General features: G+C 51.7%; 8 protein-coding genes across 17 annotated transcripts; 5 read left to right on the forward strand and 3 right to left on the reverse strand.

Annotated features, from left to right (window-relative positions):
• The first annotated feature begins 472 nt into the window (after nucleotides 1-472).
• Nucleotides 473-19197, forward strand: LOC122383295 (multidrug resistance-associated protein 1-like). Of its 2 annotated transcripts, none has more exons than XM_043369578.1 (30): nucleotides 473-544; nucleotides 3765-3984; nucleotides 4077-4176; nucleotides 4444-4620; nucleotides 4776-4901; nucleotides 6036-6173; nucleotides 6294-6425; nucleotides 6682-6875; nucleotides 7354-7548; nucleotides 7961-8138; nucleotides 8518-8686; nucleotides 8849-9000; nucleotides 9197-9334; nucleotides 9509-9655; nucleotides 10025-10109; nucleotides 10732-10925; nucleotides 11491-11667; nucleotides 11879-12046; nucleotides 12290-12470; nucleotides 12793-12931; nucleotides 13284-13479; nucleotides 13847-13933; nucleotides 14181-14301; nucleotides 14580-14890; nucleotides 15126-15216; nucleotides 15631-15739; nucleotides 16109-16646; nucleotides 17025-17191; nucleotides 17429-17623; nucleotides 18167-19197. In XM_043369578.1, exons 3-30 carry the CDS (start codon nucleotides 4138-4140, stop codon nucleotides 18276-18278), a joined length of 4656 nt encoding a protein of 1551 aa, XP_043225513.1. In that variant the 5' UTR covers nucleotides 473-544; nucleotides 3765-3984; nucleotides 4077-4137; the 3' UTR covers nucleotides 18279-19197. The 2 variants fall into 2 exon arrangements, with proteins under 2 accessions (XP_043225513.1, XP_043225514.1); XM_043369579.1 differs by having other exon boundaries at nucleotides 488-544; nucleotides 4063-4176.
• A 118-nt stretch (nucleotides 19198-19315) lies between these two features.
• Nucleotides 19316-39391, reverse strand: LOC122383296. Of its 3 annotated transcripts, none has more exons than XM_043369582.1 (10): nucleotides 39352-39391; nucleotides 33305-33420; nucleotides 32327-32475; nucleotides 32052-32127; nucleotides 31248-31699; nucleotides 30813-30953; nucleotides 29374-29549; nucleotides 28789-28936; nucleotides 28076-28253; nucleotides 19316-19904 (listed from the first exon to the last, which is right to left on the reverse strand). In XM_043369582.1, exons 2-9 carry the CDS (start codon nucleotides 33321-33323, stop codon nucleotides 28086-28088), a joined length of 1329 nt encoding a protein of 442 aa, XP_043225517.1. In that variant the 5' UTR covers nucleotides 33324-33420; nucleotides 39352-39391; the 3' UTR covers nucleotides 19316-19904; nucleotides 28076-28085. The 3 variants fall into 3 exon arrangements, with proteins under 3 accessions (XP_043225517.1, XP_043225515.1, XP_043225516.1); XM_043369580.1 differs by lacking the exon at nucleotides 39352-39391 and adding an exon at nucleotides 39106-39181; XM_043369581.1 differs by lacking the exon at nucleotides 39352-39391 and adding an exon at nucleotides 39120-39161.
• A 24-nt stretch (nucleotides 39392-39415) lies between these two features.
• On the forward strand, nucleotides 39416-50748 carry LOC122383297 (protein arginine N-methyltransferase 1-like). 5 transcript variants are annotated; one of them, XM_043369586.1, is made up of 9 exons: nucleotides 39416-39657; nucleotides 44756-45265; nucleotides 45422-45616; nucleotides 46091-46245; nucleotides 46700-46890; nucleotides 47276-47511; nucleotides 47895-48057; nucleotides 49812-50008; nucleotides 50334-50748. In XM_043369586.1, the coding sequence occupies exons 2-9, from the start codon at nucleotides 44761-44763 to the stop codon at nucleotides 50441-50443; spliced, it is 1752 nt and encodes a 583-aa protein (XP_043225521.1). In that variant the 5' UTR covers nucleotides 39416-39657; nucleotides 44756-44760; the 3' UTR covers nucleotides 50444-50748. The 5 variants fall into 5 exon arrangements, with proteins under 5 accessions (XP_043225521.1, XP_043225522.1, XP_043225520.1 ...); XM_043369587.1 differs by having other exon boundaries at nucleotides 39468-39660; XM_043369585.1 differs by having other exon boundaries at nucleotides 39638-39669.
• A 4756-nt stretch (nucleotides 50749-55504) lies between these two features.
• Nucleotides 55505-68906, forward strand: LOC122383299 (facilitated trehalose transporter Tret1-like). 2 transcript variants are annotated; one of them, XR_006256812.1, is made up of 5 exons: nucleotides 55762-56147; nucleotides 63127-63262; nucleotides 65469-65593; nucleotides 66555-68245; nucleotides 68316-68906. XR_006256812.1 is itself a non-coding variant. In XM_043369588.1 (4 exons), the coding sequence occupies exons 1-4, from the start codon at nucleotides 56052-56054 to the stop codon at nucleotides 67665-67667; spliced, it is 1470 nt and encodes a 489-aa protein (XP_043225523.1). In that variant the 5' UTR covers nucleotides 55505-56051; the 3' UTR covers nucleotides 67668-68906. The 2 variants fall into 2 exon arrangements, 1 of the variants encoding a protein (XP_043225523.1); XM_043369588.1 differs by having other exon boundaries at nucleotides 55505-56147; nucleotides 66555-68906.
• A 712-nt stretch (nucleotides 68907-69618) lies between these two features.
• LOC122383301 (prolyl 4-hydroxylase subunit alpha-1-like) lies at nucleotides 69619-94967 on the forward strand. The gene is made up of 9 exons (XM_043369591.1): nucleotides 69619-69820; nucleotides 74847-74986; nucleotides 81058-81225; nucleotides 91044-91237; nucleotides 91472-91672; nucleotides 91999-92240; nucleotides 92492-92606; nucleotides 92804-93098; nucleotides 93293-94967. The coding sequence occupies exons 1-9, from the start codon at nucleotides 69636-69638 to the stop codon at nucleotides 93376-93378; spliced, it is 1626 nt and encodes a 541-aa protein (XP_043225526.1). The 5' UTR covers nucleotides 69619-69635; the 3' UTR covers nucleotides 93379-94967.
• A 1690-nt stretch (nucleotides 94968-96657) lies between these two features.
• LOC122383300 (synaptojanin-1-like) lies at nucleotides 96658-112904 on the reverse strand. Its single transcript, XM_043369590.1, has 22 exons — nucleotides 112464-112904; nucleotides 111070-111156; nucleotides 108114-108259; nucleotides 107858-107982; nucleotides 107374-107538; nucleotides 106839-106983; nucleotides 106223-106396; nucleotides 105715-105884; nucleotides 105377-105458; nucleotides 104700-104852; nucleotides 104191-104347; nucleotides 103680-103862; nucleotides 103291-103390; nucleotides 102824-103011; nucleotides 102361-102506; nucleotides 101942-102079; nucleotides 100974-101148; nucleotides 100444-100631; nucleotides 99936-100112; nucleotides 99476-99641; nucleotides 98801-98913; nucleotides 96658-98433 (listed from the first exon to the last, which is right to left on the reverse strand). Exons 1-22 carry the CDS (start codon nucleotides 112588-112590, stop codon nucleotides 97687-97689), a joined length of 3852 nt encoding a protein of 1283 aa, XP_043225525.1. The 5' UTR covers nucleotides 112591-112904; the 3' UTR covers nucleotides 96658-97686.
• A 500-nt stretch (nucleotides 112905-113404) lies between these two features.
• On the forward strand, nucleotides 113405-186593 carry LOC122383302 (protein Hook homolog 3-like). 2 transcript variants are annotated; one of them, XM_043369592.1, is made up of 17 exons: nucleotides 113405-113959; nucleotides 114864-114949; nucleotides 119955-120027; nucleotides 133276-133378; nucleotides 146052-146132; nucleotides 162283-162506; nucleotides 169204-169383; nucleotides 170395-170514; nucleotides 171297-171464; nucleotides 173084-173248; nucleotides 176311-176471; nucleotides 178268-178402; nucleotides 181977-182140; nucleotides 182496-182656; nucleotides 184029-184136; nucleotides 184746-184861; nucleotides 185269-186593. In XM_043369592.1, the coding sequence occupies exons 1-17, from the start codon at nucleotides 113921-113923 to the stop codon at nucleotides 185300-185302; spliced, it is 2118 nt and encodes a 705-aa protein (XP_043225527.1). In that variant the 5' UTR covers nucleotides 113405-113920; the 3' UTR covers nucleotides 185303-186593. The 2 variants fall into 2 exon arrangements, with proteins under 2 accessions (XP_043225527.1, XP_043225528.1); XM_043369593.1 differs by having other exon boundaries at nucleotides 113572-113959; nucleotides 185832-186593.
• Nucleotides 186594-189855: 3262 nt separating this feature from the next.
• Nucleotides 189856-201590, reverse strand: LOC122383303 (protein bicaudal D-like). The gene is made up of 15 exons (XM_043369594.1): nucleotides 201211-201590; nucleotides 196331-196471; nucleotides 195893-196117; nucleotides 195437-195574; nucleotides 195046-195151; nucleotides 194305-194480; nucleotides 193721-193939; nucleotides 193354-193482; nucleotides 192988-193225; nucleotides 192678-192817; nucleotides 192321-192473; nucleotides 191768-191975; nucleotides 191277-191485; nucleotides 190798-190993; nucleotides 189856-190581 (listed from the first exon to the last, which is right to left on the reverse strand). Exons 1-14 carry the CDS (start codon nucleotides 201415-201417, stop codon nucleotides 190880-190882), a joined length of 2403 nt encoding a protein of 800 aa, XP_043225529.1. The 5' UTR covers nucleotides 201418-201590; the 3' UTR covers nucleotides 189856-190581; nucleotides 190798-190879.
• Nucleotides 201591-249270: the final 47680 nt, after the last annotated feature.

The following is a 249270-nucleotide window of genomic DNA, read 5'->3' on the forward strand; positions in this document are numbered from 1 at the left end:
ATTATCGCTTTTCACACACATGTCGCGAATGTCTGTGTGCCGAGTCGTCTCAGGTGATGGAGTGGTTGATGCTAAATCCACTTGAGTCGGCTATCGGCATTATGTTGGCATTCGACCGCAATCAACACTTTGGTGCTGCCTAACGTCTTATTTACTCTACGAATGGCAGTAGCGGCGGAACACGGGGGGCACTGCCGACTTTTGGTCCCATTGACCATTCTTTCTATGCAACGCCCATAGGGCTAATGCTAAAATGCCAAAATCAAAGGGGGGCATGGTGCCCCGGTGTCCCCCCCCCTCGTTCCGCCACCTATGACGAATGGAATCATCAATCAATGCAAATTCAAAGCAATGCAATGCCATGCATTTCGAAGCGACCGGTAGAGGAAAAAAATGACAATTTGGAAGCAAATATGGAAGCCAAGCGAGGAATGTAATTGACGCACATAAGACGGGCAGTGACGCAGCAGTTAGCACAAATGCAAGCACAAATGTGAATGGCTCAAGTAGAAGTTGAAGTGTGTTATAATTAAATGAAAAATTAGTAAGTACACGTAAATGAAAATTAAATGGTAGTGAAATCAAAACTCTGGAACTCAAGTCCAATGGGCCTTTTTACTTCTGACAGGTCTAGTGTTTCGCTGTTGTGTCTGGCGCGTCGTAACATGTGTGTGTGTGTGTGTGGGGGGGGGGGGGGGTAAATCAAGTTGCCGGTTCCTGCTGAATTTCAATTTGCGCTGAATTTGATCTGCCATATTGATATACCGCGCAATGCCGCTGAGTTTTTATCAAGACTCAAGGCCCTAAAAACAAATTAAAGGCTTCTAAGTTTCTATTGTATCCAATATTTTTGTTAAAATGCAGTTGTTTGCAATTGCATCTCAGCACTCCAAACTCACTGTAAAATGGGAGAGAAGGGGCTGCCAGCATTTAGCTTACACACCTACCATTTATAACTTCAACTGTGTTAAAAATGGTGGCATTTTGACGCAGTTTAAATTGCAAAGGCTTGTGAAACAATTTTATGAAATTGAAAGGTAGCACTGAAAGCCAGCCACCAACAAAATTTGGTAGTCATAAAGCAGGTGTCACATCACACTTGTTTTGGCAACCAAGGAAAGGCACTTTACCAAGAGATGCTTCTTTTTAGCCAAACCAAAACAAAGTGATTACAGTCTAACCTTACCTAACCTGCCCCAACCAAACCTAAGCTAACGTAACATGCAAATTGCAATCTATAACCTACAACATACAACATGCATTTCCATGTATAGGGCCTCTCCTTGGTTGCAAAAAAAGTGTGACACCTGCTTTATGACTACCTAAAATGTTTGCTAACTCCCAGTATTTTTGAACCCACATGAGAATCTCTTGCAATTCTGTTTCATTTTAGCCCAAAATTGAAATGAAACAATCATTTTCTTGAGGTCTGAGGAAGATGCAAAAATGTACTGCGTCACTAGATCTTTTCTCTTGCAATTTAATCCTACCATGGGAGAAAAAAATGACTGCTGTGAAAGTATATTTGGCTAATATTATTTTTCACATTATCAGTGTTTTATGTGACTGCAGGAAAATTCTGGTGCAGCTTTTGGCAGCTTATTGGCAACCAGTGATTTTTCTGTTGATAAAATTGGGCTCTGGTGGCATGGTCTGATAGCCAATGAGATCAAATTCGTTGTCTGAAGATCCAGGTGCAATGAAAATTGATTTTTTTTATATCCTTATACCTTTAAATATGCTTGTAAGTAAATACAGCATGATATTCAGCCTCATTGTTAGAGCAGACACTTTGCCCTGCTGATGTTGGATCATAGATACCCCTCTCACTCACCTCCCTCAACACAGAAATGCAAGACCTTAGCTACTATGGGTTGGGATTAGAATGGAAGACAGCATAAGATCTACAGAGCTGTTCACATGCTATAATTTAATGGGATGAGTCAAGAGACTAAACAGTGATTACAGTCACAGCTTCTTTGAACAGAAGGGAGCAGCCTGGCCACCAAATGCCTTTATAACTTTGTTTGCATGGAGGTGGCTCTGATCCACAGTGTGACATTTGTGTCCAGGAGTCCATTGCCTGTTGTTGTTTTTTCTTCAGTTAGCTGGTTTTGGGTAAGGTAATGGGGTGTTTTTGCTTTTCATGCCCTACAACACTCATGTATTTTTCAGGCGCTTCCTTCATCCCCTGAACTCTTTGCCAGGCTGAACTGTTCACTATCTACATTTCATCAATCTGTAAGCTACGATTTGGATGTCTTGCACAGGATGGTGATGACAAGACTTATGATTCATGATCAGACTCAATTCCAAGGTCATATTCGTGTGCGTGCTTTTTGACTGACCGGGCAATGAGGGTCTTCTGAGGCCATCGGGAGACGTAGTCGCAGCGCGCTGGTCAGTATTGCAGGAAATCGCGAAGAGTTTCCGCACACCCAGTATTGTGCCCTGAACAAGTGACGAGCGTAAAATGACACGGTTTCCTTCCCACGATCGGTTAGGGATGTCAACTATTGAAACGCGGTTCTTTGCAAATGACAGAACGTTTAATCCTCGTTTTAACATTCGCTCGGACCAGGGTCCGAGCCAAGTTCGTCGGACGCGGGAACCATTCCCCGGGAAGATATATGTCTCCCGGTGATGTCAAAAGTTAACCTTTGCCTGTATTGGCGTTTTGTCAGTCGCTACGTTGGAGCGACTGACACGACTGATACGTTGGGATGGTATTCGTTGGAGCCCATCCCCCAGCCATTCGGTCCCTTATCACGCTAGAGCATCGGGGAAAACGAGTTTGCTGCCCGTGACGAGAATAGTTAAGCCGATGCTACCGAATTTTGATATAGTCGGTCACTGGTTGACCTTCCAGGGCATGTCAATGGCCCGCCAATATTCGGGGAAATTGGGACTTGCTACGACTTCCAAAAGTGAGGTTGTTATGGGAGTTCCAGTCCTAATTCCGAATTGCATATAAGTGTTGATCAAAGATGATGTATTCACGCATTTGTGGTGACCAGTCAACCAGTGGGCGTTGCGCAGGCTATCCTTAGTACTAGTAGATATATACTACCAGTACCACTGACAGTTTCGTACCATTTGTATAGGCACCAAAACCTTTCCTCAAATGTTCAGATAAGTGCTAAATTCGAAACTGGCTAAAAAAACTACACTTTTAAGTCATAAAAAAAATCTGGAAACGCACAGATACTGTATGCCGACAATCGCCTTGTCACAATTCCTGTCCTGTCCAATAACTGTCTGACATGGTCTCAAGAAACAGGTCACAGGTCAAAGGTCGTCTGGTTCAAGGTCATGAGGTCTCCAGGCCGTGTGAAATTGATTGACTCGAGGGGCTGAAAGTTTTGTCATGATCGGCCCGCGGTCGCTTTTTCGCGAGTTATTCGCAAAAAGCCGACGAGGGTCCATCCGGCGAGGACCCACTCTATAAGTGCGAGGGCTAAGAAGTGTAACGAGAAGCTGAAAACTTCGTCCGAAAACTTGCTATAATGTCTAATAAAAAATAAAATAAAAATAAAAATGTCGAATAAAATAATTCGCCGAAGTGTCGCTTCTTTCTTACAGCCCGGAAGTCATCAATAGTCAAACTGATTTCTGATTCTGATTTCGCGACTGATTTCTCGACGACCGCATCGTGGACCCATTGCCATCCCCATAATCTGCACATTGCACAATGCACATGCAACATGCCCGGACACGCCTCCCCCAGTTCGTGAGAAGAGCATTGTGTTCCGCCTGGCCCGCAGGCGCCGGTTCCCAGAAGCCTGACGTGCGCCATGCGGGGCGTGACTTGCGATCCGCCGCGCTGTCGCTGACCGCATCTGCCGGCCTGCATCTGCCCGCATCTGCCAGTCGGCCGGCCGGCGTGAGATCAGTCTATACGGAATCCCGAGCGGCGCCGGTGCTGCACTGCGGTCGGCTCTCGTAGCCGCCCGGCCTGCCAGTATAAAGCTATTGGCTCCGCTGGTAGGTGCTGGTGATTTGTTACTGATTATTAGACGGTGTTGTGATATATCTTGTCTCTAGATTTACTTTTAATGTAAGCGCTGTTTTTTCAGAGCCAGTTCATTGGGAGCAGCGCCTTCCCTCTTACCATCAGCATATACATATATTTAGAAGATGTCAGGTTTCGAAGGATACTGTCACTCTGAATTCTGGGTAAGTAAACTAAAGATAAGTTTATTTTCAAATTTCAGTAATTTCATCGATTTATAAAACTACCGATGCTAAAAACCCAAGGAATCTTCCGACCAATTCGTCGCTGATTCGTATATCATTGGTCTTAGGTTAGGCCAGATTTGATCATATTATTATTGTTACTTTTCTGCAACATACGCTCTCGGTAGGGTATTACAGAGTGGTGGTCTGCCTACACGCACACTTTGCCCGTGCGCTACGCCAGTGATCCACCACTGTCGCTGTCAGAACGCGAGCTCGGTGTGGCGGACGGACGACCCCGACTTCACGGCGTGTTTCGAGCGCACGGTACTGGTCTGGGCGCCCTGTGCGCTGCTCTGGCTGCTCGCACCAGTGGAGATCTTCCTGCTGAAAAGGAGCACAGAAAACCCGCTCCCACGGACCATACTCAACGTCAGCAAATGTGTGAGTACAGCACATAATGTGTGAATCCTGGATCTCTTCTGGTTTCGGAAGGGTGTAGTAGTTATGCATGTAGTTATGAACTTCTGCCTGCTGGTGTTTTTTTTTGCGTGACCCTTGTGATCTTTTTTGACCGTTGTCTGACCCGTTCCATGCAGGTCTTGGCCGCCGTTCTACTGATCGTGCAGCTAGCCAGTTTGGCTGTCTCCGCACAACGCTACCACGCCGGTTACAGCGTGCGTGCGGTGGACGTTTTCACACCAATCATCCTATTCGCTACCATAGTAAGTCGGCTGTGAAACGTCTACCTGTTCGTCCGCCGTGCAGGGCAAATGTATGGCTATCGGAGCTGAGACGGTAATGGTGCCCTGGCCAATTCATTGGTCGTTGATATGTTTTCGGTCATGTTTTATAATTGTTGGTAAGCGTCTGCTGGCTATCTATGTGGGTGTTTTGTATCATGTAAACAATCAAGACGGTGTCAAGCTAGCGTTCTTGTTGTTGCGTAGGTAAGTGTTTTTTCTTGAAGTGTGTTATAACAGGTCGAGCACAGCTACAATGATAGACCAGCTTGTTGAGCGATATTGATGCCAACATTCTGATTTTTTGATGTTTTGGTGCTAAATTTATATGACGCCTTGCTGATTCACTGTATTTTCTTGGCGACGTAAGGGTCTACACTAGCAGACGTCTCAGTGGTATGACGGACGGCACACGTGCTAAGATATGCCGTTCTTCGCGGTGCAGTGAGCGCGCATTGCGTGTCACAGGGCGGGCTCGACACCGTTGTTTTCGTGTCAGACCGAATCGTGCTAATAACATTGTGGTCACGCCCGCTGTTTTGGTGATGGGGCCCTCGTAGAGGCTGTGTGTTCGTTTGTATGAATCAGTGCGTGGTCAGGCATAAACTCATTTTAGCAGACGGAAGGTCAATTAGGTGACGAGGCGCCGCGGGACATGATAAACCTAGATGTTTTGTCTAGGTGGTATCAACTTAGCTACGTAACTTAGACTCAGTCTCACCGCATCAGGCGTCACCGTAAGCATCCAGTTAGTTTATCTGGGAGTGCTGTTTATCGTGTATAGCTGTCTGTGTCTCGGCTGTTTGCTGTCTTCTGCTGCTGTTTACTGTGTCTGTGTCTCGGCTGTTTACTGTGTCTGTGTCTCGGCTGTATACTGTGTGTGTGTCCCGGCTGTTTACTGTGTCTGTGTCTCGGCTGTTTACTGTGTCTGTGGCTCGGCTGTTTACTGTGTCTCGGCTGTTTACTGTGTCTGTGGCTCGGCTGTTTACTGTGTCTCGGCTATATACTGTGTCTGTGTCTCGGCTGTTTACTGTGTCTGTGTCTCGGCTGTTTACTGTGTCTGTGTCCCGACCCGTGGACGCAGCCCTCTGACCCCGCCGCGTGCGCCGTCCTCAGGTGCTCGCTCTGCTGCTAACCGTGCTCGGCCGGCGGCGCGGCGTGCGCACCTCCGGCGTTCTATGGACGTTCTGGACCGTGCTGCTGCTGTGTGCCGTGCCCGAGTTCCGAACACGGCTCAGGGCAGCCATTGGGCAGGTATGGTCTCGGTTCGATATATGCTGTGTCACCATAATCGGTCATTTTATTTTGTTGCGGTCATCAAATAAACACATTGGATTGGAATGAAAACGGCCTGTCCCCACTCCCTGCGCTCAGACGGGCCCCGAACAGCCGGTCGGGCCGTTCGTCCTCTACATGGTCTACTTTCCGGTTCTGTTCGGCGAGTGGCTGCTCAGTTGCTTTGCCGACACGCCGACCCAACAGCGCGGAGAGAAGACCGGGGAGGAGGTGAGTACTCCGCTTCAGAGCGACTTCAGGGCGGTAAATCCTTATATTGTGTCGTGGAAGACACACCACGCTCAAATCAGTCAGTCATTGGGGTGAAAATTGTTTTAAAAAAGTAAGCTAATAGTGAAATAGACCTTTCGCTTCTAGCGCTAGGATAATTACAGAGCTGCTCATTATTGTATCGAGTCGCTATTCTTTCAGCATCCCCGCCCCCGCTGTGCTCCGTATCTCACACTATTTTGCTCCCGTCCCACAGAAGCCGTGTCCGGAGGGCTCGGCGTCGTTCCTCAGCCAGCTGACGTTCGCCTGGTTCGAGCCGATGGCCCTGCTCGGCTGGCGACGCTCGCTGCGCCGGGAGGACCTCTGGCGGCTCGACACCAGTCACATGTGTTCCACCGTGGTGGCCGAGTTTAACAGACATTGGCACGGCCTGCTGCACAGCACGCAGAAGTGAGGACGAACGATGGAGGGAGGACTGTGGGGGGGGGGGGGGGGGGGCGGCTAGGGTGTTGTCATGTGGGTGCCTCGATTTGGACGGGTAGTTGAATCAGGATGGCACCGACTTTCTCTCTCTCTCTCTCTCTCTCTCTCTCTCTCTCTCTCTCTCTCTCTCTCTCTCTCTCTCTCTCTCTCTCTCTCTCTCTCTCTCTCTCTCTCTCTCTCTCTCTCTCTCTCTCTCTCTCTCTCTCTCTCTCTCTCTCTCTCTCCCCCTCTCTCTCTCTCTCTCTCTCTCTCTCTCTCTCTCTCTCTCTTTCTTTCTTTCTTTTCTGTTTTCATTCCTTTTTCGCCGTTTCCAGTCTCCATGCATGTTATTTTCTTTGCACATTTCCTCCGAGCTCACTCTATCGTTAGTCGCCTCTCTATCACGGTTATTCGTGACCGAATTTCCCTGCTCTCGTTGTCTGACGCTGTTGTGCCCCTCCCTCAGCCACTCGGCACCTGACGGACAGAAGGCAGTGCCAAACGGTATCCCCCTCAGTGGAGGAAACGGCCCTCGGAGGACACGAGCTCCAGCTTCGGTCCTCCCCGCCTTAGTGAGGACATTCGGCCCGCGCTTCCTCATCGGAGTCCTTCTCAAGTTTGTCTTCGATACTCTGCAGTTCCTCAATCCTCAGATACTCAGGCAAGTCGGACGGAAAAGTTATGGTTTTGTGGTGTTTCCACCGTCACAAAATATTTGTTCGTAAGAAATGTATAGGCTGGTGAGTGAAATCTACAGTTGATGTATAATTCAGGATTAAAGCGTGATGGTGCATGAATGCCAACTCACGCAGGGCTGACACTGAGCCGATTTTTAAGCTCATTGGGATTATGGATCCGTCGAGCAACGTCGTAAATCGCCTCTCTAGTTCTTCCGCCGCAGTGAGGTTATCAGTTTCGCAAGTACCTACACAATATATATGATAGTAAGATATATTGGATTTAAGACGTTATATCAGTTTTGTGTGTGATAGTCAAATAATTTGCCCTAAAGCAGTGTGATGATTATATTTATTACCCTACAGTACGATAATCGGCTTTTATCATCCCCGCAGTGCTATCATCGGTTTCGTGTCGGACTCTTCGGAGCCGGCGTGGCACGGCTACTTTTATGCCGTGCTGATGGTACTGGTCAGCGTGCTGATGTCCCTAGTGCTGGGCCAGTACTTCTTGCTGATGATGACGCTCGGCATGCACGTGCGCACTGCGCTGATGTCAGCCGTATACACGAAGGTCAGCAGGCATGGTTGGAGGGGGAGGGGTAAGGTGGCGGGATATTGGACTGTGGGGTGGGAGTAGAAGTTAGTCAACTGATTTGGGCTAGAGGACGGGCAGCGTGCTGAGCACTGGCCTGGGTCGGGCCCGACCAATACCATACAGTCAGTGTGGAAGCTCGGTAGCGGACTGGTTTGGCTTCATGATGGACTGAGGCATGAGACTACGGCAGCCTGGTAAATTTAAGCAGAGTGGATTAAGCAATAAGCAGTTTTCGAAAGTCATGTTTAAACTATATCATTTAAGATTGACAGTAATGAAGTGCAGTTGGGAGTCTGGACTGAGGCACAGACCTAGGTGCTGGTCCCTGAGTGCCCCCCCCCCCCCCTCCCATCAGGCGCTCACCATCAGCAACTCGGCGCGCCGCGAGTCCACCGTCGGTGAGATAGTCAACCTGATGTCGGTGGACGCGCAGCGGTTCATGGACCTGGTCGGCTACGTGTGCATGATCTGGTCGGCGCCCTACCAAATCGGACTGGCCGTGTACTTCCTCTACCAGGAGCTGGGTGAGGGATCCGATCCGGAATAATACGATACAGATGAACACATAATATTCCGCTTCGAATGTCGTGCTTCATTCTAACTTTGATCATTGCCAGTAATTGGGAATCATTTGGTTTGTCATCTAGTCAGTTTGCAGTCTGACCGAACCTCCCCCTACCCCGCAGGCGCCAGTGTGTTCGTGGGTATCGCCATCATGGTCGTGCTGATGCCCCTCCAGCTATACACGTCGCGGCTCTACGAGAAGCTGCAGCTGAAGCAGATGAAGTACAAGGACATGAGGGTCAAGATGATGAACGAAATACTCGGCGGCATCAAGGTATACACCTTCAGTTCCTTATCCTTTTTTAACTATATAACGCATATATTTTGGACATGCATCTCATTATTTGATCACTGACAACTAATCCGAGTTCATTACGGGAAACGGTAGGATGCAGTGCGGTGCAAAGTACAATAGGTCCGCGCCCCATTTCACATGTGTGACCAATGGTATGTCCTCCTCACTGCACCAGGTGCTGAAGCTGTACGCGTGGGAGCCCTCCTTCGAGCAGCACGTGCTCGACATACGCGACCAGGAGATCCGCGTGCTCAGGAAGACGGCGTACCTGAACGCGTTCAACCAGTTCATCTGGTCGTGCGCTCCGTTCATGGTAAGCTCCTCCGAGCGCAGATTTTATCTTGGAACTGACTCACTGGTATTTGTAACCGGACGCTGTATTCGTACATAAACAGCTGTGCTCTAAGTGGTGCGTTGTATCTCCGTGTGCCCTATGCGGCCCACCAGTGCGGTGCCTAATTTACCCTCCCGCTGGCCGCTCTCACAGGTCTGTCTGGGCTCCTTTGCCACCTACGTGCTGACGGAGACGGACGGAGTGCTGGACAGTCGGCGTGCGTTCGTCTCTCTGGCGCTCTTCTCCGCTCTCCGCTTCCCACTGGCCATGCTGCCGTTCATTACCGCCTCAACAGTTCAGGTGAGGGTGGAGCCATCGAAATAGTAAGCCCTGAACTTTACCGTCCTCCGGCGTCTTTTGAATGTACCTTGAGTAGCTAATTTTCATAGCCTGTGATAATAGATATCGTACACGCGTATACATATACTATATAATGTGCAGTTGCAAATGTTTAGGCACCTACATTCAGATTTAGCACAGATTTAGCAGGAATGAGATGATGATGGAATTAACTAACTAATTTACGGTTAGTCACAAAACGTACGCGGTCCTTTATTCGCTCAAGTCGTTTTCCCTGATGTGGCCATTGTCTTCCCTCCCGCCCCACCCTCTATATTACCGATTCCTGATTTCCTCTTACGGATCTTCTTCCCCACTGTTCTCCATCAGGCCAGGGTGTCCCTGAAGAGGATGAACAAGTACCTCAACAGCGAGGATCTGGACGAACACGCTGTGTCCCACGACGACGCAGAGAGTACGTAAGACTACCCGAAAAGAGGTGTTGTGTGTGTGTTTGCTTTTGTATGTGTTTGTATGCGTGTTTATGCGTATCTGCTGGCATGTTGGGGTGTCGTTGATTTTTGTAATGGCCTTATGCAGAAGGACATCTTGGCCCTTGTCGTGCTTCGGATTTTGAGCATATAGAGGCTGTGTATAGATATGTGTGTTGAGCTACGAACTACGTTTGTTGCCACAACATTTAATGAAATGCCTCTAAAAAGGGACACTGTCGATTAATTGAACTACGATAAAGAGTCATGCGGCGTAAGTCCGTAAGTTACGATCAGCGTCCATCAGGGAATGATCATATTCCTTTTTTTTAGTAAAGAATATCGGAGGCCTCAGCTTCCCTGGCTGGTGAAGTTCCACAGGGCTGGTCTCGGTGTAGCTCCCCCAGAAGGCATCAGCTCACCCTTCCTCCGATTTTCCTCTGACCTTATATGACCTCTGAATCTCTCTGGCCCCGATAATTATCCCAAGAAATTTCTCACCAGCCCCTCTTAACTCTGATGATACCCTGACCCCTCCAACACCTCAAGCTCCTGACCGCTGTGATGTGACCTCTCTGAACCCTGTGACCCCTCCCGCCCTCCCAGGTGACCCGGTGGTGGTGGAGGCCGGCTCGTTCGCCTGGGAAGCCACAGCCCCGCCCACCCTCCAGGACGTGACACTGCGCGTCAGCAGCGGCAGCCTGGCGGCAGTGGTCGGTATGGTCGGCGCCGGAAAGTCGTCACTGCTCAGCGCCCTCCTCGGCGAGATGGAGAAACTCACCGGACGGGTCAATGTCAAGGTCAGTCAGGCTGAGGGCTGAGGCCTTGACGTATGTACGATTGACAACCGTGTGAATATGATGTTTCATCCCCCGTGGCTGCCGCGGTTTGTAGGTACTTTAGACGTGCTGCTCCGTTAGCCCCATTAGTGGCTCCGACTTCCGAATGTGAGAGCATTTCTTTTTTTATGAGCTCTGAAAACAATGTATAAATGCATTAAATAATCCATAGCAGAGCAAACAAAACAATAACAAAATAACTGCGCCATGATTCCAGTCATATCTTTTTTTAATTTTTTTACACGTGACCGCAACAAAACGAAATACGCGGAACGCAAAAACAAGAGCAGCTCACAATGAAAACGAAATAGCAGTGAATGGAACATAATGACAAAAAAGTGAGAGCATTTCATATTGATGAACTCATTATACGATTAAGTCAATATTTAGGCCATGCCTTGGAAACGAATGGAAAGAACAAACAACAAAAACAGTAGAGTATGATGAACGCAGCCCTCGTGAGACTTTATTGAGGCGCTATGACGTATGTGCCGCACTAACTGTCCCACCCTTACGTGCACCGCAGGGCAGTGTGGCGTACGTGGCGCAGGAGGCGTGGATTCAGAACGCCACGCTCAAGGAGAACATTCTGTTCGGCCGGACGCTGGACGAGGAGCTGTATAACCGCTGTGTGGACGCCTGCGCGCTGCGGAGCGACTTTGACATGCTGCCGGCCGGCGATGATACCGAAATTGGCGAGAAGGTGAGGCCACCGTCATACCTGTGTCACAAACGGTTATTAACGTTGTGTTAGATGAGTTTTGGGGCCTGGGCGCGGGTGGGACCAAACGCCAAGTGAAAGATCATAGATCCTCGGTCGGACAATGATCATAATTCACCTTTTTGCCGTCTCTTTGGACATCCGTCCATCGTGCCAGTGATCTGACTATACCCTACCGTTCACCCTCCCTCAGGGTATCAACCTGTCGGGTGGCCAGAAGCAGCGCGTGGCGCTGGCGCGTGCCGTCTACAGTGACAGAGACGTCTATCTCCTGGACGATCCGCTCTCGGCCGTCGACTCACACGTCGGAAAACACATCTTCGAGAACGTCATCGGACCCGAAGGCATGCTCAAAGATAGGGTGAGCCGTTGTGAATTAGGGTGCTGAAGTTACGCTCTAATGCAAATTTTGTTTTAGGTGACTTTCATAGATCAAAATTTTGTTTGCTGTCAGTTACAATGAGGATGTCGTATGATCGTATCACCAAAGCACGTTTTGCGATGAACAAGTTGTGGATTCGTACCTCTGTCCAAGCCAGCCCACATCAATCGCTACCTTTGTCTTCTATTATTCAACAATCGTCGCCGTGTGCTCCCCTTGCAGACTCGTGTTCTGGTGACGCACGGGATCGCTCACCTGTCGCGCGCGGATCTGATCGTGGTGCTGCGGGACGGCCGTGTGTCGGAGACGGGCCCCTACCGGCAGCTGATGGACAACCGAGGCGCCTTCTCCGACTTCCTGCTGCAGTACCTGACAGAGGCCGGCGCCGAGGACGAGGAGGAGGGTAGGGGAACTTACCGACCGGTCAGAGCCGGTGAGAGGGTTCGGGGGGGGGGGGGGGGGAGATTCGTTACCGGTGAGATCCGCGGTATTGCGAATGTGCCCGCGTTCGTGGGAATGGGCGTTCAGTAGTCCTTGTTCAATGTGCATATGCATACTCCGTACAAAACGAACGTAAGCTTACGTAAGCATGTTCTAGTGCATAAGTAGGCCTACATGAAAAGCTTACTGAGAAACGTTCTTCAGAGTCACGTGCCCAAAGAAGAGCGTTAGTTTACAATGCCCCGCATCATTGACCGCCTGACACTCGCTCGGCGCCGCCACAGAGCTGGACGAGATCAAACACCAGCTGGAGGAGACGCTGGGCCGCCGCGAGCTGCAGAGGAAGATGGAGCGCGTGCGGCAGGACTCTGAGAGCCGCGCCAGTCAGGGCGAGGGGTCGCCCCACCCGGCCACCGCCTCCAGGTGAGGACCCGCGGACGGTTCAGCTGTTCAGTGAATGACTGATGCGTTACCTGAGGGAATGGTTCTGGTTCTTCAGTTTACGGCTACAGATGAGTGCATACTTTCAGACTTCAGAGTCGCCAGAGTACACTACTCATAGCATGATTGATACAGGAAATGCTACTTGAATGCTTTATTATGATTGTCACAGTCTCGGACACTGAATTAGCGTTTCCATCCATGCTTATTAATTCTTTCTACTGCTCTTTTCCCCGGAGGATTTCGCAGCACTTAGCTTCCTTATCTGGATATTATTCCGCCGCCAGACTCGCTGACCCTCACCCTCGCCTCTCTATCTGTTCCGTTCGCTCAGGTCGGCGTCTGTGACCAGTGTGGAGGGGGTCGGCAGCGCCCGCCGCCGCCGGGGCAGCACCCACCCCCACCCCCACCCCCACCCCCACCCAGAGGGGGACGGCGGACCGCCGCCGGCGCCGCCCGTCGGTGTGACGACCGAGGAGCGAGACGCCAGGGGTCGGCTTATCGAGGCCGAGAAAACCGAGACCGGGAAGGTGAGCGGGATAGAGGCGCAGGAGCTCGGAGATTGGCGGCAGGCCGGATGGAGCTACAGGAAAATGGGGTCGACTGGTAGAGTACGAAATTATATATTATTTTCGGAGGCATGCCATATGATAGATATTAGATAGAATGTTAAGAGATTATTTATGAATGGGAAGTTTTCACGGGTGTCTCATATTCTCTCTCGATGCCATGTTTAGACCACATTCATGGATTAGATGACTTATCCACCTTGGTTTGAAACAATGCGACCAGTACGATATGTTGCTGGCCCTGGGTCACTACGAGCAGGATTGGTGTATCCAGAGAGAGAGAGCAGTTATAGCCGCGTTGTTCACCTGACCTCCATGTGTCCCGCAGGTGAAGCTATCTGTGTACGGTTTCTACGCGCGGGCGGTGGGAGTCCTGCTCACGCTCGCCACCTTCCTGCTCTACATAGCCGCAGAGGTCAGCCCAGCGTTGCTTCGGAGGGAATAGGGGTATGGGGTCAGCAACGGCAGTGCGAATGCTGCACCGTTTCACCGCGGTTGTTTCTTGATGTCGTTTCATTCTTTCCCTTTTTTCTCTCACTCGTTCATGTCAATATCCTCGTTTTTATCACTGCTGTATTTTTCTGACTGATCTTAGCCGGGGTGGAGTTGTTAATCACACCTTGGTAGCACTGTTTTTAGTGCATCGTTTCGCTGTCCCTCAGGCGTGCAGTGTGAGCTCCAACATCTGGCTATCCACCTGGACCGAGGACGAGACTTCCTTTAACGACACAGACCGCCGTAACGTCTACCTGTCCGTGTACGGAGCGCTGGGCGTCGGACAGGGTGAGATGCAGTGGAGAGGGCGGGCGGCTGGCCGCGGGTGAATTCGAGGCAATTATTGCTCATTTGCTTGGGATTTTAATAGGTCTTTCTACTGATTTACACGACCACCAGGAAACAATAACGCAAAATTAGTATTGTAATTTTATCCGCATTGCCGAAAAGAAGTTGTATGCTTGTGAGACTTCAGAAGTGGCGCCTACCCACGGCGCGGTTTGACACCGGGAAATGGCTCGTGTTCCACGCCGCTCAACATTTACACCCTTCTGCTCATTTGGCAGCACTGTTCGCCGTCTCGGCGTCGTTCTGCCTCTTCACGGGCCTTCTCTCCGCCGCGCGACTGATGCACTCCCACCTCCTGAGCAATGTGCTGCGGCTGCCGATGGCGTTTTTCGACACGACACCGCTCGGCCGGACCATAAACCGGTTCGGAGACGATGTGGATACGTTGGACAACGCGCTGCCTATGGTGATCTCCGACTGCATCGTGTGCTTCTGCACCGTCCTGGGCACGCTGTTCGCTATATGCTACGCGACGCCCATCTTTCTGGCGGTGGTGGCGCCGGTGTTGGTCGTCTATAACCTGGCGAGGGTGAGTAGAGAGGGAAGGAGTGAGGTGGACGGCTGTGCATGAAGAAATGTCACCGCGCTTTTTATAAACTCCTCCATTGCATTTTGTGGTGCAGATGCTCGCCTCGTAGCCCTCCTCAACAGGCGCCGATGACCACTGCGGTCCAGGTATCCATAAAACAAATGCATCATCACTGCAGTAGCCTGCTTTGGTGCTGGGGCTATGACGATGCACCGTGTTCTGGTATCTCCCTCAGGTAGTTTACGTGTCGACGTCTCGGCAACTGAAGCGTCTGGAGTCGGTGTCTCGCTCACCGATCTACTCTCACTTTGGTGAGACCATCAGCGGTGAGTGGATGTGGCCCGGTTGCTGAGCCGACTCGCACTGGGTCACGACTGAGGGATAATGGGGAGATCCGAGATCTAACTGTAGCTGACGTCTGAAGATGCAGCTGCTCTATAATTGTTGGCGACAGACTTCTGTCAAGGGGTTCTAAACCGATCGCCAATGATTTTTGTTTGGTATTGTTTTAGTCATGAATTTCCAGCGTATATACAAGAATGATTTGTTTTGGGCTGGTTCACCTTTCATTGATGTGTGTGCATTTGCAGCGTCTCGTTTTGTCGAATGTTTTTTTTTTTCATTACGCTGGTCGCATATGTTATAATTGTTACGGGGCATTGTCTAGCAATCGTGCCACAGTCCCGTCCAGATTTTGGGCTGTCTTCCCGTGTAACGTCCGGTGATCTGGGCTGCTGTAGGCGCCGCCACGATACGTGCGTTCGGCAAGGTACCCGAGTTCACGCTAAAGTCCGAGGAGCTGGTGGATGACAACCAGACCTGCTACTATCCGTCCATGATAGCCAACAGGTAGGTGACCAGAGGTGCCCGCCTCCTTCAGAGATGCTCGCCTGCCACTTTCCGTCAGTGATTACCAATTGGGGGAGGCTTTAGTGAGGCATTGATAGCTAACGCCCGAGCGTGCTTTGTACGTACATATTGCGTATAGTACTGGAAGGAGTGACTTTCTCTATTACTTTCGTCCATCGTTAGTAGTAAATCTTCATCGCTTTCTTCCTCATCTTGTAGGCCTAGTTATAGACTCAGCATTGCTCAATGCAATGCTCAGTTAGCTTTATTTCACTGATGGACGTTAGTTTAATTATCTACATTGTAGCAGCCAACTAGTCGGTTGCAGACGATTTGACTCTCCGTCTGATACTTCTCTCGCCGTTCCAGGTGGCTGGCCTCGCGACTGGACATGGTTACGGCTGTCATCATCTTCTTCGCCGCCGTGTTCGGCGTGCTGGCCCGCGACACGATCGAGGTCGGTCTGGTCGGCATGTCCATCAGCTACGCCATGGTCGTCACCCAGGAGTTCAACTGGTTCGTGCGCATGACGTCCGACGTCGAGACCGACATCGTGGCCGTGGAGCGCATCAAGGAGTACTCTGAGACGCCGCAGGAGGCCGTCTGGGTGGACGAGAGCCGGCCCCGTCCGCCGCCCGAGTGGCCACAGTCGGGCCGTGTGCAGTTCAACAACTACCAGACGCGCTACCGGCCCGGACTCGAGCTCGTCCTCAAGGGCATCGACGCCGACATCTCCGGCGGCGAGAAGATCGGCATCGTCGGTCGCACCGGCGCCGGCAAGTCGTCACTGACGCTGGCGCTGTTCAGGATCATCGAGGCGGCCGCCGGAGATATCACGCTGGACGGTATCCGCATCAGCGACATCGGCCTGCACGACCTGCGGTCCAAGATCACCATCATACCTCAGGTGCGGCGGTCGGCCCGGCGGCGGGGGGGGGGGAAGAGTTGAAGGTCAAGGACGGGGCATATTGCAGACTGGCTGGCAGGGGAGGGATATGGTGACTGCATGTGGTTGGGTTGGAGGAAACATAGTTTTCTGTGAGCAGGCCATTGGAGTGGCGTTGTGGGTTGCACATTAATGATGGTACCTGGTCTACCTATTTTGTCAACGCTATACTTGTCATATTCAGACGAGACCCATTTCGTTCGTTGAGTCTCTCGTCTCTCGTCTCGTCCCTGGGAATTGATGTCATCCCCTATCCGCTCATGTTAGTAAACCCGCGTTATTCGACTGGTGCCACACCCGTACCGTGGACCCAACTACTGACCCACCCCTTCCCGGCAGGACCCGGTGCTGTTCTCGGGCACTCTGCGCCAGAACATGGACCCGTTCGACCAGTACTCGGACGACCAGGTCTGGGCCGCACTGGAACACAGCCACCTGAAGACGTTCGTCAAGGGACTGGACGCCGGACTGCAGCATGAGATCAGCGAGGGCGGCGGCAACCTCAGGTCAGCACAACGGGACACAAATGCGACCTAAGTCGGTCAGAGACATTGTATGACAAGTTTGGGGTAGAGGCTAATTTGGATAGATGGCTAGCGGCCACTGTCTTACTACCTTATTGATCCAGCTTGATACGGAAAATATCATGATATTCCTATTTCTTATTGACACAATTTTTGTGATAGGTGAACCCTTTTGCCGCTCCGTACGGACCTGACCTGGCCTGTTTTCCCAACATACAGTGTGGGCCAGCGTCAGCTGATCTGCCTGGGCCGCGCGCTGCTCCGTAAGACCAAGATTCTGGTGCTGGACGAGGCCACTGCGGCGGTGGACCTGGAGACGGACGACCTGATCCAGGCCACCATCCGATCAGAGTTCGCCGACTGCACCGTGCTCACCATCGCACACCGGCTCAACACCATCATGGACAGCACCAGGTACCCGGACGGCCATGGTGACACCACCGGGCAGCACCAGGGTGACACCATTGGGCAGCACCAGATGGGGGGGGGGGGGAGACGGGGGTCACGCCACCAGGCACGTTGTGGGCGAGTTGTGCGAGCTCACTCTGGGTTAATAGCCAGTACCAAGCGTGAGTATTGGCAAGTTCCAAGTCGTAGACTTCAGTTAGCCTTATTTAGAGCAGGGCCTCGTTTCATAAAGCGAGTCCGTAACTTACGCCGGTTTAATTTGGTCTTGTATTGCAAGTGCATGTGAAGCGATGGCGAGTTTGAATCGTTAAATTTATTGATCTTGCAAGCAAGAACAGAAGGGAGAAGGGGAAATAAATGTATCGTTTCACATGCGCTTGCAATACAAGCCCAAAAACTGGCGTAAGTTACGGACTAACTTTATGAAACGAGGCCCAGGTTACGTTTGGAAGCTGTACGAACAGTCGAACACCTTTGACGGCCGATATTGTTTTCTTCTCATATTCTCGCTAAAAGTTCTTTTGTATTTAACATCTATGTCGATTTCAGGGTGATGGTTCTGGAATCGGGCCGTATCACGGAGATGGCGCCCCCGTCTGAGCTGCTGGCTGACAAGGCCTCCGTCTTCTACGGCATGGCCAGGGCGGCCGGACTGGCCTGAGAGCCGCCAGGGTGGCGAGGGTGGCCTGGCTGGCCTGAGAGCCGCCACGGTAACCGGAAGGCCGGGCTGGCCTGAGAGCCGGGACCCGGCACCCCATGTACCGCCGACGTTCACTGCCTGGGTGACGGGTGATCCCAGAGGTTCTCAGCATGGAGACGAGATCTGATTTATCAGCTGAGTGAGAGGTTGGACTAGTCAGTGGAACATCATGTTCAGGCTGTTACACAGACGGTGCTTATCGTGATACTTCTGCTAACACAGTCAGGTTGATGCTTTTCGACGTGATTTCCGTGCATTAAAAGGCAGGTACTTAATACCAAGACAAGTTAGGGCAGCTTGCGTAACCGTTGTTTGTCGCATGGACCCGATCGTTCATAACCGTCGCATTACTGTGATGTGATTGTCAAGTTTTGTCATGTGGCTGGTGTTGTAAAACTGTAACCAAGACGAGATAGCATGCTACGTGGTTTCTATTGTAACTTGTAAGCGGGGTCAGGCAGACAAGACTGGTCAGGGAGATACTCTGTGGATACTTAGCGACTGGTTGGTATTTGTTAATGACACCAAGTCGGCAAGCCAGCCACTCGTGTCCAGAGGGCATTTTTGGGACTTGGCCCCGTCCCCATTTTGGGACCTTTAGCTCTGTGCAGGGAATCTCAGTGGCCTTGGAATGGAACAATGTGATCTGATTCGATCTTTTTGGATGTTTTGTGATCGTTACTTCTCTGGAATGTAGTTTGCAAGGCAGCTCTTGTCATCTTTTCATGGACACAACTGTCCATAAACCGTCTCAGAACTACTGTGTTGTGACTTTGTGACTGTGTTAGGTTGTCGTTTGGTTAGTCTTTGTAACAAAGACAAGGCAGCATAATAGGTGGATTTGCCGTTTGTTACTTAAATACACAAATCATTTTCCGAATTCTCAGACTATGGAACTATCAGTAGCATGTTATACCTGCATCATGACTGAAATTTCAATGTTAGGTACCTATGAATTGCTGATGGACAATTACGTAACCATTACGTAAACCTGGCGATAACTGGTGAAGATGAAATATATTTAACGATGAACGTCGTGCGCACACGTCACATCCAACCAAATGATGAGCAATTCTCCACTCACGCGGCTACGTTTTAGTTTGTACAGCTTTCGCAGCCAAGCCGCGACAAGCGGAATAAAAAAAAAGCTTAACAGACTCACGAAGGTTGTGATCGATTGGTGATGAGATAAAATCATGTCGCCTAAACTAGTCACCATTATTCTCCTGACTTCCGCACTATGACAACTATTTACACGACTATGTTTTCTCAGTCATTGCCAGCACAGATGGTGGCAGAACTAACCGTCCACACGGTCTTCTTCTGCCGCTCAGTGCTGGGCTGCTACACAGCGTAATCCACATTTCTGTACTTAGCTAGAGGCTAGCAGTGTACGTGTTAACGCGACTGTCCACCGGAGCACTGCAAACGCGCTCAGGTATCTACAGCATGCCACCGAAACATCGCTTCATGCCACCGCACAAATGGCCGCTCTCGCCGAGACAGGCAGTTGACTGACATTTCAATCCCGTGATCATCAGTATTCACAAGCCTACAACGCAGTGTCCTACAGCCCCGGCACGAAGTGGTGCCCCGCCGCCGGCCTGCGGGGGGAAGTTCGGCCGGCGGCGGGGATCGAACTAATGACTAGGGTTCGATCCCCGCCGCCGGCCGAACTTCCCCCCGCAGGGGGCTGACCGTGGTCAGAGCCGTTGCTTGGCCGGGACCATTGGGCTCTGGCCTCGCGGCGGCTGTGACTTCGGCCAGTAAGGGGAGTAGCGCCCCCTCGGCCCCAGCTTGACTTGCGTTTGACCTCGGCTCTGATTTGATTGTCGGATGGATTTTCTGCAAGATTGGCCCCGCAGGGGGCTGGCGGTGGCCTGGGTTCCTTGGGCCCGCGTCCTGCGGCGGCCCTGACCTCCGCCAGCAAGGGGAGTAGCGCCCCCTCGGCCCCAGCTTGACTCATGCTCGATTACAACCGGACTCGACCCTGGATTGATAGACGACAAGTCAGACCTTTCTTGGTTTCTTTTTTTCCCTTTGTGTCTGATGAGTGTCTTTTTTGCGCCCGGTTCCGCTCCTTCCGGGTGTTTCTCCTCACTGCCAGCTTATACTGCCTTGCCGTCTTCTCACGTGGTTTGCACTAAGTTTTTGCTCTTGTCTGTTGCCCAGCTTTCTTGCGAGCATTTTCATTGGTTGCCTTTTCTGCATTCTCACGCACCGCACGGACACACTCGGGTGAAGTGGAATAGCGCCCCCCCCCCCTCAGCCCTAGATACACATATGTGTAATCTTGACCTTGCCCACATTTGCTGGATTTGATGTTTGCACAATGCCACTGCCAGTCGGCCGCGTTGCCGTCTTCTCACGCGAATTTCTCCTGGCTGGTTTGCACTCATTTGGTTGCCTACCTCATCGGTTTCGCACGCTTCCCAGTTTTTTTTTTTTAACACTTGCTCATCTTCTCTGTGCACGATTCCATTGCATAATGCGATTCCAGTCTCTAATCGTGCCATCTTCTCACGTGAATTGCTCTTGGTCGTCTTGTACCCGTTTGTTGCCCATATTTCTTTTGCGGTCACCGGCATTGGCTGCGTTTTCAGTCTTCTTGCGCTGTACCGGTCTTGCAGGCTGCTTGCCTCACCGGTTCCGCACGCTTCCCCAGTTTCTTTTTTTTACACTTGCTTATTTTCCTTGTGCACGATTCCATTGCCAGTTTGCTGCATTGCACTCTTTTCACGTGAATTGCTCTTGGTTGTTTTGTACCTGTCTGTTGCCTTTTTTGCGGATACTCGCGTTGATTGCCATATGTGTGATCTTGACTTTGCCCACATTTGCTGGATTTGATGTTTGCCCAATGCCATTGCCAGTCGGCCTCGTTGCCGTCTTCTCACCTGGCTGGTTTGCACTCATTTGGTTGCTTACCTCATCGGTTTCGCACGCTTCCCAGGTTTTTTTTTTAACACTTGCTCATCTTCTCTGTGCACGATTCCATTGCATAATGCGATTCCAGTCTCTAATCGTGCCATCTTCTCACGCGAATTGCTCTTGGTCGTCTTGTACCCGTTTGTTGCCCATATTTCTTTTGCGGTCACTGGCATTGGCTGCGTTTTCAGTCTTCTTGCGCTGTACCGGTCTTGCAGGCTGCTTGCCTCACCGGTTCCGCACGCTTCCCCAGTTTTCTTTTGTTTTTTTTTTTACACTTGCTTATCTTCCTTGTGCACGATTCCATTGCCAGTTTGCTGCATTGCACTCTTTTCACGTGAATTGCTCTTGGTTGTTTTGTACCTGTCTGTTGCCTTTTTTGCGGATACTCGCGTTGATTGCGTTTTCAGTTTTCCTACGCTGTACCGGTCTTGCAGGCTGCTTGCCTCATCGGTTTCGCACGCTTCCCCCAGTTTTTTTTTGCACTCGCTCATCTTCTTTGTTCTCTGGTTCCCCTGGTTTTATCGGTCTAGCCGTACCTTCGGCCCAAAGACCGGGGAGAGGATGTCTGGGCGTTGAGGGGGCTGCCCTGCGGGTTAGTCGGGGCAGCCTTCCAACACATGCCTTTGGCGCCAATCCCCGGATCTGCGGGATGCCCCATGTTGGCCTCGCATGAGGGAAATCGGCCGGTCAGGCGTCGCCCTGTGCAGCACTGGCTAATCGGGGTCAAGGGGGCTGGGCGACGGGTATGCGGGGGGCTGCCGCCGGGTGCAGGGGCCGCCTGATTCCTTCAGCGCGGGGCTTAGCGCCACCGTATCCATGTCCGCGCGCGGGATCAGGTCCGGTCCCGTGCCGCATGGCTCTGCGGCGGCCGCGGCTCACGCGGCCCCGTACCCGGCGGCTTCGTCTTGCTGCTTTTGGCGTCCCGGCCCCCGTATAGTCCTGCAGTACTCCTGGCGGACCACCACCCTACGGGGGAGTGTGGCCGTCCCCCAGTTGGGCTCCGAGGTGGGTGGGAGGCTGCGGGACCGAAACAATTACACTTTCCATGGATTCTCACTTGGCACCCCCACGGACCACAGCCTCGGCTGAACCCCTTGCACCTAGTGCAGTCGGTGGAGCACGACCAAAAGTTCTTATATTCACATCCGACGAACGAAAACTCGCGTCGCTGTCTCCCTTTCAGAGACGAGAGGGCTGTGACAGATTTGGTAAGATTGCGAGGTGTGAAAAACTTAGAGACGGAGGCATCGAAGTAGAGTTTGTTGACGATAGAGAGGCGGAAAGGGCCCTGAAAGCTACTCACTTCACATACACAGTTAAGGATCAGCAGGGCAGAAAGGAAGTAAACCTTTCGGTCAGCGTTTCGCCGCATCGCACGAAAAATTCCAGCCGAGGGGTCATTTTTTGCGACGATCTGGAGGGCATGCAAAACGACGAGATCGCCGAAGGCCTGTCACAGTTTGGGGTCTCCGCCGCCCGCCGCATCTACACCAAGAGAAGTGGCGCTCTCGCACCCACGCACAGTATCATTTTGACTTTCAACTCGCTGGAACTGCCGAGGGAGGTGATGATAGGATATCTGTCCGTGAAAGTTCGACCATATGTCCCGAGTCCCATGCGTTGTTTTCAGTGTCTCCGATTCGGTCACACTCGAGACAGCTGTCGGAACAGACCAGCATGCGGGAGCTGTGCGGCAAATGACCATAGCAGTGCCGAATGTTCGTCGTCCGAGTTGAGATGCGTCAATTGTGACGACTCTCAGACTCCACATTCCTCGTTTGATGGGCGATGCCCGGCCCTCCAGAGAGAAAAAGAAATAATGTCCCTGAAGGTCACCGAAAGGCTGTCATTTCGTCAGGCCCGAGACCGCTTTGCTGCCCTCCATCCCAAGCGGTCTTATGCTAGTGTGGCCAACGGTTCTAGACAGCGCTGCCCCACTGAAACTGATACCAACAACAGCATCGGTCAGTTAATAGCGATTCTGAAGTCATTCGGCTTCTGCTTTGTCCCAGATGCCAACAGTCACAGCAACTCATCAGTTCAACAGGAGCCCCCTAAAGCGTTGTCGTGCTCCGCCACGCAGACGTCGCCAAGCAGGAGGAGAGGAGTCTCGTCCCCCTCCCGTGGGGGAGGAAGAGAGGATGAGACTGGGGCGGGGGTGGAGGCTTCAGCCGCCCCCGAGGATACGGCCACGCCGCGGGGTGGTGAGTGGACCCTCGCCCGGGGTCGTCGCCGGGGCCCGCCCCCACCGCCGCGCTCTGTCGAACGGACCCCGTTCACGTCTCCGGAGATCCGTCGACCCCCGCCCAGGGAGACTGCAGTCATGGCGGCTCTGCGCCGCGGTCGGGAGGAGCGGCTTGAGCAGGACGCCAGACTAGGGCGGAGGATGGCCCAGGCTCTTGAGGAGCGTCGAGCGTCCTCTGTCCGTGGAGGTCCTGGTGGGCCGGGGGCGGCCCCGTCACCTCTGATGGGACCTCCCCCTACCCCTCCACCCCCTCCTCCACCTCCGCCCCCTCCACCTCCTCCGCCCCCTCCACCTCCTCCGCCCCCTCCACTTTCTCCCCCACCCCCGCTCCCACCGCCACCACCACCCCCTCCACCCCCTCCACTTCCTCCACTCCCTCCACCCCATTCACAGCGTCCTTCTGGTGCCCCTCCGGTGCCCGCCTCGGGCGAGGGGTCGGGACCCCGACCCCCGCCATGCACACCACCATCGGAGCCGAGACCGGCGGGGCCGCCGCCCGCCCCGGGCCGCCCCACGAAGCGCACACTTCCGTGGGAGTTATCTCCGTCAAACGATGGTAGCCCCCGCTCGCGGCTGAAGTTTCAACCGGGAGCTACGGGCCGGCCTAGGTCGGCCGATGGACGGCTCCGCGAGGGCCATCCAAAGGTAGCCTTTGGCGGTGGCCCGGGCCCCGGTGGCGAGGAGCATTTTTAAGTCCCCGCCTTTTTTTAACTCAAGTCAAAGTCGCCAGTTTTAGACACCTTTCGCTTACCCCAAGCGCTCAAAACTACAGCAATAACACGTTTTATCCTGCAGTGGAACTGCAGAGGCTTGCGTTCTAGCACTCCAGAACTGCAAGCACTAATCCGCTCTCAGCGACCTTTGGTTGCTTGCATCCAAGAAACCAAACTCAGATCTGAGTCCAGGTTCCCCATGAAAGGATTTTCGGTTTTTCGCAGGGACCTTGCTACTGAAACCGTCGCGCACGGAGGTGTTATGGTTCTGGTCCATAACGCCGTGCCTGCGAGATGTATTGATTTAAGCTCGCCCCTTCAGGCGGTAGCGGTCCGCATTCATCTAGGCCAGCGTGACATCACTGTGTGCTCACTTTACTGTCCCCCTGGCGCAGCTCTTCCTCTTCTGGAACTACGCCGGCTAATTGCCGAGCTCCCTCCACCTGTGATGCTTCTGGGTGATTTTAACTCTCACCACTCTGCATGGGGATGTGATTCTGTGTGTACACGCGGTCGACTTTTAGCGTCCTTGATAGACGAGGAGGGCCTTTGTGTTTTAAACACTGGTGCTGCTACCCATTTCACCATGCCGTCGGGACATTCATCAGTTCTAGATCTCAGCCTTGTCAGTCCACACCTTGTGCCGCTTTTTACGTGGCGAGTGGACGCGGACTCTTTTGGTAGTGACCATTTCCCCATATGGCTTGAACTGCGTGAGCGGCCCTCGGTTGGCTGCCGGCCACCGAGATGGAACCTGCGGAGGGCAGACTGGGAGAAATTTCAAACGTGCTTGGAGGATGCTCTCTCATCTGACCCTACAGATGATCTGTCAGTAACCGATTTCACCTCCTTACTCATTGAAGCAGCCAAGGCATCCATTCCTCGTACATCGGGGGCGCCTTCTCGCCGGCCGGTCCCATGGTGGTCCGATGCGTGTCGAGACGCCATCAGAGCGCGGAAACGAGCGCTGCGCGCTTTCAGGCATAACTGCACCACCGCAAACATGATCGCGTTTAGAAAAGCCAGAGCGTTCGCTAGGTGGACGGTCAAGAAAGCTAAACACGAATCCTGGGTGGAATACATCAGCCAGCTTAACAGATTCACGCCAATCTCCGAGGTTTGGTCCCGTATAAAACGTATATCAGGTCGTTTCTCCTCATCCCCTCTTCCTGTTCTGAGTGTGTTTGGCAGAAATGTGTTGAACCCAGCTGATGTAGCGTACGAAATAGGCCGTGCGTTACATGACCGCTGTGTCGGTGACTGTTCTGACCCCGACTTCGCCCGCCATCGTGCTCGGTGCGAATCGACTGGCGTCAATTTTAACACATCACAACATTTTAGCTACAATGATCCCTTTACTATGGAAGAGTTAAAGTCCGCTATAGGTGGCCTGAAGTGTGTCGCAGAAGGCCCTGATCTTGTACACAATGAGATGCTTCGGCGTCTCCCGTCACCGGGACTTGAAGCATTGCTCCATCTTTTCAATGCGCTCTGGGAAAGAGGGCTGTATCCCGAAACATGGCGGACGGCCATCATTATCCCGGTGCTGAAGGCTGGTAAAAGCGGGCTTGATCCGCTTCACTACCGCCCTATTGCGTTGACATCTGCCCTGGGCAAGCTGCTTGAGCGAGTTGTAAACGCGCGTCTCGTCTGGTTTCTGGAGGAACAAGGTGTTTTATCTAACTCGCAGTGCGGTTTCAGAAAGTATCGGAGCACAGTAGATCACATTTTAGCCCTTGATACCGAGGTTCGTTGCGCATTTAGGCGGAAGCGACACATTGGTGCATTGTTTTTCGACATTGAGGCTGCGTATGATACCACTTGGCGTTTCGGTATTTTACAAAAGCTTTTCAAGTACGGTATACGCGGTACAATGGGCCATTTCCTCGCCAGCTTTTTATCTAACCGGTCTTTCAGAGTCCGTGTCGGTGGCAACCTCTCAGAGCAGTTCCCCCAGGTCAACGGTGTCCCCCAAGGAGGAGTCCTAAGTGTTGTGCTGTTCGGGGTAATGATTAACGATATTGCCGATCACCTGCCCCCTTCCATTGGCCGTGCCCTTTTTGTGGATGACTTCTCTATCTGGGCCAGTGGTGCAACCACACGTATAGTAGAGAGACAGCTCCAGTTGGCAATTAAAAGATTAGAAAACTGGAGTGCTGTTAACGGACTACGATTCTCGACAGCCAAAACTGTAGGTGTCCACTTTTGCCGTTTTCGCCGTAATTGCCCTGACTTCTCTGTCAGGCTAAGGGGTGCAGTGATCCCTGTGAAGTCGGAGGTGAAGTTTCTTGGGATGGTAATAGACAGCCGTCTTACCTACCGCACTCACCTGAAAGAGCTCCGCGACCGATGTTTTCGAGCTATGAATGTTTTGAAATGTGTTGCGCGTACCTGCTATGGGGCGGATCGTAAGACACTGCTCTTGCTTTATCGTGCTCTTGTCCGTTCTAGACTTGACTACGGCTGTTTTATATACGATAACGCCACGGAGACCTCGAAACGTATTCTGGACTCTGTGCACCATACTGCTCTTCGTATTGCCACTGGTGCGTTCCGGACCACCCCAGTAGCCAGCCTCCTTGTAGAGGCCCACGAGCCACCTCTTGCCTTGCGTCGCCAGCTACTGGGCATGAGATATACCATAAAACTCCGCCAGTTGCCTTCCCACCCTGCCTATGATGCAGTTTTCTCACGTGCCAACCTGGCGCTTTTCAGAACCGGAGAAGGTGCACGTACTGTCCGCTACCCCCCTTTCTGCTCTCGTATGCAATCGCTGCTCTCGGAAGCTCAAATTAAACTTCGGGGGGTCATGCGTAAGGAGTGGCCATCTGTCCCACCGTGGAGACAAGTCCCGCCAAAGGTGGACCTTTCCCTCACCGATGTGAGAAAAGGCGACATCCCTCCAGCTGTTTTAAAGGCTCGTGCGCTGGAACATATTTCAAGGTACTCTGACTACATAGCCTGTTATACTGACGGCTCAAAGACTGATGACGGTGCCGGGTGTGCTTTCGTCTGCGGCGACGCTGTGCGGTGTTTTACCTTACCTAAACATGCATCCGTTTTTTCCTGCGAATTGGTCGCTATCCTCAAACTCCTGTGTTTTATCGAGATTAATCCCGCTCGGTCATATGTTATTCTTTCTGACTCATTGAGTGGTCTCCAGTCCTTGTCACAATTCTACCCTTCTGACCCCCTCGCACAGGAGATTCTTCTTCGTGTGACAGCCCTCGACCGAGAGGGTACGTCGGTGTCTTTTTGCTGGATCCCTAGCCACGTCGGTATTCACGGCAACGAACGGGCGGACCGAGCTGCGAACCATGCTGCGCAGTATCTGTGCTCCCGCCGATTCCCTCTACCCGCCAGGGACTTTGTACCGGCGGTGGGCTCTTTCCTCCTCGGAAAGTGGCAGGAGGCCTGGAGCCAATCCCACGGTAACAAACTTTTACGTATCAAGCCAGGTTTAGCTACCTGGTTGTCGGCCTCACGCAGATCGCGACGCGAGGAGGTGGTCCTCTGCCGGCTTCGTACCGGGCACACTTATGGCACCCATGGGTTCCTTATCGGCGTTGGCTCCAGGCCTATTTGTACCAGATGTGGTGACCGACTTTCGGTCCGACACGTCTTGGTCGAGTGCCCGAGACTGGACGCTGAGCGATTGCGGTTTTTTGGATTGCGTGGCCCCCAGCTCTCTTTGAGAACACTTCTCCGCGACGACTCCCCTTTTCTCGATTCCGTTCGCCTCTTTTCGTTCATCACGGCCTCCGGGCTTCAGGTGATTTTTAACCCCCGACTTTGAGGAAGATTGGTTAGATATGGGCGCCATATAGCCTCGTTGCTGGTGCGCCCTAAAACACCAAATCATCATCATCATCAACCGCCACCCTACAGCCCTGGCATGAAATAGGCGATGTTGTCGAGCGTCTTGATGAGATCCCGGTCGTCACACCCATCCAGCTCGGGGACCTGTTTGGTGAGCGCCACCAGTGGCACCAGGGCGCACAGTAGCGAGTCGAGAAGCACGGAGAGGCTGCCCGACACGGCGATCTGGCCCTGTCAGACAGAGACACGGGGTCAGTCAGTTATACGGCGATCTGGCCCTGTCCGACAGTGACACGGGATCAGTACGGCTATACCCTGTGCGGCAGACACGGGGTCAGTACTCAGTACGGCAGTCTGGCAATCAGGCCGAGACAGAGGGTCCGTCAGTTATACGGCGATCTGGCTCGTCCGGCACAGACACGGGGGTCAGTACGGCAGTCTGGCCCTGTCAAGACAGACAGGGGGTCAGTATGGCAATCTGACCCTATCAGGCAGTACGGCGGTCGCATAGGATCGACAGGCCGGCGGGTAGGACGAACGTCGAACATAGTCAGACGGGGGCGATATTGCCAGCGTATGGTTGGTTCTGTTTGCTCTCATACTGACAATAATTTTGACCATAGATAACATGAATCATGTTATCTATGTTTTGACATTACCCCTCGCTATGCTCGAAAGTATCTCAAAATGAGTATGACATTCGACTACAATAAATATCCTTCTCTCCCTCCCTCCCACTAGAATGAACACCGCCCGGTTCTCTTACGTCGTGGTCGCGCAGCTTCTGTCCGATGACTCCCAGCGACTCGCCGAGAAGCACCATGTGAGCGGCCAGGTCGATGGGCTGTGTCGTACACACCCGGTAGTTGGTGGGGTTCACCAGAGACGTCGCCTCACTCATCGACGGGGGCGGCCTGCGGGACGGCGCGGGTCAATCCACACTCATCCCACCGCAATATGACCTCACTCGTTACGTTATACGGTGAGCAGCGGATACGGGGGTTGACAGATTACGATCGAAGTAAGGAATCGAAGAACGACGATCTTAAGAGCGCCAACCTTTGAATTTGTTGTCTGGAGAGTAGCAAAGAGTGGACCTTATCAGTGCCTGACATTGCTACGTACCGACACTGGGATTATATTCCGGCAGGTTCATATTCAAACGTACTCATTCCCTGCCCAATCGGCCCACACTAAGCTAAAGGTCCACAGAGACGGACAATGGGTACCCTCCCTTCTTCCCCACTGTGTCACGTGCTGTTAACTCCCTCCAACCCGACGTCCCCTGTCTCTGGGTTCTCTGAGTCTCACATACCGATCTCCCGCTCCATTTTCCCACACAGCCACTCACATGCTGGGGTGTTTGCCGCCCATCTCGGATGTGGCAGCCTCCGCGGCGCCCTCCAAAGCCTTCTTGGAAGGCCGCCCCTTGGGGCCCTTGCCGGTGGACTTCATCTTGGCGGAGGAGCCCGAGGCCTCCAGGACATTGTGGCGGCCGTTAATTCTCTGAGCGCGTCGTTTGAAGTTCTGCGGGTGGGGCAGGGGTGGCGGTGAGGTGGGCTGGATGGGAGGGACAGGTCACGGCACAGTAGCGGGCTTTGACCCGGGCGTGTCTGTGACTCCGATAATATAGATCGTTATAAAATGAATGTGTCGTGAATATATCAATGTGCGAGTGCCATGGTAAAACTTGTTCCACAATCCACTCGCTCACCAGACCAGACATCCCAGTAGTGTTTCAGTGGTGATGGAGAACAATTAACCTGCCACAATGTTTTCTGCCACACATATTTTCATCATTATCCGTTTTACGTTAAGAGATGCGTAGCGTCGACTATGTGGTCAGTACCGTAAACCGGGGTGACAATGATACCCGGGTTGACTTTGATCATAGACCAATTTTGGGCCTCAAATGAGCAATTAGCTGCTGTGAACTGTATTTTCTATGCCAATAGTTAAATAGAGCAATGAAGCATTATATCAGACACTTTGGGTCCCAGTTAGAATAATCACGTTCATGTCACAGCTTGTTTTTTTGTTGTCATTGGCATGAAGTATAAATTCGCTAGCATCTCCAGCAAAAATAATGGTAAAGATGAGAAAGACCCAGATAAAGAAAGAGAAAGGAAAGCCTTAGATACTGATGATGGAGGATGAGCATTGAGCTGCTCTATCTCAGTGGTAATTGGAGCGTCAATGGGAAGTGAAAAAGACAATTAGCTGGGAGGGGCATGAACAGTGTGGCAAGTGGTCCCACAGCCACCAGCAGACAAAGTGTGATGTAGAACAGGTAGCCTGTGGCTTAGGACATCTGTGACTGTTACTTAATCTTGAAGACAGAGGTTAAAGTAGCTAATTTTGCTGCTTATAGCTCTGTAATGTCAGTTTAGACCCAGAGCATGCAACTTTATTTTAATACCTCAATGATTCATAGTTTTACTGTAAAATGTGTGAGTTTTTGTCAAGCAAAGCCTTTGATTTTATTCAAAACATGTAATTTTATCACACAAGCCCCTTCTGAGGGCTCCTATGGCACACATAAGGTGATCTTAATGTAGTGATCATAGTCACCCCGACGTCTGGGTGAGAATGATCAATTTTTGGGTAAAAAAATAAAATATTTATGATAAATTTCAAGGCATTTATTGTACTCAGTTAGATAGAGAATTGTCCAATTGGTATGATGAAACAGTTTCCAGAGTGAAATCTCAAGTGATATACAAGATATTGTACCAAACTGGTCAAAAGTGATACAAAGTCACCCCGGTTTACGGTACCGGCTATACGTACATATTTCTTGGCGTCCGGCAGGGTGTTCCACATGGCGCCGAGCCGTTTGTTGATCTGAGAGAAGTCCATGTCCGGGTTGGCTTGCGCCACGAAATCACGGACCTCTCGCGCCCACAGCAGGTAGGCGGAGATACGCGGTTGCTGTGGAAAAACGGGGCACCTCGTTGTTACGCGATGGTCGAACGTTTCTATAAGTGATCATGAGTAAGAGTTAGCAATGCGACAATACGCTTCTTTGCTGAATATGGCGTGGCAGGCAAGCCCAATGAAAACTGGAAATCCACGTAGGCAATCAAAACAATACAACTGAATCCATTCAAAAACAAAACACTTGTGTCAAACAGCACCAGAAACAGTCAAAGCGAGCCCGCTAGCCAGATATGGCCATTTTCATTTTGCGCTTTATCGATATCCACCCTTCCTGGCGCGACTTACCCCCTTGTCCTTCCTGATCATCCGCTGCTGCCTCCACATCTTGCTGACGTTCTTCGGACGTGGCCCCGGCTTCCCGCGCTGGGCCTGTTTGGTGGCCATCTTGGCGCCCTTACCGCGACGCGACGCCGAGCCGCGCGCGGGCGCCTCATCGATCACGAGCGGGTCCTGGTCCTCGTCAGAGAGCTGGCCCCGATCCGGATCACCGTCTCCCTCAGCGTCGTCGTCGTTAAAGCCCTCCTCGTCGTCATCGTTGGCCACCATGATCAGGTTGGAGAAGTCGTCGTCCTCGTCGCTCTCGGTCTTGACCTCGACGTTGTCGGCCACACCGACGGCGGCCGGGTCGTACGAGCCGTCCGCTGCCGTACCGTACGACGTGTCCCCGGTCTCGTACGGCACGCCGCCGTCGTACGCGGCCGCGCCGCCGGAGGTGTCGTACCCGTCCACCTCGTAACCTGGGTAGTGAGGAAGAAGGCATGATCATACAACAGCCAGGTGGTGAAACGTTTACAGGCTTCAAACAGGCCCGCAGACGCTTTTGAAGCTCTGAGAAAGCACAGATGCTGTTTTAAGCTTTCTTCATCAATGTTCGTGTTGGAATGAGCCGTAAAAAAGACGAATCTGACTTCATGCTCACGTTCGCAGACGGTATGGCCGTTTTCTACCCCACTCTCTGAGCGCCAACCGCGCGTCTCGCCTATCCGGCCGTCAGTTGCCACTTACCCTGGAGCTCGTTCCACTTACCCTGGAGCTCGTCCCACTTACCCCGGAGCTCATCCCACTTACCCTGGAGCCCATCCCACTTACCCTGGAGCTCGTCCTCCGAGCCGAGATCGTCGTGAGGCTCGGCCTTCATGTCCGGAGCGGTCGGAGTGACCATCACCTAAAGGACAACAGGCGGTCACACATCTGTCACGTCACGACACTCACACAGCGGCACCGTGAACAGCGGGGAAAAACCGGGAACTTGGCCGCCTACGGGAAATTTAGGATCCGCAGTTTACACCGATCGCCCCTCCTTCCTTCCCTCTTTTCCAATACGCTCCACTCGAATCTTAAGCTAGTGAACACGGTCTGCCCACCTTGGTCTTGCGTTTGCTATACTGTCCGCTGTCGCGGCGCTCCTTGCGGGAAGGCTTCACGTCCAGGTCGTCCGTCGGATCGTAGTCGGCCAGCTTGCTGGAGCGTTTCCGAACCCGACCCGAGCGAGAAACATCGCCGCTATCCACGTCTGCCGCAGAGCGGGTCAGCGCAGGTCGGTAGAGGTCAGCGCAGGTCGGTAGAGGTCAGCACAGGTCGGTAGAGGTCAGCACAGGTTGGTAGAGGTCAGCACGGGTCGGTAGGAGTCAGCACAGGTTGGTAGAGGTCAGCACAAGTCAGCAAAGGGCAGTAAAGGTCAGCACAGGTAAAATAAGTCAGCACAGAGCAGCATAAGTCGATACCTACACATCCATCGCAGTCCCCAAAGGTTGGCAGAGGCCAGCGCCAGTCCGTAGAGGTCAACACAGTTCGGTGGAGGTCAGGACAGGTCAGTGAAGGTCACGGTGGGTCAAAAGAGGTCAGCACAGGTCCGTATAGGACGATATTGGTCTTCAACTGTTCAGGGAACATTGGGTGGGTACTGGATAAGGTATAACAGGTCATATATTGTTAGGGAATGTCAGTGCAGGAAGACACCTGATGCCATCTATGTATGTCATGACTACAGGTCAACAAAAGGTGAAATGGGACACTGCCGGTCAACATACTGATCGGCAGCCTCAAGATTACCTGGTGACCTGGCCCTCACACTGCTGGAACTTCAGAAGTAAATACCTTACATTGCATGGCTGATACACAAATGTGAGCTGTAACTCCCTTACTGAAAAATGAGCTGCAAATGAAAAATAGCATACAAACAAATGTCAAATTGCAAACTGTGATGCATCTGCATCTACCACAGAACTTGCAACAAGTGCATCTTCATCCTTTATTATTTTGCTCATCAATACAGCATGGCTTATCATGACAAATGTCAGCATGCACAGTTGAGATGAACACAGAACACTTAACGTCCTCACCAAAGAAGGATGAGTTCATGTCTGTCTCAGCTTTTCTCAGTACCAGTGTTGGTGTTGCTCTTCTTCAAAGATCAATAAGCATCTATCCACTGTGCACAAAGTTCTCTCAAAGAAATCTGGAAAGTCAAAACATGGGGTTTGGGACGTGACACTCGAAGGGTTCGGACGTGCCCGCAGATGCCCCGCTTTCTAGTTCGCCGTAACGTAATTACTTATTTTCTACGCCGTGTGATGTATATAAAAATGTTCCTATTCTACATAACGTAGAATATTTTGGTCACATTTTCATAGTTTTTTAGTCATCGTTTTACACAGTATAAACGCCTAAATATTGTCAATTTTTTACCTAATTTCTAAAAAACGCATCGGGTCTTAATCGGGTCTGGAAAGGTTTTGCCCTGTATGTTGTAGTAATCTTGGTTTTGCCCTTTGATTTTTCCATTTGTGTCTCGTGTCAACTATCAAAAGAAGATCCCGCTTTGGGAAAAGATAAGATGCATAAATGGATACTGATGATTCTGATTCACCAATCGAGGGCTTTGACCCCAGAGACGGAAATTGGGTCACCGCGTCGAGAAAGAAAAAGCCCAAGAGAAGAAGGGATCAAGCAACTAACGAAAATGCTCATCAACGACAAACAGCAATCGGACGCAGCCGCCCACCGGCCACCACCCAGCTAACTGCCTCGCTCAGCTGCCAGGCATGCAGAAGCCGGAGTTCAAGGAAGGCCGCAATCACCTGCAGCCTCTGCGGCCAGCGCTGGCACACGTCCTGCGCCAAGCTGACCATCCAACAGGCGCGAGCTCTCTCCGTGTGGCATTGTCAGCAGTGCCTTGGCCGCCCGGCTGCCACTTTGGAACCGCCCACCCAGACATCAGAAGCCCCACTCTGCGGGATCGCGGCAGGTTTGTCGAAACTCCGCGCCAGCACGAAGGTTATCGCCCGGATTCCGAAAGCTGCGCGGTCTTTAGTCGCCGATTCCCTGTCAGAAGTGGTGAATGAGGCAGTCAACAGTCCAACCTCATCATCATCGTGGTGGAAGTTTCTGTCGTTTGCCTTTGTTGCTCTACGCACACCCGACTCGACCAATAGCGGGGAACGGGGCCCATTACTGGCGTCACACATACGACGTCAGGTGGCCGGGCTAGACTCCGCCGCTCCGCCCTCGCGGACGGTGGAGAGGCGCGCCCCTACTCCACGGACAACGACTCCTGACTCTCTTGCTCGTTGAGTTCGTGCTAAGTGCGCCGACGGGGATATCCGGGCCGGTCTCCGTCTCCTGACCTCCAGCGACACCTTCGTCGACCCTAGTGCCGAGGTCATCGCCGCGCTCCGACTGAAACACCCGCTCGCACCACTCGACCAGAGCCTACCGCCACCTCCCGCGGCCTCCGACCCTCCCCCGCTCACTGTCACGGAGGAGCAGGTGCGGGCCGCCATCTTCAGCATGCCACCAGGATCGTCTGCTGGTCTCGACGGCATCCGGCCATTACACCTACGACAGTTGCTCTCCCGAGAGACCGCCGAGTCCGGCCGGCGCCTCCTCTCCTCCCTGACGGCCCTCACCAACCTGGTTCTGCGCGGCCTCGTGCCAGAGTGTGGTCGCGACGCTCTATTCGGAGCATCACTCTGCGCTCTGAGGAAGAAGGACGGTGGTCTGCGCCCGATAGCCGTTGGAAGCGTGTTCCGCCGCCTGCCAGGACGCATCGCCGCGAGACACATCGCTGACATTATCGGTCCGGAGCTACGCCCCACCCAGCTCGGGGTCGGCACCCCGCTGGGATGCGAGGCCGCAGTGCACGCAGTGCGGGAATTCATCAGCTCCGACTCCACCAGCTCAGACACGCCGCGAGTTATGGTCAAAATCGACGTGCGTAACGCTTTTAACACCATCCGACGGGACGTCATCTTGGCCAGGATTCACGAGCGCTGCCCGGAGGTCTACCCGCTGGCCTATCAAGCCTACCACCTCCCAACACCGCTGCACATCGGGGACCAGACGGTACTGTCAGCGACCGGAGTCCAGCAGGGGGATCCTCTTGGACCTGCCGCCTTCGCACTGGGAGTCGACGCATGCGCCCGAGCCATAAGATCGCCTTTGAACGTGTGGTATTTGGACGACGCCACGATCGCCGGCCCGGCTGATGTCGTCCAGTCTGACCTCCACTCACTCGCCAAGGCTCTGACAGAACTCGGTCTGCAGCTGAACCCGGCGAAGTGCGAGGTAGCCATCATCGACGCGGCGCCCCAGCTAGCTCAAAACGCAGCGGTCGACAGCATTCGCAGTGTCCTGCCGGAGATAACAGAAATCCCTCTCCACAGCGTCACTCTGCTGGGCGCACCACTGCAGGACGCCAGCCTAACCGCAGCTGCCAATGGTGCCGCCGAACTCATCGGACGCCTATGCACCCGACTGACGCACCTGGACCGACACACTGGACTTTTCTTTCTCGTCCACTACGCGTCAGCGCCTCGCCTCCAGTACCTGCTGCGCTCAGCGCCCCTGTACAAGGTGGTGCCCGCGCTCAAGCTGGTGGACGAGCTGGTGCGAGAAACTTTGGTCGATAGCGCAAACGTAAATATCAATGACCAGCTGTGGGAGCAGGCAAAACTGCCATTCAGACTGGGAGGTCTCGGAGTTCGCTCTGTCGAGGACCTGGCACTGCCGTGCTACATATCTTCTCTGCACGCTGCTCTGCCACTTCTCCGCAGCATCTCTCCGGGGCTGCTTCCGGCCAGCGGTGTGCCACCATCCCTGCAGACAGCAATTCACCGGTTTTCTGAGGTGACGGGGACCGAACAACTGCCGCCCGCCTCAGCTGTCAGCAGCCAGCGGGCCTGGGACACCCTGTCAGCCACAGCGATTCGCGATAAGATGGTCAACTCCGCCAACCAGCTGCACCGGGCACGCCTGGTCGCCGCCAGTCAGCCACACACGGCCGCCTGGCTGCAGGCTGTGCCGGTGCCGAGTCTCGGCCTTCACCTGGACGAGGAGTCGGTGCGGGTGGCAGTGGCTCTCCGCCTCGGAGCCACAGTCTGCGAGCAGCACCGGTGCCGTCTGTGCGGACGTCAAGTGGATCAGCTCGGCCACCACGGGCTCTCCTGCGTGAAGAGCGCCGGTCGTCTCCCACGTCACGCCCAACTGAATGACGTGGTGAGGCGCGGACTGGCAAGCGCAGGCATCCCCTCCATATTGGAGCCAGTCGGCCTCGACCGGGGTGATGGCAAGCGACCTGATGGCCTAACGCTGTTTCCGTACAGCGGAGGCATGTGTTTGACATGGGATGCCACATGCGCAGACACATTTGCCGACACTGTGCTGATTCAGACCGCCCTAGAGCCTGGTGCCGCCGCTCGGGCCGCAGAAGACAGAAAACGGCGCCACTACTCAGAAATCAGCTCCCGCTTCAAGTTCGTGCCCATCGCAGTGGAGACCTCCGGGGTACTCGGCCCCGCCACCTCAAAATTCATCCGCGAGCTGGGCCAGCTTATCACCACCCGTACCGGCGAACGACGCGAGACCGAATGGCTATTACAGCGTCTCTCGATCGCTGTTGTGCGAGGCAACGCCGCCGCGGTTCTCGCCACAGCCGCCACAGACCGGGCGAGGGCAGACCGCCGACAGCAGCCACCACCAGACGTGACAGGGGTGCGCACCCGGCCTTCGCTTCCTCCGTCTGCGACGACCGGCCGAGCCTCAGCAAAACAGACAGCAAGGCAGGCCTCAACCGAGTTCTTAGCTGACGAGCCGCTGGCACTCCCGTCGGAGGAGGCCTCTGCACCGCCCAACACCAGACTGTCTCACCACTCACTGCCCGGCAACCCCAGCGAAGACGGCGGCGGGACTGGCAGTGAATCTGACGGCAGACCGCTCGGTCTCACCGGCCTCAGGAACACGGGCAACACCTGCTTCCTGAACACAGTCGTCCAGTGCCTGAGCAACACACGCGCTCTCCACGATTACATCCTGCGCGATGGACGCTCCTCAGATGCCAGCATGCCTGCCGCCGCTACGAAGGGGTCCCTCATGAACACATTCAGCGCCCTGATACGCGACATGTGGACATCCTCGGACGAAACGGAGCGGGTGCTCACCACCGCACCACTCAAGTCGATGATCCAACGGCTCGCGCCACGCTTCATGGGCTCCCAGCAGCAGGACGCGCAGGAATTCCTCAGATATCTGCTGCAGGGACTTCACGAGGACGTGAACCGGGTGACGAGCCGGCCAAAGCCGATCACGACCGACATCGACGACTCACTGAGCGCCAGTCAAAAGTCAATGGAGGCCTGGAAACGTTTCTTGCGCCTGGAAAACTCCAAGTTCGTGGGCCAGCTCAAGGCTACCCTGCGGTGCACGGTATGTGGCCACGCATCGGTTACCTTCGACCCGTTCTGGGATCTGAGTCTGCCAATCCCGTCACGAAGTGGCCAGGTGCGCCTACAGGCCTGTTTTGACCTGTTCACCAAAGAGGAGGTGCTCGATGGCGACGAAAAACCGACCTGCTCAAAGTGCCAGAAGCGCCAAAAGTGCACCAGGAGCCTCTCGATCCAGAAGTTTCCTCGTATCTTGGTGGTCCACCTGAAGCGGTTCTCGCCGCAGGAGAGGTTCCGCGGGAAGCTGAACACCACTGTCGACTTTTCGGTGAACGGCCTGGACCTGTCGCCCTACTCGGCCGGACAGACGCCCTGCCGGTACAGCCTATACGGTGTGGCGAACCACTCTGGCACGCTGCTCTCAGGACATTACACCGCTCACTGCCGACATCCGTACATGGCAGAGTGGTACGAGTACAACGACTCGCGGGTCCACGTGATGGACCAGAGAAACGTCAACAGCGGAAAGGCTTACGTGCTGTTCTTTGAGCTGGCCGGCTCGAAACACCGCTCTGGCTCGACCCACGTCTAGTCATCCAGTCACGGGAGAGGAGCCTGCGATCGTCACCCGCTCGGGCCTTGTGTAGTCACACCGACCGGCGCACATTCTGCTCGGACAACTCTAGCCAGCGGCCTATTGTGATTTGTGATATTTATTAACAGCGATGTAAGAAAGACAATGAATAACTCAAAGGTCTGAAGTGCTCGTACCGAAATAAAGTTATTCGAGAAAAAAAAAGTAGGCACTTATGAATTATGAGTTAAAAACAAAGCTGGTTTCTTTTGTTTGTGCTGTGGTGAACATCAGATAGGTACCCATACTGTGCTGTTGTAAACATCAGATACCTATACTGTATTATTAATACGATCAGTTTCTTTCCCAAATCCTATGTGGGCAAAGCTGGAAGTCTCTGTATATTTTGAACTGGCATCCAATCAGCCTGTTCTGTTGATGACTGATCACCACACAATACACATCCAGTGGCATTCCTGGCAACGAGGCGCACTGCTACCATGAGGCTGAGATTTTAGGTTAACAAATAACATGTGCCCACTAGTTATGGTGCTTGAAATACTTGTACTCAGTCAGTAGCGGCAGAACACCTTCAATTAGGGGGGGGGGGGCACTGCCAGCTTTTGGTCCCATTCTTTCCATGTAACGCCCATAGGGCTAATGTTAAAATGCCAAAATCAAAGGCAGGCACAGTGCCCCTGTGCCCTCCCCGTTCCGCCGCCTATGTAATCAGTCTAATACAGCAGGTAGGCCGTAGGGGTAATGCCTGTATTTAACTAATATCTTTCAGTGCACCATGCTCAGGTTGAGTTTAAAGAATAGAGAGCACTTGGAATAAGCAATAGTTTGAAATAAATTTGAATCGTTTTGAAATATTCAAATTCAAACGCATCAAAAATAAAACATTCACCCGAATCTCCTATCCTCAACGATGAAGTCGCTTAGCAACCGTCCACGCTCAATGAGACTGACTTGACTCGGAACTGGGAGTAGACGCCCAAGCTCAGCTCAAGCTGTTTTTCGGGTTTTTCGTTCCATATTTAAAACTGCATTTTTCCAATTTACACAATTACAGGTCATTTTGATGACTAAAATGTATGGAAGACGTAAAGGTCTTCTGTTTCACTTCTAAGTTCATAAAACCCATAAAACCGACGACATATAGCTCAAGCTCTTTCCACAATAAATTCATATACAAGGAAAGTTTTGTTTTAGCTGCTGTGACTTGTGAGCTTCGGCAGATATATGGCGCAGCAAAGACGATAGATGACTGTTTTATATGTCCTGTTCGCTTTCGTTTCGGGAAAGCTAACGAATAGGGCAAGGAATATGGAAGACGTTTCTGCTATACTAGCATAAAAAACGTAAACGCGTGTTTGATCGAATACAAAACTCATTTTTGCTCTTATTTTCGTTCCACGTCTTCGTGTTTACTACGACTTGACTACGACCACGTGTTCCGGTAGTAAGAGTTGTGAGATGTTTTCCAACTGGAGATATATATTACTTACTTACCGTAAACCGGGGTGACAATGATACCCGGGGTGACTTTGATCATAGACCAATTTTGGGCCTCAAATGAGCAATTAGCTGCTGTGAACTGCATTTTCTATGCCAATAGTTAAAGGGACTGTCCCACCTTAACATTAGATTTGAGTTGAGATAGCCATCTTGATGGACGTTCTTTGAAAATCAGTGCCGTGAAAACCGTTTCTCCAGCAATTACTTCATCGCAAAGAAATTTGAGTTTGATTTTGACATCTGTGCAAATAAGTGCCACAATGTATTGGTATAGGCACTTAAATCTGATGACGTCATCAGGCTTTCGAAAGTCCGTTAAATGTTTGACTAAAACGTTTTGTAGCACGCGGTGGTATATGCTGCGTTGCGCGCAACAAATGCCGCACTTTTAAATAAAGTCGCTAGGAACAGCGGAGATCCCAAAAAGTAAACAAAAGTAAAAGTCTAATATCTTGAAAACCGGTGAATATTTTTCGGTGAAATTTGGTAGATATTCGTTTTCGCTCTTTCTGAACCGAGCGACATCACTTTCATGCCAATTCATAAACTTTTTTAAAGGTGGGAGGGTCCCTTTAAATAAAGCAATGAAGCATTATATCAGACACTTTGGGTCCCAGTTAGAATAATCATGTTCATGTCACAGCTTGTTTTTTTGTTGTCATTGGCATGAAGTATAAATTCGCTAGCATCTCCAGCAAAAATAATGGTAAAGATGAGAAAGACCCAGATAAAGAAAGAGAAAGGAAAGGCTTAGATACTGATGATGGAGGATGAGCATTGAGCTGCTCTATCTCAGTGGTAATTGGAGCGTCAATGGGAAGTGAAAAAGAAAATCAGCTGGGAGGGGCATGAATAGTGTGGCAAGTGGTCCCACAGCCACCAGCAGACAAAGTGTGATGTAGAACAGGTAGCCTGTGGCTTAGGACATCTGTGACAGTTACTTAATCTTGAAGTCAGAGGTTAAAGTAGCTAATTTTGCTGCTTATAGCTCTGTAATGTCAGTTTAGACCCAGAGCATGCAACTTTATTTTAATACCTCAATGATTCATATTTTTACTGTAAAATGTGTGAGTTTTTGTCAAGCAAAGCCTTTGATTTTATTCAAAACATGTAATTTTATCACACAAGCCCCTTCTGAGGGCTCCTATGGCACACATAAGGTGATTTTAATGTAGTGATCATAGTCACCCCGACGTCTGGGTGAGCATGATCTATTTTTTGGTAAAAAAATAAAATATTTATGATAAATTTCAAGGCATTTATTGTACTCAGTTAGATAGAGAATTGTTCAATTGGTATGATGAAACAGTTTCCAGAGTGAAATCTCAAGTGATATACAAGATATTGTACCAAACTGGTCAAAAGTGATACAAAGTCACCCCAGTTTACGGTACTTACTTACTTACTTAGAAGTACAGAATTTTGATAGGCCACTTGGCCTTTACGTCCGTTCCATTTGAGCTGCTTAGTGTGGGTTTTACTGGTCTGTGTAAGGAATCGCGTGTACGAAGTCCGCCCAGTGGGTGTCTAGGCTGGGCCCTGTTTCACCGGTGATAGCAGCACGCTGCTTTTGCACGTGTCAAATTGGGTTTCCATGGAAACATCAACAGGCCCATTGCTCCAACACTACCACAAGTGTGACGTCAGCTCGCGCAATTTGATAGCAGCGTGGTAGCAGCGTCCCGTGAAACACCGCCCAGGTCTTGAACTGGTTGAGTGTACTGGCGTCGACGACTTCTGGCGGTAGACTGTTCCAGTCGTTTATAACCCTTACTGAGAAGGCGTCTCGACGGACTCTGGAGACCGCGTGCGGCTTCACGAGGCGCCACGAGTGACCTCTGGTTTCACGGGCGGTTGAGCGGTCGAAGAAGACACGCGAGTCCAGGTCAAGGTCGATACCTCCATGTAGCATCTGATATACCGCAATCATGTCACCGCGCCTTCGTCGGTAGTACAGGGATGGTAGTTTCAGCGCCTGCAGGCTGCAGTCTCTCAGTGTAGGGCAGATGGCGCAGCTCCGAGACCTTCTTGGTCGCCCTCCACTGGACGCGCTCCACTCGTTTCTGGTCTGTGCAGCTGAAAGGGCCCCACACTATGTTCCCGTATTCAAGGTGGGGTTGGACTAGGGTCTTGAACAGTAGGGGCAACATTGATTTGTCAATCAGCTGGAAGGACCTCTGAATCATGGAAAGTATCCACGAGGCTTTGCTGACAGCCGCGGCAGCTTGTTTGCGAAACTTCAACTCCGTGTCTACGTAGACTCCCAGATCCTTCTCTGCCGCCACCTGCTCCATTCGAGCGCCCTTCAGCTGGTAGACTCGCTGGGGGTTCTGGCGACCAATGTGGAGGACCCTGCACTTTTCTGCATTAAACTCAAGCTTCCATTCATTCGCCCAGTCTGATGCAGCGTCCAGGTCTCTCTGAAGGGCTAGAGGGCCGGTTAATATATGTTATTTTAATATATTTATTATATATTATTAATATATATTATATATTAACCCTCGCATGTGTAGGGGGGGGGGGGGGTCGGATGGACCCCACATGGTTTTTCGCAAATAACTCGCGTAAAAAGCGGCCGATCGCGACGAAACTTTCAGTACCCTCGCATTGATCAATTTTACACCTACCCTGAAAATTTCATGACCCTGACCCAAATGACCTTTGACCTGTGACCTCTTTTCCGAGACCATGTTTGGCCGGAATCGCGATTCCGCGCATGTCGGCTCGCATTAGCCGCGCGTTTGCAAGCTTTTCGTGGTTTCAAACGTTCAAACATGTGATTTGATGTTGCTCCCATGCATTAGGGTGGGTGTCAAGGTCACCTGAAGGTCAGGTCAGGTCATTGACCTTTGGTGACCTCGGGTGACCTCGGTTCACTTTTTCGGGTTTTACATGTTTCTAGGCTAGTTTTTGGAGCTGAATTCGAATTTAGCAACCATTTGAACATTTACGAAGTAGTTTTGGTGCCTTCGTAACATGTTACGAAGCTGTCAGAGGCGGTTGACACGTACTACGAATACCCGTCACGACGCCTACTGGTTGACCTGACCTGACCTGACCCGACCTGGTCTAAATGCTTAAAGTCATTATCTGTGATCAAAACTAACACGATATTCGTGATCAGCACCCCGAAAAACCCCTTAGCAGCTACACTTTACGACTTTCTAATAGGTCCCGATTTTCCCGACTTTGGGTCATTCACCTGACCTGGAAGGTCAACCGATGACCTAGGACCTTAAAATTGGGTATCATCGGCTTCCTCTCCTCACGGGCAACACGCTCGTTTTTTCCGCGAAGCTCTAGATCGATCAGGGGCCAAACGGCAAGGGGGCGGGTCCAACCGACCCCCCCCCCCCCCTACACATTAGAAGCTGGCAAACGCCGCACACATGCGAGGGTTAGTATATATAGGTAATATATAGGTATTAACTATAATATATATTATATTATATATAATAGGTATATATTATAATATATATTAACAAATAAATATTAACATTTTTGTTTTTATCCTTTCCTGTGTTTGCGTGTGTGTGTTGTTGTTTGACTGGTCTCTGTTTTGACGCTAACTCAGTTGGGGAAACTACGAGGAGCCTATGAGTAGGAAACTACGAGTAGGAGGTAGGCGAAATCCGCCCCCCCCCTTCCACTGCGCGTGTTAAGACAGGTCACCAGGTCATGAAGGTCAATTGTCGAGGGACGGCGCCTCAAAAAAAGTTGTAATGCTCTCCAGAGCTGCACTGACTGGATAATCACTTAAAAACTTTCAGAATTGATGAGAGCAACAGCAAAGTTAAAACATTCATCTTGGAGGTTTGATATTGGTAACCTAAGGTCAGGTCAATTCTACAACTTTTCTTTTGAAATTTGAAAATCATTGGGATTAAATTGAAATGTTTTTATGGAATTCATAGTTCATTCTAGGCACTCTTAAACATGGTAGAAGATAAACACGACACATCAAATTTGAAAAATGCACCCTTGGGCACCCATTGGTCTTTATGCTCCTGAGGTCATCTCAGGCCATGGAAGACCTAGCAGGTTTTTACAATAACTTTTGATAGGTCCTATACATGCTAGATAGATGTTAACACCTTGGATTTATCCAGCTTAATGATTCAGTTAGAATAATGTGCAATATGACCTTTTCTGGTTATGTCAAGAGAGGTCAAGACCTTGACCTTAGGTCAAATTTTCAAAATGACCTTTTAATGTCAAGTTACAGTTCATTTGACTCGTTTTGACAAGAGGAACACAATGTCAGCAAAATAAATGACCAAGTTTTTAGTCGAAAGCTTTCGCAGAAAAATATTGCAGGGGCCCTGTTTCACCGGTGATAGCAGCACGCTGCTTTTACACGTGTCAAATTGGGTTTCCATGGAATCATCAACAGGCCCATTGGTCCAACACTACCACAAGTGTGACGTCAGCTCGCGCAATTTGATAGCAGCGTGGTAGCAGCGTCCCGTGAAACACCGCCAGGGCGTCGTCCCCGGCTGTGTCACGAGGTGTGGGGTAGGCTCCCACTTCAGCCGTAGCCTGGGCCCTGGGGGGGGGGGGGGGAGAACAAGGATCGGGAGGAGGAGGAGCCCTCCTATAATTGAGACCAAGTGCCCATTGGAGGCAGGTCCGAATAAAAAAGGATGTTTTCCACAAAAATGTCTATTTGCTAGTAAAGTTTCAGTCTTCCAGTTCCAAAGACTAAACTGTTAACCTCACATCAAATCTAAGAACAGCACTCTGAAAGAGCAATAAAGAAGCTATCAAATGGGCTTTTCCTTGGCGCTGTAGCCTTTTCTGCTTCTTATTTATGCACCGATTTGTCAGAAATTGTCGAAATCGGCGAAACTTGACCTTTGAAGATATCTCGTGACCTGACCATTGATCTGAACAAAAATCTGATTTCGTCATGATTTTTGACGCTCTTCCGGACGTTACTTACCGCGTCTCTACGTGGCCCAGGAGTCGAGTTAGAATGGATTAACGTCCCTTCCATCAGAGGAAGGTTTGACAATTTAATACCTATTTACTATTTTCAGATCTTATGGTCAAGACACTTATTTTCCAATACACCAACCTCTTGAACATGTCAGCTGACCTAGAAGACATGCCTGACCTTGAAGAATCTGCTCCTGCCGACACTGCTTCAGTCACCACTGTAAGGCTCGGTGACCATCAGTCACCAGCCGCACCTCCTGTCTCAGCTGGCCACGATGTCGCCGGCGTTGATTCAGACGATGATGATGATGACGAGGCCTGGGAGGAGATGGAGGAAGACTGTGAGCCGCTGCCTGCGGCCACCTGTCTTTTCTGCCCGCTCCAACTGCCGGCCTCGGACCTCGTGGCGCACTGCCGGTCGGAGCACAGTCTCGACCTGGCCGGCCTGGCGGTGCGCCACGCCCTCGACTCGTTCGGCTACATCCGCCTGGTGAACTACGTGAGGTCGACTCGCGTGACGCCGTCTGAGCTGGACGGGCTGCCGGCGGCCGCGTGGGCGGACCAGGCCTTCATGAAGCCGGTGGTGCAGGACGATCCGCTGCTCATGATCGGTGAGTGACGGCGGGGAATCTGTTTGTCTATTCTCAATTAGTACGTATGTGTGTGTGGTGGGGGGGGGTCCCTATTGTAGATATACAGACCATTTTTTAAAACCGCGCTACATTTATCTACATGGTGCCTTAACCACCTAATTCCCCCATCCCCAGACGTGGACGACCTGCTGGCGGCGGCCGAGGGCGGCGCGGCGCCGCCCCCGTCGGAGCCGGCCGAGCCCGTGGTCAGCTACGAGGGTGACCGGGTCACCCTGTCGACGCAGCACTACGAGCAGCTGCAGCGGCAGCTGGCCGCGCTGCGCCGGCAGCTGCAGCTCACCGAGGATAGGGACGAGCAGCTGGTCAAAGGTGGGTGGGCTAAGGGCTACAGTGCGTGCAGTGGTGCTCGTGAGTACTTGAGTAGCCAGCGGTTACTGGACGAGACCAGGGGTGGGTTCTACGAGTTGGGCCTTGTCTCGTGATCACTTGAAAGGTTTTCCGAGAACCGATGCCTAACCTGACTAGAATTCTGCCGAGCTGAGGCATGATACCGGTAGTGACATCTGTGTGATCTTCTCGTTGGCCGCATCACTGGACGTGGTGCTAGTTATCAAGTCATACCTTTCACGATATCATGCCTGGACGCCCCAGAATTTGTCACACTATCTTTTTACGCCAAATAGAGCATGCATATTCACGAACGACGTCGCTTCTGTTCCTTGCGATGTTCTTACCATCTCACCGCTAATGGGTCTGACGGTCTGTCAGCAGCCTGGCGGTTATTCTGACCCGTCAGTGGACAGTGACTGACTTACTTATCCTGCCTCCTATGTATCCCTCTAGACATGGCCACGATGCGCGGCACCATGCACCAGATCCTGCGGCTGGACGACGAGGAGGTGGAGCAGGGGCCCGTGTCGGCCGCCTCAGCCGCCGGAGACAGCGCCAGCTACTTCGAGTCGTACGCCCACTTTGGCATCCATCACGAGATGCTCTCGGTGGGTATAGCGGACGTGCTGGGTGCGACAGAATGAGAAGGGACAGATACAGACCCAGGTCCCTCGTCGGGGACGAGTTAGGCATGACTTCATATTCGGCTTTAGATGTGTTTTTAAATGCCGCATTTATGGCACGATTCAGAATGCAACGATTTTGTGTGAAATGGAAGATAAAAACAATCGATGCGTTCGATAAGTCATTGTTAGCGCTGTGTAATATTTGCAATCGTGGGAACTAAATTAATGAGACGAGAAAAGAGACAAAATTATTATGTTGAAAATGGTAATTCACTACCCGTGCTGTCACGCTGTAAATTTATCAACATTGCCCTATAGAGTGGTTGAGCCGCAGACATGTTTGCATCCATCCACCCTGTGCCATCGTCGGAGGCATGACTCCGTACCGAGTCGTTCAGGGACGCATCACCCCCTCTCCCTCCCCCCGCTACCCCAGGACCGCGTCCGCACCGAGTCGTACCGGGACGCCATCTGCCGTAACGCGGCGCCGTGCGTGCGCGGCCGGGCCGTGCTCGACCTCGGCTGCGGCACCGGCATCCTGTCGATGCTGTGTGCGCGCGCCGGCGCCGCCGAGGTGGTCGGGGTCGACCAGTCGGAGGTCATTTACCACGCCATGGATATCGTCAGGTACGGGCTTAAGGCGACCGAGGGAGGTCTAAAGAGGGAGTGGGTGTTCTGAGTGCCAGAACAGTCCTGGAGATTTGAACATCGCAACAAATTACTGTAGAGTGACGACCCTGATGTTGTTTGTTCTGCTCGTTTGTGCAAAAGGACTAACTTACGTTACTCTATTGAGGTTCAATTGCAGTAGCTATTGACTATTTGTTTGTCCATAGTGCCGTACATTCCCTAAAATGGCTGTGAAGATTGAGATCATTTGAGCAACTCATTTGGATACTTTTTGGCTGTGCATTAAAAAAAAATGTATATTTCACACCAGTAAGCAAAAATTACATGCGCATCCGCATTGAACTCCGGTCCGGTCGTATCTAACCTCCCTTGTTTCCGGCAGGGAGAACCGCCTATCCGACATCATCACCCTAGTAAAAGGCCGCCTGGAGGACGCGAAGCTGCCCGGCGGGCCGGACCGCAAGTTTGACATCATCGTCTCCGAGTGGATGGGCTACTTTCTGTTGTTTGAGGGCATGTTGGACTCGGTGTTGTACGCGCGGGACCGACTGCTGGCTGACGGCGGCCGGCTGCTGCCCAACCGGTGTACCATCAGCCTGGTGGCCGCCTCCGATCAGGGTGAGTGAGTGAGTTAGTGAGTTGAGTGAGTGAGTAAGTGAGTGACTGAGTTAGTGAGAGGGAGGGAGAGAGCTGCTGCCCAACCAGTGGAGCACCAGCCTGGTGGCGGCCTCCGACCAGGGTGAGCAGTAGGCGAGGGGTGGCTGGACTGGCGACTGTCACCATGGAACTGGTCTATGTATTGGTGTGCCATCAGCCTGTGGGCAAGGAGTGGGTTAGGGTCTTGGGGTGGATGGACTAGTGGCTGTTCTTCTAGGTTATTGTCACTGTGTTGACTGCTCATGATTTGGGTAAATGTGATCGGGAACTGACGACGGTTAGCTTGGAGCGTTGCCGATCTGCCGGTCAGCTCAGCGTCCCTCCCTCCCTCCGCTGCCCCGCAGAGCGGTACGACAACCTGCTGACCTTTTGGGAGGACGTGTACGGGTTCCGTATGAGCTGCCTCCGACCGGAGGTGCTCCAGGAGGCCAGCGTGGAGGTGGTGCCGGCCGCCGCCGTCTGCTCCCAGCCCTGCCTCCTGAAAACGCTCGATATCAACACCATCAGGTGGGCGACGGAATTTGTTACATCCATCTCGTTAGCGTGATGATTCATGATTGAAGTTATTTTTTACAGCTCAGTCACCATTTCATTCGATGATGATGATTCAGGGGTTTAGGGCGCCGGTGACCTATCGACAATTGGTCGTTTTTCCCATAAAACAAAAGTAAAGCACCTTTAACCCGCGAGTTGCTGGGGGGGGGGGGGCGTTAAACGCCCCCACTTTTTTCGCCGGGCCATAGCATAAAAACGGCGCGCCGCAGTCGTGCCAAATTTTGGGTACCTGTAGGGAATTGATTGAAGTTTATTGTGACAAAGTTTCAAAAAAATCGGTCGGAAAATTTTTGAGATATCGAGGTTTGAGTGACGTCATGATTTCTGAGTTTTCGACCAAAAACGGCATATGTTAAAAAAAAAATCATATAAAATCACAGAACAGACATACAGACATGCCGTAAACGCCATTAAACTGCCAATACCATGAACAATCAAATGGCTATCTTCGATTATTGATTATTGCTCCGCATTTTCCAAAATCTTGAACTGAATCTTGGCAATTTCTCGTGACTACCTCACGACCATGATACATGCATTTCTTAATGAACTTTTTGAGCCAAACGCGTACACATATGATAAAATGAATGTCACCATCGTGTTTTCGCCCCAAATTACCCATAAAACATGTGTCACAGGCTGCGAATATCAGTTTTGATTTTCGGGGATATGTGCCTACCGGGTTGACCTGACCTTGACCCTGACCTATGCTTGACTGACCCCTACATGGAGCTGACACTCTTGTAGGCCTTATATGATGGATTGTGCACCGTTTTGACAGAGTTTATGACGAGAGGCGCCCATTGCGAAGTCCTGAAGTCCATGCTACTGAAAGCCCGATTTCAGGTGTTTGACCTGACCTTGACCCGACCTGTGACCTCAAAATTCAACTTTAAAGTACTCATCTGAAGCGTCTCGTCGCGTTCTTTCGTTTGCCGCCTCGTGCGTTTCGCTGCGCCTATTGGTTCTCGAGTTATCGGCTGGGGGCGTTTAACGCCCCCCCCCCCCCCCCAGCAAACGGTGGGTGGCGAAATACCCCAGCAACTGCCGGGTTAAAGCACCTTTACATATTTGGCCTATCTAATTATGAATTATGATTCTACTGATGCTGACAAGTTAAATTCAAGCTCACATTATGAGGGGTGGGTCGTTTGCGTGCGTGAGCTACTTTATGGAGCGCGTGAGCGGCGTCTGTGAACCGTCCATTTTTCAATTCGGCTTTGTTGCTCTCATGATCCTCCTCGTCCCATTCTCGCAGCTCAGTTATCCCTGGAATGAGCTGACCTTCATTCAGCAGACTTCCTTTTTCGTGTACCGGCTCCCCTTCTATTTCGAGAACTCATTTATCTTTGTAAGAACCTACCTACCATATGATGACAAATATCGGCGTTTTTTTCGAGTAAGGAGTTCCTGAGTTAACACTAAGTAGTCTTTACGACCCAAGTCCTGGCAGCTACCGTCCGCTCGAGAAAAACGTCTGCGGGACACTGCCTAATCAGCGCGCTCATAACTATACGAGCGTCACCGACTCTGAACTGGGGCACGACCCATTCCTGCTACTGCATATGGCCCGTCGCATGAGCCTCAACAATGTTTCTTCGTGCTGACTCTCACGCTAGGATCTTACCACCATTCAGTTCAGAATGCCAGTCTTTTCCCCTGTGCTCTCCACGTGTTTGATGTGTTTGTGTTGTTTGTTTCCCCAGGGTGGAGGACACAGAGTTCACGTCTCCGTTCCGTCTGCGCGCGCTGCGCTCGTGTCGCGTCACGGCGCTGGTGGGCTACTTTGACACGCACTTTGACCTGCCGGTGCCGGTGGAATTTAGCACGGGCCCGCACACGACGCCCACACACTGGAAACAGACGGCATTCTACCTGGAGCGGCCCATCACCGTGGCAGAAGGTGTGTCTCACGAGGGAGGGCCGGTGGGAGCGGGGTGCTTAGGAGTCGCTGTGAGGTGTAGAGGTGTATCTTTCACTGACTGAGAGGGTAGAGGTAGGGGGCTATCACCTGGAGCAATCTGCTACGAGCAATCCATATCGATCACAGTGGCAATGCCGCAGATTTTAAGTTAAAGTAAAGAATAACAGTAAACGGTTTTTATGCCTACAGTAGCTAGTCTTCCAGAGTTTCATTGGAGTTGAAGCGATCTTGTGCTAACAGCTGATCCTGTCCGTGCTCCCTGGAGCCAGTATCGTCGTAACCCGACTGTGTGCTCCGCTTACAGGTGACACGATCGAGGGCAGTCTGTTCTGCGGCCGGGATCGAAAGGACCCGCGATCACTGCGAGTCACCATCACAATCGCCGGGAAGAGTCAGTCCTACCGCGTCTCGTAGCGCGTGGGGTGGACGGCGCGGTGTGAGGACGTGGCTGCCGACATGTCAGGTCAGCACGGGTTCTGCTGCGACACTGGGCGCCGAGATGTGGTCGAGGCTGCTGAGAAATGTCTCCAGGAATGATGGTCATGAGGGATTGTCGCAATTCGAATGTCCAGTTCGCTGTCCAGTGATGTATTGAAGTGACGAGCAAAACGTAGGTGTCTTGTTTTGGGACAATGTGCATTGGGGTTTATGAAAAACGGAGAAATGTTTTTTACCAATATTTTATCGACAAATGACAATAAAATATGGATAACACGCAACGCTCTTATTGATTTACAATTCACGATTTACTAATAATCACACAATTATTCATTTATATGAAATGTCTGAACAGGAATACACTGCAATGGCATCAGAAAGACACGATCCAGTCACAAGCCTTGTACAGTGATATACAATTTTTCAGCCTGCATGTCTTGTCTACATGGACTATGCTGCTGGGTAATGAGCAAGTAATAAGCACATTGTTGGCGTTAGGTGTTAATTTGACAGCACGAGATTCTTATGTGTCTTGCCAGCTGGCGGTTTCATTACGTGCCATATTTCATCATCAGCTGTCCTAAGTTTACATTACATCTTCGGTTAACTGAAGACAGCAATGCATTAATTAAATTAGTATTGGACCGTATGACATCTGACTAATTAATGACATTAAAATCTGGATTGTGCCTGGGTTGTGTCTGGTTATAAAAAGTATCGTACTTACATTGAAATCGCATGACTTTATATAGCAACATCGCCACCAGGGCCCTGTTTCACCGGTGATAGCAGCACGATACTATAAAATTGCGCGAGCTGACGTAATGTGATGACGTCACACTAATGACGTTTCGTGTAATCCGTGAGCTTTTTCATAGCTACGTTTGGAACAGAGTTGCCGTATCCTTGAATGCGTTTGATACATTCGCACGGCCGTGAAGATGTTAGCAGCAATATTTGATGACATCACACAGATTGACGACGGCAAGGTTTGTTGATGTCTCCATGGAAACCCAATTTGACACGTGTGATAGCAGCGTGCTGCTATCACCGGTGACACAGGGCCCAGAGCTACCTACACCTGTATAGCCTTGCGGCAGTCATTTCTCGCGTAGCTAACTACACAATAATAGGTAAAATAAGAATCTGTGACATCATAGCCCTTCTAACAACAGAAACTACATGAGAGTAACTTATACTGACGTGTAATGGCCTGCATCTGTTTTCCTCCCCGGCACACCCCTCCCCTCCCCTTCCCCTTCCTCCTCCCCCTCAGTGGTCCGACTCTGGGGCGGAAATAGCCCCGTTGGCGGGCGGTTCGGGGCGGAGACCGCGCCCAACCGGGACCGTGTCTCCGGCGCCGCGCGGGCGCGCTGTTTTCGCGCGGGTGGTGGGCGCGCGAACACGGCTGGCTGAGAGCCAGGCGGCCGGGACCGAACCGTACGCAGCGACCCCGGCCGCGCAGTGAGCCGAGCCAAAATGCCTTACTATCACATGGGCAGCTCGTGCTGCGTGGCTAGGCGGCGAATTTTTCCATTTGCAGCCAGTCTTTGACAACATATTTGTCTAAATTGCGTTTCCTGGAACTGGGAAGGTCATAATGAACATGTGTGTTATGGGTACGCTAATTAACCATGGTAAATTACGTCATTGTTGTAATCACCCGTCGGTATCTGTAGCATGCACTGGGCATTCACTGCCCGTAGTCTGCCCGCCTCCCCAGTTGTTCTGGCATCCCTCGCCCGTCTGTCTGGCCCGTACCCGTTGTCGGGTCAATCAGACGTTGACAGGCTGTTGACGGGTGACGGGGACCGCCTGACGACGAGCCGTCTGCCACAGTGTGGGCCGTAAACATCACGGTCTTTGTGCCGGGGTACTGGCTGCGTCGGACTGTCAGGGAGAGAAACTGGGGCATAGAATGTGCGACTTGCGGGTTTGATGATGACAAGAATCATGTGTTAGGTATTGGCTCATATAATGCACATATTACATGCTAAGTAGGCCAATTATCGTCGCAAGAGCCTGCGCCTCGAGCGCAGAGTGGAGTTGTGATAAACCAGTTTTATGGTTATTCAATAACTGTTATACCACATTTGTGCTGAACAAACTTGTATGGTATGACAAGCCTGATAATCCCAATAGCTTTATGAAATTAATGGTGTGAACTGTGAAGTGCTTTAGCGAGGAACACCGCATTAAATATAACTTTTGCATTGTTTTTACATTTTCGAGGAAAAGGACAATGATTCTTCACGTATATATTCCCAATAGCTTTGTTCGCATTTAACACCCTTTAAGCTAGCGAACCAAACTATTCACGAAAACACCAATTTTCACAAGCAACTTCTGTCATACCTTATCTACCGTCTCGTGACTCAGCCCTCGCCCGTGCGTCCCCTGACTCACACGCGCGCTCACGCACACAAATCATCGTCCAGCGGTGCCGTTTGGTGGCCCATGTTCGGATGGCGGCACCCTCACCCTCTCCCGTGCCGGAAGCGTCAATCGGGTCCAATCAGGCGTGTCCGGCCGGCCAGTGCAACGGCCGGCGGCGCCGTCCCGTTCCCACTGCTGTGGAGCGCCGCCCGGGTCAGCTCCGCGGGCTCCGGCCGCCGCCGGCACCGGTTTCAGCCGGGTTTCGGAGGAGGGAGGGGGGGGGGGGGCGACCAGCTCGGTGCCAATACGGTAGACAGTGGACTAATGCTCAGAGAATGTGTTGCTAAGCAAGCAGGATAACGAGTCTGATGTGGGTTGACGATATTGCCCGCCGGGGGGCGAAATCATGATCCGTCGAATGTGTCTTCCGCCAAAGTATAACCGGGTTATGAGCCGATCTGTCAAAAAGTCGATTGAAAAAATTGATAACCTCTGGTCACCTGACCTTTGGACTAATCTTTGGAAATAACCAAAAATGTCTCAATGATTTTGACGACTTTTCGAGGGCCTCTTACCGCTTGACGCTTTTTTTACCGGGGAGTTAAATGGGAAAGAGGACGTAAAAATGCCCCCTTCTCAATGCGTTTCGATCGGACCACCGCCACAGCACAAGCTAACGTGGTAAATATTATTTATTGGACGTAAAAATGCCCCCTTCTCAATGCGTTTCGATCGGACCACCGCCACAGCACAAGCTAACGTGGTAAATATTATTTATTTCCTTTGCACATCTCACAAATATGATGAATATAAGCTGTCATCTGTAGTAGAAAAGTATGTCGGTTCGTACCCGCTCAGACGTGCCGCCCCCTCCCGCCCCGTGCTCTGTTTGGCCCGGAGCGGTCGGTCGGGACGGCGCTCAACTGTTGACGGCGGCCCGCAGTACGAGTATACCCGGTCCCATATCCACTATCCAGTGCTGTCTGGTGCTAACTAGCTGCATGGGAGCGCCTCTAACCGTATGCCGCGCATACTGGCCGTCTTTAGGAGCGGCTACCGGTCTCTATGCTGGCTAGCTCTTTTTATTTGTTGCATGCTTCACACTCACAGAAGGTCGTTACTAAAATGTCATTTTTTATTTCGCTTACACCAACTTGATAACACAAAGCATTAGTAATCCACGTCAAAGTGTATCAACGGGAAACGTCTATTTGTCTGAACGGCTTGAATCGCTCCATCGTCACCTCTTATCACGTCCGGTATCAGTATGAGCTTTGCTACGGAGGGCAGGGCTGGGGACTCGGTCCAAGCTGGATCGCCCAACCAAAACGTTGGAGAGGGTAGCAGCTTATGTCCATCAATAAGCAGATATTTGTGTATGTGCCAAATACGTTTACCCCTTGAATATACGCCTGAGATCGTGCAACATCATGACAAATTAACAATAGGTCACCTTTGCAACAATAGTTGCGTTAACCCTATTACTGGTGGGGGGGGGGGGGGCGAATCGGCCCCCACCTGCAGTTTTTTTTTTGCTCTGGACGGAAAACCACTCTAGCTAGGGGCTTAAAATTTGGTGACTTTTCGTTGCCATTCATTGGGCACATTGTGTCAATTTTTGAGTTTCTAGCTTGCGCAGAGGCGTCTCCAGGACGAGTTTCTCGGGGATAGTTTTGGCCCAGATTTGACAGTTTCGACATTTGCCGCTAAGCAGCGACTTACTTAGGTTTATACTGGTGACCAGTGGCACCACCCGTCATATGTATGCGCTTTAAGACTATGTGACGTCATTCTACAATGAAATTATTGGAATAGGCGGAGCCAGGTACCTGAGAAAGGGGGGTAATATCAATGTACTGCCCCCCGTTTAAGCGTGCATTAACCCGCCTATGCTTAACGAAAACGTGTACCTATTTTGTGCTCACGTTGCATATTTTACATGATATATGACACATCATGTCATAAGACACATGACATACCATGACAAACACTCAAAACATCATCCCAAGCTAGGTTACCTGAATCCGCCTATGATTTTTGAAATATCAAAAACGCCGGAATATATATGATAGACCAGTTCATGAAGAAGGGTCCCCTGAAGTTTTATCAAAATCGGTAAAAAAATAAAGAAGTTATAGCATTTTTAGTGATAAAGTGTAAAACGCGTTTTTCGAAACATTTTGCTTCCAGGACCCCCAATTTCGAACTTTTTTTACTTTTTACAGCGAATCTGAAAGTTCACGATGAGAGCGATCGAATGGTGTTTGTGCCATTAAGATCGGACATTTAGTTTTCGAGATATCAAGGGGGGGCCGAATCGCCCCCCCCCCCCACCAGTTAACGTAGTCCAGAAAGACCACCAATAATAGGATTAAGTCTATTCCTGCTGCGGCGATCAAAGAACATAAATTTGTTGATCATAACCATACGGGTCGACTGATTGCCGCACAAAATTCCACGCATAGATCATGACCCTATCATCAGGTTATGTTGCGTCGTAAAACGAAAATATCAGTTATAATAGAGAACCCAGTGCATTTTGTGTAAAGCTGCTTTAAGTGGTCGTAATAGGACATCTAAAGAAGCTTTCAATCACCAAGCGTATTTTCGTCGCTTAGACATGCAGTGTGCACGAGATTCAATTAAAAAAATGAAATAAGTATCGACCTTCTTCACAATCGTGAAATGTGTTTCAAACGTCGCGTAGTATTGTTAGATGACGGCAAATTATACCGCAACTTATTCAAACATGGGACTTAATCAATTCACAGGATTCCATTTAGAATAATTTCCCGCAATGTCAAGTTGTGTACACCTAAGAAGTCACCGTCAAATGACGTTACCGATTCGGGTGCCCGTGACGTGACGTCACTCCGGGAAGACTCTGTGACGTCACTGGAGGGGTCGGGTCGGCGACGGGCCGCCCGTCGGGGTGTCGGACAGTAGTCCGTCGGCCGTGGCTGGAGTCGGCCCGAGCCAGTTCTGCCGCCTACCTCCGGACTCGCTGTGTCGTGCTGAGCGTCCTATCGTCAGTTCGACAGCGCCAGAGCGGCAATCCGTCAGCCGAGAGTCCCGGTTTGTCTATTTGTTTACCTACTGTTTAGCCATCTCCCGTCTGAACTGAACGGAGGCGCTGCTCGGTCTTACCGGGCGCATCTCTGCAGTCTGCATCGTGCTGCTAGTTTCTCGGCGTTCATCTACTGCAGCCATGGACGGTCCTCAAAAGAAGTTGATGGCGGAACCGACGGCGTCGGACACCAGCTCCGACACCTTGGGCTCCGAGAGACACTCCATTTACAAACAGGTCAGACGGGATGGACACCATTTACAACAGGTCAGACGGGGACACTCCATTTACAAACAGGTCAGACGGGATGGACACCATTTACAACAGGTCAGACGGCAGGCACTCCATTTACAAACAGGTCAGACAGGAAACACTCCATTTACAAACAGGTCAGACAGCAGGCACTCCATTAACACACAGGTCAGACGGGAGACTCCATTTACAAACAAGTCAGAGTCAGACGGGAGACACTCTATTTACAAACAGGTGAGACGGGAGACACACCATTTACAAACAGGTCAGACAGCAGGTACTCCATTTACAAAAAGGTCAGACAGGAAACACTCCATGTACAAACAGGGCCGACGGGAGATTCCATTCACAAACAGGTTAGATGCGATACACTCCATTCACAAACAGGTGAGACGGGAGACATCCCATTTACACACAGGCCAAGCGGGAAATCCTCCATGTACAAACAAGTCAGACGAGACACACTCCATTTACAAACAGTTGAGACGGAGACACATCATGTCCAAAAAGAAGAGACGGCAGGCACTCCATTTACAAATAGGTCAGGAGGAAGACACTTCATTTACAAATAGGTCACACGAGAGACACTACATTTAAAAACAGGTAAAACGATAGACACTGCATTTACAAACAGATCAGACGGCAAACACTCCAGTTACAAACAGGTCAGACGGGGACACTCCATTTACAAACAGATCAGACGGGAGACACTCAACTTACAAAGGTCAGACTGGAAATATTCCTGTTACAAACAGTTCTGACAAGAGACAGTCCAATTGCAAACACTTCTGACGGGGCATACTCCATTTAAGCAGACGACAGACATTCAATAAACAAGCGGATCAGACGGCAGGTACTCCATGTATAGCAGGTCGGATAAGATACACTCCATTTACAAACAGGTCATTCGGGAGACAATTCATTTACAAGCTGGTGAGACGGGAGACACTCCATTTAAAAACAGGTTAGACTCCATTTACTGACAGTTCAAATGAGATACACTCCATTTCCAAACAAGTCAGACGCGAGACACTCCATTTACAGGCAGGTCAGACGGTAGGCACTCTTGGTTAGACGAAAAACTCCATTCACAAAGAGGTCAGCCGAGAGACACTCCATTTGCAAACAGGTTAGATGGGTGAAACTCCACTTAACAAACAGTTTTCTCTCTCTCCCTCTCTCTCTGTCTCTCTGTCTCTCTGTCTCTCTGTCTCTCTGTCTCTCTCTCTCTCTCTGTCTCTCTGTCTCTCTGTCTCTCTGTCTGTCTGTCTCTCTCTCTCTCTCTCTCTCTCTCTCTCTCTCTCTCTCTCTCTCGCTCTCTCTCTCTCTCTCTCTCTCTCTCTCCTCTCTCTCTCCTCTCTCTCTCTCTCTCTCTCTCTCTCCTCTCTGTCTCTGTCTCTCTCTCTCTCTCTCTCTCTCTCTCTCTCTCTCTCTCTCTCCTCTCTCTCTCTCTCTCCTCTCTCTCTCTCTCTCTCTCTCTCTCTCTCTCTCTCTCTCTCTCTCCTCTCTCTCTCTCTCTCTCTCTTCTCTCTCACCTAGTTGTACTGGAGAGAGATGCAGCCCACGGGAAGTCTCAGAACATAGGTCCAAATCATTCACCTATATGGACGTGCTTTGGTCATTGGCCTCGTGGTTTGTCATACTTCATTCGGTAGCGTCATTTTGCGTCGCCTCTATCAGAGAAGGGAAAACTTAGCTGCGAGAAGCTTAACCCGCGCCCCGCTGGGGTCTGCCGAGCAACGCGCCCTGTTGGGGGTGGGGGTGCAATTGCCCCCCCCCCCCCCCAGATCTCGAGAACCACGCAAGATAGCGACAAGCGGCAAACGGTGTTGGATAGCCCTACCAAGGAACTACCTTGTGACCCAATTTCATTGACCTAGGTCAAACCGATGACGTCACAGTTTAGGTCAAATGTCGAATTTTCACCGTTTACCTGCATTTCAAGAAATGCGTTGTAAAATCGATTAAAATGCATTTTATTGAAAATCGTAGGTGGGGAAATGTTAGTCAAACACATGTTCTGCTATTTGAGGTCACTGGTACCAGATCAGGTCACAGAGGTCAGGTCACTGAGGGTCACAATATGAAAATATCATATGATGCATGTTTTATAGTCCATTTTATATGCCAAATACGATTATATGGGTCAGGCCGCCTTTGGGGTCAGGTTAGATTATGTTCTGGTGAAGGTCAGGTCAAGGTCAGGTCAAATTAGGTCAAATTTCAAAGTTAATATTTTTGCATAATATGGATATTGATTCGATGCAGCTCGTCACGGGGAGTTCAATGGTGGTCTTTTTTGCGCTACGTGGTCTAGAATTGCCAAAAATTGAGTTCAAAAATTTGACGTCATCAATTTTGAACAGTTTTTTTTTTTGCTATAAATTGGCCAAAAAAGGAGGTACCTATCGATCTAAAATTTGGTATGTATAGGTATAGAAGATGGTAGGGACTATCACATGTATTCCGTTTTTTTTTTTCGAGATTCGGGAACATTTTGTTTTTTGTTGCGTTTTTCTTAAAAAAAAAATCATTTTTTGAATTTCTGGGGGTAAAAATCCAAAAATTTTGAAAATCCGAGATAGCATTTTTGTAGCACCGCCTTTTGTCTACATGACCATACAAAGAACTTTGAAATTGCTTGATAACTGTAGCTTTTGTGAGCGTTTCAAGATTTCATGTTCTTTGCTCATTTTTGCTCGAACATGACCTCAGTTTGACCTCAATAACTCCTGACCTAAGGTGACCTTAGACTTGAAATTTTGTGTGGAGGTGTCAAATTGATGCCCGGGAAGGTATTGTAAATTTGGCGGTGCTGCGCGCCGCCGTTTTCTTGCTATTCAGGAAAAACCACAGGGGGCCAAATTGCCCCCCCGCCAGCAGGGCGAGGGTTAAGATCAGTAGAGACAAGAAGCGATCGAAAGCTGAATGAATGACATCAGTAGCGAATATAGACCATGCGACTTATTTAGCACGCCGCACGGGCATGTAGGTATTATAGATATATTTGTACCCCAAAGGGGCCCCTTATATGCCCGATGTACCGGAGGCTCTGTCAAAGCGTGGGTCTGTGCTACTTTGAGTAATGTGACGTCTGATTAGTCGGCCGGCGAGACGTCTGTTCGCGCTATAAATATTCCTCGGTGCACGGCACTGCTGTCCTTGGTGTCTGATAATTATGTAGTTAATCAGCTGCATTTTGTCAAAGCTCACAATATTTACATCCTTCTGCGGCGCCTGGCTGACCGCAGTAACGATACTGGCAACCGGGTCACGTGAAATGAGATAGACACTCGCATGACTCCTGGCTAACTGTAAATGTTTGCGCTCATCAACCTGTCCCAGAAGTGCTCCCCAGTAAACATGCCGACGTCGGCCCGACGTCGGCCGACGTCGGGGTGACGTCGGCAACTCGGCATCGGCATGCCGACGTCGACCCAAAGTCGGTCCAACCTCGGCACGACGTCGGCTGGATGTCGGATATGCCCGCATGTTTCGACGTCCAGCCGAGGTCCAGCCGACGTCGGGCCGACGTCGGACCGAGATCAATTGCTGAGGTCCAGCCGACGTCGGGCCGACGTCGGGGCGACGTCGGACCGACATCGGCCGCTGTTTTGACCGTTAAAATAATATAAAATACATGTTTCATGTTTCATAAAGAGCTTCTGTATTCAAAATATCCTCAGGAAACTCAAATCTTCCTCCACGCCGCAACCCCCTGATCCGGACTGGACGGGAAACTTTATCCCATTTGGGATTGCCCGTAAGCCGAGCTCGCCCGTAGCCGGGTGCGGTGAGTGCTTGGGGGCTGCTCGGCCTATCCTTTGGTCAGGCTCAGTCCCGGAAACTCACCAGGGCCGGGCCCAGTTCATATAGAAAGGCCAGTCGGCAAGTGTCACTTTGCCAAAGTGCCACTTATCAAAGGGACACTTTGGGAAACGTTGGTGCATGTGTGTAAGAGTGGCTATATGAATCCATTGTGGGCTCGCCCTTTCCAATAAGTGTCACGTAACAGCAATGGGACCAGGGACTCTATATGAACTGGACCCAGGGTGCTCGCCAAGAAGACCAATGTCTCCATCCTATGATCCTTCCGGCTCTGAAATGGTCTTGTCAGACCGAAAGGGCATAACCCAACAAAACAAACCGAGTTCGTTAGCTGGCTGAGTGGTGTAGTGGTTATCGCGCTAACCTCGCGTTCGAATGACACTGGGTTTGAATCCCATCGCCGGCTGATGCTTTTGACGTGTTGTCCCAGTAAACATGCCGACGTCGGCGACTGGGGGGCTCGAATCCCGCCGCCGGTTGATATTTTTGGCGCGTTGTCCCAATAAACATGCCGACGTCGGCCCCGTCGGTCCAACAACAAACGATCTCGTCAACCTCGGCAAACGATCTCGGCCCGACGTCGGCTCGACGTCGGCTGGACTTCGGCTGGACGTCGGAACATGCGGGCATATCCGACGTCCAGCCGATGTCAGGCCGAGGTTGAACCGACGTTGGGCCGACGTCGGGCCGAGCCTCGGCCCGACGTCGGGCCGACGTCGTCATGTTTACTGGGTCGTGGGCGGCGTGGTCACGCTGCAGTGCACCCCAAACGCTGAAATGAAACGTTCCAGCTTCTGAAATGTGATGATAAACACAGATAGAATTTCTGGAATTGCAACCCTTTTTGGAAAAAAATATCGCTCAAGAATGCCACAATATGAAATTATCAACTAGCTAAGTTTAAATAAATAGGCATTTTATCTTTTTCCTGTCGAAGTACCTTCAGTCCTTCCTTCGGAGTACTGAAATGAGAATGTTATAAAGCTTCACTTGTCTGCAGTTTGCTCAGGTATTTGCTGTTCTCGGTCGTTTTGGCGGTTCCCGTAGCTTACATACCTAGTAGGTGCACCACAGTCATCCATGTCTCTGACTCTGTCAACTGCGCGGGCCTTATCGATCTATAATTATCGCTCACTAACAGCAAAAACACCCGTTCACGATGCCCGGCCAGGGAAACAGTCCGCGTCCAAACAAACTGGCGTAGTGCCCCCTCCCCCTCCCACCCCCCGGCGCCGTCCAGGGTCGACCAATGTCACTTTGTCGTAGCCCTGAACTGCCCTCGCTGGTCTCTGCACGTAACGTTATTTGCCGCCGTGCGCATCGCCTTACCTGCCAGCACAAACAGACTCTACTGCGCACTGCGGCGATATAAAATATGTATGTGAAACGGGAACCTGCTGACTTATGAAAGGCATATCACGGCTTAACCCGCGCCCTGCTGGGGGGGGGGGTGTTTGAACACCCCCCCTTGTGGTTTTCACGAACTTTGCCGTAGGTGGCAGGCTGTACCCAGGCGAAGACGTTAGTGAGGGGACCGGCCGTGCGCGGCTATATGCGCACGTTAAACTTAAGACTTCAAATTCTACAATTGAACCGCAATTGCGCGATCCGAGGGTAGAGGGCACTGGGCAGGGTCAACGCAACAAGCTTCGCTTAGTGGGGACTCTGTCCTTGTGAATCCTTCCATTCAAAAGGTTCGGACTAAATTTATATAAAAACTTGTTTTTTGTGGGTGAACTTTGTGGAGAAAGGACGACTTGAGCGCACGTGAAAAGTGAGACCCCACCTGTCTTGTGGGTCACCCTACTAGCCGATCCCTCACCGTATATACCAACTTCTAGAGCAATCGGTCCGTTTGTGTTTGATTGCATAAATGGACCCATGCACGTGAGGTCCTATTCCATTCGTGGTGCATGGGAAGCATGGTCCTGTAGGTGCCCCAAGAAGGTAATGGTGGAACACAATCTGTCCAATTATTGCGGAGTTATTGTAAGCGCCTAACCGAGTAACAAATGCATAAAGAGTTGTCGAATTCGGGTACAAGGGGTGGGACTACTCAATATTCTTATAGAAAGATTCCCACTGTAGCAAACTGTTGGTCAAAATAATGTTATATAATTGCAAAGAATGTCAAGGGCTAGGTCGGAGACTAGTAGGGGTATGTCAGTGACTTACCATATAACGCGCTGGCTAGTGATTAACCTGCCCATGTCCATGCTCGGATTCAGCTCACGATCGTAGTCGTACTCATGTCCCCGATCGTCAGACGTCAGATGTTCCTGATGTTTAAAATGCAAGTAAACGTATTGGCGCAGACATTCAAGCATGACTTTATAAGCGATTCGATGTGTTAGCCCTCGCCGGCACAGGCCATTTTCCGTACTTCGACGGCACAAGGGGTGTACGACCCCCCCCCCCCCTCTTTACGTTTGGCTCCTCATCGAACTAGAGCTTTTCGCGGAAAAAATGAGCGTGTTGCCCGTGACGAGAGGAAGCCGATGATACCCAATTTTAAGGTCCTAGGTCACGGTTGACCTTCCAGGTCAGGTCAATGACTCAAAAGTCGGGAAAATCGGGACCTGTTACGTCGTAAAGTGTGGCTGCAATGTTTTTTTTTTCGGGGTGCTGATCACGAACGTCATGTTAGAACATCATGTTTGATCACAGATGAATTTTAGGGTAGGTGTAAAATTGATAAACAGAAAACATACAGAAAGTTTCTTCGCGATCGGCCGTTTTTTACGCGTTATTTGCGAAAAACCTTAGAGGGGGGGGGACGATGGTGCACAGGCGAAAACCCTTTGCCGACGAGGGTTAATGTTTTTGGATGGTATTAACTGGTTTTGGAACAGCAAGCTAACTGTAATCTACCGCTACATCGCTCCTGTCAGACCACAGCTAATACAATGGAGATTGTAAATAAAATAAAATAAATAAAATGAAGCCAAGAATAACGTTTCATCGCTTGCCAAAAAGGAACATATTTCGAGGCCAATGGGCAATGACGCTGGTCCAGTCCATGGTAGCGTTATACAGGCTACGTTAATTGTGAGTAGGTTGGGTAGGTACACGTTCGGCTGTGTGGGACCGTCCACCCTGATATACGCTTACACCGCCTTCGTCTCCCGTTCGGCAGATCCTGGGCAGCGTGGTGGTCGCCACGGTAACCCTGTCGTACAGCTGTCTGCTCGGGTTCGGCTCCATCCTGCTGGGACAACTGGAGGAGGATGACGCCACCGTGGTGGTCTCCGACCGACAGCGACCCTGGCTCAGTGAGTACAAAACAAAGATCTACATTCTGTACATCTGTATGAGTGTGAGGAGTGCGACACGCTACAGCGGGCTCTGTGAGACTCGCGCGCAGAACCCTTCCTGGCTCAGTGAGTACAAGAGGGGTGCCATACGCTGCAGCGCGGGCTCTGTGAGTCTCGCACGTTCCGTTCCGTCAGTGGTATGTACATGTGACGACCATGGTAAGCACGTTATGTTGAGGCGCTATTACGCTAAGGATATGCTATTCATTGCGACCATTTCGATCCAGAACAACGTCCCATTCCCAGCTCTGTTCTGCCGTTCACTAGAAAGCGGAAGACGAATCAAATAGGGTTGTGCAGCGTGCACGTGTTCACGTGCACGTGCTCCCAGAGTGGAGGACGCGAAACCGCACCAGACATGTCCGGAACAATCCAGACACATCCTTTCAACGGTCGCAGATCGGTCATATCCGCTCTGAAGCCTGAGTCACGTCTGTTCGACAACCCTGACCCTCAGAGGTACGGCTGATCTGTCGATTTATGTCAGACAATTGAGGAGACGCTAGCGATAGTACTTGTTTACATGAAGCAGTCCCTATCATCCCTTCTCAAGACCCAATGCTTGTGTTATGAAGCCCCTTATTGGATCTGTCAAACCAAGAATACTCGCATGGCTATTTATTACATTGATTTCATAATAACCCGACCGCAATAGCCGCCACGTTTTGTAGCGTGGTATTCCGTGTGTCGATTACCACATCCTATTCGGGCTCAGCCTTTGAAGGCCGCCCCCGAACAGCTGCAGACTGGTCTGATGGCCAGTCTGATGTGCGCTGACGAGCCGCGTCCGCTGACGTCACCGTCCGCGGCTCCCCTCCCTGTGTTCTACGCTTCTGATGTCCAGAGAGTGCGCTAAGCCTGGCTGTCTTTCGCTCCTCTGTTTGTTTGTTTGTTTCTTTTGAACGGCTTTTGGGGTAAGCGGGTATCAATCAGCCTGCAGTTCCCTGAGTCTGCCTCTCCCCGGCCGGCCGGCCGAAAGAATATTAGGACTACAATTGACTGTAGTTCATTCAATAAAGTCCATGTCAGTATGCCTAATACAGTGCATCTGCCGTTACTCACTCTGCTGTCAGCTGCATATCATACAAGCGCGTTACTTCCACATAAAATAAGGCCTGCGCCAACTATCGCGATAGGATTAGGAAGCAGTCTGGGATACTGTGCCGCAATGCATCCATGTAGCGCGGGCTAGCCTACGCATTATACACTCGCCAGATACAAATCCGTGGTAATACGCCGCGCTGGACTGTCAAGTGTCAGGTGTGATATGACGTCACTAGTTCGTGCTGTGTCGTCACCATTCCGTGCTGTAACGTCACCTGATGTTCTGATGTCCAGAGAGTGTGCTAAGCCTGACTGTCTTTCGCTCCTCTGTTTGTTTGTGCACTTTGAACGTGCCTTTTGAGGAGGGGACATCAACGTGCAGTTCCCTGTGTCCGCCTCCCTCCGGCCGGCCGAAGGTTGTAAGGAACATTAAAACTACAACTGATTGTAGCTTATCCAATAAAGTCCATGTCATGTGCCTAATACAGTGCATTTGTCGCTAATCAGTACTCACTCTGCTGTCAGCTGCATGTCATACAAGACTGTTTCGCATAAAATAAGGTCTGCGCCAACTATCGCTATTAGGATTTTTTTTTTTGTTTTGTTGGGTTAGGCCCTTTCGGTCGACAAGACCATTGCAGAGCCGGAAGGATGATAGGAATTAGGGGGAGACATTGGTCTGGGCAGGCACCCTAGTGAGTCGCCGGGGCTGAGCCCGTCCAGAGGACAGGCCACCCAGCCCCAAGGCACTCACTGCACCCGGCTACGGGGTGCTCTCCCTCGGGAGCAGCGGTGCCGCTCCAAGGGAGCAGCCCGCATGAGATAAAGTTGCCTGTCCAGCCCGGAGGGGGTTTGCGGCTTGGAGGAGAAGGATTTCAGTATCCTGAGGATAGAAGCACGGATAGGTGTACTATTAGGATTAGGAAGCAGCCTGGGATACTGTGCCGCAATGCATCCATGTAGCGCGGGCTAGCCTACGCATTACACTCGCCACTCGCCAGTCTTCGATACTAATCCGTGGTAATACGCCGCGCTGGACTGTCAGGTGTGATAATACGTCTCCAGTCTGTGATGTGACGTCATCAATCCGTGCTGTAACGTCACCTGTTTTTGTTTTCAGTGGGCGGAGCCTACGTGGGCTCTGTACTGGGCTGCATTCTGGCCACGTTTCTGGCCAAGACGTTCGGCCCTAGCCGGATAATGTTCTGGCACACGCTGCCCAACGCTATTGGATGGGCTCTGCAGGTGAGACAACCAACTTTTCGCGGTCACGGAGAGGCAGAGGGTCCACCAGTCAATTCACAATGCGCGATTTAATTCATGCGTAAACGATGCGGCTTGTCTAATCGCTCTGTCTCTTTATAATCGTTTTATGAAAAAAACATGAGTCCCTACTTTTAGGTCGAACTGCTGCCGAGCAGCAAATAACCTCAGTTTAGTGATGATCCGATCTCGTGACCTTTCATAGAGCCACGGACCGGGGTCGGGCTGAAGTGCGAGCACAGCACCCACTGCCCCGTGTCGCCAGATGACCTTGTTTAAACCGCTTTAACCAAACGTATCTGGTCATGTCCAGATCGGTTGGCCCGTCCTGAGCTACCGATGCCGCCGCCAATAGATGTTAATGAATAAATATTTAATATAGACCTGTGGGTCGTCTTTGACTTACACTGTCAAAGCTTATTGTCGTAAGCAATAGATGTCACGATAAAAAGCGTTCAAAGCAACTGCTTTTTGTCGGGCACTATACTATGTAAATTATGACCGAAAGGGCTGAGCAGCTATTTATGAGATTGTATGAGAGATCGGCATAGCTGTGATGCATCATATCAGCTGGAGTAAATAAATACGACTATACGAGTACATTTACTGAGCGAGGGTGTGCCCGGACTTTGAACTCGGTCTGGAACTAATTTGTGTCACTTATCGGCTGTCAGCACGTTCAGTGCGAGGTGAGTTCTTTCGCCGATTTCAACCTCATGACCCTCTCATCCGCTATCACAATGGGGTTGTAAAAATATCGTTCGTCGCTGCGCGAATCCAGCAGACTTCTAACAAACGCCTCCGTAGATATCTCTCGTGATGGTCTTACCAAGTCGTCTATCATCTGGTTCGCTCGTTGACTGTTCGCATGCCCGGCTGACTGTCTCTGCCGGCCCCCTCGCCGTCCTTTACCCTGACCATCTGTCTCTCCCCTGTCCACCAGGCGCTGGCCACCGGCTTCTGGCCGCTGATGGCTGGCCGGTTCGTGTGCGGCCTGGCGTGCGGCGTGTGCGTCAGCAGCGCTCAGATCTACATCAGTGAGATCAGCAGCCCGCGGGTGCGCGGCGTGCTGCTGATTCTGCCCGAGACGTTCGCCACGGCCGGCCTGCTGATGTGCTACACCCTCGGCCTGCTGCTGCACTGGAAGATGGTGGCTGTGGTGTGCGGCCTGGTGCCCAACCTGGTGATATTCGCCGGCTTCCTGCGACTGCCCGAGTCGCCCACCTGGCTGGTGTCCAAACATCGCCTGTCGGCGGCCGCCGAGTCGCTGCTCTTCTTCCACGGCCGGCGGTACGCGGCTGACAGCCAGGTACAGCTGATCCTGGCCGGACTCGAGCAGACCAAAATGTCCGTCTGCGAGACGCTGCGACTGATGCGGCACAGTGTCTACCTGCAGCCGGTGCTCATCATTGCCGTCCAGATGACCATCCTCAACTTCTCCGGCATCAACGCCATGTTCGGCTACGCCGTGGTCATCTTCCGTCTGGCGCGCACGGGCATCAACGAGTACCACTGCGCCATGGTGCTGGCGGCGGTGCGGCTTCTCTGCAACATCGGCAGCACGACACTCATCGACCGTCTCGGCAGACGCGTGCTGCTCTCCCTCTCCGGCGCGTTCTGCACCGTATCACTGGCCGTCATCGGCGCCTACTTCTACCTGCGGGAGCAGGACGTCCAGCAGGTTCAGGGACTGCACTGGCTGCCGCTGGCCGGCATGATCTGCACCATCTGCAGCTACTCGCTCGGCATCGGACCCATCAGCTGGGTCATTTTCGGCGAGATGCTGCCGTCGTCCGTGCGGGAACTCTACGGCAGCATCATCATCATCTTCTGGTCGCTGACGCTGTTCACGGTGCTGCAGGTGTTCCCAGAGCTGACGGCACTGCTCGGGAACAGCGGCACCTTCTGGCTGTTTGCCGGCGTGTGCGCCGTACAGGTGCTGTTTGCGTTCTGTGTGGTACCCGAGACGCGGCTCCGTACACTGGAGGATATTCATCAGGAGCACTTTGTCGGCAAAAGCAAGGGCGAGGCGGAAACAGAGGGCGGGGAAATCTGAGTGGTTTCATGGGTGGATGGGAATGGTGCGAAGGAATGGGATGGGGTGTGAAAGCGAAAGAGTGGATGAAGGTTGATAGGGAGAGAAAGAGAGGGGGAGAGGGAGAGCACACATACAACTCCTGTCTGCCGTATCCTAACGGTAGGAATGCCATGCGTGGCACTGATGCGATCGTCCGGAGAATGATTCAGCTCTGCGCTGGCTGCGTCTGGGGAGAGCTGGAGAGTAGCAACTAACTCCCAGTTCAATACTGTGATGTGATGATGTGGGACGAACATGTGACATGCATTCGTTATCTATAGATGCTAGTTGAGTCATGTTTGGTAGTTTTTCTTTAACGATATTCTCCTGTACTGAGTTTGAGTGCGTGCCGCGATAAAAAATCTGTCTTTGTAGGGATGTTGTATAATTACGCTTTTTCACTGAAGTGTTGACTGTGAGTCACTAAAGTGAAAAAGTCGTGCGTGTGCCATAACTGGTAAAGGAGGTCGGTCTCAGATCTTGTGTGTTGTGTCAAATGTGGAGCTCGCATTGATGGGACAGTAGATTCCGACATGCTTTTTATCTGCTGTATGATCATAGACAATCGGCTCACTAATCGGCTCACGACGGCCCGTGAGGCTTCCGTCACAGCAGTAAGCAGTAAGTATAGACAAGGGTGTCATTTTATATCTCGTGGGCTAGCTATCGGCATCCTTAGAGTAAGCTATGGTTTCCCTAACTCTCGACAGAAAACAAAATCTTGTTAAACATCATCGTACTTCGAGGTGTGTGACTACGGATGTGCGATCATTGCACAGTGTGCGGTGTGCATGCACGAACTTTCAGTGGCGAAGGACGACCATATCGATGGCGATGCATCGATGGGTTTGCGATATGTGTTATCCAGTGTCGCTGTCGCTTGTGAGCTGTCATGTCATGAACATATCATGCCCGAAAAGATACGCTCTCGAACTCTGGGCAGTGACGGTGCCTTGCGTGCGCTGGGGTCGCTGGGGAGTGCTGGCAATATCAATTAGATATTCACAAATCTGATATTGCTGTGATTGTCATGGACAACCCACCGATGTGTATGAAATTACGAATGATTTAGCATTGAAACGTGGTAGTGGAAGCTAAATTCGGTAGCCTGCAAAGTTAAACGCATATTTATTTTCCATATCTTGTGACAATGCAGTAATCAGTGAGATTATTATCTTTGTCACTGAAATGTTGTAAATAAATGAACGAGTGAAAACAGTTATGTACCCATCTTCGAATGAGTGGACTCAGTGCGGGATTCCTTTTTGAGAGACGGCTAGTGCACAAAACAAGGCTTATAAATTTCGAAGGGGATATTCTACTACAAAAATGCCTTAGCCACACACTGAAAGTAAGGAGATAAAAAACGTAATACTTATCGAAAAAAGCCGCTAAAAAGAGGGAAACCAAATAGTGAACTTTGAACTTGGTAGTGAGCACTGCGGGGCTGCCACTGGTCCAACGGGAAACAAAAAACATAAACCTACGTCAACGTCAAAATGGGTGTAACGTCAGGCCTACCCTGACGCTGCACCCACCCTTTCAGTCCCGGCTGGATCCGTAGCTGGATCTGCTAGTGGTCGGGACGAAACAGTCACCTGACCTGAGAGGTCGAACATACATTACGTGAGATCCACAGACCAGTAACGTGATACCTCATACGTTTACGAGAGTAACAAGAGAATGTTCACCTTTTATCGGAGATAAAATGACTAGGAGAAAACGTGTAAGGGCCCAAAATGAATCAGCAACATAGACCGCTTGTAACCCAGCAAAGCCGAGTCCGATCGACCAGACTCATGTGTAGTGAGTGACCGTCACCTATACTGCCGCTCAGTTCCTCTCCGGGCCACCAGTCGCGCAGTGGCGCCACCGTCGCCGCCCCTTGCTGCCGTCGTTCGGTGACCTGCCGCCCCGCCGCGTCAGTCTGTGCCCATCACCGGCACCATGTGGAGCGCCCTGTACGGAGCGCTGGTGGTCGCGGCCGTGACGGCCGTCTGCGGCGGCTACAGTGAGGACTTTTTCTCGTCGACATCTCGGCTGGAGCAGCTGGTGGGCCAGGAGGAGGTGGTGGTGGACAAGTTGGAGCGGTACCTGGAGGAGGCCTACCACAGCCTGGAGACGGTGCGCAGGTCAGTATCTGGAGGAGGCCTACCACAGCCTGGAGACGGTGCGCAGGTCAGTATCTAGAGGAGGCCTACCACAGCCTGGAGACGGTGCGCAGGTCAGTATCTGGAGGAGGCCTACCACAGCCTGGAGACGGTGCGCAGGTCAGTATCTGGAGGAGGCCTACCACAGCCTGGAGACGGTGCGCAGGTCAGTATCTAGAGGAGGCCTACCACAGCCTGGAGACGGTGCGCAGGTCAGTATCTGGAGGAGGCCTACCACAGTCTGGAGACGGTGCGCAGGTCAGTATCTGGAGGAGGCCTACCACAGCCTGGAGACGGTGCGCAGGTCAGTATCTAGAGGAGGCCTACCACAGCCTGGAGACGGTGCGCAGGTCAGTATCTGGAGGAGGCCTGGGGCCTGGAGACGGTGCGCAGGTCAGTCGCAGCGATACCGCACTGTGCGGGGAACATGTTTACTGCTGGAATCAATTTATCTGGGAATATCAGCCAGGCTGAAAATAGAAGAAAAACAACACATAAGGCCTATTAGGGCATAAGCATTTGGATTTGGGTGATACGCCCAACTGCCATTCTTTTACAGTTGACATTACCACGACCGCGTGTCACATAGACACTAATCATTTGCCGCTTAAAGTAAACCGGCAGTAGGTATGTAAGCCACACTAGGTTGTTTATTGTTTGGTTTGTTTGATGAGACCCATCCGGCTACCGAGAATTCTTTAGGGCCGTGCGGCATGCCATAGGAAGATTTAGGGGAGACATGAGTCTCAGGCAGATTCGATGACGAATGACGAACTTGAGCTGGTGCGTCGGTCGTCGAATCGCCCCATGGGACCGAGCCTATCTTGTTTGAAAAAGCGTGTCTTGTTCCCTGAAAAAGGAAGGCCATCCAGTCGCTCAAACGGTGACACCGAAGAAAAACATATTCATCGAGACTGTTCCTATTTGAGCTACATACATATCTACATATATCTACCCTCCCCGTTGCGGTGACCGTCAGCAAGGATAGCGGAGTGTGATCAATAGTTTTGTCCCCAGGATGAACAGGACAGATAACGCTATCCCTGCAGCCGATAACAGATAACGCTTATGTCACTCTAATCCTCGAGCGGGTTGTGAAAGAAGAGTAGTCATCGCTGGGCAGAAACGTGCTCAAAGACTGCAGGCTCAGTTAATTAATTAAAATGTAAGCATTTAGGGACAAAATGCCAAGAACCCACGGTCTGCAACGCTCAATTTAATGTAGGTATATAGGGACTACAACGCTACCTCTAAACGTATCTTCGGGTTGCATCGCCACGTCTAAGCAAATCGAAACTGCAACGCTTCGTCTAAACGTATCTAGAAACTGCAACGCTTCATCTAAACGTATCTTGAAACTGCAACGCTGCGTCTAAACGTATCTGTCTAGGAACTGCAACGCTAGGCTTACACGTATCTCGGGAAAGCAGCGCTAAGCTGAAACGTATCTCGATAAGTAAATAAGTAAATAGCCAGTACTGTAGTACCGAAGCTGTAGACCTGTAGCAGACCAAAGCTGTAGTACGCAACGTGAAAAGGAATGCATAGGTCTGCAGCGTTTCGTTAAAACGTACTTAGGAACTACAGCTCCCAATAGGAACGTAGGTACGTACGTACGGAAGGATTGCAATCTTACAAAAAGCGTTTCTGGAGAGGGCAGCGCCAAATGAAAATACATCTACAAAATGCTCCCAAATGCGAGAGTATCCGAGGCAAAAAAAAAATGCAACGCCTAGCAGCGGAGTAACACAATGATCACCTGACGCTAAGGCCTGCATACCGAGGGGAATATCTAACGAAGCCGGAGTCCAGCTGGAGACTGCAACGCTCCGTTACTATGCATCCGGAGACCTCAACTCTGCAGTGGGTGGTAACTGGTATCTGAAGACTGCAGCGCTCTGATATAAATATAGCACTTAATATGGTGCGGCGCGATATCATGTCATTTTCCGTATAAGCTGAATATGCATATGAAACAGTCCGTCCAGCTGCAATCCAAGGAAGGAGCGTGCATTCGAGCCTGTGAGGAACGATGACTAGGTCTGTCCAGCTGTCCCCTGTCCATGTAGGGTATCGCGGAGCGTTGACCCTGTATCCGATTCTCGCCCGGCCGGCCGGGAGAGCGAGTGTACCCGGCGCGTGACGTGCGTACCAGCGTACCACCTCCACGGCCCCGCTCGGCCGGCGGCCTGTCCTCTGCCGCTGCGTGAGCGGCGGGCCGGCCGCTGGCCCACTTCGGACCCTCCGTCCGTCTGCAGCGGCATTCCTGCAGTGCCGGCACGCGGCGGCGGAGGGGAGCCGCGGGGTCGGCCCATGGGCCGCTCGCGCCGCCGCAGACAGCCGCATACTGGGACAGGCCTCCGTCTGCAGCCGAACATCGGCCCGGCAGACTGCGCGGGAGGGTGGACAGACAGACCCGTGGAGCTCTCGAGTAGGTTGATGACAGCGCTGAGCCTGCATAGAACGGTGACCCTAGGAGTTTTTAGGACGGTGACCCCGCTGAGATAATAATAACAGAAGACAAGAGACCAACCCGTAAAGCTGTTACTAGCAGCAGTTACGACAAATTCGGCCAACATAAGCCGCATCGCCGCGGCCGCACACGACCGGAGCCCGTCTGAATGGACGGGCGAGGCCGACGCCGGCTTCCGGTCGCCGATCGGCGGCCTCAATAGCCTCAATAACACCTGTCCCGGCCGGCGTCGGACGCGCCCGCAGTGAGCAGACAACGGCCACTGCCTGTGCGACGACGCCCCATCACACCAGTGACCTAGTCTTCGGCTGACGGCGTTCGCGCCGCCGATAACGCGGCGTTGACACCGACAGACTGTGCGTTGGAAACAGGCTAAACTCCCGGTCGTGTGGTCGGCAATGACAGGTGGTAATGACAGGTGGTGTCTGCAGCAGGGTTAGACTCCGCTGTCTGGTCGGGTAGCAACGACACTGGTGCCGTAACGTGGCATTGCAAGTCACAGTCAACTGCACGTGAGCACGAGCCGTCTCGCTCTCAGCTGGCTGATGAGTTGGCGAGCCACGAGTGAGCTCCAAGGAGGAACGGTGGGAGGTGTGGCCGTGGGTGTTTCGGGCGGGCGTGGTCGAATGCCGGCTGCAGACGTGAGAACGGCACGACCTGGTGTGGCCGGACTGGGTGGCCGCGACTGGCCGCCGCGCCGCCGCCGCGCCGTCATCGGAACCGCAACAACGCCCTACCGCTACACCGCAACCACCCTCACACTACCCAACGTCTGTCGACACCGCTACGCCGTCACATTGCAAGTCCATTCTGCCCCCAGATCTACAGCCACCGTCCATTGTTGCCGTCCACCTTCCTTCACCACCGCCCACCGTCCACCATCACCTATGCATTGTTCGTCACCACCGCCCGCCACCACCGCACCATGCGGAGAGAAATGGGTCACGCCGGCCGGCCAGACGGTGTGACCTTGACCGCCCGATGGGCCGACGCGGCCGCCCGGCCCGGCCCGGCCGTCTGCTCAGAGCTGCCGACTCGGTCAATGGCCAGCAGCACAATGACACGCATTCTGGGTAAACGGTCCGCTTCAGGCTACGTGCAGCGGCGTGACTGGTCGGTCTGAAGCAGTTAGAATGAATGGTCTCGTCGCTTAGCGCGGGTAGTAACACGATCCGAAATAGGGGGCATCTACGGGTAGACATCGACGATAGAGGTAAAACGAAATCAGATGGGGGTGTATAAAATAGGTAACTTTTCTAATGTCCAAGATATGAAGTGATTATCTGGAATCACCTGTAACAGTGTTCTACTTTATTCGTCTCCCCGCTGTAGCTCCACATTTCGCTCTCGAAGCGTGCAATCCCGTCTCTCGTCTGTCCGTCTGTCCGCTCGCACGTTCCTCCGTCCGTCCGTCTGTCCGTCCGTTTGTCCGTCCGTCGTTCGCAGCAGACAGGTGGCACCGTTATTCGGCGCGGCGGCGGCGCGGAGTGGCGCAGTGCGGCGCGGCGCGGCACGGCTCCCACTATATGGGTCGCCGGCGCGCGGCGCTCATGGGTCATTTCCGTGCGTCCAGTCGTGGTGCCGTGACTCTGCCACACACATGACCCGCACGCAGCCCCGCAGAACTGCGGCTGGGCGCACAGCACAGACTGATACCGGCAGAAGGCGCGGGAGGGATTTACGAGCGTGTCGCAGGGGAGAAAATGAATGAATAGGGTCGAAAAAGAACAAAACTGTAACGACTTCAAAAATACAGCACCTGTATGTGGTTACATTGTATATCAGAGAACATTAGATACATCATGCTCGAACATAGATACACAATACACACAGTGAATGTTAGATCAAAATATTGTTATCTTACATAATTATTTTCTTGCTAGGACTGGCTGCAGCCGAGTTCATTACGTAGTTACAAACGCTTGGGTGTTTTATTGACTCCGGGCCTTCACCCCTGGAACAGATAACGGATCCTCCTAAATCATCGATTTCTACATTCTATCTCATCATCGTTGTTTCTCCATTTCTCAGATGGTAATAAACATGGACAATAAACATTCTTGAATAGCCAACCTAAAGATAGGAATGGAAAGTCAACGAATATCATACAATTATGGCTGGCACTAATTTGACAAATCCGGGTGACTATTAACTGTTAAATGTTAGCTGCTGGCCGACAGGACAGATTAGACGTATCTCATTAGCAGCGAGAAAAAGATAGCCAAGCACATATGGCCGAGATTGCTGCTGAGTGGTACTGGTACCACATCAAGATCTGCATAGCGGGCAACCGAGCCCAGTGCTATCATACAGATTATCCAACATTATGAGTCATTTCATATTTACGTTTTCTCCGTCATATTTACATATACCTAAAGACTAAACCACTACTTAACGCTGCCAGATCGAACAGCTGACACCATTCCATTCCATGTTCAACATACGTCATTCCCTGTCCAATCTCGACGTCACTCCGCGTCGGAATCTGACGTCACTCCCTGCCCATGGTCTCTAACCTCCCCCGTATTCCGGCAGCTATGTGACGTCGTTCCGGGAGATGCGGGCCGGCTCGTCGATCCACCACCCGGTCGAGGCGTTCCTCATGCTGCGGCGGCTCACTGTCGACTGGGACATCGTCGAGGACGACCTCCGACGACAGGCCAACCAGACGCAAGGTGGGCAATGGGTTTAGAATATGAGACGTTTGTGGTAATCGTAACGTAATGATAGAGCAACTTATAGAGCTCTGTATACGGTGTACAGACGGCTATGCTATGAGCAACTGTATTTTGTGCGGCTGATGACAATGATGATCTATTGAAATAGCGCATCCAACTACCGGCGCCATACAGTGTCCAAACTGTGGGTCGAATATAACTGAAGCTTATGAATATAACTGTTATATAACTAAGCACTGCAATAAGCATGCCCCTTCCATCCCTCCGTGCAGGTGGGTAAGCCTCCCTCCTCGACTGACGCTGACCCCGTCCCAGTGCAGTGGCCGCAGGGCTCCGTTCTACCGCTGAGTCACTGCAGTGGCCGGCTCGGTGTCAGAGGTTATGTCGCGGTTGGCCGGCGGGTCGGTAGGTCTGGGAGTGGGAACGGTCGGCTGGCCCACATCGCACTCGGTGGACGGCACAGGCCGGAGGGTGCAAGGCTTCTAATACCAGGCGCTGGTTAGGCGTAAAACAAAACAGAAATCGTTTTAAAGACCTTCAAACAAAGTAAACCAAGTGAGGAATCAGTTCGAGGCATAAAGTATGTCGGTCAAAACGTTCATATCTACGAGTACAGTACTCGGTGGGGTAAGACGGACCAGCTAAGGTTTGAGGCCGCATATCTTGCTACACTGCTCTCGTAATTCATATTATTTATAGTCTTCGGAATGCTCAATCCTTCCTCTGTTGATATGTGTAAAGACTAAATTTCAAATTAAAGACATCTAGGTGGTGGATGCTTTTAAAGAGGGACATGTCAAAAACTCAGACAAGAAAAAACGTGGGGTAAGACGGACCACCCAGCAGTGCCTGCTATCCGTTCATGTGTGTTACACTTCTGCTCTCTATTCTTGTAAGAAAAAGTAACCAGAATGGTAAAATAACAAAATGAGCCTTTATTCTTTACTCATGTGTGATGGAAGTGCAGGTAGAAGCTGGGAACATGTGTGTTGATTGTCGTTTGGCATGAATGCATGCTAACTGAGCACTTGCATGCATGGCTCACATGCAACAAAGAATCCTTCCTGAAAAATTAGCTTACTTAAACTTGTGTCAATGTTTTGGAAAAGAACTTTCCATATGCAGGGTACAATGGACCACCACAGGGTAAGATGGACCACAGTGGTCCGTCTTGCCCCAAATCTAAATTCTGTCATTATCATGACGTATATGTCAAATAGCCTAACATTGCAAAACCTTGCCTTTCCTAAAGTGTGACTATAACTAAGTTTATAACTTTGTTCTTCACAGTTAAGTGCAAAATAGAAACTAATCATGCAAAAAAGGCGCCGTAATTGAATCACCCGTAGACCTCTTATATTAGATCGGTTTGAAGAAAAACAACATTTTTTCTCAATAACTCAAAAGCTATGCATCCTAGCAGCATGAGCTCAAGGTGGCCATTGTTACGAAGGAAAACAAACATAGTGAGTGCATAAAGCAGTAGATACCAGCAGCGGTTCAGCCGAGAGGGCTGGTGGTCCGTCTTGCCCCGCTGGGCCGTCTTACCCCACCTTCCCCTACAAGTGAACCATGTTCCGCAGCTGTAATTCAAAAACATAGCTGTCCTCAGGCACGTAACCAATTTTCAAGGCACGAAAAATCGTATACCATGTAAAGTCTTATGAAATGGTCATTCACAAGTCACGACTCGAGAGCAAAGTTAACTCGCAACCCAGTCGGCCCATCCCACTCAGGTCACTGGCTGATCTCATGACTGGCTGCAGCTCCGTCTGAGTCAGTGCCTCATCAGCGCCTAATGTGGCGTGTCCCGCGCACGCTCCACGTCCGTTTGGGAGCGTGGGAGAGCTACACTCGCGATCGGTGGGAACACCTACTAACGCGGCGCAGCCGATCCAGCGGCGATCGGAGCCGAGCACTGAAAACAATTTCACCCAAAACTGGCGAGTAAACCGGTGCCTCGCGGGTACCCCTATCCGCAACCATTTTTAACCACCCTCCCAGGAGTCAATTTAGGACATAACACTTTCGCAATTCACTCTGGAGAGTAGTAACCCTCCACGACTATTCGCGCACCAGTGGCTCGCGACCCCTCCATCGAAAGGTATTCATCGACGCCTACCTGGCAGCAGCGCCCCACAAACCCCTAGGAGATGGGGTTACCCTCCACGCCTACCCTTCGCCGACCAAGTCACGAGGGCCAAAAAAACTCCCACGCTTGACCATATTTGCGGGAAAATATCTATATTATAGCAATCTCACACCTAGAAAACATCGGTGAGAATGTTTCACATCGGTGGGAAAGGTCACATCGAATTCCCATAGAAATTTCGACATGACTCAGTCACCGGCAGTCATGCAGACCGCCCGAAATCAAGAAGATGTGTCGCCGCTGCTTTCGTGACCTATATAAGAATAAAAATGGTCTCGCTTGGTAGTTTCGGAAGAAAAAGCCTTGCCAATCGTCCCGTGATGAACATTGCAGAGGTTTTAAAGATGCACCTTAACAATTGTACTTTCGTCCCCACTTGGAAACCGCCAAACAATGTGCCAACATATCATTGGTTCAAAAAAAAGTTTAAAAATTGTTGTAATTCAAAACTGTATGAGACAACGCCATCTAGTTGTAACAGTAGATCCAACTCCTTCAGGGCAGGTTATGTAAAGGTTCGCCATCCACGGATACGCGTTTACGATGCCACGAGTAGTTCCAACTCTTTCTGTGAGGGCTGTGCCAATGACTCGACACCCGCGGGGACAATATCCGGTGCTGGGTAGCTACCTTACTGCAAACTGTGGGTACAGTGCATATTTACGAGTAATAAGGCAGGCAAGTCTGCTTACCCTCTAGCTAGAATCTGGACATGGCGAGTTAATACACATATACCACCCGCAGAGCAACACTTAATTCGCCAGCTTCGGGTGAAATTGTTTTCAGTGAGGGATGGCCGGCACTGAAAACAATTTAACCCAAGGCTGGCGAGTAAACCGGTGTTTTACGGGTACCCCTATCCGCAACCATTTTTAACCACCCTCCCAGGAGTAGTGCTAGGTCCCATTGCGGTGTAGTCGTACTTGCTCTGAGCGGATATAACCGCTGTCACCGAACAAGTCCGCTGAGAGCAGGGATAACTACACTGCAATGGGACCTTACTGTACTCCTGGGAGGGTGGTTAAAAATGGTTGCGGATAGGGGTACCCGCAAAACACCGGTTTACTCGCGGGCCTTGGGTTAAATTGTTTTAAGTGGGTGATCGGACCCAGATGTCACTGGATGGCGGAATATTAGGATGAATCGGTTCCATGGATATAAAAATGTATGGTGGTGGAAGTGAATTTTGGTGGTCCAATGAAGGTGATTTTATTAGGCCCTTTGGTAGACGGTTATACAGGTCAAACACGTTGTCAATTCTTGGAAGTTGGTGTTCAGAGGAAAGATCGAAGAAGAAGGAGAACGGATGAGAGGGACTGACAGAAGAGAGAGAGAGAGAGAGAGAGAGAGAGAGAGAGAGAGAGAGAGAGAGAGAGAGAGAGAGAGAGAGAGAGAGAGAGAGAGAGAGAGAGAGAGAGAGAGAGAGAGAGAGAGGGAGAGAGAGAGAGAAGAAAAATAAAAAAGGAAGAGGAAGAGAGAGGGAGGAGAGAGGAGGGGGAGAGAGAATCTGCAAAGCGGCAAGCAACGCGACGAACTCTCACCGTAACATTGAGACCACGCATTCCCAACAAACGAACCCTATCAAATAAAGCTGATTTGGAATATTGCCCAAGACCCTCATCAAACCCTCATCATCCAACCGTTGACCTATGATTCGTCAGCACTCGTCTTAAACTCTCACCGGGCGACAGAGCAGAACCCATCATCACCCTCACCTCTCTCCATCGGTGGGACGATAACAGCCAACCAGCCCCTGTCGCCACCGCCTCACGCACCGGTAGCACCCCACGCGTCATCCTCCCTTCGGTCACCCGGCCGGGCGCCGAGAAAGTCGTGAATCACGGCGGCAGCGGCACACTCGACCGTGAAAACACGGCCAGCGGCACCGTCAGTCGACCGTAGACGGTAAACGGGCACCGAGTCAGACTCCTGGACTCAGCTGGACTGAGTCAGCTGAATTGGATGGACTCTCGGAGCCCGTCAGTCGCAGTAGCCCTGTCGCGAACCACGAAAAGCCCCTTCCAGTGGTTCTTAAATGAGTACTGTTTACTCGTAAATCGGACGGAGCCTGCATTCTAAAGATAACTCCCCGTTATTCGTAAGGATTCCTCGTAACATGATGTAAATAATAAACCAAATTATTACAAATGCATTCAAATATATTCAAAAAGACACACAAAGCTTTCGGTTCATGGAACCTTGATCACTGTGCAAATGAGTACTCATTTGCACAGTGATCAAGGTTCCATGAACCGAAAGCTTTGTGTGTCTTTTTGAATATATTTGAATGCATTTGTAATAATTTGGTTTATTATTTACATCATCATCCAACCTGTCATGGATACTCAACATTCCTCGTAACTTGTGAGAGCGGCGGTCACCGAGTTTCGCGGACTTGAGCTCGAATTCCAATTCCGAAAATGAAGAGACAGACCTCCATCATGCCTTCCCCCCTAAAGGGGGAATGCCTCCCCCCTATAGGGGGGAAGGCATGATGATAGCCTTCGTTGACTATAGTCAACGAAGAGAGAAAAGACCCAGGCGGCTACGAGCAAAGAATTACCGTCGTCCATAAACACGTAGCTGTGGATCGGGCTCCACGGAATGTTTGTATCCCTCAACGATTTCGGGTGCCTCGCGCATTTCCCAAGAAAGGGAATGTGGAAAACCGACGGAGCTAGCTGATATACGAGTACGTCTGAGCTGGAGATAACCTCGAAGAACATGCCTCAGGAGATATTGTGACCTCTCAGTGTGGAAAGGTCACTGCTCTGTACGCGACAGTGAGCAACGCATTACGCAAGGGTCAAACGAGAATTTATCGCCTTCGAGAATCAAAGCAAGACAAAACACAAGTAAGGCATTTTCCAAGAAGTTCTGTTTAGAAACATTGGTATAATAGCATGTTTTAGGTTAACACAGATGAGTACTGAGTAGTCTGTTGAGGTGGTAATCCCGTTTATTATCCCACCATTCAGTCGCACGGTGTAATTACCACCTGATTGCCGAGCACTGACATCATAACAGCGTTATAATTAGTGTCATTATATGGTTAACTCGTTGACCCACATTGCCACCACGCTCCACTTCACCCAATTGCTAAAATGGTATAGAAATGTATCGAAAGATGAAGCCGAGAACGCACGAAAACGCCTGAGTGTAGCACAACATGTTTCGAAACTGGCAAAAGAAGAACCAGATTTATGTCGCGAGAACCGTTTAGACGACTTACACGGCTCGAAAATTAGTCAGGTTCATCCTATAGCAGCGTTTTCGCTCTATTGGAACAGCTCGCACAGCTCGCGTCGAAGGGCCATGAGATATCCTCTCCAGCACAACCCGAGTTGAAAGCCGCTCTTTATCACGCGCAGCGGGGTGAACGCACATCCGGGAGTGGCCATCACCACTCGCCCCGCGGCGTTCCCGGGTCAGTGCGTCCGAGACCGGGCTGTCGGACAAAGGCCTGCACTGCAGACCCTCTTTGTTCGGCGACTGACCCTGCAGTCGCCGCGGCGGCCCAGCTGCATTCCAGGTCAGCCGAGAGGAAGTGGACGCGGTCGGCGGGCGCGCCGGCGCCGGCTGTTTGGGCGTCTGGACCGCTGCTGCAGCCCGCAGAACAGCGCAGAGGTCCCACGAGAGAGTTAGCACGGCCGGTGAGCCGTGAAGGCACACATCTGGCGGCTCGGCAGGTGCGGCTCTGGTCGCAGAACTGCACTGAGAGCTATGTCAGAGGTGACCGAACTCCGGCCTAGAAGCTTCCTTCATGACATGCTAAGAGCAGAAGGGCCTCGGATCTTAGAGTTCTAAACACTCACGCAAGTCAAAATAACTCAGATTCAGCCTGAGGAGATGTTGTGTACGGGCACGTTACACTAACTGCCACTGAGCCTGACGTCCCTCCTCACCCCTCCTACAGAGACTCTGCGCTCGATCGGCGGGTTCCGGGCCGACCGGCCGTTCCCAGAGGTGGATGACCTGCACGGGGCGGCCGTGGCGCTCATCCGACTGCAGGACACCTACCAGCTCAACATGACCCAGCTGCCACGGGGACACATCGCCAGCTTCGGCCCCGAGCCGGCCGCAGGTGAGCGGTGGGGGCGTGGACATGGCGTGGTAGCGGAAGGGAGCACCCGGACAAGACCGACCATTAGTAGCCGGACGGATATAGAGGTGTGCGCACACGAAAGAAATTTAGGCAAGTAATTATCCACAGCCCCAAAACCATTTGATCGGTAAATGCAATCGTCCTTGAGAGAGCAACGTGCTTAGAAACGATCCAGAAGATAAGTCTTCTAACGTAGCCATCAGTTGTGGCATGATTATTGGACCTGCCCGATGGCTGAGGCAATCCATTCGAAAAGGTAAACACACTGACTGTTGGTTCTGCTCTCATTCATCTTGGAGTTCTCTCGGAGAAACAGAGCATGGCGTGCGCCGGAGAGCGGCAGGCATACCGCCATCCGTTCCATTCAGAATGAGGAGAAAGGGCAGAGTGGGCAGATGAGAAAAAGACGCGACAGGTGCACTCTTTTCACTATCGTCGGGCGGTATGAGCCGGGCGGATCAGCTGGTAGTCGGTACGGATCAGACTGGATGATTGCCAGAACCACACGGCCGCTGGCCCAGCGGGACTCCCATGGGACGGTCATTGGTTTGTCAATTCTCCCGGAGGCTGACTTGCAACGGTGACAAACTGTTCAAGTAACCTGTTCTGTGCCGGTGACTAAAAACTGATCAGCACGGTGACGAAAAAAACGTCACACAACGCCGCTCTGTGCTGTCTGTTGTTTGTCGCACAGCTATGAGAGTCCGTCCCGACATTTCGTTCCATTAATGTTCAAACTTCAAACCGATACACCAGTTGTGGTCAGTTGACAAACCCGCCAACACTAACGGATCCAGAAAGGCGGTCTTGGACGCTGCGGGGGGACATCCCTAAAAGTTTCTCCGAATTCCAAAAAAAGCTCGGATTTCGATTCCTTACGCACAGCTGTGCGGTTTAAAACAAACTTTTCCTTAGAGAAAAGTTTGTTTTAAACGTGAAGTTTTGTTTTAAACGGGGCGTGACGTCATCGGCGAGGTAACATCTCCTTACTTGATCCGATTTTATCATTGGTATTTTACGCTTTTTATACCCAAGTTTTGCCACTCATAGATATTCTTCGCTATTTGAACTCATTCGCCGGCCGAAGCCTGTCTTAAATATTAAGGATAACTCACAAGCTTCAAATTTCTTCTCTTCGACAATTGCGATGGGTTGAGACGGTCATTGGCGCGGATTTAAGCTCGTTATTCAATAATGAAGACGAAGATCATTGGCTGCAATTTTTTAATCAAATAAATATTTGAAGTATTTTCTCCCAGGGGCCGCAGCATGAACCCTCGTAAGTAAGAACCTAGAATAATCTATTTGCTTGAAATATGGTCATTTTGTGCAATTTTGTCGAACATTTTCCCGACCAAGGGATGCACAATTTTCTTGCGAACAAGAACGTGACGTTATTCCCCTAGATCGTCGCATACCGGAGGTTATTGATAAACGTTGAGCGATTGAACTTGACGATGCCCCATTTTCAAGATTTTTAACGTAAATGCAGAAGCAGTTTTGTACTAGGTCCGGTGCTGCAATTCAAAACATCATATGAAAAGCAGATAAAACAAGCACCGAAAATAATGGAAGAACAGGTCTGTGCTAGCTGTCCCAGTCGCAGCACTCAAAGGACCACCATTACTTGCTGCTCCTGTAAACGCCGCTGGCATGCGCTCTGTGTAAGGGTGCCGGCCAAGAAAGCACGTGAGCTTCAAGCCGAGGGGGGCGTTTGGCACTGTCGGGACTGTTTAGGTCACGGATTCCACACACAACCGAGCTCCTCGCCAGCCAGTCCAGCAGCAGGCAATTTCCCAGAGGCCCTTGCCAAGATGAGAAGAAAGGGGCGCATTGTGTCCCGGTTGCCCAAGGCTATTCGACCACTGGTTGCGGATGCCCTGGCTGAGGCGATGGACGGAGCCCTACAGTCCGACTCGGCTGACCGGTGGTGGGAACTGTTGACCTTTGCACACTGCAAGCTGCAAGCCCCGGCCCCCGGCAGTAAATGCACAGCGGCGTCCAGTATCCGGCGTCAGATCTCCGGCGAGACGCCGGCGACTGCGACGGACAAAGCAACCGACACTACCAACCACCGGGGACGGATGCCGCGAGCTGGCTCTGCAACTGAAGCCACCAGAGATGACGCGCTGGCCCGCCGAATTGCAGGCAAGCTGGCAGATGGCGACATCAGGGCAGCGCTACAAACACTGACCACTGACGAAAAGTTGGCGTCAGCTGATGACGAAATAGTGACCTCACTGCGTGCGAAACACCCACCGGCCCCCGACGACCAACTACTACCACCACCACCTTCAAACACTGACCCTGCCCCGATCATCGTCTCCGAAACCGACGTTGAGGCGGCCATCACCAGCATGCGGCCAGGATCAACAGCCGGTCTAGACGGCATTCGTGCCCTACATTTGCAGCAGTTGATCTCGAAGGAGGCCGCTGAGAGCGGACGCCGTCTCATTCGCTGTCTTGTCCGTCTCACCAACCTACTCCTACAAGGGGCAGTACCGGATTGTGCAAGGCAAGCGCTGTTCGGCGCGTCTCTATGCGCGATTCGGAAGAGCGATGGCGGTCTGCGGCCGATCGCGGTGGGAAGCATCTACCGCCGCCTTGCCGGCCGCATCGCCGCACGTCAAGTCGCTGCTGCAGTGGGAGAGGAGCTACGTCCCGTGCAGCTGGGAGTCGGCACACCGCAGGGCTGCGAGGCCGCCGTACACGCCACGCGAGAGTTTCTGGCGGCAGCTGCAGAAGCCCACGCCCCATACTTGCTGGTCAAGGTGGACGTCCGAAACGCCTTCAACACCGTGAGACGCGACACCTTTTTGGAGCAAGTGAAGACGCGTGTGCCCATGGCGTATCCTCTCCTGTGGTGCGCATACAGCGAGCCCACACCTCTCTGCATCGGTGATCAGACCATTTCCTCGTGCAGCGGTGTGCAGCAGGGTGACCCACTCGGCCCGGCGGCTTTCGCGCTGGCTCTAGACCCGATCATCAGAAGAATGCAGTCACCACTAAATGTGTGGTACCTCGACGATGGGACCATCGGAGGTCCGGCTGACCTAGTCGCCGCCGACTTAGCAGTCCTGGCGACAGCCCTGCCTACAATCGGTCTGCAACTGAACGCCAACAAGTGCGAGGTCGCATTTGCCGGTCAAACGCCGCCACCATCACTTTTGGAGTCGCTACGAGGTACCCTCCCAGGACTGAAGGAGACTCTAGCAAGCGATCTCTCCCTCCTAGGATCTCCCTTGACCGACGCTGCGCTGCCTGTCGCCACCACCAGGGCTGCGGCCGTCATAGACCGGATGTGTGCCCGGATCAGCAACCTTGACGCTCACTCCGGTCTATTCCTTTTGGCACACTACACGGCAGCCCCCCGGCTAACCTACCTTCTGCGGTCGGCGCCGCTGTATCGTGAGCCAGGGCCGCTGCTGAATGTCGACAAGACAGTGCGGGAGACCCTCGCCACCGTCACCAACGTCACCATCAATGATGAAGCGTGGGAGCAGGCATCCCTACCACTGCGTTTTGGAGGACTTGGAGTCCGGTCGGTGATGGCATTGGCCCTGCCGTGTCACATGGCATCCCTCCACGCTTGTCTGCCACTGACGCAAGAGATTCTCCATGCTACCGAGCCTCGCCAGCCGACCCAAGCACTCCAGCGTGCCAGGGCCGATATTGTCGCCAAGCTCGGTGAAGCCGCTCGTCAGGTGCCCCAGTCAGAAGAGTGCAAACAGCGTGCTTGGGATGAGACGTTCTGTAAGATGTCTCAGACGCGTCTGCTGGACGGGGCAAACCAGGTGGCTCGGGCGCGTCTTCTGGCTGCTGCAGAGCCCCACACTGCCGCTTGGGTGCAAGCACTCCCCGTCACCAGTGTGGGACTCCATCTGGATGATGAAACTGTGCGGGTAGCAGTGGCGCTGCGACTCGGGGCGTCGGTATGTGAACCGCATAACTGTCAGCTCTGCCATCGCCCCGTTGACCGACTGGGCCACCACGGTCTCTCCTGTACCAAGAGTGCTGGCCGCCACGCGCGTCACGCTAACCTCAATGACGTGCTGCGGCGGGCACTCAGCAGTACAGGGCTCGAGAGTGTTTTGGAGCCCACCGGCCTCGACAGAGGTGACGGTCGACGTCCTGACGGGATAACGCTCTTCCCTTTCAGCCGAGGAATGAGCCTTATATGGGACGCCACCTGCTGTGACACCTTCTCAGCAACTGCCGTCATCAGCTCTGCCTTAAGTCCCGGCAGCGCCGCCCGCTGTGCAGAAGAACGCAAGCGCGCCCGCTATGCCGCTCTCCGTGAGAGATATGTGTTCATTCCTTTTGCGGTTGAGACTTCTGGTGTCCTGGGTCCGGCGGCCACAGGTCTCATGAAGGAGCTTGGCCGTCGGCTGACGTGCCGCACCGGGGACAAACGAGAAACAGTCTGGCTGGCACAAAGGGTTTCAATCGCTGTGGCAAGGGGCAACGCTGCCTCCGTGCTGGCCACAGCTAAACCAGCAGCGGCCAACAGACCGGGACCGTCACCGACGCCATCGTCCAGGCTGACCCCGAGCATGAGCACTCCGTCAATCGAGGCACCGGATGACGAGTCTGCTGCGGGGCCGCCGCTGGACTCAGTGGCTGACCCACCGGGCCATCCACCACCACTGACCCCTGCGGACGGCTGTCGAGAGGAGCTGCGCATGACACGCTCGCGGTCCTCTTCCCTGTGCTGTCCCGGAGCGTGCGCGTGTCCGACTCTCAACAGCAGGTCCAGGATTTGAGCGGACCGTGGCCTGCTCAATGCTCATGTAAAGAGTGAATTTTGTATGCGTTCTGCTCCACACGTAGGCAGTTGATCGCTTTAAAGATGTTGCTGTGCCGATGCTGAATGGATGGGCTCATGCTTATATGATCAAATCAGTCGACGGTCAATTTCCAGTGTCCAAAATATATCCCTTTTTATAACTAAAAAAAAAAAAAAAAAAAACTTTTCCTAATAAAAGTTGTTTTGTTTTCGATCAATTATCGAAAAAAATCAAATTTTCGCCGATTTCGGGCGCTGCAGGGAGGCATTTAGCAGCCCCAAATCCCCCCCCTTCCTGGATCAGCCAGTGCTCGTGAACCATTCTAGTCAGTCAAACCGACTCAGCAGTCAGCACCAGTTTCAATTTGATTTGACTTATATGTTCTGGTCCACTGGTTCGACTTCTTGCCTGCGCAGTTCTAGCTGGACTAATACATCATAGCCCGACAGACACGTCACCAGTTTCAGTCGGTCGACGCCTCGTTCATTCCCACGCCACGGCGCAGGGCCTCCTCTAAGGTTTTTTCACTGGGTGGGCAAAATTTTTCGCCGCTCCCCTGCCCAAGGGCAGATCCAGTCACTTGTTTTCGGGTGCAACCATTCTCACCTGCGACTGGGGGGGGGGGGGGGGTTAAGGCCTATGTCACTTTCACAGTCAACCAACTGTGCCATGTATAGTTTAACGTTTGTCGTGTGTGATATGGTATTTCGTGTGTATTTCACCTTATAGGTATGCCTATTGTCTACATTAGTGATGCCAATAACGGAAAATCAGGATACCGATACCGAATCAAATGCCAATCAAAACCATGAAAAATACCGAAACCAAACCAACTTGGGAACATGAGGGAAATACCAACTTTTTACCGAATTCGTATCCTATTATACATTAGCCGGATTCGTAATACCAACAAAATACCAACAACATTAGGATCAAAATACCAAATACCAAGTTGGTATCGGTTTGGTATCGGTATACCAAAAAGTTGGTATCTGATTGACATCTCTAGTCTACATACATTTAAAATTTTAAGAAGACTGCAAAAATGCAGAGTTAAACTTACTATGATTGCTCCTTGAACCAGAAATCGAATAGGCAGGTGGTGCTCGCTGCCTCTTTTTAGGAGGCATGGCCAGCTTAAACTCTTGGCGTGTCCTCTTGATCTAAATACGGCTCTTATTGACCTTAATCTACTTGTAATACATCCTTGGCCTTGTAGCGCGCTACCCTGCTGGCCCATGCCGGTTTTTGAGGGTCCCACACTGACCTCTGAGGCCCCATGCTGGCCTGTAAAGGCCCATATTAGCCTCTGAGGGCCCCGCACTGGATTCTGAAGACCCGATGCCGGCCTTTAACCATCCCCTGTATTGGTGTTTTTTCCAGCCGCGAACGTAGGTACTCGTATAGGGGGGGGGGGGGGGCGTTGGACCTCCCTTGCCGTTTCGCCCCTGATCGAGCTAGAGCTTCGCGGAAAAAAAACAAGCGTGTTGCCCGTGACGAGAGGAAGCCGATGATACCCAATTTTAACCCTCGCCGGCACAGGCCATGTTGCGTCCTTCGGCGGCACGACCCCCCCCCCCCTCGCGTTTGGCCCCTGATCAAGCTAGAGCTTCACGGAAAAAACGAGCGTGTTGCCCGTTACGAGAGGAAGCCGATGATACCCAATTTTAAGGTCCTAAGTCATCGGGTGACCTCCCAGGTCAGGTCAATGACCCGAAAACGGGGAAAATCGGGACCTGTTAGAAAGTCGTAGAGTATGGCTGCTATGTGGTTTTCCGGGGTGCTGATCACGAATATCGTGTTAGTTTTGATCAGAGATGATGTTTTAAGCATTTAGACCAGGTCGGGTCAGGTCAGGTCAGGTCAGGTCAACCGGTAGGGGTTGTGACGGGTATTCGTATTACGTGTCAACCGCCTCTGACAGCTTCGTAACATGTAACGAAGGCACCAAAACTACTTCGTAAATGTTCAAATGGTTGCTAAATTCGAATTCAGCTAAAAAACTAGCCTAGAACATGCCCCAATCAGCCTATAAGGTCTCTGATGGCCCTATTTTGTTGTCTGGCTGGGGACCCATGGCTTACACCTTTAGGCGTCACGCACTGGCCTCTGAGAGCCCACATCGGCCTCTGGGGTCCCATACGGGCCTTTGAGGCCGCTATGGCCATGGGCCCCTGTAAGCTAGCACCGCCCCCCCCCCCTCCGAGGGTTGGCAAAGTTGCCAAGTTGCCCCCACCCCCAAACGCCAAGTCTGCTACCGCCCCTGCATTCAGATGCATCCATTGTAAAAAATAACTTGCACTGCAGTGATTGGGGGCTGGGGCACTGGCTGCTAGCAAGTTTTTTCCCGGGAAACCGAAGTGGTAGTTCCTACCGGACGTCTGGCCGGACCTTTATTTTTGCATTTGCTTCTGGGTGGGCAAATCGACGCCACTGGGTGGGCAATTGTGGTGACTGGGTAGGCATTTGCCCACCCAGTGGGTATGTTAGAGGAGGCCCTGCCACGGCGACAGTCGGCCGCTGAGTGCCGCCGGCCTGGTTCGGATCCCGACGATTGGTGTGGGACAAAATCGGTAAAGGGTGGCCGGGTGGAACCAGTGAATGGTGGATAAATGGAACCGCCGAACGGCGCGGGGATGTTCTTTTAATATGGCGTAAATTATATTCAGAATATGACCTTTACGTGAAAAAACAACATTGTTTTGCCATTAAATTCATTCAAAGTTTACCAAATTCCTTGATTTTATCGGATAGGCATAACAAGATATAAGGCGGCAAGAACAATTTTAGGATAATCAAGAATGCCTCTTTCGACCAATAAAAAACAGACGCTAAAAGGCACTCGAAACATTTTTGTAGCAACATAGAGGAATGTCAAGATCCTGTACGACTGTCGACTGTCGTATGAACAAACAACAAAACCGCGCAGCATAACCGGACCCAAAGCCGAGACAATATGAGAGTGATATTCGGCTCTAATGCGATGTCTCCGTCGCCGTGAAGAGGAAGCGAAAGCCAATGGGGGAGGAGAGGTCAGCGAAAGACCCCCATTAGAGACCGTCTCGGGCGCCGGCGTCGCGCGATTATACTAAATGCAGAGCACTCAGCGCTGGAGGATAATGGGCGCCGGGCGACCTTACCTCTAATCGTGCTGGGACGCGACGAGCGCGGGCCAATTTACGACTAAAAAACCGGATCCAGATGATGAGCGCCAGAGAGAGGAGGCATGTTCAGGCAGTGGATAAACATGCCGTTGTGACTTTCCTTCGGCAAACGAGCCGGCCACTTGCCTGTTTGTTTGCGGATTGGGGTCGCCCGGTCATGGGAATGTGCACCTCTCGTGTCGTCGTCATGGGTCAGCTGGCCGGGTCGCTGGACTTGCCCACGCTTCACTACCGACACTATGCAAACAAGCGGCATGTGACTTTTCCATACACACTAACACAAATACTGTACGCGTCTGAATGCCGCTATTAGTTGGAATTCCAGCTGCGATCTGGGACGGCTGTCTCTCTCTGGTCCGAGGACCAAATCTGACCAGTCCGGTCCGGTCCGATGGACTGCGATCGGACCATCCACGGAGCGCGTGTCACCTACTGACCAGAATTCCCCACCAGTCCCGAGAAACGCCACGGGCGACTCACACGTCCCGTCCTCTCGGAGACAAGAATTGACAAGATCACAGCTATACGGTCAGTGGCCTATACCATGGAGAAATAAAAATACCGCCGAACTGGCCCAGCAGCCCCTCCAGTCTGTCCCGGAAGAACTCAGGCAGCAGGCTTCAGCTCCAGCAGCTCGAGATCCATTTCCTGCCCATTGTCTCTGTGCATAACATGACATTGTAATTGTGCATTGTCCGTGCTCTACCGCGCAGAGGCGGCGGCGAAAGCTGCACAATTGACATGGGATGGTCAAATATCAATACAAACCTTCCTGCAGACTAAGCTTTCTTTGAGTTAAATGGGGATACATCCGTCTTAGTGCCATCAAACGTCACCATAGCTGCTGCCTGTCGCCTGACGCTGTGCAAAACAAACAGCGCCCATGCGCAGCGGATTGGGGTCGCAGCGATTGGGGACGTGCCACTCTGACCACGGTTCTCGCCCCCGCCGACGGGCTGGTCAGACAACACATCAGCCCATCGCGCGAGGACAGAGGAATGGCAATCGTTAGTGACACTCGACGGGCCCTTCTATTCAGGGGCCATGGACGCACCGGGTGTCACTAAGACACCGAGTAGGGATCCGCCTTCCTCCTTCTCCCTCAAGCTTCCTGCGTCTCCCACCGGGCACTATTTGTCTCTAGGGCAGGGCTCGGGCGGTATCGTGGCGAAAGTACGCGCGCCTGTTTTTGTTGATCGCATGGACTGGATGGTGTGCCAGCAATGAGCGGGTGTGATGGAGCATGCAATACAGCAACTGACACTAACCACAGGTACTCTGAGTTCCTAGCTGCACGGCTGCACCCAATTTCACCACGCATGTGCTTACAGCGTTTCAACTAAGCGCGCAGAGCTGCTCGAATACCTGCAGCGGAGCACACTTCTGAGAGTGGACGATGAGCAGAATGTATCTTCGGATCGTCTTTTGTCAGTGAGGGTCCTTTGTAGTCTGTGAATCGGCTCGCTGTTATCACCGTAACTGCAGGTTGTTTGAAATAGACAACACTATTCGTTAGAATTGTGTTTTCTATTGAAAACAACCGGAGAAGTTCGAGGTTGGGGTATGGTTTCCATAAATCCGCAGCTTTGCCACTACGCAGTCCGCTGGTAAGCACGATAACCTCGACACCCCAGAGTGCACCGTCTGAGTGTCCCCCTCTCCCCGGTTCCAGAGTTCCAGAGCGTCCAGGACCTGAGCGTCCCCTTAGACATCCGTTAGCCTGAATGTCTTCTCTGAGTCTCCCCGGTTCCAGAGTTCCAGAGCGTTCAGCAGCTGAGCGTCCCCTCTCCCCGGTTCCAGAGTTCAAGAGCGCCTAGGAGCTGAGTGCCCCCTCCCCCGGTTCCAGAGTTCCAGAGCGCCCAGGAGCTGACGGCGCGCGACTGCCTGTTCATCGGTCGACACGCGTTCAGCCGCGGTCTGTACGACGCCGCTATCGAGTGGTTCGAGGCGGCCCTGTGGCGGACAGAGGAGGAGCCGGAGGGCGCCGTCACGGCCACACGGGACGAGATCGAGCCGCTGCTCACATCCACCATCAAACTGGTGAGCGAGACGCTCACTTCTCGTCTATGTGCCTCTACTTATCCCGAACTTGACTTTTATTCCATCCAAGTCCATCTTTCCGTCTGTCGGCCTATCTGTGTGCATGTCTGAAAATTTTACCCATCCGCCCGTCCAATGCCATAAATGTGTTTAAATTGTGTCCGTCCATCTGTCCATCTCTGTCTCCTGTCTCTAATTCACTGTCTCACTCTCCCTCATCCCTTTGCACCACAGCACGACTCGGTGCTGGAGGAGCAGGGTCCGCGCGGTGAGGACTGGCGCACCAACCCGGTACCGATCGACCGCCGACTGGCCGAGCAGGAGCGGTACCAGCCGCCGCGCCTGGCGGTGTTCCGGCCGCGGCTGCACCAGCCGCAGGCAGAGGCGGAGGAGGAGGAGCACTACCAGAGACTCTGCAGAGGCGAGAGACTCCGGGTGAGAGGAGGGGAGGGATGTTGGAGGGGGAGCGGGAGAGAACGTGAAGCAGAGAGGTAGAGGGATGAACAATGGAATGAAGAGAAGGGATTAGGAATTCTGCAGCCATTGTCACCAACTTTCTTAGAAAGAAGTCTGAAACGAGCGGTCTTACTGACGGTCAGCCATTCTTATATCAGCAAGCAGCGTTACGTTAACTGTCACCGACTCGTCTTTCGGAACCCCAGCATAGGATGGAGACCTCAGGCAGGCAGACCCAAAAGGTGTCAGTTGTCACCTGAGCTGACCCCCTCTCTCCCTCGACCCGCCCTCGCCCTCTCTGACAGTCCCCAGAGGAGGAGGCCGACCTCAGCTGTCACCTGACCTCCAACGGCAGTCCGCTGCTGCTGCTGTCACCGCTGCGGGTGGAGGTGCTCAGCCGTCAGCCCTACATCGTGATGCTGCACCAGCTGGTGACGGAGACAGAGGTCAGCCAGTTTCAGGAGCTGGCCGGACCGCGGCTGGCCACCTCCCGACACCGCCACCCGGACGGAGAGTTTGTGGCCAGCATGAGTCGCATCAGTAAAAAGTGAGTTAGCAGTGGAGGCCGCCAGGTCAGTCTATCTGTCTACCACTTGATGTTTTCGGCTCACTCAGTCTATCTGTTTCAGTGCAGCCTCAGTCTAGATCAGTAGGCATGCAATGTTACGTGCGCAAAATGATCTGAACAGTCATCGCGCCCTAAAGCCCTATAGTAGTAAGCAAGCAAATCAGTTCATAGTAATAGCCATCTTTGGCATCCTTGTCAATGGCTCTGAGCGTATACTCTCCTTCCGCCAGCGCCTGGATTCCGGACGACGAGGACCCGACGGGAATGCTGGCGAGGGTCACTCGGCGCGTGGCAGCCTCTAGCGGACTGAAGTGCGACAACGACATGGCCGCCGAGGCATTCCAGGTGAGCACTGAGCGACACTGTGACTGGCTGAGGCAACAGTGGACTAAGGTAATGAAAAAATGACAAGGATAAGAATACTCTTTGAATAGCGTCCTGTGAACGACCACTACAGGTAAAACCAACGAACAGTTCCTGACAAATGTCGCTTACTTCCGAATCATCCCACCACCATCTGACGCCAACCCACCCTCCCTCAGGTCGCCAACTACGGTATCGGCGGTCTGTACGTGACCCACACGGACCACCACATGGCGGAGGTGCCGCGGGGGCCGCACGCGCACTGGGAGACGATGATCGGCGACCGGCTGGCCACCTGGATGGTCTACCTCTCGGACGTGCCGGCCGGGGGTGCCACTGTGTTCCCGCGAGCCGGCGTCACCGTCTGGCCCGAGAGGGGCAGCGTGGCGTTCTGGTGGAACCTGAACGCCGCTGGAAAGGGGGACGACGACACGCGACATGCCGCCTGTCCAGTGCTGCACGGCAGCAAGTGGGGTGAGTGAGATAGACAAGGCGGTATAATGGGGGACTGGGGAACTCCAGGTGCCTAAAGTCACCAGTCCGGTATGTGCAGTATACACTATACAGTTTGTAATTTCATTAAGTCCTGTAAAGTTAGTTCACCCGGCCAAAGACATTCCTAATTCAACTGTGTGCCATTATTCAATAACGACCTGCGCCTGTTTCAGTATCGAACAAGTGGATCCACTACAACGAGCAGTTCCGAACGAAGCCCTGCGGGCTGACCCCGGACGCTATTCACCAAACGCCCTGAACACCGAGCGCGAGCGACGCCCTGGGAGCGCCTCAGAAGACACTCATCAACGCCCTGGCGCCCTGGGAGCCTCGAGGACGCCCTCACCGCCGATCGGCGCCCAATGGAAAGACGCCTGACGCCCCAGCAGATGCTCTAACCGACGCTAGGGCGCTCGCCCTCACCGCCGAGCGGCGCCCAGTGGACAGACTTACTGACGTCCTGGCGCCCAGCAAAGGTTCTAACCGACGCTAGGGCGCTCCATAGGCCCTCAGACTGGTGACGGGTGGAAGGTAGCTGTCACGTGACTGCAGGTTCTTTTATGGCAGACAAGACGGCGACAGACAATAAGTGTCTGGCCCCTGACTGAGCCAAGAAGTAACGTAGAATGGGCCGGCAGCAGGAGATTGACGGTGAGTGGACATTGTCAGCAACGGGCACCACTACCCGTGAGCACTGGGCAGCACCAGCCTCTTGTCACGGGGAACGGACCGTTCAGCATTACACGGGGCGGAGTTGATCAGGTGACTGAAATCAAATACCGCTCAAGCAGTTAAGTTCATTGGTGTTGGTCCGTGTGTCTCTTCCAGTGGGTTAAAGTCGGCCGTTGGCTGAGAGTCAGCGGGATAATTGTTGAGGACACATGAGAAGGAGTCACACAGCAGTGACTGCGTGAGACACCTGGTCACGACTACTTCAGGCTGGGTGAACTGTGACTTTCTTACACAACTGATTGAAGAACATCTGCAACGTTTGAGGGGCACGATTGAATTTCTTGAGATTTAGGGGACACAACTAATTACCGGTGACATAACCCCACAACCTGCTTGCTTTTTTAGTGTTTCATCTTAAAACACGTTTTCCAGCCTTTTATTTCTTGTGAGTGTACATAATGTTTTGTTTTCATTTGGGCAATGAACTAGCTAGCTGTGATGGGATGCGAAGAGCTAGCAGTGAACTGACACAGCCAGAGCTGTGAATGCGTGCATCGAGCGAATGTTTATGTATTTATTAGATGTGTTTGTGCGTGTGCTTGCGTTAATTCTCGGAATGTAACTCCCGCAAGTGTGTGGAGGACGGGGTGGGGGCGGGGTTGGGCAGGGAGTGGGGTGTAGACCCGTGGTCATTTCCTAACCACATCAATAACGTTATGCATCCCAGTGTGACTTTTTAAATGCTACGCGACTCGAGCAAAATGAGCTCCCGTTGCAAGTGGTAGCTCTGAGTGTTATTAGTACGGTGAGTGTAAATATTGGGCAGCGGCCTCTAGATCCTTGGTCGCCTGCTGTTGTTATTGTTATTGTTATTGTGCATTGTTAGCTCAGGTGTTCGCAATTTATATGAACAAATAAAACCGTCATTATGGTCTCGAAAACCGAACGGATCAAAAGGCTACAGGGAAAATAATGAGAATAACGGTAACATTCTTCTATGTTCGATCCCAAAAGTGTGCAATAAATTAGCCGGCATAATACTTAATGTAGTTATTTGTGGTACATTCCTTGCAAAATCACCAACCACGTACCACAGAAGCTATCGTGTGTTATCGTAGTTCTATCATTATTGGCGGGCATCCCATCCAATTGCAGAAATAAACATGTTACAAACCATCAGTCTTTGGACGGGCGTGCGAGCATCGGAACCACGACTCACAGATTCTGAATGGCATGGCAAGCTAGTCATCTGCCCAAGTAACCGACAGTGTAGTGATAGTCCTAAATGCACACGGCTTCACCCTAATGATCCTCAAACGACCAGAGCCCCGAAGCCTCTCATCTACCGCCGCTAGACGGGTGCACGTCAGAATAGCTAGTGACATTTGAGCTAGTGACTTTTGAGCTAGTACAAAACAGCTAGTGCCTCAAAACAGCTAGTGACAAAACAGCTAGCGTCAAAATAGCTAGTGAAGCAAAATAGCTAGTGCTTAAAAACAGCTAGTGACAAAATAGCTAGCGTCAAAGTAGCTAGTGAAGTAGCTAGGTTATACCATATAAACCGAAGGAGGGACAACTGCTTAACAAAGTGTCACTCCACCTACTGCCCGAGCCCCACAGGAAGAGATGGTTGACAGCGCTGCAAGTTTTCAGATTTCTGAGAAATCGCGAATCACGAAGTTGAGGATTTCACGAAGTTATCTCTCCTTAAAGCCGCCCCACACTGGACCTCGCATGCGGGTTGCGAGTCTGCGGGTTTTGGGTTTGCGGGTATAATTATCATTCATAGAGTGATTAGAACATTTTCTTATGGTCACTACATGAATGCAGTGAAGCCGGCACACCTTCAGAAAATTACATATTGAATCAATAACAGCACATCGAACCAACAACCGACTTCAACAAAATACACCAAAACCCGGAGACCTCGCAGCGAGGAAATTTGAAAATTGACTCAAAATCAACTTTTGGAATGCAATGCAAGGTGGCTCGCATGTTCAAAACTTGCAGACTCGCTTGTTAGACGGTAATGTGGGTCGCTTAACATATAGTGCATTCTTTAACTTTTAAGAAACCCGAAAACCCAAAAACTCGCAACCCGCATGCGAGGTCCAGTGTGGGGCGGCCTTTTTACCCTAGCTGCTCTACGAATAAGCTATTTTGCTTCATTAGTTATTTCGACGCTAGCGATTTTGTCACTTAGCTATAATGAAGCACTAGCTATTTTGCTCTACTAGCTATATTGACGCTAGCTGTTTAGTCACTAGCTGATTTGATGCACTAGCTGTTTTGCATTACTAGCTATTTTGGCGCTAGCTGTTTTGTCACTAGCTGTTTTGAAGCACTAGCTCTTTTGTACTAGCTCAAAAGTCACTAGCTCAATAGTCACTAGCTGTTTTGACGTGGACCCCCGCTAGACACACAGTTTGCTAACACCACGACACCAGTGTGTATTGTATACGTTCTCCAGCGTCACTACCAGCCGATTCAGCAGTATCTCTTGGACCACACGGCAGGCCCAGAGGTGTCCTACACGGAGCGAGCCAATCGGCCACAGGGTGCTGACAACGGGCTCCTAATTACGGTAGAATTGGGTAGAGGCTGATGCGAACATGATGCAAGCATCACTAGAGAGCTACCAATGGGGGGAGATTATGTAGGATTGTGTAGGGGTAGGTAGATATCGGTTTATAGTTTCCAAGCATAGCTGCAACGCGCAAGACTACGTTACACAGCTAAAATGATTATAGAGGCATACATACTGTTTAGCATGGGTAATATTTTGATATCAAGGATAATGTTTGCAGGGCTTCTACGCGATCTCGATTAACTGCCAACAGCAGTCCTGAGCCTGCATACACCGGGACACACACCAACACGAGTCTATTCTAAGCACCAACATCAACTTCACCGACAAATAACTCATCAGCAAAACAACCAATCACAGTACGCTAACAGCGACAGCTACAACAGCTCATGCATGAACCGAACAGCCGCAAAATATCCGACGCCGACGGCCTCCCATGCCACGCCACTTTGGGTCCTGACTGCCTGCTGTATAGACGAGTATGCGAGCTAAGTGCACCATCGCAGCCAGCCTGAAGGTGTCGATGGAGTTCACTTCGGTGTTGGCTGACTGCTGTTGGTTTTAACGGCTCCGTGCAGGCTCGCTATTCCATGCCAGGAAGACTAGATAACAAAATGTTGTCTCCATATAACAGCACTGCTTATTTTACCAATAAGGTATTCGCAGACTACAAAAAGGTTACTTTTGTGTCTTCTGTGAGCACTGTGCGCAAAATAAACCCAAAGTTATCAACTTGGTTTACCTATGGAATTCCACCCATGGAATAAAGCAGAAGCGATGCCGGGACAGCGATAGACTAAGAGGTCGGCCACCCATCCAGGCTGAGGTTGTGATACAATCTGTGGAATGCCTCTGACTAGATCAAAGTCTTCTGTGTCGCCGAAGACTGATAATCTCATTGAGCTAGCCTCCAAGCACATAAAGATAAATAAAATAACAACAAAGCAACTACAATCAAAAGCATAACCTTACACAGGCAAATAGCACTAGAAAAGCGTTCGAGTTAAGTAGAAGTTGACGAATGAAAGGCTAGCGTACGATCACAGATCGAATGCATCAAAGATAGCCAGATCCGAAAAAAACGGACCGCAAGCGCGCGGCAAGAAAAGCATAAAATCACATACGGATTAAATAAACGACATTAAATAATGGACTCGTAACAATCACCGTTCGGACAGGCATCAGGCCTGCTCCCGCTCGCCGAGTTCCGCCCAGTCATACGCGGCAATGGAGACGGAATACACCCGCGCGGTATACTGTGTGGCTATTATGCAATCCTATCTACTACCGGTACGACACGCTCATTCCCTAGCCGTTCCGTTTGGGTATGGGCGGCGGGGCGCCGGCGCGGCTGGGGACGGGCGGCGCCGGAGCCGACTCCCGGCTGGGGACGGGCGGCCGCGGCGCCGTCTCCCTGCTGGGGATCGGGGGCGGTGCGCCGGCCCTGGCCGGGATTGTTGGCGGTGCGCCCGTCTCCCGGGCCGGGGCCGCACGCGGCGCCGCGTCTCTCGCCGGCACGGCCGGGGCAGCGCCCTCTCTGGCCGGTACCGCCGGCGGGGCGCCCTCCCTGCTCGGTACGGCCGGGGGAGCGGCGTCCCTACTGGGTACCGGGGGCGGCACAGCCGGCACGGACGGCCCCGCCGGCGTCTGACTGCCGGAGAACACGTCATCCTCCCAGCTGACGGAGCTGGCCGCCGTCCACGGGCTGGAGGCGGCCGAGGTGGGCTGGGTCGGCTGGTCGGCCGAGCCCCACGGGTCAGCCAGCGGGCCGGCCGCCGCCCACGGGTCGGCCGGCTTACCGCTGGCCGCCCAGGGGTCCGCCGACTCGGCGGGGACAGCAGCGCTCTCAGACTCGGCCCAGGGGTCTGCCGGCGGGGCGGGGTCGGGCCCCTCTGACCTCTCTGGTTGCTCCTGTCGGCTGGGCTGTACGGCGGGCCGGACGCCGACCGGGGGCGGCGGCGGCGGCCGGGACGGCACGGCGGCCGGCCGCGGCGGGGCGGCGCGGGCCACGGTCACCTCCTGGCGGACCTCGATCACCGGCTCCGGCGCAGCTGACTGTGGAGGGCGAGAGGGGCGGGAGGGTCAGACGCGGGGAAGAGGACAAAAAGATCACATATCTAAGCAATATCTGGAGAAATTTGGGCACTGAACACAAAGCCAAGCTACTATAAAATTTACATGAAATATGCAGATGTAGTAAGGCAGACAAAAGAAAGGTGCAATAAATACGCACAAGGTCACAATCAAAGACATCGCATCTGAAATAAATCCTTTCCCTTCTGTTAATACAGACACCCTCTGATGTTTCTAAAACACTGACTCGAAATTATTCGCTAAAAAAGGGATTCTTATAAGGAAAACACCCGTGCTACGTCACATAGCACGCGACTCCTGCCAACTGACAAAACCCCTGCCAACTGACCTGGGTGGCCGCGTAGGTGGGCGGCGGCGGCCGGGTCGGCTGGGGCGGCCGCTGCGGCTTCAGGACCCCGCTGGCGGAGGCCGCCACCCACACCGCCGCCGCAGACTGCACCTCTGTGACGAGGCAGACACAGGATAGGCTCAGTATCGGCCGTTAGCGTCGGGCTACTATTGGGACATTGAGGGGGTCAGTATCGGGTTAGGGCAGGGCCGAGGGTCAGATCGGGACAGGAGCTGGGCGGAGTACAACGAACGAGGTATGGTGGGCCTGATTGGAATAAGAGCCAAGACGCACAAAAAACAATCAGAGCACGGGATAAAAAATAGTCGGGGACGATCAGATTAGTTTCCAAGAGCGTTACCACGATCGCCAGTCACAACATATTTTACGGACACACTGTTAGCATCGAGTCCCCCAGTCTCCCCAAATCTCAGTATTTAGCTCCCCCTCGCCCCCCCCCCCCCCCACACCTATTTCAGTTTCTGTGACGAGCGAGGCAGGCAGTTAGGCGGGCGGTTAGGCGGGACATACCTATGTCCACCTCTGTGACGGGCGAGGCGGGCAGTTAGGTGGACAGCTAGGCGGGCGGTTAGTCTCACATACCTATCTCTGCCTCTGTGACGGGCGAGGCGGGCGGTTAGACGGGTGGTTGGGCGGGCGGTCAGTCTCACATACCTATCTCTGCCTCTGTGACGGGCGAGGCGGGCGGCGATCCGGGCGGCGGCGAGCCCTGGTGCTCGCTCAGCGGCAGGGTATTATCCTCCCCAAGCCGCAGCTCCTCAGTGACCTGGGCCGTCCAGTCGGGCGTCCGAAGACGGATCGCTATACGGTGACCCTGTACCTGTACACAGTCAAACAGAGGTCAGGTATGTGGCATAGGGACTACACTTAGCTACCGGGCGGCCCTACACCGTACAGGCCAACAACGGGCGACTGACGATCGCTTCAGCCAATACCAAATATGCATTTTTTTTGCATATTCTACCTTTACATAAACCTAATGTATAAAGTAACACAATATATACTCACAGAAACCATAGCCACTCGGAAGTCATTTATCTCTTATAAATTGAACTCCAAACAATGTCTGAGTCCTACCACGGCGTCATTTTCCTCTTACGACGAGTCTCCTCACCTGAACAGATCCCTGGTGAGAGGCGGCCAGAGCGAAGCCGCCCTCCTTGAACGTCACCCACATGGTGTCGCCGACAAAGCGGACCAGTATGACGTCACCGAATGAGGTGAGCTGCGCCAGCAGCTCGGCCATGAAGTTGTCCAGTTCGGTGAGCGAGTACAGGTCCTCGGTGTCGGACTGGTGGCACGCAGAGGAGACCAGGGTTAACGTCAGCGTATTGTCATGGAGCTTGGCTAGCATGAAGCCGATAAAAAGTGACAAAGAGCACATTAAATTAATAAAGAATGACATCATTCTCCGACGGCGGTATTGGTCCCATCTGGTTACCAAACTGACTAAGGGGAATGCTAAATTATACTGCTAAAAATATCCTGCACAGAACCATGTAAATGCTGCCTACCAATGTCTAAAAAAAGACCACCCAACATAAAGAATCATCGCTTCTCCCTCCATCCTAGTCCACACCCCTCTCATAGCCCACCCTCTACGCTCCACCGCTCCCTCTCACCGTGAGTATGACGGAGGCGTCCGGCGGTCCGGCCTGCTGCACCAGCCGCTCGAAGGTGGCGTGGCGCCGCTCTGGGTCCACCTGTCGCGCCTCCACCTCGAGCAGCGCCACCACGGGTCGGTGGTCGGACTGTTTCAGCCCGGCACACCCGTAGTGGAGCACGCGGCCCGGCGTCCAGTCCGCCGCCGCTGTGGTACGCGGGGAGGGGTGGGGCGGTTAGCGTCAGCACAGGGCGGTAAGGACCGAATGGGGAAAAGTAAATGAGAAACTATCAACAGACCTTGCAGTTAATGCCTAATCGGCCGCCAAAGTACGGTTTAGTTAGATGAGCAAAGTGACAAAAAGAAAGGCGAAACCCGATATTGTCAGTAATTTATATTTAAAGTCGTCTTGTTCACGTCATCAAACATCAGTAAAATAACGATAGTTTCGGTACAGAACGCATCATATCTCCACAATACACAGATATGGGCCAAAAGCGTGAAAACTCTTAGGAGTTGTCCAGCACCCGTAACCTCCAATCCACTGACCTGCCTGGCTGGCGATGCGTCGTTTCCACAGCAGCACCCGGTCCGTCCAGGCGGGACAGCGGCACTTTTCGCCGGTGTCGTAATCGTCCGAGAAGAGGTCGTACTTGTAGGTGGGCGGAAACGCCAGGTCACCCTCGAGGAAGTTCTGGAAACACTTGCCGTCCGCCTGCTGGACCTGGGGGTGGGAACAGAACGGCGAGGTTGGTGGGCGGATCCGAGAGCTATATGTAAATATGGATCACTCAAGGGTCATGGATAACTAAAGACTGCAGCCTGATAGCTTCACATACAAATCGGGCTACGGGACCGTTGCGACAACAGGAATAAAGAGTTGCTTCATATACTGCAATTAAAGGGACTATCCCACCTTTAACATGGGGTTTGAGTTGAGATAGCCAAGTTTGCGGCGAGGTTCAGAAACCACTATCTATCTAGGTTGCAACCCCCGCGGCCTCTTGGTGTTGAAGAAATTCGTTCCCTTCATTTGAAAATGGGCCTTGTACAAGGCCCTATCTTCAACATGGAGCGACCGTTAGTGTGACGTCACCTCGTTTAGTCATTCTGATTTAAATGGGTTTGTTCGTTGAAAAATCGCTTAAAACTTGGTCTGAACTTTGTTGTGGTGCCTACAGAGTAAAAAGAATCAGCTTTATGACAGTAATGTGGCCTGGGGAAGGAGGTAATTTTGGGCTGTGACGTCACATATTTGAAAGTTTGTGTTTGGAATATGGGAAGCCTAAGATGTTTAATGAAAGATAAATGCCAGAACCGTGTTCCTGGTCATCCAATCTATAAAGTCGGGCACAATTTAACTGGTTTTAACAACATTTTAGAAGGTGGGATAGTCCCTTTAATCATATAAATTGATTTTCCAGGCTAGCTGGCATTTTGTTCACGGTTTTGGTTTTTATTTTGACACTACGATCTCAGTCCCCCTCCCCATTCCGCCCAGTCGACCCGGTGCGCACCTTGAGCTGATCAGCCTCCAGCAGGGTGGCCCAGTCTCGGCGCGCAATCAGCTCCTTGACCTCGTCTCGCGGCAGGTCGATACGGTAGTTGAAGTCGCCGCACCAGAATACCAGGTCGTGAGAGAACACGGTGCGGTTCTGAGACGGCGGAAAGATAGGAAGCAGATGTCAGAGAATGGATTAAGGCACCTAATGGGTTGATTATGATGCCAAAATAACCGGCTTTGTATGAGCGCCTAGATAAATTTGGGAGTTTGTGGTCCATGGGGACCACAGCAATTAGCAGTAACCATCAATGTGCGGAATCAATACATGGAACGTTGAGGCTGCCGGTCAAGTTTTAGCAATCGTCGTTGCCTTCTCGCACATTAATTCAGAAAGTGACCAGGAAACCACCTTTATAACGCTCCATCACTGACCATGGGGAAGCAGATCTTTTTGCCGATCTCGGCGTAGTCGGCGTTCCTCTCGAGCACCTCCTTCTGCCCGGCGGCGAAATGCGAGCAGATGAAGCACAGTGACGAGTTGTACACCACCATGCGGATCGCCGCGGCGCCCTTGTTACCTGGTAATGGTAGCCGAACGTCGTCAGGCCAACGGGGAACGCATAAGGACAGTATACAGCAGGTCATCATGGAAACGAGATCACTGTCGCTGGTCACAATGCAGCCAATAAATAGTTTCATTCACAGGATACAATCATAGCGTTCAAACGAGCTTGCAATTCCAATATTACGTCTCAAGAAAAAAAGAACAAGGCAAACTATTTTTGAATTGGCTAAACTCAACATTCGGATAGATATAACGCATGCAACGACACATAGTCTGCCGAAACCCCTCCTAAACCCCACCCGACCTTCCCTCCCACCACCGTCTACTGACCGGTGGCGCCGCCGAGGCCCGTTTTCACAGTGTCCGTAGCCACGTCTCGGACATGTTCAACCAGCTCGGGTCGGATGAAGACGAACAGCGCCACCCCGACCAGCTGGACGGAGGTGAGGGGTACGTACGGACGGTCCCGAGAGACCACCTTCTGCAGCTCCTCGCCCCACAGGCGGGCGTTCTCAGAGCTAGAGGGAGAGGGAGGAGGGGGTGGGGCAAGATGAGAGGGGGCGTAAGGAGACAATCAGTACCTTTGAGACATCCTTGAAAGGACACTGCTGCTTGAAAATTGAGGCATCAATCACTTATGTTTGAAGAAAAATGGGAGCTTATCATATTCCTATTATGGGTATGCATGAATTAAAAGGACTTCCTTATAACCATTGGCCAGAAAAAAACGCACTTTTCCAAAAGATTTCACATAACTTTACAGACAAGTCAATGGCCGTTCAGTGCGCCTCTCTCACCTGGCGGCCATGATGTTGCTGGCGTTCAGGTCTACGATCTCCTCGAAACCGACGGCGAAAATGTCCACCGGCGGCTCCTCCTCACTGTCATCGACCAGCTCTGCGATACGGCAAACAGTACGCACTCGTCATAATTTCCGAAACTACTACACGACACAAACAGAACATCCGTAAAACGCAACATCACTCAAGCATAAGTCAGATAATTTCTCTTCAACAAACAGCCTGCTAACACTGATCGACATTCGAAGCACCCATCCATTCCACAATGCAGTGACTCCTCCATCCCAATATCAAAATTAATTTCCAAACAAACCTCCAACCAAATAATCACTCTGCCATCTCACCACCCCTCAGACCAGCGGCTGCCCCTCTGTCCCCTGACCGACCTCGGCCGCGGGCGATGCGCGGCGCGTCCAGCAGCCAATCGGCCAGGTTCTGGTTCTTGTAGGCCACGCTGCGGAAGTGCTTGCCACCGTTCACGTTGTACGTGCCGACGCAGACTCTCAGTGTGCGCGGCGAGGTGTACTCGTCCTGGGACATGCACATGGCGCGCAGCAGGTTCGCCTGGGCTGTGGACGAAAGGGGAAAGAGTTACAGTGGTAAGATTGTGCTCAGCGATGCCTTCACTGCAAGCGGAATTCATGAGATTTCAAGTGCAAACCGTATCACGCTGCTACATAGCGTTTATCCAGCTCAACTGAGCTTACTCATTGTCGAGTAGCGCAAAATATATCCGGTAAACGACACAATGGTCGCCTATAACGGTGACGATTGGTACCTGGTGGGGCTATCGATTCACCTCATGTAGGCTATCGAATAAGGTAGCGTCAGGTCGGCTCAGATCGCATCAGATCACGCCGTACCAGGTTCATTATCATATCCACTCGCTCCACCCACCATACAGCATGTTGGGCGGCAGCAGGAGCCGGGCACGGTCGGCCAGCTCAGAGTTCATGCTGCTGCCCAGCAGTATGACGTCGATGGCCTCCTGTTTGCTGCTATCCAATAGGTTGTTCTGGATGGTACGCGACACGGACCGGGCGCCGTCCATCAGCTGGCGGAACAGAGCGCAGAGAAGTGATGTCAGAGGCACGGACAAAGACGTTACATACTTGAACAAACGGACAATTGCTTCAATCGCTGGAGGGAGGGAAAAAAACGAGGACGGTGGTCCATATTTGAACATGGCAGAGCAGGAATAGTTACAGGAAACAAACGCATAAGCAACGGAAGCACTTTGCCGATCATTATTAGAACATACCAGCTGCAAAGAGCATATTTACTTTACTCGCTGGTTGCACATATTCTGCGGGATTGAATAAAAGCTGTGCAACACTGTGCACGTAGACTGGAAAGGATGTCATTACTGCACATTTACAATGTGAAGCGTCCGGAGAGGGTCTGACCTTGGATCCGCCCTGGAGCGCGCCGGTGCCCGCGTACAGCTTGCTGATCTCGTTGCCGTTGTTGACCCACATGTCGCGGAAGATCTGCTGGAAGCGGGAGACCACGGACGCCTTCTCCTGCAGGTTCAGGTAGCGCAGCTGCTCCAGCAGGACCTATCACAGAGGGAGAGGGGAGGGGAATATTTTAACACGCGGAGGGTCACTGGACCTTCAAGGGTGGCGGACCAATTAGGGGGCAGATGAGTAATTATCTGGGCTGACGAGGCGACACTGTGCCTTCCGTCCATCACTGGCCAACATAATTAAAATATAATTTTCCTATGCTTACTTGTTGAAGCACTTGCTGTATGTAAGGCATAGGTATAAGTTCTATGAGAAAAAAAACACTTTTAAATGGCCTCCTTACAATGAAATACCAAAAGATGAAATAATGAAATTTTTTCATCTTTTCATTTCATTATTTCATCTTTTGGTATTTCATTGTAAGGAGGCCATTTAAAAGTGTATTTTTTCATCTTTTCATTTCATTATTTCATCTTTTGGTATTTCATTGTAAGGAGGCCATTTAAAAGTGTTTTTTTTTTCTCATAGAACATAATTTTCCTATCATTGATGGCCATTTACAAGAATCATCATTCACCGATCTCTGCGCTGAGGAACCGTCCCGACCTACTCACCTCGAGTCCGACCAGCGTCTGCACACAGTTGGTCCGGTCCAGGCAGTCAAGGCAGTTGGTCCGCACCGTCCCGCACTGGTCGCTGGAAACGGGAGAATGATATCATTACCTGTCACATGAATAACAAAAGTTGCAAAATAACGCGTACCAAGTCCCGATAATAAAACGTATTCGTTAGAACACGTGTTACCGCTATTCTTAAACTTTAACGTTACAAAACTCGCATTCTTACGCCTATCAGCAAGAAGGCACAATCCTCTCGGACGATAACATTTGTTGGCAGCCATATCAGCCTACATCACCTCGTAGGCATGTCCCTCGCCACCCGACCAACTCACATGTAGACCTCGTCTCCCCTGGCGAAGAAGAAGCCCTGGTGTCGCAGTGTGGGCTGCAGGTTCCGCTTCAGCGTCTCCAGCGCCTTGGTGTTGTTGCCGCGCACCTGGGCGTGGTAGTCAAACAGCACGTGCTGCACGTCGTCATGCTCCCGCAGCGCCTTGTGGTGCGCCTGTGAGCGGGAAGCAGAAATAGAGCCGTTAAGAGGAAGGATTTGGTATAGTAAAACGAGTATGTGCCAACAACAGCAGAGATTCGGCGATGTTGACAGCGAAAACGCCGCAAGAAATGCGAGGACTATACAGATGGACTTTCTATTGGTAAAACGAGTATCAAAAGAGAGTAATCACCAACCAGACATTCAGGAAAACTGATTTCATTTCGACCTCATGAGTCACGACAGCTAAATGTCTCCCACCCAACTCATCCCATCCTACTACGGGTCATAACAACCATCAATGCATCACACACCTCCGCCTAAGACCCACCCAAACCCACGGCCTCACTCACCTGGAACAGATTGCTGAGCATGGCCTCGTCGCCGCGGCTGCCGACCAGCGAGCAGCTGAGCAGATTCAGTATCACCTGCTGTCCGTAGCGGCGCTTCAGCTGGCGCAGGTGACGGTTAAAGGCGGGCGCGGACGCCTGGTCGCCGCGCGTCAGCCGCACCTTGTGAGAGCCCACCTGTCGGTGAGAGACGAGAGGGGCGGGTGGGACGAGTTAGAACGGGGGGAGGGAAGTTTAATAGAGTGTGAGCTGGCTTCTAACGCTTGTATTGTTGCAATGCTAACCCCAACTCCTATACAAAGTCAAATATTCCTGTGCTGTTACCGCCGCATCAAATAGCTGGTAACCACGGCACCCCCCCCCCCCCCACACACACAAAAGAACAGCCACACGAAACACGGAAACACGCGAAACCCCAACCTCTAATTAATGCGATTATCACAGTGTGTCACACAGTTACCCCGCCCTCTTCACCACTAATCGGATTCCGTTACCCACCTGCACACCGGGCTGGTCCCAGAAGGGTAGTGAAGTGACACCCTACCCCATACTACCGTCTAACATTAAATGGACAGAACCACCCGTAAACACCAACCCAACCGAGTCTCCCTCTACCCACCTGCACGCCGGGCTGGTCCCAGAAGAGCGGCACCGAGCCGCGCACCTGCAGGTGGGAGGCCACCTCGTCGTCCATATAGATCACCTGCTCCGTCTCCACGAAGTTGGCCACGTGACCGTCGTCATTGGTACCCCGCACGTTGAATCTGCGAACAACGGTCATGGACGGGATGAGGTCAGTTTGAGCTTAGAAAAAGTGGAAGACGTCGACAAATGCGACGCAGTGTCTGCGTGGAAAACATACGTCGTAGGATATAGAATGTCGTACACATGTGATTAATCATTGCTTTAGCGTTAAGCCGTTCGTCCCGCGTTTGCGTTTCCCGGTTTTTATTAGTTTGTTTCCGTTTGACCAAAACAAGCACGCAGAGTCGCAGACATTTGATGCTTTCCAATCTCGGATTAGCTTCCTCTCTCCCCAACCGCCTTTGTACCCGTTCGGCTTACCCTCCTCCCCTCCCCGACTAACCTGGTGCCGGCCCGCTCGGCGCTCCAGGTACCCGTTCGTATTACCCTTCTCCCCTTCCCCGACTGACCTGGTGCCGGCCCGCTCGGCGCTCAGCCGAGATATGATGGCGGCGCGGCCCTGCGTGGCGCCCACGTACACAGTCCGAATCTCCAGCGAGCCACAGGTGACTCTGAGCAGCCAATGGTCGCAGCTGACGCCGAAACGCTGCATGTGCAGGTGCAGCTGCTTGTTCCTGCGGTGACGAAACATGGCCATATGGACGGCGGATACAGTAATCAGGAAACGGCGATTTATGGCACATATTACGGACGTTCGGCGTGACACGTCAGTGGTAAAACAGCCGGTACTCAGAGTATTATAGTGTTGTTGCTGGCAGATCTAAGACATTTCCGTACATCAAAATAACAGAAAGATTCCACCCACAGACCAAACACGTCCTTTCAGCACCAGTTTCACTACTCAATTCTCTCAACTAGTTTTATAGATTCTCAGCTTATTCAGTGTGATTGATTTCAGCTCACCCCTCAGTAGCACACTATAATCCCACTCACCAGAAGAACCGGTTGTCTGTGACACTTGTTCTCCGCCTCCGCTGTTCACATAGTGTCAGGTCCAGGGGATCTCCGGAGGCACTCCATGAGAAGTACAGAGTGCCCGCATTCAGAATCTTCTTGACCTGTGAAATAGGGGGACAGTGAGCATGACCAGCACATACCTTTTGATAAAGACAAAAAGCTGTGCCAGCCTCTGTTTTGTGTCTTAAACCAAGTGTGGAAAAACCTCAAATTAATTTGAGGCCAACCTCACCTCTGCCACTCTATCTTCATCTCCGGGCGTGCCCTGAAGAGAGATGAGCGCAGTCTGGGTGACCTTGAACACCTCACTACCGCAGATCTTCCCCACCGACGTGCAGCCGGTGACCACCGCCAGATAGAGCAGGCAGTACTGGTCATCTGAAACAGCACCACACCAGTTATTCAACTCTGCCCAAGCAACTCCTTCATTGGAGGTTAAACTATTGTTGCTGTCAGTATCACAAAGCTTATCAGCAACTGTCTTGGTGAACATCACGTACATTTTTTACCAAGATAGGATAAACCAAAAGCTTATATGCATCAACATGTATGCATTGTCAAGATGCATCATATAGTGTTTTCTTTTTGTTTGAAAAGGTTAAGGTATAGGTTGACCTCAGATGACCTTAGCCAGCCTTGGTGTCATGCTCTTATTTCATTTGTTGGAACATTTTATGTTTGTTTACATCTGGGCTTGTTTCCTAGTAAAAGTAATACTACTGCAACATTGACCAATAAGAACAGATGGTCCAACATTGGTCTGATTTGGGCACACAATTGATTCTGTGGGGGTTGTTGTCGGGTCCAAATCTATCTGGGCCCACATGAGTCAAAACTTGAACCATCAAAGAGAGGTGTGAAATCCTTTCAAATCAGCATGGACCTCAGAGGCCACACCTGGAATCAGGGGCTTAGGACTTCTGAGCTGTAGAGCTGACCTAAGATAGGATTTAGAAACAGAACAGGGCTCAAAGTCTCAGAAATGGTTAAGGCCATTAAGGATAGAGTGAGCTCTTTGAAATATGGGATCCAGAAAACTGCAATCTGAAATTTCACAGTTGTGAGAGTGAGAGGCATTAGCGTCGCCACGGGGGGGCAAGCGGGGCAGCTTGCCCCCCCAACCTCGGACCGGGCACCCCTGAGATCGATACAGATCCGATGAGATTTTGGAGTCGGGAAAAAATGGGGGTACCTTTCTGAGAATACCTGTGAGGTCAGACTCGGTTGGAGCGTGCAGTTCAAACCAGAGTCTGACTCGCAGTCGCCAAAATCTTCAAGACTCCGAGTCCAGACTCGGAAATGTCAATGCTGCGATCCATTCCATGTTCCTAGTTCGTTCTTTATTACATTTTACAGATGATTTTCATAAGTTTTGGAGTGCTGACGCAATTTTCGTTCAAAGCGTGAAACGAAATCTTAGGGGCATTTCTCAACTCTCGTCAAATGTCTGCGACAGGCTCAAGTACCGTACAAGTGTCGCAGGGCTCATGAGCTTGCTTTAAACAAAGGCTCCTAAGGAGCTCCACTGAGCCCTAAAGAAGCTTTCAGAGGGCCCAAACCGGCCTCTGAAAGTTCCACTGGTGTCCATGTTCTCTGAGGGCCCATACAGGGATCTTCGAGCCTTCGAAGTTCGAACATTTCTGAGAACCTTAACTGGCCTCTGATAGTTCAGTCAAACTTTGGAGGCGACGGACCTTGCTAACCCCAAGCCGGCATCTGAGGGGTCACAGCTCACGTGTCCCTCTGAGGTCCGCAACACCATGTTTATTATGTCCCTACGTAGGGTCCTTAGGGATTCGACACAGACCCCGAGGGTTCACACTGTTATCCGAGGGCTCCAGGCTCACCCTGGGCCTAGTCTCTTAGCGCCCGCCGCCCACACTGGCTTCTGAGGGCCCCACCTTGGGCTCGGAAAGCCCTAAAGCACCACGTACACGTAAATATTTGAGGTGACCCACGCCGATCTCCGGGACCCTAAGCATGCTTCTGAGAGTCAGCACTGACCCTTAGTGGCCTGAAATGGCCTGGAAGTCCCAAACCTATCTCTGATGGATCCCTTGCCGCTATGCCGTGCGCAACTTTTGGTTCCGTTTAACAGTTTTTGTGCACGTTTGCAGCGCTTCCCTTCACACGAAAAACGAGAAACTTTTGTTCACACTCGAGTGAACAAAACACTTCCTCTCACTAGAGCATAGATGAATTAGGTACTTCCGATTCACACTTCCGACATTCACTCTCCGCCGAATGCCCAACTTAGCTACGATCGGCGGCTGGGGTAAGTCCTATGCATTTCACGTAAAACCTCTGCATGCATGCGTGAATGGAGGTTTTTGCAGGGTGATCCGATTAAATGGAGCGTTTTTCACCTTTTTCTGGGTAATGATCATTAGAGTCGAGCGTCTGCACAGGGGCCCTCTGCAGTGCGTCGGCAATCGCAGCCACTATATACTAGTTATAATTCTACCAGTCGTTTTTGTCATGGAATTTCAAAATTTCGAATTTTTCTGTAAAAATTACATGTCATAGCTAGAAGGAAACCTTTGTCACCATCGGATTCCTCGCACCATTGCGTGTCGAATGATATGTAAAACGAGTGAGTAAAGACTGGGGAAAGGCAAGTTTTAACACAAAAGTTGATTTTGCCCCCCCCCCCCCAACCGAAAATCTCTGGCGACGCCTATGGTGAGAGGTCATGGCTGGGAAGGCTGTATGCAAGCACAGACATGGATGTCACCTGACTCCCCTGTGTGTAGGCTGCAGTGTGTCTTTTTTAGCATGTGTGTTTGTGTGTGTGTTTTTAATGATGTGAATGTTTTTTATGGACCAGTATGGTCTGGAATAAAGTTTTTGTCTTTCTTGTCTGTCTGATATCCTTTCCTGGATCCAATATTGTCTTTCCTTCTGGACTCAGAAATTCTCAGCCCAGTCCAGCCTGTTTGTTGTTGTTTGTTTATTGGGGCTTTAGGGCGCGTCGACTGCAAAGGTCATTTTGCGCCCATCCAGTCCAGCCTGCAGAGCTGCATCTCACTGCCTCAATATGCAATAATAGGAATGTTCAGGTAGGAAAAAATCATCACAGGCATATATCACTGTCATTCATGCTGGCTTTAAAATGGGATGTCCCAAGTCAGGGTCAGAATCTGAGGTAGACCAAAGCCAATCTAAAGTTTCATGTCATGCATGCTTACTGAGGCTAAGCTGAAGAACACCCAGACATCCGTAGGCATCGGTCAGCTTTGTGTACTGCTTCTTGATGGCATCAACCTCTTCAGACTCTGGAAAATTAGCCTCATGAAAACATGAATAGCACACAAATTAAGGAAATCTAGCTTGCTATTTCAATGATTGTTAAATTAAAGTGAATAATGGCTACCTTTACAGCCACACTTAAAAATATTAAGACATTTTAGTAAAACTCATTCATAAACATATGCAGCTCAGCTCACCAATCACAACTAAAAACTGTAGAATCTGAAAACAGGACGCCTGGGGCGTTTTGATCAACGCTCTTGGAATTCCCTTGCGCAAATCACATGACAGTTCAGTTGGGCAAACTAGACCTTTGGAATCAAAATATGGAGGCATCAAAAGATTGATTCCTTATGACCACATTTGGGCAAAAATGCAGACCATTTCTAACTTACCAATCACATAAAAATAAGAGAGTGTTTCAAGAAGGAGCATGCCTGATCTTGAACAGAAATGCTGGAACTATCTCCTAAGCAAAATAATATTGCTCCTATCATAACAATTTGAATTCTACAGGTAGTGAAAGGCAATCAAGGAATTGATTCACTTTAAACAGATAATCATAATATTGATTCCCCATCAGCTGGCTAATCAATATTTTGATTCACAGGTAATGTTAACAGATAGGCAACAATAACTTGCAGGAATACAGCATTTATCTTGCTATTATTCTCATTTAGTGGTATCCTCAGCACCACAACAGATACCTATAGCATTGTTGTACTTTATCTTCACTACATTTGATAACAATTCACATTTTTTACATGTCAAGAATACAAAAACTAAAGCAGCAGGTAAAAACCATATAATAAATATAAAAGCACTACAACAATGATAATTGGGGGTTTGAAAATTTCATTTTGCCATTTTACACAAATACTGATTGTTTAGTATGTGGTTCATGATACAAAAATAACATACAGTGTGATTTCTTCAAAACAGCTTTACGTGATGGACAGTGGCTCCGTCTTTTTCCCATTCACAAGGCCAAAGGGACAATTTCTTAGTTTTGAGGTAACAATTTTTGCAAACCTATCACATTTTTCTACCTTTTTAAAGAAAAATCTCACCGTCATGGGCCTTTTTTCAACCGTAACGATACAATTGAAGTCAAAAGTGTACCAAAATGAATCAAAAAATTGATTCCAGGCCCATATTTGGTCATGGCTCCTCCAACCAGAATCAAAATATTGATGCCTCCATATTTTGATTCCAAAAGTCTAGTTTGCCCAACTGAGTTGGCCTATGGAAAGAAGCGAGGGGGAGAATTTCAGTCACATGACTAAATATGCCCTCCGGCACCCTGTTTTCAGATTCCACACTCAAAACTTACCAAGCAAGGCTACAGCCTGTGATTCAAACAGTACTGCCTCAGCCTTGCTTTTCTGCTCCATAAGAACACTATATGCATTTGGTGGATTAAGTTTATGGGAAATCTTGAATCCTTTTCCCATAGCCATAGTTGCAAAAGTTGCGGTTATCTATTTCAGCTAATTTCAACTAGCAGCAACTTAACTATATATCCTCTTCAGGGAAACTTATCAAGTCGTTGCTAAAAAGCATGGCAACAGCTGAATGAGCAAGACACGTGCACATGAATTAACCACTCAATTTCATTGTTTCATGATGAAATGCACTGTATAAAGGACACACGGAATATAGAGAACCATGGGACAGTTCATCCGCTTCTTCCCAATCCACAGCACATAAAAATGACTGTTTCCATCGCTTCTATACAGCAAAATGCAGCAAAATGATAAATCGGCCCCTTGGCAAAATGCAAAAGGGGGCGTACCAAGTAAATGAGCTTCGCATAAATATTTTTACAGTCGTGATAACAATAACCTTGAAAGATTATCCCCAGATTTACGAGACTATATCTCAGGATTCTCAACAATATCTCTAAAGACAAAATTGTGATCAAAGGAAATAGCTTTTTTCCACTCTTCAAGCTTATCAAAGTATGATAAATTTATCAATTTGCAATTGCATACAATTTATAATATCGTGGTCTTAAAGCTTCCTGAAACATCACACGAACTCCTCATTTTGATGCCAATTTGTTGCCTTATAGAACATTAAAATATTAGATTACTTGCAAATAACGTAATCTCCACTTCTATAGACATTTTCTAGGCTTTGCCTTGCCCGTATATAAAACATTTGCAACTTATAAATTTTTGACCTTTTTGTTTGACGCTCTCAACTTTCTAGAGAATTTTGATTTTTCTTGCATACTGCTTGCGCAAATGCGACTGCTAAAAAAGATACTAAGGTAATTGCACGACAAAACCGAAAGTTACCTGCTCCTATTGGACATTTTTGATACTAATGTCGAATTAAATTAAGAAGAATCTATTGTGATGCAAAGGTATTCATATCATCTTTTCAAATTATTTTATGCAAAACTTTTGAGATATATGCCACGAAATAGCCGTATTTGTCCAAAAAATGTTTTCATTTTGCGCCACTTCTGTCATTTGTGCGCCAAAGGTGACCTTCCGTCAAATAACGGAGCTCTCGTTCGCGTCATTCGCGTTGTGTTTGTGGGTGTAGGAGGTTGTCTGGTTGTGCGCGGGTATTCACGGTGGTATTTTTATCAAAAGAAATAATTAATATTGCTGCTAGAAAATATAAACGAAATTATTCAGATTATTCTTACCTGTGGCATCGTGCGTAGGCAGAGTGGACTTGAACTGTTCGTTGTTCTCTGAACGTGAACCCGTCGTGATGGTTTGAGCGGATTCAAGAAGTTGGAGCATCTAGCTGCGTCGTCATACTGTAGCAGCAATGGACTCTGGCCATCTCTCTGCCAACCTTCTGAAATGGGTATGTTATACTCATTTTATCATAATAAGGCCTGGCTACACTATGCTGATGTGCTTTTTGCGTGTATTTTTGCAGTTTTGTGTGTTGTGCAGAATATCGTTATAGAAATAAACGATATTGTTTTGTGATGTTTTTATATAACATTTCAGTTAATATCACAGTTTTATTAACTTTTGTATTTAAATAATGTAAAATTTTTATCATTTATAATTTTTTCCAGAATGTTATTATGCTAAACACGTAAACCCACAAAAAACACACGCTGAAAGGGCATAGTGTATCCAGGTATTTACTGATAGGTTGTTATGTATGTTTATTGGTTGCATTATTGAACTAGTAACTTGGTACTAACCATTGTCATGAAATTTTGTTTCTGGACAATCCATTACATGCTTTATCATTTATTTATCCTATTGCAATTGAGTTTAGGAATCAGGTGTAGGTTATTAGAACTGTTGGCAAGTTATCAACCCACACCTGCTGAAATGTCAAAAGGTGCATACTGTTTTCTGACCATGAATCTGATTACAACTATGTATATGATGACAGAAGCTGAAAAAAATAATCCACTGTATGCAAAAGACTAGTGGGACAGATTGTTCTCACTTCAGTTGATTGCACTGATAGGTTTGCTAGGGCTCCAGTGTTGATTAAGGCAAGATTTTTCACCTGAGATAGAAGAGTGATAAGATGACTTTATTAAGTTTAATATAATGACTGAATATTAAATGAATGACTCCCTACCTATATCCTAGCTGCCTTTCCTTTTGCATTCATTATGATAGGTATTGTTTTTTAATGCTGCCAAATCTGGACATATTTTTAACCACATTCCCAAAGTGAGGACTGTGGATCATAATTCATAGTTGAGCTTTTTCTGACATTTTTGGTTGTGTGTTTTCAGTTGGCCACATTTCAAGCTGGGGCCAATGCCACTCAGCCTGAAGACATCAGCGATGGGGTTATTATAGCAACTGTTCTCCATGAAATGTAAGTGTTAACCAATGCAATGTTATTCAAGCATTTTTTTTTTTTTGCAGCTTCATTGCATCAAAATCTTGCAATGATGGGTTATGCATGTGTTTAGTGTATACTGTATAGTCAAGTGTTATAGAAGCACCTATAAACTTGCATTTGCATATTGGGTTAGCAACAACTTATAAGCACAGATTTAGTTTTTTCACAACATATTTTTGTATGATAAAGATGTATCATGGTATCATTGATGTTTGGGTGGCTCATAACCTGCTTTGAAATGTGTGTATCTCAAGACATCAGCTTGCAGGGATAGGTAGGAAATGGAAAATTTATTTTGGATTGTAGTTACCTACCTGATTTTATAATGGGACTAAAGCAGGTGAAAACTTTTGGCAAACTTAAGATTAAAGGCCTAGAAATAGTAAAAATTATGAAAAGGTGTGCAATGGATCATTGCTCTTTAACATTCAGCCATTGAGCAGAAACTGCTTATCAGGAAGAAGACCTGAACTGCGGTTCATTGACATAGCCGTGTGTAGCTGGAATTCGTAGGACTGGTCGCGGTGATCACGAAAGCAGAAAATGCGCGGACTTGTCTGATTAGCGGCCACAATTGCAGCGGCGAGCTGTCATGACTTTCAACAGCGGTGGACGCCGAGTCCTGTTTCACTTTTCCGCTTAGCGCCCAATGCGAGATAGGTGGTCTGGGGAGTCGGACGGCCACAGTTTGAGGAATGTCCACCGGTTCACCGTGAATGCAGCGACACGGGAATGACAGCCGGGATTAGATCACAAATACGGCTATCGCTGTCATTTGTGGCATCTATACTTCGGTCTAGACTCGGGGCCATTATGCAAATATGTTATACCGCGGCGCTTGGCCGATACTGATAGTATTGCCAGTATTGGTAAAAATAAAGCTGCTGCTGCTGATGCCGCTCCCTTGTGATATGAAGAATAACTTGTCGCTGACCATTAGAGTAAATAAGGATTGAAAATGGCATCAGGAGATTAAATACCGGTCACTTACGGATATATTTTTCGTTATTTACTACCTATCGTGCCACAATAATGCGCCGTTCTCCCCCCCCCCCCCCTCCCGGTGGTTGCTCCGGTTACTCGCGCTCGGCTGCCGTGTGCCATCGTGAGGTGAAACCAGCCTCTGTCCGCGGCAGGCCGGCCGTGCTATTGGCCAGATTTGATCTCCTCGCTCTTCTTCTTCTTCTTCTTTGTGGGTTAGGGCGCGCAGCCGTCAGGCCCTAGCGTCCAACTTCTTCGTTTCTTGCATACAACTGTCCGATCTTCAACGATGTAGTGTCGGGGTTTGTAGGTACTAAGCGGTAACTAAGCAGGGTTGTGGGTAGCCGGAAAAGGAAAAAACCTAAGGAAGGACAAATGCCAGGGGAGGAAATTGCCGGGGAAGGATTAAGCCAGAAGGAACAGACCTGAGTAGCAGTGTTAGTGTTAGTTTAATTGGGCAGCAAACTACAAAATGAAAGAAAGATCAATACTCTTCTAGTCAGAGTGTTACCAGGTAATCAGAGAAAGAGAGAGCGAGAGAAATTCAGACCACTCTACGAGCTAGCTATATATACTACCAAATACTAAAATAAAGGAAAGAAGAGAAAACACGAACCACAGAGGACATGTGCTCAGAGTGCACTGTTGTTTCACTTAGACCTCCCGTAACGTTCACATTAGACCTCCACAGAGACGAATCAGTAATCAAAACACACCGAAAGAAAGTTTCCAAAGCCTAGAATCACCACACAAAAACAGGCAAAAGCAACATCATCAGTGGGGGCGGCAAATAAGTAGCCGCCAATCAAACATTACACAGTTGTTAGAAGTACTGTCAATTCCGGTATATCAATAGAACCCGCCACATTTACAGTTTGTCAAGCAGCTCACAATCGCGCAAGAAAAGAAACACTGCGTCCAATACATTAGGTTCTGTATCACCGAGCAGAGTCGCCATTGTGAACGGGAGACCAGCATCTCCACATGTTCGTCGCAAACGTTGGCGTGTCGTGCGATATTGAGGGCAATCAATTAGGAGATGTTTGACATCGATAATGCATCGACAAAGTGTACACAACGGTGGAGGAGCACGATCCATGACATGCGAGTGCGTAAGGAGTGTATGGCCAAGTCTCAGGCGACACAGCACTACTTCTTCTTGGCGACTGTCACGAGCGCCGGACGTCCACCTTCCTATGGTAGGCTTAATCGTCTTAAGGTGAGTGGGCCGAAACTCTTGCCATAAGGTAGCAAATTGGTCTCGAACGCGCCGTCGGACCTCTGGGACATATTCACGATAACCAACTGCGACCGGTCTAACCTCTGGTTTGTCATGTGCTTTCCCGGCCCAATAGTCAGCTCGCACATTTCCAGCTATGCCGCTATGTCCCGGTACCCATATAAGAATGCACCTCATTCCATCCTCGGCAATGCGATGGTTTAATTCTAATATAGAGGTAAGTAACGGGTGCCTGGTGGTGCCGTGCGCCATGCCTAACGCTTTCACAGCCGATTGAGAATCGGTGCATATCAAGGAACGTGGAATGCGATGGGTGCAGACATACTTCAGGGCTTCTAGTATAGCTACTAGTTCGCCTGTATAAATAGAAAGACCTTCCGGTAACTTAAACGAAAAGAAAGCATTGTTAATGGTGAATGCACAAGCCACCGACTCATGCCGCTTGGATCCATCTGTGTACAGTATCCGATATCTCCTCGCTCGCACCCTATCTGGCGCAGAATCGGCCGCCGAAACGGAGCGAAAGGCGGCGCGGTGCGCAGCGCTCACATTGTGTGCGAGCGCTGGAGGGATGCCCAACTGCCAAAGTATCCCAGAGCGTGCACTGCGCGGAGAGAGGCCCGGAGACGGAGGGAGAGGGCCGGGAGGGTGCAGATGCCGATCTCGCCGCGCCTCGACGGCGATTTCTGCGCTTCAGCGCTGATTTCGTGACTTTGGGAAAGAAAGCTAAAGTGGTGCATGGGCGGCTGGCTGGCTCTGGGCGCGGGATCTCGTAAATTCGCCGATTGTAGCCCCCACCGCATGGACGATGGGAAAGGCAGGTCGGCGTGATGAGCGATCGCGGCGGGCACGCGAGCACTTGAGGCTGAGCTGGATTGTTTCGCGAAGGCGCCTTTCGTTTGGACACCACTAATGTGGGTCAATTGCGAATCGTCTGTGGAAAACTGCGAACGTGCTGAGCCGTAACCTTCGGAGTTTCGTGCTAAACATAATGCTCCCAAATCCTTGAAAGGAATGCTAGGATAAAAAATACACAATCCTCGGACAGATAAGCTAATTAATACATGACAGAACAGGGCAACGTTTTCCATCAGGCTTTAATTATTTGTGATCGCTTGCCCTTCAATACTTTTGGGAAAATATTACTGATTTCGCCGCAGTGCAGCGTCAAGCTGCGCTCAATGCGCTGGTATTTCGATGCTCTCCCTGTCCTCTGCCACCGCTGTGCGCTGGGACACTGGTCCTGGTGCTGGACACGTGCGACCATCAGGAGTCGTTGCGTCACCGGCGCCTGTCACTCCGACAGCAGCATACGCTCCCGTACCGCATGCGGGCTGAGGGCACTGAAATACGGCAGCTGACGCCACGCAGGTCCGCCCTGTCCCGACGTCACTCAGCTCGCCCTCCCGTCCCTTATCCGCGGTCCCCAGGTCGTCTGTCAGACCACCCTCAGTCAGTTTCACCCGTCCTCCGTCCCTTTCCTGTGCCCAGTCCCCTTAGCGCCTTTTCTGACGAACCATCTGCTATTTCCCGATCATCGAGCTATCTTTCCCACCTGTCCGGAGTTCTATCAAATAACCTGGTATAAGATAGATAGTTGGCACTGGGCAATGGACTTTGATTATTGGATAGTAAATATCGGACAGAATACCAAACACGGTGGAGAACGACACTGAACAGTGGCTGACGGTCTGGTATACATACTAGTCGGATATACCATCACTTTGTAGTTATATTTGCCGTTCCATCAATGCATGTCGTAACGTGGGCCGTGATCACGAATTCGGGTAGGCCCACTCACGGTACACTTGCACAACAGTCATGGCGGGCGGGTCAGCGGTATCGATGAGGGTGGTGGTGACCCATTGAACTATCAGGAGCAGGACTGATTGGCAGTGTTATCGGTCATGATAGGTGTCATGTTATCTGAGGGCGTGTTTGCTTGTGTTACGGTGCTTGATTGATCAGCATGTGGTGTGATACATTTTTTTTTTGACAGCGCTAACATAGAATGTAGCCAACAGTAGCATGCATAGACGCAGACATCGACAAGCGTTGTTGTCTCCCACATTTGGTATTTGGGTGCCAGCGAATGTATCCTTTGTAGTGTAGTGTCAAAGAGCGGGCGTTTTTCGAAGTTTCAAAGAGCGCGTCACCCTTTTCATCTGTCATTCGGACCGATGTCCCTCTCTCGCACTCTCAATACACGGACAGTTTTGGGAAGGTTTTTGCCCGCAGCGCTCGCCGCTATTGGCGCTGAATATGCATATCAAGTCCGTGAGGCGGTCGTTAACGCGGCCGAGTCCCACGATGTTGCATTGTTCCTGGTTCTTGTTGCGTGCGGCGGCAGCGTTTTGATGGAGCTAACGTGTAAATGATTCCGGAACTGCATCGCTCCAGGATATCCTTAGTTGGATCTGTACTTGTGGTATATTGCCTACAGTTATTCCACGCTGTAAAGTTGGTCTAAATGACTGGGGAATGCGGAGCTATGGGTCGGGTTGATGGGTCCGTAGTATCGCATTGGTGCAATACTCTGGGACTTAATTACTGCTTTTAACGAGTGGCTGCTATTTGTAAACTCAACAGCTACCATAAAGCTATAACAATAAAGATCGGTTAGAATGCTCGCAGTACTGCCCATTGGTGTTGTTATTTTTGTGTTCATTCATCTCTCGCCCGCTCTGTAGGGACCGTTTTGTGCGTGTGTGTGTGCCAGAATCCCCTCCCTCTAACCACCCCCCCTCTCTCCGCCAGAGAGCCACTGTGGTTCGACGATGCCTGGCTGGCCAAGATCAAGACGGATGCCGGCGACAACTGGCGACTCAAGGTGAGCGGCGGCCTGTCGCGCCGGGGGAGGGGGCGGGTGGGAGCCGACAGACGGCCAAGCGCCGCGCGCACGAGATGGCCGGCCCGCGGCAGCACCTATCTGCCGATCAGACACGTCCCTGCTGGGCCGATGGTTATCGACTGTCCTGGAACGGCCGCGGGCCCCGGCAGAATTGGGGGAGGAGCCGACTGGTTTGCACCGTCCTCCGGGGCCGCTCGGAGCGGGTGTTTCTCCAGAGGCCCTCGGAGCTCCTGGTCTACCCTCCCCCACCGCCGGGTGTCGAATCGTGCTCGCCCCGGGCTATGAGGCAGTTGGCGAGGGCGGGTCCACTAAATTCACTCGGCCGCCACACGGGGCTCTATAAACCTCTCCATCTCCATCCGTCGGCGCCGTCGAGTGTTTTGTCTTCCCGCCCGGCCCGTTTGTGTTGTTCCAGCGGCTGTTTCAAAGCACTTTCTGTTTTACTGCATTGGCGTGGGCCTGTTGATTTAGTGGGACGGGGTGAAAACCGGCCATTCACTCATAGCCGAGCAGCGCAGTCCAAACAGACATTGTTTGCGGCACGTTCGGATCAAGTCGTCTCCGTCCGGCTCGTGGGTGTGCTGGGGGCCCGCCCGTGACTCGGCATGGGTTTTTGTGACCGGTGTCAGGCACGCCATTCGCCACTCGGGTGGTAGCCGGTCTTCATCACTGCGCCGCCGTTCGGTGACGCTGCCGTCTGCACAGCCGGACTCGCGGGGGGGGGGAGTCCGGTCGACCCTGACACCAGGAGGGGGGAGGGGCTGCTAATTACCGGTCGGTCGACCGAGGCGGCGACAGCTACCAAAACGGGTTCACCACGCGTCGGTGTGAGGATCGAGTGGGTGCGTGTGGGTGGATGTCTTGGTGATCGCTGATCAACCTAATGGTCGCAGACAGATAGCGTAGGCAGTGATCGCTGATGCTACCGAAATCGTCAGCGGGAGAAATGATGGGTAATGTTTCACGAGTTATTTTCCAACTTTATTCACCTTGGTCATGTTGTCTTGTTCCATCCATCAAGACATTAACCTAGCAAAATTATGGACACTTACAGTGGAGCGAAGAAGATTCCTTAAATTGTGACTTGTCGGGTGTCACTTATCTCCTGCGTCGGACCCCTTCAGTTGACCCGTGTGGCCACTGAAGGTGAACGTGTTGCAGCCAGGTACCCTCAGACTGGTTAGAACAGGTTGGAACTGACTGATATTCCCGTCAGATTCAAACAGGTCAGGCGGGAAGGGGTGGGGGGAGGGGGAGACGGGTCAGCTGTTATGACAATGGGGCATGTCTGTCTGCCTGGGTGTCTGTCTGTCTGGATGTCTGTTTGTCCCGGTTTTCCTGGGTGTCCGTCTGTCTGTATTTGTGTCAGCACCGTGTGTAGAAAACCCTCTCCCCTATCCTCGCGTGAGAACGCCCTCACCAGTCGAATTAATCACTCCCATAGACCGCTAGACCGACGCCACATCACAACTACGGGCGCAATAAGACCCAACTGACTACACATACGAACCGAGGACATATCGATAACAGTAAATGCGGCGTCGGTGCCCCTGTCACCCGGCGGTGGTCAGTCGGCGGCAGACCAAGGCCGGCCGTTCTGATGTGATGACGTCGTCCTCAAACGTTGTAACATCGCTGCAGGATATGGTGTGACGTCATAAGGTGCAATGTTGCCCAGAATGTAGCGCTGGTGTGGCTCGAATTCACGATGGAGATAGCATTTCGCTTCGTAGTGGCACATATGTACATGATCAAGTGAGACTATTCGAAGCATCGGTTGTGACTGTGTGAAAAATCGGGGAAGACCACAGGATCTGCATTCCGTATAGGTGACTTTCTTTGGTGGTGCAGCAGTATGCTATCAAGGATCGTCATTAGCCGCCTCTAAACACGCCAAATTCTGAAAGCTCACATACCTACTACCGTTATTTTATCGGCGAAGGCCGTCCTCGAAATCTATCCTCAAAGGTTTCATGGTTTACCGTGCTGGGCCGCACCGTACCCCGTTGAGTCACACTCTCCGTGCAACCCCGCTCGGCACCCGGTGTCGGTCGATCCGATCAGTATTCCGAGGGGTGGTGCTATCGGTGCCGGCCGTCTGCCCCGGGGGCCGGTCCGGAGCCGGTCGGTGCACGGCTCAGGGTCAGGGCCCCGAGCTGGTGTCACCCGCCCACCAGGCACCAACCCGCCGACCGATCCAGGGCCATATAGACAGTGGACTCCCCTCTCCGCGGCAGTGGGGGTGGGCAGAGCGGCGGGAGGAGTGGGTTAGAGAGGTGGTTTGTTAGGGTATTTGTGGTGCATATGGCTGGAGACATCCCCGATGGGGTAGGAAGACGTTGAAATGAGAGACTAGACAAGGGCTAGATTCTTCGGAGGGTCCAGAAAAAGAGTACAGAAGTGACTCAGCATTTCATGAAGCTGTCTCTCTGTACATATTTATTCCCATGTGTTATTCACATTCCCCCATGTCTCATTGTGCGAAATTTGTCTTGTCAGTTTGCCCAGGCCTTGCTCAATCAGAAATGATTGCTTACACAACACCCCAGGTATATACAGTGCAATCTCAGGATCAGAATTGTAAACCTGAAGTCCATTGGTTACCTATTTGGCGTTGAAGCCACGGCCTTCCATTTTTTTCAGAATTGTGTGTACAAAATGATGCTAAGAACAATCCTGCGGATTCCAGTGACTGCAATTTCGAAGATTATTCATTATGAAATTCCAATAAAAATTCGCGGCTGACTTGCGGTGTATTTACGGCGACCGAATCGTTGCTGCGCCACTAAGTTGCGCTATTGTGGGTGGCCGCCCGAAAAATCCAAATTTATGTGCGGTATCACATTGGCAGTGATCTATTCATTGTCGCAATATTGTCAGCCAAAGAGCGGACTGTTTGCTAGTTTTTTTTCACTTGTGGACATTGCTTGCAATAAGTACCTACTTTCGTTCGCATCTGACGCCACACATTGACCCTAAGATAGCCTACCATTCTGCCTTGGCGGTGTTACCCTTCACCAAGCAAACTCATATTCGTCAATCTCTCAACTGATATTCCCGTCTTTGTGGTCCTTATAATGGTATTTCTAGTCACTGCACTGGGTCTGCAGAACATACTGCACTTACAGGAGAATGCCCACAGAGTTTTGCAACAAACCCTGCATTGTCAGCTCTTCATTCATGAATATCCGGGTTCCGATTCATTGATTGGATGCCGGTTGAAGTAAGTGTTATCGTTGTAGTTAGCCATGCGCTGGATCTATGGGTGGCTGCTGCTGTCGTTAGAGCAGGCATGCCGTGTAGCGGTCCGGTTTTTGGAAGCCGACTTTGTCCGGATTACCCTAAGCGTCCCATCCGCTGCATGGCCGGGACTCGTGATCCTATCATCCTTTCAGACCAGCCCTTCGCCGCCGCCGCTGTTGCTGTTTAGGTTTTGCCCACCCGTTAACTCGCTCTGACTTATCCCACCTCTAACCCTCCCGGACAGTCCGGAGGCGTCTGAAAACCCGTCCGGCCCCAAGTGAGACGAATACCTCGCCCATTGTCGCCGATCGTTTTTGCCGCTATGATCGGGGCGTGGGGCGGCGTCGGGCGCCCCCCGCAGTCCGCCGGCCGGGCTCCTTTGTGCCGGCGAAACTGCCCGTCGCACCTGGCGTTCGACGCGCATTATTTGCGCCCCCGATCGTCTTCGACGCGGCGCCGGCCGACGCTCTGAGGCGCCAGCTGTCGGTACTCCCACGCACCCAGTGTGCCGACGCGCGCCGCCGGGGTCCGGCACCTGGTTTTCACCGAGTCGGGTACCAGCTGTGGTCCGGCAGTCCGGCGGTGAAATACCGACAGAAAGTCTGCCGAGACGCCGCCAGCGCGAAATGCTTCATTGTGGCAAATTATATGCATAAAAATAGCTCCAAACGCTGCCATGGTTTTACTTTGCTTTATGACGATAGGATACCTATCCATATCGTTGCCGGTTCACTCGCGTACGGTTCGATCTCCACCAAGTCTCACTGTTCAAACGGCGACGTGCCGCGCCGTCCCACAGAGAGATCAGCATCGATCTGAGATCGTGGTGTGGAGACACACCTCCTCACAAAACTCCCCTGACTCCGCGTCTCGTCTCTATCACCGCGGCAACAGGCGGATTGTTGGCGCCATCACGCCTGTGAACAGGAGACCGAACGGGGAGGATGGAACGGCGTTTGGTGTTTTGAAGCGGACTCTGTGGACCGCGGCGAACCGGACTGGGGATAACCTGTTTTATTGAGTCTGCTGAATACGCGAATGTATGCCCATATAGACACGGACATTGTGCCGCGCGATGATGTTCTTTCGATGTTTTCACGCTCACTCGCCTTCCCGCCTTCACCTCACCCCCGGCCGTGGCGTTGATTGCGAGAACACCGGTTAGGTACCTACTGCCTTATTGTGCGCAATAAGCCAGCAACCCTTCTCGTGTTTTATCGTCTTTTCGTACGGCATCAGCTCGTCCGACGTCGAACGACAGAAACGAGAAACTCAGGACGGGTCAGTAAATCTCAGTTATTTCATTCACTCCACATTTGGGAGACGTCGAATGACAGCCGTGCAGTCCGAGTGGACCTGTCGATCAGCCCTCACATTTTCTTTCTTCCCGCTGTCGTGTGGTAAGCATAGTGATAAGCTTTCCCTCCCGGTTTGGCCGTTACAATAGAAATACCCGTATTTGTGCCGCCACTGCTGGATATGGACATGATGCTAAGATAACGCCATTATATGACCGCTCGTAACTTGGACCGTTGGTCAACCTGTGCACGGCGGTTGGTCCGGCTACGGTCAGTGTTGCACAACGGGGAGCGGCCGGCACCGGTCGGGCAGACACCCACGCTGACCCGCTACCCCCACCGCGCGGCCTTTGCGGGTACCCGGTCGGACACGTAGACTCGGTGACCTCCCACTCTGTCTCGACACCAACCTCCTCTCATCCTCTATCCGTGGGCCTCCCTGACCTGCTGAAGTCAGCTGGTCCATCAGTGACTGGAGTGGTTTTTGCTGGACTGTAGATTGTGTTATCGCAGTATGTGACTGAGTGACTTTTTCACGTCGGATGCATATCGCACATGCTAAACAGATCCAGACCACGAAGCTCCTTTCGCTCCCTTTGCATTGTTGCGTCAACACATCCAGCGTCATTGGTTTCAGTGCATATCTAGATGACTGACAAGGAGCTCCATAAAAGTAACCCAGCAAATCACATTCATGATTTATCATATGCGCTGGGGCATCATTGGATAGTCCCTGTGCTTATTCTGATGTATGATGTTTGAAGTTTGTGGAGAGTCTATGACTACGCTGATATGCGTCCGTAACCAATGTTTTCAGACCTCAGTTTCAACTGCTCCTACCCCAGGCCTCACACTCCCGTTCCCATAGCATCTTCAGCTCCCCGTTTCCCTGTACTAGCAGTGAGCCCCATTCGGGAGCCGTTTGGCCTCTGGAGGTAGAAGATTCCCCTGTCCGGAGATCCCAAGATAAGCTCACGGCCGCCATCTGCTGCCGCTGCACAAGGCCAAGATCATGGCAGCCGTAAGCTCCCTCAGAGCTTCATCAGGCTTAGTGGACTCGCCACAGCGGAACAAATGGGCAGAGAGGAGACTGGTAAACGGATGTATGTACTGCAGCAGGCGCCTCTTGTAGACGGATGTGGTGTCGTCTGTGTATACATACTGTATACTCCTTGTCAGTCGTATGTCTCGCGAGATTAAGCGGTAGGTTTTGCACTTTTACATTTCCGGTTATATCTCAGAAACTAATCGATCTACGATGAAGCCATTTTACACGATCATGGCCGGCTTGTTACCCAACAAGTCGATCGCATCTTCACCACTTAAAAGCTTAAGACGACGAAGATATAGCCTGAAGTACACTAAATTTTCTAGGTGCAAAACTACCGCTAAAACCCGCGAGACCTGTACTATGCAGGTAGCTAACGATGCATGTGTTGGCTGAGTCTGTATTTGTCTGGTGTCAGTTGTGTGCTGTGTGTTTGTATTTGCCACTTGTCAGATGTGTGCTGCTGTGTGCTGAATGTCCTGTCTGCGCCACATCGAGCACTCCGACTGTCGGCGAATGGTGATACATTATGCACACATTAATGCCACTCTGGTTTGGCCTTGAATGACAACAGCGTATATCACGTACCCGATCGTTGTGTGTGACTGATTTAGCGTTTTAGTCAGGGGAAGGAGGCCCAATTTTGGGCCGAATAACGCAAAATTGGGTAGAGCTTAGCAGAGGGTGGTTTCTGGGACAAAAATGACCGCTGAACCCGAATCTGACCGGTGCGCACCTCTAACTAATGTTGCACCACTTCCAGAGCACGTGCAAATGCGTGGTTCATCTTTTTTGGAGAATGGTACCTTTTTAATGAATTGCAGTGTAGCGTCGTTGATATTTGAGATATTGTTTTGATATTTTGACCCTGTGCTAAAAACACATGGCGTAATTGAAAGCTGAAGTTTTGCAATGTTCGGGCAGCCGATGACGTCACCGTGACGTCATTTACCTATAAATGAGTTGAAAAAGTCGTCTTGTCCTTAAAGCATTTAACTTTATTCCCGTCGTAGGCAAAACAGAGAAGGGAAAATAATCAAACATGATCTATGAACATTTTTGAGTCAGATCATGCTAAAATCGTTTTTGCAGAGGTACATGTGAGTCACGTTGAGAACGTGACAGTCCAAGTCACCACCTGACAGATTTGGTCAAACTGGATGAAGTAGTACAGCAGATTGATAAATCACGTGAAACAGGATATTTTTATATCATTTTTACCGTGTTCTGGCGCTGCGACGGCATTTAAATCAAAATGCTGTTGGCGATGAATTGACTAAATATCGTGCCTTTGGTCTTATTCATAGTTCAAATTGTATAATTCTTCATTTATTTCAAGTAAATATCCATTCCTATGAATAACGGAAAGTCAGCGTGGGTTCAGCCTAGTCGATACGCGCGTTTGGCAAGCGATAAAAAATGATCCAGAATTGTGCTTGTTATGAAGACTGGGAAAGAAAATAAACAGCTGTGGTTTATCAAAAAGGGCAAAAATCACATTTGTAAGTAAGTGAAATGTCTTGGATATTTGAGGAAAACAATCTAATATTGAAGCGAGACCACACGATAGACGATGCAGGAACAAAACAGTACCTACAAAAATGATCTGACAACCGAATGCCTCCTCGTAAAGTTGCTTGTGTGAAGTGCATTTTCTTGGGACTACATTGCAAGTGAAAATTCATTTGTATCAAAGGAGCATGGACTCGTGATTGCCCTATAAAGTTGAAGCTTGGTGACACCTTCAACATGCATGCGGCTCGACACTATCAGATGCTCTTAGTGCACACATGGAACCGTTGCAGACAGAGCTGCAGATTGATGATGACTGGCACGACGAGCTGAATATGGAGCTCTCCCGACTCGCCCGTCTGAGTCCAAAAGAGATTGAATAGTAGGTACCAGCATGCGGCTGCTGGAGAAGGGAGAGCCGGAGCTGGCAGTACGGGCCAAGGAGCTGGCAGGCCGGGAGTATGGACGCCTGACGCGACTCCCTCCGGACGATCCCACTCGGAAGCTCATTGATAAGACACCGCCGCCTAGACTGCAGTACAGCGCCCACCTCCATTGGGTGCGGAAGAAACAGGAAGCCCAGGAGGTGGGAGTGCCGGCGCCGTCGCCGCCAGATGAGGACGTTGCTGGCCTCCAGCATCGACCCTGTTTCCGACGAGCGGGGAAGTGGGTGTGCGAGGAAGCTGGACTAGGTGGAGTGCCCGTAGCCCCACTAACACTGCACCAGGGAGAACCGCCGTGGAAGCAGTTCAACACCAACGTCCACTTCGGCTTGAAGCTTCCGAAACCTACCAAGAGGACTGACCCACCAGAATTACGGAAGGCTCTGGAGGCACTGGCCGCTTACCCAAATCCAGACCTCACAATCTGGTCTGATGGCTCTGCCCTAGACGGCACCGTGAGGGGCGCAAGATCGAATGTACCGTGCCGGCACAAGTCGTATGCAGCAGCATGCAGGCGGAGCTGGCGGCGATGGCGGAGGCTAAAATGTTTCCTGGGACTGCCGGAGCCATCCCTCGCTGCCATTCGGTCTGTCCTGCTCTGCTCGGACTCCCTGTCCGGCCTCCAACTGCTCAGCCGAGGCCCGGCAGCGCAGGAATCGGCCCTGACACAGGGCATCTGCAGGCTCTCCTGCACTCTGTCGCGGCCGGGGGCAGAGCTATCAGTCTTCAGTGGATCCCGGGTCACGCGGGGGTCAAGGGAAATGGAGAAGCGGACCGCCTAGCAAACATCGCGGCGACATCAGGCGACCAGCGTCGGATCCCAGTTGACCTGGCCTGTGCGCGCATCGCCATCAGACACTGAACCGGCCTGCTCACCCTCGATCGCTTCAAGCACCACCCACATCTGGAGAACACCTCTGGCCACGACGACCTCGACCGATGGGGACAGACCACTGTCTCGCAGATCCGCAGCGGCTGCTCACCCCTGGTCCGGGCCACACTCTTCAGTATTGGCCTGGCCACCAGCCCTCTCTGCAGACAATGCGGCGAAGAGGACGCGGTCGCGCACCTGCAATGCGAGTGCCCGGCCGCGCAAGAACGCGAATCCGGCTCTGGGAGCCGCTCTCTACTCTCTAGGATGTGCTCTCGGGGCCGGCTAAATACATCACGGAGCTCCTCGACCGAGTGGGACGGACCACGCCACCTGTGGACCAGCCCCGGTCTGCCGCGCCATAGGGCACGGCCGGCAGTGCGCGGAAGAAGAAGGGAGAGCCGGCTGACGCATCGGAACAGGCGCATCTATCCGAGTCCTGCGTCGAGAACGACCAGTCGCTCTGCTTCGCCGACCTGGCCGGCGACTTAACGTACCGGCTGGTTGGCGTCGTACTACTTAACGGCGGTGCCAAGCACTCGGGATACTACCTATGTGCGTATGCCGTGTGCTGTGCAGAATCGGACGGAACATATTGTATCATTACGACGAGACGCGTCCGCTGGATGGACGAGGCAGACGTCCTGGGCGAACGCCACCGCCCAGGGTGCACAGAGTCACCACTATATATGGCCTTGGAGTCACCGTGCCGGCGGCCGGCAGCCGAACGCCTCCTGATAGTAGCCGTGCTACATTATGTGTGTTCGCCTGTGCGTGTGTGTGTATGTTTACCAGAAGAGATAAATACAACCAATCAGAATCAAATTCTCTCCGGTTAGTTGTTACGTGTTCTTCAATGCTCGGGTATGTGACGTCTAACAACATGAATAACCACAAGACATTGATAAGAACTTGGGACATAACACATGTGAAACCCTCCGTGACGAAATTTACGCCCACCTTATAAGTACGTATGCCAACGTAATAAACTAAAACTACGCCTGTTAAGCACACATCTAATTCTAAAATCTCGCAAGCATACTGCATGCCTTACGAATGCTTTGCGGCGCCAACATATATGAACGACTTGTCTTCTATACCTACCCACCTTTGAATTTTGTCATGTGACGTCCTGAAAACGTCATCAGCAATTTTTCAGCTATAGCTTTTGATCAAACCACGTTAGAGCAATGAAAGCATTTTCCATGCGATTATCTTGATAATCCAAAGAAATTGGTAAACTACATGACCATTTCCAGTCAGGTCATAGGTAACCTTCAATAGCGTGATAATCGACTTGAGCTCATGAACTGCGGTAAAATATAATTTCAACCAATCGAAGCCAATTTGCATACCATTCGATGCGTCTCGGTGAGAGAATCACAACGATGGTAAAATGGACGACATGCGAGCATTGTATCAAAAGTTATTGCACAAAAACTATTTGGGGTGAAAACGCACACTCCGCGGATTTCGCCCCTGTAGGCCAAAATGGTACCTCCATCCAGACGATTTTTACTTTTTGCAACGGGGAGATATTTTCTGAGCATGCTCAATGCATTTTAAACCCGCCAATGAGCGTATCCAGTGAATAAAGTTAAATGTTTTGCTGTCACACCTCATTTTTCCGTCAGTCTACCAATAAATGACGTCACAGTGACGTCATAGATTGTCTGCGGTATGCGTTAACTATGATTCTCATTTATGCAATGAATTTTGACCATTATATTAAAGTTTTGGAATACAACACAACTACACGACTAATTTTATATCAAAATATATAAAAAGGGTACCATTCTTCAAAAAAGAAGAACCACGCCGTTGCACGTGCTCTGAAAGTGGTGCAACATTAGTTAGAGGTGCGCACCGGTCAGATTCGGGTTCAGCGGTCATTTTTGTCCCAGAAACCACCCTTTGCTAAGCTCTACCCAATTTTGCGTTATTCGGCCCAAAATTGGGCCTCCTTCCCCTGACTATTTTGGCACGCAGCCAGATGTGTTTGTATACCGCAGTGGAGCACGGGTTCCATAGCCAACCAAACAGTCGAGGTCGGGCTCGATAACCTTGCGTCGGCCTCCTGACCTGTGGCAGGCACCGGGGCTGAGAGGGCGCCGATTGGACTGTGATAGGCTACGGTTGAGTTAGCAGGGATATCAGTGGTGACTGACAATCCTCTGTTCACGACACACAGTGTGTAGTTAACCACTCGCCGCCATTTATCCATTACACATATTGGGTTACGCACCATTGTTCAACGTTAGTCCATCGCACGTAACGTGTGAATCATTGACAACCCTTTGTGACGTTTGAAAGGTGTGTACCGTGGTCAACTCTATGCACCTCAAAGCGTGCGTTAGTCCAACCGCTCACAGAGTTCCGTCACCGCCTCTGTGGCGCCAGGGGCGAGCCCACACCGCAGTTAGGGGACCGGTCACTCCGTGGCAAAAACCCCCAGCGCGTGACGTCAGAAGTTCGCCGTGGTGATTGGAGGGTAGAAGTGAGTCAGCTTCTGGTTAAGCTGTGCGTGACAAAAACCGGCACAGAGGCTCTCTTACCAATGCGGACTTTGTTTCCAACGGAACACGTTGTATTGGCGAATGACATTATGTGATAAAACGATAGGATATTGGCAAGTTCTTTTACTTTTCCGCTGCGAACGAGTTGGTATGTCGGTGGCGCAAATGCTCTCTTAAATGCATTTCCGTTGTTTTCGACTGGTTTTTAGCTCGTGCAGCTGCTCCGTGTGCAGAATATAACATTGCGACCTCACTTTTAATTCGTATTTTGCTGAGCGCGGTAGTGAGTGCCGACTAAGTGCCGATGTAAACCCGTCCAACTGGGTCTTTGTTTGAGAGCCGCCCTGCCGGCCTCGCCGCGTCCGGCCGGTTGACAGCCTTTGACTGTTTGTCTGCTGCTCGGTGCGGGATGCCAATTTTCAGCTCAGTTGACCACGCCCGTTTCCGGATCCCCGTCGGCGCGTTGGGAGGAAAAAATGACAGAAACTCGCTCATTGATCGGAATGTTTTTGTGTATCTCACTTGTAAACAACACGCTGAGTGGCACAAGTGATACCCGAATCGTGCACAAAGGTGTTATATTTTTACACCATTATTGGTGGACAACGCAGTGACTATCTAGTGGTCTAGCACCGACTGATCCTATCTCGGCGGAATTCCAGCTAAAGCAGGAGTGCGTCAACTTTCCGCAATCTTTCCACGCGTTCCTCTCCTTGTCGTGCGTGTAAAACCCAAAAACACTTGTCTGCCCGCTGCTCGCCTGATCTGCTGTCCCCACACCCCCTCGCCGGACTCCCTGAGAACGCGCCAGTCAGCGTGCCGGCATGTCGGTCCACTCCGGGAAAGTTTGGGCCTGTTCGGGCTCGGACACGAGTCAGCGAAATTGTGCGCCGTCACTGCCAGCGCCGTGGAGCAAACCGCGAGACGCGGGTTGAGCGCAGGTGGTGTCCGCGTGGTGACCGTGGTGGCGATCGGGAGCGGGGATTTGGAATGACCGCGGGGTGTGACACGCCGCGGCCTGACCTGCCGGTGCTGCCCCGCTGCCCTGTCGGTATTTACCGATGGCACGAGCCGATCAAACCCGAGATTGGGGTGGGCTGTCCATGGGAACCACAGATAGCTGGTTAATTCCGGATAGGAGAATGGCTGGCAGTTGGCTGTGGAGTTCCGTGGGTGGTTGGATAGAAAGCACTGCGCTGCGGAACTTACCAGTGGACAGCGGACGTAATAGTTGGCCGTTCCTGATGAGATTCTAATTGGTCTATGCCATCGTGTATGCTCATATGTAATTCATTCACTCTCTCCGTCCCATCTCAGCCATGTATTTACTACACCGCCTCGGAGAGGAAAGTGAAGAGGGGTGTAATTTTCTGACGGCTCTGTCCCGAGCTGACCGCAGCGTCATCACCATCGGTCTCTTCAGAACATCCACCCTCACTTCCTCTCCTCTCCCCCTCTCCCCTCACCTATCCTCTCCAGCCCTTTCAGACTCCATGGCGTCATATGGTTAAAATGCTCGCGAACCTCATCACGGTCCTTTTGTTCGTGGTCGGCGACTCTCGTGTCACGACGGGCACCCGGTGATCAGGCGATCATTGAGTCACCAAACGGCTCTGTCGTTGATCACCTGGCCCTAATGTCTCCACTCTCCCCTCCCTCCCTCTCGCCTTCTCCGGTCCTCTCCCCTCCGTCCGCCGGGGCAGCTGCCGCGGCCGTCCCTGTCTGGAGGGCCGGGCACCTCGTGACGCTGACGAAAGGGAAACGGCTCGTTAGTGGCGGGATGAGCCGGCGACGAGCCGCGCCGCCCTGGCCCGGCTCCATTAGCGGCTGTTTACGGGAGGTGTGCGCGCACGACCGACGGGGTCATCAGAGGTCACAGAGGGGTCGCGGGGTCAGGCGGTGTCGAACGGGCACTGAGCGTACGGGCCCGGGTGGGGGCGGGCTGAGCCGACCGGCGGCCCCGGCGGTCACCACTTTCACTACGGCCGCTCAGCTGGGAAGTGTGTGTGTGTGGGGAGGGGAGTGGGGTGGGGGTGGGGGGGGGGAATGTGCGAGATGGCTCTCTTAAGTGGTCGAATGGCTGGTTGTTTGTATTTGCTCCGCAGCCGTGTGTTCCACTGACTGGATGCTGTTTTCCCTCTCCAAATCCGGCTTCATAAGAGAGATAAATTCTCATTTTCCTATAAACACTCGTTCTCTGCGAGATTGCTGTCACGTTTCGTGTAATGTATCCGGTATTTTCGCGGTAGTCACGGGAGAATGACCTTTCTGACCTCTGTATTTGTGTCCGTCACAGGTCAGCAATCTGAAGAAGGTGACCCAGGGGATCAACGACTATCTGTCGGACAGTCTGGAGCTGAACATCTCCCATCTGACGCAGCCCGATGTCAACAAACTCGGTGAGTGCTCATCAAGTAGTGATCAAATGGGGCTCTGTCCATTGCACGCGAACTCTCGCTGTGATTTGTTCTCATGTAACGAGATCGCTCAGTCATGCATGCGAATGGTGCGCTTTAGAAGCGAGTGTACTAATTTCTATTCAACTCTGCATGCAAAGCCTCACCACAAGTCTCACATGTGGTTAGTGTTTATATACTTTCCATGTTAAACATGACTGGGCTGCATGCCTGGCTTCCTTTTCTTCCTGACTGCAATGGTGGGTTTGCTATTGCTGAGTACGCCTGGCTTGAGGAAATCTCGTCATCCAAGCATATCTTTGGCATGCTTAAAGCTTTAGGCTTGTTCAAAGTTTAAACCTCTCCTTGCATCTGCTTAGACACATTGTTGCATCTGCTTAGACGCAATGGTGCATCTGCTTGCATCCCTTGCATCCGCCGCTCGCTGGTTCGGTCATGCTCGGCCCGTTCCCTTCACGATGTCGGCGGCACCACACGAGCCGTGTGCCATCCCTGGTTAACTGACCACCGACCACCGTGACATTGGTCGGTGCCGCTCGGTGGGTGGTCTGGTCACCGCTCCGTCGCACGCACCTGCACGCGCACGGCACGCGCTCCTAACGCGCCGTTCCTCACCGTCTGACGTGTCTCCGATCAGTGGCGCATCTGCCGTCAATGACGGCGCGACGGTCGGTCGCGATTTACTAGAAACCTCCGTACTGAACGGCGAAAGTCTATCGGCGTTCATCGCGCCGTGGATAATGAGCTAATTTCATTTTCTCCCGCTGATCGTGCGTTGTCGGATTAATTAGGAAACAACGGCGATCTAAACGGAGTTCGATGATGTGCCGCCGGCGGATGTTGGAGGTGCCCCGGAGCGCTGTGGTTTCTAGTTTTCGACTGTGGAGCTTCCGGGCATCGATCATCGACTCATAAAGCCGGTGTCGGCAGACAGATGCTGGTGAGCGATGCTGACTTTGGAGATGGAAGTGCCGCCGCCGGATGGGACAACTGACGTTTTGACGATTTGTGTGTTAGAGCGACATACGCTGCTCGTTACGTCTTTGACACTTCATCATACCGCTGTCGGTCGAGGCTTTGAAGCCTTTTCTCGATCATTCCTGAGAAGACAGCCTCCGCCAGTGCCGCCGGCAGACCATTCGTCCAACAGTTCCGCAGCGCTCGCTGATTGTCTCTCAACACGTTCGTTTTCTCCGCCGCAGCGTCTGGATCCGGCGCCGGCGGGCCAAAGCTCGACCGTAAAACGCAGAGACCGCCGGCGCCTCCGACAGATTCACGGCCATTGTCCGCGCGGGACGCAATCAATCATAGAATGGGGGCGTGTGTGGAGATCGGCGGCTTTCGCCGGCCCCGCAGAGTGACCACGGCGTCCACTGTCGCCCGTCTGGTCACAGCGCGCGCCGCTGGGCGCCGAGATAGGGCGGACGTTGAACACGCTGCGTCTGCAGTGCCTCGACCGATATGGAAGTGGTGGCATGCTTCCTCCCGCTCATGGCCTCATGGTATCCAATGTTATAAACGCTCGCAGGATTTGTGTCCTGTGTCAAGCATGTCTGGCTCTGCAGTGTCCGGGATGGTACTCGCGGTGTTGGTGTTAGTGCCGTGTGACGGACTGCAGTCTCCGGTATTAGTCTGCTAGTACCGGCTGCAGTCTCCGGCCGGCCGGCCCGCCATCGTCTGCGGAGGCCCAGCGCGGGGTCGGAGACCTCACCGGGCGGCCAGCCGCGACTCCCCTCCCCCGCCCCCTCCCCCGCCCGTGGGAATCCCTCCCTGTCGGCCGCCGGACGGCATCGAAGGTCAGGAGTTCGTCCCCCGACCGACTCTCACGTTTAGATACAATTGTGAACGCCGCTGTTTGACGTGGTGGCTGCGCCGAACGGCGGAGTTCGTTCGTTAGAACGGTGGACGGTGTTTCGTGATAGGCAGTTTTCCTCCTAATCGACGCGGCTTTCCCCCATGAGGTGCTAGCCAATGTCGTTATCACTGGTTAACGACGCCAGTTCGCTGCATTGTCACGGCAGGTATTCACGGATACTGTTGCTGCCTGCCTAAATGCAGTCTGACACACCCAGCAATTGCTCGACCACGTTTATGTGTGTGTCTAAAACTATGGCTAAGGTGAATGCGCTTTTATATTCCATGCGCGGGCGTTGATGACCTTTCTGTCTCACGATTCTTCTATATTTACGGTCTGATGTCTGTTCGCTTTGTCTATCGACCAGTCAATAGTGACTAACATTGCAAGCGAAACAACGGAGAACATGTTTGCACTCGCGATGCGGTGGTTAGCGCTTCTGTGCAGGCTCCCCTCTCCCCTCCTCTGTTCTGTGTGCAGTGAGGCGTCCCCTGTTCAGGTCCGTCACCCCGAGCTCCGCGTGGGAGGGGCAGGGGTGTCTGGGAGTTTCCGACGACCTCTGGTCGGCTGAACGAGCCGTGGAGGTGCTGCCATGAGGAGCGGTAACACCTCCCGGATTTGGTTAGACTGGCATGTTGGTGCATACCCCCTCCGCTGTGGCCGCCCGGAGGGGTCACTGGGGAGGGGGTGGGGGCGCTGCGGGCAGGAATGTCGGCTCTGCAGCCCGTTCCGTCCCCGGTGGCTCGCGAGAAGTTGTCGGACAGCATTCCTGTTGCCGACACGGGTCTGTCCGTGTTCTCCCGGCTCCCCTGCGCCTGGTCCGGGCCGTGCAGCGGCCTGGCCCAAGGGTTTGCCGCCGGTGACCGCGTGCCCTGGCGCCCGGTCTGTGCAGGCCACGGGGTGGGGAAGGGGAGCGGGGGTGGTGTGCAGGGGCTGCAGCGCGCGGCCGCAGCTCTAAGCTCATCAGGCGGTATTCAGGGAGGTGAGCGCGGTATGAGGTGAATGTCGTGCCGCCGAGTCATGCGCCGGCCTCTAGGGATGGCCCGGCCGGAGCCCAGGGCGTTATCGGCTTACAGCCGCGGCTGAATGCGGCTCGCCGCCGGTGAGAGGCCGGCCCGGGACGGGTCTGATTATCTCTGCTCGACTGCAGCGGACAGTCACTGCACGGCGTGACGGACGAGGAGCGGCCGGGCGGCGCTTCAGGTCGCTCCTCTCCCCTCTGTATTGAGCCTCTGTGCCGTCACCGCCGCACCCCACCCCACCCTCTGTCCCACCCAGCCGCTCCTGGGCCCCCACCCCGTCCAGCCACCCCGCGCTGCCGGATTTTCCTGGCGCCCGCCAATGTTCCGAGCAGCGCGCCTGCTGACTCCGTCCGCCACTGTTCCGAGCAGCGCGCCTGCTGACTCGCTCCGGACTTGCCTGGTTCTCCCGTCGACCGGATACCGCCTGCTAATACCATTATCCGGTTGTTTTGAATTGAATCAAACGTGCCGCGGTTGAGCTATGCACTCTGGTGTCTGGCTTGGTCATTGCTGCCGTTGCCGTCCGTCGTTTACTGTCCATTATATTCCATCCACTGTCCACTACCCACCGCGTGTCATCCGCTCCATCTCCGCTGCGACTCCCAGTCACGATGGAGTCAGAGAGGCCTGATACATGGCAGCTCGCCAGCCGGCTGTAATGCCAGCTCGCCAGCCGGCTGCAATGCCAGCAGTGAGTGGGCGAAGAGGGACGTGACTGCTGCTATCTGATGGACGTGAAGCAACCGGGGATGGAGCCGCAATCGGCCCGGCCACTCTGCTGGACCGGGTTTGTCCCGTGCCGTCTGTGCCGTCCCGGCCTGTCCCGTTCTGTTGTGGTCGCCTTTTCCTACCCAGGCCCGGTTTGTCCTGTCTCTCGTCTTTTACTGTCCTGGCCCGCCCCGTCTAAATTTGCCCCACCCCTTCCTATCTTCCATGGCCGATCCCATCCCTTGCAGCTCCCTCCCGTCCTGCTTTTCGTCTTATCTCATCCCCTCTGTCCCGTTACGTATCGATCCCTTCCCTTGACCGTGACCGTGACCGGTCCGGGGTCAGCCGACCGTGGCGCCTGGATGGCTCTGCGGTGGGTCGGTAATGACCCTGGGTCTGACCGGATGGCGGCATTGGACGCACCCAGCCGTGGCGTCCTGCGATTAGAGGATCGCACGTGCACCGAGCCGACCCGCTGGTACGCGCTCTGATGGGAGGACGGACTGGAGTCTGAGCCGACTGCGGTCTCACAGTTTCTGTCGTCAGTGAATGGGACATGCTGATATGTCGGCGCGCTCTTTCAAGCTAGCCATGGTTCACGATTGTTTAGCTTGATGTTAGACATCTGCTATCAGATTTTGTTTGACTTAATCGGTTGTGTAGCTTTATGGTCTGCCTCATCTCGCTCCCACGCGAGCTATCTGAACGATCATCGAAGTATACCTATTGCAAGTTGGGATTCACGACCCATATCATAACATAACACGGCGTAGCAGATCGACACTGGAGATTCTAGCTTTGTGGAGCTTCGTACGACCATCTTCGTAAATTTCTAAACAGGAATGAGGCTAGCGAGACATCTTCCTCCCGTGGGCACTCAGTCCGATACTGGCCAGCTGAATAGTGACATACCGTTTGTAAGCACCGAGTCCGGAGTGGCGCCGATGATCATGTCAGGTCGGCACGCCAGACGTGCGGGTCGCGCCGCACGTCGCTCGCCATCGAGAGAAGACGGCATTCTCCGTGTGTCGGCCGGTCGTCGGTCGTTGGTCGGAATCCAAGCCATCCCGGACACGGGGAAACCGGGGCCCAGCAGCAGAGGGACCATCTCTCACGAGGGACGTGGGACCGCCCAGACGCCTGTAATCACCTAATGGCTTAGGTCTAGACAGAGGTGGAGGGGAGACACCACCTGCCCCGGTCTCGCACTTTCCAGATGGTGAGACTGGGCCTTTTTTGCTCACTGCGTAGTGCTCATTCCCAACGCCAAGCGCATTTTAGAAATCGGAACTTGTGCGCAGCGTTTGGGGCTATTTATTACTGATCAGCTTACAGATGATAGAGGTTTTTCATTTCAACTTAAAGGAGCTCCATAAGCACTCGTGATTCCCATGTTGTTTTAAAACTGCAACTCGCCAACATAAACGTCTTCTTTTCGTATCAAAGTGCAGATCGCCCATCTCTCAGGGTCGTGACAGTCCACGGTGATATATGATCGGGTGACCGATGACCGTCGATCGGACGTGACCGATAACTGATCAAGTACCAGGCACCGTCCCCCGATTCCATCCGGTATGCACCCCACAGGTCGCTCTTGGGTCGGATGATGTGGGACTGTGGGTGCAAACACAGTTGGCTCAGGATCGGGTGACCTCACTGTTGGTGACTTCACCAGGTCGTGGCGCGGGTGGGTTTCAGGGTGCGTCAGTAGGCTAAGTCGCCCTTTCTAGACGAAACTCCGCGTGGGCGACGAGCTGGACCGATGTGACACACGTCAATAACGTTCACGCCCGCTGCTGGACATTAACAGCACTGTTCTCGCCCACTTGGAGTGGGACAAGTGTGCCGCCTCCACCCTCACTAAGGAAAGCTCCGGACTAAGCCGGTCCGGCAGGCCGGCGAACGGGTTCTAATGTCGCTGCCGGTCACTGCATGGCTGATGCGGGGTAACGGCGCGTGCAGCGATGAAGGACCTGCTTGCCCACCCTGTGGAGATGGCCTGCAGATAGGACATGTCAGGGCCCTCTGAATAGGCACACGGTCGCTGCTGCAGTGCCGCTCAGCTGACGGGCTCTCTCGGGATCGGATTGCGTTGCCGCTCCCTGTCAGGCGATTGCTCAGGCCGGCTTTGAATAGGAACAGTTGTGCGGTGAATGCAAGGTGAGTGGCTTCTGGTGAGCTGATTTTGTATTCGTGACGTCAGGGCAGATGGTGAATCAGGGCACGGGACTGCTGCTCTGAAGTCGGAGTCCAGAATAGTCGGACCAAGACAGATTGCTGTTTTCAATTGATTTGCCTCAGATCTCGCTGATTGAGGATGGCCTTTCTGGTCCATATGCGCATACCTCTGCATCTGTCACAAAGTTGCGCTGTACCTTTTTTCGTCAATTTACTGCGCATTTTGTGCTAGTGGCTGATTGGAACATTCGTCACGATCTGTGGTTTGCTGCTTCACCAGATGGCCGATTATGCAATTTGATATTTTTGCACAATACCGATGCAACTGATAACCCGATTTAGCGTTGCATTGTCCATCCTCTTCGCATTTGACTTCTGTACTGCAGCTCCGGCTGCTTCTGAAGGATCACTGGCCGGTGCTGTATTCTTCCGAAGGTGCTTCACTGGACAGCTGACTCGCCGTTCCTCTGACCGGTCATCTGTCTTTCGCGCTGCCCCACGACATCGTCACCAGTCCCCGGTACCTCCGCGCCGGCGCACAATCGGTGACAAAGTGCGCGCGCCGGACGGCTGATCGACGATCGTGGACTGCCTGTCGGCGCCTTCTGTGTCTCAGCCGGCGCCCGGTGGCCTACTGTCTCCGATATATCGATGGTGCCGTCACCGAGGAAGTGCGGTGTTTTCTGGTGGCTCACAGAGACGTTTGGTGATGTTTGGCGATCCTGGGTGAGAGTGTCCGGACGGACACTGATGTCTGATGACGCCCTGTGGCGCAGAGGGGAGTTGATGGTATGACAAGCATACCGGATCTCTTCTCTCCCCTCTCAACCCTCGAAAGGCGGCGTTGAATACATCTCTCCGCCAGTCTCCTGCTCCTCCATCGGTCTTTGCCCTTCGTCACCCCAGAGCCGCGCTGCCCGGCCATTTGGCTGGTTTCTAAACGTCGCCGCTATGCGTTCGAACAATGTATGGGCGGGCCGGAGGGTCGAGGCTCGTCAAGATGGGCGGGCCGCTCTGACGCGACCGTTTCACCCGTGCTGCGTTTCCCCCGCTGACGAATCGAGCTCCGACCTGCCCCGCGCGGGTCACCGCGTGCCAATGGTGGCGGTCCCAAAGCAGGTTTTTACGCAGCTGCTCGCCGTTTTTCTGGCGATGGAGAGTTGGAGTGAGTTGAAGCTCAAGCCCACGTGTTTAAGCGCGCGCTGATACTTGCCTGCTATGCGTGACAGTCGCGCGGTCCGGTGCGGAGCTGTCAAGTCATTCGTCACCTCGCGAGGCATCGTGAACGATCCTGATTCGATCAGTATTAGCAGCTCGTCACGACTGTCGAAAAGTGGACCTGGATGCAGATTGGTAACGGGTCTCAGGCTATCGGACGAGCGGTCTCGCCTGTCAACCGGGTTTCCGCGAGCGGAGCTGATCGCAGCGAGGATGTCACACGTGGTCCGGGACTCTGACTGACACGGAAACGGACACGCAAGGCAGCACGCGACACGTGAAGGGGTCGGTGTCTGCCGCGGCAGTGCTGTTCCACTGAACTGCTGCCGTCCGGTCCCCGGGGCGCCCGCGGCCGCGCGGTGGCCGTCATCTGTTCCGCCTGCGCGCCTATGACGCGGTCAGTGACACCCCGGCGGCGGCGCCGGCGGATGTGAGTGACACGCTGGGACACATTCTGCGCTCCCAGCCCGACGGCGATGTGCTGTCGCCGTGGGGTCCGCGCCTGTCGGTCTGTAGACTGCTGGCAGGTGGCTCCGGCAGTTTGACGATTCAGCGATTCAGTCAGACGATGTCGATTCAGCCGACTCCATCTCTCCCATGTTCGATTATGGTCCTCGGCTGTGGGTTACGGCCGTTTGGAGTTGGGGCCGGCCGGCTATGGTCAGGGACATCGGACGGCGTTTTATGGCTGTCTGATGTGGCGCTCGCTGAATTAATGTGTCATGGTCCCGGGATGTTCACTGCAGAGAGTCGTATCGGACATCACTAGAGGTGACATCAGTCAGGTCTCAGAGCTGCGGTCGGTGTCCTTTCGATGTCAGAATAGCAAGGTGCATGTGGCTGCATAGGTATATGGGGAAACTGGACCGGTTCGGAGCTGAAGGGATTCTGTTTTTGGAGAGGGATGAAAGTGTTACACATACCGGCTCATATGATCTACCCTACCCCCAACCGCTGCGGTCGGTTGTTTTTCAGTTTCCCCACGGGACGGCCCGCGGAGACGGGCTGATCGCGGACTGACCGCCGGCCGCTGGGCGTGACCTCTGCCCTCGCTGCACCGCCCCGTTTGACCCGGGCCCGGCCCACCGCGGGGGTCAGCGCGGGTCAGACCGGCGCCCGCTCAAGGCCGCCTCTTTCTCGCGGTGCCGTGTGACCTGACCCGATGGCGTGACCCCAGGACGTTACGTTTGTACACCTGCTGATCGGCTGTCAGCCGGGACTCCCTTGACCCGGAGCTCAGAGCTGTATACCGGGCGTCTACTCAATGAGCCTTTGATCAGCTCCGCTCTGTTGGAGCTCGCTGTTGGGCAAGTCGCGCCGGTCCCAGCGCCGTGCGGCGAGTGAGTCACTCGTCCATGACGACGGCCGCTGGTTTATACAGTCGTCAGCGGCGCTGTAAAGTCGTGACCGCCGTCTGTGTGAACAGCGCCGGTCGGGCAGGGCACCCCGGTGTCAGGGCCGCTGTCGATTTATCTGGCGGAAAACCGAGCGCGGCTACTTACTGGCACGACCCGCCTCTCGGCGGCTGCGCCTGCCGACCAGAGATGAAAGCTGCCTTGTTGCAATAGGCCTCACTTCATCACGCATCGTTTTCGAGTAGAGAGGCCCGGGCGTTATACGGCCCGAAGTTGTATTTGACACCGTGAAGCCCTACTTGGCCTCACCATTAGCAGCTGTGAACGCGCTTTGTAGCGGGCTCCGTCCTCAATCAGGTAGGCTGAGCCGCTGATTGCGCTGCGGGGCGGCCGATTGTGATGCACGCGGCGTCTCTCTGCACTGTGGGGCTCCTAATTAGCTCCGGGAGTGGAGTGGTGGACCACTCGGTGGCCGACCTCGTCCTGTCGGCGGTCGGCGGTCGGTTCACCTTGGCCCGAGAATGGTGGGCTAAACGGCCGGACGGCTGTGTAAGTGCAGAGTTGACACAGCCCGACGCGGAGCCTGGCTCCAAACTTGGTGGACTGTGGTGTTTGCCGTTCCGATGCCCAACTAGTCGGTGTGGTGGGCTGGGAAGATTCGGGATACCCAGCATGGGTAGACAATGCGAGTGAAGGAAAACAGACCAAAGCAAGTGAAACAGCGCCGCGTTTATGCGGTACAATCGAGACATAGACGAGGAAAGAGCGAGACATGTCTAGCCGACTCGAACCGCTCCAACAGACCACGGGCCAGGCTCGGCCAACAGCCGGAGCCGGACCAAGCCGGTGGTCACCGGCGGCGGACCGCCCGGGGCGGCGGACGGCGGCCGTGGACACCGCCCGCCGTCACCACAGACGCCGGCTGTCCTGGGCCGCCAATTTTTGTGGGCCGACTTTCTCTGTGCGCGGCGCGTGCACGCGTTGTCGGTGGCCGCTGATCAGTGCGGCCGGCCGTGGGAGCGACCCCGATTGCGCGCCCGGCGGCCGCCCATGAACTGGGCTGCCGGCCGCCCATGAACTGGGCTGCCGGCCGCCGGCGGCGCCCCTGCACCTTTTTCGGCCAGTTTTCACAACAATTTACTGTGTGATTGTCGCCGGAGGAGGTGTTTGCCGACGACGACAAGCGGGTCACCCCGTTCCATTTACCGGGTGATTATGGTCTTATTGGGACGCGCCGCTCGCGATTCATCACCGCGTCGTTAGTTGTATCGTGCGCGGCGCTTTTCGCCGCCGAGTGGCCGGCGATATCAGAGGCTCCCGCTGGGCTGCCGCGTGGCTTTCTTCCCGGTTGGTGGTGCGGCGTGGCCAAGAGATAACGTCCGAGTCTGACCACACCCCGCTCCGGTTATGTATGTGTGCATACCGACGCCGTTTTGTGCGTCCGGTGAGCGTTAAGGGCGGTCAGCGCGGCGGCGGGGACGCGGACGGCGCGGGGCTGGGAACGGCGTGTCGTTTCCGGTCGGCCCGCCGCTCGTCCGCGTGGGAGCTGTTTTGTGATGAGGCGCGGAGGCCGGCGTCCCGCCGACAGCCAACAGCTCGACTGACGGCTCCACCGGCGGGGTGACGGATCGACCCGACCGCCGGGGCCACCGGGGCAGAGCCGTGGCTGAACTGCTTCACAGCCACAACAAAACGGCTGGACCGCCGGGCCCCGTGAGAATGGTGACAGGGACCGGACGGAAGGGGCTCGTGGGTGCGCTGAGTCACGGGAAATGGCAGCTGCGCCGTCTGAAGGCACTTCATGTTCCGAGATGGTTATCCTATGTGGTCATTTGTTCGACGGTCTGTTCAGTTTGTTCCTGGTTTACCTACTTCAGTGTTCACAATGGGGCGTGTTAATTCATCAATTCATTGTGATTTTCCTTTATCACCGTGCCATCGACGGTAAATGACATTGATTCAGTGCGGCTATCTGTATAAGTGCCGTACTTTAGCGGCACAACACAAATATGATACAAATGCGGCACGTTATGTTGTGTTTCTCTCGGCCGGCGAAGCGTGCCTCCAGCCGAGCTCATTGAGTATTCGTCGTGCCGCAGCTTTCCTCGCCGTACAAGGACACTGGCTTTTACTGGCCGGCCGTTTTCCGCAGTCTGTCTCGGCTTCAAACAATACGAACCGACGTGGTGATATTAGTTTTCAGCCTGGCCGGACCAGCCCCCCCCCCCCTCCGCTGTGGATTGTTCACTTCAGGTGTGCCGTGCTCTCTATGCCCGGCTGCGAGAGTGATAGGCGGAGGTACGAAATAGTGGACAGAACAAACGACGGAACTTTATTCAAAGCGATTCTCAAACGCAACAAAAGTGAGAAAATGATTCCAGTTACTTCTTTAAAGTGTCGAATAATGGCCTCTTGTTGCCATTATGTGCCAAGCAGGAATGCTAAAACAACTGGTTTCAAATTTTACACATCCATTGTCAGAGCGGTTTCCGGTAAATCATCAGTTCATTATTTTATAGCAATATGGCACCTTTTCCCTTTCCGCTCTCCAGTAGCAGATGTGTTTTGCACCGGTTGGTCCTCCTGGTACGCTGACGCCGAGCGGCACTCTCAGACCGCCTCTCCAGTGACACCGTGGGAAGGCAGCGCTCGAAAGCGGCGCGGCGCGTCTCAGCTGCGCCGTTTTCGGCCGGTTTCGCCCGGCGCTTCTCCGTGGTTAATGAACGGGTCCCCACTGGAGCCTCATGTGTGCGTGAGAGGGAGTGGCGGCCGGGCGGGGCACGCCGGTGTGCGTGGGGTGTTCCGGAGGTGGGCCGCGACACGCACGGAGGTGGTGTGTTTATAGCTCTGTTACCGCTGACTCAGCTGTGAGTGGGTGGGTAATGTGTATATTGAGTTCGGACGGTGAGAAGCTCGCAGGCTGGGTGGCGTATGTTGAGCGCCGACATGGGGTGTGCTGGTTACTGAGTCAGAGTGATACTCTTGGTACACCCGTTTGTTTGTCGACTGTCCCTGTCTGTCTAAAGGGGTTGCGCTGGGTGTGTTGGTCTGTTGGCTGCTCTACCCTCTGTTCGCAGGATGGTCAGTGATGGGCCTATCCAAAGGGGTGAGCTGGCTAATGTTCTCCCTCGCTAGTGTATGCAGAGCGCTCGCTGGGAGCTTCCCAGCAGGGTGTGTTGGTTGATAAACCTTCCCCCGCGGCTGTGTGCGGACCGGTCGGTGACCTGCCTGCCACTGGACCGGTCTGTGAGCCCTCCGTCACTGAGGAGTGGACCAGTAAACTGCCGTGGACCGGCTCCTCCCGTCGGTTAGCCCCTCCAGCTGTAGGTGTGCCGCGGACAGGGCGGCGAAATACCGCTGGAACGGGGTGTGGTGGGGACGGAGCAACCGCCTCCGCTGCTGCAATCTGCGGGCACTGGGTGGGTGTGCCTGGAACCGAGGTCGGTATAACGCGCCCCGGGCGGTCCCGTCCCGGTGCGGTCACCGCCCGCGGTGCCCAGTGGTGCAGTATGCCCATCAGACGCTCCCGCGTATTGCAATGCAAAACCCCTCAGGGTTCGGAGCTGGTTTGTGGCAAGGTTTTCGGTCGGTCGTTCCTCCCCGCTCCCCTTCTGTTCAGGCAACAGCCCCGACCGGGCTTTCTGGCTAATCTTGGATCAGGGAATGTCGACGCCCGTGACGCAACGTTCAGGTTCATGATGAGGACAGACATGTATCCTGGGAACTCTGCCCTGGTGCATAGCGTTCATTCCCGATCTTACCGCAGGCTTGGCACAGCCTTCGATGCCAGAAAGTGCCTCACGTAAGAGTGGTACCTCACAGTGGTGCTCATGTGGGCAGTAGCTCTCATGGTAGAATCAGATCGTTAGGAGCTTCCTCGCTATTTTCTCGGCGCTGTGACTCTACAAGCCAATTCAATGATATGCATGCAAGGTCATTCACATATTTTGGAGGAATGCAATGTAATGTATAATTTTGTGTAATGCAATGTAATACTCCGAGTTCATTTTCGTAGTACATTTTGTTCCATTGACTCGCGCAAATCCGCGCTGATGAAGCATCAAGTATGTGCCACGAATAAAGTTGCGTTTCGCTGTGTGCATTTGCGTGACCTGCGTTCTGCAAGCCACGTCTAAATACCCATCTTGGATATCAACAATTAATAAAATTTATAACTGTAATGGATGTAATCTGTGTGTAATGACTGTCTGCGACCACTCTGTGCGGCTACCAAGAACGCCCTCCATACATCAGCCGGGTGCTCGGTGCGGGCCGGTGCGACTGTGACCTCTCCGTCTGACCGCTGTGTTTTCCCGCAGGCGAGACGGCCAGTGTGGAGGAGGCCGGCCGACTGCTGCAGCTAGTGCTCGGCGTGGCCGTCAACTGCTCCCGCAAGCAAGGTCAGTCACCCGCGGTGTCCGAGCTGCGCGGCATAGGCTCTGAGCTGGGACTCATCCAGTCGCAGTGGCGGTGGGCTTGTGTGGATAGCGCGGGCTGGGAGGGATGGGAAGAGTTCTGCCTAAGTTTTCCTTCGGGCAACTATCATCGGCAGTCAACCATACGATTTGGGTCAGTGATTTGGGTGGGTGATGTCACCATATTGTCGGTAGACTTGATACATTTTATCGTACAATTTGGTTATTTGGAGCGCAAATAGCATTCAAAGTCGTTGAACCATGGCGTGATTCAGTAACTGTTCGCTTTACTGGTCCAGGAAATTGAAGGAGCTGGCAGTTTTGCTTCTGCAAATGCTCAACAAAATCATGTGAAATCGATGTTTGCTGAACGCTGACAAACTTCCAACTTTCATTCGGTCTGCGGGCGCCACGCGACGTCGCCGTACTGAGCTGATTGACATTTGCGCAGGCTTTCAACCGTTGAAAAATTCTGTGAAGTCAGTGAAAGGTACTCAGCCTGGTTCGAAATTTATTAAGGTTATTTATAATGAGCGACGCATGTATTTTCCAGTACCTTTCGCAGACTACATAAATCGCAATGTTTTTTCGTATCGCGCCCCTGACCTTTTGACCAGCTTCCAATTAGCACTACGATGTTACTGTCAAGGAGCATCACTAAGGAGCCAATATCTTGCTGTTGGGCTGAATCCTGCGATGCCGACTGTGATAAAGATCATGAAAGGTTTCATGGGATATTGGGCTTTATTGACTGTCAAGCTGCCAACACCCCACAGCCATTTACGGATAGGATATGTCAGTCACCACTCCCTAGTCATACCAGTCTGCGTCTTCCTCGAAACATCCGACTCATGACATCACCCCATGACTTTGCTGGGGGCTGGGGGAATCAAGCGACCCGTCTTACGTATTGACATATCTCTACTGTCTCGAAGGACAGTGCAATGTTGACCATCCGGGCTGCCTTGAAGTTAATACAGTGCGGTGTTTACTGATCTCCCTTGCCTTCAAGCTGATGTCGAGGAGAGGTTTGGCGTCGCGCACCACATCTGATAATCAAACACTGTCTCTGAGAGGACGACCACCAGGGTCCTGTTAGACCCTCGGTCGCTAATGGTGTCCCCGGGGCCGCCCGGCCGGCGCCAGTGCTGACCTGCCGGTCTGCAGTGGCCGCTGACGTGGCTGCAAACATGCCTCCCGCGCTGTGTAAGCACTCGGCGTCGCTCCGTGACGAGGCCACCTCCCGGAACAACACCTGGAGAGGTCACGGCAACTTGGAGTGGCGCCGGGACGGGTGGCCATGAGCGGCAGAACCGCGACCATGAGTCGAACGCGACGGACCGGTCAGCAGGATGGTCCGCACACACCGCGCTGAGAGTGGCTGTGTGCACTGTCAACATACCGGATAAAACACTGCTGCAGCCGGGAGTGCCGACCACCGTCCGGTCAGCGTCTCACCGCTCCCGGCTGTGTTATCTGGTGCGGTCATCAGATGCAAATAGGACTCCTCTAACCAGTGCACCGTTCGTCTAATGACGACCGGCGGCGGCGGTACGTCTCTGAGAGGTCGGCTGTTCGCACGTGCTCGGCCTCCAGCAGCGCTCACCGGTGTGTTTGATGCATGAGCTCGGCGCTGCCTGGTACGGCACGGGCCTCCCAACGCCGCCGGACCTGAAAACCTGGTCACCGGTGCAGTGTTCCTCGGGTCAACTCATAGCCCCGGCACGGCGATCCTTTCAAGAGTTGTGGTTGGCTTGGTTTGGAAGAAAAGGGATAGAATCTACCTGACTCGGGAGGAATCTGTCGGATAGAACGGAGCAGGTGATCTGGGAGACCCTGTGTTTTGGAGTTATTAAATTGCATGGGTACATAGCGTCATATTATGCAGAGATTGGCCGGCCAGTTTCCTTTTGTCTCGATAATCGTCATTGACGCCAGCGCCTGCGTTACTTTGTCCATCTCAGAACAAACATATAACGACACACAATCTAAAGCCACTCTCCGTCGTCCTACCTCACACCCCATCCACCTCTCACCTTTCCTTCCCCTGTCCCTGTCCCGCCGCTGAGCCGGCCCGCTGACCGGTAACCGCCGCGGTCTGCACGGCCGGCCGGCTCAGGGTCGGCGGGATTCATGCGGTCGGTCGGTCTGTCGGTCGGTTGGTCGGACGGACGGCGCTGCGGTGACTGTGGTGGGGGCTCTGTGGTGTCCGCTGTCACAGCCGATGTTCTCCAGCCGTGTTGGACCGTGTCCGCTCGCCCGCTCGCCGGAGTGGCAGCGACTGCAGATAGGCGCCGCTGTCCGCTACCCCGCCGTCCGCCGTCCGCCGCCCCACCGTCTGCTGCCCAGTTCTTCGCTGCTCTGTTCGCGCAGTTCCGGCCACTGATGCAGCACTACAAGTGTTACCGTGGCTGAAGATGGACTCCGGCATATGTGCTTTCAGTTAGTCCCGTTATCGGCTAGGCTCACCCATTCAATCATTCAAGGTTGTGTGGTGTTCGGTCACTAATGGAGCGGATACAAGGCTGTAGAAGGCTGCATCGCCTGTTCGAATTTTTCTTTTTATCAGCGAACCGGTCCGATTTTTCTCACCATTCGTGCCAGTTATATGTCCGCCCGTAGACATGAAGCTTCAACAGTTGTTCGTCCTTGACTGGAAGCTGCATTTGCTAAGTGGGACTCGCGTGAGCTCATACAATATCCACGTAACACCAGGGAGCGTTTTTATTGGTATTTTAGATCCACCGACCGAAAGTCCAAGTGAAAGTGTCCTAATCGTCGGTGGTGGGCGGCACGGGCCGCGGGGTTAATCAGCGGCACCCGCCGACCGTTTGGGGAGACTAACTACCGAGTCTGGGAGACGACGCTCTCCATTTAGCCCATCAGCCACCGGTCTGGGGCGACGCGCGCCTTCTGGGAGGGCCGTCGGCTCTGCCCAGTTTCCCCGGCGTGCACGGGCTGCACGATGACGCCACGATGAGGGATGCCACCCGGTGACGCGCGCCGGCCTCCCGCCGCCATCTGGCGCTCGGTCGGAACTCCCGCTGGGTAGCTCTGATGGAGCCGACCCTCCGCCGACCCGCGGCTGAGCCAGAGACGTGTTGAAACACCAGCCCACACCTCGCTTCATACCGGCGTGTCGTGCCCGGTGACCCTTTGTTTTAGACGGGGTGCTCTCGTGGAAAACACGAGGAAAGCTCACCATGGTTCGGTTTGGGTCAGTTCAGGTCAGCTCGATTAGTGTTGGTTTGGTTGGCGTTGCCTCAGATCGGACCTATGAGGGTCAGTGGGGTTCGCAGTGGGGCGGGGCAGTTCACTGGCCATGACCTCTGGTCGGTTTAGCTGGTGATTTGTGCTGGTTTATTGGGTTATTTCACCCTGTATCAGCGACCACAGGCCGCCGGTCGTAACCTGCTCTGGGTGACCGGTCAGCTAAGAGCGCCGCCGCGGCCGACGTCCACCTACGGCGGATTACGTCCCGCTGGGTAGCCGGGGGCGCTCGGCGCGGTCGGTGGTAAGACGCGGAGTCCGCTCCTGGTTGGGGTTGGTGTAGTATGACCCGCGGCGAGGTGGCGGTCGATCGGGTCAGGGCGGCTGGATGAGGTCAGGGCGAGGCCGGCACTGTCGCGAAAGTGGTGTGAATTTATGGTGCTAGTGATGAATGGAGTTCTTTGTAAGCAATCAGTAACGCCTCATTTATAAATTTTACGCACTTGCGACGGGTAACGCAATCTAAACTATGTCGGAAAATGTGTAAGTGGTCGGTTTTCCCTGGAGGAGGTCGTGGCCTCGTCTGGTAGCGGTCGTGTGCGAACATTCGGTCAGTTGCGTTTACCTGCAGCGCGCACTGCCGCACAGTAAGGTTGTAATCCGTTGATTTTTCCCTTCTTTCTGTCCACCTGTCGGACTGGACGTAGGCTGGCGGAGTTTTGAGTGAGGAAGGGTAGGCGGCCGGGCGCGGCGGTTACGTGCCGCCGATAATAACTCTGATCTGCGGGGGATCACTGGAAACATGACTTCAGACGCGGTTGGGTACCAGCCAGGGACAAGTCTTCCCACGCATTTTGTTGGTGGAGCGACTGCGACCGGAATGTTAAGCACGCCGGTGGTCGGTTTTATTGGTCTATGATAATCTTTTTCTCAAAAACGTCGTCGGGTATTCAGCTGTGTCGGCAGGATATTGATTTACGGCTGTGGGACCGGGCTCGAGTCGGCTGTTTGGGGGCCGGGGGCGGTCCGGTGTGTCCGCTGACCATCTGGCCAGCCTCACCGGCCGGGCACCTGTGTTATTCCAGAGATTGCGGTGGGGTGCCACTCTGCATAGACGCCCGCATTAAGATGTCCGTCAGATGCACAGCGCTGGCCATTCTTCACAGCGATGTTTTGTCAAAACTGACCCATGATGCATCTCCCTGCGCAGTTCATTCTGAATGTATTGTTTTTATGTATGAGGAACGGGTCTACCATATCTCTCGGAGCTGGTTATCCGTATTCACAGCGGGGTGCGTGTATTGTGTTTGTCACGGACCACGCGTGGTGTGGAGAGCTGCACTACCAGGTCACCGGGCGGGGCTCTAGTAAGTGAAAATGCGAGTGGGCAGGCCGTGCTACTGTAGTATCGAGACGAGTCCATGAATGAGCTGGAGAGTGATCAGCTCATAAAGGCTGGAAACTGTGCCGGCCTCCGGCGCAGTACCAGGCCCGCCGGCCGGCTCGTTCCGCGGAGAGGCACAATGGAGTAGAAAACAGAGTCAATTCGGGCAGTGACGCTCGGAAGATAACTAATTATCTCAGATCGTATTGGTGTGGTAGAGACTTCTTCCGTTCGGTGCCTTGGGCGTGTGCTTCTAGTGTTTGATTCTTCTTTCGTCGTGCCGCCATGTGATCTCTTCCACGAACCTTTTGCATCATTTTCTGCCCGTCGTGACCGGTTGCGTTTCCCTGTGACCCTCCGTGAGGCCGTTCCGTGACGTTCCTGGCTGTCGTGACGCTGTCCCGTGCCCTCCGTCACCCTATCGTGATATACCCATCATCTCCTCCGGAAACCATCAGTGTCCCTGCGGCACCGGATACTGCAGAGGCCGGCACGCGACCTGCATCTGACCGCCGCCGCGGCGAGAGCGATCCGGCGTCACGATGTCGCGTCCTCCGTGACGCCCCGTGACGCTGGGCGTGACGGCCGCCGGCGTGCTGTTGCAGCGTGCTCAGCTCGCGCCGATCGGCGTGCTTGCAGTGGGATACACTCTCGCCGCGACCTTCCGCAGCAGTGACGAACGCCCCGATATCATCGAACCGATGGGCCGTGTGATGCGATCGAAAGTGATGCGCCATTCAGACGGCGCGGGCCGGTCCATTAGGGCGCTTCGGGCCGGGACGGGGCGGGATGGACGCACAGATGGCAGACGTCGGCGGAGATGGGGCCAGTTGGCGGCGGTCGGACGACCTTGCCGACTGGTCCACCGATCAGGTCACGCCCTTCGCTTTCCGCCGTACGCACGGCTCCATTCAGCGGCGCCACACGGACACGCAACGCCGCACGCACGACGGAGCGCGTCGGACATAATGCGTTGGTGACCTGCAGTCCGAGTAACGCTCCCACGGTGGAGTATAAAGCTGTTGCCGCTCGGCAGACTGGCCGACCGGCTGGCGCTGCGCAACACCGCTCCGGTCTCCGGCAATGTCCGACCGTCACGCTCGAGGGCGCCGTGACGCCGGGTCCGTCACCTCAGCGTCACGCGGCGACCGCTCGGCTTTACCCGGGGCGTGATGTGATTTGTCACAGGCGGCCAGATGTCCATCACTTTCTACCGGCCCGGCTACCCGCTCTGGCCGGCTCTACTGAAAATGGCCGGCTAACGTTTGGCCGGACGTTATTTAGGAGCCGGCCGTAATGGTTTACCCGGAGAGGGAAAGCTGCGATTCCTCCGCGTAGTTCGTTAATCTGGGAGTCGTTTTTCACGGTGGGGGCCCCGGTCGGGGTTTTTGATCTGGTTGAGACGTTTTATGGTGAGAACGTGCTGGGTGGTGTTTTACCAGTGGGCGCAGTGTTGGATAAAACCGGCGTTGTGTTTTGGATATTTTGTTCCAGTCAGTATTTCATACGCTGGAAGATAACAGAAAAGGTATATTAATCAGAAAATGTGAGTCTTATATTTGGCTTGCATAGCAATTACCAATGTCTTGCCAAGAATTTAAGAATTGATGTTTATTGATAGCTCATTTGTTTAATGCAACATTTTCCCGTCTTAAATCCAATCCAGCCCCATTTGTCATTCTTAATCCTAGCCATTACGCCATTCTTAGCATGCCACCATAACATTTCCTCGTCTCTCTTGAACAGACAGGCGAGTATATCGGCGATGTCCCTCTGCGTGGCCCTCCCACGTCACCTGGTGTGTCACGCACTATGACGGAGCACCACTCCTCCGTCAGTAATACCACGGCGTCAGGTCGTACCGCCCCGTCACGAGCAGCGGTTCGCATGCTGATGGTGGTGCCGTCGCCGCGCCGATGAGCAATGATGGTGTTTACACCGGTCCTGCCACGGCGCCGCCAACGGAACCACGACAGGGCAAAGCGGTGGCAGACCAGAGCGACTCTGCTGCGGGATACGGGATTTCGAGAGCCGATTATTCAGAGACGGTCGTATTGCGGGCAACCCGAGACGGATCATCCCCGGGGTCTGGTATAATTCCTCATAGGGAGCGCATCTGGAGCCGCGGAGAGAGCCGGAAAACGGTCGGAGGGAGTCCGTACCGAGTTCGACACCCGCTGCGTCTCGTGTTTCATAGCGACGTCAGATACTCATTTACGAAGTTCTCGGCCGATCGAGTTGCATCATTGACTGTGATGTTAGTACCGTGGGCCCGGTATGCCACTTTCGCCTGGGAGACGTTGCCCAACCGTGAGTCCGGGGACCTCCCGTTCGGTGTCGCACCAATCCCTGACCCGGGGGGCGGGGCGGGGTCGCGGCCTCGCTGCGGTCGACAGGCCCGCCGCGGGTGGCACGCCGCAACAACTCGCCGACAACACCACAGTCCACAACAGTGTCACAACGGCGACAAAACGAACTGGCAACGACGGCGCGGCTGCGCGCCCGCCCGCTGCGCCCGCCCGACCCCGACCACTGTCACCGGGGCGGGCCGGTCTCCCCGCTTACCGGGCCGGTCTCCCCGCTTACCGGGCCGGCAGTTTACTGGAAACGGCTGCTAGCCGTAATCGTGCAGAGGTTTTGTCACGAAACTGAAAGTTTGACTCTGACATTTCGTCTGTCGTTTTCTGCCGTTCACCTCCGCACCCATGTGCAACTGACTGTGTCAGAATTGCGGTAATCTGCTTAGCAGCTAACCACGTCGTTAATAACGAATCCCTGGCTTTGACGGCGGCCCGGTGTCTGACGTCACGTCCGTGGCTTCTGACGGGGAGCAGGGATCAGCGCTGCTGGTCTGATGGGACGCGCTGAGCCGAGCTCGGCTCGTGGAGCGTAATCTCGCGGTGGCGCGGTCCGCCGCGCGATGCCAGGACCCTTTGCACTCTCCGTATCAACCCAGTGGTGAATGCCGCCATGGGATCACTGCATGCCACCGCAGCTCTGAGCTGGTGCTGCCAAGCTAACACGGTGTTCAAATACGGCGGTTGATACAGCTGCAATGACTTTCTGAGCTGGTGCAGCTTGGAGATTTGCTGCAGTCACAGTCTGGTCTTATACTGCTCGTATATCTGAGTCACGCGCTGCTTGAAGCTCAGCTGAACAACAAAGCTGATACCTGTGCATACTAGAGAAGTTTTGCGATTCGCGTTCTTCACGGTAGTTTCCGTCACTGCCTATGTCCTTTGTTAAGCTGTCCTCATGTCCTCCCGGCTTGTGCCTCGAGGCGGCATTGAAAGTGTTCGATCTGAGCTGCCGGGGGCAGAGACACGTCCGGCCTCGTCCTCTCCCGGACCTCGGCGTCACTGCCGTGGGCTATCTCCGGGGCGTATGTCGGAGACAGGCGAACAGAGGTAGATCTCCACAGAGCGACAGAGAGACGCCTCCCCTCAGGCTGATGCGGAGATGAGGCCGAGATTCGGGCGTTTCGCCGAGTCCTTTGGCAGAGTTCAGGGTTGAGATGCGCGTGAAAGTGTGATGCGGCAATTATCGTATTGGGGAAGACAGCTGTATGGATCTAATGGTATGTCTGACTGGTTTAAGTGAAGTTGACATTCCTATGTGTCCCCTTCCTATGCAAATTTCTGATAAATGCGATCATTATTATCCCCGTCACCAGCAGCATTTTTCATGGTACTGCACTTTCGTCAGTCGTCTGGCGGGTGATCGGTTGGCAATGACGAGGGAGGATCGTCCATTGTTTGCAAATCTTCTTGAGTGCAGCCTTGTACGGTCATCAGCCATTGAATAGACCATTGCAGAAGAGTCCTTGACCAGTACCTACTGACTATCGTCGGTGCTGAGTTATTTGTGGCTTATGGATCGCATCGATCTTTTAAGATGCCCAACGATATTATTTGTGGAAGCTTGTCACCTGAACCCGAACGGGTATCGGTAGAATATCGTCCATTATCCGCTGTGGCTCATGTAATTTTCTGGTCACAATTCGATACATAGAGTTGCGCTCATGACGGCCGCCCGTTGAAGGTGAAGGTTGTTGAAGGCTGCTGAGGTGAACGGTGGTGCGTCAGTTCGTGACCCGCGGTCAGTGACTGGTGACCAGCGCGCTGTGACCGGTAGCCCCTCACGGTGACCACTGACCACCAACACGTGGGGTCCCGTGCCACGTGTGGGTAGTCATGTGCACCGCAACTGGCCCGTGGTCACCCCTCTCTGGCGGTCCCGCCACTGGGCAGCCACGGCGGTCTGTGAGCGTGCCGACCGTGTTAAACCGTGACCGGTGACTAGTGGTGCCAATTTCATGAAATTTCAATTCCAATTCCGATCCAATTCCAAGAAATTGCCAAGTAAATTTCCAATTTTGTCCAAAGCGGGGGCTATTCCAATTTTTAACGATTTTTGCATTTTTTTCGTAAATTTTAAAAGTGTTTAAAAGCGTTTTAAAGGCCTCCGTTTAAAAATTTTAAATTTTAAAGGCCTTGTGTTCCGATTAATTTCCAAAAAATGTTAAGAATTCCGTCCAAATTCCAAATTGGAATTGGACAAAAATTGGAATTCCAAGAAAAGAAATTCCGATTGGCACCAATACCGGTGACGGACCCTAACCAGACCCACCGTCTGCTGGGACAGCCTGAGGGCCTGAGTCGAGCTCCCGAGTCTCATAGCGTCTGTCCTTGGGCTGCTGGGTGGTGAGCATTTGCAAGAAGCTGCCCCTCCATCTGTCCGGTCAACGCCTGTCGCAGGTTCTCCCGAGTTCTCTCCAGGCTTGGGGAACTGTCTTCATTCCTATTCTCGAGCATTTTACAGTTGCATATGCAGGGTTATCTGAAAACATGCGGTGTCAAATCGCAATGTTCGATATCATTCTCTTACTTTATTCACTTGTCTCGTCATTAATTTGCGAGTTGCGTTCCCTCTGAAGTATCCGGCCACGCCATACCTCTCTTCGTCAGCCTGCCCTCCATTGTCCGCGGGTCCGACCGTCCGTATGCCCGGCTACAATCGGTCATCCCGCTGTTCTTCGTCAGGCTCTTGCGGTCGCTGTCATCCCCTGCCAGCGTGTCTGCCAATCTGTCACACTCTGTCCGCCAGTCTGTCACACTCCGTCGGACGATCCGGCTGTCCCTCGCCAGTCTCTGTCGTCCTCTGTCAACACGCGTCATCGGCTGGCTGGATGGACGGCTGGCCGCATACCGGTGTTCGAGACAGTTACCGGTCGCTGCTCCCACACAACGTCACCGCTGAAGAATGGCTGGGCCTGGTTCTTGACTTTGAGAGTGATCATCGGAGCTGTCGAAATGTCTAAAAAGTCCGTAGTAGTGAGTACGATGTGAGACGCTTCATTCTACAAGCGATTTATTTTGACTGTCTGCTTTAATTTGGTGTTTGACATCGTTAACGACCCTTGTAGCAAGCGGTAGTCACTAGTCAAGACTCAATACTACCATCGAGCCATAGGGTCTTCGTATCATCTGTAACTTGACCAATGACCATTATTTGTAATTTATTGACTTCCCGGATAATCCTTTCTACTTCTTTTCCCTTTCGGCCCACTTTAGATTGAGTTCACTTTCCGTTGGGACGCCGGGTTATGTCTCTTGACCGAGACCGCCCGGCCCCACCCCGCCACCCTGTGCCGGTCTAGACACGCTCTCCCACTCCCGGCGGACACTTTATCACCCAGCCGTAATGGCTTCTTTGGTAGCGCCGGTCGAGATCGCCGTCTCTGGCGGGCCGCGGTGGCGACGTGACCCCGCGATAGGTGCTTGGGTGGGAACGGTACTCGTGCCGCTTTGTGCCGCTTTCCGTGGAGCGGGCGGTGAGTGCTCTTTGAAGTGTTGTGTCTGCGTCGACACGGCGCAGTGCGCCTCCAGTGGAGAGGCGAGTCCCCATGCTCCTGTTGTGTCTGCGCCGTCACAGCAGTGTGATATGAGTTGGAGGGGTGGGTTCTTCTGATCTTTGTATGGGTTAGTGGCATGTCTGCCAGGACGAGTGGTGTAAGGTCTACATACTGGATGTCATGGTGATGTTTTTCCTTTGATCATACCTGTGCATTTTTGTTTGTCAGATTATCTCGGTAAGCTATGGCTTGCGTGATTTGGCGCTCTAAGGACTATTTTCTTGCCTTGCCATATTGTCAGTTTGTCAGGTCAGATAGTCAGGAGCTGAAGGGCGGAATATTTCGTTGGCACTTGTCTAACGTTGATGGTTTTCTGTTTCCCATTCGTATATTTGTTTGTTGCCGACCACCAGGTTTCACCCCCTCGAGCGCCTATAGTCACCACCGAGAGCTCTTCCCTCTGCCGCATCTCAAACATTCCTTCGCCCACCCTCCGCCATGTCCATGCGGCACTTGGATTGAGTCATTATCGCCCGATGCTCTGACCCTACCCTCCCGCCGCGACCCTGCCGACCGTAATTGTATGCCATTACATATACGGCTCATCACCCTATCAGCGCACATCCCAGTAATGGGCCGCCCTTTCACGGCTCACCCCGGTTTCTCCGGCTCACGCCGGCCCGACGCGCATTGAGGAGCACATCGACTGTGGTCCAAAAAGTCCGTCGTGTGCAAGTGCGGGTCATTATGTACCACGTTAAGATTAATGTCTGTGCGCGCTTGACCGCTGACCCGTCTGCTGATCTGATGCTGCTCCAGTTGGTGCTTGTTCCGGCGCCGTGTCGGAACTGATCGGGTCGGTTTTTGTCCCATGGACCGGCACCTGAGCCCACGCGTGTTTTCACTGACGCGCTCCGCCACTCGCGCGCCGCGTGTCTCTGCGAGGCGCCTCCGACCGACAGGTTCTACACGCGCGTACTCGTCCGCTGTCACGACGGCTTACGACCGCGTACTCGGCATAGCGTGGGCGACAGTACGCGTGACGATATGTTGATAGGCTGCGGCGCTGACGGCATCCTGTCGGTGCAGCGTCGGCTCGCTGCTGACTGGCTTACGACCATTAATTACTATCCGAACTGCCGCTTTGCTGTCGCTTTGCTAGTGTGCTGCTGGTGCATTGTTCTGGCTCGCCTTCTTCACTGCCATTGTACCGTCGCTATGCCACTGAGAGCTGCCCCGAACTGCTGACTCCAACTCCACCAGCGAACACGACAACCGTCGCGTACGCCGCCGTGCAGCGCTGATCGGTTGGTCAGGTGTGTTTGGGGCCGAGTCACGCGTGTTTGCCACCCCTCCGCCGCGGCCTCCTGCCAGTCGATAACATTGACAGGCGGCTCGTCTGAAGTGCGGTAACCGGCTCCTGAACGGACTCTGACCGGAACGGGTGAACTGTAGACCCAAGGCAGAGGGTTCGTATGTATAGGCGAGGTCAGCAAGGTGGGATGACTGGTGGGTGAACCGCTGATCTGATACCGATGCTGAACCTTCATGAGATCGACGGACGATTCACCACCAAGTCTGAAAGGAATGCTCGAAGGGTAATCCGAAGAAATGCACGAATTGCTTCAAATCGTATTGACCTGACGTCAAAACAGGCCGTAGATCGTTTGACATTTCCATTTTACCTTCGAGTCTGCTGACCCTCACGTCAGCGCGACTTCGAGTCTGCAGTGCACACTGCACAGCTTCCAGTCAGCAGAGTTTCGAGTCCCCAGCCCAGCACTGTGCTGTGCCCGCCGAGCCGCCAAGGTCAGGCTCTGAACGTGCGCTGCTGCATGGACCGGACGGCGGACCGAGTGGGATGCATGTAAACCGGTTGGTTGGCCGCAGGCGACCGGTGACCGCGGATGGCAGGCCGGGGCCGGGGCAGAGCTGGGACAGGGGCCGGGGCAGAGCTGGGACAGGGAGCGGGTTGAGCTGGATCCAAGACCAGGAACCTGGGGAGGAAAAAGCATTGGTGCCGGATCGGGGTGGATGGGGGAGAATAGAGTTAGGCATTGGGGAGAAAGAGGGTAGGTCGCTGCCGCGGTCTTTTGAAAGGTTAGAGCTAGGGGCCGACATTTGGAGGACGTGATTTCAGATCGGTGCTGATGTCTCAAAATCGCAACTATAAAAACATCCAACTGGACCAATCGGATGTTTTGTAGGTAAATCTCTCTCCCTTTCCCACATCCCATCTCGCTGGTGGCTGCGGCGTCGCGACTGTTCCAGGCACTAGCTGACCACTCCGGGTGGGCTGCCCACAGTCGCACCCACACCTCGGTGGTGGTCCAACCACCACCGTCACCGGCAGGTGCGCGGCGTGCCGGCACCATTGTGGACCGGCTCCCAGCGGGCTGTTTGTCCCCGGGTGATGTATGGGCGCCTCCTGAGAATGAGGAGACGCCGAGGGGGTACTGCCATGGACTGATTGTCTATGGATAGAGCAGGTAGTTGGTATTCAACGATAGGACGGGTTGGGGTTGGCTGGTCGGGCCTGTTGGACTGGATTTGTTAGTCAATCCTCTCAGATCAGAGTGCGGCTGCTGCCTACTCCATATGCTGTTACTATGGCACAGAAGCTGCGTACGTAGAAGTGTATTCTGTGTAACGTTCTCTGTAATGATATGTAGCGTATGTAATGGCTAAAAAGCAGTAGTCAAACATAGCATGCGTTGGCTATTGATCATCTATCAGCTTCACGTGTCAAACATTATCTCTTACCGACTATGAAATACTGATCGATTGCTTTTGATTGTAGCCTACTGTGTAGAAACCACCCAATGATGAATGAAGCCTAATCCTGAGTTTTCTCGGCGCCTATTAGCACCTTCGGTTTCATAACGTTTCCCCACTTCCACATAAAACACCTCGCCGGTCACGCTCCAAAAGTCACCGGTCCCGACGTCGCCGAGTGCTGGTCACTCGCCGAGTATACCCGCCGCCGCGCTCGTTGGGAGCGTAGTTTCCTCGCGCGGCCGGCGGAAGTGGGTCCGGCTCGGCGGGGGCGGCCGCGGAGACAGCACCGCGTCCGTGCCGGCCCCATGCTGGCCTTGTGCTTAGATTAGGCACCCAGCCAAGCAACTGAGTGGCCTACCAGGTAGCTAGTTAGAGGCTGATGCTACTGGGAATGGCGGTGGTGGATGTTTTCGGCCCCTTTTGAGGATATTCTTGGGGGGGGGGGTGCTTCTCTTCTTTGTTTGATTTGGGAATTCCGACCAGAAGATCTTCCTGGTGCTAGGTCTAGTTTTTTTTTTACAGATTGATGGGTATCGTCAATAAATCCGTGTTGGTCGTGCTATTCATAAATATTTGACCGCATCTACCGGTCGATGAGTCTGTTGAACCGCCAGTGCGGCCAGTCGAAGGCCCATTTATGGCGTCTACCGCCCGTCACCTTGCGATGATGTGATGTGACAAGTGACGTCGCCAGCCGCCCCGTGATGACGTGAGTCGGGTCGTGACCGCCGTGAGAACCCCACCAAATCTCGGATCGGCCTGGCGCCAGCCCGGCCGACCGTCATCAGATGTCGGGCTGACCGACTTCCTGTTTCGTGAGCTCACGAACACAGTCACCCCGTGACGTGGGCCGGCCGATTGGCACCAACTGCCGTACCTCCGCGCCAGTCGTCTTAAACCGACCCACTCGCGCATTGTTTGTCACGGCTTGGACTAATTCAAACACCATGGCAATGTGTATCGGTATCCTGTGTGGTGCGACATGAACGTTTTGTTGCCCTTTCCTCTGTGGTGACGGTTGGCGACTGCCGCCTCCCGGTACTGTGTAAGGAAGGTGTGACCAACCGCGCTTGGTGAAACGAGCTCCGGCGAACGGGGTTCAACGCGGTGTATCGCTGCGGGCACCGTAACGAGTTGTTTGTATTCAGTCCCTCACTGGAGGATGTTGTTCGGTACCGGCGGGGGATCTACCTTGTATGGTACCGCGAAAGGTGAACGGACGGCATCGCTGGCGGTACCCAGAGTACGGGCGTGCTGACGCGCCTGACCCGATGGCACAATTATCTCAGCGATGGTAATCCAGTGATTGAACAGCGCAATTACCGCATACCTTGTTCGATGCGCAATTAACGGAGCTGTAGATAACGTGCCTACTCGTGGATGGAATAAACACGTCGATCGCTGATTTCCTAGGTCATTGACATTTCATTAACTTCATTAGGCTCATCCAAACATGCCACCACGCCCTTAGCGATTGAGGAGAATCTCAGAAAAGTCGTGCTTCTGGGTTTTCGAAGACGAGTCGTCCACCCACAGTTGTCACCGGTGTGCACTACGATGTCTCGCTGCAGTACGACGTCTCTCCGGGTGACGTTTTCGTGGATGTGCCGGGCCGCTCCCAGAGTTCCCACGGGTTATCCTCGGACTCGAACCGTGACGTCTAACTCAGAGGTCCGCTCTCACGCCGGACCAGAACAGAGGAGTCGCCCGCCGCGAAACGCCCTCCGAGAGCAGGTCCCTGGCGCGATCACGGATGTTCCGTGGTGCCAGAGTGCGTGGACTTTTGTTGCGGTTTGGGAGAGGTTAGTTGGTGTGGTAAACTGACAAGCCAACGGAGCTCCCCAGCTGCATTTCTTTGATTCCCGTGGGAACGGATGGGTCGCCGTCTGTCCGGGTCTTACTATGCGACGATGAAAGCGACTTTCTGAGACATTTTTCAGTCCCATGTCCCTATGTGGTCAGTGGAAGTAGCGGCTATTTCACCCTGCGCTGGTTATCGTGGAGGCATGCGTTGTGCAGCGGCTGAGGAAAAGTTCGATGGTTCTGTCGGTTCCGGTGACTGGCGGTGAGACTTGTGGGCCCTTTGGTGGGCGGCGCTGTCACTCTCACCCGCCCATCTTTTCGCCGCTCCATTGTTCCGCTGAGGAGGATGTCACGCAGTGACGCCCGTCCCTGTGCAGCGCCCACCGAGGGCAGACCTCTTCAGATACACTGCGCGCCAACCGCCGTCACGGAGCCGGGCCCCGATTTGCGATAGGTCTCTCTAGAACTCAGCGGCGCCACGGCGAGCTTTCCGTGATCTTGCTGCGTCAGAGATCGTCACCTGATTTCGGGAGAGTTGTTTGCATCTTCACGTGGTGTCTCGGAACAATGCCCAATCGCTAAGTGCATCTGCCTACTCTTTCCAGTCAGGATTGCTTTCATTTTTTAGAGATGTTTATCACTTGACGGAAGAATAGTTGCGTGAAGCGCAATCCTGAGTGGTCAAATTAATCAATACTTTGATTCCCTTATACGACAAGACAATGAAGCTCATTCACAGCCACAATGGTAAAAGTGAACGCATTTTGCCTTCATTTCAAGTTACTCTTCCGAAAGTAAATGCATAAATGTAACGGATGAAACGCTAATGACTAACGGGCCGCTCACATTGTCTGTTTGTCTCCGAGACACAAAACGCTGCAACTCGAAAAGTCGCCGACATAACTAGTTTCTACCTGACATTCAACTTCATTTCGCTGAAACCATTGTGATTTTTATCGCATCTTTGCCCTTTGAGTGCCTAATTGCTCAGTTGTACTACTTGACGCGCCATGCTGTTTCACCTGCCTGTCCTTCAAATCTGTTTCACAAACCCAATTTAACCGATCACCACACTCAATTAACATTCTCCCTCCCTGTGCCCGCAGAGTACATCGAGTCGATCCAGGAGCTGGAGCCGACGGTGCAGGCGGCTCTGATGGCCGCCATTCAGGAGCTGATGGCCCGCGGAGGACCCGGCGGCGGACCCCTGTCCAGCAGCGCCGGCTCGCTGCTCGACGTCGACCCTCTGCCGGCGCTGGCCTCCGAGCTGGAGATGGTCAAAGACGAGCGGCACCAGATCCAGCAGAGGTGCTACGAGCTCGATAACCAGGTGAGGTGGCGGCGAGGGAATGATGTGTTGTGGTGGGCGGTGGGTGTAGTGCTCAGGTGCTAGATAGATGCGGGTTGGAGGATGAGTGGCGATCAGCGAGCGGAGTGAAATGAGACTACGGCGGAGTTTTTCCTTTTCGATAAACGCACAACTAAGACAACGCAACGCACAACTAAACGCACAACTAAGAATGAGGTCAACGCACAACTAAGAATGAGCCAGCGATTATTGCAAATTGAAGGGTCTTCGTACTTTGACCGGCGATACTGGCTTAGCATGTCGAGTCATTATCCGGTTTGCTTCCCGTATCTGACTGAGAGGTAGGGTTGGCCGTTGGATGCGAGAATGCGGCCTCAAAACAATTCAGCTTACCATGAAGGAAGGTTGACTGACATCACAATGATCTCACTAACTGCCTGTCATTCTTCTGTCATGATGCAAGGGCATGCTAGTCGTTTGTATCGGCATATTTTTCTTAGAACTTTGAAAAGCTGTCGGAATCAATACATTCCTGAGGCAGGTAGCTTATGTTTTTCGCTGCAATTCACGTAAACTATTTTATCGGTTATGTCGGATTTCGAACCTGTTGCGCGGTATTCGGTGGCCATGCTCCATTAGGCTCGCAACCGGCATATTTCACTCATTCAGAAAGGCAACGTTGCAATATACGGTGTGGCACGCATGAAAACCCCGCGAGTCGTTCTATCCCACGCCAGGCGGCGGTGCCTTTGATGTATTCTACGTCGTCATGACGACGGCCACTCAGCCACGGGGTCAGGGAGAATAGAAAGTGGCGCCGCCGAACGACGCGCTACACAGGTGTTAGATGTCATTCTAGCCGGCACCATTCCCATGTGACATCAGGAATGTCGCTATTTAGCGCCGTATTTAGCACCGCGAACGAGAGACTGACAACGGTATCGATTTGTCCTCGGGAGACGGAGACAAGAGTTCATCGCTCGCTCAGATCTTTTCCCTGCGAAGAGGACCTCTAGTTCAACGTACCTACATGTCACGTCCCCGACCCTGGGACTGTCGGCGTACATCGTCTCCCGCTGCTAGGGGATGGTCCAGGGGAGGATGAGGATAGGGTAGAAGGGGTGCCAAGGGCGGAGGTTGGGAGTGTCCAGGGAGTGTCCCACTCCATGTCTGAAACAATCGACAGGTGGACTGTGGTGGCTGGTCACGATTTCAGAGAGGGGCCCGACTGACTTCCGTGACCCTGCGCGGTGAGAGGCGGACACGGGTTGGTGTCAGGGACGCTACCGGCACTGGGTACCGTGGCGACGGGTGATGAGGTTATCGGGGACCACTTGAGGCAACGGGGATCGAAGGCTGCTGAAGTTAAGCGACCGTGGCATTGCATGACACAAATATTTTACTTCATTAATGATTTGGAATGTGTTATGTTGCGGAAGTGTGCGCTGATGAGAATTAAAGCCGTCGATCACGCAACAATTAACCACCAAAGAGCAAAGGTTCAACCTTTCCCATAGTGAACTACCGGAAACCACGATGTTCCCCTTCCGACCCTATCGGCTCTGTCCAGTCCACCTCAATGTCTGTCTGCCGCTGTTCCAGTGAGGTCAACTGTGACGAGTAATGGGGACTGCTCGGGGATGAGGTCAGCCCAGTGGGGAGTGGCGGGGAGGAGGGCTCGCGGTCGGCACACCTTATCACCGACTGGGTGGAGCGACCGGGCACCGGATCACACGCCCACTCTGCGTCATTGAGAGCGGGGAGTGGCGGGCGACGGTGACTCCTCCCTCCCTGTAGCAAAGTTATCCCATCCTACTTCGTTTTCTGCCGCTAAACACCATCGACGTTGTGTTTTAATTATATCCAGCGTGCGTGTCCACGTGAGATGTGTTATCTGCGAGCCGCCGGCGGCCGGATGCCCTGTCGGGGCTGATCGCGGATGACTGTTCAGATTATCAGCTACTTATGATAACGAGGTGATAAAGAGACACGCTACTGGGCGGGGCGGCAGATGGAGGTGTTACGTGTACTGATGACAGGCGAGCGACGGTGAATGGTAACACGTAACCTGCGTGTGTGTAGGGGGGCGGGGGAGCTCCATTAGCCGCTGCAGACAACTGTCGACACGTTGGCCTAATGTTTGAGGTCATTGACAGCTGACATCATAAAACGACGAAGGAAGATCTGCTGGTTGCAAAGAAATGCTGCTCTGCAATGAAAGCGCTGATACCTCTCACACTGAGTTCCTTGGGTGGCTGTGTGAGGCCTTTCCACCCTCCTGTACCGAACTGTTTCGCCTGGCCGCCGGCTGTGGAATCCCGCGCCACCCGTCCTTGGCGTGCGGTCGCCGGCCGACGATCGGCCGATGGACCGACCAGCCCCGCCGGGTTTAAGGCCGCCCCACACTGGACCTCGCATGCGGGTTGCGAGTTTTGGGTTTTTTGGGTTTCTTTCAAATCAAATAATACAATCTAAGCTGAGTGACCCACAATACCATGTAACAAGCGAGTCTGCATGTTTTTAGCATGCGAGCCAACTTGCATCGCATTCCTTAAGTTGATTTTGAGTCAACTTTCGATTTTCCTCGCTGCGAGGTCTGCGAGTTCTGCGAGGTTTGCGGGTTTTTCGTTGGAGTCGAATTTTGGTTGGTTGTGCTGGTATTGCGACTATATGTAATTTTCTGAAGATGTACCGGCTTCACTGCATTCATGAAGTTACCATAAGGGAACGATCTAATCACTCTATGAATTAGTATTATGCCCGCAAACTCAAAACCCGCAAACTCGCAACCCGCATGCGAGTTCCAGTGTGGGGCGGCCTTTACCCTCCGGACCAACCCGCCGATAGCACCAATAAGGCAGTGCCCGGCCGCCCGCCGACCCGTTAACTGCATAATTGGGGCCAAATCACCCCGCGCGGCTGCAGCGACTGGTTCTTCACTGCAGCCGGCCGGTGTTTTCTGCATCTTTTCCTCATAACTCACCGTCCAGTACCGCTGGAGTTTCATAGCCGGGCCTCATGACCGACCGGTGAGCTCTGAAAGCTCGCCGGCCTTGGGCGGCTGGTCACTACCGACCCAGTGAAGGCTCGCGGTGAGCATGTCTCCCCTGCATGAGTAGCCGCACGTGTTTCTATCTATCCCCGCCCGCTGCCAGTCACTGTACGTGCTGTCTCTGTCAGACACGTGTCGCTGGTCATGCTGTAACGGCGGCCAGTCTGGTCAGCTTGCTTGATGGTGGTGGTGATGCCGGCAATTGAGATCGTGATGGCCATTTGGTGACGCCATAGTAATAGCTGCCCGCCAATTCGCGGATTTACGCCTTGGTAGTTCTGTGTTATGAGGCTCAGGAATCGCGCTGTCATTTAGCACTTGTTTGTATCGGTCAAGTAATGTTGGCCAATATCAGGTCACTGTACCCGCGCGTACAGTGCGTTACGGTGTTCGAGAATGGCCGGCCTTTCTACTCGAGCGTGTAATAGTGTGACACCGTGCGTTACATATTACACAACAGAAACGCGCCAGCCTGAGGGGCGTGTTCTGCAGCCGGGAAAATCAGCGGACCGTGACGTCATTAGCAATCGTGACATCATTGGATGCGATGAGGTGTTTGGTGACGAAGATAGTATGAGTGCGAAATATCGCACCTGGCGACGACTAACACCGAGAACTGGTCTATACCGTCCCCGGGCCGGGTCTCACTGTAACGGACCAGAGCTTGTCGTCCATGTCCTCCTCTCAGACATCGTTTTTCATACGTGACATGACGCGTGTGACCTGCGTGATGTGCGTGATGTTTGCGGGTCGCACCACCGGTCAACGCCCGGTCTGCTCCACCGGTCGACGCCCGTCTTCACTGGATGCTGAGACGACTGGCGCTCCAGACTGGGCGGAACGCTGGTCGATTGGGGAGAGGCGCTGATTGTCATCTTGACGTGGTGGGTACCAACTGACAACGGTCTGTGCTTTGGACGCGGCCCTGCTGCTTAGGATGGGTCTCGAATAAGGCCGTGTTCCTCTTCCGCGCAAGACTGAAGTGATTATTTATCTTGCGTTTAGCGTGAGCAGCATTCAGACCGCAGCCTTCATCGTCGCACATAACCTAACTGATACACCTTTCATTCCTTCTGCCTGAGTGAGACATTCGCCGTTTAACATACATGCACGGCATTGGGGATTCATATTAAATCATACTTCAGTGTCTATGAAGTGAATTTTATGCGAAGTCTAATATCTTTCTCTCCGTTTAGCAGCACGGCTCTGTTCTTACCGGCTGCATGTATGGCAGTCGAGCATATCCTACCGGTGATTCATATATGTAAAACAGCGGAGCGCTAGACCTGGTCCGGAGTCCGGACGCAGTACCTGACTGCGGTGCGGGGGCGTCTTATTGATGGCGCAATCGACTCTGACCGGGATACGACTTCCTTATGGCCGTGCCTGACCGGTGACGTAGGCCACTCCGCTTCGAACTCGTCTTCCGGATGGGTTTAGTTAGTGCTGGTAGTGGCCAGTTGAATATAAGCTGCCACAAACAGATGTTTCGAAAGTTTAATACTGTGTTTCAAAATGCCCTTCCAACATCATTGCGTCATCTTGTCTCTTGCTGCCGTACGCTGGTGGTATCCTCACACCCCGTCCTCCCTTACCGCTTCTTTTCCTTTTCTCCTTGGCTCTTCGCACAGCATCGTCGTCCTACCTTACCGACCCTACATTGTCCGCCTTTGCTTCTCTCCCGACATTTGTCTTCACCTGCGTCACAGCTCCATACCGGCGTCCAACTGCGTACTACCTTCTGAGAGACGTCACAACGGCACGTCTTTTTACACCGCGCCGCTGCGCTTAGAAGGCGTCCCGAAAGGCGATCGTTTCGGTCGTGGCCGCGAAGCCACGCCGCGCCCCGCGCGCCTGTCACCACAAAAGGTCGCCGTCAGTGTCAGGCTCCGTCAAAAACTCCCGGTGTCGTGTAGTGGTGAGGCCGGGCGAGAGACAGGCTTGGCTGGGCACAGGATGATTGGTTGGCTGTGCTTAGTGCCTTAGCGGGCTGGCTGGGTTCATTTGATAAGGTTGTAGATGGGTGCGGCTCATTTCATGAGGAGAAGAGAGCTGCATTAGTGCGTTCTATAGAGCGGGCTGATTTAGATGCAGCTGAATGAAGCAAGTTGGTTTTAGCATGCGTAACTGGACTCGCATCCCGGACTGAGCGCAGTCTCGCTGTGTTTGATGGTGCCGCGTTTGCCCGTTTTCTGGTAGCGGCGGCGGTTTGGCTGGTTTGTCCCGTCATCATGTTTGCTATCGTCTCCTGTGGACTCTGCCCTGCCAGGCCGGGGCTGTGTCTTCCTGGGCTTTGCCCTGCCAGGCCGAACATCCCCCGGACAACTCCTGTCTGTCTGACCGGACTCTACCCTGTCCGACCGGAGTTGTTTGTTCACTCGAGCGGTGCTGGCGGCCGCTGTCGTCCCCAGTCGCCGGAGCTGCGGCTGCGGCGGCCGGTACTGACAAAAACCGGCACCGACCACCGTCACGGGGAGGGATGGGGGGGGATGGGCGGATGGACTGGGGGCCTGAGGGGAGGCGGCTGTCAATGGTGCACGTCTGTACAAGTCTGCCTTTCCTGGAGGACTGACAAAAATCGAACTAAAAACGTCCTCAGCTTTTCGTTATGGCGTGAGGCTGCTCGTATCACATGTTGTGTCGGCGATTAGGAATGATGAGCTCGTTTGGCGCTCACTTCTGCTAACGGCTGTGTGGGAGGCCGGAAGATGAGGAGGAATGTCGTATCAGACGCGGCCTTGCAGTTTTTGCGTGCGTTATGTATGTGTTGTGTGGGATGACCGTTTGTTGCTATGCTGCGTAGGTATTGTTTGTGTTCCGGGTCGTTGAATAATGAATACAGTTAAGTTAGGAGCCGCATTGAACAATTACACTAAAATCATTGTAATTCTACCACTTACAGCATGTCGCAACCGCAGTCTGGCTGGCTGAAGCGCGCCGCTGCATAATTTGAACACAGCTTTCCCCACAGAATTACCGTCCTTATAGAGGCGTTTGAGCGTTTGACTAAGTTGTGGCACTATATTTTTCTCGCCATTGCTAAGCCGAAATTAACGCTAACTAGTTACTCTCAGCTGTTGCCTGTTGAAACTCTCCTTCGCCACCGCTTCCGCGATAGACTCTGACGATCCAGACTGGTTTTTGATTCACCTTTTTTGGATCGATTCAATCATTGATTCATTTGATTTTTGTTTGATTCAATCACCGTTTGATTCCTTCAAAAAAAGTTTGGTGAATCGATTCCTTTTGATTCAGAGAATCAAAAAACAATAAAAGGAATGATTCACGTTTGATTCAGCCAATTTTTTTTTTGAATGATTCTTTTTTGATTTAATTAAAAAATAAAATATACAAAATATCAGGGATAGTATTGAATTTGTTGTGTTCTTTTTGTTGTCATGTAATGGCAGTAGTGTTAATATTTGTTGATAATGAACTATGTTCGTTCACTTCAATTTTTTTTAAGTTCACGAATCAGTAATTTTTTTGATTCAATCAACCCTGATTCCCAATGCGTTTGATTCAATCATGGCTTGTGAATCAAGCAATCCTGACGGTGAATCAAACCTTTTTGATTCAACAAATTTCGTTTGATTCAATCCGATCGATTCAATCACAGATGAATCAAACACCAGTCTGTGACGATCGCGCTCCTCCGTCCCTCAGATCGCGCTGCTGCAGGATGAGAAGTCGGTGCTGCAGGAGGAGAACCAGAAGCTGCAGAAGCGCCTGCAGCTGCAGCAGGAGCTGCCGGACGCCGAGGGGGAGGGCGAGAGTCCCGAGCAGCGACAGCGCTACAAGCAGATCATCCAGAAACTGGCCGCCAACAATGAGGAGATCTATAAGGTATGTCGGCGACAGCCTCCGGCCGAGCACGGGGCTGATTAGGGTTACCTTTAGCCAAGTACGGAACCTAGCATGTTTGACCAACTCTGACTCAGTGTTTATGCGGTCGGTATATTTAGAACATAGCGTAGCGCTGGATGATATTCGACGTTACATTGACATTGACTTATATGGTTTGAATCAATGAAGAATGCGTTATTTTCCGCCGGAAATGTATGCAATGCCGTGCACCAGGGCTCGGATATTTCACTGGCATGTTTCGGCGCAGTAGCGTCGCGTCCTTTTTCAATAATTCACCGAGTCTGATCCCCCAACTGGCCAGACCGCCTCTGTAATCCAGGCCAGCCCGTATGCCAAGCGGCGGCTTAGTGGCATCATGCCTGCCTTGTATGCCTTCTCGGGAAGATTTACTGACCGAGTTTGACAGGAGGTATATCCGTACAAATGATGCTGGGGAAAGATGCAGTCGGACCCTGTGGCTCAGTTGTATCGGGAGGTGGATGGCAATCCCCGGTTATCTGCCCTCATAGATGGTCGTTTCATCTAACGTCTGAGTGGAGCAGGATGACGCTAGGCGTCAGCATTCCTGCCCTGCCGGTTTATTATAGGTGGTTACTGCGAACGCTCTCAAGCGACAACCTCTCATTCGGCTCTTGCTGACCGCGTGACAGCGGTGGATCACATTCACAAATGGCTTTGTCCTTGCCCCACTTAACCGTTATTGGGAGGTGCGCTAATGCAAAGCAGCGCCCTAATGACGATGACTCATTGCGCACTCAAACGTTTATTTTTATGCGGTTTAAATGCATCCAATTTTGTCGCCGCTCATGGAAGGTTGGCGGCCGACCTGAATTTTCCTTATTTGGTGAATATGAACTAAACAAATTTGAACAATGTGTAGCGTCATGAGGTGCACAACAGCAGGCGACAAATAAATGGTACCACGGCTCTCCAAGGCATTCCTCCCATTCTCGCTGACCTTGACCTGACCTCTCCCCACCTCTTTTGCAGCTGGAGGCGACCCGCGAGGAGCTGCGCGTCCGCTGTGAGATGATGGAGAAGGACCTCCGTGAGACGCAGGCCAAGAACGAGGAGCTGCAGCGACTCGCCGACGAGACGCGACGGCTCCGGGTGAGTGTGTGACGTCACTGGTCGGCCGTGGTTACGCCACTGGTTTTGCGTGATGTGATGGGCTGATTTGACGTCGAGCTCTGTCCATTATGTAGGCGATAACGTGGAGCTATCTGTTGATCAAGGATTGTATATGGGATTATCGCCGCTTCTGCTACCGTTTTGGTACAGGCTGGTCATACGAGAAATGGAAAAGGCACTCTTTTGAAATGATCCGCTGTTACTCTATTTAAATCAAATCAGTCACCGTATCCGGTTTTGAAATTTGATACGGTTTGACGCATTCGCGCGACTTTTCCCTTTGTTTATGATATTGACAATACCCGCTCCTTGTGTTGGGTAATCCGACTCCATAAGCTTGTGTAATACAGTTGGCCATTAAGCAGATAAGACCCAATTAATAATGTCTGACGCGGGGTAATTAATCATCTTGTATGAGCTTTCGTCGAGGTTGACTCAGGAGCTAGGTTGGGTGCCGACGTCTGGCCCCCGTGTGATCTCTGAGATAAGAAATACTGATGCTGCAGAACAGACTCCGCTCATAGCATTATCCAGCTTAGGAACCGTTCTTTTAATTTTATTTTATCTTCACCACCTGGGACTTTGTAGATGTACTGGCATGCGAACTGCGAAGCCCCTAGTTTGACCTTCGTAAATCCTGGGTAGCTCTTGTTCCAAGCAGTCCCCGGTCACTTTTGGTGACCTGTCTGACCTCTACGACCTGCTGACCCGACTGACCTATAGTGACCTCTTTTGACCTCCGCTGACCCGTCTGACCGCAGGATGAGCTGGAGATCCTGCGCGACCTCACGGCCAAGGTACCGCAGTACGAGGCCAAGCTGGACACCTACCAGAAGCGACTACTGGAGATGGGTGACCTGCGACGCCAGATCAAGCTGCTGGAGGACAAAAACACCGACTACATGCAGCAGAACATGGAGCTCGAGGAGGTGGGTCCACGGCGAAGGAGAGAGGGAGGGACTGGCTGTGTGGGGAAGTCACTCACTGAAATGGATGAGGATCCAGCGCATGGCGACACGCTGGATTCTAAATTCATTTTCTGATTATGTGGCTGTCTTATCCGGAGTCTTCTGTTTTGAAGACTTTCGTTGAGCTTTAGTTTATAAGCTGCAGATGCTATTTCAGGGAGTTGAGTGAAGATTTATCCTCTTAACGAAAAAAGAAACTCCTCCCCGTTGCAGGGAATTATACGTCACTAGCGGTAGCAAAACCGTTACTGCCTAAGTCTCAGTTATAGTTCGGAAGGCATTCAGACATGTCTAACAGAATGCTAACATTGAACTTTGTTTTATGTGTTTTGCTTCATACATGCTAGCGATGATGATTCTAGTTGCTCTTGCAATGAAATGCAACAGTTTTTTATATGGTTATTGGAATGATTGTAGCGCCATATTGGAATGATTGGAATGGAATGATTGTAGCACCAAAGCGCGTTCAAATGTTATATAACCTATGACAGGTTTTAATATCCCATTGCGTGAGTCCATCGTTTGGCGCCGGTAGTATCAACCCTCGGGAGGCACGTGCCGTGTCGTGCCACGTGTCCAGGATTAGTGGCACACGTCTGTCCAGCGATCCGTGATAGCTACATGACAGTAGAATAGCTGCACTGGCATCCGTTTAGCCGGCTTGTCGAGCTGTACGAAACCCACGGTTACGGAAGGATGGATCCCGTTTTGTATTTGTTTGCTCCAGTTTTGTTTTCATGTGGTAAAAATTGACGTTGCCACCTGGCTAAACAGTAGCTGGCTCGTCCGATGAATTGTGTCATGTCAGGGCTATTGTTCCTACAAGGAGAGATTAGGCGTGCTCGTTACAAATGTTGTGGCGTTATAGAGCTACGTGCGGCTTTAGAGCGTTTATCATCGTAATCGTAAATGTCGGCATGATTGTTAACATGGTGAACACCTGTGCGACTTAAGTGTTGTGCTGCCTTTTGTAGCACGCGGTACTTCGTCCTCACATTTGACCGCAGAGGATCCTCAAAATAGGAAGCCTCTAATATCACAAAGCGCAAATGTTAGGCCATTTTTCTCGAACTTCAGTCACAGGCTACTCTATATAGACGTAGACGCCGTCTGGCTCAGTAGATCACTCACGGCTTCTCGGTGTGTTCAGTAGGATTGTGTTTCTGAAAAGAAACGCACTTGCGATGAAGTTGGGGGTTACGTCGAGTCAATCATAAGGATCAACTGGTCTGCGAGCAAAGGACATTGTTCCGACCATTGCGTTATACCGGTTTCGAGTCGGCAAACCTTTGTTCGGTGGAACTTACAAGCGTGCGATATGACATCGGTGTAGATTAGAAACAGGATACCTTATCACTTTGCGTCTGAACTTTGGCGACATTCGGCCTTTGCAGTTGCACCTTTTGACATTGAGAAGTGACAGTCCAATTTGCTCCTATCACAAATGATCGATACGACTCATTTACAATCCTGCTGCCTTGTCTAACCATCTGACCAGCCAACGTGACCCCATTGACCCCACTGACCTCCCAGACGACAATGTCTGACTGTCTGACCCATATGCAACTTCTTACCCCCAGGAGCTGAAGCGATCGGGCAGCTACCGTCCGCAGCTGGACCTGTACAAGAAACAAGTGAGCGAGCTGCACGAACAGCTCTCTGAGGAGACCAAGAAGCGTGACAAGGCCGACTTCGAGCTGCGGAAGCTCGGCGAGAAGATGGCCGCGCTGCAGAGTGAGAAGGAGGTGAGAGATCGGGAGAGCGATGTTTGGTGGCATGGGTGGGCTCGAGAGGGCGGCATGAGATCGGCGAGGCATGAAATGAATTGAGAGTAGCGATTGAGTCAGTTAGCTGGTTGTTTCTTCCAAGGGGAAACTGGCGACTCAGAATTTTAGGGAAATCAGTAAGTTACCTTCTAATTTCCGTCAATAATTGTCTGCATTTACAATGAGTGCACCGAGCGGCATCGAACCGCTGTAACTTAATGAGTTTTTCTAACAGTACCGACCGAACAGTGGGAGTGCATCTGGTCACTTTCCTTTCAGTTTCAGTTCAGTTCATTTTATTGAGTAACAAAATAAAACTTGCCATTGTTGCCGGATGCCCATCCATCCAAAGTGTCTCAATTGTATTCCAGTCATCTATAAAGATTTATCCCAGTAAAACCCACATGATGATCGGCCCCTCGGATTACACTGTGATTTGCTGATGTCATCAGGGATGGTGACGTCATGTGATATTTTTATGTCATGCGGCACCGTCTGGTAATCTCCCAGTAAGGCTGAATTATTGGAATGGCGTCACGGCAGTAGGACATTAGCGGAACGTTTCCCACGGCTCAGAGGCGGATCCAGCTCAGAGTTTTTTTGGGGGGCAAACCATAAAAATTTATCGATTCTTTCCATGCATCGTCCATAGGCGTAATGTTAAAATCATGCCGTTTGGGGGGGCAAATGCCCATTTTGCCCCCCCCCCCCTGGATCCGCCACTGCCACGGCTCGTTCGATACGGCACGGATATTTATCCCGATTGGTAGCGATTTATATGCTCAAAGTGGGGATGGATCTTTTGCTTAGAAATCCACTCGGACGTCGCTCGTAAATCCTCTGGCGTTCCGTCTTCTTTCCATTCCACCTTTCCGTCCTGGCTCTTGCCTACTCCGCGACCTTTGTATCTTCCCCTCCCTGTCAGTTACCCTGCCAACCGCCACAGCCTGCCTCCCGTCGAGGACACCGAACCGCCTGACCTGGATCGCTGCTCCGATATCCCGTCAGCACCCCTCCGACCGGCGTGTGCCCCGCTGCACGTGTCGCTCGTAGCGGGCTCTGTGCCGACGGCATATCAGTGCTACTATCTCAGAGGGCCGGGAGGACTCCGGGCTGTCCGTACTCTGTCGCGCAGGGCGTGATCGGCTGGGGTGAGCCACCATAGCGGTCTGGGGGCGGTGTTTTGGTGGGTTTAAGCGTTGGCTACCGGGGCGCTTCTAAGTATAGTGCGATATGTTCATTGCAGCTGCACTTTGCTCTAGAAATCGAACCCCCTTTACATGCGCATTTAGTCACACTGCTGCTGGTTTTCTCTGCATATCAACCGTTCGCGCCTGGTATGCAGGAACAAAGCTGCATTTCGGGGCCGAAGTCGATACGAGACACCCCTATCGCTTCTCGAAAAGGCCGATCGACCGTACTGTCGATCACTCGGTCTGGGTAGATCAGATATCGCACCCTCTCTGCGCGGTGTGGGTGGAGAGCGACGAACGCGTGTGCTGATCGGCGTGCGTTGCGTGTGGATTAGTGTATGGCGTGAGCGTCGGTCACGCGTGGGTGTAGGTTCACAACCCCGTTATCACCGGGTGGTTTGTGGGTTAGACAGAGTTGTAGACAGGTGCTGAGCAGTCAATTTGTCTCTCGGAGTGACGGAGGTAGGAGTGGAGTCGGAGAGACAGACGCGTGTACGAGAGTTATTGGTGACGGGAAGATAGCAGGGAGACGAATCACGTAGAAGGGGTGCGTTGGAAATGGCTGGAGCCGAGATCTATAGACCTTAATAGTGCTACCCCAATCTGTTCAAGATGTGGCGGGGGAAAGATAGTGCTCTTTGCAGCCCTGTTGAAATATCACGGGCTGGCCCTTCCGAAAGGTTTCTCTCAAAACGTGACCTAACTGCTCGTACAAATTGAATGAGTTCGTTAGCACAATTTGTAGCCAGTTACCGACGACAAAATACCGGGAAGTTGACAGTCTCTGCACCGTGCAGCGGTTCACGACATATTTGCATTGCACTGTGTCCCATTCATCCACGGCTGACCGTATGTGCAGCGGCATAAAATCTCACGGCAGAACAATGAATTGCATTAGGCACACGTAACTCAATGTGCACACGCATAAGTTCCCACCTCACAACGCCTTTGAATGACCAAATCGATGGGGATTGAATAACCGAATGCTTTGTTTAAATTTTATTGCTGGTTGAAAAGTCACAGAGTGAAACGCCTGCCGATCTTATTACGGCCACAGTTGAGATCTGCAATATTTCTCATCGTTTTACTCCATCCATTCGGGTCGTTTTTTTTTTTTTTGCTTTTATTTTGGTTAGGCCGGTCACAGACGGATCCTCCCACGGTTTCTGTCAAGTTTCTGTGGCCTCGTTGAAGGTTTTTAGGCCGGGTTCGATCCGTTTGACAGACATGCTGTCGGCTGTGATGACTTTGACGGCAGCTGCGCGGCCGATGATGTTCAGAGTGAAACGTATTTGGACAGAAGGTTTTGTATGCATTGATTCATGTGGTTGAAAATATTTACCATAGCTCAAACGGTACTTTCAGGCAGACAGGAATGGTGATCGCAGTGAGCTTATCTGGTATGAGTCATTGATTTGAACTTTCAAGACGGCAGCTGCAAAGTAGGGCAGTGCCGCAATTAAAAGTTCAGGTGCTAGTTTGAGAGTCCCGCAAGCTTCCGAGTTTCCTTGTCTTCCATGTGTTATGCAAGTTGTCGCGCGTGAGAAATAAACTTCGGAGAAGTTTTACGAACCTTCAGGTATCAGCGTGTGCGACAGTACCTAATTTAAGGATTTTCCCCTTCAGGGTTGGCCGTACATACACCTCTTACTATGTATCGTAATATAGTTTGATTTACTTTCCTTTCAGAATCATTTTCACTTGCCAAAATATGGTGTCATGCCTTGTGTGCCCTCTAGTTAGATGCATTATTTCTAGCTCCTGGCATACCTAGCCAAATGACGATAACAGGTGACTTGACATATGACCTGTGACCTGACCTCTGCCCCCCCCCCCCCCCCCCCACAGCGTTTGACTGAGGAGCGCGACAAGCTGCGTGAGGCCAACGACGAGCTGAAGCTGGCGCAGCTGCAGACGGGCGTGGTGGGCTCGCCGCTCGGCAGTCGGCCCGTGGACGGCGCCGGAGGCACCTCCGAGCCGCAGCTCGACCCCACGCCCACAGACGTCAAGTGAGTCAAGTGGGATGTAGCCAATTTTTTTCTATTCAGTTACATGACAGCCAAAATATCCTGGCGGTGCATACGTCGGCTCTTTTGTGGCGAATAGATAGGTCCTGACGTTCACTGGCTCAGCGCAGTACGACGTGAATTTCATACCGCCAACAGACGCATGTTACCAACGCTCCTGAATAAGGATCGACCCTTTAAGGCAATGCCAAAACATTTTTAGCCACAGTTTTGTCTCAATTGATCGGGAACACGTCTTGCCTGACACATTTGGAGCATGTTACCGGTCTTTTGCGTGTGAGCTTTCTCAGTATGGGTCGCGCGTGAGGAACGTTGTGTAGGTTCAATGAACGGGAAAACTAATGGTTAACTTGTCGCAAAACCAGTCCCAAAGGGCCCAGCAGGAGTGTTCATTTTTTATCATTGATAGGTATTCAGTGCAATGTCCGATCGGTGATACCGTCTGCTGGCGTCATGTAGGTAGGTTTATCTGAACACGGAGATGTCTGTCATGTGCAACTCAGGTTTGGTCCGTCTTATTGACATGTAGACAGCCCTGTCATCAGTACCATCATTCGTTTTTGTGTTTTAGTTGATTTGAATCTACGCCTAGCTCGTAAAACATTTATGTTATCTCGTGATCGCGCTGATAAAGTAGTCTCACTTTGCTGCTGCAATACCGCCACGTGAATAGTCTAGATCGCTTTAGTAAGACACTGTTTCCTCTTACGGTAGCCTACTTTTTTAGCATTTCATCCGGTTGTGCTATTTTTGGCCGTTTGCATACACCTTTCAATTAAGCTGTATGTCTGTGAAATAGCCCAGGTAATCTGGCAGTGTTTTTGTTCCTTTCTGAGTCCGCACCGGCGCCCTGTTAGAACCACATGACGTGGCGATGCGGCGTGACTGGACAGAGCCGCTTTTTGTTATGTAAATCAGCCCCATCAGCCATTAGTCGTCTCAACAAAGGGCGAGTCTCATCTGATGATCACTGAGGAATGCTGAGATGTCGTCCTTCTGAACCGTTGAATGTTGACTTATATTGGGCCGTCACCACACGATACTTGAGAGGCGCTGCTGTTATTGATGGTGGCCAGTGCGACACACTGTTTGGACACTCAGATCTGAGAAAAATGGTTGTCATCTTCAGCTGTGAAATGGTTCATTGATAAGTGCTTACTCATGCAGCCGTGTAGGATGTCCCATGCTGACCCTGAAATTAACTCTTGCTGAGTGGGATCGAAATGGTCGAATGCGGGGTGTTGTGCTTGCACGTTAGTATGCTCGTCTGCAAGGTGTCGTGTGTTATCTGTAGAGTTGTGTTGATTGTATCGGCCTGAGTTGTGCAATTCATTTACGGCTTTTACCTCATGGCCAGTGTGGTTTCATCGTTTGCCGCCCTCGTCATATCCGACTGAGCAGAGTGTGGTCGGGTCGTGACCGGCCTATCTCCAATATCTTCACGCTGATCTGGTGGTATTTCCGCTGCTGCCTTGACCACTAAGCAAAAACACGTTTTGCAGGCGATTTTTTAAAGTTCGTTATAAAGGGTTTCTATTGAATGGGTGTTTTCTGTCCGTTACGGGTTGTCAGCTGTCGCCTTACGTCATGGGAGGTTTCCGGCAAATTCCTTTGCAGTGGTTCGCTTAATTAGCTTATTTAATGACAGAGGCGACTTTGGTATCGATCGTGATGACTGGCTATATCGTGTCGGTATTGACTGCTTCCCTCGTGCATCTCCCTCCGCGGTATGTTCCGCTCGTCACAGCCCCCTCCCTCCCCTCCCTCTCCACCCTCAGAGAGAAGCTGCTGCGGCTGCAGCACGAGAACCGGCAGCTGCGCTCGCAGGTGGCCGGCGGCGACCAGGAGGGCGCCTACCGCGCCATGCTGGACGACCTGCGCGGCCGAGAGACGGCGCTCCAGGCTGAGAACAGGTGGGCGTCCGACACGCAGCTGATGGCGCGGCGGCCGCGGCCGGCGCCGCCACCCCCGGCCGCCGCCCCGCCGCCACCACCGCCTCCGCCACTGCCCGCCGCCCCTGACCAGGTCACCATCCGACACATTCACGAGATTAAGCTGTGCACGTCGCCGGAGCCGGCGCGCGCCAGCCCGGCCGACAGTGGTATTCGGCTCAGCCCGAACGCGCTGCTGAGGGAGTACGTCGACCAGCTGGTGTCGTCAGCGGGCACTCCGCGCCGCCACTCACCCATCATCTGCGGGGCCATCCCGACGGAGCCGGCCGGCGCGCGGCACTCGCCCGGCAGCTGCGGCCACAGCTTCACCTTCGGGTACGGCGCACACGAGAACGGCCACGAGCACGCCCACGAGAACGGCTACAGCCGAGAGAACGGCTACGGCCGAGAGAACGGGTACGGCCGTGAGAACGGCCACAGCCGAGAGAACGGCTACAGCCACCGCAGAACTCCGGAGGTGAACGGTTATGGTAGGGAGTCGCGCTGTGAGCACGGCAAGGTGCAGAGGTCACCTTCAGCCGCCTACACTGAGGAGTACATCCGCAAGCTGCAGGACATGGCGACCTCGACCACTGAGCTGCTGCTGCCGACCGGCCCGCCACCCCCGCCTCCGGGGCGCACCTCTGACGACACTGTCAGTCTCGTGTCGTGTGATGACGCGGTAAGCGTGGCCTCTTCGCGTGGTCCGCAGCGTTTCACACGACAGGGCAGCATCAAGTACAAGCAGGAGCGATGGCCAGGCGCGCAGAGGCAACGCTCGCTCAAGGCGCCCGCGCGCAAGGAGGACTCCCTTGACTCGGGCTGTGGGTGCTCCTCTCGGCGCACAACGCTCGATCCGCGCCGGCTGGACGTGGAGTGCGCCTCGGGAACCACCACCATGACCGGTATCACGGAGCGCAGTGACGGCTACCTGGAGAGGCGGCTGTCGTTCATCGGCCGGTACGACGGCGGGAGCTCGGTGGGCGCCGGCTCCGACGGCACAGAGTCGCTCCTGGACGACGAGCCGCTGTACCTGACGCTGACCACGCCCAGTAAGGACTCGGCCGTGGACAGCCGCGCCACGCCCTCGCTCGCCTCAGCCGAGGAGTTTCACCCGGAGGTGTTCCGACCGTTCTCCCCGGCCGCGCGGCTCGGTCCGCTGGCAGAGCGGTCGCCGCCGCGCGAGCCCACCCCGCCGTCGGCGACGGAGGACGATGACAGCTCGGTGCGGCGCGCCGACGAGCCGGCCATCGTGCGGTGGCGCTCGCGCAGTTTCCGCCGGCCGCGGCGCTCACGCTCGCGCTCAAAGTCGAAGAACCGGCGCAGTCGGCTTCTGGACACGGTGGGCGTTCTGGGCGCCACGTTCGCCATGTGCGCTCCGTGAGCTCGCCCCGTGCGAGCACACGCGAGCGCGCACCTCCGTGGTGCGAACACACGTGCGAGCAGGGTCGCGAGAGCGCTACACGGGGTCCGCGGACGGAGCCGAGTGTCACTGATAGCGTCTGGCTGTCTTTCAGAGCGAGCGCTGTGTGTGGAGCGGGCGGGCCGGGGACGGGGAGGGGAGGATCCTGCTGAGCTTTGTCGTACCGCCGTCCAGCTCGCTATGTCGTGCGCACCGCATGCTTTCGTAGTCATTGTGATGAAAGTCTGCACTGTGTGGTAACTGGTAGCCATGTCAGTGTCTGTCTCTTTTGCGAATGGGAGGGCATTTTGATGTGTCTTTGCGTTTGTTTTCTTATGTTGCAACTCGTTGCATCTGTTCGCTGTTGTAGCATGCGTCTTCGCTTTAAGATTCTGAGCGTGCAACTGGTATTTGCGTAGAGTTCGATATTTTAGTAGTTTGTAGTGGTATTTACTTTTGCATCGGGTGGCGTGAATGGCGCCGACCTTGCTTTGACCTGTCATTGTTTTTTCACTGCCTAGTAAATGAGTAGTGAGTGTGTGTGTCTTGAGGGCTTGTCTGTTCTGATGAGGGGGACGGAGGGCTTCCTGTCTGGACATGGTGACTCTTCTTTCCACTATCCAAAATTTTTCTCGTGAAGTATTTTCCATTGTTTCGTTTTTTCTTGACCACGAAAAACTGATGCCAAATTTTCTCTTGAGTTCTGGTTCTATCTAGAATCCCTCTTTAGCAGCAAGTACTATCTGAATGGGTGTGTGAGTGCGTGTGTGAGCGATCTCGTCGTGACTGTCTAGTCAAGGTTAAGTTGTCGATCGTTGGCCCATCTTTTCATTTGATCATCTTATAGTATTCTCGTGAGTTTCTATATGAACCACAGCGCATACTACCCGTTGTCATGACAACGGTGGACGTTACTCATCACCATGACAACGGACGCCCTGACTTCGACACACGGTGATCGCTCACTCATCACTGTCGCTCGCTCCCTGTCATTTTATCTGGCCCAGTACGCTGTCAAAGACGGCGAGAGAGAACGGTAAACCCCATCACAGGAGAGAATGCTAGACCCCGTCACAGGAGAGCCCAGACAGGACAGCTCTCCGTCGCCGCCTGCCAGACAGCCGCCCCGCCCCCGCCGCCGCTGCCGCCGCCCCGACGAGGCCGAATACACTGCGCTCCGAGCAGAGTCGACCGAGCGTGTTTGGAGAGCCTCTGGAGAGGGAGTCGGTCCGCACGGCGCGGCCACCCACCGGCGGCGCCCGCTCACAGGGCGACAGACCGGCACACAACACCGCCGCTTCGGGAGGGCGGACGGGCTCGCCTGCTTGGCTGTGTCTCCAGCGCCGCTGGGCATGACCCGACCTGACCTGACCTGGTGACCCGCGGACCGAGCTGACTACTCCGACTCTCCCAGACGACAGACGGACGGACGGACGGACGGACGGCTACTAGGGCAGCTACTAACCAGACCCGGCCACTGCTGGGGCCGCTCGGCTGTCAGTGTCCCCAGTGTGTGGGTTACGGTGAGGTAACCAACACAGGTGGCGGACTGGTCCTCATTCTAGTATGACTCTTCTAATCAGACGTATCGTATCTTCTAGCTGGAACTGTACATAAACATGCTCTCTTAACCCTCTTGCTTATTCGAACTCTGTATATCAAGTCTCCTTACACTCTAACCTTTCTAACTAGTCTCCTTGCTTTGCTGCGCTTGCTACTTACGTACACTATGCCTGTTCCGGCGTTGTCAGCGACCCGGCGATTTCTTCTTTGTGCACCATGTGAGTATCTGTTTCAGTTATCTCGGGCTGGATCCTGCCACCCCGTACCGTCCCTTGTGAACCTTCCTGTGCCTCCCAGTCCTTCCGAGAGCTCTCAGCGCGGGGGAGTGTTTACGCGAATGTCGTGTGTGCACTGTGTGATCGGCTGGTCGGTCGGGGCCGGCGCGGCGTGTGAATCACGTGACCTGGGGCACCGCCGGCCATGGCGCCCGGCTGGCGGTGTCGCCGATCACGTGATGCACCGCCGTCCGTCTCTGGTTGTCCGGCGCGGCGCGTTCGGCGTCGGTCGGAGTTCACTCGGCCGGCGCCGCCGCCGCTTGTTGTTTCACCACTACACGTACCGTAACGTGTTCTGTCTGGGCTGGCGGCGCAGGAGTTTGAACCAGCGGATCCTGGAGCTGCAGTCGCAGCTGGAGGAGCGGACGCCCGAGCAGACGGCGGCACCGGCCTCCGGCAGCCGACTCTACTCGCTGGAACAGGAGCTGCAGAACAAGACCATGCAGATCGGCGAGATGGAGATACGGCTGGCCGAGCAAGGTAATGGCGGGAGATGACGTTTGTGGGGTAGCTTATGGTCCTTTGTCGGCCGTAGGTGGTAGCCATCCGTCGTTACAGTTGTATGTTACGGTGTCTGTTGTAGCTAGGTGCTTGAAGAAGCTGCGCCAGCCGCCGCTATTGCGCCCAACAACAGGTGAGGCCGTAGCGAGGTAAGTGTCGTTCTGTGGGTGGATGGAGACGAGTGATGGCTGTGCCAAGTGTATGACTAACATTTTTTTGTCGTATGTTGTCACCCATCGTCTCTGTGTCCGTGTTTGGCTGCTACCTATGTGAGTGTTGTAGCGTCCCTTCCTGTGCCAAAGGATGACATCCACTTCTCGGCTCCCGTCTCCAGCGAACCGCACTCAGGAGCTCCAGGAGCAGCTCTCCAGACGAGACGGAGAAATGGCCGACATGGAGGAGCGGTACAAAAAGTACCTGGAGAAGGCCAAGGCGGTCATCCGCTCCCTGGACACCAAGGCGGGGTCGCCCGACGTATCCGTCCTCAAACACCAGGTGAGCAGGCAGGCACAAAATATCGGTAAACTAGGAAGGTTCTGAGGTCCTCGATCGTATTTGAGCTACTATGGATCTGTCATCTAGGAGTTGACTATTATCTTAGTTGGCCAATGGCCATTGGCCATGTTTAATCACTTCTTTGCCAGTCTTACCACACATCGCTGTCTAAAATTTCCTCTCTGCTCGTTGATCGTTCATCCAATTAATCTGGTAGCCGGTTGGTAAATTGTTTCGTGCCTCAACGGCAGGCTGTGGCCTTCAGCTGTTTATTTAAGCATTTCGTGCGAGCCAGCAGATGTCCCGGCTGTGCCTGGTCTAACTGCCATATTCAGCGGTCGGGTGCAGAACAAAACCGGGCAGTTTTTGGGCTGATCATTTTACTGATTCGCCGTTGTTTGTGGTTTGATTGTTGAAAACCGGATGTATTTGCTGAAAATGATGGCTGAGAGTCAGCGTTACTAAGCCGATGGACATTCTTTTCGAGGTATTTTAATGTGAGCTAGCATATGCATGACTGAAATCACAGATCTGATACCACTGTGGCATTCATAAGTTGGTGTTGACAGGCCTTCTTTAAAAAATGTCCGTTTGTTATGTTAATCTGTGCTAATTTTCATAATTTTTCTTACCTACCGTCTGTATTTTTCAGTCATGCGGCGTGTGCAGATTTGTTTTCCTGTTTATCAATGTATCGTAGTGCAATAACTTTCGACACTCCTAAAAAAACCAGACTGCGATCTGGTGATACGATCTTATCAGGACCAGTTGCTGCTATCACCTGATCAAGTAGCGAGTGCCACTGAGTGGAAAGGGAAGCTTTGGCTGCCGCGTTGAGTTAATGGAGACAGCGCTGCAGGCTCCTTCCGTTTTGTTCTATTCAATCTGATCAACTACCGATCTCTCGGCCTCATTTACTGGACCGATTTGCTCGGACCGCCCTTACGTTCCTCCCACCAGTTCTGGAAAGTTGAAAGTGAAATGAGTCGTCACTGGCAGACTAGTGTTTGGCTGCACTGCATTTTAGATGTGGCTATCAACAGTACTCATACTTCGTTGAAATGTAGTATAACTATAGTGTCACGCGAAATAGTATAAAAAGACCAGAAAACATGAACTTAAGTATCATGGCGGATGTTTAGTATTACATATTTACTCCTAGTTGTCTAGAAACAATCGGTGGATGTTGGTCCTTGACTCTCGATCATTTCCTGCCTCTCATCCTCAGACAGTCTTTCGTTGTACCGCCATCCTTCGTGACATAGGACATTTTACATTGTACAAATGTAACAATGTACATTCGTGACATTATACCGCCATTCTCCGTACCTAAGCAGCGCTGACACTCACCCGTCCCCTCTCTCATTCACAGCTCGCGGAGAAAGAGAGGCAGCTCGAGGTGATGGAAAAGGAGAATGAAAAGACCAAGTCCATTCGAGAGGCCGAGGAGCGCCTCATAGCCACTGCCTTTTACAATTACGTGAGTGACCGTCTCAGCGGCCTTCGGAAGGAGCGCCACGATCCGTAGCGGATCATCAACGAGTTTTTCGTTGATTTTAATATTTTAATGTGAGACTGAAACGAATGGTTTGATGCTTCTGCGCTCAGTGTTTGTATTTGGTCGGTTTTGGCTCCATCTGTATTTACACTTCTGATGGCTTGTTTGCTTTGTTGGGTTAGGCCCTCTCGGTCCAATGAGACCATTTCAGAGACGGGAGGGTGATAGGAATTAGGGGGAGACTTTGGTCTGGGCAGGCACCCTGGAGAGTCACCGGGGCTGAGCCCGTCCCGAGGAACAGGCCAACCAGCCCCAAGGTACTCACTGCACCCGGCTACGGGTGTGCTCCCTCGGGAGCAGCGGTGCCGCTTCAAGGGAGCAGCCCGCATGAGATAAAGTTGACTGTCCAGCCCGGAGTGGGGTTGCGGCGTGGAGGGGAAGGATTTCAGTATCCTGAGGATGGAAGCACGGGACGGTGCCTTGATGGCAATATGTGAATGCTTGTAATACGTGCGACTAACATTACTTTTTCGATCAGAGTTCGAACCCGTTTGACCAACCGCCCCACGTGTCTATATTTCCATCTGGCAGGGCTCTCAGATGCACCGCCAGGCCGTGGAACAGCGGCTCTCCAACATCAGCGGCGGCCAGTCGTCATTTCTGGCCCGGCAGAGGCAGGCCAACACGCGCCGTCTCCATGGCAACAGGTAACCGCACTGCCATCTGTCGGCGGCGTTCGGAAGCTGGACCGGCGGCCGGCGCGGGTCGCTGCACCTCCTCTCTGTCAAGTGACATGGTGTCGGGCTGCGCGGCCAGTGCGGACGGATCTGTGCTTCGATAAAGTGACCACGGCTGCGGGCGACTATCCCTTATGTCTGATTTAGGCGCGAACCTTTGAAACCACGGACCTATTTTCTGCATTTCTTCTGCATGTAGTTTCTATTTTCGAGTTTCTCTTCAGGTGGATGCTCTTTTTAGATTGGAGTCTTGGGCTCTTTCCAACAAGGCACTGACCCAGCCTGTGATCAGAAGCATGCGCTTGCATATATTTCACATCTAACAGGGCAGCGCTTTGACGGAGCTAACTCGCCATGACCTTGCACTATTTTTCCAGAACGCTTTTCCGTATAGAGGACGACGCTCTGTAGCGATACGGCTGTGCACGTATCGCCGCTCCTGCCCTCAACTGCTGCATGCTTAACTTCAGACATTCGGCCAATGAACAGACCGCCTTGCAGCGCTCCCAGACAACACGAGTCGCGCCAGCATGACGCATGCGCACTGAAGATGATGGCATGCAACGGACTCTGATCGAGAAATGCGGCGTGGTATGCCAGTGTTTGAAGCGAAACGTATTGTAGTTTGAAATGCTCGCTAATTGTCCAATGCTAGATCAAATGTCCAGCCCAATCTTCATCTATCGTTTGCATCGTGACCAGCCTTTAATGCCTATCGCTAGTCAATGCGCTCGTCGAGCTACGAGGCTAGCTGTTTGGCTCTTTAATTTGTCGAGTGGCTGGCTGACAAGCGAGCTAGTGAGGCTATACGACATGGGGGGGGGCTAGCCTCAGCCGCCCAACAAGGCTAGCCGCGGCTCTCCAACAGGGCTAGCCGCCACCGCGCCGCGCGGCGGCCCGTCGCCTGCCTGGCTCACCGTTCGCATGTTGCCGTTTGCAGCGAATTTTACGACTACTAGCGGGCAGCGCCGGCGGCGTCGGCGCCTGCCCGCCCTGCCGTCCGACCGACCGACGGACGTCGCTCGTCCCCCGGCCGCCGACTTTGGGCTGACCTTGAGATGACCTAGGGATGACCTGGCGCGTGACCCGCCGCCACCAGAGCGGGTGCCAGCCCTTCTAGTTATTTTATCTACCCTGCTTTACTGGGTTTTTAGTGATCGGGCGAATGGTTGATGCCGTGTCTATTAAATATGATGGCGGGTCGCGGGATACACTGGGGCCAATACGCACGACCTGTGGAGCCGCTCTAACATATCGGCCGCGCGCTGGCCGAGCCTGGCTGAGCTAACCGCCGCCTGTGGCTAGCGCCGGTGGGATGCAGGACTAGTCCGCGCCTGGCATAATACAGGGACTGATCACCCGAGAGGAGGACTGTGGTGCTTCTCAACTGACCGGCGCTGTAACTCACTCGATAGGCGACTCTTGTAAGGGAGATGGCTCCCCGAGAGAGCCAGCCGAGAGCCGGTGTTCCTGGGCCTTGTCTACCAGATGTGCGGTGTTTTAACATTTTATGCAGGTTTGCGATGAGTCGCATTGTGCAGCTTTACCGGAGAGAATTGAGAGAGATTGAGAGCGATGATTGTCGCCGAGCTAACTGTAATGGGTGATTGATAATATATTTTTGGATTGCTGAGGTTGAAAATCATTCCGTGGACGCTGGTGAGAATATGACGTGTATTGTCAATAAATGCTTTCGATGAGGGATGTGTTTGTAACGGCGAAGTTCAAGGTAAGTCACAGCTCTGAGTTTCGTGTCATGTTCGATGGGGATGGGAAATCATTGTTTGCTATTGTCGTCAAGTCATCTGTACATTATAGACACCGGGGCCGAGCATGGCGGCGCAACATAGCCACAGGCGTTCCTTGCTTACGACATATAGGTATACTGGGGTTGACTAGTCCGGGGCGGGTGTGGCGGCGCAGTATAGCAACAGGCGCTTACCGTAGCGACACCTATAGTAGGAGATTGAAACTAGCCTGGGGCTGGTGTGCCGGCACGATTACGTGACAAAAGATCGTAAGACAAAAGATCGTATGGAAAAAGATCGTACGAAAATGATCGTAAGATAAAGATCGTATGTTGTAAAAGATCGTAAAGCAATTGCTCGTATGCAAAAGATCGTACGAAAATGATCGTAAGATAAAGATCGTATGTTGTGAAAGATCGTACGACAAAAAGATCGTAAGCAAAAGATCGTAAAGCAATTGATCGTATGAAAAAGATCGTAGGAAAATGATCGTAAGATAAATATCGTATGTCGCAAAAGATCGTACGACCAAAGATCGTAAGCAAAAGATCGTAAAGCAATGGATCGTACAAAAAAGATCGTAGGAAAATGATCGTAAGATAAAGACCGTATGTTGTAAAAGATCGTTCGACAAAAGATCGTAACGTTACGTTCGTAAAGTAAATAATCGTATAGAATAGTATTGTTACGAGCGAGCGAGCGCAGCGAGCGACGCAAAGTTTTTTGAATATAACGGGAAAAATCTCAGTATGAGCGGCCCGGCCCGGCCCGGCCTGTAACGCTTTTGAGAGGCTTATATCTCATCTCAGCAGCCGCTGAACCGATTGGCCTGCGGTCTTTTTTGTTGGGTAGCCCCATCCCTTCTTCCACGTAATCGACTACTTTTGATACATCTCAGTGGCCGTCGTGGCGCGTGCCACGTGAGAAGTCAAGGGTGTTCTGCAAAAGTAATGATTTTGAGAGGCCCATATCTCAGCAGCGGCTTGAGCGTTTGTCTTGCGGTAATTTTTGTAGGGTAGCTGCATCCCTTCTACCAAAGGTCGGATACCCTTGATCTATGTGAGTGACCCCCAATGCACGTGCAAAATACATAAAGAAGAGGTGCCAAATGTGTTCCCATTTCAGTAACTCGGTAATTACTGGGGCGATTTCGAACCAATGATGGACAATTGACATCTTTAACCGGCCTTCGATAACAATGACTCCTATAACTAGGATTGGATTGAAACTAGGATCCTATAACTAGGAGAATTGCGACTTCGATAGTGATAACGCGATAAACATCTGTTGATGACTCGTAAAGCGATGACGATTCAATATGAAAACGTAACAGTGCGAAGGAAAAAGTATTTTTAACGCCGTTTACTTCAGCCGTTTAAGCAACATTTTAACCTTCCAGGCGGTGGGGGGTGGGGGGGGGGAACATGGGTTTAGTTGTATTCACTTCAAATAGGTACATGAAAACGGCAGCACATACATTCATTTATTCGGCACATATACAACGCGTTGCTTTTAGGTGTCATTGAGCCATCTAAGCTCTGAAATAACATCAATGTATGGTCGAGCTTACGACGGCCACTTACTACGCGAACACAGAAATTGATAAGCTTTGTATGCGCTGGAGTTGGGCTGCACCATGTGAATACCATATTTTGACTGTACGATCTTTATCTCATACGATCATTGGCGTACGATCATTTTCCTTGATGATCTTTAGCGAATACGATCTTCTGTCCATACGAGCATTATGTCGTACGATCTTTATCCATTACGACTTTTTGGCATACGATCATTTTCCTTGACGATCTTTAGCGAATACGATCTTTTGTCCATACGATCATTATGTCGTACGATCTTTATCCATTACGACTTTTTGGCATACGATCATTTTTCTTGACGATCTTTAGCGAATACGATCTTTTGTCCATACGAGCATTATGTCGTACGATCCTTATCCATTACGATATTTTGCATACGATCAACTGCCTACGATCTTCTGCCATACGATCTTCTGCTTTACGATCTTTTGTCCGGTTACCGCCGGCACAGTATAGCCACAGGCGCGTACTACTAGCGACACCTATGGGAGGAGATTCTAACTAGCCTGGGGCGGGTGTGGCGGGACAGTATAGCCACAGGCGCGTACTACTAGCGACACCTATGGTAGGAGATTCTAACTAGTCTGGGGCGCCGGGCGGGTATGGCGGCACAGTATAGCCACAGGCGCTCCTGGCTGGCGACACCTATGGTGAGAGAAAGAAACTAGTCCTAGTGCGCGGAGCATGGCGAAGCAGTATAGTTTGCAAAATTACTTTACTACTCAATATTCGTAGCTCCAGGCACTAATGACAAGCGACGCTATTGTTTATTCTGACATGAATAGAAAATATCTGATACCTGCTTAAATCCAAGGATGAGCTATCTAGAGCGAAACTAAAATATGCATTAGCCACAAACAATTAGCCCGGTCCCGTAGCTCAGTCGGTAGAGCGTTGGGCTCCGCGTGGTGACAGCGCGCGTTCCTGGTTATAACAGTCCGGGTTCGAAGCGCGACGGGCGCTTGACATTCAATGTGAGGGGACCTGCCGTGCGCGGCTATGTGCGCACGTTACTTTGTACTCCAAATTATGCCATAGAACCGGAATTGCGCGATCGGAGGGTGGAGGGCAGCCGGCAGGGTCAACGCAACAAGCTTCGCTTAGCGGGGGCTCTGTCCTTGAAAATCCTTCCATTCAAAAGGTTCAGACAAAATTTATTTTAAAAAAGAAAATAATTCCTGAATTTTAATAGTTACCCCTGCCGTTGTACAGTTCAGGCGAAGTTAGAGCGGACAAAGTAGGTGACACCCATAGACCTTGGTAAATCGGCATTTAGTGGAACAGCGTTACCCATGACAACGATATTAGAAGAGTGTCCATGGAGAGTACGTCCCCCAAATTGCGAGTTTCCAAGCTTATGCTGCAACCGAACGCCACAGTTTTCCTCTGGGATTTTCCGTTAACGCGCGATTTAGTCTAGGCCACCAGAGAAAGTATATAGGCTGTTAGGCACGGGTGAATTCGCAGCAAGAAAATTACTTCCCATATGCTGCTGCCAGTGTCATCTCGGGTCGACATAGTCGGTGATGATGCTTCACAATCCCACTAAAAGCAGCACTGTGGAGTGTGGTGGCATCAGCTTAGCTACGCTTCAATGTACAGCATCAAAACAAAATACCGGATAAAGTATTTTGACATACTTTATTAAAGCGCTGTTATGCTACACGTATATCAGTTACATTATATTGTCAACTTATGTCGGACATGATTGTCTCATATTATGTAAACACAGAGCACAGAGGCGCATCTAAAAGATAAATATAAAACAGATTGCCAGCTGCCTGATTGCGGGACAGCTGTGGTGAGCTGCGATCCACGAGCGCATAAAAAACCAATAGATGCCTAGAGCCACCGTCAACCAAGCCGTCACCGGCATGCAATAAATACGAGGCTGCGGGCGCGGTTAGCTCATTCGTTCAGACACTGCGCTGCCAGTCGAACACACGGGATTGGCGGCGCTCGCCGACGCCCCCGGCCGCCCCGGCGCCCCGCTGAGCGCCTGGACGGTTTGGCACGGCCCGCACTGCCATCCACTTTGTACACACGACCCGGGCGCGGCGGACAGCACCGGGGACCGCTCCCCGGCTCAGACACAACAACGAGGGGACGTCAGACCGTAACAGACACACACACACCACCACAGAGGCAGGCCGGCCGTCCACAGAACGGACACTGACTGCACGAGACGGCAGTGTGCGCCGCACCGACACACCAACACGAGACGCAGCCAGTATTGCATCGGAGGCGGTCGGCCGCGCCGCGCGCCCAGCTGCCTTTGGTATTCACTTGATCCCTCGAACGCGCCGCGCTGACCCGTAGGCGCTCACTTACCGCGGTTAAGTACGGGGACCCGCAGTTGCTACTGTACACGAACCCCCAACTCTAGCCGTCTGTCCTGTCCAGCAACAACCGATAACATTGATATCGACTGCCGGTCCCTGTACAAGAGCAGCTGAGGTTTTCAGTGCGTGCCCTCTGACAGCTTATCGTTGTTCCCTGTGAGGGTGCTGGGACGATTTACTCAGGGTCGCTGTACAGTAACAACTGCGGGTCCCCGTACACAGACCGGCCCATTGAGTGGCCTACGGAGCCCGGCAAAGGCGCACGGGGCCGGGGACGGACTACATCTGGGCACACGCGGGTCAGGGGTCCCGCCGCCCGTAGCCGCCCGCCTGCGGGAATCGGCCGCCGCCGCGGGACTGACCGCCCCGCGAGCGGCCCCGGTCGCCGCCGCCGAAACGACGCCAGCTGTTGTCCTGCGGGACGGAAATGAGGAACATAATCGTCAGATTTTACCCAGCAGCAACTGAGCTTCATAACTATTTGCGAATCAAGGTTGTAACAAATAAGGCGTGGTAACTCACAAGGTTGGCAATAAATAAGCCCATGTTTACGCAAGTTTTTACTCATCATAGTAATTACCCACCCTAACGCTATCTCATCCACTATCCCGTGACCCAGACTGTCCAAAACCCCTCTTTCTCTCATCTCCAACTGAAAGACGTCGCCCACACGTCACTTCTCTCGGCCATCACTGACCTGTCCTCCGCCGGCGCGCGCCGGCCGCCTCTCCCTGTCCAGTTCCAGATCCTCCAGTTTCTGGGTGAGCGTCAGCTTCTGCTGGATGGCCATGCGGAGCAGGCTGTTGAGCGTCTTCTTTTCCTCCTCGCTGCTGGCCACCTGGCGCTGCAGCTCGTCCACCTGGGTGACGTACTCCTCGCAGCGGGCGGCGAACATGGCGCGCAGACCTGGGCAACAGCGGAAGGAGGTGTCAGAGACAGGTCAGTCGCAGTGGTGGTCAGGGTGGTGATAGGCTCGGAGCTATCTCTGTAACATCGTATCCTCACCAGTCAATGCTTGAACCACCAAGAATCTGTTAACTAACGCTAATCAAAAGGAAAACAGCCAATTTACCGACGCCCAACCTGGGCTCGCTCGACACCCGTCACATTGCTGAATCCTGTCCAGCCTCAACCACAACCCAGCCCCGTCAGAGCCTTACCAGGACCCCATCCCGCTGCAACACTCACTGGAGAATGTGGCGGCGTCCTCCTTGAGCAGTCGCAGCTCGTTGCGCAGCTTCATCATGGTCTCGCTGACGATGGTCTTCTCGTTGACGTACTTGGACTTGAGGTTCGCCAGCGCCACTTCGGCCGTCTGCTTATTGGCCTTGAGCACGGTGCGCAGAGTGGCGATCTGCTCTCGCTTGGTCGACAGCAGCGACTTGAGCTTGATCACCTGGCAGATAGGGGCAGGTAACATAGGTGAACAAAGTCGAAACCGTGCTATAACGATCGCGCACATCCAACTACAAGAGGGTGCCACACAACTATAAGCGCACATAAATCCGGCCATATTCTGCATCTAAAAAGGTTGCCGTCAAGTATCCGGTTGCCTCGCACTAAACCATCAAATCTTCGATGAAAAAAAAACACGATAAAACGGTACCGTCATCACATCGCACCCTACCATCTTCCGATATACCCAGAGTCACCAGTTACCCGTCGAAAATTTTCGCCACTAATTGTTATGTCCCCTCATCTCGTCCCAGGAAGCCCCCTATCTAACACCACACACACGCACCTGTTCCTGAAGCTCCTCGACCTGGAGCTGGTCGCCGTCCCCGTCTCCGTCTGTAGCTGCGGCGCGCGGCCCGGTGCCAGTCTGCTTGCTGGCCTCCATAGCGTGCTCGACGGCGCGGCGCAGGTACTTGACCTGGTCCGTGATGGTCTCCATCTGACAAGTAACGAGAAGATGGGTAGATTAGGCAATGGTCGATGCATCAAAACACAGTGATGTACTCGTCAGCGGCAAACAGACAGCAAAGTGACAAAATAACTTGTATGCCGAGGAAGAAAAAAATCGCGGTCGCCACGCCGTCGCTCGCAGCATATCCTTCGAGCACAACGGGGCAGTGATCCAGTGCGCCAGCGCTCTGACCTGTTTGGCGACCTGGGTGGGGTCGGCCGCCTCGCCTTCCTTGAGCGGCTTGGCCACCTTCAGGGAGCTCATCAACTGCTCGAACTTGGTCGGTGCGAACGAGTTCTGCGGTGAGCCCTCCCGGCTCGGGCTGCTCTCGCCTGCCCGGGACGCAAAGCAACAACGTCAAGCATACAACGTCCGTATGAGGCCCTTGGGAAAGATGTAGTAAGTCATCTGAACTTGACGAAAATATGTTCAAATGCAAAAGCATCTGTAACCGGAAAACGTTTTGTCCATACACCTCCCTCCTTCGATACCCAGTACCTACCTAGGTTTTTGACGTTCTGCATGTGCTCGAGCATGACGCGGTGCGGCGTCTGTCCGTTGGCCAGGCAGACCTGGTGGTAGAGCTGTGCCAGCTCCTCGCTGACACCCATCAGCTCCTCCTGGCTGCTGCCCAGCGTGGCCTGGGTCAGCGCCGTCAGCTGGCTGAGCAGCGACAGGTCCGACTGCAGGTCCGACACCTTCGACTCCGACTCCGACAGGCGGTTCCGCAGCGACGACACCTGACGGACGGAGGGGGACCGGTGAGAACAACGAATATCCAGCTCTAGCGGGATAAAAGCACACCACCAGGCTCCGTTCCCTACAGCAGCCTAAATACAGCAGACCGCAGCTCCTGGTATCCAGTTACCTCGTTTCTGAGCGTGACGACGGCCTCGGACGAGTTGCACTCTGAGGCCTGCATGTCCCTGATGTCTGTCTGCAGTCGGCTGATCTCCAGCATGGCCAGCTGGTGACGCTGGCGGTGCTTGTCCAGCACCTGACGGACAATGAGCCGGGGTCAGGGGGAGACGACGGGCTCGTACGTCGATAGTGGGAGTTGGACTCGATGGGAGAATTCGTCACTGCGAATTCGTTCAGTGACGAATTCGTTCAAAGTTGACGCCCAGAAGGAGCATCGTGTAAGAAGTTACTATATCACGATATCGCATTACTATAGGTATCGCCACTAAACGTTCTCCCTCTCCAACCATACGATCCGGCCGGCTCTGACTGACCTGTTCGACCTTGGCCAGCTCCGGTGAGGGAGGCGCGGCGCCGACGGTCGGCGGCAGGCTGTCGCCCTCCTCCTCCTCGTGCAGTGCCATCAGCGCCTCCACGTGGGCCACCAGCTGAGCGGCGTGGGCGCGCTGCGACTCCAGGTCGGCCCGAGCCCGCTCCAGGCTCTCCTGGTTGTCCCGCAGACTGCGCGTCAGCTGAGCCTTCTCGGCGTCCGCCTGTAGGTGTCAGAGATAGCAATGGTCAGATGGGGGTGAGGGGAGGTCATAAATGTCGCCTTAGAAATGAAAACCGTAAAATTATAAGCAAGACAAGAGTCATAGCAAGGTGGAAAGCTGGAGTAGGGGAAAAACATATAATCGAGAAAAAAAGTAATGCCTGCATTCAGTACTCACAAACCATTGCTCAACTTATTTGAATTCGCTAGTGCGTAATTTTTACCTATCAAGTGGGAAGAAATAAACAGGAAAGCCAGCAGGCCCTGTATCGTCCCATGAAAAAATCAATTAGCTGTCACGAACCAACCGTAGCAAGATAATAAGCAAATGCCGTCGGAAACGAATCATGTTCCGCGGCGCCGCACCTGTTCGAGCTGTTTCTCGAGCTTGCGCAGCTCGTTGAGGTGGATCTCGGAGAACAGGTCGCCCACGTGGCCGGCCGGCTTCTGCTGTTTGTCGGCGCTCGAGTCGATGATGTCGGCCTCGAGCCGCTTCAGCGCCGGCTGGTCGTCCTCGCCCTCGCTCTCCGTCTGAGGCTCGCCTGTGAACGGTCGGATGCAGGTTAGCCTTTGGTATAACTCTCGACCTGAGGTCATCTGAAACGGTTGCAGGTGGTCACCTGCAAAAGGCGAATATCGTGCGTGCGAAGTTCGCCTGGCGATGGTAAAATGAATGTAAAAATAACCTAACATGAGCACAGATAGTGCAATAGAATGTTGTTTGGCGACAAAATTATCAAAAGCATATCAAACATCACCAAGTACTTTATCAATTAGGCGAAGTTGACGTCATATCGACGATGGGGCGAAGGCCTGATACTCTATGCTGTTTACAGGGCGCATGGCAGCTTTGTGAACAGCACAAAGGCAAAACATCCACGTAAAGACGATTACGGCTCAAATTGCCCCTAATTCTCAGCTGAATCATATGAAATCACGCCCGCCATGACACACCATTTCCATCGAGGCACGACACCGATTGCAATCACACCGGCCCAGACACGACTCAACGCTGGGTCCCTGCGCGCACAGGGTCGGGACAGGTCCGGAGAGTTCCGGAACACGTCCCGTCAGCGACGGAACACTGGACAGCGACGGGAAACTGACCCATTCTCAGGGTGGACAGCGCCAGGTTGCTCAGGTTCAGCATCGATTCGGAGTTGATCCGCTTGTCCAGCTCCCGCTTCAGTGCGTACTTGGCCTCACGCTCGCCCTGGCACAAACAAAGACGTGTTTTCTTTCTCAGTAAACTGTTGACGTGCGATGGCTTGTGGGATTAGCGTTAACATAGAAATAAGCCTAAATCCAACAATCAAATGACATTAGTTGCATGAGAGCTCACAACTCTGGCACAACCTATGCATAGCAAATGGCATGGCAACGGCAGGCACTGCTGAGGTCAGCTGACATAGTAACCAGACATTGTAGCAGGCATCGTTTTAACACCCCTCCCTGAGCTGGCCGACTCACTCGGAGCCCGGCCGCCCGGGCGTCTCACCTGGAGCGCCTCGAGCGCCTCCTCCATCTGTTTCTCGGCGATCCGTTTGAGCGCCGTCTGCTCCTCCACCTGTCCGTTGAGCACGTCCACCTCCTCCAGCAGCCGGCGAGCCTCGTGCTTGGCTGACTCAAACTCCACCTGGACGGCAGGGAAAGAGGAAGGGAGAGGGAGGCGAGCAGTTCAGTGGTGAGAACGAAAATATGCGACAAAGTTGCGATCTTGGAACGACTGTGCCATCCAAGAACCGCTATGCATCGCTCCATTTCGGGTGTTCGCACATTTTCGCTACGCAAAACAAAAACCATCGTACGTGGCATATTTTGAGACAATTCTGAGCCCACGCCCATACCTCATACGCTAATATACAGCACCAGCATCCACAACAACCATCTTGATCGCAGCAAGTCCTTCCACAACAGACGCTCCTCACGCCGCTCTCCCACACCCGCCGCGTACCTGTGAGCTGCGGAGCGCCGACACCTGCTTCTGCAGGGTGATATTCTCCTCCTCGAGCTCCGAGTAGTCCTGCAGCAGGCGCGTCTCGCGGTACTTGAGGTCCTTCAGCTCGGAGCGCAGGTTGCGCCGCTCCAGACTGGTGAGGTCGCGGTCCTTGCCGAGGTCGTGCAGCTCGCGCTGGGCGGCCTCCTTCTCGGCGAGCAGGCGGGACACCTCCTGGCGAGCCTGTGCGTGGGGGCGGCGCCGGGCGTCATGGGGAGTATGTCATACAGCGGCGCATTCCGGGCAGGTGACATTGGACAGCTCTACAAAAGGATACAAGTACAGAACACAAGACTTCCTGCCCATCCTGTCACAATAGCTCCTGATCAAAACTTGCTGTGACCCTAGTCACTGAGTTCTGATCGCCAAGGCGCCCGTTCCTCCCGCATCGCTCACCTGGCGAGCATCCATCTCCAGCTCCAGGATCTGGGAGTTGAGCGACGTCTCGCGGGCGTGCGACTCGGACAGCATGCTCTCCTCCTGCTCGATGCCTGAGCGGGTGGACTGCTCATGGCTGGTTTGGAACTTGGCCAGAGCCTGCAAAATGAGAAAAATAGTGCTGTAATTGGGTGTTAACTGGCTTCAGGAATGGGTACAATGATTGGATTCAAAAGATGACAAATATGAAACTTTGGATAAACAACCTACAAACACTTTCAAATGAATTTACAGATATACTTTGTCAGAAGTAAATCAGCAAAACTACCAATCACAGTTAGAAAAGTAGTTTCTAAATTTGTAAAAAGAAACAATTTTGTTTAACAAAAAATCAAGCAACAATAATCAACTCTTTTAGCCAAATAGCAACTGAACAGATATGCTGGAGCAACCACTAAATTTGCATAAAGTAGTGGTCGATGCTTTAATGGCAAATGAAGAATTAACATATCTAGCCTAAAAAAAATGTCTAAAGTGATAGCTAATGAGATTCTTGGGCCAGTGGAGAGGGCATTTCCTTTGTTTTGGTTGCAAACCATAGTCTATTGATACTTGTACAACTATGAAGTTTGGAACACAGGCAGTCTTGACTCCACAGGGTTTAAGCCACTGCTGTAGTTCTTTAAATTCTGATCATCACATGTTTTTATTTCAACTGGTTCTCAGAATCAAATATCTTTAAGAGCATTCGTTAAAGAGAAAACTAAATTAAGGCAATATGAGCTGAGATTCTCGTATGCCTAATTGTTAGCTTTAATGTTTGGCAATACATTTTTTTATTTGAAGCTAAGATTTATCATTTTACATGTATTGAGCCCTTATGAAGTGCATCTTTTGTTAACTCTTATATTTCTGATTGCTTGCTTATATTTCTAATCTGATTGCTTACATATTTTAATTGCTTTCTAATCCTTAAATGTTCAGCTTGATCCCCTTGGATAAACTTTCAATTCCTTTTTGTTAAACCTAATATGATTTACCTACTTTCTAGCTATTGCAAATGAAAAAGCTTAGTTGAGAGAATGATGTATCCACTGCTGTGAATGTGATGTAAAGTTATGGTAAGTGAACTTTAGCTAAAAGATCTACCTCATATACATTTGAACTCTATACTATAGCCTCAAAACATGGCTTAAGATCTTGAAAAGGCAGTGCCCCCTAACCATTATCCAAGGCCTCCCTTAGTTGGCTTCCCTGTGCCTTGCTTTGCACAAATTGCATAAATTTTGGGCACTGCTGAATGCTGGAAGGTGGAATACCCCTCTAGCCTGTGAATACAGGCTAGAGTATGTATAGTCAGGTGTAAATACTGGAAAGCTAGTTTATGCACAATATAATTTAAAATTACCAATTCAGTTTTAAATTCCTTCTAAATAATGAACATGTGGAAACAGCCAAACAATGAAAATAATGATTTATTGAAGGCCAAATGGGTACCGTAAAATGGGGTGTTAAGGGACAGTGGGGTGTTAAGGGACAGTTGCATGGGAAAAACTTTGAGTCATGTTAACTTCCTTATTTGAGAAGGTTCAATAAAAACTTCAGTGTGGTAGTTGACACTGTTTTGCTCTTAACCATAGGACAAAATGGTATGGTTTTTCATGCAAGTGATTTGGTTCAAAAATGGATTTGAAAATCATGCTACATTTTCACAAAATTGAAACATCTCCAAAACTCTGTGTGTACCACATAAACTAGTGGGTGTACAGGGAAAATGAATGCATAGGTGTATTGTCAAATGTATTACACATGTTTCCCAAAAAACTTGTGCAAATCCACCCATTCATTCATCATCCTCTTCCTCTTTTCTGGATACATGCATATTTTGAGGTGGATAGGGACAAAGAAGAAAAAATAAAAAAATAATATAAATATAATTTCATTAAGTTTTCTTTCAGTAGGCATGGAAAACACCAAATTCCACATAAAATGCTGGCAAGTTCATGCTTTTATCTCTAACATATCTTAAGTTATGTAACAAAACATCTCACACTCTCTTTTACAATGATGGGTCAATGGAGACTGATGTAGGTAAAAGTGATGTCATCATAAAAAGGCTAAAACAAAGAGGGCAACATAATGACAAGTGACTAGCTTCAACATGGGTTTTTATTGATGACAGAAGATTACTTTTTGGTTCTGTTTACCTTATAATTAGCACATTTTCCACAAGCGTAAACTGCATTACACGTAATTGGCTAAAAAGGTCATTAGTGGTGAATGAACCTGACTTGTTTTGTGACAGAATATGCAAAACATTTTAATAAATAAAGTGTGTGCCCTTCCACACCCTAATTGTGGGCATTTGATGACCATTTCTTGGAATAATATAGGTGTCCCTTAACACCCCACATTGGGGTGCTAAGGGACAGTGATGAAAAGTAATAAAAAATAATATGCAGGTATAGATCTTAAAAACTTTAATGTGGCAGGCATGTAAAGCACCAAATTCCACATAAAATGCTGACAATTTGATGCTTCTATCTCCAACCCTTCTTGAGTTATATAACAAAACACCTCAAAACTGTCCCTTAACACCCCATTTTACGGTAGGTAGTATATGAATGTTGAAACACAGAGAACAGGGGCGTAGGCAGGGGGGGGGCACTGGGCCATGGCCCCCCCCCCTTGGGCGCCGAAGGCGCCCTTTGCGATTGGAGGGCGCCGAAGGCGCCCTCCAATCGCAAATGCAATTGTGATATAATCGAATCGAAAAACAATCGCGACTGGAGGGCGCCCTCCAATCGCGAATGTGTTTACAGGGAAAATACGGATGGAGGGCGCCCTCGGAGGACGCCCATTCCAAATACGCCCTCCAAATACGGTTGGAGGGCTCCCTCGGGCGCCCTCCAACCACATTTGTAGGCTGTAGCTCTCTATGTAAGCGTAACGGTGGTCGCCTATGTAAGCCGCTGTCCTGTAAATAAGCGCCCTCTCACCCGAAGGCGCCCTCCTGTAGGTCGCCACCCTGCTACACATTGCCGCCCTTCTGCTGATCGGCGTCCTCATAATTATTGGCGCTCTCCTACCTATTGAGCCCTCATGTGAAATTTTGAAGGCCGCCTTTCTCCCTTTTGGCACCCTCTTGTTCAGTGCCGCCCTCCTACCTATTGGTTCCCTAGTCCTTCCTGTTGAATGTTAATCGGGGCCCTTCTCCTATTGGCGCCCTCGTGTAGATCGCCGCCCTCCTAACCACTGGCACCCTCCTGTTGATCACCGCCCTCCTATCCACTGGCACCTTCCTGTTGACCAGCGCCCTCCGCACAGACGCCCTCCTGTTCGTGTCATCCTCTTGAGCAAAGGCGCCCTCCTCACCATTGCCACCCCCATTTTAATCGTCACCCTTCCGCTCATTGGCGACTTCCAGTTGATGACCGCCCTCCCACCTATTGGCGACCTCTTGTTGATCGCCACCCTCCTATTGGTGCTCTCCTGTTCCTCGCCACCCTCTTACCTGGTGGCGCCCTCCTGTTGATTGTTGATCGGCGCCCTCCTACCTATTGGTGCCCTCCTGTTGATCGCTGCCCTTCTATCCATTGGCGCCCTCCTGCTGCTCGCCAACTTCCTACCTATCGGTGCCCTACTGTCGAAACTCGGGATGTTGATCGGGGCTCTTCTACCTATTAGTGCCCTCCTGTGGATCGCAGCCCTTCTACCTATTGGCAACATCCGTTGATCGCTGCCCTCCTATCATTTATTTACTCCTTTGGCATGTTTTTCAACTTAGTCGTTCTATTGCACATAGTTGATGTCTTGCCTGTGAAAACTGCCACAAATGAACGTGCATTCAGCACAATGAATGAAGTATCTATACCTACCAAAACTATCTACGCTCTACGATGCATAAAACACGTCTTTGGTCTTAACGGATTGATCCTACTTTACGTGCATCATGGCATCTATATGGATTACGATTAAGTATTGTCAACAGGTTCGGGCGCAACAGCAGGCATCTGAAGTTTCGGTGATTGAAACTGGTTATGTGGGTACACTGTATGCATCTGTGAGAAGGCTATGAAGGCTGGTCTGAGGTAATTTGGATGATGTTTACGCATCTCGCGCTCCGGTATCAATCCGATACGGTGATCTGGTGCGTAGATATGCCACCGCCAATAAACTTTTATACATCGACACCCATGAGCCAAGCTTTCTGTACAGTTTGTGTGGCAGCGGCCCGACCAAACCTTAGGTATTTTTTACACCTTCAAATTTGGTAAAAGAGCGAGAGGAGCTTTGAACAGTGATCGTATAAAAGGCGTGCCTAAAAAGCGGAGGAAAAGGTTGTTTTCAAAAATTTCGCGCGCCTTCGGCGCAGCATTTCAAGAACACTTGACCTTTTGTGACCTGGAGTATAAAGAATACACACGATGCAAAATCAATGCAGCACGACCTATACGAGGTTACGTAAAAAAAAACTGGTGGCATGGTAAAAAACGCCTCCCAACCCCCCAACCCCCACTGAGCGATTTTTTATCTCGCGACCGTATGGCGCCCTCCTTGGGTGAGGTGGCGCCCTCCAAACCCTTGGCCCCCCCCTTCGCGATTTTCTAAATACGCCGCTGACAGAGAACAAGATGAGGAATGAAGATGTTGCAAGCATTGTCTCCTACCAAGTAAGATATAGCTGATATGTATTGAAATATTAACAATACTGATACGGGCACACGTCACGGCTCACTTCCACACATTTTGCTGGAATTGAAATTTATGAAGCATTGTTTCTGATGATCTTACTGCATTTCAACACCATATACAATAAAATAATTGAACCATTGGGCCTGGATGGCCTGCAAGATCATTATAACATCACAGATGCTCATTTGCATATTGATACCCACCTCTCTAGTGATAATGAGATCATGTTTGGAGTTTTCATAGGCTGCCTCGAGTTCTTCACATCGTTTGGAAAGTGCCTCCTTCTCTTCTAACAGTGCAAGACCATACTGAGCTGACTGGATCTTGTCACTGCTGGCTTCATCGAGTTCTCTCGTCAGTCTCTCGATTTCGGCTCTGAGCGAGGCCACGTCGTCCATTGCAACCTCCATGGTTGTCTTGATTGTCAAGTCTCACATAAAATACATGTCACAAAAGATGATGAATCGATTGCTTGAAACCGACAGCTATTTCGAGTTAGAAAAAAAATAAATGCTAAAATATCAGGACGGCAAGACGAGGTGTCGGCAGCCACCCCGACACCGACACCGCCCATGAATGTTATCATCGTTGTCCCCTATTGTTATTCGCTGCGCGTTGAACGTCTCTCTGCGCTAGAAGTGTCCTCATTGAATAGTGGCGAGTAATAGCACCCTAGAGATGAGCTAAGGTGGGCATTTTGAATCGATAATATTTTTATATTCACAGTTGACTCTAGCATGGATTAGAGATTAGTCTATAGAAGCAGGTGGACCGTTTACACTGGTTTTCACCACTTATACAGTCTTGGTGGTTCACAGAGATCTATGAAAAGGGTCATGCGCTTGCAGGCTGGTAACGTAGTATTGACCCAGTCTTGACGTCGCCTTTAGTCGCAAATTGTTTGCTTGTTTTGAACTTTGAAGGTTCGGCACAAGTTCGGCAGTTTCCGCCTGACGAGAAGAAAACCTTTCGGAGTCGGCATTATTGCGGAATTGATGGTAGAAATTACGTCACATTGCTCTGGATTTTGGGTGACCACCCTGGTGTGCAACCGCCGACCGGGGCTGAGCCTGTCACGTGGGACGGGCCGACCATGACCCAGCTCCCGGCCGCCCTGACGTTGTTGACTCAACCGCAACTGCAAGCATACCTAGACGTAGCGTATGAACGGGGGGGGGCAAGAGGGTCATGCCCCCCGCTTTCCAGCCATTTTTTAAAGAAAAAAATCTTTATATTTTTTATTTAAATGCACAACTAAGAGCAGAAAATGGTTCAGCAAGGTGAGATGAGCACAAAGCTGCGAAGATATTGTTGATAGGGGGTATTGGGGCTTCTACAAAGTGACATTGAAGTTTCGCTGCCCCCCCCCCCCCCCCCCCCACACACACATACCTACACACACTTTTCGTGAGTTTTCTAAGCCCATGACTGCAAGTGTGAAGTGAGTCTCACTCCTGCTAAGTTAGTTACGCCGTCGGATGATTCATGAATATGACCGTTTGTCTACACCGTCTAACCGGGATCAGTGGCAGGGGCGGATCCAGCCGATCCGTTTGGGGAGGGCAAAAATTTCCGACCTATCCGACGACCCCTATCCACCCCCGCACTGGGAGGAATGTAAGATAAATTTTGGATGGGGATGCAAAATTTTATCAAGGGGCCCCACTGAAGGTTTTGGGCCCTTTTACTTTTTCAAGCTGTCAATCATCGATTTATGAAAACCAAAAGTTAAGGAAACAATCCATACAGGAAGTTATCCAAAATTTTTGCATATTTCAGTGAACCTTACAAAATCACAGCATACCTAAATAAGTGAAATGCAACAAGTTTTTTTTACTGGGTGATTTTTCTTATGCTAACCACCACCCGCAAGCCTCAAACCACTTTTTTGGATCCGCAGTGGACCTTTGAGAGCCCTACGTGTCCGCTCTTACAAGACCGTTAAAAAACCTCTGGAAACTGAATGACTCAATGGAGGCTCCTCCAGAAGCCTTCACGACTTCTCAGATTGAATGAGTCCCCGACCAGGGTCGGTTCCTCAGAAGGTGCTGAAGGGTTTCAGAAAGCAGCGTAGGCTCGAGAGTCTGGAAAGTTCTTAAAGACCGACCGGCATCGGACCCAAAAAGCCTGTATGGAGGCCCTCAAAAACCGGGATAGAGGCCAAAGGAGCTGATGTTTAGCCTAAAGAACTGGTATGGAGGAAAGGGTAGGAGTCTGAGTGGGGCCTTCAGGGGCAAGCGTTAGGGCCCCAAAAGTATGTGTGAGGCTCTTGGAGGCACTGGCGGTCGCAGCCGCTAGCAAAAGGGGGGGCCAAACTCACACTCGCGGGACCTAACATTTATCCGTCACCGGAGGGTGATCGGCTCATTTTTTACGCCCGCGAGGCGCCGCGCAGTTGGCCATACTTATGCTTCATTCATCTCGTTCTTGCGTGGAATCTTTAAGCTCAATTTAAGGCAAAATCACCAGTACCTACCATTTCTCGTCCCACGGTGTTTCCACCGGTCGTCCACTGCACCATGGCGACGGATCGGTGTAGCATATACTGGAAGGTCGGGCACGCGGATTCATGACCTTACCTTACCAGTATAAAACAATTCGGAAAAGTACAGATACCTACCTCTTGCTTTGAACAAGCATGTGAAACCCACTAGAGCATTTTCAGACTATGACATTTACCCATATACGAGTAGTTGTGTGGCGGCGGGAGAGAGAAGCTAGGTACACCGACCTCTGGTGACCAAAGGTTCCTGGCAGGGATGCGGAGCCGTGGAAATTTCAGACGGCTCCGGCTCCGGCTCCGGCTCCGGAGAAAAAAATCGGCTCCGGCTCCGGCTCCGGCTCCGGGTGAAATGTTATGGCGGCTCCGGCTCCGGCTCCGGCTCCGAGTAAAATGGTCCGGCTCCGGCGGCTCCGACTCCGGCGGCTCCGGCTCCGGCGGCTCCGGCTCCGACTCAGTACATCCCCTACGCAATCAATTAAATACGGGTGGAAGAAAAATTGGATTGGTTATACGCGTTACTCTTTGCCATGACCGGCTCACCGCGTCCCCGTGCAAACGCACCTCGGAGAGAACTGGCAGAACAAAGGGCTAGGAAGCGATGGCATTGGAAACGCAGTCGCCGCGAAACGGAGTTCAGTGAACCATCGTAAGCTGACACCCGTCTCGGCTGCATTGGGGGGTGAGGGGTGGGGGGGGGGGTGGGATGAGACGGTGCTGGGAGTCGCAGTCCACTGCACTGGTTTGAAAACAATGGCCGTCACCTGATGACTGGTCCTCATGTTCTGGGGATGCAGTAGACGTGGGGGGGGGGGGGGGAAGAGCAAACAGGAAGTTGTTTGCGTACTGTGGGATACTGGGGATATTCGGATTTTTTCATTCACTTGATGGCCCATGACGTAAGTACCATATGTTTTACTGCCTTGTACTGTCAAACCGAACTAGGTCAATTATTTTTTTTCCTCTTCAAAAAATAAAAAGGAGCCGGAGTCGCCCCCTTTTTTGGCGGCTCCGGCTCCGGCTCCGGCTCCGGGCTATATTGTTTCACGGCTCCGGCTCCGGCTCCGGCTCCGGGCAAAATATGCCGGCTCCGGCGGCTCCGGCTCCGACTCCGGCTCCGGCTCCGCATCCCTGGTTCCTGGCTTTCAAAATTGGCATCTGAGGGCCGCGCGCGACTCCTGTGGGCTTCGCAACGGCTCTATTGGGGCTCACTCAAATGCCTAGTCCTCATGCTAAGAAGACTGGCCCTGAGCCCTAAGGACTTCATCAGTCTCTGCCAGCCCCAGGACCCACACCGGCTCATGGGGTCCCGACGTCGAAATATGAGGGTGAATCTGCGCGGGACCATCAGGACGTAAAGTGATCTCGATCAGGACCAACGTAAGGCTGTGCAGGAGTCTGCGTAGGCCCTCTGAGCTTCAGAAGCCCATGCATATGTATGTTTTCACTTAGAGGCCAGTTTAAGGCCCTCAGAGACCAGTACAGGGCCTGCAAACTGCAAAGGCCAGTAGTTTGAGACCATCAGATACCGAGTTGGGCTCTCAGAGGCTAATGTGGATCCTTACTCATTACAGGCCAACATGGGGCCCTCAGAGGTCAGCGTGGGGCTCTAAAAGACCGGCATGAGCCGTCGTTGGACTCCAGAGGCTAGCAGAGGGCCCTCAAAGGCCAAGATGGGCCTTCCTCAGAGGCCAATGCAGGCCCTTAGAGGCCGGCATCAGGTCTTTAGCAGCCAGTGCGGGGCCTCATTGGCACCTAAAGGTTCGTCTTGGGACGCCAGAGACAGAAATAAGGCCACCAGAGACCGGTGTGAGACGCTCAGACACCGGTTGGGGCCCCTGAGGACGGTTAGGGGCCATCATAGGCCAGATGTGGGGCTTCAGAGGTCGATGTGGGCTCTAAGCGGCCAACATGGGCGCTTGACCGCCACTGAAGTTCCCTCAGAGGTCAGTGTAGGACACTCAAAGACCGGTGTGGGAGCTATATTGATAGCTGGGAGTGTTTTTTTAGGCCTCGTGACGATCGAATAAGGGCCAGGGCCCCATACACCTATGGGGGCCATCGGTTGTTTGAGGGGGCAAATGATATGATAGCCCCCTTTATTGGCCTTTGGGGGCATGGCCCTGATGTCCCCCCCCGCGACCGCCACTGTGTACACATTACACACAGGCCTCTGAGATTGCATACCTACTAGCTCATGCAAACTCTATGCAGGCCCCGGAGGTCCCACGCTAATCCTTAAGAAACCAAGCCAGCATACGGCGTCACCACCGGGCTTCTGAGGTGCACAGCATCAACCCATGAGGTCTTACTTTAGCATGTCGAAGAGCCACGCTCATTTGGCAGGGCCCACCCGGCACTGCCGAAGAGGGTCTCATGCCAGCCATTGCTGGGCCTACGAGAGCCTCAAGTAAACCCACGCTGATATTCCATATAAGATCCGGCCATACTCGTGAATCGGTGTCAGCGACGCTGACCGCCAAATTGACAGAATGCGAAACTGAGCCCACTCCATGAGTGAAATTTACGTCCTTTGATGGCGCAAGAAAGAAAATGAAACATACAAAAAGCTTTCTAGGACTTTTGTTCGATCTGAAAGGTGGGGCCAAAAGATAGTATGGCCCCACCTTTCAGCACCAAAGGGGGGGCCATGGCCCCCGTGGCCCCCCCTGGGACCGCCAGTGCTTGGAGGCAGGTAGGTCCCTGGAGCGTGCATGGGGTCCCAAGAGCTCGCGTGTGAGCCCAAAAATTCGGCTTCATGTCCGTGGAACATGCATGGGGATTCTTAGAAGCCGCTTGGACACATATTTGATGGGTCATGGGTACCAAGGTCGATGTAATGGTCCTAAAAGCCGGTGTAGGGCCTAGAAGTTCCGGTGTTGAGACTCTCAGAGGCCGGCGAAGGGGCACCAGGAGCGGATACAGTGTCTCAACAAGCCTACATGGGACCTGACAATCAGTGTGGAATCCCACGAGCCTGCTTAATCCCTCAGAGACCTTTGTAAGGCCCTCAAAGGTCGTTGTGAAGGGCCTCTGAATCTGAAATCTTCGCGGGGCCCCGAGGCCAGCATGTCCCCTGCCTGCGTTAAGGTCCTCCAGAGGCCGTCGTAGGGTTCTTCATAGGCCAGCGTGGGCCCTTGGAGCCTTCGTTACAGGACTCTCAGAGGTCATCATGACCCCTGCAGTCTGCTTGCGTTGAGGCCAGATCAGAGGTCATCGTGGGGCCCTCAGACGCCAGCGTGGGCATTTGAAGCTTGCATTGGGTCCTAGAGGTCGTCGTGAGGGCCCATAGATGATAGAGGTCGTCGTGAGGGCCCTCAGGCCTCAGGGACCGTCTCGGGTGGAATCACTGTGGAAATCGTTGTGAGGGCCCTTAGAAGCCTTCAAGAGGACCATCAGAGGTCATCATGAAGATCTTTGGCCATCATGACGGTCTTCATAGGCCCTGGGCCCTCAGGTATCTTTGCAAGGCCCTCAGAGGCTGTGGTAAGGACATCAGAGTCCATCGTTAGGGCCATCAAGAGACCGTCACAGGTTCCTCAGATGCCAGCATAGCCCCTGCAGCCTGGCTGTGTTGGGGCCCTCAGAGGCCGTCGTGGGCCGTCTAAATCCCGATGGGCACTCAGACCTGAGATGGGTCTAGGACCGTGTCACGAGGGCCCTCAGAGACCGCCGTGGGGGCCCTCAGAGGCAGCGTAACCCCTGGAGTCTCCGTGGGGTCCTCAGATGCCGTCATGGGGCACCAAACGCGGTTCGGGACACTCCTAGCCGGTGAGGTCCCCAAAGACCAGCATAGGGCGCTCCTGACCAACAACTGGACGTCTTATGATCGGTGATCCCACATGATCGTTCGTTTCCCGATCACTGGTTTTTAGGATAAAATGTATTTGGTGGTGTGACAGGCCTCTTATACGGCTTTTGGAGGGTGCAAAAAGCTATGTTTGCACTCCAATGTTTTCCATGGGTCTGGAGCTGAAACCCCTGCACCCTCTATCCGGATTTCCGCTACCCTTGAGCACCGAGATGACCAAACGACTTTACAACGCCGCACTATCTGCATGCAATCAGTTAAGGGAGTTCGATCTATTAACAGCATTCTGGCATAAATCATCAGCAGCGAGCGTCCAGCTCCTTCCTTCGGAATGGCCGTCACCGAAAGTCCTGCTTTTCGTCCAGATAGTCGTCGACGCCGTATTCAATTCTATCATCTCTAAATGCTTTGGGAGGGGCAAAAGGACAGTCTTGCCCACATGATTAACCCGCGCACCGACGGGGGTCTACGCCAACTTAGTACCGACGGGGGGGGGGGCGGATGACCGCCCCCCCCCTGAGATCTCGAGAACGAAGCAAGATAGCGACAAGCGGTAAACGGCATCGGATACGCACGGTCAAGATCTACAATTTTTACTAAGGTCATTTTCAGGTCAGGTCAAAGATGACGTCACAGGGGTCGAAAAAGTCAAAATGGCGGCGCTAAATATGGAGAGAGTTTTTCTCGAATAACTTTCGAATTAGTCAAGATAGGAACAAACTAAGGGCATCATCGTGATCCTCTCGTCAATCCGCATCGAATGATATATATGTTGACCTCGAAAGGTCAAGGTCAAAGGTTGACCTCAGGTCACGTGACCTCGAGGTCATCATGTATATCATTCGATGCGTCTTGACGAGCTGAACACAATGAGACCATCCACGCGTCTGTATCTTGTTCCTGTACGGAGTTATTGGCCAAAAACCTTTGGTGACCTTTGATGACGTCACATGACCTCACAGCTGCCCAACAGCAAAACAGACCTCAAGGTAGTGAAGGTTGATCGTATATGAAGTCATGTATGGTATATGGGGCCATTCCGACCCGTTTTAGTGGTAAAAACAGGGAGTTGATTTTTCCCCCATTGACTTATAATGGGGAGGTCGCGAAATTGACATGACCTTAGGTCACCGATATCAAAATTCCGAGATATACAAATTGTAGCTACTAATGACCTAATAACATCCTGCGACTTTCAAAGGCCTCCGACATCTACTGTAGCTCTGGCACGGTGACAAAGTTGCAAAAAAGTGACTTGAGGTTGGGTCATTCAAAGTGACCTGGTGACCTGACCTTGAAAGGTAGGAGGTTCAAACTTGCACACCATGTGTAAAATTGATAAGGGAATAGTCATACCAAATTTCGCGGCGCTACGCGCCGCGGTTTTCCCGCTATTCGCGAAAAACCTCAGGGGGGGGGGGCGGATATCCGCCCCCCCGTCGGTGCGCGGGTTAAGCTTTGGGGAGGGCAAATGCCCATTTTGCCCTCCCCTGGATCCGCCACTGATCAGTGGTGCCACTGTGAGGGTCAGAGCTGAGAGGCTAGAGGCCTGGAGAGTGGAGTAGAAGGATTTGATTGTCCTTGGAAAGTTGATGGAAATGACAGAACGGTCGCCTGTCCCAAATTCCCATCACTTCCTTCATCTTCAGTAGATAGCTACCCGCCGACCGCCCAGCTCATCCTCATCCAGCCCCTGGCCTCTGATCTGACTGCTGCGCATCGGGTGCGTGGGTCATCTCATATTTCATAAGTTTTTATACCGTCCGTCGTCCGACTAAAATGCCGTCAGCTTCATACGATGCAACATTTCTATAAGTCCGAAGTCGTTACTTATGCGAAATCAAGTATCAACGCTTACATCTACGGTAAACCGTAAACGGACATGCAGACGACGTGGTTAGAGCTCAGTTCGATCGGGACAAATCACCCTATCGGCCAAGTTCTTGTCGTTCATACCGTATTTGTGTGAAAAGGTAGTGAAAGCTGATCACCGGTCTATTGCGCTGTCCGTCCGAGTTGACGGTCACCCCCGCTTAATCCCAATGCCATCCGGCCGGAGGCAATCGGTGAAGACTGAGCGGGTCATCTCCAGTCTGGTGAGACTTGCGAGCCCCTCGCAGCCATAGACGGAGCAGAAAACAGCGAACAGGAGTGGACTTCTTTTCAAAGGTGGATCCCAATTGCCATGTGCCTAAGCGGCTAAGCCCGATCGGATGCTCACTAGGCGGGGAGGGGAGGGGGTCGTTTCTATGCCGGCTAAGATGGCCCGGATGGGATGTTTCTACGTCCCACCTCGGTTCCCTTTTTCGCGAAGTGTTACAGTTTTTGACACACCTCATGTGCCTTATGAATTATGATACGTCTTTTAAGCACTCATCTTTTAAACGTGCTAGAGCTGTAAGCGGCGCCTGACTAGTTACTATGAAGCATGTAGGTAAAACGCCGTCCTTATACAGTCTTACTTCATATCGTGGACTGCACCACGCCTTTGTGCTGACAGTCGACAGATTTGGGGTTGATTGTAGGCACATTTGACAAATTCAATGCGTTTATCTTTTGATGACAATGTATTACCTATCAATAAGATACCTATCCTATCTATAACCAGCGCACCGACAGGGGTCTGCGCCAACTTCGCACCGACGGGGGGGGGCGGATGACCGCCCCCCCCCCTGGGATCTCGAGAACGAAGCAAGATAGCGACAAGCGGTAAACGGCATCGGATACGCACGGACAAGGTCTACAATTTTTACTAAGGTCATTTTCAGGTCAGGTCAAAGATGACGTCACAGGGGTCGAAAAAGTAAAAATGGCGTCGCTAGATATGGATAGAGTTTTTCTCGAATAACTTTCGAATTAGTCAAGATATGAACAAACTAAGGGCATCATCGTGATCCTCTCGTCAATCCGCATCGAATGATATATATGTTGACCTTGAAAGGTGAAGGTCAAAGGTTGACCTCAGGTCACGTGACCTCGAGGTCATCATGTATATCATTCGATGCGTCTTGACGAGCTGAACACAATGAGACCATCCGCCCGGCTGTATCTTGCTCCTGTAGGAAGTTATTGGCAAAAAACCTTTGGTGACCTTTGATGACGTCACATGACCTTACAGCTGCCCAACAGCAAAACAGACCTCAAGGTAGTGAAGGTTGATCGTATATGAAGTCATGTATGGTATATGGGGCCATTCCGACCCGTTTTAGTGGTAAAAACAGGGAGTTGATTTTTCCCCCATTGACTTATAATGGGGAGGTCGCGAAATTGACCTGACCTTAGGTCACCGACATCAAAATTCCGAGATATACAAATTGTAGCTACTAATGACCTAATAACATCCTGTGACTTTCAAAGGCCTCCGACATCTACTGTAGCTCTGGCACGGTGACAAAGTTGCAAAAAAGTGACTTGAGGTTGGGTTATTCAAAGTGACCTGGTGACCTGACCTTAAAAGGTAGGAGGTTCAAACTCGCACACCATGTGTAAAATTGATGAGAGAATAGTCGTACCAAATTTCGCGGCGCTACGCGCCGCGGTTTTCCCGCTATCCGCGAAAAACTTCAGGGGGGCGGATATCCGCCCCCCCCCCGTCGGTGCGCGGGATAAGATACCTATACCTATCAATAAGATGCAATGAGTCATAACACATGTGCGGTATAACGGTATGTAGTTGTTAAAACACAGTCATGGCATGGGAGTTGGTACACCGACATCGTAGTTTATATCTACGGAAACGCAAAATGAATATAACGAGGAATAATCACAGCCTTATAATGACAACAATCAAACATTTGTTTACGTGAGTCCGTCGAGTGACGAGTCAGGCACCTGCCATCAGTGCATCGTGCTCACTGATCCTGCATGTAAAGTATCATCCTACAGTTCTACATGCAATAAATGATAACATATGCATCCATGGCAGATAGAAGGTGCCACTAACGAGCGAAATCGATGTCGTATCGCAATTGCGGGACGCATGTTTCTACGAGTTACGAATGATGAATATCCACCGAGAGCGAACACCAGCCCAAGGCTCACAACGTGGCTATTCGAACTGTTTTGTCTACATTGGAGGAGGAGGTGGCGGCGGCGGAGGAGGAGGTGACCCAGCCTCCGTGTCCCCGGATTCCCACGCGGACGTGTCTGAACCCAACGTCACACCTCCAGCCGCTGCAGCTGCCTCCTCGCCGACACCCTCTTCTTCCTCGTCCTCGGGTGTGACGCCGAGCTCAGCCAGCGAGACGCCGGCCTCACGCACCGTCGCCGCGTCCATGTCTCCGCTGCGGAGGTAGGCGGCCACTTCGGCCGCCTCCTTCCGCATGGTCCTGCGCGCGAACCACAGGTATCCGCCGCAGAACACCGCCAGACCGCCGACCAGCACGGCCAGACTGATCCACAGCCGGATCCCGTGCAGCTCCGTCATCTTCTGGTAGAAGATGGACTCGCGGAGGTCGGTCATCCAGGTTCTGCGTGCCAGCACCCGGACCCGCTGCCAAGCGGTCGTCCAGGTGAGGTTCAGCGCCGTGGCCGAGACCTGGCACTCCCAGACACCGGCGAGGGCGGACGTGGCGCGCTCCGAGAAGAGGTCCGTGTCCGAGGGTGATGTCACGCCGAGGTCGCGGAACAGGTGACCGTTGAGCAGCCAGCGCTGAGACAGCTCCGAAAACACCAGTCCCACCATGTCAATGTGGCAGCTGAACTCGAGCCGGTCCCCTTCGCGCACCCGCAGCGTCGGCTCCGGCGAGCGTACGATGAGCGCGGTCAGCTGCGCGGTGTGCTCGTCCCGCACCGGCTCCGGAGTCACCAGGTTACAGATGTAGACCCCGGTGTCGTCCGGAGTCAGTCCCTCACGATAGAGATCGCCGCCGCTCATGTCCACCCATCGGTACAGGTCTATACGACTCCGGTTAAAGTACCAGCGCGTCTCCAGATCGGGCATGGCATTGCGAGCCAGCTCAGCGGCGAACCCCGAGCACGTCAGTCGCACGCCGCCGCCGGCGTAGCGTGTCACCGTCACCGCCTCTGCTGTGCGCATCGCGTCACGCAGACGGTCCACCATGTCCGGGTTGAACTCGCCACACTTGAAGTCGTTACAGACGCCCATTTCGAACGGCTCGCCCTCGCAGAAGTGACCCCAGAAGTTAGGCGGTGGACTGCGGCAGTGCCGGTCACGGGCGCCGAAACCGCCATCGCAAGGAGCGCTGCAGTCCCAGGGAGACCAGGCGTCCCAGCCTCCGTCCACACGCTCCACGTCGAACTTCTCTGGTGGCGTGCAGTTGAAGGCCACGTTGACAGGCTGCTGGCAGTGTTCTGTAGCAGCCGCGTGGTAGGATACTGGCAGAAACGCCTTCAGACGGTCGTTGTAGTCTTTAATGTTGAGATCACCAATTATCCTGCCGCCCGCCGCATCCCAAATGCTCCAAGAAACTGTGCCTTCTGAGCGACTGGATTCAAACTTGACATCATAGTGTGTCCAGCACTCGCCGCAGTCGTTGTTGGGTCCAGTGAAACGCTTCGGTTTTGACTCGTGTACCTTGCCGCTGCTTCCCTGTTTGTAGTGTCTGAGCTGCACAGAGACATCCTCGCCCTGCTCGATGGTAAATACCACATCGGAAGCCGACGACATGCCAAACGGACTCTCGCTGAAGGTGAGGCTCATTCCACCACGCTTACGCCCGCTGGCGCACTGACCATCGCTTGGCGGGAAGTCGTCCGTCCAGCGAATGCTGACGCGCAGTTTGATGCTCCAGCGGCCGGGTCCAGGTGCTTCTGGTGTTAGATAGTGTTCGTACAGGCGTGATTGGGATGTGAGATACCACACAGGACAGCGTGAGCCGCAGCCCCAGTCAAGTGCCATCACGTCTGCGCTCGAAAAGCTGATAAAGTGGAAAACATCGCTCGTACTTGTCGGGTTGCGCTTTATTGGGGCAGTCAGAAGCGGATTGCGGAAGTCTTTGTCCTTCCCGAATCGCACTTCGTCGTCATCAACACCGATCCAAACGTACTGAAGTCCAAGGACTCGGATTAGACCCGGAAATACCTTGAATATGAGCGAGGTGTGCTCACTTTCTGTCTTCGCTTTATATTTGATCTCAACCTGGAATCCAATTTCAATAATGAGGGACTCCCGGTCCGATGCATCACTAGGAAGGTCGGTAAATTCGACAAGCAAGCTTCCGTCACCCTCATCGGAGGCAACACTCATGTGGCGTAAGCCGAACAACAGCATCTTTGGATCAGAGCCCAGAACGCGCATGTAGTTTTGCGTGTCGCGCTTTTCATCGAAGGCCACCAGAACGGTACAGCCTCCCATTTGACAGATCGGAACGTGGCAGGCTGCCCGAGGTCGGCTATCTTCACCACTGAGACACTCAATTGAACCGGGATCTGTCCCGGATGGCTCTAGGATTGCGTTGGCGCACCGTTGAGAGCCATCCAACTCGTCCATCAGATCACCCAGACGCTCCTGAGCGTCATCCGTGTTGAGGGAGCCGTACACCTGCTGGAGGCGTTCCCGACTCCACGCCAGGCACGGCCGATGCAGAGCGTCCGTGGAGGCCGGGCCGCGGTACTCGTGGCCGGCCAGTGTGCCGCGACAGGCGCTGAAGTGGCATCGAGGCACGCTGCACCGAGCTGGTAGCGGCCACAGGAACTGAGAGTAGTGCGCCAGATACGGAAGATAAACGAAGCAAAACGGACCCGTTTCGCTGCTGGCACCGAGGTTACGGCAGTTGTTTCCGGCCGATGCGATGCTTCCATCGGGATAGTTGTCTGGGTTACCGGCCAGCTGCTGGAGCTTGAGCAACTGGTCCATGCTTGTGAATGGCATCATATAACTATTCCCCTCCAGCATGCGCTCAAGGTCCTTGCGCATTGATTTATAAGCATCGAATCCCGTTTTCTTAATGTTCTTAGAATTCTCATCGATTTTGATTCCCTTGAGGAGGTCTTCCAGTGCTGGCGATTCATAGTCTTGCACAAGGGGATCGTCCCAGCGGGCGCAGCTGAATCCATCCCTGGACAGTGACCACTGACCAGAGAACTTGGGGTCGTCATGTGTGAGCACGCAGTCGGGGTACGCAGGTGTCTGCTGTCGCTTCTCCGGAATGCAGTGCACCGTGTAGTACACCCGCATTCCCTTACTGATGTAGGGAAACTGAGTTATGGCGAAGTATCTGGACATCAGGTCCACATTGCTCTGTAGCGGATAAAGGAACCTCTTAGTTCTATTGCCCTTGTCAATGACGATGTCATATACTTTGTTTATTTGAGGATAGTCAAAGCTCAGAAGCTCAATTTCCGCTTCATTATCAACATCAAGGAAGAGAAGACGAAATCCTTGGCGATTTACACGAACGACATAGGCCTTACTTTCTAAAAATGAAGGCACGAACGCTCTTTTTATATCTTTTTCCATCAAAGTGTTTTCCTTTCCATGAGAGTCTACGAGTTCTTGATGAATTTGAAAGAACGTGCCATTTTCCAGGTTCATGTACGGATTGTGTCCTCCGTCAAATTGTTCGGCATATGAATTGTCGGGCAGGCTTACTGATAGTGTCAGCTTCGGTTCACCGGTTTCGTCGGATAAGAAGTCAATGATGTAGCCGGGGCTAGACGTGTGGAAGTCGGCGGCACCCAGATAGTCGGCGTCCACGTATCCCCCGTCCTCGTGGTGTTGACCCCAGCGCTGTTCCCAATCCCAGTCTACGGTGTCATTGGACTCCACCGTCCATTGCGGGTAGGCGCCGGCCTGGTGAAGCAAGAAGATTCGCGGCGAGCTGCCGGAGAGAGATCGGCCGCGCAGGGTGAATTTGATCTCGTACTCTGGCTGATCGTCCGGCGAGCTGGGCCGCCGCGGGATGCGGTGCAACAGAAACGGTGAACCGTCCAACGTGATCTCTTGGCAGGCTCCACACACGTGCGGGACGTGCACCATGAGCCGAGATCTGACGAAATTGAACTGACAGTCCTTGTACGGATGCTGATAGCCCAGCATCATCCGCGCTCCATAAAAATAATAATGTCTAACAATCTTCAGGATGTACAGTTCTGAGTTCTCCTCGAGGGACAGCACCTCACGCCTCGGAATTTGGAGGTCCAGCCAGAACCAGAATGGGCTTTTGGGAATCTTATCGCGGTTCTCGTATGTGAAGTTGCTAATGGTATGTGGACAAAATGGTGAGGCCTCGAGTCCTGATCTGAACGACACAAACTGTGGTGAAACAAAGTCGACATCGTCGAACTGCAGAATGGGTTCAAGCGTACCGGTGTCAAGTACATCGCCGAACTCGATGCTGCGAGTGCCACCGCTGAACTTAAAATAAATGTTCCTCCACTCCACTGCCATCGTCTTATTGGGTGAATACTGGCGCCACTTCATGAACTTGCCGTTCTGCAGCATGGGATTGATGCGTGAAGCTACCGTATCCACGGGTCCTATGTAGAAGTAGTATCCCCTCTGTAGAATGCTGGTGCTGTCGGTGAACTTGAACCGGGCGTGAATAGGATACTCGATGGTCCAGGAGCGGATGGAAAAGCGCACTGTGTTGTCGGCTGTCGTGCTGGTGAACGGCAGTGGAATCATGAAGTCAAACGGAACGTTGGAGCCGCGAGTGATGAACGTGCAGTCGTCGGGCTTTTCGTCGCAGAAGGGTATGTCGCACGACTCAACAGTGATCCACGCTCGACCATCGGGCACATTATCTGTGTACACGAAACAGTAAGGGCCGTTGTCGCGACCATTTGTAGACCACGGGTACCAGTTGCGGCAGTAGTTGTGGTTCACTTTGGACCACCAGATGTCTGGGCCGATGTTCTTTTGATACATGAACTCACGAAGCTCCGGGAAGTGCTGCTGAAGATTGTTCATTGTGGAGAGGAACGGCTCCTGTGAGATCGCGTCGCCAATCAGGCTCTTGACGTAGTTGTAGGCGGTTTTCCACGGTAAACAGACGCGGCCCGACTGCGTTCTATTCTGCTTACCTTGATATTCCTGTCCGTTACCTGTGTAACGACATTCGGCCGTCTCCACGCCCGGACAAAAAGGGGGAGCGCTCTTCATGCATGGCTTGATCTTAGGGTCAAAGAACGGCACACAGGAGGGTGGGGTCATCGAGTTGACAGCTACTCGGCAATAGCCTTGTCCGCCCACGTGCCCGTCGATCAAGCTGTAGCGGTGCATGAAGCCGCGAGTGTCCCAGTTGGCTGATAAGTCGTCCTGGCCGATGGACCACGACTGGCAAGGAAAGTCGCCCAACGCCTGTCGCACCACGCCGCGGTAGTCGTACGCCCTGTTGGAGAAAACGCAACTGCGTGGTTTGAAAGCCTTTGACACTGCTTGGCGATAGTGGTTCATGTAGTTGTTGATGACGGTTGTTGTTTCTTTTTTGATATCGTAATCCTCCTCCTCTACAAACCTCGCTGAGACTATGAGGGACATGGCTAGAAATATGGTTAGAGAGTAAAACAGCATGATTATGTGTTACTTTTTAGCTGTTTACTAAGCCTTAAATCAGGCACATAGTTTGAATGCCAACGGCAAGAAACAATTTCAGGCATTTTCGACTTTTTCGAGCCTGCATCTTGCCTGCATCCATCGAATAAAATGTAACAATTTCTTCGTGCACCTGCCGAACTTTCGTAAGAGTCCTTCGATCTAAGGGATAACGCACGTGGACGTATACATTTTACATATTGCGTCTCTAATAACGAGTTGGCTCTAAAAAGGATTTCTTCTCTTTCGTAGACGTCTGACGTTTTGATTTTATCTGAATGGCAATTATGCTTTGATTCCACTTGAGTGTTATTGTTGATAATATGTCTGATTGGTTATCCAATGATAGTCAAGTCCTACTTTGCTACGATGGAACTGAAATTCCCCGATTTTGCTCCATAGTCTGGCTAAACTAAAAAAGAACGGATTTAAAACGTAAACGCCTGTGATGCACGTGACTTTTGTTTTTAATAAATAAGGGACTATTTCTTTTACGTTTTTCAGGCAAATTTTATGCGAACCATACATTTGCAATGATCCAAACACGTGCAGAATGATTTAGGCGATTGAACTCCACTCTTTCTTAGGTTTGCCATTGCCAGACTATACGTAGATAATACGCAAGTGTTCTAAATCATTGGGAAACGAAAATTAAACGGTGATGTAAGCCGTAAGACGTTTCAACTTGCACCACGATCTTAATAATTTCAAAGCTTCTATTATTTTCATCATTCATTTCTATTGCCCATGGTTTTTTTTTTTTGCTTACCTTCTACTTAAATCCTAATCTTAGAATTTGATTCCGACTAGATGTATTTAACACTTTTTGTTAACCCTTTACTTATCATTTTCATTTCCGCCTCGTTTCTCTCACTAGGGCCTGGTCCCTCCAGTTTGCACCCTTTCCTTTTCTCCTCCGCTTCCTACTCAGTACTCAGCAGGTCCGGGTGGTGATTTGATAATATGATAACGACGCCGTTCAGATTGGCCAATGAGATGGCCATTGAGAACAGCTGACCGGCCCGATCGGGGACGGTCACGTGACCGCCGACGGGGAGACGCCGGCACTCTGGGTATGGTGGGGCCGCAGCTGGCGGCCGCTGATGTTGCTAAATGGGCCAGTCACGGGGATATAGGGGCAGCATTCATTGGCCGGCTGCAGGATGGATCTGAGCCGTCAGTGGTCAGGTGGCTTGTACTGAGAGCCGATAATGGCAAGCAGACGATAGGTTGGTATTCATTGGACAATCTATTTCTGCTACTCCGTGCAACTTCCGACATCGGTATGGTGGTAGACGCTCGGAACTGAAATTTCAAGCGATAGTAAATGCGATGAAAGCATGCAGCGCGAGCATTTATCCGCTGATAAAGCAAGCAATCTTTCATTTTCATTTCACAACTTTGCTGGTCATTATATCCTTCACTAATTATCATATTGATATAACATTTTATACGACTCATCATCCCACAGCTAAACGTTTTCCAGTTGAGCATTTACGAAGGTATCCATCAAGAACCTGTTGTGCACCCCCCAAGATGCTCGCCCCGCCGCGCCGAGGCCGTACGTTCAGCGCCTCCTGGTCGGCTGATGCCCTGTGCCGCTCACCGACGATCCACAGGTGTCGCTGAGCGTATGTGCTCAGTGTTCACCTGCATTGTAAAGTAGGTACATTCACAATGTCTTTGCGATCGGGTACGGGCAGTGTCCACTGTGCAGCTGGAAACGGAGTTTGGTCAGCGAAGCTTTGGTGAAATGAACGCACAGCAGACACAATCACCGGCAAAACGCGTTTTTTCAATGACAACAAATAAGGATTATCATTACTCACGAAGCCTGGAAGCCGTTACACAGTAGACCGGATCTCTCATCACTCCAGTTTGTCAACACGACCGTGATTGTCCGTGTTTAGCAGCCCGGAGTCATGGGCTGCTGCTGCTGCGGCGGCGGGGATCGGCGTGGCGGTCCCTAACTTGTGCCGCGCTCCTGACGGCACGTGCCGGCGCCGTCTGAGTGATGACCTCTGCGTCGGACCGGCGGTGATTAATGGCTCGTGTACCCACCTCGCTACTCCGGATGGCGCTCCTTGGATCGGCCAGGGCGGGTTAATGAGTACAGACGGGTAAAGGGGTATGAACATTGCATCGTGCACGATAACAGAGCCACGGTAACATGAGACTATGTGCAGTAGCAAATAAATTACTACACCACTACCAACATGTGCGAAAAAACCATCGAATCGTGCAGCGCATGTCCCAACGTCCATGCCGCAAGTTTTAAATCGGCTACGCTAACTTAAAAGCCCCTGGCTAACTCAGAAATGGGAATAGGTCATCTCATTTGTATTCGAAACTTCTTCCGCTGCACTAAAAGCTGTCTGCCCCAGTTCATTTTCGATTCAGTTCAGGCTCAGGGCCAAACCGTGCGTTTATAAGCTCGTTTCAAAGCTTGCAGGTCATAGCTATTGTAGTTGATGTACCGAAGATGGCTATTTCCAGAGACAGAAGTTTGTCCGTTTCAGCCGAATAGCTACTGTGCTGAAAAGCTTGACGGATTAATTAACTTATTTTCGTGATAGCTTAGTAGGCGCAGGGCGTATTTTAACATGTTAACTGGGTCGGCAATTGCCGACCCAGTCACGGAGAATGCCGACCCAGTGACAGCCGTTTGCCGACCCAGTTGCCGCCCCCTCTAGGATGCAGCACGCACATGCAGGCTAGGTGCCGTCATTCATAGTGAGGCTGCTGCCCTCCGAAATGATAATGTCGCCTCTTAAAGTGAAGCAGCCGTCTATAGAAAGTGATGATCCCGCAACTCAATGTGACAGTGCCGCCCCTAAATCTGTTAGTAGCCCCACTCAATGTAATGGTGCCGCCCTTCTAAGCATCTGTGGAGCCCCTCAATGTGATGATACCGCCCCTCAAGAAGATGATGCCGCCCCTTTCAGTATCGGTGGCGCCCCTCAGGCCTCAATGTGATGGTGCCGCCCTCAAAGTGCCGTTGGCGCCCCTGAATGTGATGGTGCTGCCCGCCAACGAGTCGGTGGCGCCCCTCAAAATGATGCTGCCGCCCCGTATAGTGTCAGTGACGCCCTTCGAAGTGTCGGAGGAACCCACCAATATAATGGTGCCACCCCTCTAGGTATCCACATAGCCCCTCATTGTGATGGAGCCGCCCCTCAAGCAGATGATGCCGCCCCTCAAGAAGATGATGCCGCCCCTGAATGTGATGGTGCTGCCGGCCAACGAGTCGGTGGCGCCCCTCAAAATGATGCTGCCGCCCCTTAAAGTGTTGGCGCCGCCCCTTATAGTGTCAGTGACGCCCTTCGAAGTGTCGGAGGAATCCACCAATATAATGGTGCCGCCCCTCTAGGTATCCACATAGCCCCTTATTGCGATGGAGCCGCCCCTCAAGCAGATGATGCCGCCCCTCAAGAAGATGATGCCGCCCCTGAATGTGATGGTGCTGCCCGCCAACGAGTCGGTGGCGCCCCTCAAAATGATGCTGCCGCCCCTTAAAGTGTTGGCGCCGCCCCTTATAGTGTCAGTGACGCCCTTCAAAGTGTCGGAGGAGCCCACCAATATAATGGTGCCGCCCCTCTACGTATCCACATAGCCCCTCATTGTGATGGAGCCGCCCCTCAAGCAGATGATGCCGCCCTGAATGTGATGGTGCTGCCCGCCAACGAGTCGGTGGCGCCCCTCAAAATGATGCTGCTGCCCCTTAAAGTGTTAGTGCCGCCCCTTATAGTGTCAGTGGCGCTCTTCGAAGTGTCAGAGGAACGCACCAATATAATGGTGCCGCCCCTCTAGGTATCCACATAGCCCCTAATTGTGATGGAGCTGCCCCTCAAGCAGATGATGCCGCCCCTCAAGAAGATGATGCCGCCCCTTTCAGTATCGGTGGCGCCCCTCAATGTGATGGTGCCTCCCTCAAAGTGTCAGTGGCGCCCCTAAATGTGATGGTGTCTCCGTCGGTGGCGCCCCTCAAAATGATGCTGCCGCCCCTAAAAGTGCTGGTGCCGCCCCTTACAGTGTCAGTGGCGCCCTTCAAAGTTTTGGAGGAACTCATAAATACAATGTTGCCGCCCTCCAACTTTCTAAAGCGCCCCTCCATATACATAATGGTGCCGCTTCTCAAACCATCCGTGGCGCCACTCAAAGTGATGGTGCCGCCCCTTGCAGTGTCAGTGGTACTGGTGTCTCCTCAAAAGTCAGATCTGTTGTCCCGAGCTGTCGTACAAAACTGGAGGCTCCGGCGGCACTGTGAGACACATAGCATTCACATCACACACGTGCGCATCTGGCGTCGTTGAACGACATCTTTAAATTATAGCACAGTGCCCAACGCACAAAAGTCAATTGCACAACATAGATTATATTCTGTTCTCGTGTTTCAGTGAAGGTGCCGCCTCTCAAAGAAATGCTGGTGTCCCTCGAAGTGTCGGAGCCCGGAGGCGCTCCTCAATGTCATGTTGCCGCCCCTCAAACCATCCGTAACCCCCCTCCACGTCATGGTGCCGCCCCCAATGTGCTCACGGCGCCCTTAAATGTGATAGTAACGCCGGTCAAAGTGCTCCTGGCAGTGTCGGTGGCGCCCCTTATAGTGTCGGTGGCGCCCCGAACAGTATCGGTGGTGCCCCTCAAAGTGATGATGTCACCCTCAAACATACGGTGGCGCCCTTCGAAGTATCGGAGTCCCTAAATATCATACCTATTGCCGTCCATTAACGATCTGTAGCGCCCCTCCATATGATGGAGCCGCCCCTTAAAGTATCCGCGGCGGTCCTTAAAGTTACAGTGCCGCCCCTTACAATGTAGGTGGCGTCCTCAAAATAAAAGTGATGTTGTTCCCCCCCCCCCCCCCGAGTAATGGTGGCGTCTCTTCTTTAAGTATCGGAGGCGCAATAAGTATCGGAGGCGCTCCTCATTGTCATTTTGCCCCACATCACTGCTCGCATGGCGCCCTTCAATGTAATGGTGCCACCCCTCAACGCTCAACGAGATATTTGCGCTCCTCACAGTGTCGGTGGTGCCCCTCAAAGTGGTTAAAGTGCCCTAAAAAAATTGGTGGCGCGCCTCAAAATGATGTTGTCGTCCCTTAGCATATCTGCAGCGCCCCCAAAATGATAGTGCCTTCCCTTAATCGGCGCCGGGCTGAGGTTGTTTGAACCCCCCTCCCGAGTCCCGACCCCTATAACTTGGCTACTTGGGCCACGTAGCGACACGCGGTAAGCGGTATTCGAAAGAGTGTCAAAAACTACTTGGGTTAGTTGGTTAACCGTACTTTGGTTAGGTCAAGTCAAATGTCAAATATCAGGTGACCAGAGGTCATTAAAGGTGAAATGTGGGTGAAATGTTGTCTGTTTCAACATTTATTGACAAACTGGCGCATAACTCGGGGAAGAATAGAACTACAGCACCGCGAAAAAGTGCATTCAATAGCGTTCCTATAAAGTCCTCAGAATTGACCTAACATCAACGGCTTAACCTCCAGAGCACAACTTGTTTAACCCGTGCCGGGCCGCGGAGGGTTGCAGGGGACAGTGGACCCCCTCCGCCCCTCTACTGAGCTGTTTTAATGAGGAACCTTTCTACTGTAATAATTATTGACTCACGAATGTTATGACATTGTTTTTTTTCAGTACTGTGCTCCTCTCGTCGAGATGCGTCGATTGAACTATAATTTGACATTCAAATGTCATTTGGGAAATTTGAGCTCAGGTCCAGGGCATGACCTGACTGGTAAAGGTCATGTTGCATATCAGTCGATTTGTATCGTCAAACTGAAATCATCTAAGGTGTTTTCATCGCTCAGGCATGTCGCATGTCTCTATCAGAAGTTATTGGAAAAAAACTGCTGGAGGCCTTCCATGACCTGACATGACCTCAAGGACATAACGAGGGGTCGTGGGTGGCAATTTTCCGATTAACCCTCGCCGGCCGAGGGGGGGGCGGGTGCCGCCCCCCCCCCCATAGGGTTTTTTTCGCGATAGCTCCGAACGCGCTGGCGATAGAGCTGAAACTTGGCATATCTGACCTTTGATTCAAGCCGGATCTTTTGAAATCAACCGCATTTTCGGGTCAGGTCAGGTCACTGACCTATGACGTCATAAGCGAACCTCTGCACGGTCTTCAGATGTCGCAACTTCGGAACGCCCTCACTGTCAGAGGAGCTCTCACAAGGAAATGAAACTTGCAGGATCTAGTATCCATTACGAGTCTCACAACTTGAATATCTCGGATTTTTCGTAAAGGTCATATGAGGTCAGGTCATTTTCGTGACCTCACCATTATAAGTCAATGGGGAAAGATGAAAACTGCTATTCTGGCGCCGGGAGCGATCTTCAACTATCTCAAACACACAGAATCGTGATTTGATGCACTCCTTGCAAGGTTAGATGCGTCACTTTAGCAATGTTGACCTTGCGTGACGTCATTTATGACGTCATCAAGGTCATATTAGTTTTTCGTCAATAACTCCCGATCAAATTGAGCTAGCGAGTCGGGAAAGCCACCAATGGACTCAGGAAGACCTGCCGAGTCGAATGATATGCGACATGACCTCTTTCGACCAACTTTGTAACCTGGGGGTGCTGACCTGACCTTGACCTGAGGTCAAAACCCTAAGTTGACCTGACCCGAACAAAAAGTATATCATTGGACGCGCCTGAGCAAGGCGAACACGATGCTGCCAAAATCTCGGCTCTGCGGCCGTTTTTTGCGAAGTTATTCACCAAAAACTGAACCGTACCTTGAGGCACTTGACCTGACCTCAGAGGTCACCGGTTGACCTAGGACCTTAAAATCGGGTACCAAGCTCTGCGTCTCGTAACGGCGCACACGCTCGTTTTTCCGCGACGCGCTAGCTCCACCAGGGGCGAAACGGCGAGGGGGGTTGTACCCCCCCTCCCTTCGGCCGGCGCGTATGTAGAAAACCAATAGGTCCGGCGAGGGTTAAGTGTGTCATTTTTAATTGTTTTGTGATGTTTAAATTCGTTAACTTTGACATTTGTCTACCTATAAAAAGAGGCACATGCCCTGATTTTCTCCCATTTCATTATACCTACCTAATGGAAGGGTCGCAAAATTGTCCTTACCTTTGGTCAAAGACATCGCAATTTCGATACTTACATTTTATATGTACAGTTACACACTGTTTGTCTTATCAATCGCTGAAGTTATAAAGGGATCATTCAGTCGGTATATCTATGGTGAGCATTTGCCTGTTCCGTAGCTCAGTTAGACCACCGGACTCCCCGCATTGTCTTCGCTTGCGTTTTATCCGCCGGCCGAGCCGGAGAGAAAGTTACCGAGTGAAGGTCATTCAAATTTCAAAAACTCAATGACAGTGTCACTGGGGTCACGAAAATGTTTGAGTAGGTAGGTATAACATTCATTAACTTGGGGGGGGGGGGGGATGAACGTATCGTTGCAATACGCTGTTCATTACGCGAGTAACTAATAAATAAAAATGTATGAGTTCATCCTTACTCCACCCGCTCTCCCTCTCCATAAAAAGAGAGTTAATTGTGTTGCATTTTATTTATACCTATGCAGAAAAATAGAGGCGTCAAAGGATATGGCCGAATATCAGCGACCCTTGCTTTGTAAGCAATGGGGTATGACAAGTGGGGGTAATGGCCCCGTCCAGCGCCTATAAAGTGGGCACCACTCGTGCGAACTGCCGACCACTGTTCTAAATAGAGCCATAAAACACCGTGAATGTTTTAACCCTCGCCCCGTTGGGGGGGGCCATTTTGGCCCCCCCCCCTGTGGTTTTTCCTGAATAGCAAGAAAACGGCGGCGCGCAGCGCCGCCAAATTTTCAGTACCTTCCCGGGCATCAATTTGACACCTTCACACCAAATTTCAAGTCTTAGGTCACCTTAGGTCAGGAGTTATTGAGGTCAAACTGAGGTCATGTTCGAGCAAAAATGAGCAAAAAACATGCAATCTTGAAACGCTCACCAAATCTACAGTTATCAAGCAATTTCAAAGTTCTTTATATGTTCTAGTAGACAAAAAGCGGCGCTACAAAACTGCTATCTCGGATTTTCAAAATTTTTGGTTTTTGACCCCAAAAAAATCAAAAAATCAATTTTTTTAGAAAAACTTTGAAAAAATCCAAAATTTTTCCGAATTTCGAAAAAACCGGAATATATGTGATAGTCCCAGCGCTCTTCTATATACATACCAAATTTCAGATCGATATCTCGTTTTTTGGCCAAGTTATAGCGAAAAAACTGTTCAAAAATGATGACGTCAAATTTTTGAACTCAATTTTTAGCAATTCTAGACCTCGTACGGCAAAACAAAGAACACCATTGAACTCCCCGTGACGAGCTGCATCGATTCGATACCCATTTTATGCAAAAATATTAACTTTGAAATTTGACCTAATTTGACCTGACCTTGACCTGACCTTGACCTGACCTTGACCAAAACGTGATCTAAGCTGGCCCCAAAGGCTGCCTGACCCATATAATCGCATTTGTCATGTAAAATGGACCATAAAACATGTATCACACGACACTTTCATATTGTGACCCCCCCTTGACCTGACCTCTGTGACCTGACCTGGTATCAGTGACCTCAAATAGCAAAATATGTGTTTGAAGAACATTTCCCCATTGATGATTTTCAATGAAATGCATTTTACTCGATTTTACAACGCATTTCTTGAAGTGCCTGTAAACGGTGAAAATTGGACCTTTGACCTGACCTGTGACGTCATCGGTTTGACCTAGGTCAATAAAATTGGGTCACAAGGTAGTTCCCCGTTGGGGCTATCCAACGCCGTTTACCGCTTGTCGCTATGTTGCGTGGTTCTCGAGATCTTAGGGGGGGGGCCAAAATGCCCCCCCCCCCCAACCGGGCGCGTTGCTCGGCAGAGCCCAACGGGGCGCGGGTTAAGCTTGACGATACGGATCGACTGGTATGCAACATGTTTTATTTCTGGTGAGGTCATGAACTTGACCTCACAAAAATTAAAAAAGTTAAAATTTTAAAATTGTTTTTTGTAAAGTCAAATTATAGTTCATTTATCGCATTATGATGAGAGAAATACTATATCCCGGAAAAAATGAACGTAATACCGCTGAGCTTAGGTTGAATCTGAAATCATTACTTAGAAAGAGTTATAAAAGAACCGTCGAACATGTCTTTTTTTGGTCATTAAATATCAGTAGGTATGCCGCCCCCCTCAGATGCCAAGTGCCGCCCCTATGAGTGCAAAATGCTGCCCCTAATTGTGATTGCCGACCCAGTGAAAATCCCTTATAATACGCCCTGAGTAGGCGACTTAGTCTCGGAAAGAAGGCTACAAGGCCCTAAAGAAGGCTATCAATGCCAAAAATCCAAATTTTGTTTGAAAAGTGGGTAACTCATTTTACGTCTGTGCACGCATATGGACATAATTTTCAACGCTTCTATGTTACGCCTTGCTTCTTGAATAGAAACATTTATAGAATCATATTTCACACAACACAATCAATTCAATATTCAGTTCCCACAGCTGGTGTTTTCAGGCAAGGCACGATACTAACTCTTGCTCTCCCTTTGAGTCGATCAGAAGGCTCCGATTGTATGGCGCTGCCGAGCCCAAACTGCATGCAAATTGCAGATATGGGCGATGTCGGAACACAAAGCAGGCCTGTTTGGCATTCAGCCTTTCCGCCACTGCCGACAGAGTTCGGCGATCCCCAGCGCCCAATTGAAAATCAGCTCAAATCACTTAGGCCTGAACGGCGCCGCTGCCAATCCTGTGTTCAAAAATATCGCGCGAGCTTCAATCATCAGTTAACAGATCCAGCGACTGAATAGCAACCACCGGATCGATTGAGCTTTGAAAGCGTGGTGGTTAGCCGGGCCGGCCGACGGAATTTCAGAGCAGCGTTGCTTAGCATATTTGTCAGTTTCCGTCCATCAGTGCAGGAAAGCCGAAGCGCTGACAAACACCTTAGCTGTTCGATATGTTAATGGACCTAGGCAGCGTTAATGCATGCATTAGCCGACGGAGAAACCCGATCTGGACGGGGGAGATTTGGTAGTCCGACATATGCTTTTTTGTTATCGAAGAAAAAGCCGTCAATGCGCAATGACAGAAGATTGATCGGACGTGCGCTAGACGTAGTATTCGCTAATGTTAGTGCCTTCATTCACCTTGTGTTGCCAAATACCAGCGTATAATAACGTCTTGAATAACTTGATCATGCATGAACAATAAACAATGCCCATATTCTTCTTTTGTAGAAGTAGGCTATGCATGGCGTTGGCATAACCGTGATTGTTTTTGTTTCGTCGTAACTCAGTCGGTACTGGCAGTCGTCGCTATGCGACTACATAGCAATAACGCCAAAACGGCCAATAGACTTTCAGTACAGTTAGCGAAATGGCGGGCATGTCAAATTCACTTGCACGGTATGCCCGGAGCAGGCAGAGCGTCTTCGGGTTAGGGTGTACCGCATAACACGCAACGCATGAAGTGTAGGCTGTACCGCAGGACACGGAACGCCTGAAATGTAGGCTGTACCGCATAGCACGTAACGCCTGGAGCGTATGCTGCACCGCAAGAGAGGAATACTGAGAGGATAGACTGTGCTGCAGAGCATGGATTCCCTGAACTGTAAGAGCTTCTACGGGTACCTAATTGCAACAATTTTGCTCGAATGCCTCTTATGTAGAGCCCTTGATGGTAACACCTGTTCTATTCCATTTGTAAATGCTCTGACATGCAGTTAGTTCGTCAATAAAATATTCCGCACATCTGATCGTATCTACCTTGTCCCACCAACGCGACGGGGAATGGGACAAACGGACAAATTAAGGCGCAGTTTAGCAGAGACAAGCACTAAAATGCAATGGATTGCAGTATTCTTTTATTTTAGCAGAAAACGAAGAATAACCACAAATCACCCGTCCACACTGATGGAAGTGTTATTCCGGGGGAGTGTCGGCTCCTAAGTAGGCTCATTATAAATGCAGTGCAGTGCTGGTTCAATTCCAGACTTGTCGGTGGCAAATAATCTACTCCTCCGTTTGCGTGTTACGGCGAGGAGCTTGCATGTTTGAAGATTGAGTGCAATAGCAAGAGGAGATGCAATCTGCCCTTCCCCAACGGCAGTGGACCCGTTCGATATGGGGTTAGTGGTAGGTACCTTTTGATGTATTTAAAATCAAAGTACCTAACTATACTGAAGAATATTGGGATAGGAAACTAGCTTTCTCTGAAAAGTCTTCGCTATAGCATGCATCTGAGTTGAATTGCGAAAGAAAACAAGACAGTTCTCTTTTTGTTAAACTTCGTCAAATAATGCCATCAGCTTAACGACTTAATGACATTATATGCGTGCCTACCACCTACACTATGATGACAAGTAAACACGGAGACACTCCGCCCAGAACCCACTCTCGTTTTGCGAAGACATTGTTGGTATTCATTCCAAAATTTCCCTTTTGAATTTATCTGCCAGTGCCGCTTTAGTTAGGGGTGGCATTAACCGCTCACTGCCGGTGCGCCGAGTGACACCCAATGAAAGGACGACTCGACGCGCCGGCCGCTATGCAAATGGGGCTGCATTTTTAACTGGGTAGCGTCACCGGGCCGACAGCAGGCGTCAGAGAGCTCGTCCAGTCATGAATAACGCAGTGGGCACCCCCAGCGGGCAGCGCTGCGAGCCTGACCCTTCCGGGACAGGTCGGAAGCAGTGCCCACAATTGGGCTTATTTGAAACGTTTTATATGGAAACTTATGAAAATAAAGGCTGTGACATTTTGCCAGCTTCAAAGCAGTATCCACATCCGGGGTACCTATCCACTGGTGCTGCTTGTCGAGTCAGGGGTCGAACCGTATTAAATGGGTTACATTTATTATATATTATGCTTTTGAATACTTCTGATCCGTGACATAAGTCGGCGTATTACTGTTTGGTTGATTCTGTTACTGAAATTATTGGTTGCATTTTCCCCACTATTTAGCTTTTCGCTGAAAAAGCCTGACTTTCATTTTGCTTCTGGCACCACACTTTACAGCACCCTTTCCCTATGACCCGAACACCGCTGCCAATCAGTGACCGGTTGATTACCCCTTGTCCAACACGGCCCCGGGGAGCCCTGGCCTCCGCTCCCGCGGGCACAGAGCAGCGACACTCCCCTGCCGCTCCTCCACTCCCGCCCAGCGTCGTCACTAGTCCCTGTATCTACCGTCGAAGTCCCGCCGCCGCCGCCGCCGCCGGTCCCCGAGCTTCTGTTTTCGCATTGAGCAGCCACCCTTGACGAACAGCACTCTCAAGAGAGTTGGAAGTGGGCAATGTTTACTGCCATCAATCTGACTGTTAATACCAGACTCTCTCTCTTCTCTCTCTCTCTCTCTCTCTCTCTCTCTCTCTCTCTCTCTCTCTCTCTCTCTCTCTCTCTCTCTCTCTCTCTCTCTCTCTCTCTCTCTCTCTCTCTCTCTCTCTCTCTCTCTCCCTCTCTCTCTCTCTCTCTCTCTCTCCCTCCCTCTCTCTCTCTCCTCTCTCTCTTTCTCTCTATCTCTATCTCTGTCTTTCCTCTCTTTCCGTTCGCCCTTACGCTGCCACGCATCATTTGTTTCACGTCGTTTTGCCGTTTCTGGTGCATTGAAGCTTGTTTCTGATAGCACACATTGCAAACGTATGGGCTTTGTCTAAAGTGTAGGTAAAGTTATTCGCTTTTGGAGTCGAATTCTGATCTGGCACGAATATGTTTTGAATTAATTTGGCTGCTGAACATTGCGACGGGTATATTTACCTATCGTTCCTGATATTGAATTGGCATGTAATTATAGGTACGCATTTATTTCGTTTCCGCGTTGTTTTTACATCATAATCACTATCAGATATTATCCATTAGATAAGATTTCTCTAATGATATAACTTAGGCTAGGCTCAACGTTTTGGAAAGATTCTTGATTAGCTGAAGTATGAGCAATAAGTGCTGAGCAAGTTGTTCCCTAAGTTCATTTAACCCTATTAGTGGCAGGGGGGTTGTTTTCATCCACCCCTCAGGTTTTTCGGGAATATCTCCGAAACCGCTGAAGCTACGATGCTGAAATTTTCTGACTTTTCCTAAAACTAAATTGGGCACATTCCCTGAAAATTTCGAGTTCATAACTTTACCAGGGGCGGCTCCAGAGCACTGGGAATTGGGGGGTCCTATTCGTGAAGCGAGTCATTTGGGCGTAGATCACGATGCTGATGTATTATAGCTGTATGCACCAGCTTTACGAACAGTGAATGAAAGGTATCATGTGATAACATATACAAAGTTATTGTGCATCCTCTTTTGACACGTTTTTGCTATAATAGGCGGATCCAGGCGTCCAAAAAGGGGGGTTATGTTTTACCTCCCAACATAGGTGCCCTGACACCGCCTATGCATGACCAATACAATTGTAGTCGTTCTCTCATAAGAAAATTGTAACATAACAAGACCATTACCACCCTTTTTAGAAACAGTACCAACAAAAACCTTATTTACTATACTTTTTGTGTACCCCCAATCTCAATGATCTGTATCCGCCTATGATTTTTGAAAATGCATATTTTTAGGATCCATGTGAATTCCTGGTTCATTCTCTATCGATCGGCAAAAGTTGCGTTAAGATTGGTTCAGAAACCTGGCCGTGATAAACAGTCTAAAATGTATCTGCAATTTGCCCGTTTTTACCCCCCTCTACCCCCTATTGACACTTTTTTATTTTTATTTTTCAGAAATGTAGATCTCGTTGAGCGAAATCGAATGCCGTTTGAATTTTGAAAATCGGCCCGTTAGATCTCGAGATATCAAGGGGGGTCGTAAACAGCCCCTCCCCCTGCCACTAATAGGGGTAGCCAGGAGCCTGCCACTAATAGGGTTAACAAGCACTTGATTCATGCAGTTCTTAGTTGTCATGTTCTTTGTTAACTCTTGGAGACTTGCAAAGTCATTGTTGTTTTTTTCAACCATTGCAAGCTCAAAGTTTTTAGTTTTTTCAAGTTTAGATAAGCCTGACTGTACCTTATTTGTTGTTTCCATTTATATTCATTTATTTACACTTAAAGTAATTTTTTACTTTTATACTAATACAGTAATTTCTTTTTGAACAGGCACAAGTTTCGCGGTTTTGAAAGACTAGTGGACTCATTGAGTTAAGACGGAAAAGTAATTATTTTCTGTTAAGTCAAAACGGGTCTGTCCGCAACCCACGCCTCTGAGAGCGGCCGGCTGTCTCGGTTACCACAGCTGTGTGTCAGGACGCAGAAACTGCGGGGCACACAGAGGTCGTGGGAGGTGGCCAGCCGGCCAGACCATCAAGGGGAGCCTGCTGATGAGCCTGCGTGCTGAACTGGCCTAAAAGTCATTCAGCATCGCTGCTGACCGCGTTCGGAAGAAGTTTTACCTTATATTTCAAAGGGCACAAAAATATGTGTCGGCTAAAAAGCAACACTAGTTCCATTTTTAGTCAAGCTTTATCGTTGGATTTAGTAAGGGGATTATTAAAAATAGTGCGTTTTTTGTAGACATGCCAACTTCTGTTTCTCTCCAACGTTTTTTATGAGAAAATTGCAGTCCCGTAATACGCTTGACGCCACGATTCCGTGTGATACTGTGTGGATTTTAATCTAGCTTCTATTACTTTCAATATTTTTTTTGTAGAACTCTGTGCTGAATGTCAGTTTCGGAAGTGGGTATTCAACGCTAAGCCATTTCAAGGTTGAGCCTATAGGGTTCATACTCTATTGAATGCCCGATTACACTCATTTATTCAGAATGATTAGCCCCTTTGATAGCTGTTACTGCTCAAACGAGCTGCACCACATGAGCTAAATTCATTAAGCCGGGGATGTGTGAATCCCATATGTAATGCAGCAGAGTTGTAGTTGCTTTTTCCCAACATCACCCCAGGTTTGCGCTGCGTTGTTTTGTTTTGCTCACAGTACCTCGTCACGACACGCTAATACAAATTACATAGCGGCATGCGTTCGCTAAAGTTTCCATTAGGCAAGTGCATTTACCATGCAAATACGGTAGTCATCATTGAAATTGAGCCCGTGTTCAGGCGCGCCACCCTCCTGTTTCGTTGTCGATAGTGGGCCACTCGACACGCCTGACCGTCACGTATTACATCCACTTACAACGATTGGTGCGTGAGCGACCGACCCGGGCTGGCCAATACCAACACCGCTTTGGACACTATAGTGTGGTTCACTGCAAACACTACCAGCAGCAGTGGCCAATCCATAAACACTTCCCAGTGACTGACAGCTACCTTGCACTGGTCTGTGACGTCAGCCCGGCGACTCTCCTCCCGTTTCCATCAGTAGTGGCGTCACTGACCACATAAAGCACGTCCAATGACCGCGCCGAACTGCCGGAGTGAGACGAGAGTACGGTCGGGGTCGTGCATTATCTACCGCGGACCCGGGAACCCCGGCCCTCCGCCGGATCCAGAGCTGCTGCAGGGGATTATTTATTGTCTGAGGATTCACCGTGTCGTGCTTTGTTCTTTCACGTACCGCTGCTCATGATCTTTAATCTGTAAATCGCAATATCCGTCAGAGTCGGATTCTAATCCAATCAGCAAAAAAAGTTTTAGCATGCCACCGGCATTAAAATCAGCATTAGACGTTAAGTGTGATATGATAACTTTGTGACGTGATGAGGACGTGATTTACGAGTGCCATTTATCAGTAATGCACGGCACGAGCCGACTGGGAGTGAGCAGTTGTGAGAAATTCCGGCACTCATTAAACTCGGATCAAATCCAGATGACGGCGGCTATTAGCGGGAGCGCAAAAGTTAGGTGCAATCATATCTGAGCCCCGCAGTTTTCCAGAAGTAAAAACACTTCAGAACTTTGATCGTAAGGCTAAACGGTATAATAATGACGAAATTAGCTAGCGGTGACCAAACAAACAGCGGCGTGGCTGTCTGACCCGTACTCAAATAACTGGTATAAATTTTGGCAGTGATTGACCCATTGTATCAGTGAACTTAAACGTTCTGACATAAACGTCAGTGAAAATCCGAATATGACTGCACTTAATGAAATCGTAATAACATATGCATGCATATACGAGCAATAAGGGCAATAAGGAAGTTCTTGTCTTAAAAGTAACTAACTTTAACCCGCGCGGGGCTGGCGTCTCCAGCCAAACGCGCGGGGCTGGGGGGGGGTGTAAATTCTACCCCCCCCCCCCTGTTATCTCCCGAACTAATGGTACGATTTGGAAAATTCAAACGCCAATCGAAAGATCTCATCACAAACAACTAAAAACATGTACTTAATTTAAAGTTTGAGGTCAAGGTTAAGGTCAGGTCAAGGGTACAAATTGCAAGTTCCTACAGTATCGGCCTTGCACCGTAGTTGCCGAAGAATGGAGTCATGGACTGAGACTGATTGCCAAAAACGTGTTCTTAGGCTACCAAGACAATATTCGTTGAATACAATATCATTCAGAGGTCAAGGTCAAGGTCAGATCAGGTCAGGTCAGGTCAGGTCATCAAAAACAAAATATAGAAAAGGGCATGTGTGACACATGTTTTATGGGTGATTTTACTCATAGAATTCAATAGGCACACTCAATAAGTTATATGGACCACCTCTGGATGAATTTCAGGTCGAGGTCAGGTCAAGTGAGGTCAAATTTTAAAGTTGGTTGTTAAGGCCTAAAAAGGTGTCTATCTGATGCAGTTTTTCACGGTAAATCGAATTGTGCTATTTTTGTTTCCGTACGAGGTCTAGAACTTCTAAAAAAAATCATTTTTTCAATTTTTTTTTGTGTGTCGTGACGTCATAAAATGTTTAATAACTCCCACATTTTTGAACCGATTCTTCTAAAAATTGGTATGTAGGTGCACATAGACCACTTCTCTGACATATATTCCGTTTTTTTTTTGATAAACTCAAAATTTTGGATTTTATAATTATTTTCCCAAAAAAGTCAGTTTTTTGGAAAAATTTGGGCCTAAATCCAAAATTTTCAAAAAAAACGAGATAGCCATTTGATAGACAATGTAAAATTACGTATAACCTTTTTTGTTACGTCTTGATTCCTTTAAAAATGAAGATGTTAGCGGCGTTTGACATTTTGCCGTTTTTGAGGCGAAAATTGCGAACATGACGTCACTAAAACGTCAATTTCTCAGAAACTTTCCGACGGATTTCGCTCAAATTTTCAGGGAACGTGTCAAATTGATGTAAGAAAAGGTACTGAAAGATTGGCGGCGCTGCGCGCCGCCGTTTTTGAGATATTGCAAAAATTCGCGAGGGGGGTAAAATTTACCCCCCAGCCCCGCGCGGGTTAACACGCGCACTGCAGCGGGTCTGAGCCGAACACGAACTGCAGGGGGGGTTGAAAACAACCCCCCCTGAGATCTCGAAAACGGCGCAACGTAGCGACAAGCGGTAAACGGCGTTGGATAGGTTGAGATGAGATCTACAAGAAATACAAAGATCATTTTTGGGTCAGGTCAAAAACGAGGTCACCAGAGGTCACCGAAGACAAAATGTTACGATTTTCACAACAGGAATTTCGCGGTAGTTTTTCTTGAATAACTTGTCTTGCACACAAGACAGAGGATCGATTCGAACGCCATCGTTCTTAGCTCGTCAGGGCGCATCGAATGATATATAATATGACCTCGAAAGGTCAAGTTGAAAATTTGACACCAGGTCAAGGTCATGACCTGACCGAAATAGGTCATGATGCATATCATTCGATCCGCATTGACGAGAAAAACACGATAAACGTCGAACGGAGTCTCTATCTCTATTCAATCTCAAGTTATTGAAGAAAAACCGCTGGTGACCTCAGGTGACCTAAGATGACCTGGAGATCACCTTCCAAAGGTCATAAGTGATATGTTTCGGCGAAATCACCAACAGGGACCTGTAATACTATGTTCCTGAGCGTATTGAAGTCATAGGATGGCATTCAGAGTAAGTTGAAATTTCTCCCATTGACTTATAATGGGCCGGTCGCAAAAATGACCTGACCTTAGGTCATCGATATAAAAATTCCGAGATATACAAGTTGTAGCTCGTGATGACTTTACTACTTCCTGTGGGTTTCAAGATCATATCTCAACAACTGTGGGCTTGGTAGGATTGCAAACTTCGAAATTTACGTTTCGAGGTAGGGTCACTTGACCTGACCTGGTGACCTGACCTAAGGTCACCTGGGGTCAAAATTTTTACTCAAGGTGTGCAAAAGTTGGGAGAACAGGTATGCAAAATTTGGCGGCGCTACGCGCCGCCGTTTTCTCGCGATTTGCGAAAAACAACAGGGGGGGTTGAAAACAACCCCCCTGCAGTGCGCGTGTTAATAAGCATACGTACCTAAATAGGTATCAGGAAGAGGGAAGATACTGACAAGCTACGTAGATAGATTTATAAAGCTCCATACATTACGTCCCTCTCTGATGTGTTCCTGGGACGTCCATCTCGCTCGTACAGGTTGATGTCCAGTCTGAGCATACCTCAGAGATGCACTCTGTTCACAGAAATAATGCATCTGGTCGGACCTGGGACAGACACAGCCATTTATCAAACTAATGTGTGCGGCCGACATGGCGGCTTTTTACGGCCTCGGACAGCGGCCCGACGATCCATCTCGAGATATTACAAAACTCGGCCGAAATATAGATGCAATAAGCAGGCGCGTGCATTTATCTTGATACGAGTGCTGTTCCGTTGAGGAAGACGGGCGTCTGGCGGCTAAATTGGGCTTCTCCCAACGGACGGGGCCAATCACACTGCAGGGAGAGAGAGTATGAACGGAGGCGTATTCCGGATCGAGGGTAGAGTATGGAGCAGAGGCTTGCCTGACTTCGTCCATAGTGCGTGCGTGCACTGTCCGTACCTACATCTCCCCGGCCGAGGAGTAGCAGACAGACTGGCCACACGGTACATATTTCCCGGTAATATCATCGTCCCCTAATAACTTGTTATGAAAAGTCATCTCTCAGCGCGAGCAATATCGCACTGGCCCGTCATACGTAATGCCGGGCTCATAAGGATCATCGCGGCGGGGTGAGCTGCTAGAATTTCACCTCCGCTGCAAATGACCCCTGGTATACGCTTCCGGGATGGCTAAGGCGGCTCTGCAATATATTAGATGACCACAACTCCTGTGGTATACACAGATAATAACAACCTTCATGAGGACCTGTGTTGCCAAAATCCTACCGTGGTCCGTGTATTGCTTTTTTTTTTTGCTTTTAGGACCTTGCAAGCTCATGACATTTTTATTTTTTTAGCATGACCCTCACGGTTAGGTCAAGGATCAAGTCACCGTCGTGGAAAAGCTGCATTAACATTGGCATTACGGAGTTTGACCTTCATGGGCGTGTCTGTTGTTTTAAAGCTGGGTTGGTTTGCTTTGTGACCTCATAGGACCCCCATGGGACTCGCGCTATAGCGCGAAGTATACTCCGCGTTGTGGTCGCAGCGCCAGAAGTGACCCAACTATCGGCGTCTGGCAGACGCAGATAAAATCCCGAGCGTATCTCTCATTGATGACTCTCAAGCAGGATTAGCAGCACCGCCGTCTTGCACCAACGATGCCAAAAAGGAAACGGCATGTCAACATAAGTTCGTTTCTCCTAATTTTTCCTTTTTTAACTTTTCATTTTATAGTGTAAATTGGGAGCTCGACGCTTACTAGGTAAGCATCGGTGATTCCAAATCACGAAAATGGCTACTCGCCATCGCGCATTCAGTGTTCCACAAAATAAGGGCTTAGTTCTCTGGACCGTAGAACAACTTCGCAAACGCCAGAACCATAGTTCTCCCGGTGGACAGCACCGTAAGTGAAACAGCACGAGTTGGCACTTCATTTCCTGAGGCGGCTCGCTATCGTCTCGGGCCGTCCGAGCCTCTCTTGCTAATTGCGCCGTTGGTCTTTACGATCGGCGGCGGATGACTGAGCTGGCGCGGTGTCCAGGTTCTGGCGGCCCAGTCTGACACCAAGCTGTCCCCGGAGAGGTCCGGACGGAGCGGCCCCCCTGATTACGTCACAGTCCGGGGAAACTGCCGGAGACGAATGGTCCCCCGGAGCGGCTGGCGGTACGCTGGAACCGAGCACCGCAGGGAAATAACGGCTGAGGGGATTTGATCACAGTAGTGCGCCCAACAACAAAGGTGGAGGAGCTGTGGTTCGGAGGTCGACTTGCTATGCATTGCGATATGGGTGCTGCCATATTACCTGTTCTGCCGTCCAGCCAGAAACTAGCTAGCATCAGCATTTGGCCACAATTACTGAGCTCGAGACACTTATTGCATGCATGACCTCACCAGTCACCAAACTTTGTTTGAACTACGTACACGCTGCTCAAACCACAGACGTGCAGTTGTACTGCTCATTCATACACCAATACATACACGCTCTCACCAGATTTTGAGTGGCGAGCCCCAATGATCTGAATACCGACTCAGACCGGGCTATCCCCGACAATATCGAAAATCCCCGACCGCCAGTACTTCAATTTATGGACGGAAAGGTCATGCTCTACGCTCTATATGGTATGGCACAGATTTTTTCATTATTTATTTATGAGGCAACTGCCCCAATAACTGACGGCGTAGCTTCTGAAGACAAAGAAATATGATGGTATATTGGCGCCATATATCAGCAGCAATGGTCTGCGGTGAAGCCATTGTCACCGGCATACAATCTTGGTGCATAATGTGGCGATCAATATCCACAAATAACTGACAGCACGATGTTTGGTCTCCTCCACATTTTGTACCACATATTCTGTTATTATACGTAACTACAATGCCAAGGAAAAGTCAACGTTGTACATATTTACAGCATGGCTTCACATCGCTCTGCGTTGCATTCAGACGGATTGTCACAGCCTGTGAACCAATCCATGCAGTCGATTCTACTTCTCTCAGCTCGTTATACGCCTTCAAACAAACAGGAGGCATTTCACCGTCAATATATTTCCCAGCCCCCGGCGCTCAGTGTCGGCTTGTTTTTCCCAGTGCTGCAGTCCAATATTCTCTCAGACGCACCCCTTCCCCAGAGTGAAAAGTCAGTCCGGTATATGGGTATGTAAATCAGCATCGACAGCCCTTTGGTTCTAGTTATCACTGGCAGGCTACGTGAAGCTATGGCGGAAAGGAAACTCTCTCTCTCTCTCTCTCTCTCTCTCTCTCTCTCTCTCTCTCTCTCTCTCTCTCTCTCTCTCTCTCTCTCTCTCTCTCTCTCTCTCTCTCTCTCTCTCTCTCTCTCTCTCTCTCTCTCTCTCTCTCTCTCTCTCTCTCTCTCTCTCTCTCTCTCTCTCTCTCTCTCTCTCTCTCTCTCTCTCTCTCTCTCTCTCTCTCTCTCTCTCTCTCTCTCTCTCTCAATATGGCTCTGCATGTCGCTACTCGTAGCGCTAATAGCGCGCACTATTGCAAACATAATGGCGTATGATGGCAAGTGATGGCTGTTTTAATAAGTACCCTTCTGGGTCATATCTTACAGCTAATAGCCCTTGACTGATACATAACTCATGCAAAACAAACGAATAAACTATTCACCATTCATCGCTCTTTCCCGATGCCGACCGCCGGCCCCGCGGCGACTGGCCATTAGGGCAGCTATATGACGGAGGGCCAGGCCCACAGGCAATGAGCCGTGGCAACGCTTCTAGGCGCGTGGCCAGGCCGGTCACGTGACCGGAACAGCCCGTCCGTCACGGCCGGCGCAGAGTGACACGTGACTGAAGTGTTAACGGTGGTGGATCGGGCAAGGCGAGCAACGGTGGTGATACATTCATGTTTAGGATGAAGAGGGTGGATTGCGGAATGTGCCTTATCGGTCGAATTCTACTAATTAGAGCTAGGATAACTTAGGGCATAACAACCCTGGATTTATCTATAATCGTTACACTTAACAACTAAAACTGTATGGGGTTAAACAGAAAGGAAGAAATTATTTTGGCATAACATTATTTTCAAGATGGTTCGCTTCAGTAACTATCAGTCCTCGTTCATCGTCCATTTGCTGAGTACATATTTGTTCCCATTCGTTGATTAGCCAGCGTACACACACATAACACGTAGGCATCGTTGTGTCCATCGTAAGCGATGAAGCGTAAGCACACCCGTAGACGCATCCACACGTGCGGAGGTGCAAACGGACAGGCTCTATTCAAGACGTTTCCACGTATGTATTGGAGTAAATAGCGGCGGCGAGGGTAAAGCTTCCCGCACGACCACTCTGTGGCTATGTGGGTCTTCCGCTGCGAGGTCAATGCCCGTCTATCATACTGACGGAGCGCTGGCGGTCAAAGTTAGTAGCCACTCGCTCATGTGGACTTCGGCAACTTCTCTCGAGCTGATTTGTAACGACGCTATTGTCTTTTTACTGGACAGCTTTACAGCGATGCTAACTTTTACTCAGGCGGCCCTAGCACTTCGGAAACAGCATCACTCATTACGATAAAGTGAAATGGTATCAGCAAGATAAACTGTAATTTTGTTAATGTGTGATAGAAGTGAAAGAGCACATAACTATCATCAGTATACGTAAGCACTAGCCATGCTCACAGCACAATACGCATATGTAAACTCATAAGCAGAACCTCAAAACCGTCTAGCTGCGTCCACTGTCGGACCATCTTTCTGACCTGGTAGGCTGTGCCGGCGGACAGCTGAGCGTTGCGGCGCAGTATCACCAGTCAGAACCGCTCGGCGCGGCACGGCTGACAGACCTGAAACGAGTAGGCAAATAGATTCTTACTTTGCGTTTGTAAATGATGCTAATATTTTTGCTTTTCTCAGAAGATGGACTATTAGATTGGCTGTTCGTTATGTTGTTTCATATTGCTCTCAAGTCGCAGTGCATAACTTAAAAGTACGCCGAACAAATGTTCGATAAAAGCGAAATAAACCTATCTATTATTGACTGTAGCAGATGCTCGCACAGTGTGACCAAACCGGATCTATCCCAACTCAATTTGCACTTTACCTCGATGCAACTCTTGGAGCGATCGATGCCTTGGCATTGCTGGAAATCCTGCTTCATAGGGTGCCGGTCTTCTCGGTAAAACTGCCGCCTGTTGATTGTTGTTGGATAATTGAATCAGTACCGGTCGGCCGACCCGCGGCGCAAAAGCGATCTCCAACGAGCTCTTTGATTCGAAAACCAACGAAGTCTGCGCACTTGGCTGGTACTTTTGGACTGACAGACCGGCTTTGACTGATTTCGGTACTTGGAGATGGACGTGCTCTGACGATTGAGACTTTGCCTCATCAAATAGTTGTTGGTAAGTGGCGGCCGCGGGAAGGCACAATACCTCCATAGTAAAACCTGAGAGGGAGCCATCATCGACACTTGCTAGTGCTGTATGTGACCACCTTTCGGAAGGGATCTGCAGGCAAAAGGCAGCTCACTGTGCAACATAAGATCACTGCAGTCTCTTCAATGTTCACCACCACTATTCTCGCTGCTCTTGCTGCAGCTAAGGAAATAAGGGTGTTAGTGTAACCGATGTAACTGTCTAAATGTTGCACTGAGCAGGTCCATGACATGACATACGAGACATGACTCGTATTGCGTTGCGGTTTTTGGAGATTTTTTTCACACTTATTTATGTCCATCAAGCCATGTTTTATGCATACTCAGTTCAGTACCCATGCATGTGTTTATAGGTGCAACTGTATACGGTTATATGTTGCTGAGATATATTTCGTATAACTCAATATATCGTCATTCAATCCAATATTGGTCGCTTATCGGCAATCCACCCGACCCTAGCTCATAAACCAGCGAGAAAAATACGAAGGAATGTTGTTTTGAACGCCGATCTGGACATTCCCAGTCTTTATTGCGGAAAGAACGTGCTCTGAATACGTAATTAACCCCTCGCCGTGCTTCAGTCACCGCACTTATCACCGCAAAAGCCGGGATGGCGCATCACATCAAAACCCTTGCCGGCATACAAACTCATGGTAGTCATGCGCGGATGATTTCATGCATTAGACCATATAAGCTGCAATTCCAGGGCAACGCTTCAGCTGGCATGGGTCGTGCCACCCACAAACAGATGACGCACCTCTTGACAAATAAACTGGATTAAAAAGATCACGGTGGTCTCAAAGCACAGGACACAATAACTAATGTAAAACAAAAAGTCATCCATGGGGAGGAATGAAGCAGGTTTCTAACCAATGCAAACAATAGTAGCTCTCTGTAGCAGTTATTCACTCGCTGGAAAGGCATCCTGCTTTGGAGCTGTTCAAACAGACACCACAATGCCCCGTTCCTCCTTATGAGTTTGCCCGTTGGGGTGTGCCATCTCGAGTGGCAGCCTCAGTCCATTAGAACCGGCCCGACCACCAGACGAGCTGGTTTCAGAGCTCGCCACCCTGGACGGCTTCAAAGTTGCCGCTCGAGCTTTGATCTGGCCCCGGTGAGGGACTGCGAGCTGTAGGCTATCCCCAGGTGGCCTGCGCAGCGTCAGTGCTTCATTGTAGCTATCTGCTGGTCACTTTTATGCTAAATTGTATGCGTGATGGCTGGCTTATGACTGAGAATTTACGGAATGTCCGGAAAATCTATACCCGACATCCCTCCGGCATAGCGCCAGCGTCTACGCAACTAGCTCTGCAAAACTGCGGTATGGTGCTGATCTTGTGTCGGATAAATTGGTGGAGCAGGTGGCAGCTCACGACTCTAGCCTGGGAACTTTAAACTTAAAAATTACACATCACTATGCACGGGGCAGCTGCTGAGAGGGCTCGGGAGGAGTCGCGGTCACTTGGCCAGTCGGCAGACGGCCTTATTGAATGCTCCGAGTGGAGCCAATCGGCACCGGACGCTCCACAAAGGAGCGCTATCGATTCGACGCGCGGCACGGAGCCTCAGAAGTGTGTTGACACTCGGTTCCTTGACAGCGGCACGCTCCAGTGACATGGATTGCGGGCGGGAACTACCCGGCTCTGGCCGGCTCTATTGAAGACGAATAACATTAGGCGCATGATAAATGTCGCTGCACTATGATACAGATGACATGGTCGGTCATATACCACTGTTACACTCTGAAGACATCGAGTGCTTGGGCCGCAGAGGAGGTGTCCAAATATTTGTAGCTCGGACATCGTTCATGGATTTACAGAGGCTAATCTGCACGTCGTATGTGAACAATGTATTTGAGCTCACCTGTGTTTGAAAGGCTCGCTCTGCAGATCCGGTTTTGTAACACGCTAGGTTTGTCATCAGCCAATGGCCACACATTAACATTCAGCGGAAACACGCCAAGGGGCGGTCAAAAGCTTCAAAAGCTTAAGTGTTTGTCAAGAGTTCATAATCCATGCCTGTGACGAGCTACAAAATTCTCGGCATTTCTTAACAAGTTATCACGATTCAAGTGTTACTTAGTTGTTCTTTAGCTAGCAACAGCGATTACAATAGCGTACTATAGTGAAACAACTATAGCGATTCAGGTGTTAGATAATCTTAAGTTGTTTTTCTTTCCAATTGCCTTAAGAGTAGTGAATAGTGAGCGATTCAGGTGTTAGATAATCTTAAGTTGTTTTTCTTTCCAATTGCCTTAAGAGTAGTGAGTATACACTACATGTTTGAGTTTTTTTTTAATGTCAGGGGCTTATCTTTTTTCGCTGGTGATTGTGGACGAAATAGAATGCGATCTATGTATTATTTTCCTTATTTCGATACCCCTTTCACTGAAGCCTGCGTCACATCCGGCGTCAGCACGCTCGGCGGAGATCCTGCTCAGCGTGCGGGTGGCTGTCCGTGGTACTCGTCACCTTCGACGTCCGGTCCCGTGATGGAGACCTTAATGAGGCGGCCACGACGGCCGGTCCCCAGCACTAATTAATTGGAACACTGCCCCGGCTGGACCGACAGGAGGGCAGGGTCACTAAGAGGGGGAGCGTCACAAATCCCCTGCTTGGCAGGCTGTGCTATGGTGGACAATGGCGAATAAAATAGGTACACCAGAGGGAATTGCCAATTAGGTGCATATGTGGAAGCAATGCATAGCACGTAGTTCGTTCAGCACTTCACGAAATGAGCCACTACCGGTCGAAGTTTGCAGTTGAAGTGTACTCTGGCCCAACAAAACTCGACCCGCCAAGAAATAACGGCCGCTGGTTAATCCACAGTTAATTACGCGACTCCATGCGTGTTTGCACGAATACCTTGGCGGACTTATTGGCAATTATCCTGGGGTCAGCGGTAGCGTGTGTGACGACATCGCTTTAAATATTGGACAGAACCTCGTACGGAAGATAACGTCTATTGTGGCCGCCGCCCGAGCCTGTCGAGCGTGACCAATGGAGCTGGATGACCTACGCAATCGATGATCGGCCCGCCTCTACGACCTACGTATATGTAGGTAGGATAGATAAGGCGTCATAAATCAACGGACGGCGCGCCCTGCTCCTTTCTGGGGGTTTAATGTATGCACCTTGCACATTTTATGCAAGCTTTTTGTATTTGTGACTCCGCAGTACGCCGTTATATCTAGCTTTGATTCTGGGATAGTATGCATATGGGAAAGTGTGCCTACTGCCTACCCTCGTTCCAAACAAGTAACGTTTCTAGTTCTTGATAGCTTAACAATATTAACGATAACTTATACAATATCCCTACATATAGCCGCCTTTCTTATCTGTTATTTCTATCAACGCTGTGTGTTGCCTAGCTACAGGCTCTACATGCCCCACTTAATGAAGTGTCTGGCCTTTGGCCATCCAATAACTGTCGAACGCTGCTGCGAATCGGCGCAAAAACTCTCCAATCAACAGAGCAGCGTCAGAGGCGGCGCGTTTTTGCCGCAGAAGTGCGCCGCCTCTGCCGTCGTTCGTCGGCCGCACGCGCCACTGGACGGCCCCGCCGCGCCGGCAGCGTCTCGCTTCTGTCAATATTGGCCGGCACGCACCAACTTTCGGTCTCCTTGTTGGATTGAGTTCCCGCTTTTTGCTTCCGCGGAGACGTGGCGCGAGCCAATTGAAAATGTGGGAATCGCCTAAAGCGCGAGCGCTTCTGAAGCGATGGCTGCTGTGGGGCTGCTATTTCCAATTTCGATAATGCGTTTCTATTTGCTACAACCGAAAAAGTGAAATGTCATACACTTCTCTCCCTCTTTGACATTGTATCTCTCATTCCTTAAGTGATTTGCTATCATGTAGTTGTTGGTTACGACCGAGACTTAGCGTATTACTATTGTTGCTGCGTGAACCTCCACCCCAAAACCGAACTCATTTCTTGTCCCTGCGACCGGCGTCTGCCCTCCGGCGGTCACGTGACCGTCTCTGATCGGGCCGGTCAGCTGTTCTCAATGGCCATCTCATTGGCCAATCTGAACGGCGTCGTTATCAAATTGCCACTCCGACCGGCAGGGCGGCGTGGCGGCTGGGAGGGGGAATGGCAGCAGGGTGGGGATGGTTTGAGCCAGAGTAAGGCCCGCAGCGATTGGAGATTGGATGATATCGATGCTACTCAGGTCGCTCAGATAGCAGGGATGGAGCTGTCAGACGACGGCTTAGGAACCTAACTGGCAGTTAGTGGCTGCTATTACGGAGATAAGGAGTGCTACTAGAGCGACGTCGAAGGCTTTGGGTTCAATCAACAGTGATCTGCAGGAATCGAGGACTTGGGCGATCAGTTGGAAAAGTTCGGAGCTTTCAGTCTGCTGAGTGTTGAAATGGCTGTTGAGGACGATGCCTTTGTTTCTCGCGATAGGCTAGTGTCCGCATGCACATTTAACAATGCATGACGCTTACCAGTCCAAGGCGGAACTCAGCCGAGCATTGCCGCGAGCATTTAGCCGTCGCGCTGTCTATGGGGAGAGATATTGAACACTTCGCTCTGCTCACTGTTAGGGAGGGTCGAAAAGAACTAGACACAGGGGTCGGGCAGGTCTACAGGCGCATCTGCCGCAGGTATGCCTATGTTAGTAGAGTTTTGAGATGCATCAAGCTGTGCGGGCTTAAAAAATAAAATGGAACAATTCATTAACCAGCTTCATAGCAATCATACGGCGTACTCGCGGTGCCCTATTGAGGCTTATGTGAACTATTTCCGATAGAACGTCGGTCGATTTTCCGTCCTATGCATCTCCTCAGTACCATCATCGGTTATCGCAACTCACAAGCCTCATGCATAAACTGAATCCTTCGCCGGCTGAGTGCTTATTTGCCAATGCAATCATTCCCAATAGGTTTCTGGAGTGCCTCTCGCAGCGGTATTGGCTCTGGAGAGGCGTGGAGGCCGCTGATACTCCTGTGATGTTCAGGGGCGTGAGGATTCGCTCTGGGGTCTGAGACGATTCCTCGGATTGGTAGGTGGCGCGCTTCTGGCGGTATATTGAAATAGACGTACCGCTGAGCTAAAGATACAGTTCATATGCTATTGAGTGGAAAGAAATGGTTTGGCTGTATGGGGATTGGGGAACATTCATGTATGACAGATTAATATTCAAAGGCAATGCATGTCTGCTCTCCGTTTCCGAAACACAAACGGTCGCATACCAACTTTGTTGTGGACAAAGTTTCCATTTCAAAATCAGCATGTCCACGAGAACTCGCCACAATGTACGGACGGCTGCTATGGGTTCACGGGATAACTTGGTGGGTTCGTCAGCGCCCATGCGGTCCGACGCGGACAAGTTTCTGAGATGGGATGGCCTGTCTGTCCGCTCTGATGATGCTATGGATACGGTCGAGTTACCTGGTGCGTCAGCTATGCGGTCAGCGGGTGCAGTGAAGTTGATGTGCTGATATCTAGGCAATCATTAGCCTCTAGACTACCATACGATGCTGACTACCGACATGCTGCTGCAGGGCGCTTCTCAGTCTCCCCATATCCTCTTTTTATAACATTTCCGGAAGGCTGATAGGCGTCTAGTTGACACGACCGAATGGCACCGACCAGGCAACCGCAGCCTTTTTCATTGAGGATTAATTGAAGGCATCGGTGGGATGCTTCGGTAATCAGCATAGCTTTGCAGTCGGTCTCGTATTGTCCATAACTTCTGCTCAGGTCAGAGTGACGTTGTAGAAAGGCCTGCACTGAACTCTACCTACCATAATTAATTTCCAGTCTGTTGGAGCGGTTTTCTCCAAAACTTTCTGTAAATGTTCTGTCTCCAGCACTGAGCACTACTGATTGGCCATTTGTGAAATCCAACGGGGAAATTGCCGCAGTTAGTCACGGAACTGGGCACTGGCCATTCTTTGGAGATGCTGGGAGAGGCGGCTGAAATGCAAGGTTAAACGGATGCTGGATACGCTCAACGATAGGCGATTCTGAGACTTACAGTTGTATTGTATGTTAGCGAAATTATACGTAATTGGTTGTGCATCGTATACAATTCATTGTCTACGAAATGGTTTATTATTCAAAATAGCAAGTCATATCCTTTCCAGTTCTAAAATTAAAACACGGAGGCCACATGTTTTGCCGTCTGTTGTGCGCGCCCAACAGCGCTCGGATGTCGGTGATTTACACATTTGACACCTGAACAGTGGCGGCGGCAGCCGGCGCCTGTTCATATTGTGGCCCGACGACGCTCCGGAATCCAATAACGAGAGCGGCGCCGCTGCGCGCCCGCGCTGGAAAATCTGCCCAGAATCCGCACCAAACGCCGCCTCAGATCAGCAGAGCGCTCCTCAGAAATGCAGCGTTTGATTCTTCGCCACCTGAAACTGTGCTCTCAACTACAAAGGGAAAATAAAATACAGAAAATATAGCTGTTGCTTCAAAGATAATATCATTTCCGGAAGGTCAGAATCATTTCATTTTTTCATTATAAAGGCGTAAACGTGGTGTAACCTTTCTGACCTTCCTTCAACCTTGCCAATGTTGAACGTCGATCACATGCACCAATGGCGTTGTCAACTATCAATAACCGATAAAAATAAAACCCCAATAGTTTTGATATTATAATTTTATCATTTGTTTTGAGTTTTACTCCATCTCAAAGTCTCAAACAGAGATAAAAAACTGAATTATCTTATTTATGTTAAATACCCTGATTTGATAGCGATACATGAGTAAAGCTGCTTCTTTCTCAGCACCACGACTTTATAAACCACCTTCCTATATTGTCTGACAACGCTGCCCAAATAAGGCCGCTCCGAAGCCGGAAGGGTCTGATTTCGGGTTTTCAGCTTTGCCGTGACTTATGACGCTGGCCGGCTAAAAGAGTGGCTCTGTGCCGAGCCCAACTGCCGAGCGAAATTCCCGCTGGCTGTTTGGTGCGCCAGAAGCCGCCGACCACCTGGCAATTAGCCAGATTTATGGTCAGTCGGCAGTGATTTAGCAGCGCGACGTCGGCGAAGCTGCAATATCGGACCAAAGAAATCCCCTATAAATCGCCCCAGGTGTTGTTATTAGGGTGCCTGGAAAGATGCCTTTGTTCGGTGATACCTATGGTTATGTGATGAAATGCATTTCATAACATGCGATAGTGACACTCCTTGTCAAGTGCCTGCCCGTAAATCGGAGTAGAGAATATCCTTTTTTACGTTTATTGTTGAATCTAACAATCAACTTCGATCATGTAAGATCAGTGACCTTTTCTTTGCGCGCAATCAGTTGTTATTTACAATGCAGTGACAGCTAAGGCGACGTATAACTAGTAGATATACTTTTCGATTCAGTTCACCAGAATGCATTCTAGCATCAGTCAGCTCACTGCAATAAAGCGCTGAAAAATGACTGAAATTTCGCCCTCTGCCTTGGGATTCTGTTGTTACGGAGCGAGCGAAGCGAGCGTAGTCTTTCCTTAGATTAACGGAAATTTCTGAGTATGAGCGGCCGGCCGGCCGGCCGGCCGGCCGGCCGTGGTCACGCTTTTGCGAGGCTTATATCTCAGCAACCACTTGACCGATTTACACGCGGTAATTTTTGTAGGGTAGCTTCATTCCTTCTACCAAGTATTGGACTATTCCTGATGCATGTGGGTGACCCCTTATGCACGTGCCACGTGCAAAACGAAGAGGTGTCCGTTTTGTAATTGTTGCAATATCTCGGTAACTACTTGGCCGATTGCGCTGAAAGTTGGCATGTAGGTAGGCACCCACTAGGCACTGCATATCCATGTGTCAGAGTTGGGGCGCTGCTGCACGTGCGCACGTGCAGGGGTCGTTTCCAGATCTCGAGAACGGCTCGACCGATTGCGCTCAAATTTGGTACACAGTTAGGGACCGGTTAGTAGGGTGCCGTGCACAAGTCAGTTGGGACCCATTTTGCACGTGCGCACGTGCAGGGTGCCGCTTCCAGATCTCGAGAACGGCTGGGCCGATTGTGCCCAAATTTGGCACATCGCTAGAGACCGGTTAGAAGGGTGCCGTGGACAAGTCAGTTGGAGGTACCCCCTCGCAATTTCGCACGTGCAAGGCCCACCCTCTCGCTCGCTCCGTTAGTCGCCCCAAAAGGCGTTATACTGGTATCTATCATTATGAACAGAAATATTTAAATGAGTTATTAAAATCAGTTATTGGTTTCATAACATTCCACAAGACAGCAGCTCGTGCAGGATGTCATCACCTTTGATCTATGGTTCGTCCCCTGGTACCCCCACAGACACGAAATCGTACGGTGACCTTCCGACCGCCTCCTCGGCCGGCAGTGGGCGGCATTCTAACGTAATCTCGCCGCCACAAACTCCGTCATATTAGTGCTGATTTAGTTTACCCAACCTGAAATTGGCTTTCTACATCGGGATAATTCACAACGGAGAGGAAAATTGCATTCCCGTGGAACTCCACGGAACTAATTTTCTTTATATAAGCAGTTACATAACCTATTACTTTTCTTGTATATGGAGTTATGTTTGTGCATCGCATGCAATTCTGCCATAGTACACGTAGTTGTGCACGTAGTTGAAGTTGTATTATTTGTATTATTGACGACTGTTGACATTGAAGTCTCTCAAAATTGAATTGAAGCCGAGGCGTGCCGCCGCCTGTGGGCCGTGGACTGGAGCCCTGTGTACCGCAGTGCTGACCCGGGCGAGCAGTGGGACTATTTTATCGCGGTGACTATGCCCATTATTGACAGTCTGGCCCCGGCCAGACGGTTCCGAGTGCGTAACCCGACGGCGCCCCCAGTGACGGAAGCCACAAAGGACCTAATGGCCCGGCGGCGGGCGGCGCTACGTGCCTCAGATCGTGCCTTGTATAAGGAACTGAACCGGCAGGTTAGGTCGGCCGTCCGCCGTGACACGCGAGAGGAGATCGACCGGCGCGTGCGGGAGAGCGGGCCGAGCTCCTTGTGGCGCAGTGTCCGGCCGGTCATCGCGGGGAAGCGGACGACCAAACCTTCACCGGACGCTGACACGGACGCAGTTAACCAGTACTTCGCCAGTATTGGGACCGCCACGGCCCGACAGGTGGACTCCGCGGGGCCCGAGCTGGCGGTGCGGCTTCCGCGCGTTTCCACCGGCCGTTTCCAGGTGGCACCCGTTACACCGGAACAACTGTCGTGTATC

This window comes from Amphibalanus amphitrite, unplaced genomic scaffold, assembly GCF_019059575.1.
Source record: "Amphibalanus amphitrite isolate SeventyFive unplaced genomic scaffold, NRLGWU_Aamphi_draft 000160F_arrow, whole genome shotgun sequence".
In the NCBI taxonomy this organism is placed as follows: Eukaryota; Metazoa; Arthropoda; class Thecostraca; order Balanomorpha; family Balanidae; genus Amphibalanus; species Amphibalanus amphitrite.

Excerpts from the sequence above, each read along its gene's own strand:
- LOC122383297 (XM_043369583.1), top strand. The coding sequence starts at position 39,675 with ATGTTTTCCAACTGGAGATATATATTACTTACTTACC. Across the intron at positions 45,617-46,090 it reads GGACGAGCAGCTGGTCAAAG|ACATGGCCACGATGCGCGGC; the intron begins GTGGGTGGGCTA and ends GTATCCCTCTAG. Across the intron at positions 46,891-47,275 it reads CACGCCATGGATATCGTCAG|GGAGAACCGCCTATCCGACA; the intron begins GTACGGGCTTAA and ends TGTTTCCGGCAG.
- LOC122383295 (XM_043369578.1), top strand. The coding sequence starts at position 4,138 with ATGTCAGGTTTCGAAGGATACTGTCACTCTGAATTCTGG. Across the intron at positions 11,668-11,878 it reads ATACCGAAATTGGCGAGAAG|GGTATCAACCTGTCGGGTGG; the intron begins GTGAGGCCACCG and ends ACCCTCCCTCAG. Across the intron at positions 15,740-16,108 it reads CCGTCCATGATAGCCAACAG|GTGGCTGGCCTCGCGACTGG; the intron begins GTAGGTGACCAG and ends TCGCCGTTCCAG.
- LOC122383299 (XM_043369588.1), top strand. The coding sequence starts at position 56,052 with ATGGACGGTCCTCAAAAGAAGTTGATGGCGGAACCGACGGCGTCGGAC. Across the intron at positions 56,148-63,126 it reads GACACTCCATTTACAAACAG|ATCCTGGGCAGCGTGGTGGT; the intron begins GTCAGACGGGAT and ends CCCGTTCGGCAG. Across the intron at positions 63,263-65,468 it reads CCGACAGCGACCCTGGCTCA|TGGGCGGAGCCTACGTGGGC; the intron begins GTGAGTACAAAA and ends TTTTGTTTTCAG.
- LOC122383301 (XM_043369591.1), top strand. The coding sequence starts at position 69,636 with ATGTGGAGCGCCCTGTACGGAGCGCTGGTGGTCGCGGCCGTGACGGCC. Across the intron at positions 69,821-74,846 it reads AGCCTGGAGACGGTGCGCAG|CTATGTGACGTCGTTCCGGG; the intron begins GTCAGTATCTGG and ends GTATTCCGGCAG. Across the intron at positions 74,987-81,057 it reads ACAGGCCAACCAGACGCAAG|AGACTCTGCGCTCGATCGGC; the intron begins GTGGGCAATGGG and ends CCCCTCCTACAG.
- LOC122383302 (XM_043369592.1), top strand. The coding sequence starts at position 113,921 with ATGGACTCTGGCCATCTCTCTGCCAACCTTCTGAAATGG. Across the intron at positions 176,472-178,267 it reads CCCACGCCCACAGACGTCAA|AGAGAAGCTGCTGCGGCTGC; the intron begins GTGAGTCAAGTG and ends CTCCACCCTCAG. Across the intron at positions 184,862-185,268 it reads CGCCGTCTCCATGGCAACAG|AACGCTTTTCCGTATAGAGG; the intron begins GTAACCGCACTG and ends CTATTTTTCCAG.
- LOC122383300 (XM_043369590.1), bottom strand. The coding sequence starts at position 112,590 with ATGGCTATGGGAAAAGGATTCAAGATTTCCCATAAACTTAATCCACCA. Across the intron at positions 107,983-108,113 it reads ATGAAGATAGAGTGGCAGAG|GTCAAGAAGATTCTGAATGC; the intron begins GTGAGGTTGGCC and ends CCTATTTCACAG. Across the intron at positions 102,507-102,823 it reads GGGCCTCGGCGGCGCCACCG|GTAACAAGGGCGCCGCGGCG; the intron begins GTCAGTAGACGG and ends TACCATTACCAG.
- LOC122383303 (XM_043369594.1), bottom strand. The coding sequence starts at position 201,417 with ATGGAGGTTGCAATGGACGACGTGGCCTCGCTCAGAGCCGAAATCGAG. Across the intron at positions 196,472-201,210 it reads ATCTCATTATCACTAGAGAG|GCTCTGGCCAAGTTCCAAAC; the intron begins GTGGGTATCAAT and ends CTCATTTTGCAG. Across the intron at positions 191,486-191,767 it reads GGACGCCGCCACATTCTCCA|GTCTGCGCGCCATGTTCGCC; the intron begins GTGAGTGTTGCA and ends GCTGTTGCCCAG.
- LOC122383296 (XM_043369582.1), bottom strand. Across the intron at positions 29,550-30,812 it reads TGCCGGACGCCAAGAAATAT|AACTTCAAACGACGCGCTCA; the intron begins GTACGTATAGCC and ends CCCCACCCGCAG. Across the intron at positions 28,937-29,373 it reads GGCGGCAAACACCCCAGCAT|GCCGCCCCCGTCGATGAGTG; the intron begins GTGAGTGGCTGT and ends GCCGTCCCGCAG.